This window comes from Notechis scutatus, chromosome 5 (assembly GCF_049901735.1).
Source record: "Notechis scutatus isolate UNSWTSFEM ecotype Mainland chromosome 5, rNotScu1.2, whole genome shotgun sequence".
NCBI lineage: Eukaryota > Metazoa > Chordata > Lepidosauria > Squamata > Elapidae > Notechis > Notechis scutatus.
The window spans coordinates 38507223-38762469 of NC_142013.1; the positions used below are offsets into that span (position 1 = coordinate 38507223).

The window sequence follows — 255247 nt, forward strand, 5'->3', positions numbered from 1 at the left end:
AAACACTAAATAGGGCAACCCGTTTATGTCTATCTGGGAATAAGCCTTATTTAAGCAATTCTGACTGCATTTAATTCTGGAGCATGATTTCATCAATGTTTAGTGGTCTTAAGGCTCAGAAATATGTACCCTACAACAGTGGCCCCCAACCTTTTCTATACCACGGCCTGGTACCGGCATCACAAAATGATCTACGGACCGGTACCGGCATCAGCACACACGACCAAGGCAAGGCAAGCCGAGTGACCGGCCAGCCAGCCGTCCCCCGCTTCTCCCCGCCACCTTCAACTCCTCCTTTGTACCTTTGTCGATGGGCTTTTCGGGCTCTTTCTTAATCTCCTCCTGAGTAACGCGAGACTCCACTGCCATTGGGACGGCTCTTCATTCGAAGCCGCCCCCCCCCTTCGACGAAACTAAGGCGCGAAGATTCCTCAAGCACCCAAACGCCGCTTTCCAACCGACGACCGACAAGCTCACCCGGAAGCACATTCTCAAGCGCCGTCGAAACAAGATGGCGGCGGCCAAGCAAAATAGGTGGCCCGGTACAAAATGATCCACGGACCGGTACCGGTCCGGGGCCCAGTGGTTGGGGACCACTGCCCTACAACATATCTATTTTCCAGATTTCCACGAACGTATTTTCTTGTGTTTGTTGTTTTGATGTGTTTTGTTTGTTTGGGTTTTGTTTTTATTGGTTTTTGCTATCATAGATAAGAGGGCTCTCAGTCTTAGGCAAAGGGAGGGTCACTAAGTTATTTTTTGAACGTTTTAAGAGTACTTCTAAAACAGGTTTTCAGCAGGTTAAATTAGAGGTGTTTGTGGCAGTCACTTCAGTGTTGCCTTCACGCTGCGGTCGAGAACTAAACACACCTATCGATGGTGACTGTTTATTTTCGGAGGAAAGGCAAAACTCGATCAACCTGAACTTCTCGGCCGCAGAGCATAAGGGAGGAGCAGGGGAGGCGACACCGGCGAGCGAAAACTCACAGATCACGCGCGCGGGAACTAAAGCTGCTGCGTTGTGGGGGAGAAAGGGCGGGACTTGGAGAGAGGGGGAGGTGCTGCTCAGGGCCGAGGCCCGCCTCCTGGGCCGGGCCGCGGAGGGAGCCGTGCAAATATTTCTGTCTCCACAGCACAGAGGGGAAGGTTTCGGAGGCAGGCTTCCCTGTACCCGGTCCCGTTGGGACAATAATGAACTAGGAAGCTAGTCAGAACGAGGGCTTCCGTTCCCCGGGACAAGCGTCGGAGATTCGCCACCTGTTTGGGGGCTTTTTTTTCCACCTTAGAAAAAAAAAAGTAGCCTGTTTGCTTCCCTGGTTGTTGAAGATGTCTGGAGGGAGTACTCGGAGGAGAGCCGCTTCCCCCTGGCACAGCAATTTATCTCGCCTTTTTATGAGAAGTTCTTCCAAGGAACAGGAAGAAGAGAACAAAGTAGCCCCTGAGCAGCGCTGCGCACGAAGGTAGGGACGAGACAAAGTTTGAAGGCAGGAGCGGCGGTGACCCTTCCTTCCTTCCTTCCTGGCTGGAGTAGGTTGGCTTCGCGTCTTTTTCTTTCCCCCTTCACCTCCTCGCCATCCTTCTCCCCGCCCCGCGCTTCGATACTTCTTTGGCATCATCTCTTCCTTTTGGCTGAATTCTCCACAAACAAAACCTAGAGCCGTAAACTTGCCAAACGCCTGTTAGCCTGACGCGAACTCGCCCAGAGTCGTTCCGTGGAGGGGTTGAACGTGATGCGAATTTCCTGCAAAATGGGGGTTTGAGGAAACTTTTTCTTAACCCCGGATAAATGTATAAGCCAAGGCGAACGCAGCCTTTGTGATGCAAAGTAGGCGGTGGTCTTCTGTTTAAATAAGTCTTTTAAGCCCCAGAAGCTGAGCATCTTCAGTATAAGTACTGTAATTTCACGCGGGGCATAGCAGATGTAATCTAGGGATTACACTTTTAGGCTTTTTTCCTCCCGTTAGCCAGGAAAAAAAAATGGATCATTTAAATTCAAATACTAGTGTCAAGGTTTTTTTTTTTCATTTTGGGGAATACAGCCTTTGCCCTTGGAGAGCCTTCTGGCAACACCTCTTCTGGGTTACAAAGGTATGGAAACTCCCAGGGATGCCTCTGATAATAAAAGCAACTGGTCTAGGGAGAGTGGCAGTGCATCTATTTCTCACATTTTTTTTATTATATTCTACATTTTATGAGCACCTGTGTGTATATGCACATTTTACATGGATATATGATGGTACTATATAAAATACAAGGTAAAAGTAACAGTTAATAAATACTGTGGTAATCTAAACTAATTCTTTGGTGATTTAATATATCCAGTTTCTGTAAGTTAGGTAAAGTCTTTTCTCCCACTCCGGATCAAAAGAGCATTAAGAACAAATCCAGTGAGGTTGAACTGCTTTCATATATGAAAATTCAAGATCCATTTTGAATTGCTTTCATATATGAAATATGTTACACACTTTTGGTTCAAATTATTTAATTGACAAAACTTAACAAACAAGATTGATAAGTAGCAATACTTATCAACATCATGCATTCTTGTCCATCCCCCCCTTCCTTTCCTTTCAGCACACCCTGAAATGGAAAGGGAAAAGAATGAGAGGAAATCCCATTGTAAGAGTGTTTTTTGGTGATACAATATATATGGCAAAAACAAAAAGTTAAAAATATATAATATTTTATTATATGCCTTTATAATGTTTTATTTTCAAGATTATAATATTAATAAACTCTAGATTGTGAAAATAAACAGTCAAACAATTTTTGAAAGTAAGCTTTCATTTCAAATTTTAGTCCACCACAGTTTTGGTTAAAGCTTTTCCATGTTTTATAATTTGGTAAATAAGAAATAGTGTGTCTTAAAGTTGGTTAAGAAACTGATCAGTTTCTTAGAGAAACCATGATTGCAGTCTAATTTTGTTTAAAGGTATAATTACTTTGTACAGGTATGTTTTTATTTTCAATTTCAATATTACAGGGAATTATAAGTATTTTGGCATTTTGTTTTCATTTTTATTTAAGCAATAATAAGATATAACAGTATTATGGAATTTTTCTGATTATTCAATGATGTAGACCAAAAATTATTTGTTTAGAAAGCATCATTAAAATGCCAAAATACTTATAATTCCCAGTAATGATGGTAGTAAACAAGGAGTAAGCTTGATAGAACTCAAACACATGTTCATGTCTGAACCCATCCTATAGTGATAAGAGTAGCGAAGCATCAACACTTCTTTGTCCTAGTTGTTTCAGCAGAATGTCAGTTAGTGCTGCTATTTATGGTTATCTCATTATGACTATTTTTTCCTTGACTTTTTGCTGATCAAATTGCTTCAATTCACTTTAGCATAGACTCAGTTTGAACATATTTCATTAGGCGATTGAGATAATGTCTTGTGAAGATCTAGTTTGTGGATTCTAAGAAAGTGGACAGATTCTTTCCAATCTGAATTCTACAAAATGCAGACTGAATCATCTGCTACTTGGTTTCTTTGAGTTGCCAAAAGGAATATCACCAGATACCAAAAAGGTTTCTATACAAAAAATACTTTTTCGATTAATTTGTTTTTTGTATTAACTACCTCAAAGGAAATAATATTGCAGCCATGTCTGAAGAAGCCATCTCTTGATCCAACTGTATTGATCACTTTTACCTAGCCTCTTCTTTCCTTCAGGTCTGGATGTGGGACAGAAAGTTTGGGGGTGATGTTTGTTGAGATTTGAAGAAAGAGAATGAAGGCCTTTTGGTCCCATTATACCTCTCAATATGGTATTCTCTTGTACTACCTATAAAGATTGGGTTGAGTGGCATGCCTTTTTCTCTGTTTTGAATAGATAATTCCATTCAGTAGCAATGGAGGATTTGCACTTGAGGTGTTCAGCCATATTTCCTGACCTATCAGATCAGTATTAAACTGCTGGAGGAGATAATTCATCATTTTGGGGTAATGTATCAGCAATGAATGGATATGTGGCTATAGATTTCTACCATGGCTAATTGGATTAGATGGAACAAAATAAGCTAAAACCAAATTCTAACAAGATGGAAGTACCGTTCATTCAAAAAACATCTTGGCTCCTCATTGGGTCCAGTGCCAAGTCTGGATCAGATTGCACTCTACCTGAAGTGACATTGGGGTCACTTCACCTATGTAAGGCTTCTGCTTGATTAGAAGAAGGAAGCTGCCACCAAGCCTTTATCCAATTTTATTGTATGTTCTAGTTGTGGCAGGGGAAAACTTGGAATACAAGACATTGGCAAGAGTCACACATGCCCTCATTTGAGACTGGACTACTGCCACACTATCTAGAACTGCTTTTCAAGACTACTCAGAAACTAAATGGTATAGGATGCAGCAGATGAGAGTTGCTTCAACAATATTACACCTGGATTAGAAGCTCTGCATGACTTACCAATATATTTCCAAGTGAGAGTCAATTTGCTGTGGTGGTAAATGCACTGGATTAGAAACTGGGAGCTTGTGAGTTCTAGTTCCACCTTAGACAAAAAGCCAACTTGGTGACTTTGAGCCACTTATATACTTTCAATCCTAGGAAAGAAGCAATGGCAAACCCCTTATAAAATTTTTTGCCAAGACAACTTAGACTTTTCCAGGCAGTCACCAGTAGTCAACAATAACTTGAAGACTTACATACATACATACGAGATACCTGCCAATTTAAAGTGCTATTTTTGATCTATAAAATCATTCATGCTTTTGTTCTTCAATATCTTCTGAGTTATCTTTTCCAAGCAGAAACTGCCAAGCAGTTGGGTGGGTGGGTGGGTGGATGACCTTGGAAGACGAAGGGAAGAGATGCTGTCTAGCAAAACTGACAAAAGAGGGAGGATCTTCCAGAGGCTTAAAGGTCAACTAAGCCTAGGAAGAATCCGCCCTAATTGATCAAGCAATTAAAGGCAACAGGAAGTTTGTACTTTGCAAGATTCTGTTAATGTAATTTTACAGTACAATAGAGTAGAATTAGCTTATATACTTGGGTTTCCTGTAATTTACCTGGGAGGGCTGATTTGGGGGGGTGGGGGACGGACTTGAGGTGCATCCTGTCAAGAGATACAGAGATAGGTGGCCTCCATACTGGTATTTATTAAGACAGTGAAATGCCTTTAATTAGGTATTTGTTTTTGTTATTGTTTTATTAGAATACTAGCTCGATACACGTGCTTCGCTACGAAACTATGTGGCCGGGCTTAGTTTTTGGGGAGGAGAAAATAAGGGGGGGTGGAATTCTGCCTCTGCCTACTGGCATCCATCAATATTCATTTGTCTAGCATCCTGTCAGTGTGAGAGAGTTGAGGGCTGTTTGGAAACTGAAACAGTATTCGCTGTGTGAGCAAGAAGGAGACAGCAAGGAGCCTGGGCGTGGCTTAGCTCAGCTGTCCTGTACTAAAGCTGCTTGGTGCTGTGAATCTGAAACAAACTCTTTTCCTCTGCTTGTGTTTTGCAGGTGGGGAGGGAAAGTAGAACTCCTTAGCATCAAAGCGTATTAATAATAATATGTGAAATAGTAATGCTCTGATGGTCATTTCAAAAAATCCTTTCTTCGTGAGTACCTAGAAACCAAGAGGAATATAGTTTCAAGTTTGTAGGCTTTATGGTTGTGGAGATTTTGTGATGATGCGTGAGTGGTATTTTGCTTTTATATAACTTTACAATATAATAAGGTAGAATTAGTTCATATACATATATATTTTAATGCTTATGAACCATCCAGAGACTTTTGAATAAATTTTAATTTACTCATTTTAAATAAAATGAGGTGTGATAGTAATAAATAAGTTGTCAAATTAGAAAGGCACCAATTAAATACCCATTTAAAGTAATAGCAGCGGAGCCACTTATAAAGCTAACAATTATGGGTCAACAAATATGAAACAAAACTGAAGCTGAAGGACCGGAAAGACTGGTATATATGCTACAACATATAATGGGAATTTAAAATAATACACAAATTACTGAACCTATTCACACAAGCAAAGTTTTAGCAAAGACTTTACAAAAAAACAACAACACAATATTGCAAAAACATGAACTCAACAGGTAGGGTTGAGAAGGTTTCAGAAAAGGTAGCTTCTGAATAATTAACCTGATAGATAATACAACCAGCTCTGGATATGAAAGATGAAGCACAACTCGGAGGATGAAATTAGCACTCATTAAAATAACTGTTGGGGTCCAATTTACAAAGAAAAATGGACAAAGAACAATGGAAATACAGTATTCTTTACATGATTTTGAATTGTTAGATGGGAAATTCTAGGGCCATTTTAGATTGTGTAAATTGTTAAGAAGCCCCATGCTTTTTAGAGAGACTTTCTCCACTTTCATATGTAGACGCCTATACTGGGCTAAAGGCCTGAACTATAAGCCAAAACAAAAAGCAAGACATTCACAATAGTAGGTAAGTAGCTGTTCTCTTGATTTGTCACATCACTGCCAGTCAATCCTAATTCTTCAAATGCTTTTGAATTTTGTATTTGATTTACAGGTTGTCTTCGCTTAGTGACTGCCTTGGATAGTGAATGTTCACTGTTATGAAAGTAAGAAAAAAGTAATTTTGTGACTATGCCCGCATTTATAACCTTTGTAGCGTCTTTCTGTCTCTGTCACATGTTCACCATAACAGTCAGTAAGCATTGTCTGTGCCTGACAGGATTTTTCTCCCTCCACCCCACAGAGTGGAGAGTTTGCCTGAGCTAACTATCTATTCCTGAACTTCTTTTTAGCATATCCCTAAAAAGTAGTAATTGCAAGTTGTTAAACTCAGCTCTGTGGCCTTAGAACCCTCCAACTAATTCAGTATTATACCTGACACTGAAGGACCCTAATCAGTTTCATGCTAAAGGCTTCCCTCCCTGTTGTTTCCCTCATAGGGAGCTCACTGGAGCCTGTGCTAGCATATTCCCTCTGGTGTGTATTCCTCTTTGCGTACCTGCTTATTCTCTTGTAATCCCTTCCTCTCCAATGAATGTAAATAAAAAGACTAATTCCCTTCTTGCTAATTACCTCAGCACTGGACTTCTTTGATTAGAGAAAAAATATTATCTACATTTATTCCTGACTGGAAGCCTCTTACGGATTTTTTGCATAAAAATGAAAAAAATATATCTTGGGACTTATGTTTTTAATGATTAAACAGAATAGATTATACAAATAAAAGTAATATGATGCAACTGTAGAGTGAGTTCAAAATGTATTTGTAATGGCTGTGGAGAATTTTGGAAACCAATTCTTTATACTTTTTTCCTTTCGTTGTCTTGCACTTTTTGTTTTTCTCTGGGGGGTTTTCTCTTTCTTTCTTTCCTTCTTTCTTTCTTCCTTCTTTCTTTCTTCTTTCTTTCGGTTTCTTTCTTTCTTTCTTTCTTTCTTTCTTTCTTTCTTTCTTTCTTTCTTTCTTTCTTTCTTTCTTTCTTGTAGTTTGTATTAGCTTTTACCTTCTTGTTTAAAAGTTTTATTACAAATTATATTGAGAATTACCTTATACTCTGAGCAATTTTTATTTAAGCTTAAATTAAAGCTGTATTGCTGTCCAATATCAGTCCTGAATGACGGTATCTTTATATAGCCTGCAATTGTTGGAACTTATTTTGAGAACCCTTATCTTCCTGTGTGACTCCAAACTCAGCCAATTTTTATTGCCAAAACTAATATATTTACTTTCTCCTGCCAGTACTGCTTCCTTTTGTTTTCCAAGTATTGGTGCCTAATGCTGCAAAATTTTGTATATATAACATGAGTGGGTAGCTTATTAAAGGAGGATAGATTTTGTTTTGTTTTTTCCCTTAACACTTACAGATGCTTTTTTATATAAAGAACAGAGATGGGAAAATATACGTGGTATGATGTTTAGATGAGCTTTGAAGAGTTAACAGTGTTAAAAAAGTGTCTAACATGTTGCTGTCTAAGGTAATCTGTAATGATTTGGAGTGTTTTTTTAATTTGAACAAGACTTATTAAATTTAGAATATATATATATATATATATATATATATATATATATATATATATATATATATATATATATATATATATATAAATTTTGAATTTGAATTATTTATATTTACATTTATTTAGATGTAGCCAGTATGATGTCTGTCCTTTATGAAAACTGTGTGATAAGTATATTAATAAACACTGTATTTTCCCTATTTTTGCGGACTCTTGTTATGCATTTCCATAACAGGGATATGCATTTTTAAGTAAAGTATCAATGAAGATCAAGTGATTTGTAATCTTCTTTCCCAGCCCAGTTCTTGAGACTGAATTTATTTCACATTTTGGAGTTTATTAGGAAAAAATGTTTAGAGAAAGAATTAGCAAATGGCAGAAGATTAAATACTCTCCCTCGTCTGTTGCTTTTTCTCTGCAGATATCAATCTTTCCCTTAGCAGTAGTATTATATTATGTAGATTTTCATCAAAAGCTTGTTTGAACACATCTTTTCTGTTTCAGTAGATGAACCCAAGTTCCAAACACTATCTTTAGACTTATTCTTCTGAATCTTTCTTCTTGCAAAGGTTACTAACTATAACAAGTGTTGCACATTTTTTCTGGTGCTTCAAACCTATATTCTTACCTTAAGGTTCAGCCTTTCAACCTTCTCTTCTTTTTACTTCTATTTTTTTCCTAAAAATAAGTAGTCTTCTAAAGTACATTTGACAAAGTAGATTACAACTTACATTTTGATAAGAAGGAAAACTGTGCAATAGTCACATCACCACCAAACAGATTTGTAACTGGCTGACCAATCTCACTCAATGTTTTGGAATGGAATTTAATGGAACTACATTGACATGGAGGGAACCAGGGGCAGGATTCTCCCGGTTTGGAGTGGTTCGGGTGAAGGCCTAGCTCTGATGATCAGCTGGCTGCGAACCGGTTCGCTCCGATGATCATAGGGGCCCACCTGACTTCCTCTGTGCTGTACTCACCTATATCTGCCCAGTGATTTGCATGGCAGAGCAATGTATATATAACTTTATATGTTTTTATTATCTCGCGCAAAAGAGTCAGTTGTGTACATGCATTCAAATGGGAAATCAATTTATTTTAGAAATGAAGGACCTTATTTTTACAATTGGTTATAATTGCCATTCTTTAATAAAATAGCTATTATTTAAAATAGTTTTGTTTTTTTCTGGCCAAATTTTGAACTCCAGCTTAAGTTTATATGTTTGCTACTGTTTGTATTCAGTGTGGCATGTGTAGTATGAAATTTAGAGGTCTGTATGGAAAATATGTCTTCCTTCTTAAGAAGCCATTCAACTATTGTTGTACACCACTACTACAATGTGATCTATGTGGAGCTGCCCTTAAAGATTACCCAGAAATTACAATTGGTCTAGAATGCAGTAGCTCTCTCAGTGTTTGGCACCCCTAGGTTTGCCCATATTATACTTTCATTGTATGAGAGGCCTTGAGCTTCTAGTTTTGTTCCATTGTTCCATATAATTTTAGCATGGGCCAGCTTATTTGTGGAATGATCTCTCCCTGACAGTATATTCCCATTCCATCAGATCAAATAAACACACCCCATATTCCTTCCCATAAATGCTGTGGGATCTAGCAACTTTTTTCCACAGTAATCCCTATCCTGTGGAACATCTTCCCCTTGAGATCTAATAGGTTCTCATCTTTTTGAGAAGGCTATAGAGAGCTAGCTTGTCATCCAAGTATTGGAATAGGGTGAGGTTAAAGCCTGTGTTTGACTGCATCAGAGGAAAATGGCTAGGGCACCAGATTTTACGTAGCTTCTTGCTCTGTGTGTGTGGGGTGTTTGGTTTTGTACTGCTGTGAGGAACCTACAATTATGTTTTTAAAAATAGATAGCCATATAAGTATCAAATAAATAAAATAACTGTGGTATTTTTCTTTTAATATGGAAGATCTTGGTTTTAAAACATTGCTTTTGTTTTGGAGGAAATTTGAATGAAATACTCTGGAGCTTAACTGAAATCTAACATAGAATTTGTTTTAGCATAATTTGATATCTTATCTTATATACAGTCTAGTTTCCAAAAACACTGTTTGGTCCAAACCTACTGAAATATAAATTGTGTATTGAGAAATAGAATACAGAGTCCCAGATAGACAAATTTGTATTGATTTTCCCTCATGTTGATGCTGTTAATTCAGCATATTCAACACTTAAGCATGTTTACACTTAAATGTTGTCTGAGTCTTCTACTATATTTAATCTTTTAATTCAACCAACTCTTTACTAATTATTCAAATTATAAATTGTTAACCATTTAAATTGGAAATTAGTTGAGCTAGTATCATTTCAACTGAGCAAAAACAAACTTTTCTCTCTACGACTATAAAATCAAGAGACTTTTAGAGATTACCTTTCTTATACCAAATTTGTAATAAATTTAATAAAATAAAGTGATATTTAAATTTTATATAATTTAAATATGTGATTTATGGTATGCAAAGATTTTCAATTTCTTTCTTCCAATTTAGGATTAAATTATTGGGAAATTCATTTTTACTTATAATTTTATTCTATATCAGCCATCCAGTATCATTGGATATTAGATAGCATACAAATCTAATCAATAAGCAAAAAAATTTGTAAGGCAGTTACAATTACAGCTACCATTATGTGAGGATAAAGGGAAAAATTCTCGATTAAACATATGGTAACCTTAAGCTAAAAATCAAATTAATTGACTAATTTTGAAAATATACTACAGAAGAGTTGTGTTAAAAATAGATAGGAAAAAATATTGAAGTTTAAAAATGAACTTGGAAAGTTTATGACAATAAAGGAAATGCTTTGATCAGGTTTAGTAAAGCTGTCTAAACACAAGAAATGCCAAGATGATAGAAAGCAAACAGGCACAATAAATGCATTTGGTTTCTGCACTTTCTTTCAAAAATGCTGCAAATAAATTTGGGCTTTCAATAGTTTACATTTGTTTCTCTCTTTTTCAGTTTTGAAATTAAGGAAGAAGAATCTACAGATGTGATTTGTCCAAGAAAAGAAAGCAGTCCTCTTCCAGAATTATTAAAGGTCTTTCTATTTATTATTATAAATAGGAACGAGAATTATGTCTTATAGTTCCTAAAAACTATCAATTTATATTTATTTAGGATTTCCTGTATTATTATCTGTTTCATTATATGCAGAAAATGTCCTGAAATATGTGTGTGTGTATGTGTGTATTCATATATGATTGTGAGAATAAAAATTGTAAATAATGACATTAGAGTTGGTATCATTGCAATGATTATTTTATGACAAATTGAAGATCCCTGGCTTTGTTATCTTTTCGTCATGGATAGTTTTTAATTAAATAATTGTTTCAAAAGTTTAATAGCATGAAATGTAAACTTAAAAGCAAGAAAATAGATACAATTCAGCCATAAACATAATTAATATAAATTATGCCAGCAGTTCCAATTCTAGCTTTTCAAAACTAAATATTATAATGAGATAAGAAAAATATACACATGGCTATACAATGTGCTTGTTTCAGTAGAGCATTGTGGTATCTATGAAACATAGGATTTTTCTGTAGTCTGTTTTGCCTATATCTTATATATAATGTAATGCTTGTAATGATAGTTACTTAGAAAGTGAAATGCCTTTTGAATTATTATTTATTTATTTGTAGAATTTAAATGTATCAGAATCACAATATGTTCATGGCGACTTCTAATATACAGCACAATAAAACCACTAGAATAAGAATTCATTAATTTTAAAAATCCAGGTTCAGATAATGCCCAGTGCTCTGTCTTTGTTGCTTTCTGCAAAGCTATCACTATAGGGCTACTCTGGATTTTGAATAATACAAGTGTCATGATGGACTTGTTTAATAATTAAATAATACAAATGTCTTGATGGAAAAACTGGCTTCATCCCTCATCATCCCAAAATCTGGGATTTTGTGGAGAACTGATATATGTCATTTTGAAAATATTTCTTAGTCATACATCATGTACCTGAGTATATGCAAAAGTTTGGGCATTTTCAGCCAAACTATGTAGTGAATGGCATGTGGCACAACCTCTATGTAAGTACCGTGTCTCTCACAAAATAAGGCCGGGCCTTATTTTTTTTTTTGACCAATGAAAAAACAGCTAGGCCGTCTTTTCGGGGGTGACTTAATTTCCTCCCCCACCTAGAGCGGCCCATACGCACATACCTCACCACGAGGCCGCTTCTATTGGCCGACGAAAGCTCCCCGAAGGCAAAGTCCCCAGCTGCTTCAGAGCGTGGCGTGGCTGCCTATATCCACTCGCCTTTAGGCAGTCTCTTTGGGCGATGGAAGCTCCCCAAGTGCAGTCATCAGTCACTTGATCGACTGGTAGAAGCGGCCTCGGGCGAGCGCACACACACACTCCCTCGCCGCGAGGCCGCTTCTATCGACAGATGAAAGCTCCCTTGAAGGCAGAGTCCCCAGCCGCTTCAAGGCGAGGCGTGGCTGCCCATGTCCCCTCGCCTTTAGGCAGTCTCTTTTGGGCGATGGAAGGCTCCCAAGTGCAGTCACCAGCCACTTGATCGCCAGTAGAAGCGGCCTTGGGGTGAGCGCACACAGACTCCCCTCGCCGCAAGGCCGCTTCTATCGGCCGACGAAAGCTCCCCGAAGGCAGAGTCCCCAGCTGCTTCAGGGCGTGGTGTGGCTGCCCATGTCCACTCGCCTTTAGGCAGTCTCTTTTGGGCGATGGAAGCTCCCCAAGTGCAGTCATCAGTCACTTCGATCGACTGGTAGAAGCGGCCTCGGGGCGGCGCACACACACACACTCCCCTCGCCACGAGGCCACTTCTATCGGCAGATGAAAGCTCCCTTGAAGGCAGAGTCCCCAGCCGCTTCAAGGCGAGGCGTGGCTGCCCATGTCCCTCGCCTTTAGGTAGTCTCTTTTGGGCGATGGAAGTTCCCCAAATGCAGTCACCAGCCACTTCAATCGGCCGGTAGAAGCGGCCTCGCGGCGAGGGGAGTGTGTGTGCGCGCTCGCTTGAGGCCGCTTCTCCCGGCTGATCAAAGTGGCTGGTGACTGCACTTGGGGAGCTTCCATCGCCCAAAAGAGACTGCCTAAAGGCAAGTGGACATGGGTAGCCACGCCACGCTCTTGAAGCAGCTGGGGACTCTGCCTTCGGGGAGCTTCTATCGGCTATCGGTGTATTCTAGCCTAGGCTACCTGCAGGGCACTCCTAAAGGCAAGTTTTCTCGCCATCCCCCCTGCCCTTCCCCCCCATTTCTCTTCACCTCATGTAGTTCTAACAAACGATGTGAGAAATGGCGGAGAAATGCATGGTTTAAATAGGCCTAAATTTTGGGGGCTTAATTTCACCTCATGCCTAGAAATCATGCTGGGCCTTCCTATTGGTGGAGGCCGTATTGTTGGAGAAACACGGTAGAAAGTTGAACATATGTGTATGCATATTTCTATGTGCAATTATTTATAGATTCAAATCAAGAAAAACATAAATATATACAATTCAGGACACTCATCTGTTGATTTGGTGTCACTTTTGTTATTATAAAACTATTAATAAGGCTCAAAAAGTTGATTGACTATTTAAACATATAGTTAGCTAGATTAAAAACAATTCTATGGGTGAACAAATACTCCAGTCTTAATTTATCAGGTTGTGACTTTTCTGTCTATTTTCAATGGCCATATCTTCTAAAGTTTGTCTGCACATCTGAAAATAAAGATAATTTGTTTTTTAAAACAAGAGGACACTATTTTTTTAAAAATCCCTAAACACTTGCAACTAACATTTTTAATTGGGAGAATCATAAATTAAGAAATGAAACTGATTCAAGGCAAGAACTGAACACCAAGAAATTATGTTAGCACTTCCTGAAAGTTAGTCAGATCTGCAAATATAAGCCATCATCCTCCAGTTAGAAACAAACAACCTACTCTCTAATAAACATTTTGGTTTCAGGAAAAACTATCATGTAATAATCTTGGTTATTCTGGCCTCATCACAGATGTTATAGCCTAAAGTACAGTTTTTCAAATTGGGTTCCTTAAAACTCTAGGGTTTCATATGGGCCTGAATGGGGCTTCAAGATTACAGGAGGGAGGGGGAGAATCCTTTCCTCAAGAGACGAAGGGGAAAAAACATCTCATGAGAAAAAGTATCCACAAGGCACTGGAGAGGGGGGGATTCTTTCTGTAAGGATTAGATAAATTTTTCTTCCTAAGTACTTGTGTACAATTCTTCCCTTAGACCAGGGGTGTCAAACTTGATTTCATTGAGGGCCATATCAGGGCTGTGTTTGACCTTGGGAGGCCAGGGGGCGTGGCCAGCTCTACATCACTCATCAAGGCTCCATTTTTGGCCATGATGGCCTCCAGCCCTCTGCCAGCGAAAACAGAGTTCAGGGAGGCTGTGCGCAGCCCTCCTGGGCTCTGTTTTCAGCTGTGATAGCCTCCTGCAGCCCCCTGCCAGTGAAAACCGAGCTCAGGGAAGCCGCATATGGTTCGCCCGGGCTCCATTTTCAGCCGAAACAGCCTCCTGCAGCCCTTCACCAATGAAAACGGAGTCCAGTGGGCTCTGTTTTCGCTGACAGGGGCACCACAGGCCAGTCCTTCGCTGTTTCCAGGGTGGGCTGGTGGGCCACATCTAAGCACCCTGTGGGTTGTATCTGGCCCTCGGGCCTTGAGTTTGACATCCCTGCCTTAGACTATAAGAATAAAAAACTCTCCACAGGGAACTAAGGCAAAATTTCCTCCAAGGAGTAATGGGAAAAGAAAGACACTAAATGAGAGATACTGAGGAAAAATTCTTCATAAAAGACTAATAGTCTGAGGAATTAGTGAAATAGACACATCTTATCTAAGCAATCTTTATATATAAAAGCGAAATACCACTCGCGTATCATCACCAAAACCGTAAAGCCTACAAACTTGAAATTTGGCACGTATGTTCCTGTTGGCTTCTAGGTGCTCACAAAGAATTTTTTGAAATGACCATCACAGTATTAGTATTTTGTATATTATTATTAACATACTCTGATGCTAAGGAGTTCTACTCCCCCCCCCCCTTGCAAAACACAAGCAGAGGAGAGGAGTTTGTTTCAGTTTTAGTTTCACAGCAGAAAGCAGAACAGTTGCACTAAGCTATGCCTAGAACAGTTGAACTAAGCCACGCCCAGGCTCCTTGCTGTCTCCTTTTTTACACAGCAAATGCTCTTTCAGTTTCCAAACAGCCCTCAACTCTCTCACACATTGACAGGACACTAGACAGATGAATACCAATGGATGCTGGTAGGCAGAGGCAGAATTTTTTTCTCCTTATTTTCCTCCCCAAAAACTAAGCCCCATCACATAGTTTCGTAACAAAGCATGGGTATCCAGCTGGTAGTCAGATATACTGCTCATAGATAAGAAGAAAGACAAAGAGACACTGACTTTTTAAAAATAGGTTTTCTTGGGGAAGAAGCCTGGCAGACATTAATCATTCCTTGGGAAAAAGATTTACTAACTAAAAATAGCTGATAATTCTGCAACTGTTTGTTTTTATGTAATGCTATTACATGCATTACATATGAAGAACATATATTTCAAAAAAATAAAAGGCAACTCTCATAGTGGAGATTCTTTTTCATGTGAACTTTTCGTAAAAGAGCTAGTTTTTTGCCTTTATAGAATCAGTGTTATGCATACTTAGCAATGTTCAGTGTATTGTAGATTTAGATAATATTATGTATGCTGGAAATAAAGCATTAGCATTAAAATTGTACATTAATGTATTCCAGTTCACTTAATGAGAGCCAGCGTGCTTAAGCAGAAAGAGTTCTGGCCTTAAATTGGGAAGACTCTCATCTGGCCTTATTCTCTTATACGAACAATACAATGAAAAGAACTGAGTATGTACTACCTTATGCTTTTCATAGGAAAGACAGGATACAATGCAATACAATTCCTCCTATAAAGACAGTAAAATATAGTTCCTCTTCAACAATTGATAAAATAATCTGTTTTTTTCCTTGTAGGTATCAGTATGTAAAAATAAGGATTTCTCTACAGAAGGCCTGAATAGATCTACCACTCAAGAGGAATTAAAGAAAGCACAAAGTCTTCCTAGTTTGATTCATGAAAGCAAAACAAACAATAACAATAAACGGTCTAAAGAAGGATTTTTGCAATATCTTGGGAGTTTATTTGGTATTTCTTCTAAATCATCATACAAAGAAAAAGAACCTTCTAATTTTGGAGATGGGCATTGCAAAATGAAACAAGGCTTTTCAGATCAAAGTAACCATCAAGACAAAGGACCCACTGAGCATCTCAAATCAAAAATATTTGCCATTTCGAATTTTGAAACTGAACAGAACATATCAAGCAAAGAAGAAGACAGTAATTTAAGAATTAAATCTAGTCCACAACATTTACAGAAACCTCAGGATCAATCTGCTGAAACAGCCAAGTGAGTTCAAATATAGTATCTAATTATATATTTTAATTTGAGCTCATAGGATCATAAAAAAATTCTTCAGTGTTCATACTGAACAATGCGTAATGTACATAAATTAGTTCTCCTGTATGATCTACTCTTTAAAGATTCATCAGTGGGAGAGTCATGCAAAAGATATAGTCTTATATGTAAGGAGTTTGAATTTACAAAATTAAAAACAAAGAATGAGGAGAGATTATAAACATTTTACATATTCCTTATCAGTTGAATCTAATTAAGGAGGTATCAAAAGATGGAAAGGTGGCCAGTATGAAACCAATTTGTAAAAATTATACACCACTCATTTTAATGACATTTATCAGGCAAATTGTAGAAATAGTAATAAAAGAAAAAATGAAGTGAGCATATAGCAGAACTAGCCTTAGTGCAGGAAATCACATAAATACTGCAGAGGTAAATACTACTATCTGATTTAGTCACTGTGCAAAGCAAAATTGTTGTAATGACGAGGCTCTCTAATCCTCCTTTATCCATAGATTAGTGACTTTGTTTACCTGAGTTGTATTTGCTTGGAAACATTCTTTATCTGAGGTTTGCCATCCGAGATTGGAACATTCCTGCAATTACAACTCTACACAAAATGCTGGACTATGATGGTCCTATTATCCTGGAGCTGGAAATTAAATGTCATCACTTCCAATAGCTACACAAATGTTTGTTTGTTTATGCCTTTAGTGAGTCTTGACTCTCGCAGACTACATGAGAAAATTCATAACAGATTTTAGGGAACAATTTTAGAATAGAAGAGAAGAGAATACTTTTATTGGCCAAGTGTGATTGGACACACAAGGAATTTGTCTTGGTGTAAATACTCTCAGTATACGTAAAGAAAAGATACATTCGTTGAAAAGATACAGTCAAGAATCATAAGGTACAACACTTAATGATAGTCATAGGGTACAATCAACAATCAAATCATACTAGGAAACAGTCAATATAAATCATAAGGATACAAGCGACAAAGTTACAGTCCTACAATCACAAGTGGGAGGGGATGGGTGATAAGGAGTGATGAGAAGATTAACAGTAATAGTAGTAGACTTTTTAATAGTTGAACAGTGTTGAGGGAATTATTTGTTTAGCAGAGTGATGGCTTTCGGGAAAAAAACTGTTCTTGTGTCCAGTTGTTCTGGTGTGCAGTGCTCTATAGCGTCGCTTTGAGGGAAGGAGTTGAAACAGTTTATGTCCGGGATGTGAGGGGTCTGTAAATATTTTCACAGCCCTCTTTTTGACTTGTGCAGTATACAGGTCATCGATTGAAGGCAGGTGGGTAGTAATAGTTTTTTCTGCATTTTGGAAGTGATTGGCCATTGCCTTCTTAGAGCTAAGAGAAAATATCTCAAATGTCCAAGTCCCCAGGCCTTGAAAATTCGGAAGTGAAAAACTCTGGAAACAATTGGTACTTTTTATTCAATCCTGAGGCATAGCACAAATGAGTAACTGACATTTGAAAAGTCAGCGCTGGGAGCCTCCCAACGCTCTATTTATAGGCAAGACCACGCCCTTCCCATCCCCTAGCACCAATGTCAGTATTCGGTGTCGTATCAGCAGTGCCTGCGTTTCTGGCCTCTTGAGTTCCACATGCTGTCTCCTCCAGCAGCAATCAGCTGGGCTTCGGAGAATTATCAGCTGTGCAGATGACTGGAGAATGCCGTCATCGGCCTTTTGCTCATGATCGCTGCAGTCGAGGCTGACACCACCCCAGCCAAATGCTCTGTCACCGGCAAGGTCGTTGCTGCGTCGTTGCTCCCTTCATCACAGCGATTTCCGTTCTTTCCCCTACCTCCCCCCCTTTTGTCAAGCTTTCAGGGCTTGACAAAATAACTGGTCCAGGCAAGCTGCTAAAATTTAGGCAAGACTAAACTAAGGCAAGACAAACTCTGATCTTCTCAATCTTAGTCCAGTATGTTAATCTTTAAAGCAAATTGTTTCTCATAGGTAGGCTTACACAAATGCAGCTACTTCTGTAATGTCACTCACTATTGCAAAACAGAATTTCCCATTTACAGGAAACAAATAAGCACCTTTGTTACAGCAGGAAGATAAAACTAATCACAATGCAAAGTACATAAAAACAGTAATGGCTACTCAGTGGAAAGTAAGTCTATAGAGGTTAGAAGCTATATTTGATCATGTCCAGGGTCACCCTTTTTTGTTTGACATACATGAACTGAGCATAGGCTTTCCACATCCATTTCTTCATGTATGCATTTTGCACAATGAAAATGAAGATATGTAGAAAGATGAAGAGTGGCTTATTTTATGCAGATAGATTCATAGGCTATATTACAGTTGCGAAAATGCAACACAGTGTTTTGAGTGACCAGTTTTGAAAATCTTTCAGATTGTCTCTTTTGTGCTTTCAAATAGTTCTCGCTTAATGACGATAATTGAGATTGGAAAGTCTATCACTCAGCAATGTGATCATAAAGCATGACATCCCATGCCCACTTCATTTAGCAATGGCAAACTTAGCCATTGGTATTATTAAACAAGGATTACTGGTCTTTAAATGAAAACATCATCACAACTTCCTGCCGGATTCCAATAAGCAAACTCAGTGGGGAAGCCAGCAGGAAATTACTAGTCCAGGTAGTCTGTAAGCAAGTGAGTGGGTAAATGGTTTCTATGGCATGGGCGCAACAAAGACGGGGGGTGATTCTAGGGGAGGAAAAAGCACAAAGGCCTCCTGTGGCACAGCATGAGCATGCTAGACTAGGGATGATTATTGCCAGGTGAGGGAGCATGTGCACAAGGGTGATTTGGCTACTTCCAAACAAGAGCTGGGGATGGCCACTAGGATAGGCCTAAGTCAGCAGAGAAAATCACAAATGATGATCATGTGACTATGGGATAACCCAAACATCATAAGTGGGATCTGGTTGCCAAGTACCAGAATTGTGACTGCAGGGATTCTCTGATGGCTGGAACTTTGAGGACCAGTTATAAGTACAAGTCATTCAGTGTCTTAACTTCAAACAGTTGCTGAACAAATGGTCATTAACTGAGAACTACTGGTGTATATGAAAGACATTGTCAAGTGTTGAAATGAATTTTTGTCTTTGCAGTAATGGCACAAATTTTTCAACACTATTCAATAAAGTATATGACTTAGAAATATATTGTTGCATTTTTTTATGGAAACAGTTCTTTATGCATTTTTGTAAGGTTAGTTGACAGGTAGATGTAGGTTGTCATAAAAATATTCTATAAGTTACAACAGAAATAAAGAGCTTAGTTTGAGCTAAATTTTCTCAGTTAACATTTCAATTTTTAAAATATATCTTAAAGTGATTTATAGACTGTGAACTAAATTCTGTAAATATAAAAACAAACATGCCAATACTATATTATATAGCGTTACCTTCTCTTTTTTTCCTCAAAAGTTAGATATTTTATTTCAGTGAAATCTGTTACAAGGATTAAAGTGTTTGTCAAACATCTCGGGAGCTCTGAAATACCAGATGGAACTATTGGAATACATAAGCTGCTTTCCTTCCCTTCCCTTCCCTCATCACCAACAAAAAGAATAAGGATGGTATCAGAATAATCTCTCCTGGCAACATTATTATAGCTTCCATTAGCATTATGTGGGCTGTTAAGTGCAAGAGAATTTGTATTTATTTTAGATTCATTAAGTCTTTATTCACTTTTAGTTCTATGAAATACATTTAAGGCAGAGATTATACCATTTATATATAATCCATAACAGAATATCACTTTTTGTAGGTTTTTAATACCCGAGTCATACATCTTTCCTAATGAGACATAGTCAGCTTATTGTACACCCAACAGTAACCTAATACATGACCTACATATCTGATTTTACAGTCAATAACATTCTTTAATTTTATTTATACAATGTGTATATTTCTCATTTATGCTTACTCATGTCTGTATTACAAATCAAATACTATATGTATATTGCTTTAACAATGCTTTTTAATGGTGGCAGAGTTATATTCATTTTAAATCATAGAACGTTGTGTTACAGAGTAAGCATGCTAAGTTATCTGTGCATGTGTGCACTGAGCTTCATTGAATTGCAAATAACAGCTTATTGGCACATAGTCGATATAGCCTTCATATTTTTTTTAAGAAAATCAGCCAATCAAAAATACATGAGCAGAAAGTAGGCTATCTTGTGTTTGCTAAAATCCTACTGTTCCAAAAGAAAGAAAATTTCATACTGTTTCTAAGTCTAATGATAAACTCTTTTTTTAAACCACTACATCAAGTAATTGATGATACTTAGCTTTGCATGTTCTGTTCCCATATTTTTAAAAATGGTACATGTGAGGATTTTGTACATTGTTTTGTAATGTAAAACAGCCTTTATCAATGTACAGGCAGTCCATTTGTCCAACCATTTCTTTAGTGATTGTTTGTAGTTACTATGACAGTGAAAAAGGTGACTTATGACGGTTTTTCACACGTAAAACTATTGCACTATCTTTGACACATGATGAAAATGTAGAAGCTTGGTAACTGCACTGTGTTTATGACATTTACACTGACCCGGGATCATGTAATCACCATTTGCAACCTTCCCAGTTGGCTTCCAGCAAGCAAAGTTAATGGAAATAGCCAGATTTGCTTAACAACCGCATGATTCACTTCGCAGCAAGCAATGATTTGCTAACAACTGTGGCAAAAAGATTATTTAAAAAAGAGCACAACTTATTTAACAACTGTCTTACTTAGCAGTGGAAATTTTGGGCTCAATTGTGGCTATAAGTTAAGCACTAACTGTAATACCTTCCAGATGTTTTGCTATAACTACCATCATTCCACTAATAGCATTGGCTATTGTGATTTATGTTAGTGTAATGATGTAGTTTCAGTGCTAATGTATTAATTTCCATGAAGATAAACTTTTCCAAAGATTCTTCCTTATCTGCATCTACCTTTTGCACAAGCATGCCATATTTTTCAGCCATTTTCCCATGACATTGCCTTTGCCTCATACCTGGCATTCACGCAAGACAACCAAAAATCATCCTTAGTTGTCCCAGTTTTTTAAAGTGGTATTTTGCCACTCCTTCTGTGGGGTGTAAGGCAAAGATTTCTCTGATATACAAAAAAATATATTGCAAGAGGAATCTTCCTTAGACCAGGGATTTGGCCTTAATAGTCCAAAAATTGTTCTGTTTCAGTAATTCTACAATTATTATGTAGATAACTATTAAATGTATTACATAACTTACACTTTTAATACCATTCCCTCTCTATTACAATATAGGTTAACTACTTGAGTAGTAAGTATATTTATAATTGCATGTGGCTAGAAACATTTGCTAATATGCCATTAATGATGTTTCTATTCCAGAAAAACAGAAAGTGAACCCCCAGCATATGCAATTACTTATGCAACCTACCGAGGTTCTGCAAGAATTAAGCAGTTGCTTAAGAAACAAGCAGACTTGGAACAAGAAACAGTAACCAGAACCAGTATTAGCAATTCTCCTGTAGAAAGCAAAAAAGAGGAAATCACAAATACTTTAAGTTCAGAAGCTACAAAAGAACCAGAATCGTTACTGCAGAATGGAAAATCTGAAACTAAAGATGACAAACAAAATTTACAAGAAAACATGCTTTGGTCTGAAATGAATCAGAAGGAAGATATTCAGAGTGATTGTGAGCACAATGAACTAAAGAACAAAATTATCTTTTTGACCAGAATTGAAACCATTGAAAACTGCGTTGAAGAACTTGAGTCTGTAAAATGTGTACCGGTTTCAGATAAATCAGAAATTAATAGGAAGCTTTTATTAGAGCCACCAGCATTTCTGCCAAATCAAGCCAGTTCTAGCTACCAAAATATAAATTCTGCAAGTATCAATTCAGAAAACAGTAGATTAGGTGAAAAGAGAAAAGCATTAGAAGAAATACATATGCAGCTACAGTCAAACAATGTTAGCACTGTTTGTTTTAAAAAAGAAGCACATTTCTGTGTTTCTTCCAACACAGAAACAAAAGGGACAATACAAAATGAGTTTTCATCTTATCCCGAAAAAGAGTCAACTAATAATGAGCATAAATTGTTAGAAGATAAATATTCTTGGACTGACGATCAGTTTAAATTAGAATCCGTTAATCCATCATACATGAATAGCCATAACTGTAGTGATCAAATAAATAATAATGAAAAATTAAATACAGATATGATGTCTGAAAATCATTCTCAGTCGTTTCTCCATAAACCAGCAGGTACAGAAGAATTGCCATTATTTTTCAAATCAGGAATGTCAGCCCTTTCCACAGAAAATGGGTCTGAGTTGCTCTTATGCAGCAAGAGTGGCCTAGAGAGTAAAGAAACCACTGAGCCATTATTACTTAGAGATCTACAAAATAATTCCAGGATCTCCATAATGGCTAATATTGGAACTAGTAAAGTGAGTGAGGAGAATGTTGGAATACCTGTTGTGGAACTTGATGCAGTTTTGTCTAATGATACAGAGGAAAATAAAGCCAACATTTCTTTATTAGATACTGAATATACACATGTTGACTCCTTCAAAACAAATGCAAGTAATGTCCCTCAAAGTCTTGAAGCTAAGAATGACTGTTATCCTGTCAAGAGAAATGAGAATAAAACTCTGATCCAACCAATAAACAGCTTAAATATTTGTTCATCTCTTGAGAAACAAAATAAGCTCTTTGAACTGGAAAACATGAGACATGTAAAGAACACAGATATGTCATCTCTTAAAACTACAAACTTTGATGCAATTAAAACTCCAATTATTTCTGGGAAAACAAGCAATTCAGTGCTCAGTAGCATAAGAAATAATGTCAAGCCGCCTGAAAATAAAGAATTCTCTTGTCTGTCTGTTATTTCTTCCGAAAATGAGTGTTTGACCCACAGTTCTCTACCTGTGAAACCTGATAAAACTAACTTGGCACCAGATAATTCTTCCTCTCTCTTACCTGTATTGATCAGTAATGCTAACATCTTTGAAGATAACATTCATTTGGATACTTTGGCTAAATCTGCATCTAATTCCAAAGATCAGAATTTTTTGAAGAGTTCATATTTTTTGCCTGATGAACAGGAATATATGTTGCAGTCTGCAAGAGTCACCACTGCAGCAAATTCTGCAGAGACAGACTTTAGTGAAATATGCTACTCTGATTCTGTATCTGAAAACTCAAAAGCTGTCTTAAAGTCTCATTTTTTCTTGGAATCTGGAAATAACTTTAAATCCCATGTTATGCATGATACTATTGACAGAGATAGCTCTGGAAAAAAGATTTTGCCACGTTCAAATGAAACAAAATATTTGACTAGTTCTTATTCAATGGATTCTGAATCCATTCTCATAAAAGAGTCCTTTCCTGAGTTAACATCTGACAATATACATGTACCCAAGTCTGCTATTCCTACAACTTCTTCTAAGGATTCTTCAGACCTTCATTCTCCTGCCTGTGAAGCACTAGAGGCTGTTTTTGACAATATCAATTCTCTTCATATAAATTCTGAAGAAGATACTGTAAAATTGTCATCAAAAGATGAATTAAGTAGTCTATCTTCTGAATCAATATCAGATGTTACTTATTCACCTCCATCAATAGCCTCAGTTACCTATTACATGGATATTATAGATTCTTCAGAGTCAGAGATACCTCTTATTAACCAGCAGTGCAAAGAAATTCATACAACTCCCTCAGGACAGAATTCTAATTGCCTCATGGCTTCGCCTTCAAAAATTGCTACTAGTATGGAAAAACAAGCAATTGCTGCTTTATTTTCTAAATCAAACAACCAGTTTTTTAAGGAACCATTAAAAAATGTTGAAACAGGAAAGCAACTGCAAATTAAATCTCAAAACTTAACACTCTTGTTTAAAAAGGCTGATGAAATAGTAGATGAAGTTCTCCATTTAGCAATAGAAGAAATTAGATCAAAACAAACAGCTTACATCTGTCAAAACAATGACACTAAGTATAATGAAAGTCCCAGCTCTCAAAAAGATCATACAAATACCAAAATGATGTCAGAATCAAAAAAAATGCAGTCAGGGAGTTCTTCATTAAAGCCCTTTAATGTGAATGATATCACAAAGTTCACTGGACTTAAATTTGACAACGAGACTCAGAATGAAAAGGAACCATTGAATATCACTGATAAAACTGATTTACACAATTCAGTAACAGTAAAACCAAAAGAAATAACTGACAATGTTATTAAAACAGTCAAACAAAAACCAGCAGTTGTGCCATATGAGAAACATTTAAGTCAGGACTTTTCTCAAAATACAAATATGTGTTACACTGAAGCATCAGAGATACTTATAACTGATGCAGAATTATCAACTAAGCTTTCTGAAATAATTGAAATACCGTTAAATCTAAGTCCAGTATTCCCAAATGAAGAGCAGAAGATAACTATTGAGGGTGTAGCAAATGTCTCAGTTCCTTTTAACTTCAAAGAAGAGAGTAAAGAGGTTTCTGGAGAAATTATACCAAAGAATGTGTGTTCAGGCCAAACAATTTGTGAAGAATGGTATGATGACATAACTAAAGTAAATTCCAGCCCTGACAAAATAAATAATGCCAAATACAATAAAGATGATGATTGTACAACAAATAGGGCAATTGTTGGTGATATCACTAGTAGCTGGATATGTGAGAATCAATGTAATTTAGTAAAAGGAGAGGCTGTTAAGACCTGTAAGCAATTGTCAGCATGCTCAGTTTTAACAAGGAATGTACTACCCTTTAACTCAAACATTAATACATATGGTAGCTCTTCTGATAAATATAAATATGAACAAACATACTTAGGTTCACCTGAACATAATATAGAGAATGATTTCCCCAAAAATGAGATAAAAAGTGAAGCTATTACTGCTGAAAGAAAGGAACCACATCAAAAATATTATGAAATAAATAGTGAATGGGGCAGTAGCAAAATAGGAAAGGAAGATATAATACAACAAGATTCTAAGTTCAATGTCCTTTTTAATATATCTGAATCATCTCTGTTGAACAACTCATCAAACATTGGTTTTGTCCATGAAGAAGTAGTAAATGAGGAGCCTTGTTTAATAGCAGATAATGTACCTATGGAGTATTCTCTGGATGTTGACAGTGCAAATGAAAATAAATCCCCAAATTGTTTTGCCTTTCCTAAACCAGAACACTGGGAACACAATTCTTCCTTTAATATTTTGTATAAAGACAGTCTTCAAGATGAAAGCTATTCTTTTTCAGGAGAAGAAATAATGAGTACCTTATCCCATCCTGATTTATCCTTGGATAACAAGCATAAAATGTATGAAACATCCAGATTGAAAGACAACCTGTTTGCTTCTTATGATGAAAGCAAGCAGTTGACTGAGATGCTGGGTGATACTTGTTCAGAATCTTTCATGACTGTGGAAGCAAAGCGATACAGGATTTACCCCTTTTCTTTGTCTCCTATATATGAAGATGATGGTTCCCAAGAGGACTTGTCTTCCACTGATATCTCACCAAGAAATTATTATAGTGGATCACCAAGAGAAAACCAATCTTTATCTGTCTTATCACTTTTGCAATCAGTATCTGAAAAGTTGAAATCTAGTAATCAGTATAATGAAAATGAACAAGACAAACTTTATGAAGAAAAAAATCAAGAGGAAGAAAAAGAAATATCTATTTCCAGTATTTGGCAAGGCAATAAAAATACTGAATTCCCAAAAGACTTTTCTAGACAATTTATTTCTAAGGAAGTATTTCATTCAGAAGAAACCTCATCTTTGAGTTCAACATTTGCAGTTCATTTTATTCAAAAATCTGACTCTGGCATGAAGCCTTTTTTAAAGGATACATATTCTGAAAATCTGCCCGGCTTAGGTTATTTAGTTGAAAAAGGAAATACACTTGGAAGCAGGATATTGCCAGCTGATCCTCCATCGAAATCTACAAAGCTGCTGAAATTGGTAACCTGTCAAAAGGTAATTCTTTTCACTAAATTTATACACAGTAGGAACCTAATCTATACGTTTCATTTCTTCTGTACACACATTTTAGGCTAAATGTATCATGGAGATGCATTTCCCATATAAACAAAGTTCTATTGATTCTGCTTAATTTACTGTGAGAATTTGATACATAATATGTTACTCTTTCAATGTACTGTATCCAATATACACTCTATCAGAGGTGGGCAACTATGGCCCCTTTATGACTTGTGGACTTCAACTCCCAAAATTCCTGAGCTAGCATGGCTTGCTCAGGAATTCTGGGAGTTGAAGTCCATAATTCATAAAAGGGCCATAGTTGCCCACCCCTGCTCTATATATTGTACAGTAAAATATACTAGGCAGGTGAAATGAAAGAAAGCACACTTTTTTAGCAGAATTTGAACTGAAAAATACTTTTCTCTTTAATGTAAGAACTAACTCAGAATACTCTGCTGATAGTTTTGAACAAAGTCGCAAAATATATTTTTCTACAAGTTTAACTTGTGTCTTTAAGGTTTTCAGAAATGGTTTGTTAGCATACTTATACACCTTTACTTTAAAATGTTAAGATATGCTTCATAAACATGTTTTTTAAAATATTTTTTCTTGGCTTGTTGAATATTAAAATTATTTCTTTTTTTCTGATTATAGTGTCCTGTTGGTAGAAATATACTGAAGTGTAATCCAAGACCAGGAAAAGTAAGTGTGATTTTATATAAAACAATAAAATTTCAGTATTGTCTGCTTTGTCATAAACTTTTCTCAAAAGTAAGGAATAAATGAGTAACAAGTATTGAAAGGAAGTCTATTTTCCTTGATATACAGGTGAAACTCAAAAAATTGGAATATTGTGCAAAAGTTCATTTATTTCAGCAATGCAACTTAAAAGGTGAAACTAATATATGAGATAAGCTCATTACATGCAAAGCAAGATAGTTCAAAATGTGATTTGTCATAATTCTGATGATTATGGCTTGTAGCTCATAAAAACCCCAAATCCACAATCTCAGAAAATTAGAACATTACATGCAATCAATAAAACAAGGATTGTACATAGAACAATATCAGACCTCTGAAAAGTATAAGCATGCATATGTACTCAGTATTTGGTTTGAGTGCCTTTTGCAGCAATTACTGCCTCAATGTGGCGTGGCATGGAAGCTATCAGCCTGCGGCACTGCTGAGGTGTTATGGAAGACCAGGATGCTTCAATAGCGGCCTTCAGCTCTTTTGCATTGTTCAGTCTCGTGTCTCTCATCTTTCTCTATGGGGTTCAGGTCAGGCGAGTTTGCTGGCCAATCAAGCACAGTAATCCCACAGTCATTAAACCAGGGTTTGGTGCTTTTGGCAGTGTGGGCAGGTACCAAGTCCTGCTGGAAAATGAAGTCAACATCCCCATAAAGCTCGTCTGTGGAAAGAAGCATGAAGTGTTCCAAAATCTCCTGGTAGACGGATGCGTTGACCCTGGACTTAATGAAGCACAGTGGACTAACACCAGCAGATGACATGGCTCCCCAAATCAACACAGACTGTGGAAACTTCACACTGGACTTCAAGCATCTTGAAGTGTGTGCCTCTCCATTCTTCCTCCAGACTCTGGGTCCTTGGTTTCCAAATGAGATGCAAAAGTTTCTCTCATCAGAAAAGAGGACTTTGGACCACTGAGCAACAGACCAGTTCTGTTTTTCTTTAGCCCAGGTAAGACGCTTCTGACGTTTGTTGTTCAGGAGCGGCTTGACAAGAGGAATACGACATTTGAAGACCATGTCCAGGATCCGTCTGTGTGTGGTGGCTCTTGATGCACTGACTCCAGCCTCAGTCCACTCCTTGTGAAAGTCCCCAACACTTTTGAATGGCCTTTTCCTGACAATCCTCTCCAGGCTGTGGTCATCCCTGCTGCTTGTGCACCTTTTTCTTCCACACTTTTCACTTTGATTCAGCACTTTGGGAACATCCAACTTCGTTTGCAATTACCTTTTGAGGCTTTCCCTCCTTATGGAGGGTGTCAATGATGGTTTTCTGCACAACTGTCAGGTCAGCAGTCTTTCCCATGATTGTGCTTCCTACTGAACCAGACTGAGAGACCATTTAAAGTCTCAGGAACCCTTTGCAGGTATTATGGCTTAATTAGCTGATTAGAGTGGGACACTTTGAGCCTAGAATATTGAACCTTTTCACAATATTCTAATTTTCTGAGATTGTGGATTTGGAGTTTTCATGAGCTGTAAGCCATAATCATCTCAATTATGACAAATCACAGCTTGAACTATCTTGCTTTGCATGTAATGAGTCTATCTCATATATTAGGTTCATCTTTTAAGTTGCATTACTGAAATAAATGAATTTTTGCACGATACTCTAATTTTTCAAGTTTCACCTGTAACTAGCATAGTTATCTGCTACAACAATGAAATACAATAAGGAGGTTGATAGGTTTGAGACAGTATTCTTGTAATGTAGTCTGGTAAAATTCATTTTATGGCCTAGATAAGCTAGCCTGGTGGGCTAGACCCATAAAATTCAAATTATCGAAACTAGCTTAATGATTATGTCATGCAAATATGTTATGTTTGCACCAAAAACACAGTATAATCGATACAAGAAGAATAGAAAATGAATGTACCGAATTTGCTTTACATTATTGCATGTCATTTGCAGATGCTTATTTATGATTTTCATGGAAACACAAATAAACTAGAAATTTATCGTGATGTGGTAGATGCTACCCTCTGGATGTTTTCAAAAGAAGCATTAATCGCAGTTATTAGAGGATGGTAAGAAAAACGTATCTTATAGCATAGATCACATTTGACTAATATAATGACAATGTTTGATAAAAGATATATGTGGACATACAAAAAAGACAACACACTTGCAAAGTTTATTCACTGTAATTTTGGCCATATAATACTTATCAGTAAGTAATACTTTGCATTTTCCTTAGTTTGAATATTTTGTCAGAGCTTTAAGAAGACAGAAACACAAGATAAGCAAGTAAACGTAAACTTTCCAGAAATCTACATTTGTTGGTAATTAAAGAATATATCCATACCAAAAAAAAACAGAAAACAAAGTATATTTTATTAAAAATAAGATTAGAGACATAACATCTCAATTAATATACATATATAGATGTGGAAATATTGTAGTTTAATGTGCAGTAAAAATAGTTTAAAGTAATTTCCAGACAGTATATAATAATTGTAATATCAGAAAATAAATATTTATTTATTGTTAGTTTTATATCCCACCTTTCCAGTTTTGCCATAACAAACATATGAGGTGGATAAGGAAGAAAGAATCACTGGTACAAAATCAAATGACGTATAAACAATCTTTGCAATAATTTCCATAATACGTAATTATGTAAGCTTCCAAACAATGTTGCGAAGTAGACAAAGAACAGAAAAATCTTTAAGTGAGAAGCTCTAAATCATTTATTTGTATTGTGTTCCTAAAACTATGTTAGAGTGAAATTATTTTTTGTGATCATTGTTGCCAATCTATCTTATTCTAATGCTAGAAAAACAATTTATATTCCCCTGCCCATTCTGAATGACAGGCTAAAGTATGTGAAAGTGGTCTGTAACCATCCATATGAAACTAAAAGAAAAAAGACTGGCTTTGCAATTTTTTTTTATATTGATTTTTTAAATCTTTAAAAATAAGACATATATGTTTAACAAATGAAAATAATGTAGCTAAGTGGCAGGTGTTTTTCTTGTAGCGGTGTGCAATGTAAATCTGTTGTTGGAAAAGCCATTGCTCATATTATATATCAGTGTGTATGTGTGCTCATTGTACACATGTGAAAGGCTGCAGATAATTATCACTGCAAATATTGATCCTTATTAGTATTGGTACTGTGCTTGCAATGTGAGTGGCATATTTATATTGATATATTCATTAATGTAGCTGGATTTTATATGAGAAACCAACATTTCAAGGTCAGAAATATGTTCTAGAAGAAGGAGAAAGGATGCTGACTGACATCTTGAATCTTCACAGAGAGAAAGCTCAAGGAAGTTTCACAATTGGTTCCATCAAGCATATAACGAAGGTATAACAATTATAATAAATACTTCTATGCTTGTAAAAATCAGATACCACTAGTGGCTACCAAATGGATATCCTTATATATATTTCCCTGTCACTACTTTATCTTTCCTCAATGTTTTATTATTTGTTTCCCTGCCTAGAGTGTTATAGTTGAAATTATCAAAGATTACGCTTTTGATAACTCTTGTAATTATTTCTATGCCTCAGATTTGTCTTTCTTATGTACAGCTTTAATCATCACATTTTATTTTGCTTATTATCAAACCAAATGTTTACCAATCTTTTAAAAATGTGCATGAGTCACAGTGACAATGGCAGAGTGAAGTCAAAGGTTATAAACACCACTGTATCCCCATTTGTTTGCTGTTTGACAAAGAATGCTAAATTAGTATGTACTATGTACATGAGACCTGACTACAGATTGTGTTGCTTATGTGATCAAATGGTATATTTGAAAATACAGCAAAATAGAGCCATAAAAATAGCAAAAATATTGTTGAAAAGAGGGAAGTGAGTAGCCAATATTGAAATTTTAATGTGAGAGCAAATTGAAGTCATTTAAATTCAAGTCTCATTATGCCTTTTTTGCCTGGCTTTATTAACTTTAAAAAATCCAAAAGGTTATTTTTAAAGTTGTTGAATTAAAGGATAACCATAAAGTACTATCTTTGCTTTTTTTTAAGTTCCAAACTTTTGCAAATGATAAATTGGTTCTTAAAATATGAGGTATCCTCTCAAAATTTCTGCTGAAGGGAAACTTCAGATGACCATATCAACATTAAATAAAATAAATTCACAATAATAACTAAAATATAGTGCTATAAGCAACAAATTATTTAGCAATTTGGAGTTATCTTAGCAGTAAACAGAACTACTGTTTCTTATTCTTTTAGAGTAAGAAAACAAAACAAGTGATATAATTAATAACAACAATGAAGTGGGTTCCAGTCTAAGAAAGGTTCTTGTCATTAAAAAGTTCTTAAAATCTGTGAATACAATCCTATTTATGAACACTTGTGTCCTTAGTTGTGTGCTTATCCTATTTCTAAGATACCTTTAACTAACCAAAGATATATTATATTCTAAATTTGTCAACTATTTTAAGAGGATGAATGGAAACATTTCACTTTTGCAAGTTTTTAATGCTAATTTTATCAATATTAATAAAAAGAAAAGTACTTTCAGACTTGCAAGATTCTGTTAATGTAATCTTACAATAAAGGTTTAGCTCATTTAGCCATGCTTCCTACAAAACTGACAGGAGTATAGAGAGAACTAATGTCTACCACATATATATAATATTTCTTATCTGATTTGTTTTATTCTGGTTTAATTTGCTTCACAGGATTGTAGTATTCCTGAAATTGAACTTTGCTCGCACAATAGTACAGGTCATTTTCCAATCTGCATGCAGACTGGCATAGCCAATTTAGATGAATTGGAAGTTGAAAATCCTATCATCTCTGTGAAAGCAGGAGTGTGAGTAAATATTTATTTTACTTACATAAATAAAGGTCAACAATAGCTATTTGTTCATCATACAAAAAAAGTAACCAAAGTAATTGTTATTTTGCTACACCTTCAAAGAAAAATTCTTATAAAATTACATTTATGTTTATCAGAAGGTTATTACCCACAAGATACAGATTCTTTTGATCATAGTTTTCCTAGACTTTTTCTGAAGTTATCAAAATACTATAAAAATAAAAGTTTGATTGAAATAAAGTTTTAATTTTAGGACTTTTCTTATATCTAGTATATGTCTATGATATTTGTATGTGTAACAAGTAATGTTGCAGGGAAAAGATGAAATATTTATGTCGTTATTTTGAATAATATATACTCTAAATAGAGGAAGTTATGCCCTTTGGTAATCCTTCTTTTTAGATTGTTCTAATTAAAAAATCAGAAGCAATCTGGCTATTATTACTTCAAAATATTCAAATAAGAACAGAGAATATTGAAAAGAGAACAGAAAATATTGAACAAAGAACAGGGGAAACTGATGAAAAGGTGGAGAATATTCAACAAATGATGATGAAGTATGATGAGAGATTCCAAAAAATTGAAGAAGAAGATAAACAAAGAGATAAGAAGATTGGAGACATTGATAGCAGATTAATTGTGGTTGAACAAGATAAAAGTGGGATGCTGAGATGGGAGATGGACAGATCGGAATTTTATCTCAGATTCCAAGACATAGAGGATGAAAAGGGACAAAACGTAGCTGAGATAATGATAGAAATTTTGGCTGAAGCTTTGGAAATAACTAAAGAGAAGATGATGGATGGAATAGATGAGGTTTATCGAGTCTTCACAAGATATGCAATGAGAAATAGCTTACCAAGAGAAGTTCACATCAGATTTACAAAGAAAGCCATTAAAACGCAAATATTGCAGGTGGCAAGAGAGAAAACATTGAAATATAAAGACAAGGAGATTGTGGTCCTGAAACAAGTACCCAGAAGAATGAGAGAGATGAGAAGAGAATACCGATTTCTGACCAAAATGCTACTTAAAAAATAGGTGATTATAGATGGCTGATTCCAGAAGATTTAATGTTCACATGGCAAGAACAGAGACATAGAATTGACTCAATTGAGAAAGCTGAATCATTTTACACAGAATTTTTTGGAGGGAAAGAGGAAGAGGCAGAAAAAGAAATCTCACTAGTTGAATTCCAAGTGACTGCCAAATGACGATTGAAAAAGAAGAAGGTGCAGTGGGTGGAAAGGTGGAAGCCAAAGAACAACGTGAACCAAGATCTACGAGAGCTGCTAAACCTAACTACAAAATATAATCATGCAACAGAAAAAACTGATTACAATTAATATAAATGGACTTAACTCAGCTATTAAAAGAAGGAAACCTTCTCATAAATTAGAGAAATTAAAATTTGATATAATCTGTCTACAAGAAGTACATATCCAAAAGCAACATGAACAACTGTTGATACAGCCAAAATTAGGGAAAATATTTACTTCTTTGACACAATGCAAGAAAAGAGGAGTGGTTTTATACATTAAAGATATTATCCCAGCGAAATTGATTTATACTGATGACGATGGAAGAACACTAAAGGTGGAAATAATGGACAATAATATGAAAACACTCCTGATTGCAATCTATGCCCCGAATGACAATCAAGAAGAATTTTATAAAAAATTATACATGAAAATAATTGAACTGGACTATGCTAATATAGTTATGATTGGAGATTTTAATGGAATTGTAAACAATAAACTGGACTATACAGCACAGAAAACAACATAGCAAAACAGAAAGACTCTCCCTAAATCTTTTTTTAAAATGGTAGATGAAATAAATTTAAAAGATACATGGAGAGAAAGAAATGCTAAAACTAAACAATACACCTTCTACTCAAATAGGCATTTATCATGGTCCAGAATAGATATGATATTGATGTCAACAGAATTGTTAGCTAATATTCAAGAAATAAATATTGAAACAAGTACTTGGGCAGATCACAATCCAATGACAATTAAATGGAAAGGACAAAGAAGAAGATCTAGATGGACGTTAAATAATACTATATTAAAGGAAAAAGACTTCACACAGTGGATGGAGAAAGAACTGGCTTTCTTCTTTACAGAAAACAAAAAAGAAGATACATCAATCCAGAATGTATGGGATACAATGAAGGCATATGCCAGAGGCTTGATAATAGACTATACAAGGAAAAGAAATACCATGAAAAGACTTGCCTCTAAGGCATTAGAGGATGAGTATAAAGGACTTGAAAAAGAGCTACAGAAAATGCCACAGAAAAAGGACATTAAGTTAAAAATGGATATAATCAAACATAAAATGGGTCTAATAGAAAAAGAAGAATTAGCACAGAAAATCAGAGGTGCTAAACAGTAACTATTTTGAAGATGCAAATAAACCAGGAAGATGGTTAGCATATAAATTGAGAAAGGAGAAAGAATCAAGGAAAATATTGCAATTAATAGATGATTTAATGTTTATCAGAAGGTTATTACCCACAAGATACAGATTCTTTTGATCATAGTTTTCCTAGAGAAGTTATCAAAATACTATAAAAATAAAGTTTGATTGAAATAAAGTTTTAATTTTAGGACTTTTCTTATATCTAGTATATGTCTATGATATTTGTATGTGTAACAAGTAATGTTGCAGGGAAAAGATGAAATATTTATGTCGTTATTTTGAATAATATATACTCTAAATAGAGGAAGTTATGCCCTTTGGTAATCCTTCTTTTTAGATTGTTCTAATTAAAAAATCAGAAGCAATCTGGCTATTATTACATCAAAATATTCAAATAAGAACAGAGAATATTGAAAAGAGAACAGAAAATATTGAACAAAGAACAGGGGAAACTGATGAAAAGGTGGAGAATATTCAATAAATGATGATGAAGTATGATGAGAGATTCCAAAAAATTGAAGAAGAAGATAAACAAAGAGATAAGAAGATTGGAGACATTGATAGCAGATTAACTGTGGTTGAACAAGATAAAAGTGGGATGCTGAGATGGGAGATGGACAGATCAGAATTTTATCTCAGATTCCAAGACATAGAAGATGAAAAGGGACAAAACGTAGCTGAGATAATGATAGAAATTTTGGCTGAAGCTTTGGAAATAACTAAAGAGAAGATGATGGATGGAATAGATGAGGTTTATCGAGTCTTCACAAGATATGCAATGAGAAATAGCTTACCAAGAGAAGTTCACATCAGATTTACAAAGAAAGCCATTAAAACGCATATATTGCAGGTGGCAAGAGAGAAAACATTGAAATATAAAGACAAGGAGATTGTGGTCCTGAAACAAGTACCCAGAAGAATGAGAGAGATGAGAAGAGAATACCGATTTCTGACCAAAATGCTACTTAAAAAATAGGTGATTATAGATGGCTGATTCCAGAAGATTTAATGTTCACATGGCAAGAACAGAGACATAGAATTGACTCAATTGAGAAAGCTGAATCATTTTACACAGAATTTTTTGGAGGGAAAGAGGAAGAGGCAGAAAAAGAAATCTCACTAGTTGAATTCCAAGTGACTGCCAAATGGCGATTGAAAAAGAAGAAGGTGCAGTGGGTGGAAAGGTGGAAGCCAAAGAACAACGTGAACCAAGATCTACGAGAGCTGCTAAACCTAACTACAAAATATAATCATGCAACAGAAAAAACTGATTACAATTAATATAAATGGACTTAACTCAGCTATTAAAAGAAGGAAACCTTCCCATAAATTAGAGAAATTAAAATTTGATATAATCTGCCTACAAGAAGAACATATCCAAAAGCAACATGAACAACTGTTGATACAGCCAAAATTAGGGAAAATATTTACTTCTTTGACACAATGCAAGAAAAGAGGAGTGGTTTTATACATTAAAGATATTATCCCAGCGAAATTGATTTATACTGATGACGATGGAAGAACACTAAAGGTGGAAATAATGGACAATAATATGAAAACACTCCTGATTGCAATCTATGCCCCGAATGACAATCAAGAAGAATTTTATAAAAAATTATACATGAAAATAATTGAACTGGACTATGCCAATATAGTTATGATGGGAGATTTTAATGGAATTGTAAACAATAAACTGGACTATACAGCACAGAAAACAACATAGCAAAACAGAAAGACTCTCCCTAAATCTTTTTTTAAAATGGTAGATGAAATAAATTTAAAAGATACATGGAGAGAAAGAAATGCTAAAACTAAACAATACACCTTCTACTCAAATAGGCATTTATCATGGTCCAGAATAGATATGATATTGATGTCAACAGAATTGTTAGCTAATATTCAAGAAATAAATATTGAAACAAGTACTTGGGCAGATCACAATCCAATGACAATTAAATGGAAAGGTCAAAGAAGAAGATCTAGATGGACGTTAAATAATACTATATTAAAGGAAAAAGACTTCACACAGTGGATGGAGAAAGAACTGGCTTTCTTCTTTACAGAAAACAAAAAAGAAGATACATCAATCCAGAATGTATGGGATACAATGAAGGCATATGCCAGAGGCTTGATAATAGACTATACAAGGAAAAGAAATACCATGAAAAGACTTGCCTCTAAGGCATTAGAGGATGAGTATAAAGGACTTGAAAAAGAGATACAGAAAATGCCACAGAAAAAGGACATTAAGTTAAAAATGGATATAATCAAACATAAAATGGGTCTAATAGAAAAAGAAGAATTAGCACAGAAAATCAGAGGTGCTAAACAGAACTATTTTGAAGATGCAAATAAACCAGGAAGATGGTTAGCATATAAATTGAGAAAGGAGAAAGAATCAAGGAAAATATTGCAATTAATAGATGACTAAGGCCAAGTTTGCTATGGTAGTAAAGAGAAGAAGAAAATCATATGATACTATTATGGGAAACTATACACACAAGAGAATATTGATGAGGAAAGAGTTAAACAATATTTGCAGAATGCTAATTTACCCCAGATACCTAAAGAGATTGTAACAATGTTAGAAAGCAATATAACGATGATGGAGTTAACTGAAGCACTCAAGAAGCAAAATAATGGAAAGGCACCAGGCCCAGATGGACTTCCGGCAGAATTTTATAAAACACTACAAGAATCGTTGAACCTTCCATTGCTAGAAGTTATGAATGAAGTTATGTTAAAGAAAAAGGTACCCAAATCATGGTCAGAAGCTTATATAACACTTGTCCCAAAAGAGGAAGCTGATCCATTACAAATCAAGAACTATAGACCAATTTCCTTACTAAATGCAGATTATAAAATTTTTGCTTCAATATTGGCAGAAAGACTTAAAAGATACTTAAACAATTTTATCCATCCTGATCAAAATGGATTTCTGCCAAAGAGACAAATTAAAGATAATATGAGAGTAATCTTGGACACTTTGGAATACTACGAGGCATACCCTGAAAAACAAATGGCTTTGATATTTCTAGATGCACAGAAGACATTTGATAATGTGAATTGGTGATTCATGTTATTACAACTGGAACAGATGGGCTTTGCTAAAAAATTTATTCAAGCAATAGAAGTTATATATCATAAGCAAACGGCAAAGGTAATGATAGAGGGAGAACTGACAGACTCTATAGATATAAGAAAAGGAACAAGACAAGGGTGCCCACTATCACCTCTGTTGCTTGTGTTAACCTTGGAAGTGCTAAACAGAAATATTAGAGAAGAAAAGGATATAAAAGGGATAAAAATTAAACAGGAAGAATTTAAGTTGCAAGCATTCGTAGATGATCTGGTTTTCATTTTAGAAGACCCACTAGAAACAGCATCAAAATTGATAGAAAAGATAGAGGCATAAGGAAAAGTGGCTGGTTTGAAAATAAACAAAGATAAGACAAAGTTCTTGACAAAGAATATGCTATTAAGACAAAAGGAAGAACTGGCAGATCTATTGAAAATTCAGGTCACGAATAAGATTAAGTAATTGGGGATATATTTGACAGCAAGATGCAGTACACTAAAAGAGAATAATTATATCAAACTTAAGCAGCAGATAGCGTGAGATTTGGCGAAATGGGAAAATTTACAATTGTCATTAATAGGGAGAATATCAACAATCAAGATGAATATGCTACCCAGAATTTTATATTTGTTCCAAACAATTCCAATTAGGCTTGGAAAAGATTACTTTGAAGATTTAAATAAAATCGCGTTGAAATATATATGGCAAGGAAAGAAAGCGAGAATAAAGCTAAAGCTTTTGCAAGATGCTAGAATAAGAGGAGGATCTGGTTTGCCTAATTGGGAGTTGTATTACCGAGCTACAAATTTGATGTGGGTTAAGGAATGGATAACATTAAGAAACACTAGATTGTTGACATTAGAAGGACATGATCTGTTGTTGGGGTGGCATGCTTTTCTGTGGTATAAAGGAACTAAATCACAGGGGTATTTTAGAAGACATTATATACGGGAGTCTCTATGGTTAAACTGGGAGAAGACTAAAAGACAATGCTATTTGAAAATTCCAGTCTGGCTGTCAACTATTGAAGCATTTTCTTATCCTATAATATATAAAAAGGAACAAACAGTTGGATATGGTGAAATATTGAATGAAAAGGGTGAACTTAAATCTATACAAAAATTAGAGGAACAAGGTATAAAGATGAATTGGTTTTCATATGCGCAAATACATTCAAGGTATGATAAAGACTCTAAAACAGAAGGTTTCTATGATAAACTGACTGATTTAGATAAGATTTTGACAGGTACTGATGAAAAGGTGATTTAAAAATTGTATGGATATTTATTAGAAATTAAACTAGAAGAAGAACAAGTTAAAGAAACAATGATTGCTTGGGGGAAGAATTTCGGATATGGGATTGATCTAGAGAAATGGCAAAAATTGTGGTTTCAAAATTATAAAATGACATTGTCAACAGCATATAAAGAAAATTTGTATAAGATGTTTTACAGGTGGCATTTTCCCCCGACAAGAATAGCAAGAATGTTCAAGAACAAATCAGAAAAATGTTGGAAATGTCATCAGACATTTGGCTCATATTACCATATGTGGTGGACTTGTGCGGATGCTAAAAAATATTAGACTAAAATCCACACGTGGTTGGAAAAAATGACAAAAAAGCATATAGATCTGAAACCAGAGATATTTTTATTGGGAATTTTACCTGAAATATATAGTAAAGAATTGAAATACCTGATTGTAAATGTATAAACAGTGGCTAGGATTGTATTTGCTAAAAATTGGAAAAATGAGAAAATACCATCACAAGAGGAAATCATTAAGAAAATATTGGAATGTGCTGATATGAGTAGATTGACATTTGAAATCAGAGAACAAGATGATAAACAATTTTATAAAATCTGGGATCTATTCTATCAATGGTTAGAAAATAAAACATGGTAATGAAATGTAATGAAATATGGTAATGAAATATGTAGATTCTTAGAAAATAATAAATATATAAAGATGTATTCTTTTCTTATTACATCTACAAAATGATTGTAGGATAGATTTGAGATGATAATATGAACTGTCACAAAACAAGTAAAATATGATTATTTTGTAAAACATGAATGAATAAAAGTATAGTCAAATGATTGATTAACAATGATATTAATGTATTTAATACGATTGAAAATATGAGAATATATACAGTGTAATTGTAATTGAAGACTACGAAATGGAAGCACAATTTGTAAACCAACCGGCACACTGTATGTATATATATGGAAGATGGCTTGATGTTTTTATGTTTTGTTTGTCTATGTTCGTCTTAAAAACCAATAAAATTTTTTTAAAAAAAGACTATATGCTCCTTGAATAATGTGTATTAATCAAAGATATATGAATAAAGTTGTACATTAATTATCATGTTAATAGGCTAATTCTTCATTTTAATAGATGGCTTGCTTATTCAGATACTGATTACAAAGGAGAAAAAACGGTATTAGAAGAAAATCAAAGTCCATGTAAACTTTCAGCCACTGATGTAAAATCTTTTCGACCATTGAAAATGGTAAGGAGTTATTAATGCCTATAATCAGTTTAATTTTCTACAGTCCGTTCTGTCTTTTGGTAATTTTAAATCAAGATCTGAATGTGGCTATGCTTGAAAATTCATATTTATTTTGTCATGTTATTACAAGTTCAGAAATAAGCTATTAATCTTATGATGAAGAATCTATGTCTGTTAAAATCAAACTTCTGGTACTTGACAAAGAGAATTATGTTTGACTTAGAAGAGATTACTTAGAAATACTGAAGAAAAAATAAATAATGGTCATAACCTTTAGTTATAAGATGCTAAGTGCTAGCTGCTAAATCAGGATTGAAAAAGTCATAGTGGTTTAATACTCTTACTATTGTAGATCAATCCATGTCTCTATAGACAATCCTAGGAGGTACTCAAAAGTTATTTTCTATAATAGAAATGTATATCTGCAAAATTATTTTGGATTGGTACTAATATATTTCCTGATAACTTGTATGAATATATTTTGCCACTTTCAGTTTCCTCCCTGTCTAAAAATATCAAGAAAACAGTATTGTGTCATTAAAAACTTTGCATTCATGATTCTTAAAAATACCAATTTCCTGGGAAAAATTACTAATAAAATATAGACCTCCTTGACACCTAACCAGTTTATCTCAGTTTATCTTGATTTGACTAGAAAATCTCAGGTACAACTTGACTAAATTGAAATTGTTATTGCAAATAAAACTGAAGCCACACATGGTTGTTGGTTGCCTACTTCTAGGGCAAAGATGTAGAGGACTACATTCTCAAAGGTTTCTCCTATCCATCCAGATTAACGGGTTCTGTAATTTATTGCTTTGAAAACAAGTAGTTGTATGCTTATATAACAGTCATATCTGGTATAGGAACTGCATGTACCCATCCCAACTGCCTCAACCCTTATAAGTATTTAAATATTTAATATTTAGTAATTCTAAATAATTTCTTGTTTGGTGCTATGAATTAGAAAGCAAAAGAAAAAAATTCCCAGGCATATCTGCCCTCTATTACAAAACACATTAATTTAGTCAGCTGTGATGTTGACGAAGCTTTTTTATTCATGAAATCAATCAAGTTTCTTAAAACACAGTAAAAGCAAAGATAAGAAATGTAAAAAATTACTCATTGATTGATTTATAAGGTATCTCATAGAATCAATATGTATTAATATTATATACTATGTATTAATATGGAAGTATGTATTCATATTTCTTATTTTATTTTGTACTTTAGGGTGGCCTAAAGGTGCAAATGCCTATGAATACTATGGTAAGCAATATCCTTTTAGGAAGAGGAATTTATTCGTGTAAAAAAACCAAATTGGTATTCTTTACCCCTAATTTTTAAAGATTTATTTTGAATATTAAAGATTTATAAGTATGGAATGCTCAGTTGAAGCTGCTGTTCAGACAGACTTTGCAGTTTCTTCAAATTGTATAAATATTTTGCGTTTTATAATTAAACCTTTCTTCAATCTCCCAAATAAACACAGGATTAAAAATGTATTTTAAAGGATCAATTTTCTCATTTTCTGCAGATGATAATATATGAAAGACCACACTTTGGAGGATGGTGTAAAAATCTTTCTGAGAATACAGATTGCATTCCAATACTTTTTGAAAATTCTGATGCTTTCCAGGGAATTGGATCAATACGTGTCATTGGTGGAATGTAAGTATGATTTTGTTACTATTAAGAATATTAAAATATGTAAATATCTTTCCACTAGAAACTTAATCAGTAAAAAAGAACAATATTTCATTTAAAAAAAGATAAAAGCCCACACCCATCAGCTATAAATATCTTAACTTGATAATCAAAACCTTTTATAAATGTACTGGTATTAGTTGGTGGTTATTAATGAAAAAGCTAAGTGCAAGTATCATCATTTAAAATTCTTTAATTCTCAAACAGATCTTATGAGCTTGCAGATTGTACAAGACGACTTTCCTAGAGAATTTTAAAAACTGGATATTTTGTATTAATAGTATGTTTATCTTATCTGGACTGACAGTAGGAAGATAAAATGTAGCATGTGGCCAAAGGTAACTTCATGTAAGATACAACTATAAATCAGTCTATCATTGCTTGGTTTATTGTCTCTTAAGTTATTCCTCTTTTGTGGACTGTAATGGGAGTAATTTACATAAGTCACTCCCAAGTCATAAAGCAGCCTAAGGGGGGAATATGTCTTCACATTTTTCAAAACTGCAAAAAATTGGCTTCAAGGTTTGCTATGTAAATGACACATCTTTATTAAAAGATGCTTTAGAATGGTTTCTGGTTATGCACTCATATACACACATATACAGAGAGAGAGAGAGAGAGAGAGTCAGGTTAATAACCAAATATTATAAATTAGTTCTATTTTGTATGCAGGTTTACTTTATTATTTTCTTGCTCATTTGTTGCTGATGAATGTAACTCTCTCTGTTTGTTTATGAATGCATAGCCAGAACAGTTCTAAAGCATCTTCTTTAAGATATGTCATGTATATAGCAAACCTGGGAACTGTTTTTTGATGTTTTAAAAAAATTAGTAGAAAAAAGCTCAAACAGGTATCAATCAATCATTTTTTCTTTGGTCATAAATCAACAAATAAGACAAGAAAACCACAATTAGGCTAAGAAAGAAAAAAAGTAATTGTTCTAAAATAACCAAGAAGGATTAGAAGATACACTACAGTGTACTGTACAAACTATAGAGTAGTACTTAGCTGTGAACAAAGAAGTAAAATCAGATTGATCTGATAGTAACAAGATAAAACAAGGAAGTTCAGTGAAGAATGCAGATAATTCCTGGCAAGCATCTGTATAGGAGATATTAGTAAAGAATGTATTCCCTGTGCGGGTTCTCTCTAAGAACCGGACTTAGCACAGCCTAGCAAATCTATACACATGCTTTATTGCAAGACACACCTTCTCCAACAATAGGTTATTGCTTTGGATCAACTCCACATTTCTATGACTTTACCACAATCCTTTTATTCTTTTAGTACTCAGTTCAAATTAAAGTTTCAAAATCTTTAAGGTAATATATAATTGTTGCTTTTTCTCAAATGTTCTTGTACTTGTTGGGATAAGGTGGTTGCTCCTTTTCTAGTTGTTGCAGATCTCCAGGAAAAGCTTCAAGGTCTAGGTAGGACTCCCACCAGAATATGCTTATGGTCCTGGCAATTCAATGAAAATGCTCTTATCTACTTGTAATAGCTGCCAGTCTCCAAACCCTTCAACTCCTTATCTGTATGTCATTTGCACCTTTCCTATTATACCTACCCTCTTCTCACTCTGTCTTAGCATTCAAAAGACTAAGTAAATCTGCCTCTGGATGTCAGCATGACCTTGAAAACCCAGGGTGTGGCACATTTACTCAGGTAGTTGGAACACCAGCTTTAATGCCTCTGAGTACTGGAGGAATGGACAATTACCTGAGAGAAGATATTTGCATGACTACAACTACTGTTGAAATGAGCAGAGAACAGTTTCAACACCACTTCCTCACACTCTGTCAGTCCAAATATTCAACTATTCTTCCATCACTTGGATGGGCTCTGTACAAAAGAGATCTTAAATAATTCCCTTCAATAATAACTGTTGAATATAGCCAACGTTAAACCCCTGTAAATTTTGAAATTGTTATGTAGTTAAGGTCTCTGGCTGATTGAAGAAGATGTGCAGAGTGACTCAAGTTTTTCTTAGGTAGAACTGATAAATTTGCTTGAACTCTAAATCAAGGCCATTGGTTGAGGTACTTGAAGAATAGATCTCAAAAACCTGAACTGAACTCTTTCAAGTGAAAGAGTCACTTCCAGTGACTTGAATGGCAAACTGGCATTCCTCTCAAAGAAACAAATACATTGTAGCCAAAAAAAAGCACCCAGGAAGCAGCTGTAATCTCTCTGGAGTTAAAGACAGATTGTCAGATTACACACACTTGTTCCATACAGCTGCATATTTGTGAGCTGATGGCGGGAGCTGTGTTTTTGCAATCAGGAAAATTGTGTAGAGCCACTAATGCCATTTAATATGGATTCTAAGTTTTCCAGATCATCTTGTAACCATTTTGGACTCTTTTTATTCCTTGATTTTAAAGATTAAGAGTCTTCAGACTGGCATATTTTATTGAAATCACTGGGTGAGCATCATTCAATCCTTAAAAAAAAGTTTAAAGATTTTATTTATTGGAATATCCAGCAAGAGGCTAATTATTGACAAATATCCCATCAATAGACACATAGACATTAGCAACATCTATAGACTATGCAAAAGAGACTATCAACCAGCCCCACCAAAAAACCCAAGAGCCTCTCAACCAGCAATTAGCACCCAGATCAGCATAGATTAACTCTAAGATTAACATCAGACCAACAATCAAGTAAACAGTACCCAATCAAGAAACTGCCAAAGAGCCAACAGTAAACAGCCCAACCAAAGGATCTTTAAGACCACCTCCACCAACACTGACAGGGCAAGCCAGCAGGATATAAACTGACAGCAAACTAATCCTTACTAACACTGATGATGTTATCTAGTTTGGGTAATGAAACATCTGCAAGACTTCCTTAGTATGATTTGATTGTTTATTGTACCCTATCACTATTATTAAGTGTTGTACCTTATGATTCTTGACTCTTGATGAATGTACGTTTTCTTTTATGTATACTGAAGAGCATTTGCACCAAGACAAATTCCTTGTGTGTCCAATCACACTTGGCCAATAAAAGAATTCTAATTCTAAGAAAACAAGCATGGCCAGAGAACACCAAGGAACCCTCATGTCAATCCTGAGTTACAAATATTCACCTTTATTAGGATGATTATTGTTTTGGAAAGATTCACACAGATTTGGGGCTCATATGTTGTTCTCTCCCATGAGAAAAAAAACCCTGTTTACACTCTATAACGATGAAAAGTTTTGAAGATTAGACATTAGTGGGCACCAGATGACTGTTTAAAAGAAACATTTGACTCACAGCAACTGAAGGTTTTTGAATTATTTAACTCTTTATTACCATCAACTGGTATTACTAGAGAGTCACGTTCCATTGAATAAAACTACAGGTGGAATTAAAAATCAGTTTATAAGAAGGAGATGGAAGTAATGGATTTACAAATGAAAGATGATGACTCAAAATGTGAAAAACAAATACAGATAATAAACCTTATCAGTGATTTGAATTATTTCCTTATACTAAAATTACAATAGGGGTTTGCTGGAATTGCTACCTTGGATGTATAAGGTGGGCTTGAAAAGGTGGGGAAAAAAACTTTGAGAAAAGAGAGCAGGAGCAAGCAGATGCCAGAAGTTTCTTACAGAATTTTAAAGACATTCTGCAGAAAGAAAAAAAGATACAAAATTAGTCTATGACCAAAATTAAAATAAGAAACTGTTATTTGGTGGAATATTTAATGGCTTCTTGATTACGACTGGATTATAATTGTTATTTCTGGTAATGTTTAATTGTTTTTTAATTGAGACTGAATTTTTATTATTTTAACAAAAGTGAGATTTATTTAAAAGGAAAGGATGGGTTCAAATTGGATATAGAAGATAAAATTTGTAATACTTGTGTTATCATTAAGCCTTACTGGATTTTTCTCCTTAATAGAGAGTGATGACATTTTAGAAATGGGTTTATAGAGACTAGGGCTGTGATGGCGAACCTATGACGTGCGTGCCGGAAGTGGCATGCAGAGCCATCTCTCCAGGCATGCCAGCCGTCACCTGTTGCTCTTCTGAGTTCCGGTGCGTGCTTGCACATGGCCAGCTGGTATTCACGCACATGAACAATACTGAAGGTTTTTGAATTATTTAACTCTTTATTACCATCAACTGGTATTACTAGAGAGTCACGTTCCATTGAATAAAACTACAGGTGGAATTAAAAATCAGTTTATAAGAAGGAGATGGAAGTAATGGATTTACAAATGAAAGATGATGACTCAAAATGTGAAAAACAAATACAAATAATAAACCTTATCAGTGATTTGAATTATTTCCTTATACTAAAATTACAATAGGGGTTTGCTGGAATTGCTACCTTGGATGTATAAGGTGGGCTTGAAAAGGTGGGGAAAAAAACTTTGAGAAAAGAGAGCAGGAGCAAGCAGATGCCAGAAGTTTCTTACAGAATTTTAAAGACATTCTGCAGAAAGAAAAAAAGATACAAAATTAGTCTATGACCAAAATTAAAATAAGAAACTGTTATTTGGTGCAATATTTAATGGCTTCTTGATTACGACTGGATTATAATTGTTATTTCTGGTAATGTTTAATTGTTTTTTAATTGAGACTGAATTTTTATTATTTTAAGAAAAGTGAGATTTATTTAAAAGGAAAGGATGGGTTCAAATTGGATATAGAAGATAAAATTTGTAATACTTGTGTTATCATTAAGCCTTACTGGATTTTTCTCCTTAATAGAGAGTGATGACATTTTAGAAATGGGTTTATAGAGACTAGGGCTGTGATGGCGAACCTATGACGTGCGTGCCGGAAGTGGCATGCAGAGCCATCTCTCCAGGCATGCCAGCCGTCACCTGTTGCTCTTCTGAGTTCCGGTGCGTGCTTGCACATGGCCAGCTGGTATTCACGCACATGGAAACTGCTCTTCCAGTTTCCAGCGCTCCCCCGTGTACATGTCGAGGAGCTGATCTTCCAATTTTGGCATTCATCCGCGTACATGCACGCTCCTATTTTGGCGCTTGGTGCCAACACTGAACTAGGGAATATAAAGAATTAAGATATGTTTGTTTTATTTTAAGATATAGTGATACGTTCTTAATGTTGATTATACTTGCTAGGGATGAAGAGTGGATTTTTTTTTCTTTTTGTATTTGTTTCTTTTTGTTTTTTTTTACTTTTTTATTTTCTTCATGGTAGAAGAAATATTTTATAATTGTACAAATTTTACATGTATAATATAATCCCAAATAAAAGTATTGAAAAAAGAATTTTTTCAAGAATAAAGAATGACCTCTAGGGACCCAATTCTACAACAACAACTGAATGAGAAACTGCTGGTGACCTTCTACTGCTGCATCATAGAGAGTATCTTAACTTATTGCACCTCTGTATGATTTGACAACTGCCCAGTAGCAGATAGGACAGCATTCCAAAGGGTTAACGTCATTGCCCAGAAGATCATTGGCTCTCCCCTCTTTGGAAGAGCTTTATAGCTCCTGCTGCTTTAAGAAAGTTCAAAACATTCTCAAAGATCCATCTCATCCTGGGCACCCTTTTTTTGAACTATTACCCTCTGGCAGAGGGTACAGGATAATAAAAACAAGGACAAATAGGCTGAAAAACAGCTTCTATCTCAGAGCAGTTAACTATTGAATTCTACTGTATAGTACAATATTAATGCAATATCAGGGGTTTTTAATTCAATATTGGAGTGTGAAGGGATGTGTGTTTGTGTTTATTTTCATAGTCATAAATTGTACACTGAGATGGTATTTAATTTCATTGTACAAGATGCAATGACAATAAAGTAAAGTGAAGTAAACTATGTATTAATATCCTTATTAATTTATTTCATACATTCAAGAAAACAAAATTTGAGTTTAAACTGTTCATTGGAGTAAAATTTAATTATTTATAGAAAGGCGTTAATAACTTCTTCTAGAGAAGATGAAATATGTAATATTCACAAGTCATTGAAAAGAATTCAGCACATAGAATGTCTTCTGGAATCAGAATCCAAATGTATGTAAAAACAAATATTGGAAGCTTAATTGTTCTGAGTTCAACCAACAGTGATGGATGCTAAATTAGATATGTAACAAACAATGTTATATGTTAGAGAATTTCCCTTGTATCCCACAAATGGAAGTATATAGGTACTCTATTTCCAGGGAAAATTCAAATCATTCAGCAAATTCTTTCCTTGCTGTTTAACCTGAATGGGAGTTGTTTTTTCTCGAACTATTAGCCAACTGCTCCAGCCCCAGACTTATCTTGCTAAAGGTAGAATTGATTTGTCAACAGGTAAATGTGGGGATGTCTAACATATCTCACACTATTGCAGTGGAAATCTAATTGGATAGATGCTGTGGATTATTCTGAATTGCTTGGATTAAGGATAGGGCAAAGGTTATAGAGAATCATTTGTTTTCCTTCTTGTAATGGAAGCTACTAAAATATGCCATAGAGGAGCAGTGCCAAATGATATGCTTTAATGATTACCAATATATTTGTAATATTCATTCATTCTCTAACTTTGTCAAAATTTGTGTTATCAACATTGTAGATGGGTTGCTTACAACAAGGAACGATATAAAGGCCAGCAATACTTGCTAGAGGAGGGAGAATATGAACACTGGCAATCATGGGGTGGAGTCAGCAGTGTTTTGCTCTCTGTTAGATTTTTGCAAGCTGTAAGTACTTCATTTGTTCTTTAAGGCAATATTCTTTCAACATTTTATTTCTCAATTGGAATTGAACATGTATTAGTAAATTAAGTGTTGTTGTCAATTCAATTCCATGTATGATATGCCATACATTAAATAAATAAATAAATGTCAATTCAGTAAGATTGAGGAAATGAAAAATATTTTAAAATTCATAGTATTGACTTTGCAAAGCACTTCTTTATTTTTGCTCATTAAATTTGATTGTATTCAAGGTAACATCTGATAAATGTTTATGGAAGCTTGAAGACCATAATGGTTAACCTTTTAATGCATCCATTAAAAGAATTCACATAATAAAGGAAGAGAAAATAGTCTGCCAAGAGTTTTTGCATTGTTGTTTTTGTTGTTTGGGTGTAGTGGTTAAGGCACCAGGATAGAAGACATTGTGAGTTCTAGTCCACCTCAGCGTGAAAACAGATCTGGTGACTTTGGGCCAGTCATGCTTTCTCAGTCTGTGACATCAGGCTCAGGTATGAAACCAGTCGGTCAATTCCTGGCACAACCCATGGATCAACACTTGGTTGATCCAAATAAAACTTGTGCAGACATGATATTCTTCCGACTAAAATTGGAATTCCGATTTTTGGGGAATCGCCCCCCTTTCCCCCTTCTTCTCCTCCTTCCCCTCCCCTCTTCGACCTGCCGCCTTTGCTCCGGCAACGGCCTGAGGAGAGGCAGAGGCAGAAGTCTTCTGACGGGCTCCTCCCATGGAGGATTGGGGCGGCGGCGGAGGCGGCTTGAATTACCCGCCCCGCTGTCTTCTCCAGCTGGGAGGAAGCCGTAAGGCCCCCTTTCCAAAGAAAGCGAGTCTAAAGCTGGCAGTTCACGGGAGAAACGCGATTGGCGCCTTTCTTGCCGCTCCGGCGGTTTAGCTAACCCCGCTGGCGGCGGCGGGAATGAATGGAAGCCCGTCCCCTGGGTAAGTGCGGGAGCACCACCGCGTTCCCCTGCAATGACGAGAGGCCGCTCAGCACGCCGGCGGAACATCCCCGCTCTGTTCGGTGGAGGAGATTCCCGAGGAGACCAGAAGCACGAGGTCAAAGGACTTTATTGCGGGGGGACCCGGGAAACACAGGCGTTTGCGCTCTGTCCCTGCACCAAAAATGCCCTTGGGGAAACTACTTGTCCCGCCTAATAAAGTAATAATAATAATAATAATTTTAAAAAGCGTCCTGCGCACCCTTAGGCTCCCCACGATCTGCCTTCTGACCTCGCTACGGAGGCTGCCAAGCCGAAGGAGCGGGTGGGAAGCGGTGAGGTTTATTCTGCCTGGGGTTCGGGGGAGGAGCAGTCCATTCCTGACTGGAAAAAGCTCGCCTGCAAGGTCATTTCTGACCGCAGCATACAAGAAGGAGTAACTCAATGTGGAAGTGGCTTGGGACCAGGTTAGCTATTGCCGGTCACATCTACCTGATCCACCAGAGCTGGGAGGTAAGGAAACATCAGAAGAAGGGCTATCTCCGTGGTGGCTCCCTCTTTCTGGAACATCATACCCCCACCCCCAGATTAGACTGGCTGTCTGGAAGGCCCTGAAAACTTGGTTCTGCCAGCGGGCCTGGGGAACCCAGAGCGGGATGGAGGCCATTAATTGGTTAGTTTGAATGTGTGTTGTCGCTAGCGTTGGTGTTGTGTGTGCGATTTCTTGGTGCGTGGCGCGGGTCTCTTGGCCGGCCTTGAAAGAGCGCACACGGGCGGCAGTGGAGACGCGGGAGCGAATGCGGGAAGGAAGCGAACCTCGTTGCAAAGTTTTGCCTGATACTCTGCTAAAGCTTCAAGGGCGTTGCCAATTTAATTCCCACCGGGCGCTGTGCGGACCGTGGTGGGTGCTTAGGCAACCCCTGCACCCCTGGCTACTTTTCAGATTTTTTTTTTCAGAGGGGAATATCATGCCTGCTTGTGGGAAAGTCTAGATCTGTGATGGCGAATTTATGGCACACATGCCACAGGTTGCATGCAGAGCCATTTATGCGGGCACTCGATCCCCAGCCAAACTTACCTGCACTGTGCATGCGTGTGCCTCCCAGCTGATTTTCAGCCTCCCAGAGGCTTGAGGGAAGCCTCTGCAGCCTTGGGAGGCCAAAAATGGGCCTTCCGGAAATACCAGAAGTGCCCGTTTTCAGCCTCCTGAGGGCCTCTGGAGCCCGGGGAAGGCCATTTTCACCCTCCCAGAGGCTTGAGGGAAGCCTCTGCAGCCTTTGGAGGCCAAAAAACAGTCCCATTTCAGCACTTCTGGTATTTTCTCTGGCAGAGGGCTAGCAAAACAAACTAAAAACAAAACAAAAGGAGAAATGTTTCTCCTTTTGCATTTGGGCATGCAAAAAGGAAGGAGAAAGAGGAAAGACAAAGAAACAGAAGGAAAGATTGGAACAGAGCAAGGAAGGAAAAATAAGGAAAGGGGGAAGGAAGAAGGAACAGGGAAGAAAAAGGAAGGAAAGGGAAGGAAGGAAAGAAGGTTATGAGAGTGAGGGAGAGTCTGAGGGAAGTCCTGCCTGAGCACTTGGCCACCACAGGTGCCCCCAAAATGAGTGACATTGAGCTGGCCACGCCCACCCTGACCACGCCCCAGTGGAGGTCAAACACAACCCTGATGTGGCCCTCAATGAAATCGAGTTTGACATCCGTTTTAGATCATATTTATTGCATATTGAAAATTCAAATGGGTTTACAAACCTTGAAGCACCACTGTATTTAAACGTTTTAAGAAGAGGAAAGTGGAGAGCAATTACAGACTATTTTATTTAAATTCTATGACAAAAGAAAGCAAGTTAAAATGTAATACATGTAAAAAAGGAGCACTATTAAATTTTCACCATTCAGCTATAAATGTAGTCATTTGTTTATTATAACGTTTTCTAGATAGACAAATTTATATTAGCTTTGGATGATTCTAGACGTTGTAATAATGAATTGAATTATATGCATACTGAATTTGATGTATGCCAGTATCTTGGCCAGAACAAATCAAATAATTTGAGGAAAATAGCTCTATATTTATTAGCTGAAGAATTTTGTGAATGCACAATATCACCCATGATCTGCTGGGTTATCCTTTCAGAAATACTTACTTCCTAAACAAATAAAAAGAATGGCTATGGTTGGGGGTGGACAGTGGGAGCAGGAGTGTCTTCCAACGTCCTACCAGCTCCCTACTGTTTTTGCTTGTGGAAAACTGAAGGGAAGTATTGGAAAACAGTCATGTGACTGCAGTTGACCACAGCAACAGCCACAAACTTGTGAAAACAACTGGCCTGAGATCTTGAAATTTTGTTTCCCCAGAAGTGATGGGTGCTGGATTTTGTAGCATTCTTTAAATTAGCAGATGTGAAGTAACTTGATTCAAAATTGTTGCACTATTAAGCACTGTTTGGGCTAGTTGAATGTTACAAACGAAAGGATGGTTTTAGTAGTAACAGATGTTCCTAATTTAATTTTTAAATTCCAGAATTTTATGGAATCTGAAGTAACACTTTTCAAAACTGATGAGGAAAATGGAAAAGTATTGGATATTATAAATCAAGGAATTCCTGATTTGGAATGGGCAGGGTTTGGCCTCGTGACAAGATCAATTAATGTGAAAAGTGGAGTGTAAGTTGAATTTCAAATGTTTGTGCAGCTTGAATTGCCTGATTTTTCCTATTTTATAATTTCAGTCTTAACTCCATAAATAAATTAAATAAAAAGGTATAAGTAATTAAAAGTACAGTTTGCCCTTGGGTTGAGTTTGACTTTTAGCGACCATATAGATATAACTATGCAGTGGTTTGCTACGATCTTCTGCAGGAATATTTTTCAACTCCCCATTCTAACTTTCAGCTTCCTATTCTAATCTAAATTTATTACTTAGGATGGGGGTGAAGGATGCCTCCCATATAGGTACTGCACTGGTCCATCCCTGCTTAACTTAAACAACACTGACTTGGCTTAGCTATGATCACAGAACAATCAAGTAATAAAAACAGATAGCATATATAGATTCACATAGCATATATAGATTCTAATAATAAAGATGAACTTGAGTACTTGAGATGAACTTGAGTTATAAGTTTAGTCTTAAGCATATAAAGAACAGAATATTTTTTCTCTTTTTATCAAGAGTAACAGCTTATATTTAGTAAAACATTTAGCTACACTATAAAGTATTATATTCTTCATAAATGACATTAAAATGTTTGTCAAACAATTAATCCATTATTTTGAAAAGTAACACTTGGAAGCTAAGAATTCAGTATTGTGGTTTGATACGAGTTCTTGGTTCTGTTTTAACTTTTTATGCTTATAACTATTGAATCTGGAAATACTTTATATCTCATAGAAACATTATGTACGGTATATGTTATATTTCAATAATTACTTCTCAAATGTAACTTGGCTTTTGATAATTACCGTATTTACCGGACTATTAGCCACGACTTTTTTCCCACGCTTTGAACCCTGCGGCTTGTACAACAATGCGGCTTATCTATAGATTTTTCTTCGCTAACTGCCATCAGGGGACGCAAAAATGTGACAGATGCAAGAGGTCAATGCAAAGAAGAGGATGCTACCGGTAGTTTTTGGCGCACTCAATACAAGCAGCACGACACACACGAAGGCAAAATATTTTTCACACCCTCATCATGGAAAGTACATGAAGAAAAGCATATGATGCAGCTTTTAAGTTGAAAGCAATTGATCTGTCTATCCAGGAAGGAAATAGAGCTGCTGCACGTAAGCTTGGCGTTAATGAATCAATGGTGAGACGTTGGAGACATCTGTCTGCATGCGAAGAGCATTCTTCTCTTTCTGTGTAAATATCTCATTTCACAACGTATATATCTGCGGCTTATAGTCTGGTGCAGCTAATATATGTAAAAATATTTTTTTCTTTTAAAATTTAGTGGGTGCGGCTTATATTCCGATGCTCTCTATAGTCCGGTAAATACGGTACACAGACATGTTATATACAGTATTGTTTTCTTGGCAACACTAAACTAAGCAATTGATTTGTTTTTGCCATTTCTGGGTTGTATTTTTAAACTTTCCAGCCTAAAACCCTGGGATTCACATTACATTATGCCTATAGAGCCAGAATTGGGATGGATCAGCCATCCCTTTTTCAAGATGAAATAAGGGCATACCAAGAAATGTTTAGAGGCAACCTGGTCAAAATTTTAACAAGGAGTTGCATATAATACCTTTTTAAAAAAAACATAGAAGTTGAACAGATGAAAAATTCAGGGTTCTTTTACAGTGTTTTACGGATTATTAATATATATTTGACTTATCTTAAAATGTCTGTTGTATGTTATATCTAGGTGGGTTGCTTATCAACAGAAGTATTTCTGTGGAGAACAATATATATTGGAGAAAGGAAAATATAAATGTTTTTTGGACTGGGGTGGCACTAGTGAAACAATTATGTCAATTCGCCCCATTAAATTGGTAAGCTATCACAATTTCTGGAAAAAGATGTGCAATAAACTGGAAATTATTTTTAATAATATTTATAAATAAAATAAATATTTTATAATAATCAATGCCTTAAGAGTTAAGACAATCCTATACAAACTCTTCATATCATGCATGAAATTATGGTTTCCTATTCTTTTAAATATATTTACAACGTATTCCTATAAATCTGTTAGGATTTTTATGATTGCTTCTTAGCATCATCAAAATAAAGAAATACACGGAATTAATTAGCTACTATGAAAACATTTCAGAGAAGAAGAAAAAGCAATTTTGTGAAAAATTTAATACAAAAAGCGTTATTTGAAATAGAACGCAACAAATAAAATTATAACCAAGGATATACAGTATATACATGAACCTATATTTTATTAAAAGAAAGCCATTTGAATAGGAAATTGAAATACAGTTGGTTAAGTCAACTTATAAAAGACATATTCAATTTGTCATCCTAGCTACAATAACTATATTTCAAGGAGCTTTCAGGTCATTTTTTAAATCTATGGATCAACTTCAGTTATTCCTCAGCACTTAGAGAACTTTCACAAGCTTAGTTCACCAGGAAAACCTTCAGACTATATCTTCTTGAATTATTTTCTCTATGTGTTTTGGATTTTTCTTTAATAACATACTTTTGTGTATATGATATATATATGTTCTTTTTATAGGAACCATTGGGAGATCATCAACCTATACACTGGGTAAGTTCTTGAAATAAGGTGTTGTTCATTGTGGTCAACCTGTGACTATAAGCCACAGCAGAATAAGAATGTGTTGAAGGTAAGGACGAGAATAGAGTCAAGTAAGGAATTGCTTATATGCTCACAGCAGAGGCTGAAAGACTTCTTTATACTTTGGTATAAGAGCAAGAAAATGAACCTCAAACTGCTTCTATTAATTTAGTTTGCTTCTTTGATTAAATGTTGTATTTTGAATGTTATTTTCAACGTTTTTGGTTTGAACTGCTGAGAAGAATGGAGTAAATTCCATTGCATTCCATTGCAAGCCACAATGTAACAGCAAGAAGCTCAGGATAATGAATAACAGTGCTGGTGGGAACAAACATGCAAGGCATCAGAAAGAGAAACAAGAACCTATTAGGAGCTAAGAAGTCAGTTGCATGTGTCAGCTATCACAAACATACTGTTTTCTTCAAAAGGCAATTGGACTGGTTTTTTTCCTTGAGGAAAAAAACTAAAACTACTAAATTTGTGAGAGGATGAGATAGTTGAAAAATATTTGTTTCTTTGATGTTCTTGCCACTGTGGATGAAAGATGAGAATTTTCATCTGTGAAATACCTAGAAGTGCTGTATTCCCAACTTTATTAGAACTTGACTTGAACATGTCTACTATTTTTTAATTATAGCAGTTACTGTTTCATCAGAATGACAAAAGCAGCATTGTAGCATTCTGCTACAAACCATACCTCAGTTGCCTGTGTGTGCAAACTTTACACCAGATCATTTTGCACCCCCTCCCCTGCCACCCATGCCCTCCTGTGTGGTTACTACTACATTTACTGAATGATTTCGTATTTTCTAACAGTAATGAAAGTCTTGCACATTCTGTCAGTTTTTAGGCTAGATCTATATGTTGCTGACAAATAACTTCCTGGAAAGCAATAATATGTTCTGAGTCATATGTGGAATACCTTAACCTTAGTTAGCAATAATACACTAACAATTTCTGCATCTTACTAATTAATAGTAATAAGCAGGTTATTATGTCAATGTGTGTGTTTGTAACAATCCTTTTGGCAGAATCATATATAAACAATTTATTATTTATTAGCCATATTTCTATCCTGTCACATTCCAGAAACTCAGCAGCTTACATAAATATGTTTTATATTTCAGTTGATTGGGTAGTGCCTGACAAAAGCTCTTCCATTACATAGTTCATTTTCTGATTCTTACACATTAATTTTTTATTACAGTATTTTGCTTCTTTACAGATCAAAGCTTTTGATAATATACACTTCCAGGGATCATGTATTGATTTTACAACAGAAGCTGCTGATTTTACATCATTCATACCACGCTCATTTAAAGTTTTACGGGGATGGTGAGCTGATTTATGCATACTTTTTAAAGCATTTTGGAAAACGATTTCAATCTATTTCTGTGATTTAGTTCTTATACATTTTTAAACTGTTTTGAAGTATTTCTCTCCTAAAAGAGAAAGAAATTGTTAAGTGTCTTATACTTGTTGTTCTTGCATGCAATCAAATTTGTACCATAGTTAAGCAGATTGTGTAGTGGTCTTATATAGGACTACAAACCCTGAGTCTTATACATCATAATGAGGCCTGATGTAGCACATAATGTGGTCAGATAAATTGTTAGGCATAACAGAATTAGTATTGTCACCATTAGTGCCTTCCATCCAAACCTTGGGTTATATGGTTGATTATGTGCTAAAAATATGTCAGGATATTCTTCACTATTGGAATTGAGTCCATCCATCTTGCTGCTTCTTTCTTTCATTTTTCCCAATATTATGGACTTATAAAGAAAGATGGGTTTTTACATAAGATCTCCGAAATTAAGCCTGATCACTTGTGCCTTTTGTTTTCTTGGCTATCCATATAGTGTTCTCAGGAATCTTTTCAACACAAACATACAAAAATATCAGTACTCTTTCTGTCTTGTTTCTTCAAAGTCCAATTTTCACTTTTATAGAATCAGAAGAGGAATCATTACTGAGACAATTCTGATCTCAGTAGGGATACATAGCATTTGAATATCTTTTCTAACGATTTAATTGCTCCCCTACCAAGTGCTAGTCTGTAAAATATTTATTGATTTCTGGTTCCTTTATTGTTGATAACTGGTCTTAAAAAGCAGAAGCTATTTTGATGTTTTTAATATTTTCATTGTCATTTCTAAGACTGTTAGTTGTATCTGTTGCCATTAGCTCCCTTTTCTTTACATTTAATCATTTTTTCATTGTGCTCCTTTATATACTAAACCATACAGATGATTTGCATTTTCAGAGTGGTATCATCAGTAAAGCTGATGTGTCTTCCTCCAATTTAAAAACACACTCATCTTCTTCCACTCCAGCTGCCTTCAGTACAGATTCAGCACATAGGTTGAATAAGTAAGGGGACTGATTGTGTATTGCCTTGCCGATGTGAAATCAGTCTTTCATCATACTCCATCCAGATTGTGGCTTCCTGTCCTGTTAGACGTTACACATGATGAGAGTGAGTGGCCACGTTGAGGGCCATCTAACTTGAGGAGCCCATAATGCAGCACCATATCCTCAACAATTTTATATTTTCTATCCATGAGGGTTTTATGGTAAAATACAAAACTTGTATAATATTGTCTTTTACACGTAATAAGAAAGAGTGCATTTTCCATTATCCCTAAAGTGATCCTCTGTCTCTAGCATCAAGGTTGACTCCGCTTTCTATTCTTCCGAGGTCGGTAAAATGAGGACCAAGGTTGTTGGGGGCAATATGCTGACTCTGTAAAGCACAGAGAAGCAGTATATAAGTCTAAGTGTTATTACTATTGCTATCTTCCTGTATTGCTGCTGCCGAGTATGGGTGACTTAACTAGGCAACTGGGGTAACTTTAATGCCTTAAAGTTGCTAGGAGTATATAGTCTTGGCACATACATCTAGCATTCTTCACTTATACATTCCAGGGATAACTCTCCCCCCCCCAGCTCCCCACCTTCCCAGCAACCAGCCAGTATAAGGTAGCATAGTAGGCCTTTTTATTTTTTATTTTTTTAACGTTTTTATTTCTTTTCATTCTTTACAACCCAATATACTTTTAAAAAGATATTGTGTAAAAAGTTATACAAGGATTTATTACATGGCCATCAGCACCATAATTTCCTGAAAACTGAATAGAACAGGGCCAGATTTGGTACCTGCAAGGAGAAGCTGGCAAACAGTCACGGTAAAAAAGAGGCCAGATAAGATCAAAGATTGCAGAGATAGATTCATAACAAATTCCTTAAACATCCCTATAGAAGGGCAGCTGGGCAGAATTTTGGAACAAGCTCCATTCTAAGCCGCCACCTTCCTGGTTACATGGCCTAAAATAAAGTGTATGCAGCCGGCCTTGTACCCCCAGTCTATACATATAGATAGATGCAAAATATTACCTTGTTAAATAAAATAATATTCAGATGCTTCTTTTTGCCATTTCTGGGAAGGGTTATAAGAATTTCCAAAAGTCATGCTTTGTTTAAAATGCAAGTTACTTGGTTCTAAGGAATTACCAACTATAGTGAGAATGGCACAAGCATGTATATATGTGCATTTAGACATTTCAGGGTAACTCATTATTTTTTCTGAAGTTATCTGTAATCATTGAACTGTGACCATCTGCCTAAAGGACTGAAATAAATGTTCTTTTGTTGTCAGCAAGAAATCTATGGAAACTTAAGAAATTGTGGCTAGCCAAGAGCTTTTCTAGTCTAGAGTACAACAGTTTCTATTACAGTCGGCAAGGCTCGCTGCAACTGCTTATATTTTTCACTTTCAAGAAATTAACTGCTATAGAAGAAAATTAATATGTTTTATAAAGAAGATCCTGCTAGATTAATCAGTTGAATTAATTTGTAAAATAGTTTGGTGAGAGTTACATGTTGGGCTCGAAAAAATTGGAATCTGAAATTTGAATTTTTAGACTGAAGATCATTATTGAATGATTTTAATTTAATAAATAATAGCAAACCCTTTGAAACTATTAGTAGTCTGCTAATTGAATTTGAATAACAGCAGTTAGAGGGAGTCCAGTTCACTGCTTTTTGCTAATTTAAAAGTTCAGATCTAAGGGCAGTCTGCCAATTGTTGTGTTTTCAAAGAGCCTATTTGAGATTCTTCAGATAACAATGCAACCCTTAGCAGTCCTTTTATTATCATTGAAATACATAACATTGAATTACAAGTTCTGGTCAGTACTATGGTAGAGATATGAAGATTAAAATAGTACTTTCACAAATGCTGCACAGAGATTTTTCTCTCTGTTCCATTTCCTGAATAGAATAATAGAAATAGGGAATTCTAGGAACAAGGCCATTTGAGAAGTTCATCAAGGGCATTTGGAAACGAATGCTAGCAATTACATATTTTTTGTTTCTACTCATCAATCCATCAACATTTAGTTGTAATTTGCAATAATAAATCTATATTTCTATGCTATGCTATTTTATTTGGTAGAACCCAATACAACTTCATGTCGATTTTTTTTTTATCTTTCAGTTGGTTGCTTTATTATCAGGGAAAAACTGCTGTTGAACAGTGTGTGCTAGAAGAAGATCTCTACCCTGACCTTGCTTCCTGTGGGTGTTCAGCAACTAAAGTCAAGTCCCTTAAGCCTGTTGACCATGTAAGAACTTACCAGCTAGCCATATTCAGAAAAGCCTTATAACAGTCCAAAATGTAGTACCCTCAAAAGAATATAACCAAGCAATTGTGGTTCTGATTTATATTTTTTTATCTTACATGAGTTGAAGCATACATCTCTAACAGATACTGGTAAGAAGCCAAATTTATCCATATAAATAAACTTTTTATTAAATGAAAGCAATCCAGTAAAGGATTTACACAACTTGACAGAGATCTTACACTGAAATACTATCCATATAGTGTCACATGGTTGTCGTAAAATTATAAAGGAACTACCTGACTTATATTCCTTACATGAAAAGTTATTTACTGTGTAAGAAATGATAACCATTGGAACAATAGGGACAGATAAATTTGGGAGGATTTCCTGTTCTAAAGTGAAGTTAACTAGTAATCAAGAATCATTTAAAATGTTATGAACCATTTAGCTCAATAAATTTAATTCACTTAAATTATGCAGCCATTGAAGTTGCCTCAGCTTCATGCCCATTCAAGAAGAAAGGAATAATATGGATATTAGCCCTTCAAGGTAGATCAGACTAGGAATCCAATGTCATGTAGGTCAGTACTATTTTTATTGTGAAGCTTAAGAGTCTTGCAAATCTAAATCTGCTTTTTAACTTCCTGTCTCTATTTTTGTGAGAATGAGGCATGGTCTTGTCTGAGATATTTACTCGTGTTACTTTCTTACCCCACTTCAGTCATTACTACTTCAAAAATCTAGATTGCACAGAGACAGAAATTTTTGGGGGGGGGGTTTGTCTGATGTTTACGTAGCAGATCTGCAAAATCTGTTACATAAATAGGAAGTAGCAGTCCAGAGAAATAATTCTAGAACGGGGGTGTCAAACTCAAGGCCCACAGGCCAAATTCGGCCCGCAGAGTGCTTAGATCTGGCCTGCAGGGCTGCCCTGGAAACAGTGAAGCACTGGCCTGCGGTGCCTCTGCCAGCGAAAACGGAGCTTGGGAGGGCCACAGGTGGCCATCCCAAGCTCTGTTTTTGCTGGCAGAGGGTTGCAGGGTGCTGCCCCACCCGAAACAGAGCTCAGGAGCCCATTTTTGCTAGCAGAGCGCTCAGGCCACCATAGGCAAGTGATGTTGAGCTGGCCATGCCCACCCCATCCCAAGGTCAAACCAGTGGTGCTATTCCACCGGTTTGGCCTGGTTCTGGTGTGCCAGTAGCACCAAAGATCGGCTGAGACCGAACCGGTTCTCTCTGATGAGCTGCTGTTGGACCCACCCGTTCCTCCGCCCAGGCTCCCATACTGACCTTTATTCCCTGCTTTTGAAGCGCAGCTGCTTTGCGTGGCACAGCAAATTGCTGCGCGGCAGCTGTTGAAGCTACAGGGATTGCAGGGGGTGAGTAGGAAAGTCTCTGCACATGCGCAAAGTGGTAAACATCTTTGAAAACCACCACTGGGTCAAACACAACCCTGATGCAGCCCTCAATAAAAGTGAGTTTGACACCCTTGTTCTAGAAGATAAAAACAAGTTATTTCCTATGACTTTCTGATAGATTGTTTGAAAATCTCTAGCATTTGTTTGTAACAATAGGAACAACTATAGTTGCATCACATTACAAAATTAATGTTATGTTCAACATTCAGTGGTAACTTATACATTACAAAATGGTTAAGACATTATAAACTTAGTCATGGTAATAGACAATATGTAATAACCAAGTAAAACAACAACATTCTTTCAGAATAAGGGATAGCTGAAATGTTGCTGAACAGGACACACATGCTAACTTTTCTGCTGGATTAGCAGATAATTAAATTTGTGCTTAATTGCTTCAACAAAAAACCATGAAAATGGTTTCCTCAGTTTTCATTATTCAACATTAATATTGCAATGTATTTTAAAATATTTTGAAATAAGTTTTTTAAAATAATTTAATAATTTTCACAAATTAAGTTAATTCACCTTATCTCATCACGTGTATACAGCAGGCATCTATTTTAGATAAAAGAGGATAATAATCATCACTTTGAAAAAATAGGTTTTTTACAGGTTGTCCTCATTTGGTGACTGCAATTGGGATTCATCGCTTGGTCCTTAAGCAGAGCAGTTGCTGAACGAAATCACAATTGTGCTTATGATCTTACTTCAGCTTTTCTTTGCTTTACAGAACTGTAAAGGTTGCAAAGTTACTTTTTATCATAACTACCAACAGTTGTTGTACATTAAAGTTGTCAAACAAAACTACCTGAATGAGCACAGTAGTTTCTGTTTGTTTGTTTTTAAGAAAGCTTTTTTTTCTGGGCCTTCTATTTATTTTGCTTTTTTAATTGGCTTAAATTCATATTACAAGGTATCTTCTTCTTGGAAATGTATTAAAACATCTAAAAATTGCAGAGATTGGCAGAGGGTTAAGGGAGATTGTAACAGAAAATAAAGTGCCCTAGGTAAAGGATGCATTTTTCAATATTATACTTCCAAAACAGCTAGTCTATCGGAATGGTGTTCTTCTTGGTTGTTGTTTTCCTCAGTGGGAAGGAGGTAATATTAGATGTTAAACACTCAGGGCAATAATGCAAAACATTTCTTTTACTTTTGTGCATAATTATACCAAGTTTGGATCTATGTAAATATTAAATATTAACCTTATTTGTTTAAGGAGTTCACAAATTAGTTCTTTTGCCTGTGTCTTTATCAAAAATTTAAAAGGTAAACAAAATATATTTCAGTCAACTGTATACTTAATTGCTTAATAATAAAGTTCATTTGTAAACAACAAAATTTATTCAATCAAGTTATTTTAATATGGATGACTATCAGTTGACCTATTACAAGGAATTCTCATTACAATTATTTCTGTAATTACAGCCAACTTTTATTTAGTTTAGCTTACATCTGTATCTATTATTGGTGTGAAGAAGTTTTGGCTCCATATATACTTCCCACAACTCTCTGCCATCATAGCTGATTTTAAAGAGTTGCATTTCAACATTTGAGTTTTATATACTCTCTACCTTTAAATCTATTGGATCTGAGATAATTTTGCTTGTGAGATTGTTTTTAATCCAATTTTCCTGTCTTAAACAATATAACTAATTAGGACTAGTATGCACTGAATGACTTCAGAGGATTAGAGTTACTTGAATGAATTAAAGACATATAAATTGATAGACAAGTAATCATGGAGAAAAATTGAAAATTAAGCTAATATATCCATATTATACATGCTTGCCTAAAATATAGATCACATCACACCTTGGTCCCATTTTTTATTATTTAAAAAATGCTATACAGATAGATGTATGAAAGTCCATTTTATAAGATTTCAAGATCAGCAACTATAATCACTGTTTATCTGTTTATCTTTATCTATCACTTACAATAAATTGCCTGGAACTAGTTGATTAGAGAACTCAACAAATAACATTAAATAGATGGATAGATTAGTACTGAATCTACTTTACCGTGGATTTATGCTAATTTTGGTTTATTCTTTAAAATTTGCAGAATATAATGAAGCCAAAGTTATTTTCTAAATAAGCGTTTCCAAACCAAGTAAAAGCTTCTTCACATATGAGGAGCTAAAGAAAATCTAAATGTAACTAATTAACACGATATTCATCTTTTCCTTTCTTCCAGGTTTTTGCTGAGCCATTGATCAGCCTTTTTGCACTGGAGAATTGTGAAGGCAAAGAGCTGCACTTGCAAGAAGCTACGAGTTCAGTTCTGAATAAAGAATTTCACTTTCTTACTCAGTCGATATGGGTAAAAAGTGGCATGTAAGTATGACAACGATAGGATAAATTAATGTACTGAGAATTTTATTTCTTTACTCAGTATGGAGAAATCACATACTCATATCACGTAGGTGAACATACTTAGTTTTTATTTTAAAACATTTATATAGCTTTCCATCTTATATCGAATTCTAGGTGGCTCTCAGCCAACAATTACAATAAATTAATAAAACAACATAATACATACATCCATTAAAACTATATACATTAAAAGCCTGGCACTAAAGTTAAGCTTCTACATGCAGTCCCATTGAATCCTCTCATCCACCTCACTCTATCCCAGCAGTTAGAGGGAAAAAAGGGTCTTAAGTGCTTTTTTGAAGGCTAGGAGGATAGAGGCCTGCTGGACTTCAAGGCGAAGGGTGTTCTCCAGGGCAGGAGCTGCCATGAAAAAGGCAATTTCCTAAATCCCATAAAATGGCAATGTTTAAGGGAAGGGACTAGAAGCATGCTTACCCTATTTGATATGGTAGGATTGATAGATAGGTAGAGGTGATCCTGTAAATAACTTGGCCCTAGAGCCATATAGTGCTTCAAAGTTAATAATTAACATCTATTTATCCAAGCATGGAACAAATTGTATATCACTTCCTTCAAATACTTTCTTCTTCTTCTTCTTCTTCTTCTTCTTCTTCTTCTTCTTCTTCTTCTTCTTCTTCTTCTTCTTCTTCTTCTTCTTCTTCTTCTTCTTCTTCTTCTTCTTCTTCTTCTTCTTCTTCTTCTTCTTCTTCTTCTTCTTCTTCTTCTCCTCTTCTCCTCCTCCTCCTCCTCCTCCTTTTAAATGTGCTAAACTGTTTTTTTATCATAAGGATAGGGAAAATGATCATTTTTATCTTAAACAAGCCTCCTCCTCCTCCTCTTCTTCTTCTTCTTCTTCCTCTTCCCCCCTTCTCCTCCTCCTAGTGCAGGGTCCACTTTTTTCATATCAATCAAGAAACTAAAACATGAAAGAACTATGATCTTCATAGTCTTCCAGAAACTAACAGGATGGAGCCCTATACACTCAGGGATACCACAGTATGGAAGTATTTACCGAGAAGGATCACTTCTAAGTCCCATTCACTTCACCTTGTTGGATGAGGACCCTTAACATCCTCTTTCAGAAAAAATGCAAAAGACAGGCAGAAACGTAGTAGCAGACATGGCCCAGAAGGTATAAATGGGGTAAAATAGGATTTTATAAGCTAACAAGTCATTTTGTCCTGGATCTAGAAATCTATTAATAACCAACATAATAGCTGTTATAATGCTATTCATGCCAGTTAGGAGCTGTGCTGTTGAATCTTGGACCAATTGCAATTTCCATGTCTTCTTAAAAGACTTGCACGTGTGTGTTTTGGAGGTCACATAGAATCTGCAGGAAAAAATGTTAGGATAATGATGACTTCTAAGATATGGGGTGATTATTTAGACTCCCAAGAATCTTCCTATTCATCTTTACCTGTTGCAAAGAACATTTTTCTCTTTAAAGCCAGTATTTGCTGAATTTAGCAAATCTTTTCCTTAGGAAAAGAGGTCTACCTTTTATTTTTAAAAACCTTATTAGCCTTCTAAATATTAGGATTAGGCATGCAAAGACAGAATTTAAAGTATTACTTTAATAGCTATGCAAAATTCCTAATTAAATAATGCTCTTTTGAGACAGTTTGACAATTCCAGGAAGTAGTTCTCCAAGCTAGAAGCAGTTGATGTGTCATGGACATGGTCCATCCCATCTCCTCGCCCTCTCCCCCTCCCTCCCGGCCAGCCCACGGAGGACAACTACAATGCTGATCCAGCCCTCCAAGAAATCCAGTTTGACACCCCTGATGTAAACCATTTTGAACTCAAAAAATTATTTCATCGTCACAATTTAAGCTGAAGTACATTTTTGTGCTGATCTTTTCATGGTATTTACACAAAATATATGACCCATAATTGCACCAGATTTTCATATTTGATATAAGTTCTATGTTTCTCTGTTGATCTAAGCAACAATAATAATGTTTCAAAATTAAATTATCCTATATTGCAAAATATCAATATCAGAACTGTTTGGTTCATATTAAAATAAAAATTTAGATATTATTTTTGGAATTGAAAGTTTAACACTGTTAAAATTTCTCTGGGTATTTATGTCATTAGGTAAGTTGAACTATGATTACTAATGAATGAAATTCATAAGAATAAACTATTTTCTCAATCAGAAATAATGTGTTATTTAAAGTCTTGATTACAATGATAAAGTTTCCAGTAGAAACAACTTCATATAATATTTACCAAAAAATGAATTGATATACAAGACATATATAAATGTAGATACAACAGTTTCGCAATAATATATTAAGAAATACTAAAAATGAAAAATAATGTTGTTTTGTTTTGCTAGCATCTTCCAAGCAAGGTGGAATTAGCAAAAATGTGTAGTTAAATTACATTTTTAAATAAAGCTTCTGACCTGAAAAGCATGAAGTATGCAATCTTATTTTAGGATATTTAAGAATGTGCAATACAGTAAAACTCAGATTTGCAACTGCTGCAGTATCTATGGTACAATACTTTTTAGCAGCTCAACTGGAAGCAGTAAAATAAATTATGAACTTATAAAACTTACAATTTATCATAATATTCTTATTGTGCCATAAATATTTTACAAATTAAATAATCAGTACAAAACAGTGTTAGTCTGCCTTTATACTATAATATGACCATATACAGTATTTTAACTCACAGAAGAGGTTGTACAACACTATACAGATATGCTGATTCTAAGTGTGTGGTCTCATACTGCTATAAACAAGCACTTTGCTTAAAAATATTTAAAAGTATTACGTGAATTATTGATATGCCTTTTGTAACATGAGGCTTCTTATTTAACTAACCATGACCATTGAATACATTTAAGAAATCTAGAGTCTAGAATTTTCTAAATGATTTTCTTTAGATTTAAATATGAAAGAAAAGTTCCAGTATTAAATGGTATCTTTGGTACTACATTTTCATCTCAATAAGCTTTCCCAAGTAGGGAAGCTTGTAAAAACAGCTGTAGTAAAATAATCAAACAACTGCAGATAGCCCTCAACTTACAACCACAATTGAGCCCAAAATTTATGTTGCTACCAAGACATTTGTTAAGTGAATTTTACCCCATTTTATGATCTTTCTTGCCACAGTTAAGTTTTTGTCCCACTTTTGTATTATTTTAAATACATATTTAGACCTTCCTTGACACAGTTAACACAGTTGTTAAGTGAATCTGGCTTCACTTTGGCTTTGCTTGTCAGAAGGTCACAGAAAGTGACCCCAGAACACAGCAACACTCATAAATATGAACCTGCTGCCAAGTGTTTGAATTTTGATTATGTGACTGAGGATACCGCAAGTCATAAGTGTAAAAAAGTTATAAATCACTTTTTTCAATGCCATTGTAACATTGAATGGTCACTAAATGAATGATTGTAAGTCGAAGACTATCTGTAATAAGAAAAATAAAACTTTACATTCTGTATGAATCATTGCCATAGTAAAATATGAACAAAAGCTAGAATGTTTAAATTGTTTTGGGTTTTCTGTTTCTGGAACTCTGCTTATTGTAATGAACGTATGTTCCATTTTGAAACAGATGGATTGCTTATGAAGGCTGCAATTTCTTGGGAAAACAGTTTCTTCTTGAATCAAGCAAGATTTCAAACTGGACACAGTTTAGTGGATGGAAAACAATTGGCTCTCTTCGTCCCATAAAGCAGGTACTAGAGTAAAAGTAATTTTTTCCCCTAAACCCAAAGTGGAAATTTGAAGTTTTTAGATGAGAACCACTGAAAATTGGTATATGAGTTCTTGCCATTTTAAGGCTAGAAATACACAAATCTATCTACAAAGCTAACAATATCACAATAAGCTACACTTAGAAGCATGAAATAAAATAAAAAATGTTTCAGTATTGTTCTTCCCCAGTATTGTTTAGGAATAATACTGTGATTAAATACAGACTATATTAAAGTAGAGATTGATGTATAACTAGTTTGGTATCTACTTCACAAATATTGTAGTAGGAAACCATAATTCCAGGTTTTAGTCAGCAAAACAGTGTGACTCCAAATTCTTCTTTCCACAGATTTTTCCTACATCCACTTTTTTTCAGACCAAGCAAGTATTGACATGTTGGTTGTGACAGGAATTGACCAACTGGCTTGTCACTCAAATCTGACATTGTGAGCTAAGAGAATGTGACTGACCCAGTCACCCAGCCAGCTTTCTTGCCTTAGACAGGACTAGAACTCAGTATCCTGCTTTCTAACCAGATACTTTAACCACTATGCCAAATTACTTATCTAGTTTAATCCCAAATATCACTCTTTATACTCAGTTTGGTACTTCTTGTTTTAGAAAATTCTGAATAACTATCAGAATGAATTGAAACAATTGCTAACAATTATGGAGCCTACCCATTGCTCAAAATGCCATTGGTACTGGTACTAATCCAAGACCTGAACTTTTCTTGGTAGGGATAATAAGAGGAGATTACAGCAAAAAAGATAATATATTATTTTGCATATAACTACTGCATCCAGAATCGTATACGTACAAATCTGGAAACAGTATAACCTCCGAAGGGATAGTGATAAAAAAGATCTTAGGGCAGAGATGGACAGGTTTACACTAGAATTAAAAGATTGAGGTGAATCTGAATACTATCTGGTCTGGGACGCTTGGTACAGTTGGTTAGATAATAAAAGTAAAGATTAGTAATGTAATTACTATGTATATACAAGTATCTGCGATGCTGTAGTGTTGTAAAGAGTGTATATATGTTTTAAACTGTTGAAAAATGTTCAATAAAAATATTTTTAAAAATACTGGTACTAATCCAATGCTTTACCCATTGCATCCCATCATTTCATATATATGAAATATAAATATGAATCTAAAAATGGTCTTCAACTTGAGACCACAACTGGGAACAGAGAATTTGTCATTAGGCAACATGGTCATTTAAGATACCACACTTATTTTTATGATCCTATTTGCCACAGTCATTAAATGAAAAATCAAATGCTTAGAATTCGCTACCTTCTCTGCCAGATTCTCCATTGACTTTGCTTGTCGGAGGCCGCTGGGAAGGTGTTGTGATCAATGCTGATCACTTGACTGCAGGAAGCTGCAACTATTGTAAATATGAACTGGTTGCTAACCAATCAAATTGCAATCCTATGACTACAGTGGAGGTGTGACAGTTGTAACTTTGAGGACTGGTCATAAATAATTTTTTTCAGCACTGTCATAACTTCAAACTAATTAAACCATTGTAAGTCAAAGACTGTACTATTAGAGAAAATGTTCTATCTATACAAGTTTTATCATATGGATTCATGTTTCTTCATGAATTATGCTTTTTATTTCAGCCAGCGATGTATTTCAGAATAAAGAACAGATCCGTAGGAAAGTACTTGACCGTTGCTGGCAGTTTAATGGATGGAAGAGCTACATCAGTATGTTTGTTCCCACAAAATGGCAAGAATACTCAGATCTGGCATTACAGTCGTGGACTCATTAAGTCCAAGGTAGTTTATTTATCAAATTTATATAGCCATTCATTTCAACTTCTAAACAGCAGACAAATTAAAATAAGAGCAGGGTAATTAATTGATTTTTAGCTCATCCTTATTTACTAGCTTATCTACTGCATGTTTTAAACCTGCACTTGCAGTCTGCTGTAACAACTGTAACTGCAAGTTTTTTAGAATAAAAATGGGCCCTATTTTAAAAGCAAATGAAAGAGATCTTTAGAGTTTATAATAGATTTCAGAGAATAGCAAACTATTTCATTTCTAAGAGTTTCAGAAATATTCTGAAGGTGGTCATCATTGCAATGGATATTTTTCTAGGTTAGAAAGTTCCCTAAATAGTTGGTATATTTTAAAATGAGAATTTGCTTATCTATAATTCCCTACCAGCATGTCAATCTGAAGTGAAGGCAGATTTGAAGCAATTTCAAAATTCTATTACATGTGTTTACTTTTTTTATATATTCCAGGAATGTTTTATTTGTTAGGTTTATATCCACCTAAACCCCACGGGAAAAATATACAACTCACTGTCCTCTAAATGTTTCTTCACAACTATTATGAGACAGGTTTTGCTCTGAGGTATTGACCCAATGGTGGACTTGAATCACATCTCACCACTCTTAGTGCAACACTTTCGTCTTTCTAAAAATCTATAATCAGTTATACTATGTACACAAATTCCACTGGTTTCAATGGTAAATTAGGCAAATTATTAGAAATTCAGAATGTGTTTACACTCTTAAACAAAAAAAAATACACTAGAAATTCTGTTATTTATGTACTAAATCAAATTTCTGCCTATCATTGTTGCTCCACTAATTAATGTTCTTTCAAAAACTGTTAGCAGTTTGTCTAAAATTATCGTTGCCATCATTCATGAAAATTATTGTTCTTGTAAATGGAGCATGAAGGGCGAATTATGTTTTTAAAAGTAAATATTTTAATTTCTGGCTTAATTTATACCTAACTCTTAATACAACTGGTCAAATTTAGACCACTGCCTAAATTTAGCCACTGCCTACCTATCCCCAACAATTCATTTTAGAGCTACCATTTCCTTAAGAGAAGGTTACATTTTATGGTATTATTTATTAGACATATGCCTGACAGAAGTGTATACATAATTAAGCCCTTTAAGGCAATAAGCAAATTCAATTTTTCTCCTACTTGTCTAGGTCAATGATGCTTGTCTTGATGTCATTGGAGGCAGGGGTATACCTGGGGCAAAAGTTGCACTGTGGGCAAAACATGGAAAACCAAGACAGAAATGGACACACAACAAGGATGGAACAATCACATCTTATCTCAGCAATCAGCTTGTTCTTGATATCAAAGGTAAGTAGCATCGATGGGATATAGAAAGTGCATACTCATTAAAATGTCAGGTTTTTGAGGTGTAAAAACCATCAAACCAAGATTACTTCAGAATTCTTTCCACTTTTAATATAACATATAAGCTGCACAATTCAGTTGAAAAACAAACTGAAATATTTTAAGTGAAAAATATAAATAAAAAACCAGAATAATGTGGCTGCATAAGTGTTCACACCCTTTTATAAGTAGGGATGTGGCTGTGTTCAGAATCACATTCAAACTAATATTAAATAGTTGTCAGTATACACCCGCCATCAATTTAAGTCTGATCAAGCCCATATAAAGTTCAGCTGTTCTAGCAGGATTTTTTTGTCATTTAGTCAGTTGCCTCTTACATCAAAATTTATGGTCTGCAAAGAACTTACAAAGCATCAGAAGGATCTCACTGCATATACCAAGGAACACAATGAAGACAGTCATCAGCAAGTGAAGAAAACATGGCATAACATAGACATTACCAAGACCTGGATGTCCTTACAAAATTGATTTAAAAAATCTGGTTGAGAGGCTGCCAAGAGGGTTAGAGCAATATTAAAAGGCTGCAGGAATGTATGGCAAATACTAGTTGTGTACTATATGTGACAACAATCTTCATATGTCTGGGCTGTGGAGTAGGATAGCAAGACAGAAGTCTTTTCTTGCAAGGAAAAACATCCAAGCCTACAGAAGTAATTTTAAAAAATATAGATTGTGCAGAAATGGACAGATTGACATTAAAGGTAAAAGATAAAGAAGATACAGAATATTTTTGAACATGGCATTTGTTTTACAAATGGTTGGATAATAGAGGTAGAAATTAGGAGTGGGAAAAGTATTATTATATAAGCAAAATGATCCAGAGAATGTGCTGTTCACTAAGCACTTATGTATGTAAGGTAAAAATGTATAAACAAACTTTTTTAAAAAAGGAAAAACATCCAAGCCCAGCTGCATTTTGCAAAACTTTTAAGTCTGACAAAAGCATGTAGAAAAATGTGTTATGATCTGAGACCATGGTTGAACTTTTTGACCATAATTCCAAAAAGTTAGTTAGGTATAAAAAGAGCACTGCACACTGCTAAAAGTTCACCATACCCACACTGAAGCATGGTGATGGCAGCATTATGTTTTGGGGCTGCTGTTCGTCAGCTGGAACTGGGGCTTTAGTCAAGATGGAATTATGAAGTTCCAAATATCAATCAATTTGGGCACAAAATTTTCAGGCATCCACTAAAATGCTGAAGATGAAGAGGAATTTCACCTTTCAACACAACGGCTCAAAGTATATCTCCAAATCAATAAAAGAACGGCTTCACCAGAAGAATATCAGTTTTGAAATGACCTGAATCCATTTGAAAATATGGTTGGATAACCTGAAGAGGGCTGTGCACAGGAGGTGCCGATCTGACAATTTTGCAGTGCTTTTGCAAGAAAGATTCCCAAGGCAAGATCTGTAATAGGCTCCTGCCCTAAAAGGCTTAATGTTCACAAAAAAATCAAAAGGTGTTTGAAACAGGTGTGCATCTTTATGCAACCATGTTATTTACTTTTTTGTTATTTTCCCCCTAAAAGATTTCAGATTGTTTTTCAATTGAATTCTATAGCTTATGTTATGTTAAAAGTGGAAAGAATTCTGAAGTGATTTATCTTGGTCTGATTTTTTTAGCATCTTAAAAACTTCTCATTTTAACAGGTGTGTATTGACTTTCTATATTCACTATACACATAATTGAAATTTTGGTGAGATTTACTTTGCAATTTGCCTAGTTTTTAAAACAGTTTTAGGTTAAGACTGAATATTCCAAAATAATTATATACTGCATAATTTGCATCTGCATTGGAATAGATGCTTGAATACTGACCCATTTACATAAGCAAATAAAATATTACTATTATTAGCTATCCAAATACAGTGGAATCTCCAGTCACGACTGTAATCCGTTCCAGGACTTCAGTCGCAACCTGATTTGGTCGTGACCAGAAGCAAGACTGACTGCACATGCGTGTACAAAAAAAACCAGTGCGGAGGGGGAAATCACCGCACCAGGGAAAATTGCTGCAGCTGTGTTTGATCGCCACCCAAGCGGGTGGGATTCAACCGGCATTACTACCAGTTCGGTAATTACGTTTTGTGCCACACAAAGCAGCTGAGGTTGAAAAAGCAGGGGGGCGGGTAGGTGGGCCAAACAGCAGAAGACACAGAACCGGTTCTGTGTTTGCTGCTTTTCAGAACTACCGGTTCTATAGAGCCAGGCAGAACCGGTAGCATACCACCCCTGCACCCAAGGATGTGTTTGCAGCCACATTTAGCAGATTTTTTGGTCGGCACCCGATTTAGTTGTGGTCAGAAGTGTTTGTGACCTGAGGTTCTACTGTACCATTATTTGGAATATATATTTGATTTTACACAATTGCATGCTTTATTTGTAAAGCTTTCCTTTTTGGAAAAACAATTAGAGTATTATTCCTGGATAGTATAGTTTTCAAAAATGACCATTTTCTTTGTTTACGGGGTAATATTATAGACTGAATCGTAAGTGGTTTTTAATTCATTTTGCAGGTAATCCATTTCAATATTCAGCTCTAAATTTACCTCTGAATACAAAGTACTTTAGGATTGAAATTGGCCAATGCTATATCATCTTAATCCATCCAAATATATTGCAATTTTAAGGTTCTTGCATTCATAAAGGAAACTTTATATCAAATACTTGTCAGAGGAAAGCTATTTAATGCAGTTTAGAAAAGTAGGGAAACGTATGATGCAAAAACAAAAACAATGTCATTCAAATCCTGAAATTCTGTTATGGTTAATTGATTCCTCTTGCCTACCCTCCTGTTTCTTAGGTAAGATTTTTTTTTTTTTCATTACAGCTGAAAAGTGATCCTAAAGTGGTAATTTTGTAACATTTTTAAAGGACAAAATAAGTAACTTATTTCTCAAACTTTTCTTATAGGAGGAGATTACTATGACAAAAACCACATTATTGTAAATCAACTTAACATCAATGAACTTACACAGAAATGGGACTTTGAAATATTATGAATGGATGTTCTCAAGATAAACAAATTTGAAAATATGTATTGTCTGAAAACACTTGAACTACTGCAAAGACGTAAGATCTGTCCAAGACTGCCAAAGAAAGAATAAAAAATAGCTTATTTCAGGTTAACCACTTAATTTTTTACTTTCAATAGTATTGTTATTCATAAAATATTGCAGGGTAATTTATGCCAAATATTCTTAACAAGTTTGGATTGTTGATAACCAAACTTAAAATGCAACTTTATACAACGTATGCCTTCACAGAACTGATGCATTGAAATATTAGACATTTATACTGTACTTTGATACCATGACTCTAAATTGATTAAGAGAATGGATGAAATTGTCAATCCAGATTGTATTCTAATGTAATGAATTCTGCATAATTCTAATTAAAAGTTACAAGCATGTTAGAAATAACAAAAGGTCAAAAAAAGTGGTCTGTATTTATTTATTTTTAAATAGCCAGAATTGGCTAGTGATGATGGGATTAACTCTTTGCCTAATGTTTTCCCACATTATGCCAAATTTCTTGGTGGATTCAAAATTCCAGTGCCGTAAGACAAGAAATTATAAAATACCTATTCCTCCTAGGACTGTTTCTTTGGAAAACTGATGAAGGCTCTACTGTTGCTTTCAAACAAACAAGTTGGGAAATAGATGTCTGATCTGATTGTCTCTGGCCTAATGGTTTCTTTTTGATACTGCTATTGCTTAAATTTAGCAATTTGAATTGGTAAATCTTGTCATTAACTTCATGAAAGACTGGAGGAAATTTACCATATTATTTACCTACAAACTAAGGAAACAAATACAACTATTATACAACTTATATCTATGCAGTTTTTTTTAAAAAAAATCTTCCTTTATGTGAGCTTCAAAATATCCATAGTGTCTGGTAAAAGAAACCTAGTCAAAGTGGGATTCAGATTAGGGTTTCTCTTTTTTCATCCTCAAATTTTCCACTATTCATCATTTCATTTTCAATAGTCCTGTTTTACACAATTTGAGTGTGATTTAATTTATTTTCTAGTATCAAAACCAAAAGTATTTCTTGTAGTTTTTAGTCCCAGTTCAAAATAAAATACTGGAATATCCAAATATTCACAGCTCTTCAAGCCCAACCAAAGGCAGTGGTTGCAACTTATATTGATTTTCATAACAGAACATCCCTGGGTCTCTACTTCTTGACCAGATGTTTTGCCACAGGATCTACCAATAAAAGCAGTTGTCAAGTTCCAGACCCTAAGGTAAATCTTGGTGTGTATGGAGCCAAGGAAAGTATGGGGTACAATGCTGCTCAGATGTGTGAGCTACAACCCTGTAGCATTTTATATTGTAAAATAAATCATTTATTTACCTCTTGAATTTATTTTATGTAACCAAGGTATTGATATTTTAATCTAAAACACTTATTTAATAGATGGATTTGTATGTATACTAAAACAAACGATATATTTGATAACACACCTTTTAAATAAATTGTTCTTTCCAGCTCGTTATCCTTACTCCATTTCTGATAAGATAATCTGATTCATCAATGTTGTAGCTACAGCTCCAATCTTATGTCTGCTTTCTTGAAACTCATATTACTACATAAATCTGTAATCCTAAACATAATTCTAACAAAGTAAGACTGGATAAATACATTGCCAATTATTTCTGAGGAAATAGCTGCAAAGATTATACTCTTACCAAATCCCTATGTAGATTATGAAAGCAAACTGTATGTAATTAGCTTTTTTCTGGGTATGCTGAATTTTATTTATTTTTTTATTTTTGTCAATTGCTTACAAAATAACATAGTTATGAATACATGGATACATATAAGAAAAATAAAAGAAACAAAAGGACAGGGACGGTATGCTTAGTTAGAGGGTTGGTGTGCTTATGCATGCCCGCTACAGACCTCTTAGGAAAGGGGTGAGGTCAATAGTAGACAGTCTAAGGTTAAAGTTTTTGGGGTTTGGGGAAGAAACCAGAGTCAGGTAGAGTATTCGAGAAATTGACCATTTGTTGCTGAAGTCGTATTTCCTGCAATCAAGTTTGGTGTGGTTAACCTTGAGTTTGTATCTATTGTTTGCTCTTGTATTGTTATGGTTGAAGCTGAAGTATTCATTGACAGGTAGGACATTGCAATGTATGATTTTATATACTATACTTAGATCAGACCAAAGGAGGCATAGTTCTAGGTTTTCTAGGTCTAGAATTTCGAGTGGTGGCATAAGGTATTCTGCAACGAGTAGAGTGGAGAACTCTTCTTGTGAAATATTATAGGTTTAATTTAATGTCTTACAATGAAGTGGTATCTATTCAAGAGATTACCATAAAAATAGCTTTGAAAGAAGCCTACCATAGTGCATCTTTAAGATACAGTCTTGTCTATTTGGATTCTAGTGAATACAGGGGTAGTTTCAAAATGGCATTTTTTCTGTTGATTCTGGGGAACAGATAAGCAACAAGGAATAAGAATTATCATGCTTTTAAAAGGCATTTGGGAACTGTTACAGATTCATGCTCTATAAGGTTTTATGGAGTTTTATTTGCTGCTACTATACAGAGAATTTTCTCATTCTGTACTATGCTAAAGTGAAATAATCCTTTAAAAATAGCACAAAAGGAAGGTTTTTATAAAAGAGCATTTCCTTTTTTTAAAAAAAGAGATCACAATGCCGTTGATAAACTTTGCCTCCAAATGACTTCATATATGGGATCTATAAGTAATTATCAATGCCATAAATTGTACTATATTTTTCAAACCCAACTATCACTAAAATAACATGCATATTGAAGAAAAAAGGGAGAAAATATTGGTGGCTTGGAACTTAAGACTAAAATATATGTAGATTCAAAATTGCAGAGAGAATATTGTGAAAAGGCTTCTACCCAATGAAAAAGTAATCAAACACACTCCACCCATTTCCACATTGGTACCTGGGTAAAGAAGGAAAAGAAACTAAGAGACATAATTTTCACTCTCCTGCTCATGAGATAGCAACATGCTGCTTCTGATATTCATGGACACAAAACAGGATGTTACACAAATTGTAGAATTTTCTTCATTTGAGGAAATTTATTATACTGCAAGATGTTTATTAGAAATGTATTGGCTTCATTCAAAGAACACACCACTAGGCACAATATCAGATGACACTTTAAGGAAGCAAATTTAAATAGCACAAATAAACAACTTTCTGTATTAACTCATCACCGACCCCACCTATATTTAGCACATTCAGTGTGTTCTTACTTTGCACGTTAAGAAATCAGGCAGTCTCCTCATATTTCAGATTCAAATGCCTAAATTCATAACTATCAGGCATTTGGAAAAGAATCAGATGTTTCACAATCTTACTAAATGCCCAAGACTGTATGACAGCCTTTTATGAATAATTTCTATGTAATATGCTTTACCTGATTATCAAATCTTTGTTCAGTAAGGTGATTTACGTTCATAGTAGATTCCTCTACACAAATCCAAAATATATAAGGTTTCTTAACTGTAATAAGAACCTATCTTTAGATTACTTCAACAAGGCATTCAGTCCACAATGATATCACTAAGTTCTCTTTTTCTGCTTCTGAACCAAGATTAAGGTCATTAACACAAACAGTATCACAGCTCCATATTTGTTTCAGTGCATCCATGTGAGAGAGAGGAAATCGTAATCCATGTGCCTTCTTAAAGAAGAAAAATGCTTGTTAAAAATCAAGTAAAATTAAACAGTTACATATAAATTAATGTACAAAACAATACGTATTCTGGCCTTATAATAACTATACAAAATTGTGAGTATAACTAGTGTTTCAGTTGGCTAAGGCTCATGCTGATTATAATTATTGTAGGAACCCAAGTGTTATGTATCAAGATGTCACACAAGTAGAAGATAATTTTATGATACTTGTATTGTCCATAAGGAGCACATTAAACCACAATTTTCTAAATAACAGTTTGCAGACATTGAGATCACTAACTGCATTAAGCCATAAATCAAGCTACAAAGACTAGATCCATATGGTTTAGAATACAGTATGCAATCATAGGTCTAACATAATACTAGAAAACTATTTCAAATGAGGAGAAAATGTGCAATATACTTGCAAAATGATGATATAATAGCATGTTTATGAAAAATTGCTTTCCTGGAGTTTGGGTGTTTTTTTGGTTTTAACTAATTGAAGAGAAACTAAATTTCTTTCCCAACTGAAATTACTTACACACTAATAATCTTCCCAACTTTATTATTATGGTTTCATTTATTACGTTTGGTCCTTATGCCAAAGAAGGTATGGTGTTTTCCCATTTCAATTAAGAAAAAAAAATAGCATCCAAAGATGACTGACCAAGGCTTCTGAGAATTTCATTGGCAATCAGGAATGTGACAATAAAGTTTTCCAAACTTTACACAAAACAAAACAATTTGTAAACCAACCAGCACACTGTATGTATGTATGTATGTATGTGTGTGTGTGTATATATATATATATATATATATATATATATATATATATATATATATATATATATATATATATATATATATATATATGGAAGATGGCTTGATGTTTTTATGTTTTGTTTGTCTATGTTCGTCTTAAAAACCAATAAAAATTTTTTAAAAAAATAAAGTTTTCCAATCAAATGAAAACCGCTATAGTATGTAAGAATCAGCATATATTGATATATCAATATATGCTGATGTACATTGATGTATCCATGTATAAACAATACCATACCCCTAAATATTTGAGCCAAAATAAGTTATTTTCGTTCTCGTGCTCTAAAAAATAGGGAAGTCATGTTTCATATCCCATCAATTAACAGGACATCTTGTGTGCTTTTTTTGTGTCGTGGCACACACCCTCTGGAACTTCCTGATATTAGATTGGTCCCAAGTTTGCTGGCCTTCCAAAAGTATTTAAAGTTTGGTTGTTTGACTAGGCACAGGAGGCAGGACTTTAATGAGGCCAGGGTGATTTATCACCACTTTGTAGTATCTATCCTTGGCACCCATCTCTTTATAGTTATTTTTATTTTTTCAATTATATATTTTCTTTGTCTTCCAAAGTCACTCTGGCAAAAGGGGTGGCCATATAAATCAAAATATATAAACAAAAGTTTTCTTCCTGAGAACGTGTATTCACATGTAACTTAAAAGTGCATCTATGGATTACATTTATCTACAAAAATTATGAAGAGGAATCCAAGCAATTTCAAAAAAGAAGGAAAACGAACGATATATGTAAAAAGACACATGTACAGTTAGTTCTCGACTTGCAACCTTGCCAGCCATCTACTGACAAGCAGAGTCAATGGGGGAAGCTGCATTCATTTGACAACTGCATTCACTTAACTAATGTAATGATTTACTTAACAACCATGGAAGAAAAGCTCATAAAATTGGGCATGATTCACTTAATAAGCATCTTGTTTAGCAACAAAAATTCTGGTCTCAATTGTGGTTATAAATCGAGGACTACCTGTACTCCTGACAACTGCAGAGAAGAAAATATAGACATAATGCCCAGTGGTGGGATTCAAATAATTTAACAACCGGTTCTCTGCCCTAATGATTTCTTCCAACAACTAGTTCACCAAATTGCTCAGAAAGTTAACCAGGTCTCCCGAACTGGTGTGAACTGGCTGAATCCCACCACTGATAATGCCATTTGAGAAGATATATTTAGGATTTAAAAATAATAAAATATGGACTGTAGCACTATAAGATCTGATAAACAGAAATAAAACCAACCTCTGTTATTTCTTCCTCGTTCATATTCTCATCCCCCATCATATGGATCTGCCTTTTATTCTTTAAGCAGTGATAAACAAAAACCATTTCTCTGACTGAATCATTCTGAAAAACCATAAGAAATATGTTTTTATACATTAGCTTGCTAGTGCACAATGTAAACCCATTTTTATACAACCATTCCTTTTCTTCATGGCTGGGTGAATAACTTTCATTTATTATTTGTAGTGATACTTAAATTATGCTCAGTATTTCTTTTTTACAAATTTAATGAGATTTCTGACCTCAGCTCATATTTCAAGTTTATAGTGCATAGCCTTTTAACCTTCTTAAATACTAACGGTTTCTATTTATGGAACAGAGCAACAGTATTACTATAATACAATTATACATCTCAATTAGATGATCTTGGACACAACTATGCACGCTAAGAATAGCATGCTGACCATAGAGATGGCCTCATGGAAAAACACATTTCTGTGAGCCTTCTTCCTCTGTACTCACCGGAAGATCTTGTTCTAATTCTGTTGTAATTATTGTGTAGTCTTTAAACCTTAACCTGATTGTGCTGTCTACTTTTGGTGGTGCTCCATCTAAAAAAGAAACATCCAAGAGAAACGCTATTAGGAAACATTAACTTCTTGTCACACTCAAAACTAAGAAAAGCAGCTGCAGCTACTCCAAAGACTAATAATGGCTTCTTCAGGTGTCTGCCTGGATGAGTAGTGCACACTCAAAAGGCTGCTAATGAAATCTTCCACAAATCTCCTTAATAAATATAAATAGAAACATGGATTTTTTTTTAATGTAGTAATTGTGTTGTCTCTTCTTTAAGTATGAATTTTTGCAAGCTACTTCCATGTGGTTAGTTTTTAAATATTTTGTAATTATGATTACAATAAAAGTTGTCCCCTTATTTTTTGCAAAATATATCCATAGAGAATTTAAACGTCACCTGGAGTGAGAAAATCCAAACTAGTTCCAATAAATGGAGGTAATCTGCTTGTAATAAAATCTTTTTTCATATAGGATGATCTCAGTTTCCCCCCTTTTTCCAAATGGCCTTCAAGGCGTTTCAGGAAGCCACTTAACTGCCTGGATGAATCAGATAAATCCATTTTCTAAACAAAAAGACAAGAATAACTTGCTAACAATCTGAAATGAGAACTTAATTACTGTGGGCTTGGTGACCCTGTCGTAGATCTTAAAAAAAAGGTGGGGCGGGCCCGGTGGCGGACCCCGCGCGGAGGGAGGCAAAAGGTGCCTTCCCTTCCGCGCGGGACTGGGCCCGCCGGTAGGCCCGCCAGGGGCCTCCGAGAGGGGAGAGGGACCCGCCCCCGGTCCACTCTTTGGGTGGAACAATAAACCTTCGATGTGAGCGCCATTTTTTTTTGAATTTACCGTAGCGCGCTTTCCCCCTCGAGCTGTTTTCCCGTTTTGTAAAATAGGGCCCCTATTGTGGCTGACTTCAGAAACCATTCACATAAAGCAGACTTGTGAATGCTTTATATTAGTAACTGTTGTAGAACAAGAAAGAGTCAGTTACACACATCCAGGATTACAGTATTTTTTAAAAAAATGAAAATGTACATTTCAGATTCAGTTTTAGATTATTTATTTTTAAATTTTACAGTTTTGTAAGAAATATATAATTGTTCTATGATCTTACCCATAGGCTGACAAAGCAGCATGAAAAATATTACATTATAAATATGGAGAACTCATTAACATACTGTTTTCACATAAAGGTATTTAAAATAAAAACATTTGTAAGATCTTTTCCTAAGGGTCACAGTTCCTGCAACAGCATCATGGAACTCTTAGTCGTGATTAAAAGGAATTACTTTACAATTAACACTGGCTATAAAATTTGTTCCTGGAAGCAGACAAATAAATTATTTTTCCTTTAGCCTCGTAGCTTTACCATTAATAATTGCCTTGGAATGTTCTTTCGAAACTCAGCATCTTCTTTTGCTATATCTAAAAGAAGTCCAGGAACCGTGTCCAGTAAGTAATCTCTCCAAGAGCTGGCATGCACAAAACAAATTAAAGTTATTAAGAACAAATAAGATATTAACAATCTATAGAAATGTTTCTTATTGAGGGTAAAATGTACATAAACAGGCAAAAATAGCAAAGCTCAGAACCTCATACCATACATTCAGATTTTCAGAGAAGCCCCACTGGCATCAGTGAGGATTCAGTTTTACCAGGGTGCTTGGACTGTATCAGATAGCATGTTTTGGAGAAGGGATGATACTGAATCTGTGGCTCACAGCGCTGTCCGAGATCCACCTCTACCTTGTACTCAAGGTCTTGAGCACCTTCATGTCTTTTAGAATCCTGGTTTTAGTTTTCCACGAAATGAGTGCTTTGTGCATGTTCAATGCCTCTCCGCAACTATTTTATGACACCTTTCATGGCAGTTTCTCAAATGCAAAGTATTGTAAGTGATTCTAAAATGTTAAAACATCCGCATGATTTCTTAAAAACTTAGTTTGGTCTCCTTCCCTAAGAGGAAGGCTGCAGATCTTTCTATTAATTGCAATTTCAAAGAGACCTTTAACGGGACCTCAAAGAAAAAAAATGGTAAAGTGCTGAAATTCCAGGAAAAATTAATTTTCCAACGTACATAAGAGCCTACAGAATATTTTATGAAAGTTATTATGCAGATCTCACAGTAACTGAACATGAAAAGTAAGGAAAGACCCAAGAAAAAAACAGAGGTGATATATGTCTTAAGAGTTCTTGCCTATATTATATGTTTGATGTCTCCCCATAGATTTTCAGAAATATTCAATCTGAGAGACTATGAAATCCATTTCAAAAGTTACTTCATCAATAATTTGGAGGTATTTTTCAGGCTGTAATCTTACTGAAACATCCAATCAGTTTTCAGCTTCTATTTCTTCACTGACCATGGGACACTAGCTTCTAGCATACATTGATGCTCAGTTGATTCCTTCTTCCTGCCACCCGAATGGTATTTCCTGTGCTGCTGGGTATAGACAAACCTAAACACAATACAGCAATCTCTGCACATAACAGCAAAACATACCAAATTTTGTTTTTAAAACTGTTCTGGTATGACTGAAGTATCAACGTGCCAACAACTGTCTATTTTCAGTAAAATCATCAACCAAATTATACTAGACATATAATACAAGATGCTTACTTGTTCTGATATGTGCTAATGGTAATATGAGTAGAATGAGATATCCCAAGAGGAGTGTCAGCTTGATGAATTGTTCCTCTTGGAAAATACAGCATGTCTCCTGGCTTGAAAGGAAATGCAAGCATGATAGTTATAATAGGAATTATAAGCGCTTTTGCTCAAGTTGCTATATTTGCCTACCTACTGTCAGTAACAAAACAGTGACACAGACTCTCATTTCATGCAGAGCTGCATTGGAATAAAAGCAGATATCAAATTCTACATCAGATATTTTCCTTTTACATGCTTTTTCAATTTATGTTTGAAATTAGGAAATCCTCTGAGCAGATGTGACAGGGAAAGGAAAAAGAACAGTAATGGGATATACTGTTACATGAGCACAAATGTATTCTGAAAACATTAAATTAAGTCTATCCTCTTTTTATGGCTTAAGAATAAAAAGAGGTTTTGCATATGCTACCTTTAACATGAAATCATGAGTTGGCGTTCCAATTCTCTCTTCAGGTTCAGCATTGTATTCTTGAGCTAGATGTACAGTTGGGCGGTAGAGTCGCCAGTGTTTCTCTCCTTCAAGTTGTAAGATAAACACCTGGGAGTGTCATGTCAATATGCATCAGAATACCTTATAGCAAACTGTACTTTTACCTATTCTTTCTAAAGAATACACATTTATGGCAGCCAAATTCCACATACACAGATGATTTTAACAGAGATAGCAAGAATTTTTCATTTAAAACAAAATGTGTTTGTAGACATACGTTCAGCATCTATTATCAGTTTTTATCATGATTATCTAATTTATTACAACACAACTTCCATATTTTTCCGTTCATAGCATATGTGACAACTCTCCTCAAATTTCTGTTCTTGAAAATAGTTGTGAGCAGAAAATTTACAGGTAAATAAGGATTTATTTACCTCAACGTCATCATAGTGTGGAGGTAAGCCTTGGGATCCAGGAGGAGTGATGTAAACATTAGATCCAACCAATGAGCCAAAGTAACATTCCAATTTTTCTTGTATCCTCCAGAGCTCATCCTTATTTTAATACATAACAAATAACTTTAACTATGGAAAAGCAACTATTTTTGTCATACAAATCTGTATTGATATCAGTGTTGCATTCTACTATTCCAAATATGGTAAAGATCTACATAAGAGAAAAATTGTGTATTACTCAGGAAAAGGAAGCCTAAATAAAGCTCACTAATACCTGTATTAACTGAGACAAATCAATGTTCAAACAAGCAAAAATAATAAACTTTATCTTCTTTAGCAAACTTCTATGTAGGTCGTTTTCAGGACCTTGGCAGTACAAGTCTTCTAGCATTTAAATGTACCCTGCCAAGACTTGGTGAATCTAACTCCATTTGGGTAGAAAACAAGCGAGGAACAGCAACTGAGTGTTGTTACAAAAAGGAAAGTCCTAATATAATTATGTTATGTTATGTTAGGAGGAAGCCTAAGATCTGTGTATGACAACATTACTTGTGAAAAAAGATTAAGCAGCAAATTATTCCAACAAAATCAGATAATAGCTATAGAATACCTTTGGAATACTGTGGAAGGAAAAGTGTAATCATCTGGACACAATAGAGAGGATCACTCCACACTGTGTTACATGGTGGATCCCAAGGACTGAAATAATGATATCATAGCTACTTCAGCTCTACTAGAAACGAATTAAGGCTTTATATAGAGGCTATAATTTTGAACTTTTATTTAACCAGTCCTACAGCTCAAATAGGTTCTCATTCATAAAGTGTTGGTTTTACCTCTGCATTAGTATCTGAAAGTTACGAATTTCCTGCAAGACTGATACCCAGTGCACGCATGGTGTTGCAGCCTCCTTCCTCTAACCCCAAGTTGGTGCCAAGCGATGGTCCCCTTTCCTTGGTTTCCCTATATAATGAAGGATGCTAGGGCACCCTTCATGAAGCTTCCCTGCACTCACAAAACCCACAGCCACTTTCCCTCAGACTCCCTGTACTCACACCCACCTGCGGCTTCTTCCAACTTCCCTCAATCTTCCTGGGCTTACACTGGCCCACGGTCTCTTTCCCCTTTCCATGGTTCCTATGTTGTGCCTACCAGGGACTCTCCCATCACCCATGGCATGACCCATGATCCTTACCCAGGACTCCTGCTATTTAACAATCGATGTATCTTGGGGTTATGATGGCGACTAGGACTGCTAGGATTGTTGTCATTAAGTGATAAATTTATGTAATGTTGCACTTTAGAAATAGAAATCCGGGTTCCAGTTGACATCATAACCCAAGGATTACCTGTAATGTGAAATAATACCAGTAATCTCAGCAATACATATAAACAGTAACTATGTAGTCCAGTGTTACCTTGGGATAAGATGGCGGCCTATAAATTTTATAAATAAATATATTCACAACTAAAAAATACGAAACAGAAAAACTAAAAAATACAAAATAGAAAAAATACAAAATACAAGTCAAACTAATACTAAATAGAAAAATTAAGTAATCTGTGGGATTTTTTTCTTTCAGTTTAAAAACATTAACCTAAAGCAAAGAGTGGGCACACATCACATGATGGTTTTCTTCCTAAATTCATTAAATCAAGAAGCACAAAAGCAGACAGAAAATGCAAACAATTGTTCCTTATTTACCTTAAATCTCTGTGGCTGATGAAATTGTATTGTAGCCTTTTTCTGATCAAAATCTTTCTTCAGTTGTGCATAGTTTACTTTTCCATCTTTATTAAAAATAAGTTTTTTGCCATTCGTACATCTACATATATTGATGTCTTTTCCATAATACAAGCCTAGTTTGACTAGGTCTTTCAAGTCAGTTAACTGAAAGAGAGACTGATAATATGATGCCACGGATGAGTCATCTCTCTGAATCAACAGTGGCTTCTGTTCCCAATATTCTCTAAAAAATTCATCTTCTTTGATAGGAGCAATCAAACTCCCAAATAAGCTTTCTAGACTGTCATCTTTCCAAAGCAAAGGATTGACTGCTTCTGTTTTTGCTTGCTTGCTTGGCAAATCTGGTTCCTTCTCTATTCTAGCTCGTCTTCCTCCTTTCTTGGGCATGATGCTATACAAGAAACAAAGAAACAAACACCTGATTTTATACATATTTCAACAAAATACATCCAATAAGTACATTCGAATTCAATTTTTCATGTAGATAGGATGACACAACATGATGTATTGAAACCGGTGGATTTTATTTCTGTGCAGTTGCTTAGGATCAGGAAGCATAGGCGGCACTACTAGATTCAATTTCAAGCAGTTCAACTTTTTATTTTATTTTATACCTTGTTGCTCTTTTAAATTACCGAAGGGGCTTATAATGTTTAAACCCAAATCATAAAGTTTAGAACATGATATCAACATCTGTAAAAACTAGTTAGTCCCTCCAAGAAATCTTAAGTTTTATTCACACAGGATCACACCAATTCACTTACCAGAAATGTTGAAATTCTGAAAAACCCACAACGAATCTAAGCTTATGTCATCAAAGTTATTGACAGAGGTGATGATGGGTCACTGTATGAAACATACTTCTTTGTAATGATTCTCCACAGAGAAAAAAGCTTGCACAACAATGTATATTAATTTTTATTACCATCATTAACATTATTATACTGCTTCTACCATGAAAGGAAGTGTGTAAAAACATTTTTTTAAAATGCAGAAAATCTCACATAATACAATCACAGAGAACAGATGCTTTTGAGCATAAAAGTGTATAAAAGAAGAAACAGAGCAGTAACATAAAGCTTCAAAAATCCACTTGAGTAAAATTGTTTTGAGAGTCTTGAGAAAGTGCTAGGGACACCTCCCAACCCTTTAGCTAGCACAGCAAAGGCCTGCTTTTGTGCCCACAATTCCCTCATCTACCCAATGGATAGAACCTTCAATTGGCTCTCTTAAAATTATCTAATAGGGTCAGCAAAATCATTCTGGGAGAAATGGTCCTTAATGGAGCACAAAGCCATGTTATAAAGGGCTTTGTAAGTAATAACCAGTATTTTTCATTTGGCCTACAAGTCTACCTGTACAGAAACCAAAGAACTGGAATGTGTGTATACTTGCATGTACTAGTCCGTCCTTTTTAGGCTTCCTACAAGGCATCAGAGAAAACAGCAAACCTCTGCTGTTTAATCTCAGAACGATAGAAAAATACATCAACATAATTCTGTATTAACAGTACCTGAATTGGCAACCCTGGGGTATTAACTTTACATGGAACAATTTTTGATTGGAAGCAACCCAGAGTTAGTTGTAAGATGAGAGGCTATATAAATATTTTACGTAAATAAATGAATCGTTTTCCTCATTGCAAGGTCTAGAAAATAACAAAGAAATATAAACACTGTTATTGTTCATTATTTACAAGTTCCCTACATAAGTCAGTTTCAACCATCTTCTTTCAAATCCCTCTAAAAATATGTGACTCCCAACAGTTTCTAAAGCCCCAGTGTACAGGTCCTTATTAGTTGCATAATCATGGCACAGGCTGTATCCTTCCTTCTGGGCTTTTGCTGCCCTCTTTTCCAATCTGTTTATTTCATAGTACCATAGAAGATGCCATATGGAATGCAGAATAAGGACTCCAGATAGCTGGTGACAATCCTGAAGAGATCCAGCAGTAAAAACAGAAAACCAATTATGGTACTTGTATAGATCAGAAAATCAGCATCCCGCAAAAACTCACAGATGCAACAGAAACAGAGCAGAGTTTGGCAATTGGAATCGAATTCCAGTGTTGCTTTATGATGGTTCAAGAAGTGGCTACTGTTTTAATCCAGTAGTAAAGAAAGACAGGCTCACTGCAGCTATATCCAATCCACATAAGACTAGGTGCTGTTTTCTTTAATACTGAAATCGATCTAGTCTTTTTGAAAATGGAGCAAGTTTATGCATCGGAAAAGAAAGTAGTACACACACACACACACACACACCACCACTACCTATGGCTTTCCACTTTTTTCCCCTTGCTTGTTGATCATCTTGCCTGACCTACATGCTATTTTGAAATAGTATCAGAACTTTTTTTTCCCTTATCCCTATAAAGAGGAGTAGCCGTGGGGTGTGTGTGTGTGTACTTTCTTTTCTGATGCAGGAACTTGTAGCATGTTCAATCAAGACAGCATGCTGGTCACAAACTCATGGAGAAGAGACTGGAGTTGAGTGTTAACTAAAACAGCACCTAGGCTTATCCTTCACAGCACTGGACTGCTTTTAATGGAAATCCAAGTTAATCCTTATTAACAGTGTACACCCCAAAAGATGCGGGTAGGTGGATACTATAGGCTCCATTACCCCCAAGATCTGCAAAGGGCCAAGCCCCCAAAACAGACTTCATTTTACACAGGTCCCTTTCGTTCCACTTCCTCCGAATCAAAAGGTATATTTCCTTCCTACAATCTGTCCCGACGTTTACCAGGAAGAACAGATTTTCACGCCAGTTCCCGTCCCCAATTTGGATTGCAAGCTTCGTAGCTTCCCAACTCCCTCTGAATCACGCGCGTTCCGGGAAGAAAAGGTCCCACCATGCCCGTTTCAAGAGCAAAGCTTAAACCGGCAAAGAAGAGCGGAAAAGGCCCTTTGTAGAAAATATCCGATAACATGGTCTGGCAGCATTCGCCGGGGGAAAGGCAGGCAAGAAGGGACCGGACTCCCCCACAAGCGGGAATGGACAAAGAAGCGCCAGACTCTCTTTCGGAAAGCGGGCAAAAATAGCAGCACCCGCTTCTGGTCCCTTCGCCCGCGCTTCGTACCGACCTGATCTGACCTACTTACAATTCAGCTCTGGAGGGGCGCCGGCAAAACCACGTGGGCTGCAGGGCGAGCAAAGGCCCCTGCTCGGAAGGAGGAGAAGGAGAAGGAGAAGGCGTAGACGCGCCAGCCTCCCTTATTGAACCGGACTTGTTGCTTTTGCCCGCCTATCAAATAGACCAGGCGGGGCAATAGCTTTCCTGACAAACGACGCGAGCGCCGCCTTCGCGGTTTTCTGAGGCCTTGAGAGCCGAGTCGCGTTCAGAAGTGCACCGGCTTGAGTGTGTTGTTGTCTTACGCACGCCCTCATTGGCTTAGAAAACCTGCACCGGTGGGATTTCTGCTTTTTAAACCCTTTTAAATATAGACCGGTCCTTCGCTTGTTCCGGCCTTGGTCAGTATTGGATGGAACCACCGGCTTGCCGGTAGTCGAAAAATGTTCGGGGGGAAAAACAATGGCAATTCTTTTTTTCGTGGTTGGCTGGGGGAAAAAAAGATGCTCTCTTCAAAAAGACACAGTAGTCCTCGACTTACAACAGTTCACTTACAGCAGCACTGAAACAAGTGACTTATGACTGTTTTTCACACTTAGGACCATTGCAGCATCCTGTGGTCAAAATTCAGATGCTTTGGTAACTGATTCATATTTATGATGATCGCAGGGCCCCGCAGCCATGTGATCACCTTTTGTGACCTTCTGACAAGCAAAGACAATGGGGAAAGCAGATTCACTTAATGTTGTTACTAAATCAGGGCAGCCATTAAGTCAGTTCAATTTCAATTCAGGTTTATCCATAATTCTAGTCTAATACTAAATGTGCCAATTAAGAAACTCTTCCTCTTCAAACACTACATAATACTCTTGATTAAAATTTAACTGTTTTATTTGGTGTGCTGTATAAATCCAGCTACTGTGGTTAGTTTATGATTCAGGGTTTTGCAGAAGTGCACTTGATTTGGCTAATTCCAGCAAATCATGGTTTAATTAACTGAGATAGCATATTTTATGGATAAAGCCACAATCATTGTGCTGTTGTGGTTTGTTCTGTGGTAGATGCGTAAATATGTAGAGTAGCATTCACTTTTCAACACGAGGGCTAAGGCAATCTGGAAAACATCAAAACCACATTAATACTGTACTACCCACAACTTCCACTGTTTGTCAGCAGTTTCAAAGCAAACAAGTATTCAAACCAACAAGTATGATTTGAGAAAATGATAATGGGGATTAAACCAAATCCTTTCCTTTCTCCTAAGGATAAAAGCTGTCATTTTAAAACAAATGCAAATGTTGAGAATCAAAAGACAAAGTAGCTCATTATATCTTCCTAACGACCTCAGAATTAAATGACTAAAATACTTAGGGATCTGGAAAAAAAAACATTCAGAAGCATTTGGGACAAAGAGAAATCTGTTTCAAGAAAACAGTTAACTTTGAAAGGATAGATTTATTTATTTTTTTGCATAAGATTGAGTATTTCTACTTGTCTTCATGTGTTTAGTCTAATTTGATATCTTTGGTAATTATGTTCTCAGGACAAGGTGAGTACTTGCATGCAAAGTTCCCTTTAAATTAGAAATAGAATAGCATCATTTTATTGTGTACTCAGGACCAGTGGTGGGATTTAGCCAGTTCGCACCAGTTCGGGAGAACCGGTTGTTAACTTCCTGAGCAGTTTGGTGAACTGGTTGTTGGAAGATATCATTAGGGCAGAGAACCGATTGTTAAATTATTTGAATCCTACCACTGCTCAGGACCTTATATTTTCCTTTTTTTTTTTTTTAAAGTGAGATTACGTTTCTAAGATGTGTACAACTCTGTATTTTAATATATTGCCACTGAGTTTTTCTGGTGCCTATTAAAGCAGAAAAAAAAATCCTTTAATAACCTACTTTTTTTAAAAAATGATGTTGTTTATCTCTTGTGAGATTAGTGAGCCTTCCCAAAAGGGAAGGGGGAAAGAATGATATCTGTAGCCTTAAGTTACACAAAATGTAAAAGCCCTATCTCACATATCAGAGTTTGAAGGAGGGTGCCAGATGAAATCCATCCTAGAAAAAACATGGTGGCTAAAGAACTACTAAGTGTAGCCATACCATGATATAGAGACCTGTAGGGCCTTTATGCTAGTGTTAACCTGGTTAAGCTAGCTTTAACTTGAAAAAAAATTGAGAGGATTTTTTTCCCTTTCTGTCATTAGCTATAATAACTCCAGCGTTATGTCATAATGCAGGCTAGCTTTAGTAAGGAAAAGAAAACCAAGATATTTGCCAGTGTTATTTTTCACTCAGAAAAAGATGGTTGCTTATGGTGCTGATTTTGCCACAAGGTCCAGCAACAGAGCAGCCTGTCCTCCTTCCCCACCCAGACCGCCTGAGCTCTGGGGATCTTTGAAAGGTAAGTGAATGATTAGTGACAGGCGATGGGGAGGAGGCCCACGGGGAGGAGGCCCACGTGGCTGTGAAGACTCCAGGGGACAAGAATGGGAGCATGGAGTATTTCAGGAGGTGGGAGGAGGCCTTGGGAGGCCCGAGGCAGGTAGCCTTGTGCCTGCACTAGGTCCCCAGAGTCTCCCTCATCATTGAGGCACCGCCATGCTCCACTTAATGACCCAGGACACACAAGAGGACATTAACTCAAGTTTCCAAGACTGTTTTAAACATAGCCAGGTTAGGGTCTAGATCAGGCCTGTCAAACTGGCAGCCCAGAGGCCAGATGCATCACATGCTGGCCATGCCCATGCCTGGTTTAGCAAAGGGGGGAAAAGTCCCGATACATCATGTGACACCGCTGTGACGCCATGAGTTTGACACCCCTGATCTAGATCATCGACATGCAACCTTTTGGCTAGCCTGAGCTGTCAAAAGTGAATAGAATTGGCTTGGGCCACATATAAAAAATATAGTTTAATGTGTATTGATAATGAACTTCCTTTATTTTTTATATTTTTTATTATCTTGTGGGACTGTGTGATTAGCTGTCCAGGGCCACATGTGACCCACAAACTGGATACACCTGGTCTAGATGTATCTCAAGAAAAATGATTAATATTATTATCTTTATCTGTATTAACATGTATGATGCATTGGTGCCACACTTTATGTATTGATGTGTATGTGTAGATTACAATAAAAAGAATTTGACAAAAAGAAAAAGAAATTATTGTAATGTTAAGAAGGGAGGAGGGATAATGAGTTTGGAATGGTTGTAAAGAAGGGCGAAAATAATTTTTTAGCTGTCTTTCTTATTTCTGTATTTTTTCTTTATTCACTTCTGTATTTGTTTCTTAGCTATGTAAAAACCTATATAAAAAGTTATACAAAAAAAAAGGAATACACTCTGTGCCTTCCCTATCATAGTCTCTGCATACTAGAAAATCCATTCTCTTAATACACATATTTGCATTAAATTATAGTCCTTCATTGTTTAATTATTCAATATTCCAATATTTCTTCTACTGTCAATCACGATATTATTTAAATTTACCTAGTAATTTCATTATTCAATTTCTTTTTTTTATTTTTTTAATAAAAATTATCTTTTGGCAAACAGTGTGGTCCCAAGTTTCACATCTCAACACAAACATGACCATAGTTACCTATTCATCTTACATTCAATTTCATATCACATTATTATTTATTAATATTAAATTCATTAACCTTATTTTATCCAATCTCAGTTCATATCTTATTTCATTTTTCTTAGGATATTTTCATATCTTATTTTACCATGTTATCTAAAATTCTTATCTCGTTTCTATATTCATATTGCCTTTATCTGGCACATTTGCAATTTTGTCAATCCTTATTCTATTAATTTTAAGAATTGTCCCCTTTAGTTGTTTGTTTAAGCTTACCACCTTCATTCTACTTTCATAACAATATTTCCCTATCTACTACATATCAGATATACACATCTTTTAAATCAAATTACACATAGTATTTTTTCAATCACCTTGTAAGTCATCTATACATTGGAAAAATATTAATCTAGTCAGTTAATTATAGAAACTGATATTAATCTTTCCATAATGATTCTCATATTTTTATACATCTCTGATCATCAATTGAAATTCTTATTATAAATTCCCATTTCCATATTTATTTCATTACATTCCATATCTAATATAGTGTTAATTTAAAAAAAGAGAGAGGGAGAAAGAAAAAACAATATCAGTTCCAGTATTAACTATTTTCAATACTTATTCTTATGAATCACAAGCCAGTACCTTGCGGAATCTCCTTCCCTCTCCTTTTTTACCCATTATCTCTCACCCTCCTAAACATTTAATTTCTTTTCATTCTTGTTTGCTTCCTGTTTCTCTTTATTTTCTGGTCCTTTCTCTTAATTCCCTTTTTTCTCAACATTACAATAATTTCTTCAGCCCCTCATTAAATCTTTTTTTTAATCATTTAGTCTGGGAATCACTATTTCACTTTTTTGTATTTTCAGCTAATAGTGCATACAAAGTTTCTTTTATCAAAGAACTTAGTATTTTGTGCCTAACCAAGCAAGTCAGTTTTGTCAGCAAGCAATGCTAGTTCTGGCATCTTCAGAATACATTCCTCCATTTCAATATTTGAAATATCTTTGTGCATATAATAATCTTACTTTAAGTATATATAACACAGTCTTCCATAAGTCTTTTCTAACTTTACTATTCATCAGTGCCAATAAAAAGAGTCCACATTTAGTCTCAATATTCATCTTCAAAATTCTTGGTATCATCAAATATGATACATATTCAATATTTTTTTGCTTTTACATAAACCTACCAGTACCATGTTTTCATTTTTCAGCATTGACTAGAAATACCTTTATATATATTAGACAAGTTTGTTTTTGTTTTACAATAGTTTTTTATTTTAATTACCATCAACATATAATTTTCATAATTTTAACCAAAAAATATTTCTACACTGAAAATTAAACTGAAAAAATAAATATTAATTAAAAGTGCAACCTAGAAATCAGTTTCTCTGAAATTTTATTGCAATGAATGGAGGTACTCCAATGTTTCTGGAGCTATCAAGAATAAATAGGAAATTATGGTTTCAGCAAGTATGTTTTAAAATATGAATTATTAATATGCTATACCATTTTAAATAATAAATGTAGTATTACATGCTCTTTCATGGATTAAACTTTGCTTCATTAGATGCATAAGAACCAACCAGCCTTGAAAGCATGGTATTTAAAAGTGTTCTTGAAACCGCTTCACAATTGTTCAAAAGTATACAAGCAAGAAGCCATACTTAGCATGTGGGATGTATATGTAATCTTTACAAGTATCCTTTACATTTTCTCAGTTTAGAAACAAATGACTGCTACCTCCTTAAAAGTTATGGTTTAATTAAAAACCTTAAGAATTTATACACTTTTAGTATATAAATATAATGCACATTATACATATCTGGGAGCTAAATTAGCTCATGTGTTTATATGTATATATATTAATGCTCTTGAAGTATTAACAAGAAGTGGAAATACTTTGGAACAGAAAACAGAAGAACAAATATTAAACAACCTATGTCTCTGTGTTTGTCATTCCCCCCTTTAAAATCTCCTCCTGTAGTTATTCAAAACAAATACATATAACTCACACCTAGTTTGTGTACAATACCATGTGAATTTATCTGAGAATATAGTATCATCATCATCACATTATCTGATTTGGCTAACAAGACTTCCTTCCTAAACACAGTCAGCTCATAATCTCCACAATAATTTTAAAAAAACTGAAAATCAAGACTTCTGAAATACATAATACAATTTAATCAAAAATTGGATATGAGATCAAACAATTGTTGGGGGAGGGGAGACATTGGTTTTACAAGTGGCAGAGTCATAACTGATCTACTTATGGGATCAGACTATGTATGTGTGTATGTATGTATGTATGTGTGTGTGTGTGTGTGTGTGTGTATATATATGGTATTCAGCTTTGTTCGGGTATTTTCCCATGTCATTGTAGTTGTTAGTTGTGCTTTTAAAGTTGTAGCAACGTGCAGGCAGAATCTTCATCTGGTCTGAAAGTCAGACTACATTTTACTTAAAAACACAATACAAAGACGATGGGAAAATAGATCCCTAAACAAAGCTCAATGGTGCCAGCTAACATGTAAGTACCCGCGAAAACTTAAGAAAACAAAAATATATATATATATATATATATATATATATATATATATATATATATATATATATATATATATGTTTTCTTATATATATATATATACACACACACACACACACACACACACACACACACACACACACACACAGAGAGAGAGAGAGAGAGAGAGAAGACACTGGAGTAGAATTGTCCATTTGTTGCTATATTCTGTTTTTTAGTCTCAATCATCTTTATATTGATCAGTGCTTGGGTATATTTAAACAATGTATATACTAGAATGTAATAGCACCTACCTGTTCTTAGCTGAACTTAAAAGTGTAATCAACAAGAAATCCAGCTCACCTACTAAGGGAGTCCTTAACTTACTATACCAAGTCTTAGTTGTTCACATGAAAATAAAATAAATAAAATAGTTATGACTCTCTTCATTTATATATATAAACCCCAGTAAAAAAAATTAAATACAATATATATTGCAGGAAATACAATCCTGGAGTATGTATCAATGACGTGGTTATTCTGCAAAATAATTCTGCCCACAGTTCCTTTCAAAAATCTTTTTCTTTTTAAGGGACCTTCATCCAGATGGGTGATGCTGCGTGCTCGCTCGCGTGCTGCTCCCTCTTCTAAAAGAACACTCAAGGTGGCAAGATCAATGTCAGTATCATGATAGCACCCATCAAAGGCCATGGCTTGCATTGCATCAATGTTATACAAACCAGCAACCTAGAAGGAAGAACAATTGAATCAATGGATTTGTATCACTGGGGATCTCACGTTGTTGCAGCTGTAGTCTTCCGCAGTCTGTGTCAGGATGAATAGAAAACAGATACAGCAAGCATTAAGGCATACAAAGAACTTCTTTGTTTTATTGTAGAAAAGCCAACGAAGCCAATATGAAAGAATATTAAAAGAATTTCAGTGAATTCCATGCCTCCAATAGAAGCATTGATTATAATGAAGTCAAATTTTATATTCTTTGGGTCTTTTTTGCCACCTTCATGGTATGACTGCTTGAAACTTCTTCCTATTTCTTGGTTATGGACTAATCTGGTTTCAAACTGTTGCATTCTAACAAGCCTAGAAATTGTCCTGAACTATTCTTCGTATCATCCACAGCCAAATATTAAGAAAATGTTTCCTTGATAGTTTTAATCTTCTCATTTTTGAAATTAATACAGAGGTGTTTTCATCAGTGATATTCCTTGTCTACCTAAGAGAATCAAGAGGATTTATTTTCCAATATTTTCATTTATATCAACTACTGCTTCAGCTAAAGTACTCATTTTTATCTCAGCCACCAGAAAACAAATGTCCTTATGCCAACACCAATGGCCTCTGTTCTGATTTGCAACTGAAAGACATATCCTCATTTCCCATCAAGGAAACACTGTATTCCACATACCTTCTTAGTGTTACCAGCACATGGAAAAATTATCTGCCATTGCTTCTACTCTGATTTTCAGTAGTTTTGACAGATAACTAGACACCCCTATTTTGTTGCCTGTTAAAACTTCCTCTCTCTTCTCCAACTTTTCCAGCTGTGGGGTCAACTGCCTGGAGTGGAAGGGCATCCATAAAAGGAGAAGAAGAGGCTGTTTTCATGTCTATGAAATTTGGTTCAAATCAAAGTATTAGTAGTCCAAAAAAGCCCTATTGCTAACAGGTGGGGAAGCATTCAGGTATGACGAAGAGTGGAGTCCTGGTGGATAAAGGGGCAAGGCCCAGTTTGGAAGAACCACACTCTCTTTCTGCTCAAAGAAGAATGGCCTTTGAAGACCTAGGAGGACAGGAGGTATGCCAGCAGCAGCCTAAACTAGCAAATCTGTGTCAGGTAGTTACCACCACCAGAGATCAACTGACAGCAGCACTTTGTCAATGGTCTGTAATGTGTGCGTAGGGTAAAATTGGCACAGCTGGTTGGAAACTTAAGTGGGGAAATGCTATTTTAATTGGAAATATTGAGCACCAGGAGTGGATATATGATTGGTTTGTCCTGTTCATATACAGAATAACTGATGAGTCCCAAACAGTTCTGGAGGAAACAGTCATGTAATGCCTCCAGATGCTCAAAATAAATCAAATAATAAAGCACTCCTAGGCAGAACATTCCAACATGCTCTGATATTTCCATTGTAGCATAGGTGACAGATTGCAAAGAAAAGCAATGTTTGTTTGCAGCCCTTCCATATGCTTTGGTACAAATAAATTCAAACAAGAAAAGGAATATTAAACTTATGAACTGTCGTCCAGTGTCTAATTTAAGGAAGAGCAAATTAGGAGCTCAGTCATTCTCAGACCCTGTCCCCTGCTTCTTCCCAAGTATCCTTTCCTAAATCTGGAACCCTTAATGTCAAATATCTTGTGATGTTGATTCTGGAGGGCCCCCATACATTTCTGCTCCAAAAACGGAACTTTCCAATATCCAATGACAACACCATTGGATCTAGTTTCCATGAGGAGTTTTATTTTAGTATATAGCAATATATAGCTATATATAGTAATATAGCAGTAACTATATAGAATTCTACTTTATAGTGCAATGTTAATGCAATATCAGGGGTTTTCAATTCAATTGTATAGAATGCGAAGGATGTGTGTGTTTTATTTGTATAGTTATAATGTACACTGAAGATGGCATTTAATTTCGTTGTACGAAGTGGAGTGACAATAAACTAAACCAAACTATTTTAAGCTGAAATTAATTTGTCCATGTTTAGAATGAACATTATCAAAAGAAACTGAGAAAGATAATATTGGTACTACATAATATGGTATCATTGTTTAACTTATTTTTGAATATTTTTACATGAGAAAAATATTTGCAAATATATACCTTTCCTCTGTTTTTCAGATGTTTTCGTTCTTCCACTGTTGTGAGATAATTTACAGCTGCATATTCAATAACAGATAGGAAGACGAAAAGGAAGCTGATCCATAAATATACATCCACAGCTTTTATATAAGACACCTGGGGCATTGAGGCACTAACTCCGGTAATTATGGTTGACATCGTCAGCACAGTAGTTATACCTGCCAAAAGAAAGGAAAAGATAGGAGGACAGATAATCCCTGACTTACAACAGTTCATTTAGTGACTGTTCAAAGTTCCAACGGCACTGAAAAAAGTGACTTATGACCATTTTTCACACTTATGACCCTTGCACCATCCCCATGGCCATGTGATATACATTCTGATGCTGGACAACTGATTCACATTTATGATGGTTGCAGTGTCCCAGCATCATGTGGTCACTTTTTGTGACCTTCTGACAAGCAAAATCAATGGGGAAACCAGATTCATTTAACAACTGTGTTAATAATTTACAAATGCAATGATTCACTTAACAAATGGGGCAACAAAAGTTGTAAAATGGGGCAAAACACATTTAACACATTTTTCACTTAGCAACATAAATTATGGGCTCAATTGTGATCATAAGCTGAGCTGTATTATCAGTTTGTTCTTGCATTGTATGAAAATATGCCCAAAATGCTATGTGTATAAATGGCTGTGAATGTCTTCTCTTGTTTCTTTCCATGGCTAGAAAATGTAATATTTGTTATAACAAATAATTACACAGAACACCTCATATAAAGTTGATCCCAGATTTCAGTCAGCACATACATACCAATAGGTTAATAGAACCACTAATTAATTTATGGTCTTGATTGAAAATATTGAAGCTGACCCTGATTTTATTCCACTTTTCCTTTGAAAATGATTGAGAAAATGATTGAGCATGTAGAATCAGAAAATCTTTTAACTCAAGCTTGGGGAAAAACTGCAGTATAAAGAATATGTTTGATTACAATTATCCTGGATTCACTGTTTGGAACAGATTGTGCCTCCTGTATGGTGAGAATTTTATAAATATTCAATATAAAACCCAATATTTATTTAAGATCATTTATTTTCACTTTAACGGTAATAAATGTGGCGACCATGGTAAGTGAGAATAGCAATTGTTCACTTTTAAAACATTATCCAACTGCTTTTTAAACAAATTCCTATATTATTATTACAATCATCATTATTAAAAACTGATAGCTCTTAATACCGTGTTTCTCATATAATAAGGCCGGGTCTTATTTTTTTTTTTGAGCCCCGAAAAAAACAGCTAGGATGTCTTTTCGGGGGTGAATTAATTTCTTTCTACCACCCCCGCACACCCTCGCCTAGGGCGCCCTGCAGGCAGCTACGCCTCGCCACCAGCCATTCCAAGCGCCCAGGCCGAGCTGCAGCTGTCCCTCTCTTGCCAGCGCTGTCTCCAATAACAGCGGCAGCAACGGCAGGAACTGTGGAAGTTACAGAGGCAGCTCCCCCACCCGAGAAGCGGCTGAAATGCTTCCACAGTTCCTGCTGCTGCTGCTGCTGTTGTTGGAGATGGCGCTGGCGAGAGAGGGACAGCTGCATCTCAGCCTGGGCACGCTTGGAATGCAGGAACGGGCTGTGCACCGGGACTTTTGGAAACTTGCAGAGCCTGAGGCTGGAGCACCAAGGGTAGCAGCAGCAGAGATGCTTGCTCGGCTCTTCTCATGCCCACCCAGCCACTCGGGATTAAATCAAAATGCAGCGCGCAGCGCTCCCAGGTACCTCAAAATCTTTTTTTTTCTTGTTGTTACGGGGATGGGGGAAAAGCGGGAGTGACTCAGACGCTGTTGTTGGAGACAGCACTGGCAAGAGAGGCACCAGCACCGGTGGGAACCGTGCAAGCTACGGAGGCCTGAGAAGTGGCTGAAACACTGCCGGTGGACATCCACACCGACGCCGTCTGCCTGCTGACCTGGGTCTGCAGCAAAGACGCTTGGTGTGGGTAGGGAGCCCTCCGCACTCCGCCATTTTTGGCTGTTAGGAGCAGCTGATGGTGAGGCGTAGCTGCCTGTGGGGCGCTCCTAATGGCAAGTTCCCCCCCGCCTTCCCCCCCCAATTGCACATGTTTTAAAATAGGCCTACATTTGGGGGGAGGGGCTTAATTTCATTTTATGCCTAGAAGACATGTTGGGTCCTCCTATTGAGGGGGGTGTATTGTTGGAGAAACACGGTAGTATATTTTTAAAAAGAAGCAAAATTTCACATGGTGAATACTGTTATGTTAATTAGAATGACTAATGGAAAATTAATGTTTACTTTTAAATCTTTCCTGCAGTTCTGATTCTGGAAGCAGATATGTCAAAACCATGATGGAAAGCTAGGATATCACAATCCATTAAACATGTTTTAAGCATCATAGCTGGGAAAGAAAGCAGGTGAGCTATATATTTTCACTTATTCTACAATTAATAATTGAAGAAGAAAGCATCAAAGATTAATTATTTATTTGGTTTCAAAATGTGTCCTTGTATCTTAAATGGGATTTAAAACACTATAAAGAAATATGTAGAGAATGTCATTTGAATCTTTTTTTAAAAACTCCTTTAGCAAAAGTGACCATAGGAGGCATCTGTAGTTTCTTTTGTGTGAATTTACAGCACAGTGCAGTACATCTGCACAGCAATTCTCTCCAGGGTCATACTGGATACTGCCTTTGCCTTACATGTATGAGTTTATAGATACTGCCTTTGCCTTACATGTGTGAGTCTATTCAGGATGGATTTATATGTGTTGCCTCAGTGTGGGCACATAGGTGTATGTGTGGGGTGTGAGAGAATCCATTTGGGTTGTTCTCATGCAAAGCAAAGTGATTATTCCCCCTAGAACAGACCATTTCCAAGAAAATTTGAGCTAATAATTTCCTCTTGTTATATTGAACCTTAGAGCACCTTTACGATCAATGGACAACTTGTGGAAGGAGATGATCCATTCTTTTTCCTAATAATAGAAAGGAAAACTATATAAAACCATATAGATCAGAATGATATTAACCGCTTTCCTATAATCAAACAGTTCCTGTGAGACACTTCATAAATACAATCTAACTATTAACTACCAGACTCTACTACACAACCTTAAATAGTTTATAATGAAATTTTACCTAGTGATACTCTTGCAGGAACAGCTCTTCGGTCTATCCAAAAGGAAACCCAAGATAGCATCACCATCAACATAGAGGGGAAATAGGATTGTAAAACAAAAAAGAAAATGTGTCTCCGTAGAGCAAAGTTTATAAAAAGTCGATTGTACCAACCTGAAGAAAAACATAGACAAGTCTTAATACCCAGCCCATGCAATGTTATGTTATCCTTTGACTTCATAGTGTCTTTCTAAAAGAACGACATTTCTCTTTTATGAAAAACTTGGTAAATATTTACTTAAATGTCCTTCAGGTGAAATTCATCCTTTGGAAAATTGCTTAGAGGGCACTGGACACATTGCATAGAACAAGCAAAGTAGATTTATAAGGTTTAAAATGCAAACAGGGCTACCTACTTCTTCCAAGAAAGGATGTAAGGAAAATTCAGCTCATTCATTTAATAAAAAAACACATTAAGTCTTTTATTATCTTTATAAAATGTATGGAGTTCATGTAAAGTTAGTAAAATGATATATAAATCAAAGATTAAAGAAACTGTATATCCAATGTGTAGAAAAATAGTATATTTTTGAATTGATTTTCTTTGTAATCCTACTGATGTTATTTTTTGCTAAGGTCAAAATAAATACAAAAAGGGCATCTATTTCTCACTCTTAAGAGTACTATACCTGTACTGCTGTAGAATGCTAATCCACTAGAAGCACTAAATTCTTCAATGAAAAACTGAGAAAGGGAAATGTACTCATCTAAGCTTAAAGATTCATTGCCATGTTTCCAGTACAGCATCAAGTCTTCTTCATTGTAAGCATCTGTGGAAATATTTTAAAAAGTTGCTTGTCATTGTTATTATGCACGTATGTACATATCTTCAACTTCTCATTTTCCTGCTTTGAGTGTAACCAGTGACATACCTAGCATTTTGACACCTCAAGTGCATTTTTTTAAAACAGGCCCCTCCTCTGTTGATGAGAATTAGCTTGGTGTGGCAACAGGCAGAAAACAGGAGAGTCAGTCTAATCCTGCCTTAGACTCAAAGCTAACAAGATGACCTTGGATCTCTCACTTTCTCTCAGCCCTGGGAAGGAAGCAATAGCAAGCCATTTCTCAAAAATGCTGCTAATAAAACTGCAGGGGTCATTATCAAAAGTCAAAGCTGACTTAAAGGTACACTTCCTTTTCCTGTGCCAGCATTGTATTAGTTCACTGGCAGCAGGACCCAACTCTATACCAACCTCTCTATCCTCTTCCTTGCCTTTGGCAGCATCTAAGTGGAGATAACCTAAGGTCTGCACTCTAGTCAAACTGCCATCACTACCACATCACTCCAAGTACACTAGTGACTACAGCTTTCATCTTTGTAACCCATAGATGGAAATGTGGAAGTAATTATAATTTAATTAGAAATCTATTTCATATCACTATAGCAGGGAAGATTGATAACGTGATCTTTTTTTGCCCACCTGATCTCTTATTTAGCTCTTGGTAAGCACTTTCCAAGTCCTGCCTTGCTCATTTCCTATCATGATACCAGATTTGAGGATGGTAGTTTGGCAGCCTTTCAAATAAACAAAGGAATGATGATATGGAATCATGTCATATTATCATCTCGTATCATTCCTCTACCAAACCACCATTTTTTGACCTGCCTCACTTTGTCTCATCAAAATTGAACAGAATTAGGTGTGGTACTGGAAGAAGTGCCTCAGCCCTATATCAGTGGGGATGGAAATATTCCTCTTGTGATTATAATGGTTTTATGATAACTATCAAATATATTGTGTAAGATTGCCTAAATCATGCATTCTCTGGTTTCCTAGAAGATCTGCATTTAGTAACACTAAAGGCAATCACCTGGATAGCTGAATTGGACATCCAGTTATGAGGTCCCTGCCATATCCCCACAGAAGTTTTACTTATAATTACATAGACTGTGTATATACTGTGTGTTTCCTTCTCTTTTATCATGTGCTCATCATATGCTAAATAATAGTCTCATCTTACGTAGAACTTGTTTCAACTGTCATATTCAAATTACAACGTGGTAGCCATATTTCAGGGTTTCCGGGGTGTGGTTAAGATTTTGGGCAAATTTGATACATGGCTGGGATTATCTCTGGTTTTTTTTCATTCATTATCATTTAGAACACAGTTGATGCAAAGAGAAATAAGGCAGATGAAAAGTTAGAAATTTCAATATATTTATTGGCACAGGATAGAAACTAGTTACTCTATCTCATCTATGGAGATTCTCAGTCATCCAGGTCATAGTTGTCCCAAAGGTGTTTTTTCAAGAGGCAATTGAATTTTCTTGACTTTTTTTTTTTTTTGAAGACGTTTCTCTTCTCATCTGAAAAGCTTCTTCAGCTCTGACTGGATGGTGGGGAATGGAAGGATTCTTGAATGAGAAGCAAAATGTCTTCCAAGAAAAGAAAGAAAAAAGAAAAAGAAAGTCCAGTTGCCTTTTGAAAATTACCTTTGGGTTCCTCTGACTTCTTTCACAAATGTTTAGAAATGTGGTGGGAGGTCACTTCTCAAAATCATTTGGTAACATTAGTATTCTTCAACAGACAAAAGCTGATTTACACACCTTTAAAATGAATTATACATTTGAAAAACATACTTTTTAGCAAAGCTATACTTACAGCTTTCCAACTCTAGAGAACAATTCTGAGTGTCAAGTGGGAATCTACTGAAGTCCATGAAACACATGGCAGAAACTGTTATCCTGTCAAAAGCAAAAAATAGACAATCTCAATAATCATAAAATGATTCACAAATATATAAAGCGCTTAAATGTTGAATATTTCATTAAGCGCCTATATTTGTTTTTCAAGTTTTCCTAAAAATACTCTTGTGCCCTCACATTTTAATTCAGAGAAGTGGAATATATCAAATGTAGACTGCCCCTTGTTTCAAGATAGCAAAAACAAAGCTACAAAGGACTTTTCAGGGGAAAATATCCAACAATGTGAAAAAGCTCAATTTTCTTTCCCACTTTATCATATCCCGATCACATCAGGATAAATAGGGTGATATTCTCCAGCACCATGAAACTCTCAGCTGCTGCCATTTTGGAGGCAGGGATTAGACAGTAGTGGTTAACATTACTGTTATCTTTCTGTCATTGGGGGAACCTTTGTTACCAAACTCTCCTCTCTGCTACTTCCTATTTTCTTTTTATTTTCCCAAACTAACAAAACATTGGAAAGAAAGTATGGAAAGGAACCAATTGCCTGTCCATCGGCAGCGTAATCCTCTGAACAAATCTGATATAAGAAGGAATAAGTGGCAAAAGAAAAACTGATTTCAGAAATGCACAGAACCTGGTTGTGGGCTGTAGACAAAAAATATTCTCCCAGTAGGTACACTGCTAGAAAACAACATTTGGACAGCAGCTTAAAATATAGATGACTGCTCCATCATAAACTCCTTTTCCTCCTCCCTCCACGTCATCTGATCCAGAGTAGAGCCTATGCAGCTCACCATAGGCTACATAGTGAATACATTTATCTGAACATAAGACTGCCTTTGTTAAGGGGATTGGGAAGAGTCCAGGGGCCATACAGTACTCTGCATGCTTTTCCAACCTTCTTTCTTTCATTCATTTTTTTCCTTTTGGTTTATGACCAGAATTTTTTTCTTTACCTTGAGCTTTTTAACTGAACTTTCTAATGCAACCTTACACTGGGAGAGTTTTTAGATCAATAGCTGGGCTGATCTCCTATGGAACATACAAGGTCATCAACCGACCCAGAGGCCCATCTTTTGTCTGAAACTCATCCCAAGGATTCTTTTCTCAGAGCACAGGAAAATTATAATAACATTATGTTGACAAGTTGTTGTGTAATCAGCAGAAGCAAAGTTTGTATATTCTTAGGGAATTGGCAAAACATACATTATTATATTTTAATTGTTTTACACCAGACCAACGCAATATGTTACTATAATCCCCATTTGGCAGTGTGGATAAATTAAGATGCAGAGAATCTGGCTTATTTAATACATTATTTAATACTTTTGATGGCTAGACAGAGGCAAGTTTAGACAGACATGGAAGAAACATTGCTGTGAAAGTGGTCTGTGGAGCTGAAAGTCACACAACACTGATGTAATTCAGGGATAGTTGCATAGGCTCTATAAGTTATACAAATAAACTAGCTTTCCTTAAACATACATATTCCAAACATGTTGTAGAATTGTACCATTCCTAAGAATTATGGGGAGGAATATTCCCATACATCTAGAAGGTACCAACTGTGGGAGGACTAATGTATCCCACTCCCCATAAGAATTCTCCCATGTTGTATGTGTTCTCCTGATTGAAAGGCAAGAGATCTGTGCTTACCGTAAACTGAAGAGCACATTGCCATCTGGATAGATACGTAACATAATATTCTCCATGGTTGTGTCATGGATAAAAGATCTTTTAGAATGAACAAAAAATGTGTCAGGTACCCAAATCTTTTTTATTAATCTTCCATCAAAGGTCATGCTTCTGTTTCTGGTACTAGGAAATGAGAGTCTTTCATCCTTCCAGTAATGCCTGAGATACAAAGTCATTGTGAAATCCTATAAAGAAAAGAGAGGAAAAATACCAGATATGCATTCATCCATTTACTAATATAATCTGTAAAAGTTATCATGGCTAACATTACTTTTTAGTAGTTAAACTATTAATATAAATTAGTAGTTCGACTATTGGCATTAAAAGCCAAAAACATACTTTGGACTCTGAACAAACATGGTTTCAAAAAAAGGTGGAACTGCTTTAAGGAGCTGCAGAGAGATGCTTCGTTCAATATACCTTGTAACATCTTTCCCTCCCTTTGAATTCAAATGATTGTAAAGCCATTTTAAGTAAGCTCCCTAGGTTATTTATTTATTTATTTTTAATTACGACTGAGGGCAGAAGAAGAACAGGACGACAAAGAATGAGGTGGCTGGATGGAGTCACTGAAGCAGTCGGCGTGAGCTTAAATGGACTCCAGGGAGGATGGTAGAGGACAGGAAGGCCTGGAGGAACATTGTCCATGGGGTCGCATTGGGTCAGACATGACTTTGCAACTAACAACAACAGCAAACTAATTTATTCACAGAATAAATCTCGGTGGCGCAGTGGTTAGGGTGCTGTGCTGCAGGCCACTTCTGCTGGTAATCGGCTGCCTGCAATTTGGCAGTTCAAATTCCACCAGGCTCAAGGTTGACTCAGCCTTCCATCCTCCCAAGGTGGATAAAATGAGGACCCAGATTGTTGGGGGCAATATGCTGACTCTGTAAACTGCTTTGAGAGGGATATAAAGCACTATAAAGTGGTATATAAGTCTAAGTGCTATTGCTATTGCTATGATGGAATATTGTTTCATATAACATAACCAATATTTCCACAGTATAGATTGCATATGTTCAATGGTAAGTTTATTATTCAATATTTCAATAGATTTAAAATTACAATACATTTAGGAAAAATTGGTTTCTCTATGCTGAACACCTATAAATCTTTTCTTTAAAAAATTGGAGGGTTGAGATAATTTTTATAATGGATGCTCAAAATGTTAATATATCAGAGTTAAACTATAATAGCTTCCTTTTGGATTCAAACATTCATCTGAATTTGCCTATTAATATTCACAGATTCTTGTAGACCTTTATGTTCATGGATAGCTAGAGGGATAAGTGTGATGAAACAAACTCTATAACTGTAATTGCACCAGATAATACAAGTACATAAGTGCAAGATTTACATCATGACATCACAATGCAAACATCATAATTTTGACATTATCTTCATATGATGTATTTGCCTATGCTGGCATATTTTGAAAACACATATCAAAAATTTGAGATTAATGGAAGAATACATGTAATCCTCAAATTCTGACCTCAAAGGAGCCCCAAATTTCCAAGGCAGTTAAGTGAGTTATGCCCCATTTTATGACCTTTTTGCCACAGTTGTTAAACAAATCACTGCAGTTGTAAAATGAATCATGCAGTTGCTATGGGAATCTGGCTTCTCCCATTGACTTTGCTTACCAAATCATCTTGGAAGGTTACAGATCTTGGTCACAAGTCTATGGGATAGTGCAACTGACATAAATCCATGCCAGTTGCCAAGTCCCCATATTCTGATCACATTACTGTGGGGATGCTGCAATAATTGTAAGTGTGAAAACGGGTCATAGGTCACTTTTTTTCAGTGCAATTGTAACTTGTACCAGCTATTTCTCCATAATCTTCAAGTTTTTCTAATAATATCGGACCTGTTTGTTCAGGATTTTCTATAAAAAACCCTAAATCATCAGCGTTTGCTTGTAATTTAAAATTTTCTTTTTTAATTTCCAATCCTTTAATCTGTGTTTCTTGTCTGATTATTCTTGTTAAGACCTCCAATGTATATATGAATAATAGTGGAGAAAGGGGGCAACCTTGTCTTGTACTTTTTTGTATATAAAGTGTACTTGACAATTCTCCATTTATTATTATTTTTGCTTCCTGTTGCGTATATATTACCATAATTATCTTTAAAAAAAATTCACCAATATTCATGTATTTTAGCTGCTGTATTAAAAAAGACCAGTTTATGTTGTCAAAGGCTTTCTGGGCATCTAGGAATAAAAAGGCTGCCTGTCGATCATTATATTCTTCATAAAATTCAAGAGCATCTAATACTATTCTCACATTAAATTTTGTTTGTCTGTTTGAGAGAAAGCTGTTTTGGTCGCTATGTATAAATTCATTTAGATATTTTTTTAAATCTTTCAGCTATGATCGTCGTGAATATTTTATAATCTGTATTTAAAAGAGATATCGGCCTATAATTTTGGATTCTTGTCTGGGGCATTACAGGTTTTAAATGTCATAAAAAATCAATATTAGAAAGCTGAAAGGACATTCTCTGCAAGTTACACAATGATGTGAATAAGTCATCTCTCTTTTCATTTGATAGGACTATTTAGAACTTCTGTCTGCCTACTCTTAATTTGTACACTTAATTTCCCTTTTGCATTATTGTCATGAATATAGTGAAAAATTAATTATAGGCTATTATTATATGAATAAATAGGTCTTCATTATGCTTATGACATAAAAATGTTTGCTTTATAAAGTCTTTTTCAGTTTCTCAGATAAAGATACAGTTTGAGAGGAAACAGAATAATTAATTGTATAAAACAGTGATCCCCAACCTTTTCGACGCCGCGGCCCGGTTCCGGCATCAGCTGGGCGCCGCAGCCCAGTACCGGCGTCAACTGGACGCCGCCATCTTTTTTTGACGAAAAAGTGCTTCCGGTGACATCACCGGAAGCACTTTTCGTCAAAAGATGGCGGCGTAGCGCTCGGTGAGCTTTTTCGGTAGAAATGGCTTTCTACCCGGAAAAGCTCACCGAAGCGCGGCCGCCATCTTTTTGATGAAAAAGTGCTTCCGGTGAGCTTTCTACCCGAAAAGCTCACCGGAAGCACTTTTTTACCAAAAAAAGATGGCGGTGCCCAGCAACCAGCGGCCCGGTAAGGCTTGTTCCGCGGCCCGGTACCGGTCCGCGGACCAGCGGTTGGGGACCCCTGGTATAAAACATGGTCACTTATTCAGTGAATTATATACAATTATTTGAAAATTCCTCACTGCCCAATTTTTTCCCCTTATTCTCTATCATCAAATTGCTAATTATATCACCTGCATTTTTTGAATTACATTTTCAGCAACTGAAGAAAAACTTACCATGTCAACTTCTGAAATTTTGTCAATGCTTTCTACTTGCACATCAATGCCAACTGGGATTGGTGATCCTTTAACATACAGAGAACAAACATCAGCAATAAAAGAGTCTGTGAACCTTTTAAGTCTTTTGCTTCATCAGAATTTAACCACAGCATAAATACGGACTTCACTATTGCTTTGAAGTTCTTTTAGAAGCAATTGTGTGAACACTTTTTTTCCAAACAGAAGAGAGCCTTCTGATCACATACAGCAGTTGGCAACAACCTAAGATCCATGGGAACTATCAGAGATACTGGATATAACCTGTATACACATTTGGTCACTTGTTTTTGCTTACTTCTTCAAAAGTTGGTGATCACAGGGCACCCGCTAGTTGGTATTTCCTTAAATACCCTCATGTAAAGCTATGAATTATTGGGAATTTAAAATGTTGGATGCTTCATCTCAAAATATAGTAGGTCTACAAGGGCAAGCAGATATTAGAAAAGCCAGCAGGCCTGGAAATATAATGTGCTACAAGTAGTCCTCAATGTACAACCATTCATTTAGTGACCATTTGAAATTCCAACAGCACTGAAAAAAATGACCTATGTCCATTTTTCGTACTTGTGACCATTGCAGCATTCTCATGGTTATACGATCAAAATTTGGATGCTTGGCAACTGGTTCATATTTACAACAACTGTAGGGTTCTGGGATCACCTTTTCTGACCTTCTGATAAGCAAAGTCAGTGCGAAAATCAGATTCACTTAACAACCATGTTAACAATGGCAGGGATTTGCTTAACAACCATGACAAACAGGTTGCAAAATGGGGCAAATCTCACTTAACAATTGTCTTGCTTACCAAAGGAAATTTTGTGCCCAGTTGTGGTCATAAGTTGAGGACTACCAATATTCCCCCTTCATTTTGCTACCATTAACAGGGGGGGAAATGCTATAGCACTGACTGTGCATTACCGGTCAGCTTTTAGACTGGACAATTAAGAAAAGAGAATGTTATATTGTGGCTTTTCTCATAATGCATTCTTAATGCTTCCGGGATACAAAAATAATTCCATGGAAATTATGTGGTGCTTACACCGGGATGTGCCACAAATTTTGGGATAGGCATTGTAGCACTATATTGTAAGTCTATAGAAGGCCAATGTATTTCATAACTGACCTTAAGAATTCATCACTTGGAGCTCAAATATATACTGTACTTAATGTGTCTTTTTCATTCAGCTTGTGAAAACTGGGAAAATATTAAGAAGTAGTTTAAGGCTTCTCATTCCCTTGCATAAAAAAATTCTTACATCAGATCTCAGGATAAATTCTCTCTTTTCTTGTGACTAGCTCCTGATCTGTGGACCTGCAGTGGGCCTCAGCATGCCAGAAACCGGGCCACGCAAACATGTGAAGCCCTGCATCCGTGGATGCAGGAAGCACATGAAACCACGCTCCCTCTGGTCCATGGAAAAAACTCAGCAGAAGTGGCCCCTGGTACCCAAAAGGTTGGGAGCTGCTGGTCAAGATGAATAAAAGTGTATGCATAAAAGCAATTTTGTTAGAAAAAATGGACTCGCTTTAAAAGTTCCCCATTAAAATACTGTATAAATATTATAAATAATGTTTGAGGCTTCCAAATAAACAGGCAGCTTTCCCCCTGCTTTTTATATTTAAAGCCTCTTAATAAAATTTAGTATGTTGTTATATAACTTTTCATATTAGGTCATATGCAAATTGTAATTTTTCTTTAATCACAACCATTTTTGGGACTGTGGAGTTGGATGACAATTATTGGTTAACACAATATATTTCAGTAACTGGGGCATGCTACTACATAAATATGCATGCATTTAGCATTGATGCAACCTTCATTCTGCTGATTTTAAAGTAAATCATATAATTACTGTGTTACATTTGTACAACTGTAAAACTAGTTTGTCTTATTAGCTCAACTAACATAATATAATGACTGGAGTGTTTAAGTCTAGAATATATATTTCTCCCTTCTTGGTGCAGCACTAATTTCTTCTAGATGATGGGATGGGATGTTGCAAACTTCTGTACATAATGCTCATCCAAAGCATTTGAATGACTTAAAACTAAGCAAACAGGTTGTCACCATCCACTTTCTGGAAAACCCATCACAAATGAAGAAGGTGACCTATCTGAAGTTTGACAAACCCCACATGGTACTTTGGTGGATTTAACTAATGATGGAAGGCAAGAGGACATTGACACTAACCCTGATATACTTGAGCAGAGGGTTGGACTATAAGACCTCCAAGGTCCCTTCCAACTCTCTTAAGTGTTCTTGAAATAGCATTTTTATTCAATTGCAATCATTCTGTATAGAATTAGTGCATAGAATAGAGAGCAGATTCCTGAATAGCCATTTTCCAACTAAGTCACTAGAGATTCATTTAGGTGCATTAAAAGATAACAAGTCATTATTAAAAACATTTCTCTAACATTTTTTTAAAAAATGTTTAGGCTCACTGTAGTTGAGATGTACAACCAGTTATGAATCTACTGAAGAAAATAGACCACCAAGGAAGAGCATAGTATACCTTTAACTGTAAGTTGCCTTAGTTTGTACAACTCAGGCTTGTCTATAATGTTAACATAAGGGTTACCTTAGCTAGAAATGTTAAGAGTATGTTAAAGATTGTCACGTAATGGCTGTAGTGGTGGATGTGGTCAGTCACAAAGCAGCTATTTAGCAGACAGCAAACTGGGAACATTTTTACTCTCTACAAAAAACAATGTTTTAATATTTGATCTATATACCACCCAGAACCTCTCTGTGAGGGAGGTGGCTGTTTCAAAATTTGATAAATAAATAAATAACCCCAAATAAATTGAAAATAATAATTGAAAAAATCAGGAGAAATAATGAATAGAATAGAATAGAATAGAATAGAATAGAATAGAATAGAATAGAATAGAATAGAATAGAATAGAATAGAATAGAATAGAACAGAATAGAACAGAATAGGCTATTTTACCTCCAAAGCCAGGTCTCATGGCAAAATCATGGTTTTCTATATGGAGAAGTTGTTCTGATTTCACAGGTGGTACTTTAGTGCTGTCTAGTTTCCTTGCCTTAAATTGTTGTTTGCTGCATTATAAATAAATAAACATCCGGACATATACTATTCATATTATATATTATATATCCGCCAGCAATTATTAGATCACTCTAGTTTCTTGTATAAAGAAGTCAAAAGATTTTAACCATACAAGCAAAATATGGAGAGATAATCCAACCCTGGTTTTAGTCCAATCCACATATTAATGCATGAACAAGCCAACTCTGAGAAGTCATCAATTTATGAAGGCAGTTGGAACCAAAGTTTTTTTTTTGCCAAAGATCATTAGGTGAGGCAACTTCCTGCCAAATTCCCACAACCGCTGGGGAGGTTGACAAGAACTTGTAAGTCACAGGAACTCACAAGCAGGCCAGTAGGAAGATAAGTGGCTGTTGGGTGGGTGATGTGTGGGGGTATTCGAGAGCATGAGAGATGCATGGCAAGGATTTGAGACAATGTATGAGGGTACCCAAGGCATGTGAGGGTGCAAGAGAAGTATGGCAAGGCTACAGGAGGATGTGCAAATAGCAATAACACTTTGATTTATATACTGTCCTATAGTGCTTTACACACTCTCTGGGTTGTTTAAAATGTCAGCCTATTGCCCCCAACAATCTGGGTCCTCATTTTACCGGCCTTGGAAGGATGAGTTCAATCGTGAGCTCCATCAGGATCGAACTCCAGGCTGTTGGCAGAGTTAGCCTGCAATACTGCATTCTAACCACTGTACCAATAGGGCTCCTAAGGTTCATGAAGGATGGAAGGGAGACATGATGAGACTTGGGGAGAGTATGAAAGAGCACACAAGGAGTTGGCAAGAGCTGAAGGAAGATGCATGGGTAGGAGATGCTTACCTCAGCAACTTGCAACTTCCCTGCCAGCTTTCCCATTGACTTCCTGGAAATCATGATCATGGGGCACTGCAACCAGTTGTGTGAGGGATGAGCACAACTCTGAGGATCAGTTATAAGCACTATTTCTTCAGTGTCATGATAACACTGAATAGTGGCTAACTGAATAGTCAGAAGGTAAGGATTATCTCCCCTTTGTCAAGTACACTCCATTTAATCATTACAACTCTTCAGGCCCCCTTTCACTTTCTGTCCCAGCTACTTTTCTTTTCCTTTCCTTCCTAACACCTGCCTGGAGTACTGCAAGATTTCTTTCCTTTTCCTTTTTCCTTTTTCCTTTCATTTTCAATTTGTAATATAAAAACATTGCTACTTTGTTTTGTTTTTGTTTGAAGGTGAATTATCACTTCTTCCCTGCTACAAAGTTTATTTTGGCTTACAGGGCACTATAGGAACAGTAGGATTACCTGTTTCCTGCTGTTTTGTTAGTGGACTGAAATTTCTGAAGTTAGCTTAAGAAACAGCTGGAAGCAAAATGGGAAACAAGCAGCTTAAGTTTGTGGGGATTGTCAGTGAGGGTTGCCTTGGAAAGCTTGGAATTCTGGAAGTTAAAAGCCACACATTTTAAGATTGTAAAAGTTGAGAAAAACTGTCTTAGAGTGTACTGCAGTTATTTATAATAGTGAAACTGTGTTTTGAAATCAAGTTTCCAAATTATGGTTTCATATATGGACTTGGTGGGAAAATGTTTACTATAGCAAGGCAAAATGTCCAATAATCTTATATTAAAATTTTAAAAAAGATTGTAGAAAATCAGGTTTAAGAAACTCTCTCATCCTTTTTTAAAAAAAAATCCAGTTAACATTCGGATAATCTAAAAACTGAAATGGCTGTTTTCAGTCTACAAAATGGAGAATACACAACAAACAAGAATTAAAACAAGTAGTTAAATAGTTTGTGAATTATGTTGTATCATAGAAAGTAGATTTGTAACAAAACTTTCTGTTCCTTTTAATGAAGTTTAAATCCATATAAAAGTTAATTTCTATTTAGATAAAAGGATACTAAATTTATGTATGTATGTATGTGTGTATGTTTGCTTTAACTGTAATTAATTCTAGCCATAATTGGCTTATTTTTCTTGAGAAAGCTGGTATGTTACTTTCGTAAGCATCAGTTGCATGGAATTAATTTATAACAGCAACTCGCTGGACAATTGTTGGCTTTATTTATTTATTTTATCATAAAAAATAGCATCACCTTTGAACTGGATTTGGTTCCTTGTTAATTCAGAGGATTATTATTATGTAGGTTTTTTTGGCAACAGTGCAACACTGACTTCATATTGCCCTCTTCTAGTGTGTTGATACTTATTTCCTACTGAAGAATACAGCACTAGCAATTTTCTATCTAAATATGTTCCAGGTCAAATCCCATTGCATTTCTAAGTGCAAATAAGGTCAGTCATACTGTCGCCATTCCATAAGACTCTATTTATAGACTAGCTGGATAAATAATAATCTCAACATAAAAATAACAGCGGCAGCATTAGCTCTCTGTCTCTTTAAGTGATCAACCCATTGGTCAGACTTCCATTTTCCATAATTAATGTGGAGTCCTGGGTAGATTCTGGGAATTAAGAGTATCCACAGGGGTGGTAGGCAAAATGAAGATGGCAATCATGATGTTTTTAGTTCTGCCTTTTTATGGCTGTCACACATACACAGAACTTCAGTTGAACTATCATGCTGCGATCTTGCCTTTCTTTTTTCCGCACTCTGCAAATACCCTTGCTTGACATTTTACTCATAATCTCCTGTTCCAGGCTTTGGATTCTTGTTGCATTCTTCTCATTTTAAAGACTTATAAATAAGTCTTGGTCGAGGGTTTGGTGAAATTAAATGAATTAAATGCTAAATTTAAATGAAACCTAATCCCTGATCAGTGGCTAGTTTACTTTTTCCCCCTTACTATGGAACTGCAAATAACTTGTAGTGGCAAAATGCTAACTATGACTTCTGCATTTTTGTCAAAATAAGAATATATATAAAAGGACCTATTTTTACTTAAAATGAGGGAACTGATCCAGATAACTACAGATATACCAAAGCATGTAAGACATGTGTTTTTCTGCTAAAGAGCTAAGGGTGACAACATTTCATCTCTATTCTCCAGTCCCTCACACTGAGTAGATCAGAAGCTATGTACAAAGTAATCTTATACAATGTTAAACTCTAGGTCTCTGCATTCAAACACGACTCTTCCCAATCCCATACAGAACTTTTGAAATGCAAAGCTCTACAGGAATTTGCCTGACTTCTTTTGTTCTCCAATCTGCAGCATTTTGATGGATGATCTATTCTAGAGAATTAGAGACAGGGGCAATCTGTATATAGAAGCCTAAATCTGAAAGTCAACTCTGTTCTTTGGATTGTGACTCAAAGTAGCAATGCTTAAGAATTTAAAACTTAGATTTTGATATTAGAGAATACTCTCTTCTCCCTACCATATTTTGGTAGGGCCAATAATGTACAGCTTCCAATTGTCTGAGTCTTAAAATACAGCATTAAACTTCATGAACTCAAATAGAAATTGAATAGCTAGTTAAAAAGCTTCTCTTTATATATGGTAATTAAATAATTCCACCAAATTAAAGCCAATGTAACGGAATAACAAATACAAGCCTTCAATTTCATGAGTTTAAAAGAACATCAGTTGTGATGCTTGCTGGCTATCTCACTCACCTGTTATGTCTTTTCATGAATGACCTTTGAGGATGTTGGTGGCTATAGCAATGATTATGATGATCGCTGTTATAGGCTAAAACAGAAGTAGGCCAAATAAAGGTGAACAGCAGCAGTTTTAATGCAAGGACCATGTCTTCCAATCCACAAAAATCAATTTGTATCAGTCATCTTTCATTCCAGTAGTCTGCTTATTAAGAAATAGTCTACTCATGTGATGAAAAGGATGCAAATAATATGAGGCATTGCAAATTCAAAGAAAAAACATTCCACTTTTCTTTATCTGAAGTTTCTTCTTATTTCTGCAGTCTTCAGCTTTCACATCCTATGGTTTACCTCTCCTGCTGTTGCAGTTTTACTTTTAGAAATACATTAAATAATATTGTCTATCTTGTTTATTCACTGTTTCATCCATTATTTTTCTGTCTGTGGGAGCATTTCCAACCCAAAGCCTTAATGCTCACTCAGTATACTGTGTGATAAAACATTGACACAGACAAAAGAATGATGTCATATTTAATCTTCTTAATCCTCCACATTACTGTTTTTTTAAAATAAGAAAAAACTTTCCTTTCCCCATGAAAATCTGTGTTTAATAAAGAAAGGTTAGGCAAATGAACTTACTACATATGCAGAAAATAATTCAGAACACTGGGCTTATTTATGTGTACAAATTAGCTGTATGAAAAGTTTGTTTGAAATAGAATTTTTGTAGATTTTAATGAAAACCTAGTATCACAGTATCCTAATGAAAGCAAGTTAAAGCATATTCCCATGGTATTAGTTGATCGAGGCACTTAAGATTCTTACATAAAATACTATCAACTTGAAAAGGTATTGCAGCAAGTTTCAGTGAAAATATTTGTATTTGTATTTCCAAATGAGATTGGCCTTTCCACATTTGTACCGAACTATGGCATAGCATTTTTTTCTGTCTAACCCCAATAAGTTGCTTTCATCTATTCCCCAAAGCATTCTGGTTTGGCAAGCTAATGTGGAATAATAGTGGAATAATAGTTGCAATGCCTGTCTTTTAGAATAGGAGTCCCCAACCCCAGGGTACTGAGCCATGGAAGTGTTGGGTGAATGTGCAAAGCTTCATTTGCCCATGCGCAGGATCTATGTTGTGCATGTAAAACCATCCCTTCACACACACACACACACACACACACACACACACACACACAGAGAGAGTCTCTCTCTCTCTCCCTCCCTCCCTCCCTCTCTCTCTCTCTCTCCTGGTCCATGGAGCCAGAAAGGTTGGGGACCACTGTTCTAGAAGATTAGATTTTTCTGATGATACAAAATCAATACAAAAAAGGCTGTACATTCTTATCAAATGTATGTGTGTCCACAATTGTTTCTCATTTGGGACAAATCTCTCTAGGCACTTGTGATAAAACTTTGTTTACCATCAGATTAGACTAGAAGATAGTCAGATTGTGTCAAAGTAGATCAATATTAACTGAAGCTAAATAGATAACTCTCTCTATCCTGGACTGCAATGATCCAACCAAATTGCAATTATATTGAATTCTGAGTTGTGTTTTAACTTTCTTAGCCCATCAGTATCATAAGTTTAACTGTCATATATATTATATGTGGGAATCCAGTAAAGATAACAAGTATTTATTTCAAACACTGAAAGATAACTTATGTCTGTTCATTTGTACAGAAAGGTGATAGATGCTCTCTAGAGTGATTCTAACCATCAAAATAGCTGTACGCCAAATTAAATTTGAAGAGGTTGTTACTTTGTGTCGTGACTACGCAACACATGCATTTGCATCGAAGCCACAGCTACCTGAAGGATGGCATTCCTCTTCATCAGAATAAACTCTGTATCATAATTATATATGTGCGGTCTATGTAAAATGCTGTGAGGTGAAACTCTATGCATTAACCACGATTCATGTGATTGAGTTCATACAAATAATTATCATTAAAAATGGTAATCATGGGTAATAAGGGTAATCGGGGTAATGAAGGGCAATGAGGGGAAATCATTATAAATATCGAAACTCGGGTTAGATCCAACTTTATTTCGTTTGCTTAGCTATTATCTCAGACTCCTTGCGGAGGAAGGAATAAACAATAAGCTTTTGTGTTACGAAATACTGAAGTGAAGAGTGTCTTATTTTCTCCCTGCATTTGTGCCAAAGAGTAGCTGAGAGGAAAGTTGGATCTCTTACATCCTATAATATTTCATTACCTGTGATATTATGGCTGAAAGTATTGCTGTTGATGGAGGTTTTGAGGATGTTTCGGAGGTGGATGTGGATAATGTTGGAGGGGCTGGCGTGGTGCCTGAGCAGCCCTCAATTCAGTTGGACGATAATGTGGTGTCTTTGGAAAGTGAACAAACAGATAATGCGAGATGTGAAGAGGATCCTAAGCCTGTGGTAAGGCCGAAAATCCAGAAGGAACGGAAAGCAGGATTGGAATTGAGAGATGATATGAGGGGAAAGGTTTCACAAGGGAAACCTCCTACTTTTATGCCACTGACCTCCGGGACATTTGAGAAGTGGAGAGAACGACGGATTGCTGATGAAGATGAATGTAGTACTTCTACGACCAGTTTAAATGCTAGTACGTTGGAACGTCAAGTATGGTGACTTAAGCATTCATGACTCCCCCGACCATTTCGGAAAGTCCAGGGAGGGGATTTAGAATGGAAGACACATCTTTCTTTAGTTCAAGTGCCAGAGATAGCAGGGAGATGAGTAGGAGGAAGTCAGAGGGACCATTTTCTATGGAAGTAGATGAATCATTAGCAGATGTAATAGGAGTATCAGGAACTTGGAGTAAAACCTCTAAACCAGTCCCAGGTTCCAGGGTTGAATTTAGGGATGCACAAATGGGGAATAGACAAACAATTCACTCCTGGGGTCCATCAGGCAGGTCTGGATATTGGCCCCAAAGAATGGTTTGGGGTGGTCCTCCTCCTATAAACACTTCCTTTGATGGGAACCCTGATAGGTTAGCATTATTTTTAAGCCAAATTGTGAACCACTTAGAATTATATTCAAATTGTGATCCTTCTCAATGGTCTATTATAGTTGCGTTAACAGGTGATGCTGCCGATTGGGCTGCAGAGTTACATAGTGTGCATGCAAAGGAATTGATTGATGTTGGTTTGTTTTTGGATGCACTCAAAGTTCAATTTGAAGATAGGTCAAGAATACATAAATATGAAGAAGCATTAATGTCACTGAAGCAGGATGGGAGGCCTGCTGTGGAGTATGTCAGAGAATTTTAGAAATTAGCAATTAGGTTGCACACCTGGCCAGAAAGACTATTGATTAGAAAATTTAGATCTGGTTTGGATAGAGGATTGAGGCAGGCTTGTCTTTATAGGGGGGTTCCCCAGAAACTGGGGGAATGGTATAAAACAGTTGTGGAGTTGGATGTGGGACTGAGGGAGTTCCGTCCTATGTTTGGAGAGCCCAAAAGACAACCAGTAGGAGCAGTAGCACCATGGGGTAAAGTGGGGGAGGAGACTAAAAGGATTGGTAGGGGAATAGGGTCCATGAGGTGTTTCCGATGCCAAGGTCTGGGACATAGGGCAATGGAGTGTCCATCTATCGAACCCAATGATAGAAAACAGGTGGCTCACATTCCTAGCACCACAAGTAGCAATTTACCAGGTGGTATCATGCCCCGTGGTACAAAACAAGGGACAATTACATCTGAAAGATCTCAAGGGGTGTCACAAAAAACAAACACGGAAGTAATAACAAATAGACATGAGAGGAAAACACCTGATGGCAAACAACTACCCAAGGTAGTCTTGGGGTCATACGATAGTGGAGATGACAGTCCGGATGAGGATGATTTGGTGAGTAATCCTGTGTGACCATTTGTTATACCAGTAGTATTAGAAAATCTAACAAGTAAATTGATGGGTCAGTATAAGACATAAGACATAAGAATTTATTTGTCATTACACTCGCAAGCGGGTGCAACAAAATGAGGTGCTCTTCCACAAGTAAAACTGGACAAACACCACTAAAAAAGAAAAAAAAAAATTAAACTAAACACAACCAACCATACAATAATCTCTATACAATTTAAAAATGTAAATACAGTATGGAGCATTAATCGACACTGGATGTACTAGACGTTTAATTAGTAAAAAAGTGGTCAATGAATTACAGTTAGCAGTGGAAGAACTGCCCAAACCTATGCGTTTTGAACAAGTGGATGGTTCATTATTAGGTGGGAGTACTGCTACAATAATGATAATCCCTATCAAACTAGAGATAGGGAGTCATTGGGAGTCTTTACGATTTATTGTAGTACCACAGAAGAGGGAGACACTAATTTTAGGTCTAGTATGGTTAGACAAATGGAAGCCCACGATATGGTGGGAAGACGGTTTTAGGAAGTTACGAATTGCAGTTGGCCCTATGTCCCCTCCATATGTAAATAATAGGGAAGTTGTAACAGCTATAGATGATTCTGAAGAACTACGTTATCCAGAGGAATATAAAGACCTAGCAGATGTGTTTAGCAAAAAGGACTGTGAAATATTACCACCACACAGAACAACTGATTGCGCAATTGATTTAATTCCTGGAGCAGTTTCCAAAACCACTAATGTATGCCATGACTCCAAAAGAGATGGAGGAAATGAGACAATATATAGATAAAAATTTGGCGTGTGGATTTATTCAACCCAGGAAATCACATATAGCTGCCACTGTTTTGTTTCGCGAGAAAAAAGATTGTTGGTTACATCTTTGTGTTGATTTCCGCTGGCTCAATGTTATTTGTATAGACAATGTATATCCTTTACCACTGATCAACAATTTGTTAGCAATGTTAGTGACTGGCAGGTATTTTACGAAATAGTACTTATGAGAAGCCTACTATAGAGTTCGAATACGAGAGGGGGATCAATGGAAAACTACTTTTAATTGCCCCCTTGGAAGTTTTCAGTTTAACGTTATGCCATTTGGGTTGCAAGGGGCACCCGCTGTCTTCATGCAACTTATAAATGAAGTATTATAAGAACATTTATATCATGGCGTTCTAGTATATTTAGATAATATTTTAATTTATACCAAAACAATGGAGGAACATGTGACCTTAGTGAGGAAAGTTCTGAAAAAATTACTTGCTGCCAAATTATATGTGAAACTTTCGAAGTGCGAGTTTCACTGTACGTAGTTGGATTATTTGGGGTACAGAATATCCAATAAAGGAATAGAAATGGATCCCAATAAAGTCAGAGCTGTAGTTGATTGGAAAGAGCCAAAAACACGAAAGCAATTACAAAGTTTTTTAGGATTTGCGAACTTTTACCGGCAGTTTATTCCTAAATTCGCACAATTTGCTTTACCACTAACAGAATTGTTAAAAACTAAACATCAGGCGCCAAAACCCAGACCTACTCAACCCATTGTATGGTCACAGGAGTGTCAGCGAGCGTTTGACAACCTGAAAGCTTTATTTGCTCAAGAGCCCATTTTAAAACATCCTGATACAACTAAAAGTTTTGTAGTACAAGCTGATGCAAGTGATATGGCTCTGGGGGCTGTCCTCTTACAGTATAACATTGATGGACAATTACAGCCATGTGCATATACATCATGGAAATTTACAATCACAGAACACAGGTGGGGTATTTGGGAAAAGGAGGCTTTTGCCGTAAAATGGGCAGTTAGTACATAGAGACACCTATCAGAAGGGTTGAAAGAAAAATTCAAAGTTTGGATGGATCATAAAAATTTACAAGCATTACAGAAACCAAGAAAACTATCCCCTAAACAAGTAAGATGGGCTTTGTATTTTAAACGTTTTGATTTCCAGTTGCGATATGTTCCGGGAGGTAAAAACTTCATGGTGGATGTACTGTCTAGACTACCTCAATACAATGTGTCTAGAGACAAAGTTATTCCGCCCATGATCTCTGTAGAACCATCAACCGAACAAATTCAGATGTTGACCATGAAAGCGATAACCAAAAAGGAATTAGAAGAGGCTACAAAAATGGATGTATGGATAAAAACAAATAATAGTGCCTGTTTACATAAAGATGGATTGTATTAGAGAGGGGATAAAATATATTTTCCATCAAATTGTAGGAAAAAGATATTATCCCAATGTCATGATGTAAGGCAGGCTGGACATTTTGGATTTTTAAAAACACTACATTTGGTAAGGCGGCAGTTTTGGTGGCCAAATATGAGATCAGACATTGAACAGTACCTTAAAGAATGCCACATTTGTGCTACTACGAAACCTCGAGTAGGAAAACCTTTAGGACTATTACAAACTGTATCGGATCCAAACCGACCGTGGCAAGATATAGCCATGGACTTTATTGTGGAGTTGCCCAGCAGTAACGGATATACAGTAATCTGGATTATTATAGACTTGTTTTCAAAACAAGGTCACTTTATACCATGTAAAGGATTACCTTCGGCAACAAAATTAGCCAACCTGTTTATAAGACATGTATATAGATTACATGGCACACTTAGGAGGATAATTTCAGATAGAGGTGTGCAATTCACAGCATGATTTTGGAGACCGTTTGTACGCCTTTTAGGATGCTCTCAAGGTCTTAGCTCTGCATACCATTCCAGCACCAATGGTGCTGCTGAAAGAGATAATGCGATGATTGAAAGATATTTGAGATCATATACATCTTATCAACAGCGAGAATGGGCTGATTTGCTTCCATTTGCTGAAGTAGCATATAATAATGCTACACATGAAAGCACAGGATATAGAACATTACAGGTAGTAAATGGGATAGAATTTGCGCCAATTCCTGATTTACAATGTGATGAACAACAACTCATAAATCTCCAAATGTGGTCAAAAAAAGTTCAGGATAGTTGGGATAAAGTAAAAGAGACTCTCAATAAAACAGCACTAGAATATAAACACCAAGCAGACAAGAAAAGGAAAGAGTATAAAGCATTCAAACCTGGAGATCATGTTTACCTATCAACTAAATATATAAAATTACAGCTAAATAGTCGAAAATTGGGACCAAAATATATTGGATCTTTCCAAATTATGAAAGTGATAAAACCCTGTAACTGTAAAACTTAAATTGCCACCACGGTTACATCGAATACAACCTTTATTTCATGCTAGTTTACTTAAGCCTGCAGAACACATTGATATACCTCAACTTCAGGAATCTGTAGTAGCTAAAGATGTAACCCATGCTGAAATTGATAAAATTCTAGACTCGCAGATATGTAGAAAAGTGTTACAATACTAATAAATAAATACTTAGTGAGATGGAAAGAATATCCTGAAACAGAAGCAACCTGGGTGAAAGTAGCAGATATGTGTGCAAATAGACTGATAAGGCAATTTCATACCAAATATCCCAATAAATCTGGACCACAAGTAGAGACATAATTAGTGATATAATGTATATTGTTTTTAGACTGGTTCCTGGTAGAGAGGGACGATGTCACGACTATGCAACACATGCATCGAAGCTACAGCAACCTGAAGGATGGCATTCCTCTTCATCAGAATAAACTCTGTATCATAATTATATGCATGGTCTATGTAAAATGTTGTGAGGTGAAACTCTATGCATTAACCACAATTCATGTGACTGAGTTCATACAAATAATTATCATTAAAAACGGTAATCATGGGTAGTAAGGGTTATCAGGGGTAATGAAGGGAATTGAGGGGAAATCATTATAAATATCGAGTCCCAGAAAACTTGGGTTAGATCCAACTTTATTTTGTTTGCTTAGCTATTATCTCGGACTCCTTGCGGAGGAAGGAATAAACAAGAAGCTTTTGTGTTACAAAATACTGAAGCGAAGAGTGTCTTATTTTCTCCCTGCATTTGTGCCAAAGAGTAGCTGAGATTTTGGTCCAGATGTTACTGGCAGATCGTTGTAGCATTATAATTTGAAACTGCTCATCAGGTCTCACCAATGCAAATAGAATAGTTATAAAATCTCTAAGAAGAGTGATGTTTTTAGAACTAAGAGCAGAAAGTTATCTAAGGGTGCTAGTTTTATCCATGCTCCCATCTCTTGCTGCCCTATTTGTCACATGCTTTAGCTTTTATCTCATTTAAAAATGTATTTTATTTAAAAGTAATCAATAAAGACCAGAGCAACCGCCTTAAAAAGGTAATTAAGGTGTAGTCCATGCAACCTTTCCCTTTTTACTTTAAATATACATCTTTGTCTTATTTCCTTTTCACCCGTTATGTGTATTCTCTTAAATCTCTCCTCTAAGGAGAAAACCAAATATTTAACTAAAACATATTTTAATGCATTGCATACAAATGAGGTTACCTTGAAAGGACCACCTTTTTTACCTCAGTCAACCTCCATGTCCCCATGTTATTGTACATGTTAAACTGATTTGTGACATTATGCACATCCTGAAAGACAGGGGTCCCCAACCGCCGGTCCGCGGACCGGTACCGGGCGTGGAACAAGCCTTACCGGGCGCTGGTTGCTGGGCGCCGCCATCTTTTGGTAAAAAGCGCTTCCGGTGAGCTTTTCCGGTAGAAAGCTCACCGGAAGCACTTTTTCATCATAAAAAGATGGCGGCGCCAACGCTCGGTGAGCTTTTCTGGGTAGAAAGCCATTTCTACCCGAAAAAGCTCACTGAAGCGCTAGCGCCGCCATCTTTTTGACGAAACAGCGCTTCCGGTGCGCCACCGGAAGCGCCTTTTCATCATAAAAAGATGGCGGCGCCCAGTTGACGCCGATACCGGGCCGTGGCGCCCAGCTGATGCCGGAACCGGGCCGCGGCGCCGAAAGGTTGGGGATCCCTGCTGAAAGAGACTGCAATATCTGCCTGAGTTCTTTTATATCAAAGCTAGGAAGCAGCTTAATCCTATGTAGGCTGTAACTTCTGCAAACTACAGTGGACAAATCTTGTTTGTATATGTCAGCTGTTAAAGATAGTCCAGACTAGGAAAACAATGCCATGTAGATCAGTAGTTTTATTGTAAAGCTATAGAAACAGAAACTCGTACATGTAAATGCACTTCCCTCCTCCCTCCCTTTATATTCCTGTGAGCTAGGGGGACTTGTCTGAGATATTTACTTTCTCCATCCGGGATAGGGCCCCTTTTATTTATTTATTTATCTATTTATTTATTTATTTTATTTTATTTATTTATTTATTTATTTTGTCAAACAATTATGAGATAACAGGTATAAGTATAAACAGGGTTATAAATATATGAAATGGATACGAATAAGAAAAAAAGAAACAATAGGACAGGGACGGTAGGCACGTTTTGGTGCACTTATGCACGCCCCCTACAGACCTCTTAGGAAAGGGGTGAGGTCAATAGTAGACAGTCTAATGTTGAAGATTTTGGGGTTTTGGGAAGAAACCACAGTGTCAGGCAGAGTATTCCAGACATTGTCTACTCTGTTGCTGAAGTCGTGTTTCCTGCAATCAAGTTTGGTGCAGTTTATCTTTAGTTTGTATCTATTTAGTGCTCTTGTATTGTGTTGGTTGAAGCTGAAGTATTCATTGATAGGTAGGACATCGCAATATATAATTTTATATGCAATACTTAGATCTAACCGAAGGCGGCGTAATTCTAGGTTGTCTAGGTCTAAAATTTCAAGTCTGGTGGCATAAGGTATTCTGCTACGAGTAGAGGAGTGGAGGATTCTTCTCGTAAAATATTTCAGGACTTTCTCAATTGTATTAATATCCAATATGCAATGCAGGTTCCAGACTGATGAGCTGTATTCAAGTATTGGTCTAGCGAATGTTTTATATGCTCTACTTAGTAGAGTGATATTACCAGAGAAAAAGCTACGCAGGTTTAGGTTAACAACTCTTAATGCCTTTTTGGCTATGTATTTACAGTGGGCTCTAGCACTTAGATCATTTGAGATGAGTACTCCAAGGTCCTTGAAAAAGTTTTTGTCATCAACAATGTCTTGACTATTCAGCTTTTATTTTATTTTTTTATTTTTTTTGCCAATATGTAAGACAGAGCATTTATTTGTTGAGATTTGAAGTTGCCATTTGTTTGACCATTCTGACACACAGTCGAGGTCTTTTTGAAGGGTAGCAGCATTGTCAGTGGTGTTGAATAGTTTTACATCGTCAGTGAAAAGGACGCAGTTGCTCTTAATATAATCACAGAGGTCATTAATATAGAGTATGAAGAGAGTTGGTCCTAGAACACTGCCTTGGGGGACACCACTGTTGACAGGTACAGAATTTGAGAGGACGCTCCCAATTTTGACCATTTGTTGTCTGTTTGACAGGAATGCTTCTATCCAGTTATGCAGGTGTCCAGAGATACTATAAGACCTTAGTTTTAGGAGTAGTTTATCGTGTACCACTGAATCAAAGGCTTTACAGAAGTCTATGTAATTTGCATCAATTGCTTTGCCCTGATCAAGTTGTGTAGTCCATATGTTTTTGCAGTGTAAGAGTTGCAGGTTACAGGACAGTTTCCTTCTGAAACCAAACTGTTTGATAGAGAGTAGGTTGTTTGTCTCTAAGTGGAGGATAATGGATTGGTTAATAATTGATTCCATGACTTTACAGGTGACACAGCATAAAGAGATTGGTCTGTAATTTTCAACTAGGCTGGGGTCTCCCTTTTTGAAGATGGGAATGACTGTGGCTAGTGACCATAGATTTGGCAAGGAGCTGGTCCTGAAAGATTTTTCAAAGATTATGCTTAAAGGTTCAGCTATGGCAGTGGATAGCTTTTTTAAAAAGTAGGCACAAACTCCATCCGGTCCAATAGATAAAGTTGGTTTTAGATTGCATAGTGCTTTTTCAACATTGTCTTCTGTAAAATCGATATCTATTAAATCATTGTAGTTGTCTGTGGTTCGACTAGGAAATATTGGGCATGATCCATTGCTGTTTACAAATACTGAGCCAAAGAATGTGTTAAAGAGGTTGGCTTTAATGGTGTCATTGTTGCAGTCTTTACCATTTGGTTCTTTTAGGGGTGGGATGGACTGTGAGTCTTTTAGTTTGTTGTTTACAAAATTGTAGAAAGCACGGGTGGAATTGGTGCGTAGAAGGTTTTCCTCTTGTTTAGTGTGATAATTGGTGCATTCAATCTTTATCTGGTGGCATAAATTTTTGTATCGGCTTTTAAAGTTGGCAATGTAACCAGATTTGTTTTTCCACCAAAGTGATTTCTTTTTGGATTGGAGCTTTCTTATTGTTATGGGTAATTTGTTTTTTCTGGTTTTGGGAGTTGTTATTGGTACATATAGTTTGATGACTCTTTTGACTTCAAGTAAAAATATGTTGTAGTGATCTTCAACAGTATTGCATCCAGTGAATAGAATTTGCCAATCACGAGATGAGAGATCATTGTCTATAAGATCCATAGTTGCCTTTTTTGAAGTTATAATTGGGGATCCTGTCGTTATGGTGATTTTTGTGAGGACATATGTTGAGACAAAAGTCAATCATGCTGTGGTCACTGTTGGAAAAGGATTCATTAATTTGTATTCCATAAATTGAATTCAAACTGTTGCAGAAGATGAGATTGAGGCAGTTGTTTAGTCTAGTGTTGTTGGTTACTAGTTGTTACAGTCCTAGTGTGGTAATGGCATTGTACAGGGTTGTATTAATGGGTTCAGATGTACATTCATTTAGTGTCCAATTTATAAGAGGTAAGTTGAAGTCACCAAGAAAAATGGGAGGGTGTGGGCAGGAGGCAGCCCATGTCAGTAGTGAAGTTAGCTTGTTTGCATGAATTATATCATAGTCAGGGGCACGATAGCAAAGTAAGAAGTGGATTGAGATGTTTAAGGACAGTTCACAGATGATGGTCTCGGGAAGAGCAAGCTCTTGTATAATTTGGATCTTTTTTAGATTTAGAGACTTTTTATAGAATATAGCAACTCCACCACCTCTACGGATTTCGCGATCTGACCGAAAAACTTGATATTCTCTTGTAATGGTAATGGAGTCTGGGAAAGATGCATTTAACCATGTCTCACAGACAAATATAATGTCAAATGTGGTTGAGCTTAGAAGGATAAGGAATTCGTGCATCTTATTTGCGAGGCTTCTTGCATTAAGTAGTTTGCATTTAAGATATGAAGTAGTGGGTCTGGTGGAAGTAAGCATCCCTAATATTGGATGTTTGGGTGATGGATATTGTGATGTGGGTTGAGGCTCTTGCTTTTGATACAGTCAGCATGGTAATCAGTGTATAGATTTGTATTACCTAATTCATGTAATCTTTTGAGCTCAGAACGTAGCTCCTGGGATCGTACACGTTGCTGTAAGGTTAGATCAGGGCGAGAATGAAGGTTCTTATGGTTGTTGTTCTTTGCGAGTGAATTTATTGAGAAAATGAACTTGCGTTTGCTTGTTTCGTTTTTGCAAACAACCCTGCAGAGGCATGGGATAATCAAGCCGTCTTTGTTTTTAAACTCAGGACCAACACGGGAAATATCAAGTATTTCTTCAGGGGAGATGGTTGCTTGATTTTCTCTGATGATGTTTCGAACATTAGAGATGTTGACCTCTAGACCAAATAAGATGGCATTTGGTCGCTTCCATTCACGCTCAACAGCTTCTTTGATGAGGATGGGGATAATCAATATTTGTGGGATTTGTTGTTTTTTGTGGATTGGGTTTTGGTTGCGGTTGTTGAGTAGAGATATGGTCTGTAGATGTTTGATGTTCGTTTTTTAGTGCTGTCTCTTTTTTTTCAAGGTTTGCCAATCTAGTTTGTATAGTGTCCAGGGATGCTACAATGGTGTCAAGGGATGTTATATGTGTTTCAATGGTATTGACTCTTTCAAACAGGGTAATGTATTTTTCTAGTTTGGGTCTGCATGGCGGACAGAAATATGGAAAAGCATTGGCAGATGTTTTTAGGAATAGAGCCATTTGCTTAGGTAATCCTAAGCAATTATGGTAAGCATAGTTGTTACAAAGAGAACATTTGATGTAATCTTTATTCTCCTTTAAAGATTCCTTACAAACAAGGCAAGAGCAAGAGTCTTGTGGTTCTTTAGTAGGGGTTGCTTCCTTTTTAGGTTGAGGTTTGACATTGGATTATTTTTCTGGCATGGTGGGTTTGTTGAGATGGTTTGTTGATTAGGTTGTTCAATCAAACAAGGTATTGTGGTAATCAATAAAATAATATTGTGCCAAACAGTCTATTATACTAATCACACTAGTCAATTAATTTAACTAATCAATAATCACCCTAATAATTCATTACACTAATCAGTAAACACACTAGACAATTAATTGTCCTAAACATTAATTTGCACTAAACATACTAATCATACTAATATTCAAAGTAGTTAACCAAACTAATCAATAACCACTAGTCTATGATAATCTGTAATAATATATTACTCACTAATGATAAATAATTGTAAAAATTAATTAATCATTTAGTAAGATCAGTTAATCAATTAAACAGAGTTATATTGGGAAAAATTAGGGCAGGAAGAGAATAATGGGAGGAAGAGGAGAAGATTTAGTTTGGATGGTCCTGGGGGGTATAGGAAGAGGGCATATATTAGGTTGGAAGTATAGATGAAAGTCTTTTGGCAGAAGGTTACTCTTTACTCATTTCTTCAGATCTTCAGTTAGTGATTTTGGGGAACCAGATCTGTCTTCACATGGATCTTCTTGTCTTCAGGAATATATTAGGCTGAAGGTAACTATGAAAGTCTTTTGGCAGGTTAATCTTCACTCGTTACTTCAGATCACCAGCTAGCGATCTTAGGGATTAGGTCTGTCTTCTCACGGATTCTCGTCTTTGGTCAGCGATCTTAGAAATTAGGCTACTGAGTGAATTAGCAGGGCTGCACTCTGAGATCAGGACCTCCGATGTGGGATTTGACGATAGCAGATGATCGATGATGTAGGCGGAAGTTTGGGCAGCAGTTTTACTGGAAAGTTAGCACTCCGGGATCAGGCTTCCAGCCGTTGGAAGTTCGGCAGTTGGAGCTCTGCCGTTGATCAAGGCTCCAACGGGTTTAGGGCTACAGCGCTGCTTTAAAAATTAGGAGCTTCGGCTCCTCAGGATCTCGGGTGCAGGCAATGGTTTTATAGGTTTTTATAGGTGGGAAAGGCTCCAAAGGGCTCTGGGCTATAGCGTTTTGAAGGAAACAGTAGCTCCAGTGCTCTGGGATCCCTGGCACAAGCGGTCCTTCAGGGTGGCCACAAGAATGGCAAGCGCTCCTGAAACCGGTCCTCAGTCATAGGATCGGGTGATTTTTGCCGATAACTGATGCAGGTGGCAACCTAACAGTCTCTTTTGTTTGGAGATGAACAGCAAATCTTCCCACGATCAACTATTTATTTTAATCAGAAAGGGAAACAGTAGGGACCCACTCACGATCAAATGACCATCAGAGCAAGAGCCTCACCTTGCTAGTTATACACCGCCATCTTCGAACCCCTTATCTGACCATTGCCTTGATAGTGGCTCCTCTTCATGTCCTTCAAGGCCATTGTCATTTCCATCTACGGAATATGAATTCGTTTTCACTGGCTATGAGATAACTCTAGCTAAGCACCAGACCTTTGGAACATCACTCGAGGTATTAGATTAGCCCCGATACTGCAGGCTTTTTGCAAGGCCTTCAAGGTGTTTTTTGTTAATGGGCTTGGGAATCAAAAGGTGTAACAGCCTATACAATTGTAATATGGTTGCTGATCCTATGCAATGTTTTTTTTTAATCACAGTTGCTAATAATACATATGTTATGAATAAATTTGATATTTCAGTTATATGCACTGAAATAAACATTCTGCAGAAATTATGTATTTATTTTGAAAAATAACCCCAATTACTTTAGCAGAATTTATTTCCAAAGCCCAATATTCAGATATAAAATGTTGCAGGAGTACCTGTTCTGACCAAGGCTTCCCAAGACCATAATTAAGCACATGCTTATTTAAAACAACTCGTTTTATTTCAACTCTGGGAATTACGTTCATTCCCAGCCGGTAATGAGTCCCAAACAGTCCCTTCAAGATAAGCACCCACCTTTCTTTCCTTTGAATTGCTGCCAACAACTAGAGTGCCAAATGAATTATAAAAAACCAACCGAAGTACAAAGTCCACACAGATCTTCAAGGATTAATCCAAACAGAAAATGACTTTGCTTCCTACAAAGGTTTCTTCACCTTTTGCCTGTTCTTTATACCTTATGGGAGGGGCAATCATCTCCAAGCCTTATTCTCGAGTTGCCCCTTTTGTCTCAGCTGCTCTTGCCTTCTAGCAACTCTGTGAACACCGTGCACTGGGAACAGGCTCCCTTTGTTCCTCGGCCTTGCTGCTGGCAGACTCCGGAGGCTCTGGAGTCAGCACACCACAGTTGGTCTTGGCCCCATCTCTGCATCAGATGCAGGACCCTCGTCCGAGTCCTCTCCCGACTCCTGGAATGGTCCCCGTTGTTCCCCACTGTCCAATTCCATTGCCATGTGCACAGGCTGCCGGTGGACCATAGCAGTACCAAATGATTTCACTACAAAATTTGGTTGGAGGAAACAAGACTAAAATAGACTAAAATTCCCAAGCTTTTCCTTTATATGGATCCATGCACTATTGTGTAAGGCTTTTAATAATTACAATATAGAACATGGCAACAGGTCCTTAAGTGGTTGTTTGTGAATGCTCCGAAATTAAATTCAAAAAACAATAATGAACTGTGAAATGTTACAAGATGTGCTCCCATCTGTAATGTTGCAAAAGTTTGGCAAAAATACAATTGTCTTTTGTGATTTCCAGCAAAAATATCCTGTTATGAAAGGTAATGCTCTCATAAGGTTTAGCTATTTAAAAAAATATTTCCCTTTGTCATTACCAAAGGGATTATTTGCAACGCATTGTGGATCACGATGGTTAGGGAGCACTCATCTAAAGACCACCTGGCATCTTTTTATTATTTTGTTCACAATAATATTAGTGGAGCTTAAGTTTGCTAATACAGACTTTCATTGTAAGCCTATATGATTGTATCTACACAAAGAATGGCCTTGTAATTACTCCTCCAGCAGTACTCTATGCTATACTTTGATAAGACATGTATTACAATTGGAACAGAGAAAAGATTAGCATACCAATGCTTACAGATGGCATGCAAATTTATGAATTGTTCCATATTATTTAGAAGGTTGAGTTTATTTTAACTTTTACTCTGGACATATTATTGTATTTTATAATTGCTGTAAAGTGGAAGAGTGATATGGCAACATATATTATGTGTGTGTGTATGTATACACAAATGCACAAATACATATGTAACAAACTGCTTTTATAAGGAATATTAGTATGATTTTATAAATACCTTAATATAAAATTATTTCATTCCAACACTTGCAGTGAGCACAAGAAATGAAATTCTCTTGTTTTCTTTTTAAAAGATTAATCTTTTAAAGATTAACCACAGAAGATCACTTGGTAACAGAGGGAGGAATGAAATCACTCTAATAAGTAAGAATGTAATGTAGCAGGTTGGTTGGATTGCTATGTACAGTCATAATGAAAAGACAAATACAAATGTAAAACAACCACATCTTTTAATAGAAAGCAATAAACATGCAAATAGCAGGTATAGAAATTTATTTGAACCAATGTTTTTACTATTAGGTAAGTTATTTTAACATTGATCCAAGCTCCCATATTTGCAAGTTAAGGGAAAATATTGCACTTTGCATTGTCTAGCACTCCTCATACATGGCAAAACATTTTAAAAACATTTTGCTTTTTTAACTTGCACACTCGCACAAGTCATGCACACACATTCAAAAATCAGAATGTTAGATTACCCAAAGCAAAACCTTAAAATTGCACTAAAGCTTTGTAAGGAAAAATATAATTCACGAGTTATACAAATTTCATGACATTTTGTTGTTTCCAGAAAATAGCCAATTACTCTTCATCTTCATTTTCATTTTCTTGGCCAGAACCTTCAGACCTGTCACCTTCCAGCCGGTCTATAAGATATAAAAGCAATATTTTATAAGAGAAAAGTATTCATTTTCAAATGGATTAGAACATACAATTGTTCTATAAATATTTCTACAAATATCAGAAAGAAAATGCAAGAATAAAAATATGTAAAGTTTTCCTAATTTAAAGTAGTGCCTTAATAGAATCTACTACCCAAATATAAAATTACTTTAAATGATGGTGTCCTCCTGGGAAAAGGCAACTTGCATGTACAGTAGCCTTTATGCTTACATTTATAAGTATCCAAGAAGAGGAGGATGTAATAAAAGAAAATAAGAAAGCGTGTCTCATAAGAAAGGGTGTCTGAAGGTATCTTACCTGCTCGTATGTGATTCAAAGATGCCAACATCCTTAACATAAAAGAAGCTGGAACAGTAATTGTGTTTCTAGTTTCTTCCAGCATTAATTCATTTCGAGTTATAACCTACAAATGAGTAGAATGGCAATTAAACAAGAATTTAATAGAGAGTTGTTTTCTTGGCCAATTATATATGATAGTGCAACTATTACCGTGTTCCTCACAAAATAAGGCCGGGCCTTATTTTTTTTTTTAGCCCTGAAAAAACGGCTAGGACGTCTTTTCGGGTGTGAATTAATTTCTCTCCCCCACACACACACCAGCACCGTCTCCAACAACAGCGTCTGAGTTGCTCCCGCTTTTCCCCCATCCCCATAACAGGGGAAAAAAGATTTTGAGGTACCTGGGAGCGCCGCGCGCTGCATTTTGGTTTAATCCCGAGCGGCTGGGTGGACGTGAGAAAAGCCGAGCGTTTCTGCTGCTGCTACCCTTGGTGCTCCAGCCTCGGGTTCTGCAAGTTTGCAAAAGTCCCAGTGCGCAGCCTGTTCCTGCATTCCAAGCACCCAGGCAGAGCCGCAGCTGTCCCTCTCTCACCAGCGCCGTCTCCAATAACAGTGGCAGCAGCGGCGGGAACTGTGGAAGCGTTTTAGCCGCTTCTTGGGTGGGGGAGCCGCCTCCGTAACTTCCACGGTTCCCGCCGCTGCTGCCACTGTCATTGGAGACGGCGCTGGCGAGAGAGGGACAGCTGCGGCTCTGCCTGGGTGCTTGGAATGCAGGAACAGGCTGCACACCGGGACTTTTGCAAACTTGCAGAGCCCAAGGCTGGAGCACTAAGGGTAGCAGCAGCAGAGGCGCTCGCTCGGCTCTTCTCACGCCCACCCAGCCGCTCGGGATTAAAGCAAAATGCAGCGCGCGGTGCTCCCAGGTACCTCAAAATCTTTTTTTCCCCCTGTTGTTACAGGGACAGGGGAAAAGCAGGAGCGACTCAGACTGTTGTTGGAGATGGTACTGGCGAGAGAGGTGCCAGCACCGGTGGGAACCATGGAAGCTACAGAGGCCTGAGAAGCAACTGAAACACTGCCAGACATCCACGCCGACGCTGCCCGCCTGCTGACCCGGGTAAGGGAGGGGTAAGGGAGCCCTCCGTGCTCCACCATGGTGTTAGGAGCGGCTGATGGTGAGGTGTAGGTGCCCACGGGGCACTCCTAATGGCAAGTTCCCCCCCTGCCTCCCCCCCCCCAATTTCGCATGTTTTAAACTAGGCCTAAATTTGGGGGGAGGGGCTTAATTTCATTTTATGCCTAGAAAACATGCTGGGTCTTCCTATTGGGGTGGGGACGTATTTTTGGAGAAACACGGTATATTAATACACAACAATGATTTTGTCTCAGTAATGGCTCATATTTAGCAAATAGATCTTCCAATTTGAATTTCTTGATGTACAACCACTGAAATGAATTGTTAATTGCTGAAGTTTTATGTATACTTTAATGAAGTCTCAATTCATGTTGCATAAATTTTATAATTCACCTCCATGTTATTCTAAGAGTAATTTATGATCTTTTAGGGTAATGCAGCTATGAAAATAGTACTTCTTTCTAAATGATAGATATTAGAGATACAACAGGTTAATTTGCTCAAATATGGATAACTTACTTTGAAAAAGAGTTATCACTTTTTATCATAGTTTGATGTTAGAGCAAAAGCACATCTTACCTCATCAGCAAGTTTCCGATTAAAAATCTTGGATTCTTCCAATGGTGACCAGATTTTAATATCATAATCAATACCTGATGAAGCTAAAACTAAACAATCATTAGAAATATATTAGAAACAGTGTAAAGCTTTGTAAATATAAATAGCATCTGAGAGTAGTCTGCTACATCATTATCTACAGATAGTCCTTGACTTACAACCATTCCTTTAGTGACTGTTTGAAGTTACAATGGCACTGAAAAAGTGACTTATGGGTGTTTTTCCCTGTGGTCATGGGATCAAAATTCAGATGCTTGGCAAACGGCGTGTATTTATGATGTGTCACAGAGTCATGTGTGTTTCTGCCAAGTAAAATCAACTTAACAACTGCTGTGATTCATTAAACAGCTGTGGCAGGAAAGGTCATAAAATGAGGCAAAATTCACTTAACTGTCTTGCTTTGCAATGGAAATTTTGAGCTCAACTGTGGTCGTAAGTTGAGGACTACCTGCATTTTAAAGTTGTTGTTTTTTTTAATTAAAAATTCACTAAGATAGATGAGCGATCCCTATCCTGCAATATCCTTCAAGATATGGAAAGGTATATTATTCATAAAACAAAGAACAGGAAGATATCTCACATTAACAAATATGTAAATACCTTGATACAGAAGCATTTTTTTTTTAAATCTCAGAAATAACTAAGTAAATGAAGTCAATAGCAGAGAAAGTTTATCACCAAATGTGCATCCTTTCCAGACAACTGGCTCTCAGGCTTAATTTAATTAGAAATATTGTTTAATTAAAGAACTTTTATGAGTAATGATTTTCTCTTTTAACAATTAAATTGTTTCAATAAAATTATTAATTTCTATACAGCCCAAATCTCCAGTTTAACTGCCTTTAAGCCCCTCAACTATTCTTTTAAAAATATTTCTACATTCTCCTTCCAAATAAAACTTTGGGGATAGCATGTTATCTATAACTGAGCACTGTAATATGGGAAGGGTGATAACTAATCAGTTTATCCATTTAGGATATTTTGAATACTAGAGTTAAAATTTAGCCCTAAATTAGCCTTCATCAGAAGGATTCTATGTAATTGAATAAAGAATAAGACGTATATCCTCTCATAGAGGCACATTCCTTCCGGGAAGCTGTGATGCTATCATAACTTGTAACCATAATCACAATGGTTGTCGCATCTAGAGAAGGATTATAATTCTGCCCCTATATTTAATTTTATTATTTTTAAGTGTTTGATTTATTTTTGTATGCTTTGTTGAAGCTAAGTATACTGCTTTACTATTCTAGGAGGAGTTGTTTATCCAACTTTAGAATTCTTCAAGGAAGAGGCTATGCTTTATAGCACTGCTTTGCTATTTTATAAAGTCTCTGGTTGACTTCAGTTACTCCAATGAACACCGTGTGCTCTCCACTTTTTAAACCATGGAACACATGTTTATATTCATGATGGAAAATAAAATATGAAAATATTTAAATAATCGGTTTTCCACTCCAGCTGAGTATCAGTCTGTTTTTTGAAATTAGGTCCTGATGGAGTATATAGCACGGTAGGATTTGCAATTCCTGGAATAGGGGCAAAGGTGCATTTTTCCCACACCAGTTAAGAGAAATAAAGACAAAAACAGAATGAAATATAATAAGGACTTTTTTTAAAATAGAAAAGCCTGTGATATTTCAGTCACAGGTTTCTACTTGGCAGGGGTGGAAATGACAACATAAAATACAAGTACAGATAGTAATCGACTTACAACCACAACTAAGCCTATAATTTCTGTTGCTAAATGGGACATTTCTTAAGTGAGTTTTGCTCCGTTTTATTATCTTTTTTGCCATAGTTGATAAGTGAATCACAGCAGTTGTTAAGTTAGTAACATATTGTTAAGTGAATCCTGCTTTCCCATTGACTTTGCTGGTCGATGATCACATGACCCTAGGGCACTGCAACCATCACGAGTCAACTGCCAAGTGTCTGAATTGTGAGTGTGAAAAATAGTCACATGTCACTTTTTTCAGTGCAGTTGTCACTTGAAATGATCACTAAACAGACTGTTGTAAGTCCAGGTCTACCTGTAATGTTCATGCTTCAAATGTCAGGATGCAAGAAGATGAACCGGGGTTTGGACTTTCTTGCAATGCACATTTCATCATTTTTGCACCAGCCAAGGGATTCCACACAAGGTATCTATGAAATTGTCTATTACCAATGGAGAGAGTCTTACTTGGATCAAATGGATGTGGCTGCAGACAGTTCACTACATGATTATCTGCTTCCAGAAGCATCAGGTGCTCAGCGGTATGTCGATCCCAGATGAAGATGTGTCCACAATCTGAACCACTCATTACGAAGTTAGAACCCCAGAAATTAGCTTCTTTTATCTACAGGTAAATCAAGGCACTTCATTTTTATGTGTAAGAAGCATCATTGAGAAACATGGACAAGAAAGCATTCAATCTGTTCTCTAAATCAGAGACACGCTGGGCCTGAAAAGAGGCTTGTTAATTCTCATTAGCAGAAGGGAAAGCTTTCACATTTAATGTTTAGATTGCAATTTATTATGCCCAAATCTGGAAAAGTTTATAGGATCAAATAAAATTATTTTTGTTCAAGTAGCTTGGATTATGCTTTGAAAATAAATATAGTATTAAAGAGCAAAAAACAAAAGTCTGCTGTATTTGTTTTTTATATTTTTATATAATTATAGCATCAACTTCCTATCCTATCAAAACCAGATATAACAATCCAGCTGATGCATCTTAGAAATATTTTGAATCAATTTGGAACAGTCTGTACAATATCAGTAAATATAACATTTAGACAGCTTTCAAAAGGCCAATATAAATTTTGTTCATTTCAGAAAAAAATTCCAAAAAGTGATTTGGATTAATTAAAAGGAAGATGAAAAGGGTGGATGACAGAGTGTCATATATGTTTTAAAATGTAGAGATTATTTAAAATTGCAACAGAAATAATAGACTGTCCAACTATAAAGGAAGTATTTCCAGAAAGGTCAATCATTTCAGCAATCACTAAAGGAAAAACCGTTTAACTTGGATAAGAACTAAATTATACAAATAACTGAATCTGCTCATTGTGTGGGTAACCTACACGAAAGCTGAAGGGCACAAATGGTCACATGATCAAACAATAACTATGCTATATAGATCATTTCACCAAACAATAAAATAAATACTATATTGCACCTGACATTTAAATAAGTATTCTGAATTACATAATTTCAGAAAAATGTTTTTCTTTTTTGTAAAGAAGATGAACACCTGCATGCATGGAGAATATTATTCCTTTTGTTAGCAGTAAATTCTGAATGCAGTCCTACTTGTCAATGACTTGACAGAAACATTTTTTTAAAAAAAATTAACATGTCACAATTTACTCTAGTCACTCGTATAGCATCTATAGCTTTCAGCACTTTTAAAAGAAGTATTCTTAATTTTTTTTCCAGTGGTTTTCCATATCTGTCCTCATGGAATGATTGTAATTTTTCTATAAAATTAGCCAGGACAAATATAATCTATTATTTTTATTAAGATTATTTTCTACGCAAATGATGACATCTATATATAAAGCAGCTTATAATATTTGTCATGAACGAATATTAAAAAACAAAGGTGCCCATTACTTGAACTGAATTTCTGGTAACTACACAAACACAGAAATGGGTTGATATTGCCTTTTTCTGGGATTTTGTTTTTCTTCTGAGCATAGTCTAGGGCAGTGATCCCCAACCTTTTTTACGCCGCGGCCCGGTACCGGCATCAGCTGGGCGCCACGGCCCGGTACCGGCATCAGCTGGGCGCCGCCATCTTTTTTTTGATGAAAACGTGCTTCCGGTGAGCTTTCTACCCGGAAAAGCTCACCGGAAGCGCTGGCGCCATCTTTTTGATGAAAAGCGTGCTTCCGGTGAGCTTTCTACCCGGAAAAGCTCACCGGAAGCGCTGGCCGCCATCTTTTTGATGAAAAGCGTGCTTCGGTGAGCTTTCTACCCGGAAAAGCTCACCGGAAGCACTTTTCATCAAAAAGATGGCGGTGCCAGCAAGCCAGCGGCCCGGTAGGACCTGTTCATGCCGGTACGGTCCGCGGCCCGGTGGTTGGGGACCCCTGGTCTAGGGCACCTGGAATATTCAGAGGGTTCTCGGGATCCAACCTTGACCTGCTTCTGAGATTAGTTAAATTTAGCTGATATTGCCAGCTGCTAAGGTATAATTAAATAACTTATCATAAATATATAACATCTACAATATGTTTAGAAAAGTGACAATACTATTATCTGCATATACCAGAATATTACCATGCTTTTTTCCCTTTTTATATGACAAGGTTTATTTAGATATTAGTGCTTTGAGAAAAACCTCTCCAGGAAGATAATAATAGCAATTGTTAAGACATTTATTATTTAATGTTCATTATTTAACAATAAAGTAACAAATAACTTTACTATTAAATAATAATTTCTGAAACAAGATAGTATAGCAATATATTTAGCCGAAATGAGGTACCATTGTCCGTGAGTTCCGATGACCTTTATAAACCATTTTTATTAAGGGGCGTCTAATATTTAGTGTTTCTAATTCTTCCATTTCCTTTCTTTCTTTTCTTCGTCTGAAAAGTTCCTGGATGCGAGCAACAGCAGATCGTCTGTAGATTATGAACAAAAAAGCTAGTATTATCAGAAAGTTACATTCTGTCATTTCATGCACAGAAAGAGTGATATTTTCAGTTACATAGTAACTGCCTTCCCATTGACATAGAAAAAGAACATTCTGCAGCATCTAGAAATAGACAACAGTAAATCATTAAGAAAGGGAATCCTATGGTCAGTTGTAGGTAAATTTTGAAACAGAATAACCATGTTAAATATGAGCATCTGATAGATGAACCCTAGAACACTGTAAATGCTTAAGAAAAGAAATAACTAAAGCATGGCCAACATTGAGGTAATGGAAAAATGTCTATATGTGGGAGTGTTATAAAGAGTAGAACACTAGGCTTTGCCAATAGTCACCATATAGGGGAAGTGAGGCAATGGAAAGGCAGAGAGGTATTGAATATGTATGCCTGAAAAACAACGTTGTCTTGGAATATGGAAATTGAATATTTAGGACAGTTGCTCTTAAATGGGGGTAATTAAGGGGGATAATTTGGGCACATTGTGAAGATAATGAAGCAATTTTAATTGCTTGTTGTGATGAGGATTCAGTTTGGGATTGCTGAGTTGCTTGTGTAAAACAAGAGCACATGAACTTTATTTTTTGGGGGGGAGGTAATGACATTATTTGATATTGATGAGTTGAATAATTTAAGGATTGGAAAGAAAGGAAAAAGAAAAAAAAAAGAATTCTGAACTAGAAAGGGGCCACATCATAGTGGAGGTATGTAATAAACTGAGATAAGACTTCATCTCCTACCTATGAGCATCTTGCTCCTTCTATGTCATCATTGTTAATTCTTAAGTCAACTTTAATCTTAATATTGTTTTAATGTTTCATCTTGTTGCTTTTATTGGTTATAAGCTACCTAAAGTCACCTCTACACAAGAGAAGTAGCATGACAGACAGACAGATAGGGCCGTTATGGGCTAATGTAATGTACATTTTTGCAGTTTCTGGAGAATCCCAAACATTGCACCAGTAAAACTGAGCAACGAAATTGCAAAATAAGCACAATCCCAGTCAGTAATAATTAAGTGCAGATTTGTATATTAAAAATATCTGTCTATTACTTTGTCTCATGTTATTTGTATTCTGTTCAAACTTGACTTGCTTTCTTTAACTTCTTCCTAATTTAATCCAATTTCACTGCAATTTCAAACATACACATGTATTTCATTCTAATCACATAAAGTTGTCAAGTATTCTAAATATTTGCCAGTAAAACATATTTTAATTTAAAGATTCAACATGTGCAAGCAAAATATTTGTTTTTGAGGTCTCTGGTACTCTGAAGATTTCTCTAAAATTTTGTGGAGTTTTGTTTGTTTTTAAACTTTTCTTAAAAGCTACCTTCATCTTTAGACTACAGAAATAAGGAGAAATTTCTGTCAGTGAGAACAATTAAGCAATGGAACAGCTTGCCTTTGGAAGTTGTGGGAACTTCATCACTGGAGGCTTTCAAGAAGAGATTGGACTGCCATTTGTCAGAAATGGTGTAAGGACCTGCTTGGGCGGCGGGGGGGTTGGACTTGATGGCCTGCAGGGTCCCTTCCAACTCTGTTAATCTATTAACATGGTTTTAAACTATAGAGCCTGAATGTTTATATGTGTCAAGGCCCTGCAAAAATATTAACATATGATTTAGGATAAGAATGAAAAAGAAATGGAAGAGTTCCTCCATTTTCTTTTCACCCAAGCAACTTCAAGGAGACAAAATCCAGTCAAGATGACCCAGATTCTGACCTGAGGATATGGATGTTGCATCTAAGCCAGAGCCACCTAGTTCCCCAAAATAATGACACCCATGAATAAAGGACTAGACAGAGATAAAATAGATGAACTCTCCCAAATATATGGATAAATAGTGAAGCAATGCTAAAGCCAACTTTTGTAATCAAGGATACTACATACAGTAGAGTCAGCTATTTCTGGGTAGAAGTTGAGGGAATCTGGAGCCCAGTCTCTTTACCTGAATGCTTCAAACTCTACCATACCTGCTATTAGGAATCTCTGACTTGTTTACCCAGATGATGTTACAGTTTTAAAAACTCTCTGTACTTTTGTCAGATGGTAGGAATTAACTAGGTATGGATATGGGCTTAAACCTTTTGTGGAAGATGCCATATATTTAGTATGCATCAAGTCAAGAAGGTCAAGACAACAGGTAACTATATACAGTACTTCCAAATTCTTCTTTGGCATAATCAGGTATCCTATTATCTGAAGTAAATTGTACAGGTTTTCCAGCTTTTAGCATGTGGCTAGGAACCAAAGACACATATGCTTATATTTTCTATATAACTTTAAATCCTCCAGAAATTTAAAAAGCAGTTTATACATTAAATTATAAAAAGTCTAAATTTAAAATTTTTAAATAATGCATAACTACTAAGCTTTTGAACTTTCAGAAGTTTGAAGATAGAGATATTTTTTAAAAATAAACTTAATAATGTTAAACGCTAAATCCCATGTATACTCATTTGGTTCCCAACTCACATTTTATAGCTATTCTACATGTTGTCTACGATTACTGTTGAAAAACAACATTAAACAGTTGATGATCGATCAAAACAAATCATTTCATACTGATATTAGCAGTGGTTCATGCAAAATATGCTATGTGCTTAAAAGGGGAAATAGGAAGGCTGGATTTGATTTTCACTATGTTTTTATACAATCATCTCCAATAAATGATGTTAATAAAGTTATTAAAACTGTAAACATTTTCTTCTTACTATTCCTGGGCACAGCATGCAGCTAAATCATCGCTCCATAACATCCTTCATATGCAGTTTAGTAGATTTAAACAGGTAATATAACCACTAACATAGTTAGATACTGCACCAATCATTTTTAAAAAAATTGAATTGTTTATAGAATGGGAATTTTGAATTACCTCATTATTCTATCACCTACTGCTGTTCCTCTGTTATATCTAGCAAAAGGAATAACAGCTAAAGTCATTCAAGTAAAAATGTTATATGAATTATTTTTAAAGAAAAAAAACTGCATTCTCAGGCCAACTTAACCATTTGATTTCAAAGTTCATAATACTCTAAGTATTAATAATTGATTTTTTCTTCTCATTGGGCCCAGAAGCAACACATTTTCCTATAAAATCACAATTAATTCTTCAGTACCTATGTTGTTTTCAAATACATCATTTGTGTTCAAAATAAAAAGTGGAAGAAAATATTTTTGTTTTGCATTTAGTAATGACAATTAACAGAGAATCAGTGTAGAAAAGCCTTGTTAACTATTACAGCAATCTAGGGCCTGAGATGACTTCATTCTAAATCTTTTAGCAGTTGCTTAAATCCTATTGCTCTTGAAGAATTCAGTCATTAGGATGGATCTTCTGATCAGAGTATGGATGTGTCTTACTGTATAAATCCAACAGAAAAAAGAACTGGAATTGTAATCATCATAAATGAAAGAGCTAAGTATTGAGGTACCAAACTACAACAAAGCATTAATGAGTAATTCTATCCCTATAATGGATATCAGTCTACAGACAAAAAAGGTGCTCACTTGGGATGAGGAGATTGGGAAGATTCAGCAGGTGAGTGTCCTGATGATAAAAAAGGAAAAAGAAAAACTAGCTTTTCTACTATGTCCCTTTCCCCAGCTATTTCCATTACAGTTTTACTTATCTTGATTCAAAAAGTTGGTAGTGTGGCCACCATTTGATGCTCTGAAAAGGAACATGGGGCCAACTGAGATCTAGAATGAATGAATAGATCTGAATGACTGAAGCAAAAAGCGATGGGAAAACCAAATATTGCTTTTAAAAATCAATACTGGGTTTCTCAATTCTTCTGAAACATGCACATGTACGTGAATAACATACAACTTAAATTCATACCAATTTTTAGGGAGCAATAAATCAAAAGACTCTAAAAGAAAATTTGTGAATGCTTTGGGGCTTCTCAAAACAAAATTTAAAAATAGCATTAAATTAAATGTTGCTGTACTATCACTTTTTACACAGCTCTGTAATAATAAAATGCTTTATTACAAAGAAACATTTTATTACTGTTGTATACCAAGACATAAGTGTGATTGTATTTAGTGCTAGTATGCAGGTGTCCAAACTAAACGATTCACAGCATTTTGCAAACTCTACCACTTTCATGTCTGGTGCAATTACACTGTGCAACTATGAAAGGAGGAACTTGCATCATGAAATTATATCCTGATAGTTAGCAATCAAAATCCATGTTTTAATGACTCTAAAATTTGGCATTAATTTTATTTGAGGCTGCAATTCTAAATATGCTTTAATTGAAATCAAGTATGACCTCAGAGCCATCAGAATGCAAACTTTTCTGTATTTTTGTATGGCTCATAGAGCATATATTAAACAAAAATGCTGAAAAGAGACAGCATGGTTTCCCAATACAGCAAGTTAGGAAACATTGCAATATATTAGAGTAAGCCTTGAGCAGGCTTAAATTAACATGGTTTTAAAAAATGCATTCTTCTCATCAAATCTACACAAAACAAACCTGGCATAACTAGCATCACGTAACCCCACCTAGTGGTCTTTTAGACATCCCAAAAAAGTTTAGTACAGCCTCTGAATTAAAAATGTTAGTCCATTCTGAGCAAATTAAAAAATATTTAAAAATAATTTTTCTATTTAGTAAATTATAGACACTATAAAATGCTGGTCTGTAACCATAGTAAAATGACTGAATTATAGATAAAGTAACTTTTCTTCTAATCATAATGCATAACAGAACCTATTTGCTCCAAAGGCCCTCTTTTTAGAATCATTTTTAAAATAAATCAGAGAGAAAATATAATTCCTGAAAGACATGAAAAAGAACTAGGAACATTTGCTGTTAGAAATTTTAAAAGTCAACTTGAATGTTTGTAGGAAAATGGCAACGTATTTTATATTTCGAGAAAAATATAAAATATGGAACAAAAGCTCTCTTACTATATTTATGTACATCTGCATAATGTGTTTCTGATGCCATTATCTCTATTTTCTACCAGTTTCAAAAGGGATTTACATAATGGGTAAGAATATATGTATGCATGTTCACTAGTCTATTCTCTACTAGCCAAAGAAGGTTTGCACAAAATAAGAAACTTTATCAGATATTCTATTTTGGTCAAGCTTCAAGTCACACCATTTGAGGTGTGACAGCCAATGTGGTGCAGATATTAAGTACGTTGAAGACACTACAGAAACACAGATTCAAATCCTCAGTCAGCCATGTAAGCTCTCTGAAAAATTCTGGACCAAATATTCTCTCTCAGCCAAACCCTAAAAGTCAGCTGGGTGACTTTGTTCCACTCTGTCACAGCTGAACCCATCTCAGAGGCTTGATGTGAGGAAAAGTGGGAGGAAGGGACACTACTTATAGTTTCTTGAGCTGCTGAATGAAAGGCAGGATATAAATCAAAGAAATAAATATGTGTAAACACCACTGCGAAAACCTCACTGGACTCTACATACTTCTAATACAGCTGAGCCCGCTCTCAAGACAATTACCTAGATATCTCCCCAGAAGTTAAATGATCCAGTTAGGAAACTCTGATAGAACTCCACCCTGAGTGCATCTATGCACCAAATTGTACACTGAATAAACAAGTTACTGTAAGTTACTGAATAAATTTAATCTAGAACATACTATATTCAGTAACATCAGTGCAAATACATGCAGAAAACCAGAACTGTAGCTACAGCAAGAGTAAATAGTGAAATGAAGAAATGATCTGTCATGCTTTTAATCAATGCAAATTGTCAGCAAGAGAATGTTGAGATCTGAATAAATATTCTGCAAAGTTTTTGAAGACAGGAAAGAAACACAATACTAACCTGTGACCAACGCCTCCACGATACCGTGCACCAGGTATGAGAACAGGGTCATCGTCACTATCATCAGTTTCATGGAAAACAGAACTTCTTGTTGATGATTCTTCATGAGTGGCAAGTCCTGAGGTATCTGGTTGAGAATGAGGTTCATTATTGGTATTATTTGGGATGGTAGAAGAATCTGTACTTTGTTGACTCAAGCTTTCTGGCTGTTGCATGGTTTTGCCTGATAAATCTTCACCTGGGATCTGGGAGATTAAGTCATTTCCTTGTTCCATAGTACTTTCAGGCTGGTCAGATATTTCATTCTCTGATAGAATAAATAATATTTGGTTAATCACACACTTTTGAATATGCTTAACAGGAAAGAACAACATGAATTACATTAACTATATGAAATTGATGCGATCTATTAAGAGGTATAATAGTTGTAAATGGTGAAAAAGCATTTAATTTTGTTTTAGCTGTTGCTCTATTTGGGTACAACATTTTCCACAACTATTTTACTCAAACCAGTTCTTTGAGAGTAGTTAGATAATGTACTGTTAGCAGAGAGTTACAGTAACAAAACCATAATATACTATCGTAGATAATTGGCAGTTCAGCACAAATTAATTCCAAATATTGCAAAAATTTGCAGGAGCATAAAACAAAGCTAACAGTATTAACTGCTGATACCTGATGATACTAAATAAAATAAAATTCCTAAGTTACCTTCAACATATGTGTGTGTGTGTGTGTGTGTAATTTATACATACATATATACATATATACATATATACATATATACATATATACATATACATATATATACTAGATATATACAATAACAAAGATCCATATACATATACATATATATACACATATATATATATATATATACACACACACACACACACACACACACACACACATACACACATACATACATACATATACCAGGCATGATATTCCCCTCTGAAAAAAAATTGGGGCCGGTCAAAAGAGACCCCCCACCGTGCGCCAAGATATCGCTGCCCAGCTCCCTTTTCCTGCCGCTCAGCAGCCTCCGCTCGCACCGCCCGCCGCCTGCCCGCCCGGGCTCCGCTCGCACTGCCCGCCGCTCGCACCGCCCGCCCACCCGCCCGGGCTCCGCTCGCACCGCCCGCCGCCTGCCCGCCCTCCGCTTGCACCGCCCGCCGCTCGCCCGCCCGGGCTCCGCTCGCACCACCCACCCACCCGGGCTCCGCTCGCAACGCCCGCCGCTTGCACCGCCCGCCCGCCCGGGCTCCGCTCGCACCGCCCGGCCGATTCCCAAAAAAATCGGAATTCCGATTTTAATCGGAAGAATATCATGTCTGATACACACACACACACACACACACATATCATTATTTTACATACCCGAATGTGGTTTATCAGCATTTTCATTTGTTGACATTAGCTCTTCAGTATTTGTACTTTCTTCAGGTGATTCTTCAGGAATTTCTAAACCAGAGAATTTTTTTTAAAAAATGGATGAATTCTGCAGATAGATAGAAACCATTTCTAATATTTGTTACTCTTTACTATAAATGATGTTTATAATGATTTCAAAGTCTACTATATTTTACATCGGAAGAAGCAATATGGTGCTTTCCAGATGTTTTAAATCAGTGGTCGCCAACCAGTGATCCACGGATCACTGGTGGTCTGCAAAAAAAATTTGGTAGTCCGCAGACAAATGGCCCCCAAATTGTCATCTCTCGAGAAGTGCTCACTGAAGCAGCATGGGAAACTTCAGTCGGACTCTCGAGAGATGAGAGTGATTCTGGCTGCTTCTCTCCACTAACAGGCAGCCAAGCTATCTGCAAAATCATCTCTCTCTCTTGAGGAGAGCTCAACAGTTTGGCTGGAGGGGGAGGCTTTCTCGGTCCCCCCATGGGCTCTGCAAGGCAGGTGGCGGGGAAGTGGAGTTTGGGAGGAGCGCATTGGCCACTGCCGGGCTCCAGGGAGTGTTTCTCTCCCGTCAAGGGTATAGCCGTCGGACAGGGAGAAACGGCGCCCGGATCCCCTCCCGGGGCAGTAGAGGCGAGGAGCAGCAGAAGCGGCGGTGCAAAGTTGGAGGATGTTGGAGGAAAGCAACTCTCCTCTTGGAGAGGGAAGGTGTCAGTCTCCCCCACTTTCCTTGCCCGCCTCCAGGTGAGCTGGAAGAGCCCCAGCATTGTCTAGAGCTTTTCCTCAGCTGCAGATCTGAGCTCTCTCAATCCTCCCCCAGGGATCTGAAAGGAGCCCCCACTTTCTCCTCTCCTCCCCCCAATTAATCACTTCCCCGGCCTTTGTCCAACCAGCCCTCCGAGGGCGGTAGTCCTTCTGCAGGCAGCTGCCTACTGAGAAGCCCCTGGAGGGGTGGCCAAGGGGCGCTGCCCAAGGAGAGCAAAGCCCCCTTCCTGCCTCTGCTTCTCCCAGCGGCAGTTGCCCTGAGGCCCCTCAGCTCAGCCCCCTGCCTGATCTTCTGTCTCTTTGGAAAGTGCAGGTAGGGGGAGGGATGGAAGCAGCCCGGCCCTCCTTCCCTCCCCCAACTCTAGGCAAAGGAGGTTTCCTCTGACTTGGGGAAGATATGAAAATGACAGGAGACCAGATTGGGATGGGTGGGTCTGCTTTTCTTCCATTTGAGGGAGAGCTGGTTCCTCCTTGTCCAGACCTTCCTAGCCTCCAGGCACTGTGTGACTTATTTTGAATCCCAGCAGTATTAAATCCTCCCTCTTTTCCCCCAAAGGATAAGAGAGCCCCCCCTTTCCCTTTGCTCTGCCCCACAGTTCCCAACCTTGCCCCCCCCAGGACAGCCCCCACTTGCCCTCCACCCCCCCCCCTCATTCAGCCAGAGCACTGCCTTCCCTCCCTAGATGGGCTGGTTCCATATTCCAGAGCTGTAGTTGTCACAGGAGCAGCTGCTTTGGGATGACCAAAGGGCCAGTCCTGTGGCTACTACACCTCTGGAATATGGGACTAACTTTCCTACCACTGTCAGTCTGCCCGTCTTCATTTTCCTTCACTCAGATTGACCAAGCTTCTTGAGAGAAGGAACACAAAAGAGGTTCCTGGAAGGCTGTGCGCCTGGAGCAGGTGCTTTCTCTTGGGCTTCCCGCCCAGAGGCCAAGAGAAAGTACCTGGTCTGGACACACAGCGCCGCAGGCTCAAGCTAGGTTGATGTCCCCCTGCATAGCTCCAGCAGACAAAACAGGAAAGGGGGGGCAGAGAGAAATACTTAGTTGCCAAGATACACCAGAGTGGGAGGCAAGCAGACCAGAGAGCTTCTTCCCCATCTTCTAGGAGCATGGGACTTCTCATGACTGGGCCCTGAGATCCCTTGCAGTTTGTTCTGCTGCTGGAGGATGGGCTGCATCCTCCAGCAGAAGAACAAATAAGAATTTTTTAAAAATTAATATGAATTTTTAATTAGTTTTTAAAAACTAATATGATTTTTTTTTAAAAAAAAATCATATTAGTGGTCCGTGGGATTTAAAATTATGAATTTGGTGGTCCCTGAGGTCCAAAAGGTTGGAGACCCCTGATTTAAACTGTATGTTTTTGCTTGTCCTCTGCATCCAAAATGAAACAAAAATATTATTTGGCCTCTCTAAACAAATATTTTAGAGTTCCATGAGAGCAGATCAACAATGTTATAATGATACAACATGGTGCTTTTAAAACAGAAATTACAATATATCTTACTTGATTCTTCGCTCTCTGATGTTGGTACTTCTGAACCTGGAGTTCTTAGGGATTCTTCCTGACCTTCTATTTTGCTCTGAGTTCCACTTCCTCTTGAACTTGAAGCTGTACTACTCCTAGCAAAAATGCATGCAACAACATATGCACTATTTTAGATATTTTTCCCGTTCTTCACTTACATCTTTAAGAGTGTGAACTATAGTACCAGAGTCATATGGCTGTGCGATTCCACCCTATTTTGGACTTACCCGAATAGAACAGCAGGAATGACAAGAATGTGAACAAGCATCCACCATCAATTGATATTAAAGATAAAAGGAAATTCTCTCCTAAGAGAGCAATGCTTTAACCAGCACGAAGGACTCCACAGAAATAAAGACAAAAATGTCTAGAAACAAGTGGCATTTGTAACAAGCTGCATCAATGTCAAAATGATACACAGGTATCATGACATTATTATCAAAAATAACATGGTTTGGTTCTTGCATTACAAGTAGATAAGTTGCATCATGACATCATGTCATTATCTTCACCTTCTCTGTGGAAACTCATAATATAAACCATGTCTTCCCTGTATTCCAGGAAAAGGTAAACATATCAGATAGCTGGCTGTTTCTGAGCAAATAAGAACGACAGTTCAGAATTTATAACTAATCAGATTTAAAGTACTTTACATTCTCTTATAGGACTGCCCTTTTAGAAGAGGAGAGCTGAATTTCTTAGCTTAGGCCCTCACAGCATCTGTTGATAACCGACACTTAATTGCATTCTCTGAAGTCCTGCTCCCTGTCCAGGTTATGTTGCAATGTTCCAGTCAACAAGAGAACATTGATATGTGCCTGGAAAAAAAGCCTCAAACAGCTTCTGAGAAAAGATGCTTTGTAATAAGTCCAATGTATCATTCAGTCACTATAGAGCCTCCATGGAACTGTCTGAGATCATGACTATTGCCAGGAACAAACACATTTTTGCCCCAAATCATTTTGTACAGAAAATATATGTCAGAGGTTCATCATAAACCCAAACTATGTATGCACAAATAACCACTTAAGGAATCACTGTTATAGGCAGGCAATCTACTATTTCCTAATTGGGTTTCTCATATTGATAACTTTATAGTTTAGGACATGGTGATATACATAATAGCCTATTCTGAATAGAATCAATCTGTCCAGTAGGATTGGGGAAAGGGTTGGTTTAGAGTTTCATTTTAGCCCTCCTTGAGGATAAACCTCCTCCTCTGAAATAGCTTGTACCCTGGAATAGTTAGCCTCATTCCTACTAGTGTTCCAGAAGATTGTTAAGATCTGTGTATTCTGAATGGACTTTGGCATTGAGAGAATGGATGGAATATTGCCTCAGTAAGTGAATCTATGCTTACTCAAGGGACATATGGAAATCAGATGTCCAATTATTCATTTTATTTATTTGTATGCCGCCTTTTATAATTTTACAAATAATTAAGATAGCGGACATATTGAACACACTTCCTCCTCTTTTCTCCACAACAACCCTTTGAGATGGGTTGGGCTGAGAGAGAATGACTGGCACAAACTCACCCAGTTGGCTTTCATGGCTAAGGGGGAACTTGAACAATGAGTATAATATGTATAAAATATATGTTATAAAAATTAAAGTTTCAGTTGAAAATATAACTCGCGTTTGTAATAAGTACTTACCATTCATCAGTGAAATCTAATTTAATTGTACTTGTAGTTGTTCCTTCTGTGCTGTAATGTAAACTTAAAACAGGTTCACTTGTTCCTGGCCGTGGACTTGCTTTTTCATCATCTAAAAATAAAGTGTTACAAATGCAAAGAGATTGATTGATGGATGGATGGATAGATTTATTGATAAAAAGTTTATGGCTGCCCAAATCCCTCATAGTGACACCAGTTGGCTTTCAAAGATAAAACCCTAGTATAAAAACCAATAAACTCCCACATAATTGTGCTATTTAGCTTGTGCTAGCCTTAGTCTTTTAAAGATATATAATATGTAATATTAATATGCAATATGTAATAACAAATTTGTAATTCTGTCCTGCTTGGCAAAGGCAATAAGCCAAGGAGGCACAAAATTAAAATTTAGAAATGAATAAATAATTTCTACGCTAATAAATGCTGGAGCAATTTTATCTTTTTAAAAACAGTAATGATTATTATATTCATTGTATGAACATTTCCAGATTAAATATATTTAATCGTTTTAATTTGACAATTGAATATATTCTGAGGACTAATAACTTTCAATTTTATTGTAACTTAGTAGAAAACTTCAGTAGTCAGCAGGATAACATGACTAAAACAGTAATACTTTTATGTTTATATGTAGCTTAATTTCTTTTGAGGAGTAATAATAAAAAATGCAATTTCTTATTACAACAGAACTAAAATACAATTATAACTCATGAATTTAGATATTTTAAAGTAAGCTTTATGTTGAATTATATGTATATATGCAACCACCCATAACGGTGCATCAATCTGAATGCCACTAAGCTTATATGAACCAGTAGTCAAGTTGGGGCACATTATCCTGATCTATGTGAATACTAGGAGACAATACCAATTTGAGGGCATATCATTATCATTGAGTCCAGAAACTTGTAATAGATCACTATTTTTATTTCACAAAATTTATCTTATACAATAAAAGTCATGGAAGGAATGGCACAAACTACAAAAATTAGGATCTCACACAAGTTCTGTAATTCAATGTAATTTATATATTCATATGCCTACTTTCCCTACAACAATCCTGTGAGGTGGCTTTTCTGTGACACAATAATTGATCAAAAGCCCTCTACCCTGTTTCTCCAACAATACGGCCTCCCCAATAGGAAGTCCCAGCATGTTTTATAGGCATGAAATGAAATTAAGCCCCTCCCCCAAATTAAGGCCTATATTAAAACATGCGAAATGGGGGAATGGTGGGGGCTTGCCGTTAGGAAGTACTTTTGTTGCACACCTGGATATGGTGCTGCCTGCGTTGACCCCGATACGAAGTGCCCCACCAACGCCGAGGTCAACATCTAAGCCATCGCCACCCGCCCACCCAAAGATGCAAGGGGGGATTAAGTCACCCCCAAAAGACAGCCTAGCCATTTTTTCAGGGCTCAAAAAAAAATAAGACCTGGCCTTATTATATGAGAAACACGGTAGTTGGTTTTCCTGCCTGAAAGAGACTTATAACTTACGGTCTCCTAGTTTGTAGGCCAGCACTTAACCACTATATAATACTAATTTATACAATGTATCAGAACTGTGTATCAGGAATTAAATACCTGGATTTATAACAGTCAAAAGTTCTTTGTAACCATCCAGTGATATATCTAATTGGACAGATGATATAACATTTACCTTTGAGAGCTCTGGAGCTAGATTTTGTTACCTCAATTGCATGTCTACATGATATTTTGACTTAATAGGAAGGAAAGAGAACTTCTAATATTATACATCTTTAAATATATTTCCGTCACCTCATATATAAATCTTAAAGTGTGGCAGAAATAAAAGTATTCAATAACATGTCATAATTTTTAAAGAAATTATTGAAGCCTGAATAGTGCTTAGAAATATTTAGATGCATCCTTCTAAAAGACAGGCTGAAGTACTAAAAACAGGCAGCTTTTTTCTTCCTTTTTAAATTTACTTATGTCATGACTAGAGAAATAAAATTGCCCTGCTGGTAAACAAGACACCTGACTAAGAAAATGAAGATAATATTATACAAAGAATTATGACAGTTAAATCAAAATAATTTTTAAAAAGACAATTAAAGCTGAAATCTTAAACATACTTTAATGTAGGGAAGTACAAAATTCTTCCATTTCTAGACTGACACATTTTGCACAAGCCCAGTTACAAAGAAATAAATGCTATAAAATTTAGTATTCCAACTTGACATATAGTACTTAATATGACTTAAGAGTCATACTTCATACTATATCCATTTACTATATCAAAACATATGGATGTTCAGTGAATTGTAGAGCTGAGTTCACATATTCTCCCAGTAGTGTGTAGTACCTTCAGACTGCCTGTCAAAAAGCCTACACAAGTAGGCTTGGCTCAAGAAATCATTTCAAAGAAGTGAAGTTTGTTAAGGGGGTCAATTCTTATACTCAAGCCCTAAAAGGCAATTCATTTCTACATGTAGATCCGTCACTCTATGTTGTTGTGTCACGCAGTGAAAAAAGGAACAAATCCAAAATATTTTGAGGGGGAGGTCCATTCTGTCAGTAAATTAGAACTTCATTCTTCAAAAAAATCTGATGTAAGATACTAAAAGGTAAAAAGCTTATTATCTTATATTGCCTTAAAGCATGAAAAAGATTTTCTGTTTCTTCTAAAATCAATGGTTATATCAGCAACATGGAATTTCTCAAACTCATTTCAAACAAGGATTATGCTTTTATATATTTATATTTATTTATAAGATTCAGCAGCATCAATTAATAAAAAAATCCAAACCATGAAGAGCAAAACTATCAAACCTGTCTTTGCCATGCATTGGTTTTTAATAGATGAGATAAATTTTAGTAATTTGTGAGTTAAATGAAAATGCCACCTAACAGAAGGATGTTTATAGTTTTGAACAGTTGTTTTTACTTCTTCAAATGGAAGCATCTTATAATTCCATTGTTATTTCTGTGAAATTGAGTTGTGTGTCCCAATAAAAGAAAACAAAGCCAAAAATGTATAAACCTTTCATTGTTGCAAATCACAATGGGGAAAAAACCCTAGGGGAATTTTCCTACTACGAAGCCTTACTATAAACAGCCTCAGATCAGATACCCAAACAACAATCTTAGAAAATCATACATCATTCCTGGTTGATCTCAAAGACTACCTTTGCAGTTTTATCAGAAATGAAGCGAGATAGTTTCTCTTGGACTTCCATTCCACGGAATTGTTAACAAAGTTTAACTAAGCTTAGTTAAACACTGGCACAAGGAATAATGAATTCTTTCAATTCTTCAGGTTGGTATAGAAGGGCCATAATGGTACAACTGATTGTGTTAGAACAGTGTTGTTGTTTTTTAATTTTAAAAACCATATTTTATCCAGACATGACATATCCTTAACTAAAATGTGTTATAGAGATGAAGAACGATACAGCCAAGAATTAGTCAGTTAACTGTGCGATGATAAATACCAACAAATGCAACAGGCAAGCAGCAACTGCATACACTATTTTGTTCCTGGGGGAAAGCGTCTTGAGAAAACAACAGCAGCACAAACTACGTAACTACATTAGCTGCTTAATAAACCTTGACAAATGACAACCTGTAGGCTGAGGGTCCTGTGAGGATCCCTTAGGGGAAGACTGATCAGAGCTGGAGGACTGCTGTGCTGAACCCTCCGCTAGCTCTCGCTGTCTCTGCTGTTCAGCCTTCTTAAGCCTCAGCCGCTGCAGGCCCCTACGGAGTATAGCTAACTCAGGTGCCATTAATTCTGACAGGAAAAAGGGTGTAAAAAAGAAACAGGCATAGAACATAAGATAAAAGGAATATGACTAAAGATCAAGGTAATAGATACTATGTAGAGAATACAAGCATCAAATTTCATTTTTAAAAGCAGACTATTAATACTCAGCACAGGAACAAAATGTGCTTTACTTGGTTTATTATTTTTTTTAAGTATGAGAATTATGCTCATTATATATGTTTCCTAGCTCTACTTGCTCAACTACTAAGGCAGTTAAGTTCTATAAAATAAAATAAAAAGATATAACCATGAAGACGCAAAAAATATATATATGATAATTTCCTGCAAAACTTCCATGCATATTCTAACAATATTCATTGGGAATTAAGAGATCCGTGTAGTATGTGGGCAAAACTGAAGCCTAACTATCAAAGTTGCCATCAAAATTTTAGGTTGTAAATTACAATATAAAATGTAGCTATAAAGCCCTATTTAATGTAAATGCGATAAAGCACATTACTGTAAAAGTTGTCTAATGCTGAAATGAGGTAGGGGGTATTTTTGTTTCTGTTTTGTTTTGTTTTTTGCTTAGAAGTCAGTTTTAAAGTTTAGGATTTGTTTCGAGTTTAGGTCCTTCTGCCAATAAAGAACAAAATTGAAATATGAAGATACATGCATACTCTAATATATAAGCGTGTCATAATTTTTGTTTTTATGATAAAAGTAATTAGATTAGGCAACTGCTATGCTGAATGTAATGAATTACTTCTCTATTCCAGGCAACCACAACATATTAAAAGGTTTCCCAATACTCAGCCGTAATTACCCATGAGGAATAGGGCAATTAGAAGGTTTTAGTGCTCAATTTGCAGAAAGGAAACCATTGCTGTTTGATATATTCCAAGGTTTCATGTTCTAGTACATGAATAAGGGAGAAACCAAAACCCACTAAAACAATATATCTTATGTAAAGAATTAACATTATGTAATTCAGAGCATTGCTTTATTTTCAGACCACTATTATTTTGCTGAATTGATTTCATGACACTTTTTGGAAATAAGGATTAAAAATAAGAGCAGAAAAAAGGAATTAAACATTCAAGATCACTTGTACTACTAAAACAGTGACAATTACTGCAACAAATTAGTCTCCTATAGGCAATACCTTTTCTTAGTAACAATGCAATTTAAATAATATTTAAAGCATTACCACTTGTGAAGGAGTATTAACTACCTTACATCAGATTTATTCAAATACATTAACTGATTTGTTTTCTGGCTACATATCACTTAAAAATAGTTTGGCTATAACAGCCACAACACAGTGAGCTAATTGCTGAAGTGTACATAGAAGATGCCCAGTTATGTGGCGCTATCAAAGCATCTCAAAAAAGTAATCAAGGTTGGATGGAGTCAATATTTGAATAAGAGATAACCAAGAAATTTCGGCCCTATACTAGACTTGGGGAGGTGGAGATGGGAAGCCACTTTCACTGTTGCCAGGATAACAAACTGAGTATCTACTAAAGTTGAGCTGAGATGTCCTCAAAGGAAACTTCTTTTTTTTATATGAAACATATTATTTTTGTGAGATGTCTTCTGACAACATGGCCTGGCAAAGGAACACATGCTAGAATTTTATTGTGACAGGACTGAACAATATAAATAAATGAAATAAATTCTAATAAACTGCATTTTGATTTGTTTATTTATTAAATTTATATAGTTACTCATCTCACAAGAAGTGATTCTGGGTGGCGTACAGCAAAAAGTATAAAAACATGTCAAACACGGTCATATTTTACAAAAGCACACAAGAGATTTGATCGGCAATAGAGTCACCTTAATATATCGCCGGTGCTCTGAGCCCTCTCTGATGACACTGATGACAAAGCTAGGTAAATATAGTTCACCTCATAATGCCAACAGAATCAGTTAAGATGCTAATCCTCTAGGACCAAAACAATCAGGTTAACTTAGACAAAGGTCTATGGAATAGTAATAGCTATTTTCTCAGTTAATTCACTCCTAATAAATCACACATTTACAAAACTAATATTCATCCACAGGAATTCTATAGATGAGGAAGCCCATATTAAGTTCCATTTGTAAACCTATAAAGCAATGTTTGAGAAAAATCTGCAATTGATAAATGTGTTTTACCTCTAAATTCAATTCTTCTATATTCCATTTGAAAGAATATAGTAACAGTTTTATAGTGATATTCAATATTTGAATAAAAGTATCTTATATTTTATTTTCTAAGAATTAATGTTGCATACCATACTGATTTTGAAACTGAATGAACAGCTATTTTAAATTTATATGTGGGGCATTACTTGGGAATTACCAGTTCAAACAAAAGCAATCCAAAATTCCACTGAGTTGATATAAGCTCATAAGTATGTCTTCAAGTGTTTTTTAAGTTATCCTAATAGCACTTGAGAGGAGCATTTTCCAAAATGATAAGAAAACAGATTCTTCAATAACAGCTGGCACTAGGTTTATTATTATAGTTGATTAACCCTGTTATGGTTTCAGTCCCCAGCAAATTTAACTCTAAACCTGATGCTTAATTGCTAAAAATGAAATTTCTTTACTTCTGGAATAATGGTGAGCAAGTGGATTGATTCCTAAGCATAAACCATAAGAGGATGAGGCTCATTTGAAACAGTGGAAATATTAAAGCAGTTTTTATGGGATGTATTAATCTTTACCCAGTCTTTTTATGTAATTCAGCTCAATAATCTTTACTGAAAACTGCTTCATATTTAATGCAGAAATCATATTTGCTATTAATATAGTAGAATTTATTGTGCATGCAACTGATGCTACATGTGAAGCTTAAAATGGATTTTATATATTTTAAATATTTTTAGTTTCATTCCTGGAAGCAAGAAATTGTAGGACTTGATGCATGAAGCAAAGCTAACAGATATCATTATTCCTACCCAGTACATAACATCAAAACATATTTGCAGTCTGTGCTATGCAGAGACGCTCTATGAGGATGTAAAGCAATTTTGAGCTATCTTTCCTGGCCCGTTAGATCTGGAAGAGATGCCATCTGCCAGGGACCACAAAATGGGACTTTGTCTGCCCTAATATTGGCCTTATAGAACATTATCCCATTGGAAAGTACATCAGGTCTATTCCTTTTGGTGTCCCAGAAGTCCCTCAAGATTTGGTTATGCCACCAGGGCTGAGGGTCCCAGAGAACTGGAAACTTATTTAGATGGCTCTATTATTGAGGTGGATGTACTCACATCCTTTTTGCTTGGGGTTTGCATATATTTTAGTTTAATCTGCTTTTAATGTATTGTAACCTACCCAGAATCATTTCCTGTGAGATAAGAGACTATATAAATTGAATTAATAAATACATAAAATAAATAAAATGACTCACAAGAATTTAAGGTAAAATCTTCCTAAGCTATAATTAAAATTTAACAATGAAATGATAATATAAAACAGTACATAATATGTGAAGCTTGCTTTCCATTTACCTACACCTCAATTCTTTCCCATCCTCTGTTGCTTATGGTAATAAAGATGAAAATTTATTTCTGGTGTTTAAGTGTTGTTGTTTACATCCATTTAAATTACAGAAATGCTAAAAAAAACAGCGTGTATTCTAATAAAAACAGAGTGAGAATAATAGAATCTAGGCTCAATTTCCAGTGAACTCACAAAAATTGCTTCTATTGGATTGTAGCAAGAATGCCAATATATTGAATACTCCACTTCTAAAGGGAGCTGAAGGTCACTGTTTTTGATACAGATTTTCAATTATCTTCTATCCTTGCAGGTTTTATAAATCTTCACATAGATTAGCTGTCCATATAACTAAATATAGAAAAGCTAGGCAAAAGCAGCATAACCAATGAAGGGGAAACTACTTTATACTATATTGTAACAGTTAGCTCACTAAGTTGCATGAACAGTGCAGATATAGCACAAGATCGATGGTTCAATTAAAATAAGAAAATATCCATTGTAATGTAAGTCTAATTCTTGCCTATAAATGATTAGTACAATAAAAAACAGAACAATTAAGAGACAATAAGTGATTGGTTCCTTAATAGAAATAACAAATGCTTAAAAACTAAAGATTCACGCAACTAGTTCTACAAACCAAAATAACATTTTTACACTTTTATTTCTTAAACAATAAGCTTCCATTCATGTAGTGAACAACTTTTTTTGGGAAAGTTTTTTTTTGAAAACTGCAACTGTCTTACACTCAATATATACAGTAATTCTTGTGAAAGGTGGTTGAGTATATAAAGTAGTTGTACATATCTTCTTTTTTCTGCTAAGAACCATCTCCACATTAATTATTGCTAATTTAGTTTATAAAACAAAGTTACTTCATATTCACATATTTGCATTATGGATTAAAAAAATATTTGTAACCTAACTAGTCGAACTAATTTTAAAACAAGCTCTATCAATGAAAATCTGGGAATGAACAAACTCAATTCTCCTACAATCTTCCACATACATTATAAAGCTGAAAAATTGTTCTGTTCAGAAGTTGAACTAAACATTTCATGGCCTATCATTTTTGTGAAAAGTATCAATATACTGTGTTGTAACAAATTATAGCCAAACTTCAGAATAGTAAAATTTTTAGTGAAGATTAATGTAGATTTTATAATTGGAGGTCATTCATCCAAATACTTGATCACACTGAATATTGGTATAACAAATATGTATTTTAAACTGCTTATTCAGATTCAATATGCTGTTTTAACAGGAAAACTTTACATACCAGGTTGATGAAGTGTAGGAGGTGCAGGTGTCTCCAAGAATGGTCTTTGTTCATTGTCAGGAGAGGAGAGTAAAGAAGTAGAAGGAGGACTTTCTGTTGATGAAGATGTTGAGGGCGCTTGAGCTGACACTGTAGATGAGGATGACTGCAGTTGTTCAGGACCATCTACTTCCATGGAATTTTCTGTTTCAGCACCTGCCAAGACAGTTCCTGGGGTAGAAACATCTGATCTACTTGTTCCACCTTTGAAGAAAAGCATCAACTTAACTTTTCTTGTTTTTTTTAAAGATTATTGGTTTATATTTATTCAACACAATAACAAATTAATACCTCCAACAGAGTAGATTAAATGTGCTAAATGTGATACTTAGAACCAAAAATTTGGCAGGCCTATTTACACCATCAAGTCCAATCCGTGCTCAATGCAGAATGCCAATTAAATCATTCACATACTGCCAACCCTCTGCTTGAACACTTCTAATGAAGGGGATCCTACAAATTTTTTTGGTCATAATTTCCACTGTCAAACTGATCTTGTTGTTAGGATATTTTTTCTAATAATTTTCTGGTTTTTGTTTGATTGATTTCATGAGTCTACACCTTCCGATAACTGAAATCCATTACTGCATGTTCTGCAGTCTGCAATGAGAAAAAAATGAGGTATTCTTCTACATGATAACTTTTCAGGTATTTGAAGAGTGGTATCATTTCCTTTTTGTTGTTGTATCTTTTCAAAGTTATATATGCTCATTATCTTCAAGCTCACTTTAGTTTCTAGCCGCTCCCTCCCCCCAATCACTCTTGCTGTACTTCTTTGAGCCCTTCCATTTTCTCTGAACCTTTCTTAAAACTATTCTCCAGAACTGAAAAAGTATTTCAGGTGACCACTAATCAGAATTGGAGAGGGTGGATTTGGAAATTATGCTTCTGTTGATGTACTCTAAAATACAATTTGCTCTTTTGCAGTCACTTTGCACTATTGATTCATATTGGGTTTGGCCTCAGCTATTCCAAGATCTTTTTTATAAATACCAAGCCAGGATTTATAAATTTCATCCTATGCTTGGCATTTGATATTTGTTTCTTAGGTAAAGAATTTTGTACTTGTTTCTGTTAAATTTGATGTTGTAACTTTTGGATAATTTCTACCAAGATAACTTTGAATTTTCTTTCTGTCTTCTATAATACAGTTTATCTGTATCGTCTGCAAATATGGTAAACATTTCTCTCTTCCTTTTTATTGAAATATATAGTATTTCACATACAGGATTGAGCCAATTTTGAGTCAACAATTTTCACTGAACTGTCAGATTACTCAACCAACATTTTACTAACTTATTAATCAGCATGCTATGCTGAAGTCAAAAAATTTCATGTCTACAGCACTCCCACAATCAGTTACCCAATGAAAAAAATAAGTATGATTAATCAGAAAAGATTTGTTTTGACAAAATTACTCTTGAGTTGAGAAAGCAACCTTATAATATCAGCATATTTTGGATTAAATAGACTTGTTACTGTCACTTGATTGTGAGGGCAGTTAAAGGCATTTACCTCTAGAGTGTGATCGTCCTCTTCCTCTGTTGCTCTGTGCAACTTCACTTGCTTCTTCAAACCATCTTGACAACATGTCAGACATTCTTTGCATTAATGAAACGTTAGGGCTCTGTTCACCTATGTATAAATAGTGATATTAATGCTTTTACTGTACTTTTTCTTTTACTAACTGCAATCATGTAAATTTACATCTCTGAAAAATGAAAGAATAAAAACAAGTGATATTTAATTTTTATATTTTGTATGGTTTTTGTCTTTTATTACTGTTGTTGTTGTTATTGTTATTTGTATGGCTGCCTATCTCATTAGGTAAATCTAAATAGCTCACAACAGGTAAAAATAATCTAACAAAAGCAAGTTAAAGAACAAATATGGAAATTTCTAAAATCATCAATAATCATTTAAAAACAAAAATAACAAAGATGAGCAGCAGAATCCAACCTTACATCAGTTCAACACAGCCCCTGTAAAAGCTTCCATCATTGCCAGACCCCCAGGTCTTCAAGGCCCTTCTAAAGGCCAGCAGAGTTGGGGTCAATCTAAATTCCAGGCATTATGTTTCACAGGTTGTAGACTATAGCAGAAAAGACTTTCTTCCTGGGTTCTACTAGATTACATTCTTTCATGGATGGAACCTGTAATCTCTCTTGCCAATTCTACTGGAACAGATAGATGCAACTTGGAGAGGTGAACTCTAAATTAACCTGATCCTATGCTGTATAGGGCTTTACAGGACATTATAACCCAGAAACATACTGGCAATTAAAACAGTTTGCAGAATGTAAAGTATTATGCAAAATATTATTTTTACAATAAAATCAGAATATAACTGAAGTACATTCCAGAATCAATCCTATCCATTTTCCTATGCAAATTAAACACTGGAAAAAATAAAAATGGATGAGAGGAGGATGAAAATGAAGAAAGAAAACTGTAGGAATAGTTAAAGGAAGAGAGGCAAGGCTAGCAAGTATATTCAATCTCTCAAGAAACAGAGCACTCTAAAAGTGTACATGTTACTGTGATCACTTCAAGTAAATTTCAATCTTATTTAAACTAACATCTTATTGCACAAAACAAATTCTCTTTGCTTTGTTTCCTGAATCATTCTGTAGAAGAATCTGAAAGGATAGGGAAAATCAAAGGCTCATGGTATATAGTACAGTTGCAAAATTAAGGTTAATCCACAGTAGTGGTAAAATTGAGTGAGCTCTGCAAGTATGAGAAAAACCAACTGAAAAGCATATAATTATATAATTTGTGATATTGGACCACATAGAAGAAAAATGGCACTGATATTCAAAAAGAAATTTGCTAAATATATTTCTGACAATAACCCAATAAATTATAGGACCTATTACAATGAGTATATATAATGAATATCAGTGAATGTATTTGCTACATATGCAGTTAAGAAATGAAGAATTGTATGGCCAATTGAAAAGGATGCTAAAAACAGTATTTAAAAAGATATAATACAGTTCAGTAAGGGGTGACTTTAATACAGAAATCAGAGAAATGGAGGAACAAGAATCACAGGAAAATTTGAACTAAATTAACATAATACCTGCTTTAAGGAATAGAAATGCAGGCTCAGCAAAATCACATCATAAAATGCACAACTCTGGAATCAAATTGATTCGATGATAGGAAACACATGATAAGTGCAATTTAGTCAACCAGGATACTACCAGATGCAGATTGTGGAACAGACCTTGAATTCTTGGTATCAAATTTATGCATTAAACCTACAAAATCAATCTGGAGGACATATAAGAGTATAAGAGCAATGCAAAGAAAAAGTCAGTATACTTAATTTAAGTGAAAGAGAATCTGAGGAGCTAAGATTTAAGAGACATTATGAAAAAAAAAGTAAAAATATGTTCCCAAAATTCCAAAGACAAAAAGATCCAAGTGGTTTTCAGAACAAGCTATTACAACAGCCAGTAAAACATAAAGAATTAAAAACCTTGAGCAATTTACAGCAATTACTGAATCACAATTTTCAAGGGTACATAAGGAAAGATATCAATCAAGAGTGTTGACAAATAGAAGGATATAACATCAAAAGGAAAAGAAGAGATATTGTTAAGAAGATCAGAGAAATAAAGAAAAAATCTACAGGAGAAGTAAGAATATTTAAGAATAACAGAAGAAACTACCGTATATACTCGAGTATAAGTCGACCCGAATATAAGCCGAGGCACCTAATTTTACACAAAAAACCTGGGAAAACTTATTGACTCGAGTATAAGCCGAGGGTGGGAAATGCAGCAGCTACTGGTAAATTTCAAAAATAAAAATAATTAATTTGGGAAACGATCTCACTATCTCACGTCACCTCGGGAAGGGAAAGGCAAGCGCTTTTTGCCTCCTTCCCGGCCGTTGGAGTCGCGCCGCCTGCCTCCTTCCGGCTGGGGCCGTTGGGAGTCGCCGCCGCCTGCCTTTCCCTTCCCGGCTGGGACTGTTGGGAGTCGCGCCGCCTGCCTTTCCCCCTGCCTTTCCCTTCCCGGCTGGGACTGTTGGGAGTCCCCGCCGCCTGCCTTCCCCCTGCCTTTCCCTTCCCGGCTGGGGCTGTTGGGAGTCGCCGCCGCCTGCCTTTCCCTTCCGGCTGGGGCGTTGGGCGCGCGCTGCCCTGGGAGTCGCCGCCGCCTGCCTTTCCCTCCCGGCTGGAGCCGTTGGGAGTCGCCGCCGCCTGCTTTCCCTTCCCGGCTGGGGCCATTGGGAGTCGCCGCCGCCTGCCTTTCCCTTCCCGGCTGGGGCCGTTGGGAGTCCCCGCCGCCTGCCTTTCCCCCTGCCTTTCCCTTCCCGGCTGGGACTGTTGTGAGTTGCCACCGCCTGCCTTTCCCTTCCCGGCTGGGGCCGTTGGGAGTCCCGCCGCCTGCCCTGCCTTTCCCTTCCCGGCTGGGGCTGTTGGGAGTCCCCGCCGCCTGCCTTTCCCTGCCGCCTGCCTTTCCCTTCCCGGCTGGGACTGTTGGGAGTCGCCGCCGCCTGCCTTTCCTTCCCGGCTGGGGCCGTTGGGAGTCCCCGCCGCCTGCCTTTCCCCTGCCTTTCCCTTCCCGGCTGGGACTGTTGGGAGTCCCCGCCGCCTGCCTTTCCCTTCCCGGCTGGGGCCGTTGGGAGTCCCCGCCGCCTGCCTTTCCCCTGCCTTTCTCTTCCCGGCTGGGACTGTTGGGAGTCCCCGCCGCCTGCCTTTCCCTTCCCGGCTGGGGCCGTTGGGAGTCCCCCCCGCTTTCCCCTGCCTTTCCTTCCCGGCTGGGGCCGTTGGGAGTCTGCCTGCCTTCCTTCCGGCTGGGGCCTGAGTCGCCCCGCTGCCCCAGTCCCGCGTTGCCTCGGGAAGGAAAGGCCGGCGCCCAGCGTTGGAAGGCCACCACTGGAGGGGCTGGAGCGGCGCGCAGCTGCTGCGCTAGCATCGGATCGGGCGTGCCGGACGGTTCCGACCGAGCCCCGAGCGTCGTCTTTGGCGCCCGCCCAGCACCGCGGAGCTCCCTGTACCGGGAGAAGGGGAAGACCCCCGGGCGGGGCAGGGAGAGGAGCTTCTCCCGCCCTCCCCTCTTTCCGCGCCCACCGGTGTCCCCGCAGGACGACCCCCGCCCACAGTCGCCGCCGCTTGAAAGAGACGGGCCGGGTGTGGGTAGAAAGGCGCCGGGCGCCCTTGGAGGAGAAGGTCCGCGTTCGCCTGTCTGCCCGCGGATGTCAGCGGAGCAGCCGCTGCTACGGAACAGTTTACTGCCATCGCCCTCAAAAGGGGGCAACTGGACAGGGAATCCGAGGGCAGCGCTCGTAGCGTGCCGGAGGCGACAAGCCCCGCTCGGGTGGACGTGTTTGCCCAGAGACCCTGGACGAAGCAGCAGCAAAGCTCCGCTGACATCCGCGGGCAGACAGGCGAACGCGGGACCTTCTCCTCCAAGGGCGCCCGGCGCCTTTCTACCCACCCCGGCCCGTCTCTTTCAAGCGGCGGCGACTGCGGGCGGGGGTCATCCTGGGGACACCGGTGGGCGTGGAAAGAGGGGCAGGCAGGAGAAGCTCCTCTCCCTGCCACGCCCGGGGGTCTTTCCCTTCTCCCGGTACAGGGAGCTCCGCGGTGCTGGGCGGGCGCCAGACGACGCCGGGATCGGTCAGAACCGTCCGGCGCGCCCGATCCGATGCTAGCACAGCGGCTGCGCGCAGCTTCGCTCCAGCGGCGGCCTTCAAGCCGTGGCCTTTCCCTTCCGGGACTGAGGCGCGGGACTGAGGTCGCGCCGGCGGCAGCGACTCCCGACAGCCCTGGCCGGGCTGGGAAAGGCAAAAAGCTCTGTGCCTTTCCCTTCCCGAGGCGGCGGGACTGAGGTCGCGCCGGCGGCAGCGACTCCCGACAGCCCGGCGGGAAGGGAAAGGCAAAAGCCTTGCCTTTCCCTTCCCGAGGCGGTGGGACTGAGGTCGCGCCGGCGGCAGCGACTCCAGACAGCCCGGCCGGGAGAAAGGCAAAAGCGCTTGCCTTTCCCTTCCCGAGGCGGCGGGACTGAGGTCGCGCGGCGGCAGCGACTCCAGACAGCCCGGACGGGAAAGGAAAGGCAAAAAGCGCTTTGCCTTTCCCTTCCCGAGGCGGCGGGAGGTCGCGCCGGCAGCAGCGACTCCAGACAGCCCCGGCCGGGAAGGGAAGGCAAAAGCGCTGCCTTTCCTTTCCCGAGCGGACTGACTCCAGACAGCCGGCCGGAAGGGAAAGGCAAAAGCGCTTTGCCTTCCCTTCCCGAGGCGGCGGGACTGAGGTCGCCGGCGCAGCGACTCCCAACAGCCCGCCGGGAAGGGAAAGGCAAAAAGCGCTTGCCTTTCCCTTCCCAGGCCGGGACTGAGGTCGCTCCGCGCAGCGACCCAGACAGCGGACGGGAAAGGAAAGGCAAAAGCGCTTTGCCTTTCCCTTCCCGAGGCGGCGGGACTGAGGTCGCGCCGGCGGCAGCGACTCCCAACAGCCCCGGCCGGGAAGGGAAAGGCAAAAAGCGCTTTGCCTTCCCTTCCCGAGGCGGCGGGACTGCGACTCCAGACAGCCCGGCCGGGAAGGGAAAGGCAAAGCGCTTTGCCTTTCCCCTTCCCGAGGCGGCGGGACTGAGGTCGCGCCGGCGGCAGCGACTCCCAACAGCCCGGCCGGGAAGGGAAAAGCAAAAGCGCTTTGCCTTTCCCTTCCCGAGGCGGCGGGACTGGGGCCGCTCCGGCGGCAGCGACTCCACACCATTATTTTTTTCAGAGGGGAATCTGACTCGAGTATAAGTCGAGGGGGATTTTTTCAGCACAAAAAATGGGCTGAAAAACTCGACTTATACTCGAGTATATACGGTAAGTAAGAAAATTGTATTAAAGGAAAATATTCTGAAACTCTAATAGACAAGAATTAGAATATAAGAAACATCTGCAGAATGCTAATACATTCAGGAACTGATAGAAAATAAGTAGAGTATTGTCAAATAGAAAAGCACCAAGCACAGGTGAAATGCTTTTAAAACCACTTAGAACAGGCAGTTAAATAGTTCTATGTCAACAAATATAAAACATTATCTGGTTTTAGAGTATAGAGAAGATTAATTGGTAGTTATAGCTATAGTAAAATTGTGAAATGTAAAAATTACCAAATCACAGTATAAAATTCCACACAAAACTTTAACTTACTTCCTTACAAAAAAGATTACAGCTATATATTGAGAAAAAGGAAAAAAACAACCAGATTTCTAAAATGGCATAGGATAGGCAGCACAATGAAGTCAGCAAGAGGATATAAGGGTTTTTTTAGTCTTTGTTTTAATGATCATGCAGAAGGTGAAATATACTAAAGCTAAAGGATGTACCAGAATATTATTTTCCTGAGGAATTTGTACAATAAACAAAAAGGAAAAAACAGAACAAGAAGCGATGACAACTTTGATTTGAATAGTAACTCATAACAGTAACTGGAATATGTAGATAGTTAACACAGTCTTGTTAATTGAAAGTCAAGTTAGGCTGATTGTGAAAATAAAAACAACATGAGAAATCTGTTCTTAAAAAGATAAAGATTATAGCAATTGACAAGCGTTATGAACTTTATTTGAAGGTGAAAAAGTGAAATTGGAAGCTAGGGTCAATAATACCAAAAAAAAAAAAAAAAAAGGAAAATCTGCTGGAAATGTAAAGAAAAGATTAATCTCAGGGAGAAAGATAAGGATAGTTAAAGTAATGGGATTTTTCATTGCAATTTTCAGTGATAGCACTTGGCTGTGAAAGCTGGACATTGAGAAAGAAAGAGAACAATAATTTTGAATTATGGATCTGGAAACAGTTGCTAAGAGTATAATGAATCACGAGAATCTCCAATCAATGAAGTTCTATATCAAATAAAAACTGACTGCTCCTTTTAGGGAATTAAAGTCAAGTTAAAACTCAAGTGTGAAAGAAAGCAGTGATTGACAATGAGTTAAAGGAAACAGAAGATGCAGAAGACAATGGATAAAGTGGAGAGAAGAAATTAAAGTTACTGCTAGAATGACTTTGAAAGGACTTTACACTTGGGGACTTAAGCATTTGACAATATTGTCACTCTGAGTTGAATTTGAATCAATTGCAAGTATGGTGTATAAACAGAGATTTTGCTACATCTCCTGATTGTACTCTTCCAGCAATGACTACCCCCCCCCCCCACTGCTTTAGTGGGTACCCAATCTATCAGAATAGATTTGGAAAAATTCAGAAAATCAAATTCTTCTCACTAGACTTTCCCAACTTAGTTATAATGGGGAAGATTGGCTTAACATAAAGTAACATTTCTGCATCAGACCTGATGCTTGATAGAAGAGAAGAACAAAAAACAATTTGTCTGCAGCCTGAAAAAACATAGTTTATGAAGTCATGGATAATTGTCTAAACGTGGTCATTATCTACAATTAGAGATAGACATTTCTACCATGTCTAAAATTTTAACATCATTATACATATAACTAAGCAAAGTTTGAATAAAAATTAGTATAAATATAAATATAGAAATTTAGTACCTTCTCTTTCTCTTTCACTTTCTGGCCTTGCTCTTGGTCCAGTATCTGACCAATCTCCTCTTAATCGCAAACGTTTGACAGGAGGCTGCCGTAACTAAAGAAAAAAAGCAGGGAAATTATAGATGCAAATGTTCTATTCTATTTAGTTAAAAATATGAGATAAAGTTAAAATTCTTACACTATTATTATCTTATTTTATCAGCATGGACAAAGCTGCAACCATAATTTGGTTTAGGAAGAAAGGTAGAAAACCAATAGTCATTATATATAAATGGACTACTTTAGATATCTGGAAGAGGTTGAGAATGATGAGTGATATTTTTAATAACCTTTTTCTCTCTATTATCAGTGTCCAGGAATAACAACAAACTGATGCACATTTTTTTAACTTTCAGAATCCCCAATTTTTAACTATTAGTTGGTATTTATGGCATTATATTTAAAATCATCAAAAGAAGACCATGTTGGCTAAATCTATGCCATAGCATAGATGCCTTTTCAATCTTTCCTCAGATAAAAAAAATGCCATAAGGTACAGATACACATAGTGAAAACAGTTGAAAACAGTGAGCGAGCTGTGGAACTATTCAGATTAATATTTAGTAAAAATAGAAATCTGGCTATAGTATTATATGCTCCCTTCCCTCAATCTCTCTCTTACCCAGAGGATACTGCTTACCATTAAAAAAAATTAATTTTCTATTTAAAAGACACAACGTACTCTATAGAAACATTATATGATATGGGCAAAAAATGATATGCCAAAAACCAGAAATGTCTTAAGCGAAGTTGCAATTTGCCTATGATTTAATAATAAACAATTCAGAATTTATTTTGCTTGTGTGATAGCATAGTGCTATTTGCTTCAAAACCAAGATGTACTTTAAACCTTGAATAAACACAGCACTCTTACTATTCATTAAAGCAACCTCCCTTTTTAAAGTTTGTGTGGAAAGTTCAAATACTCCTTCTGAATAATTTTCAAATGTGTACATAGCTCTAATAATCAGCTAAAAAATAGGATTGTCTGTTGTGCTTTAAAATAAGAAAAGCGAACCTGTCATAACTCATCTTCTGTTTGTTACGAATGTTTGTTTATTGTCATATCAACAGACTTTAGTGGGTTTATATAAAGCAAACAATTCAGCCCAAACAATTCAAACCATGTAATACCAATTCAAAATATATTGAATAAAAACAACTGGAACACATATAAAATGTAAAAACTAAAAACACCAAAACAACAACAAAGCGAACCTAAACCTTATTTAGTTTCCAACTGTCTCACAGAATAAACGCAAATTTATTCCGTTTCTGACATTCAAAATGTGGGGATCAGTTGGATATCCAGGGCAAACTGTTCCTTAATAATGGGACAACTACATAGGTCTGTCTACTGAGTTCCAACCTTACCTCTCATGAGAAGGAACCCAAAGCATCCTTTCAAAAACACTGTTTATATGCTCTTACAGATTAAGATCTGAACTTTGAATTTCGTTCAGAATCCTATTTATATCAATGCAGTGCTTGTTAAAGCTGCTCTTACCCATCAGGAAATGGACAGATGCATTCTGTTCCACTATAATTTCTAAGTGTTCTGCACAGGAAGACTCAAATATAGGTAGTCCTCGATTTATGACCATAATTGAGCCCACAATTTCTGTTGTTAAGCAAGATAGTTGTTAGGTGAGTTTTGCCCCATGTTATGACTTTTCTTACTAAAGTTGTGAAGTGATTCACTGCAGTTGTTACGTTAGTAACATCTTGTTAAGTGAATCTGGCTTCCCCATTGACTTTGCTTGTCAGCAGGTTGCAAAAGTTGATCACATGATCCTGGGATACTGCAACCATCATAAATACATGCCAGTTGCGAAGCATCCAAATTTTGATCATGTGGCCCTCAGGATGCTGCAAAAGTTGGAAGTGAAAAACGGTCATGTCACTTTTTTCAGTGCCATTGTAATGGTAATTAAATGAATACAACTGTTTGAGGACTACCAGTACAGTATGTTGCAATTGTCAAATTCATAGATAATGGATATGAATCATTGTAGTCATTTTCTAAATAGCAAGCAATATTGTTATAAATAACACCTGCCCTATGAATATTTATCGAATGTAAACTTCCCTTGCTTAATGTTAGATCTATGTTTCCTATGTTTTGTTCATAAAACCTATGAACAAAAGAAAAAAGGGGGTTGCAGGGTACAATGTCAAATTTGTAACTCAAATGCATTGATGAATATGCTCATAGTGTCATTCTTAAGCACTAAATTATTCAAGCATGTTTTTTTTCTTCTTGTCTCAAATTCAATATATAGTGAAATATCTTCTCCATGTTTTCTACCAGTAGATTTCTAATGTGTGTGGTTATCATGACAGAGAGACCAAATGCATTTTAATACTAAAACTTTTGTTAAGCTTTTTCTTTTTGGAGGGGGGGTATATTGCACAATGTAGAGTTACCCAGGTTAAAAGTTTGTTTACCAGCTTTGGCCCAATATAGTTTGCCCAAATTTCTTTCATATGCCACAGATTCTTTTCCTTTTGTGTAAGGGGTTGGACAACATGTTGACAGCTCTTTTGTCTCCATAGTAATGGTAGTAGTGATTGCAAGTATGGGATTAAGCGGGAGATGAGACGCACAATTAAAATGACCATACAACATGATGGTAAATATGTGAGAGCCAAAAAAAGAAGAAGATGCTGACGGAAAACTCAAACAGTTTTGGCAAGAAATTTGCGATGTTTTTAAACCTTTGGTACAAATTAACTTTCTAGCATAAATTCCATAATAGCTTCCTTTTGTTGTTTTTGCATAAAGAGAATTTATGCAAGAGAAAATAAGAGAAAATAACAAAACACAGCAATAAAAAATCATTTAAATGAAAAAAATATAGGTAGCAAAGTGCTATACTTGATAGTCAGTAAACTTCCTTATATCAAAACTACAGTATCAGACTGTAATCCAGCATAGGTTGAATCATTCAGTGTTGCAATTGTTCATAGCAAATTTAAAATGTATAGTTCAGAAAGGAAACATCAGAATTTCAAAAACAAGAAACAGCACATCTATTTGCATATTTTCTTATATGCTGCCCAAAGTTACATAGTTGGGCAGCCATTTAAATGCTTAAACAAACTTACTTTCTTCTAATATGTTTTCTTCTAATACTGAAATTGTAGCCAATATTTTTGTTTATGGGTTTTCTTTAATATGATTGTGTCAGAATCTCTAACAAAACTACCTATCTGACATTGATCATTGATTAAATATTTCATTTTTTAAAATGCAGCTGATTATCTTGACATCAAATCAGCACTATGAAAAGCTTACCTCTTCTCTTCGCTCTTCTGCAGAAGGAACTTTCAATTCTCTAGCTGTATCATCCTTAGGATCAAATAGGTATATGTAGTCTGAAGAATAGCTCACAAGAATTTCTTGTCCATCTTCACTGTAGCAGAGAGATGTTACCCTACAGGATTTATTATTAAGATGAGGAGGAACAAAACGTGCCACCAATCCTGTAGTACCCCTGCCTGCATAATTACCTATATGGAGGGGGGAAAAACAGCTGAAAATGTTCTCCATTGCTCAAATGCTAAACAGCATATACAAAAATGGCTGAAATTCTTCATCTGTTATGAAGAAACTTTTACTGAAAAAATATGCAGCTTGCAAGAAAAATAAAACCCTTTTTAATTATCTCAAAGGAGCAGTTTCTCACCAGAAACACAACAAAGCAACAGGAGAAATCTGAAGAACCAACTATTATAGGGTTTTGTAATTTGTTGACAAGTTGGGCAAATTTAGATTTGATGGGCCAGGAAAGATATGTCAGGAATCACTCAGTGAACTGTTTCAGGGAATTTAGTTCAAGTCTCATCTTCTAGCCTGTTCATGGTTTTGGAAGATTGTCCGTGACCTCAGCCTCAGGCTCCACTGAGTAAAAGCCAGGTCTGTTTGTAATAAAAATGCATTTGCTCATGATTTGGTCATGGATAAGCAAGCAAAAATGACGTTCAAAATTTTCTTCCTATCAGTGGTAGTATAGAGTAAAATGAACTCAAGATCAGTAAAACAAAATAAGATTGATTACAGTTCAATTGGTTGATCAATCAGATCAATCAATAAATATCTAAATATCCACTCAAACTTAATAATAATCCCCCAGAAGGCCCTTTCAATCATCTTCCCCAAAAACCCTAAAATCTAGCTTTCCTTCTTTTTCATATTAAATTATTTTGTACACTGCAATCTTTGACTTCTTCATGATTGCAATGGCCTCCAAAATATTTCCCTCCATAGCTTCAGGTCATTAATTTGGACATGCCACTGCAAGAAGTCACATTCTGTTGGATGGTATAAAGTATCTGTAACAAATTAATAAATAAAATAGGAGGTTATTTATAAAATATATAAAATAAATTTAATGCATAAAGTCTATTTCTTAGTTTAAATTAGTTTTCTGTGTTTTCCATCTCAAAGTGGAAGGAAACTATATTTAAAAATTAGCAATTGTAGAAAACAAAAACCAAAAACCAAAACAAGGCAAAATCAAGTAAAACCCCATATTTGCTCTAAAACTGCCCTAATTTTTTTTTAAATTAACAGAACCATCACCTTTAGTATTTAAACCATGAAACAACAACTAAAACCAGTTTTTTTAAAAAAATATTTCTACATTTATTTCTCATGAAGCTCAAAAAAATATTGTTGATGGGCATGCAATTTCTTCCTTGAGCTATTCTCTTTTATATCAAACCAAAAAGCTGTATTTTCTTTGGAGTTCAAAAATTAGCTTGGAAATTAGTGGAAAGCCAGCTGAATGAAGGCATAAAATAATACTAGGCTGAATACAGAATACAGAAAAACAGAGTTGGAAGAGAACTTGGAGGTCTTCTAGTCCAACCCCCTGCTCAGGCAGGAAACCCTATACTATTTTAGACAAATAATCCCATCTCTTCTTAAAAACTTCCAGTGTTGGAGCATTCACAACTTCTGGAGGCAAGTGGTTCCACTGATTAATTGTTCTGTCAGGAAATTTCCCCTTAGTTCTTAGTTTTTCTCTGCTTGATTATTTCTATCAAATGCTTCTTGTCCTGCCTTCAGGTGCCTTGGAGAATAGATCGATTCCGTATTCTTTGTGGAAGCCCCTGAGATATTGGAGCACTGCTATCATGTCATCCCTAGTCCTTCTTTTCATTAAACTAGACAAACCCAATTCTAACAACCATTCTTTATATGTTTTAGCCTCTAGTCCCCTAATCATATTTGTTGCTCTTCTCTGTACTTTTTCCAGAGTCTCAACATCTTTTTTATAATATGGTGACTAAAACTGGATGCAGTATTCCAAATGTGGTCTTACCAAGGCGTTATAAAGTAGTATTAACATTTCACGTCATCTTGATTCTATCCTTCTGTAATGCAGCCTAGGACTGCATTAGCTTTTTTTGGCAGATACAGCTCACTGCTGGCTCATATTTAAGTGATTGTTCACTCGGACTCCAAGATCCCAGTTACTACTATTGAGCCATCTATACTATACCTGGTTTTTCTTGTCTAAATGTAGAACTTAACTTTCTTCACTATTGAATTTTATTTTGCTAGATAGGGTGCACAAATCCCATTTAAATAAACAGAATGTCAATACTTTTCAGTCCACATTGCAAGAAAATACTGAGAAGAACTTTAACAGACTTTGGGAGTCATTTAAAAGAGTAGTATTCTGAATATTATGAGTTGTTATGAATAAAAACAAACAGAGCGGATAAAATATTTTGCATTACATAAATTCATTGGAAATTCACATCCAATATACTGTATCTCAGTCATACATACATACATACATACATACATACATACATACATACATATTCGTAGATTTTCACGGGTACAGGTATATAGGTCTTGGCGTGTTCGGGTCTTTTCCCGTGTAAGATTGAGAGTATCTTGCCAACGTTTCGACGAGGTCCCACTCGCCATCTTCAGGCTGGTGCTTTCGGCTTCGTGTTTGTGCGAGCAAAGCATGATCGGAGCTGCTGTCTCTCTATAAATACTGGTGGGGAGGTGTGGTGTGCTGGCTCTGTTGGAAGCAGGCTGGTTGGCTGTGTTGTTATTTCTTGATTGGTTGATGGAGTTGATATTTGCAGATTGGCTGGCTTTTTCGTAAGAACCTGTGTGGCTAAGGTGCTGGCTGTATGTCTATCAGCCTCCTGTGTTGTAACGACCTGAGTAATGGGCTGTTTGATGATCTTCTGAGTTTTATTGTTGTGACATCCTGGGTCTTGTGCTGTAATCTCCTGTGTTGTAACGACCTGGGTAATGGACTGTGTGATGACCTTCTGAGTTCTATTGTTGTGATCTCCTGGGTCTTGTGCTGTAATCTCCTGGGTTGTTGGCTGTGTTGTAACATCCTGAGGTTTTGTGGTGTAACCTCCTGAGTTCCGTGATGTGATATCCTGAGTGGGTGGGTGTGATGTAATGTACCGGGTTTTGGTTTGGGTCCGAGTTTGACGTCTGGCTATGTGTTCATGGCGTGTGTCAGTTTGCTTGGTTTGGGGGTCGGGGTGTGTGGCAGCTGGTGATGCAGCTGTGGTCTGGTTTCTGGATGGTGGCCGCCCTTCGTCTATGGAATGGGCCTGGGTTTGAGTCTGGTGAGGGAGACTGGTGGTGTCATGTGTTGTTTTGGGTCCGGTGTTGGTTTTCGTGGCTGGGACTTGTTTGTTGATAAGGGCTACTTTCCAGATGTCACAACAATAGAACTCAGAAGGTCATCACACAGCCCATTACCCAGGTCGTTACAACACAGGAGGCTGATAGACATACAGCCAGCACCTAGCCACACAGGTTCTTACGAAAAAGCCAGCCAATATGCAAACATCAACTCCATCAACCAATCAAGAAATAACAACACAGCCAACCAGCCTGCTTACAACAGAGCCAGCACACCACACCTCCCCACCAGTATTTATAGAGAGATGGCAGCTCCAATCATGCTTTGCTTGCACAAGCACAAGCACGAAGCCGAAAGCACCAGCCTGAAGATGGCGAGTGGGACCTCATCGAAACGTCGGCAAGATAGTCTCAATCTTATACGGGAAAATACCCGAACAAAGCTGAATACCATACATGTAAGTACCCGCAAAAACTTAAGAAAACACACACACACACACACGTACCCGCAAAAACTTAAGAAAACACACACACACACACACACATATATTATAACATACATACACACACACACACACAAATCATACTTGCATCATCGTACCTGTTGCTCTTGTGCCAAGCATACGTCGATCATATATTCTTACTGAACTATCAGAACAGCCAACTGCAAGGTAATATGGTATTGGTGGGCAGATGGCTACAGATGTGGCAGCTCTCCTACAATTGATTAAAATATCCTAAAACAAAAAAGAGGAAATACTGCATTTATCTGAAAAGCTCACACAAATATTGTATTATCTCATCTATGACTACAATACAAATGAATTTGGGATGATTAATTTAAGACAAACTAAGTCTGCCTCTCATCAAAAAATATTTTAATCATTAAAAAGCAGACAAGAATACAGTTCCCAGACCAAGAACAGATCACAAAAACAGTGTGTGTGTGTGTATGTGTAATTTATTAAACAAATTTATACAGCCACCCATCTCACCAAAAATGACTATGGGTGGCAGGAAAAAAAAACAGATAAAACCCAGAAATGTAAAAACAACAGATATAAAATATAAAAATACATATTGATAAATGTAAAAATACACAAACCGTAGGTCAAGGAACAATAAATTGTCCACCTCAACAATCAAGATATCTAAGAAAGTTTCCATTTCCCTGGGCACCCTAGGGCTGACAACATAACCAGGTTTTGAGAGCCTTTCAAAATATCAAAATATAGCAATTTCCAATCATCATTATCTTTCTATGTTTAGATTTTCTTGAAAAGAAAAAGACTAGAAAATATATGAAAGGAGGCAGGTATTGCATAACTTACTTTAGAAAAGCTGAGTAAATTGGTTTTACATACAAAGAATTGGATATAAATATCAAGACAATTAGGGCACAAGTAAATAAATAGCTAAATATAAAAATGCAAAACTGATAATGTGTAGAAGTAAAGAAGACTGAAATCATACCTGACTCCTTTAATCAGCATATTTATTTTAAAAATAAGTATTATATACTCTATTTTATCAAATTAAGTGTTAGTTATCTATTTCCATTCTAAGTAAATCTTATGTTCTATTTATATTAGTAAAGGGCACTCCTGAAAAAAATTGCAAAAAATCAAATAATTTATTAAATGTGAAACTAAATCCATATACTTCTTTCACCAATAACAGTTTTTCCCTGTTCAGTAAGAGTTTAGGTTCTGTTAGACCAGACATAAATACAGATTATAATTTACATTTTTACATAACTTGGTTATATATCTTGGACTCCTTTCCAGAATTTCTATTGCCAGCACCAAGTAAATCAAGTTCTGAACTTAATGTGATACTTCACATTTTTAACAAATTTCTCTTACATCTTTACAGTCTTCTTTTGTACAACTTGTCCTGATTCTTGTATCAAACCATCTTACAGTACCATCTTCTCCACAAGACAAAAATGTATAGGGATCATTTGGGACTGTCATGATCTACAAAGTAAACATAAGTAGAATTAAAAATGGCAGCAATAGTTGCCTTAAAAAACTGAGGATATGATCCCAAAATTGCAAAAACTGTACCTATATAATCTTCTTATATAATGAAAATAAATCAACATATAATTAATAGTTAATATAAGAGATTGAATTTGGTATTGAATTATATAATCAGAAAATAAGGAGTAGCATTTGAAGCATTTTTGGCAGAGATTGAATTTGATGTATTCATTCAATAATAGACTGAAAATAGATTTTGAAGTATTTATATTCGTTGGTCTGTTATATTTGCAAGTCACTGAAGTTCCAGTTAATGATCACAATTTGCATAAGTATTTAATTAATGCTCAAGTCTTTATAGTAATACAGTATTATATTGTAGTACCTCATATGTAGTTCCATAGTGGCAAGTAAATTGGCACTGTCTATTAGTTTCAGCATCTTGTTCAACATTAGTATAAAAAATGACCCCATCTCCAGAACAGGATATTATTTGCTTATCATTGGTGCATGGTAAAAATTTTGCACTAAAAATATTTGCCCTGTGTCCTGAGCGAATGGTTGTTAATACCTAGGAAACAAGATTAACATTTTATTAGGCTACACAAAGGATGGAGAATGATAATTCATGTCTACCTTTTCTATCATCACCCCATCCATCCACCAAAATCACTTAATTATGATGCCACTTTATTTTTATAATTGATTCCGATATGTTGAGTCTCCAAATCAGCCAATTAATTTCACAGCTATAGAAGAATCTGACCATTGCATTAATACAATACTTACATGATAGCATGACTGGGAGTAGTAGAAAAGAAATAGGAAAAATTCATATGATCTTTCCTGTGTTTTTGTGAGATTGGTGGACTTAATGGGTTTTGCATCAATCATTATAAAATATTTTGAAAACATATAGGATACATGATATTATAATATTATATAACATATATTATAAAAACATGTATTTATATTTGAACCAGAAGAATGAAGAAAAACAATTGGCTATCTTACCTTTCTACTATATGGATTAGTAATTACAAGATTAGTATCATCAGATCCAGATAGAATATATTCTCCTGTATCATTCCAGCATATTGTATTCACCTGTGAATAAATATTTAGTAGCTACATTAATCTTGAGGAGTTTTAAAAATTACATATAAAAATGTTTAAAGTATTTAATTTAGCCACAGCAAAATATTAATGATTAATAAATAAAGTATTGCAAAATCCTTGGTTTGGCCTCACATTATTAACAAGCCTATTTTTCTGAAAACCGAAGCCACCAAAAATAATACCACTCCAAAGATGAATCCTGTCAAGATTAATAATCAATTCCCAATATAAATGAACAAACAAAATCCTAATTTAAATGTGAAAAAAAGATTTAGCTGAACATGCTTTAAGTGTGGAATAAACTAGACCTAGGAAATATGGAAATATTGTTTCCAATAGAAAATATGTAGCCCATGGTTGAATTGTGGAATCCTTGTTGCTTTTTGGGCTTTGCTCTCAGACATATCATTAACTTGGCAACATCATAAGTGCTTGTTATTGTAGGGTTTGCTCCGTTTCCATAAAATAGCTTGCCCTGCCAATGTTGGTGGAGGTGTGGTTTTCTCTTTGATAGTTCCTTGAATAGGATATTGTTTACTGCTTGATTGTTTGACTTATATTAATCCATACTTATCTGGGTGTTGATTGCTAAAGAGAATGTGTTGTGATCTTTTTCTTTTCTTCTTAGCTTTTTACTGTCCCTTTTGGATGGTATGTAAATGTGCTTTATCTCTTTGTGTCTACTGATCGATGATTTGTCTGACTGCAAAGTTTTCAGGAACTCCCTAGTATTTTAGATTTAGCCTGGTCTATATTGTCTAGGAGATTCTCAATCATCCAGCTCATGTGGCAACTGGACTTTCTGTTTTTTTCTTTGAAGACATTTCGCTTCTCATTCAAAAATCTTCTTGGATAAGAAGGGAAAACAAGAAAATCCAGTTGCCTCCTGAAAAAGCAACTATGACCTGGATGACTGAGAATCTCTACAGATGTTTAGCTATACAATTTGGGGTGAACACCCCTTGAATAGTGTGGGAGTAGGAATGGATTTCCAGAGGGGGGAAAGCAGCCATCATCGTCCCATGTCTCTACTTAGTCCTAGTGCTATTTCTGCCACCATTGTAAAATGTTGTCTCAAGCCTTGCACCTCAGCCAGCCACCCCAGCATCAAGTGCAAAGCCACAGCCATCTCTGCCAGCCTCTACTTTGCAGACCCTGCCATGCCCAGCCAACTTTCACCATCTTCCTCCCTCTGCTGGCAAGACATGCCTGGCCTGGGCATGTGTGAAGCAGCAGCTGGCTGCACTAGGTCTTCTTCCCCAACCTGCCTGCATGTTCTCCCAATCTTGCAATGCAGTGCAGCAGAGCCGGTGGGCACAGAACATCAAGGCCAACAGGATAAGTGGACTGCAGGTGGCAAAGATGGCAGGCCAGCAGGGCAAACAGAGTGCAGGATGGTAGAGTCAATGAACACAAGGCAGGAGGAGCAGCAAGTGCAAGGCAGCAGGCCAAAAGGAACATGGGCGGATAGGGCCAGCAGGATGAACAAAGTGCAGGGTGACAGGGGGAGCAGGAGCTATATGGTGCCAGGAGGCCAAGAGGGAAGAGATGGGAAAGAAAATAGAATGTTCATTTCCAAACAAAGCCTTTCTTTCACTATATGAAATTATTTGCAATTATCTTATTAAATTAACCAAGGTTGCATGCTACTGTGCTTGTCCATTTGTGCAATGAACACTTTTAAATAACAGAGTACTTTTTACTCTGAAAATCCTTGCCTACTCTACAAATCTGCCCCTCATATTCTTATCTGGAGGGAGGTTTGCAAGGGTATAGTCAGTTCCAATTTTAAATGAGAATTTTTAAAGTGTTTAAAATTTTAAAAGAAACAAGAAATCACTTACACAGCCATCATGCACATTCAATGTTGCTTCAAGTTTTAATCTTTGGATAAATTCTCTTCTCCCTGGGGAAAAAAATACCAGAAGATTAACTGTCATATCTTAATATTTACAAACAACAGGTGAAAAACGCCATGGCTCTCAATTTTCTGTAGAGGTATTGCATTGCATGTAGACCCAAGATTATTAAACATCAATATTTAGACATTGGGAATTTGATTTCCTAGACAATAGATAAGCATTTATTCAGCCCAATCAGTCAAGCAGGCAAAGAGTTATTCAACAAGCATTTAGTCAGAAATATATACTCTACCATTACATATAGTATGTCAAAGGTAATACTCAACTGTCCCCAAATTTGAGTAAATTTCACCACTTGCCCTCAGAATATGAAGGTTTACTATGATGACTTTTCCTTGAGGAGTAGTACATCCCAACATACTTTATTACCTTCATCTGTGAGAGCAAAAATGAACACTTCTGGAAGAGTGAATTGCTTTTAAGGGGAACGTTAACTGCAATGATAATCAAATACCTAGTGTGGAATTTTTAAAAAACACTAATACTAATGGAAAAATAAATAAATAAATAAATAATAACAATAAATATAAGAAAAATAAAAAATACTATTTTCCAATCCAGTAATATACAGTATATGTATTCAGAATGAATGTAGGCAAATTTAGGCAAGAGGTCAGCTAAGGAAATGATATGAATACAGGTCTAGATATTTAATGGATAAGAGAAGTCAATTCTCACATAAGTTTTCTTCCATGAATGTGTACAAATTAATTATAGATTAGGGCAGTATTCTTTCTAGTTTATAAAGGATATAAAGATATAAACATTGTAAATAGAGGAATTGCCAATACTGTAACAAGCTTACTCTCACTACCCCAAATGCAAGTCAAGTGTCACATTCTACTTTGAGCACATTGTTGTGATCACTGCCCAAAAAATGTCATTGCTAGGACTGATCCAGTGCATTTTAGGTCTGCCAAGTGAAAACTTTTTATTTTTGAACTCTAGAGATTTAATTACATACAAAAAGAAGCCTACCTGCTATTTAGTTTGAAGAACATGAAACTAGTCTATAAGTGCTTGAACAAACTTGGAAGATAATTAGGGAAATACAAATTACTTCATAACTGAAATGGTGCCATTATAGTCAGTATAAAATCATCTATAATGTTTTTACATATTTTTTATAATTGTACATACTATAATGCAAAATCCAGGAATGTAGAATGCAAAACATATCTACGTTCTGGTGTAAATTACATCAATTTATTTTAAAAAATAGATCATATAAGAATTTTCAAGATTCCTTGTTATCTAATTCTTGCGTTAGATCAGAGTAGGCATAATGATTAAATTCTAATATTCTCTCTTTAAGTTTTCATTGTTTACACATCACTATGTAAATATGATTTTATCTATCAAAGATGGCATATTAGTCCCTTCTTTTCCTACTTCCAGAAAATATTTTTATGTATTTATTTATCATATTTATACGGACACCCATCTCACAAGAGCGTACCACAGTGCATTACAAATATAGCTTATATTTCATTAGTATTCTTACCAGTAAAGCTGATTTAAGCACTAATTCTATATATGGATAGCTATGGTTATTTAGATGCTGATTCTAACAAGTTTTAAATGTTATGAGCTGTTCAGCTATAGAGGCTTTACATTTGTTGTCTTATTAGACTGCATCTAGTTACTGGTGCATAAAAAAAAAACTATTATTACTGCTGGACTTAACACTCCACATCACTTTTTCAGTATTTCTTGCAAACATCACTGTTTTAAAAATATTAATTCTATACTATCTATATTTTTCTTCTACAATTGTTGTAATTAAAGAACTTATTTGCCTTCGGCAATTGATTCCATACCTCATTTTGTTTTATTGAACAGTAATTCTGGAATTAAAGCAAGAAGTTTCAGATGAAAGTATATCACAATTTGTGGGCATAAGTAAGTTTCAGTATATCTTACAAAATAATGTGATTCCAGTTGCTGTATTTCTTAATTTCTTCAATACAAGGAATCATTATATATTGTTTTGTTCATTAAAAAGCAGCTCTGCTCAACCAAAAATATTCCCAAGAAAATTCATATTTTAAGAAGAAGCTATATTGGCAACTGACAATTCTGACCTTGTTTTCTTGATTGACAAAATTATTAAACTTCAACTATTAAATTACTATTTTTAAAAGCTTAACATAATTAATCAATTTAAAGTAATTCTTACCATCTATTTTAATTTTAATAGTTGAGATGCACTTTGCTGTCATATGATCACTATGTTATTGTGTAAGGAAAAGCAATTTTGTCTATAGCAATATTGCAATCTTTATTGGACTTTCAAACATACGACGCAGCAAATGAGTACATAGCTAAATATAACCCTTACTGCTTAGTCAATGATAATGTTACACATACTTGAATGTTCAACTGAAGTAAACAGTGTTAGAACAGCAGACAAGATTTAAAATATTAACTTGCAAGTAAATAGTTATTTCCACTATTACAATAATGTAGCGTGCTTGCATAACTTTTACTTTTTTAAAAAAATATACTGATTTCTCATGTTTCAGTTTATTTACAAAACAACTGCATAAACTCAAGAGATTATTTTTATAGGAAGCAAATTACAAAAACTGAGCCCTCATAAAGTGTGACTCTGACAATACAACACTCACTTGGTTGAATTTTTTTTGTATTCTTTTTAAAATCCTTCTATATAGAAAAATAAAATCAAAGATAAAGTGCTTTGTGTCAGTGGGAGGAGGATTTGTATATGTTTATCCTCTCTAGCATTCAGTTACAGGACCCGGTAGTGGTACAGTCATTCAGGGGTTTACTAACAGAATGAGAAGCAGCCTGAATAATTTTCTGGACATGCACAGTCATCTCTTTCTCAAAATAGAACTTTCTTTCACCTTTCTACCCTTTTCAAATTGTTCCTGATTATATACAGAGTTAAAATTAGATACTCATTCAATTACTATCACCCATAAACTCAAAACCATTTCATACATGACCTTTGCACCATTCCAAAATCAATTCTGCTATTCTTGGAGTCCATCTTCAAAGTAACTGCTGAAAGGTTTGATTGTTCAGTTGGTAAACTGAAAAATGCAATCTGTATTTGATACTTTAAAATGGAACTGGGCTGTTTTGACTTTCTTCAGATTCATGCAACTGTCTCAATGTGCAGAAAAACAGAGGCAAAGTTTATGCTGTGCTTCTACAGAAAAGCGTAATTCCTGGGGATATTCCCAGTACTTTAAATTTATTTCATTTCTGATCATAAGATTTGAGTTGGCATTTAAAGCTCTGTCAGTCAATGGATAACTGATCTGAGAAGTTGTAACTAAAAGCTATACCCATATGAAAATTCTATCCAATCTGTTAGACCTTCCCAGGGATATTTTTCCAAGAAAACATGTAAAAAGATGTGTTTCCCACTACTTTCACAAGGTCCTAAATAGCTACAAATTGTAAAGTTGTTGTTGAATTATGTTTTGAGCTCTCCTTTTAGGCAGATGAAGGAGAACACTAGCTCATGGCATTCCCTGCCTGTTCTCTGTGTTCCTGAGTCTGCAACACAGAAAAACAGATTTAAAAGAATCTGCAGAATTTGGCATGGTATTACTTTCAAATGACTATTACTGGATAAAGCTTTTATATATCAGTGGCAGAAAGTTATTTTGAATGATAAATAATTCAGTCATTTATATTAAAGAAAAACAATTACTGAAACCCTAAAAAATATTCCAATATATTTTGTTGTCTATCAACTGCACATGAAGTGCTTGTAGATATGAGAAAGCAAAACTGTATTAGAATCTAATCAAATCCCAAGTGTGCTGAACAAATAGTTGTGTCATCCAGTAAGAAATGCAATGTTCAGCAAAACCTCTCAGAAGACTCATAAACTTTTTCAAGCAGCATTGGAGAGCTACTTTCAAACTAAAGCTGTAACTTTAAAAAGGAATTCTGTGACTATAAACCTGTATCAAATACTGAAATACTGCCATGAAATTAATATTCTGACAATAACGGTTGAGGTTTTAGTTATTTTTAAAATGTATTTTAAATAGTTCCTTATGTTTTTATAAAGTCACTTCCCCAGCAACAACATGTTTACGTATTCTCTTAAATTAGTTAATTCATGGTGATCCAGAATCACTGGCTGAATTAAAAAAAATACTTTCTACATTAAACTTGGACTTGGATAGTATATAGATGGGTTCATATAATCTATTGCACCTGGTCACTCAAGTATATGAAAAATGTGCTACATATAATCTCTCTCTCTCTCTCTCCATAGCTAGCTAGCTAGATGGAGGGAGGGAGAGAGAATATAATATTTGAAGTAGTTGGTGCTTGTCTTGTTCAATAAAGATTAAGATATACATTAACTGGAATAATTTATTATTCCAAATTTTATATCCAATTTTTAATTTGCTTTAATATCTGCTTCATTTTAAATGTTTATATACCACTATTGAACTGTAAGAGTTTACATTTTAAGAGAAACATTGACTATATTTAATACTTCCATTCCTTAACATGTCAAAATTTATGCCTCAATCATTTCAGCTTTAAAACAGTTTAAAACTTGTATATTTTAGTAGCACAATAAACAATACTCTAAAACTACCCTATTTATATCCAGTTTTATCTCAAAAAATGTGATGCATCATAATCTATTAGTTATAAATAAACCAAAATGTTAATGTTATCAAATGTAAATGTTATCAAAAATTATTGCAATACAAAGAAAATATTCTTTGCTTTCCTACGAGAGGGTATTCTAAGATTAGTTTTTTATCTGATGTTTGAGAGCATGCACAAATGTTTCATGCTTTAGATGCTGAACAGGTGTTTCATATGTGGCAGTAGAAAGAAAATGCAATTTTTTTATATTTTACTGTATACATTTTACCTCATATTGTTTGCATCTGTGTATGTTGTTCTTACCATGAACAACTTCAAATGGTTTTATGATCAGAAATGTGGCATATAAATTAAAATAATAAATCAAATTAAGAATGTTTCGTTTGAATGGATGCAACAGTCCTGACAAAAATAAGTCTGCAATCCTTATGTTACCATGTTTACAATGTTTTCTCTATACCTTTTCAATCTATCTTTGGTCATACATGTTTACTGAAACACCTTTTAACCACTTACTGTTATGTCACTTCATAGAAATATTATGAGGATCACTCATACAATAGAAAAAAAACAAGTGTAAAATAGCTAAAACATTAAGCAGCAACAAATAGCAACAAACTTGTTCCAATCATATTCATTTTAGTATTATTATTTATATGCTGCCCGAATCTAAATGGTTCTGAACAACTCTGAATAGGGTCCCAGTATTTTAACTGAAAACAAAAACTACAACTGATCTTTGAAACTAGCTAATATCAGTATCTCAAGAATTTGAAGGTCTTTAAGAGAAAAGCCAATTTGTTCTGAATGTGAACAAGTCAATTTGACATGTTTTAGTTTATCTCTTCATAACAATAAGGGAAGAATTCCAAGAGTTGAAAAACCATCGCCCAGTCTTAGACACTGCATTGACTGAAATATTCATCTGGACCAAACAGAAATGGATGGTGGGCAGTCAGTCAGTGGCCTAGTACTTTATTACATTATATACATACAAGACATTACTCAATTTCTTTCAAGATAAGCATCATTTTACAAAGTGCAGAAAAAGAGTAAGAAATAGCAAGCTATACTAAGTAAAGCTAAGCAATAAAAAAAAAGAAAATAGCTGGCTATAGAGTTAATTGGGGATTCTATGTCTAGCATATCTAAAATATATAGTTGTTCCCATCTTAAACTTACACATTCAGATAAAATATTTAAACAATAAGCATGCCATGATCCTCCAAACTATCACCATATCACTCCCTGTAACTGGGATGCAATTGGAAGACTACTCTTGAAATGAATTTGAGGAAACTTATCAAAATGCATTTATTTTTATGCAAGACAAAATAGTATTTGGAGGAAGAACAAGATTGTGTCTCATTTCTTATCTGCCTGATTTTTTCTAGAATTGGCTTTTCTTCTTTAGACATTTAGCTTTTAATATCCATTTTTGTTGATATTAATGTGCCATAATAATTAAACCCTGTTATATACATAAATGTTCACCTATTTAATCATGTACTGATGGCAATGAGCTTGTAATTCTGCATAATATTAAGTGATCTAATTCACATGGAAGAGAAGGAATCATTATCTGGTTTGTTTGTTTTTTAAAGCAGCTTCCAGAAGAAACAGCCACAATTTGCTCTAGTAGATTTCTAGACCAAGTTTGACAGATATGATTAATACTTTTGGAAAAGAGTATTGGGAGAGCAGCCTGTAGAAATGAAAATAACTCTGAAAATAACATCTTTTCTGCAGCTCTTAAAATTTTTACATTTTAATAAAATTCAGTACTCAGAAAAATTATTCCCACACTCGTTTTTTGAAGAGGGTATTCATTTTTATTAGACTAGTACATACTAAAACTAATTTGGGAGGAATCAAATATACACCTGTATGTAAACAGGTAAATCACGTGTGCAACTCTATTACATTTTGTCTACCAAATATCAGTCTTTTAATAAATTATATTCTAGTATCTAAAGTACAAGACTTTAATATAACTACAGCAAAGCCACAAAGAAGTTTTAAAAACAAAAAGTTATTAGTTGAAAAAAAAATATTATGGCTATCACCCAGATATTGATTAAAAGTATTTTTTTTTCTTACGAAGTTTGAGAAAGTCCCTAACCATACATAGAACACACAGAAAAATTAGTGCTACATTGTTTTTCTGTATTAATAAACATTAAAAGATAACTATTTGATTTTATTTTACTGCCTAGCATATTTAAGGCCCGCTGAAGATTAGCTCAACTTTGGGAGAAAAAAATGCACCCATTCTGCATCGAAATGAAGTTGTTATCGTATCTTTATGATTGATTATTCTGGAACGATTCACACTTCATTTTTTTTTGGGGGGGGGGGGAGAAATCCCAAAGTCCATGAAAGCCAGAACCTCCTCACGTTTGAGTTAAATGTTTCCAAGGCTTATATGTGCATCCTGAGCTCACGCTAATGGAAGGCAGCAAACGACACTAAACCTCGTTGTGATTTCTTCGGTACTACAGTGTATCTTGAACAGGGCAGCGGACGGGAAAGAAGAGCAGAGCCCACAGAGTCCAGTTGCTACTTAATGAAACTGAACTCCGTTCAATTAATTTCGACTTGCTCCACGGCCAAGTGCAACATGTGCCGAAGAATGGGATATTAAAAGGCAACCAGAGGAAAACCGCAAGTTTGACGTTTCGTGTTGGGAAGAGATGGTTTTCTTTCCCAAGACTCGCCGCGGGAACGGGCTAAGGGCAAGGGGGCACGGAGGGCGCAGGAGAGCTAGGTCAGTCGAGGCTTTCTAGCCGTTTTTACCCACCACCCTGGGCGTCCGACCGCTTGTTCCCCGCTTCGGCATTCAAATGTACACGGCGCCGCTCTAAAGCAGAAGGGCTGACGGTCAGAAAAGACGCTGCACTACCAAGGTCCCGACGGCTCGCCGTCAAAAGGATCGATCCCGACCTTCGGCGCGCGAGGGAATCGACTACAAGGGCCGCCGCGTCCCGGCGCCCCCGACCCCGCCCTCCTGCCCCCGCTCTTCCCTCACCTAGATACCGTCTCCGCAGCAGGCCCGGCTCCTCCAGGCCCAAACTCCTTTTCTTCACATCCCACAGGAGGTGGGTGCAGCACCCCCGGGACATGGCCCCGCGTGCTCTGCCAGGCGGATCGGATCTGCCACCGCGGGCACCAGCGACATCAGTCGCTGCCACTTACTGAGGGCCACCCCTCCCCCGCTTCACCATGGAGACCGTGCGCGCGCCTGGTGCGCGCGTAACCACTGCCGCTGCTGCCATTCAAACCCCCCCCCCCCACATCGCCTCTTCGGAGAGCTGCCACAGTAACAATAGCTCCTCCTCTCTCCCCGCCCACAGACAGGGAACGGCTCACTGGAGACATCGCGAGAGTTAAAGCGAGTGGGGTAGGTGGTAGAGGAATAGCTATTTGCGGCTGCGGCGTCTTGCGCTGGCTTTCTGGACGGAAACCAAGCCAACCGCCGGATCCCTTAAAGGTCTCCTCCTTCCGTCACGTCACTGAACGCTCAAAGGTGTAAACAAGTCAGGACGAGTTCAAGGGCGCGGGTTCGGCCCTGACTATCGTGTGTAAACAAGCTCGTCGTTTCCGAATAAGGTCTAAAGAAGCACCTAAGTCGAACATTATTTCCAGAGCCGATGTTCCATAATAGAAAATAATAGTTGCTTCACTCGTCATTGCTTCGCGCTCGTTTTACTAGCGTCATAAAAAGCAGACAAGAATTGACACTCTCCTACTGTCATCGACCCTAGAGAGAAAGCCGGTGGTGGCAATAGCACGGCTGGCCAATAGCACGAAGGACAGCTGTTTAAGTCACGCCCCTTTCTCAATCCAGCAGCAAATCGGAACAAAGCAAACCGGGCTCGTCCTACCACCGGCTTATGTCCGCGGGGCGGGTTCTAAGGCCGTGTGAGGAAGAGGAGGAGGAAAGGAAGGACGCCAGGTCGAGCGTCGGTGTCACTGAATTCGGGGCTCCCGCTATCAACGAACGCACAGGATGGCGGCTGCGGTGGCTGGGTTTCGTGCTTCTTATCACCGTTTCTTAGACAAGATCGAGCTTTTGTTGCCGCCTCGGCTGCGCCCTTTGTATAACCACCCTGCAGGTATTGAGGGAGGGGAGAGAAAGGGGGAAAGACCGGCAATTGCTGTAGGTGATCCGTGTAAGGGTGTGAGAAGGTGAATGTGAAAAAAAAAAAAAAGTTAATGGTCCTGCAGACGTCCACTCGAAGAAGGCCGTCCAAAAGGAGTTTCCCCGGTAAATGCAGTTTTACATGCCACGGTACTGTAGTTGTGAGAAACCTCTATTTCCGTTATATTTGGATATGTTTTGCCCCCTTCCTATTGCAGTATTATCACAAAGTGTCCACGTATGATGTGTTACCGAATGTCGAAAGTCAAATATCTGGCTAGTTTCTGAGAAATTGAAGTTGAAGCACAATTTACCGTGAAGTTTGTTAAGTGACCTTGGAGCAGGTGTTGTGCTTTAACCTAGTGCAATGCTTTTTTCCCCCCTCCAAAATGAAAGGCAGAATATAAATAAATAATACAGAAGACCTAGTGCATGGTCTAGTTAAATGGATGTGACTGTTACATTTCCCCCCCAAGAAATTCTGCAAAGAATTCATTTCTCCTCTTCTCTGGAGGACAGCTAGACTGGCCTGCCCACGTTATTGCCCTTTGAATGTTTTAGGTCACAGGGGTCTTCAAACTTGGCAATTTCAAGACTTGTGGACTTCAACTCCCAGAATTCCTGAGTTAACAATGACTGGAGGAGGAATTCTGGGAGTTGAAGTCCACAAGTCTTAAAGCTGTCAAGTTTGAAGACCAGTTTTAGAATTAGAATTTCATACATCATTGAACACCCCAGCTACATGAGCAACCACCCTATACACTGAATAAGCTCTAGGAGTTGTAAATGTCTATGGGGAGTCTCAGTCATCCACATCATGGTTGTCCCAAAGGTGCTTTTTCCATTGTTACAACTGAAGAAACTTCATGGATGAGAAGCAAAATGTTTTCAAAGAAACAAATCTAGAAAGTCTAATTTCCTTTTGGGAAAAACACCTTTACCATTTGTACTTCAAATTCATTTGATAGGCACTAGGTTGGAGAAAGCTATAAAATATCTGGAAAGAGTGAGGGTAACAATCCAATAGCATATTTCAGTGTCCTTTCTACAATTCAGTGGCAGACGGGAAATATTCTGTAATATTCACCATCCTTTATTAAGCCTCTTACCAAAAAGATGTTGAAGTTCCAATACATTTTAAATTTTACAGGATTATATATAATTTAAATTTGTCACCTACTACTTCTCCTTCCGTTTTAGTAATACAATCATCAAGGAATTGACAAAACTTACAGAAAATGTAACATCTGTTTGTTCTCCTTGACATAGAAGTTTCAGAAATAGGATCTGTTATCTTTATTGCTAGCAATAAAGAGTGAAAGACCGAATTAAGGCAGCTAAATGGAAAGTCAAACTGTCATCCAGGAAAAATACAATTGATAAGCTGCAGCGCTACAAAATAGATAGTGACTTGAATTGCTGAAACTTAGCCTAAAATTAAGATTCCAAGATTAACCTGCAGAATTGCCTCATGGCCAGGCAGAAGGCAAACAGATTTAATTAATAATAAATGTGTAACTATTAGTATGAATTTCAAAATAGATACTTTCTGGTGAAGGAATGTTATTAGCTAAGTTGCAACAGAAACTTGCTAGTCTGGAAAAGATCATTGCCAAGTTCTTGCCTGCCCAGAAGTGCTGACTGGTGTGCTTGCCCCATGGCTGGTGTCAGAGCCTTGTAAGAAAAATTAACAATGACTTGTTCCCTATTATTTTCAAATAAAAGTTGCAAGAGGAAAAGATAGCTTCAACCCCATATTTAATGTAGCAACAAAGTACATCTATTATGCAGCTATTGTTACATTACACCTTGCTGCAGAAAGAACTTTTCTTTCTTGGGGTTCATAAATCCTGTCATACTGCAATAACAATGTATTTTTAATTTAAAAAATGCCTTATTCCGGTTTTGGTTGATATAAGAGTTATGGTGGTATTATGGTGGTATCTGGACTATGAAGACCTTGTAACAGTTATTCATGCTCCTATCACCTTTTATTTGTTTCATTTCAAGTTGTTTTATACGAGGCCGTCTTTGAAGACTATCAAGAAATTTGAATTGGTCTCAAATGCAATTACATGGTTGTTAACAGATATATGCCGGTACAAACATCTATACTCTCGCCTTGTGCTGGCTTCCTGTTGGCTTCTGAGAGCAACTCAGAACTATTGTTTTGTACTTTAAAAGCTATATGGCTTGAAACTGGAGTATTTGTAGGACTGCCTTCTGCAACCAGTTTTATCCAATCCAACTTGTATGTCCTGGAAGAACCTGTTTGTGGTTCCCCAATTCTATGAGGTAAGAATGATGGAGGCCTGCAGGTAGTGGGGTTTTTTTGTGGTGTGTGTTTGTGTGTATATTTATCTGCCCTTTGGAACCATTTCCCTCAGAAATTCAGTCAGATCCTATACTAGTGACTTTCAGTAAATTACAACAAATAGTTATTTCAAAGAGCTTTTGGACATGAGTTGATGCCATCAGTTACTGATTGCTTTATGTGCAGTTAGGGCAGGGGTGGGCAAACTACGGCCCGCGGGACACATCCGGCCCGTTGGTCATTTTAATACAGCCCGCCTCTGGAAAAAAAAAATTCCCCTCTGAAAAAAAAAATTGGGGCCGGCCAAAGAGCCCACACAGGCGCCAAAAAATTGCACACACAACACGGAGCTGGGCAGCCGCTTCCTGGTAGCGGGGCCAAGGCCACTGCCCGGGAACGCCCACTGCTTTCCCAAGCCAGGGCTGGGCGGTGGCGTGTTGCCCTGCGCCGCGTGGCCCCCGCCTGGCAGCGTGCTTCTCAGCTGGTCTCCTCTTCCTCGGCCATACAGAACAAACAGGCAGAGAAGGAGAGACCAGCCGGCTGGTTGGGGAAGCTTTCTGCACCGAAAGAGGCAGCTACTAATCTCCGGCTTTGCTCCGCTTCTCCAATGGTCTGGCACCACCTGTTCTTCTTGTGCTGCGAAAGAGGCGGCTAATGATCTCCGGCTCCGCTCTGCTTCTCCAACATCCGGCGCCACCCTGTTCTGTGTCAGGCCCAGCAAGTCCGAGCAGCCGGCGCACAGAAGAAGGCGGTGCCGGATGTTGAAAAGCAGAGCGGAGCCGGAGATCATTAGCTGCCTCTTTGGCAGCACAAAAGCCTCCCAACTGACCAGCTGCTCTCCTCCTTCTCTGTCTGTTTGTTCTGTATGGCTGAGGAGGAAGAGACCAGCCGGCTGGTTGGGGGAAGCTTTCTGAGCGAAAGAGGCAGCTACTAATCTCCGGCTTTGCTCCGCTTCTCCAATGGTCCGGCACCACCTGTTCTTCTTGTGCTGCGAAAGAGGTGGCTAATGATCTCCGGCCCGCTCTGCTTCTCCAACATCCGGCGCCACCCTGTTCTGTGTCAGGCCCAGCAAGTCCGAGCAGCCGGCGCACAGAACAGGGCAGCGCCGGATGTTGGAAAGCAGAGTGGAGCCGGAGATCATTAGCCGCCTCTTCGCAGCACAAGAAGCCTCCCCAACTGGCCAGGTGCTCTCCTCCTTCTCTGCCTCTCCCCTCTTGCTCCTCACAGTTGCCCTGAGCTGGTGCAGTTCTTTACTTGGGCAGCCAGACGCCCGCAGCAGCAACAGGCAGTTCTGCCTGGGCTCTGCTCAGGTGTCCGGCTGGGGCTGTCAGGAGTTGCTACGCGCCGGCGCAGCTCCGCGCGGCTCCAGTCCCGCTTGCCTTGGGAAGGGAAAGGCAAAACCAGGAGCCGCTGAGCCTGAACCTCCGGTGCCGCTGCTGCCGTTGCAAAGCACCGCACGCGGCTCTTCTTTTTGCCTTTCCTTCCCGAGGCAACGTGGGACTGGAGCCGAGTGGAGCCGTGCCGGCAGTAGCAACTCCTGACTCAGGGGCCTCCGAGGGGAGGGAAGGAGGAGAAGAAGGGGGGAAGGGGCGATTCCCAAAATCTTGTGCTGACCCGGCCTGTCTGTCAAATTTTAAAAGTGAATGCGGCCCCCCGAGCCAAAAAGTTTGCCCACCCCTGAGTTAGGGATTAGTTATTTTTTTATGTCTGTAGTTAGACTGTAGACATTTTATTGCATTGCATAGAGATGCTATAAACTACAAAGCACAAATTCCTCATCCCTTGTTGATAATCATATTAAACTGTATTTGTATTCCTTTGGTTTTTATCCAGTGGAAGAAAGGAAATGTGTTATATGGAACAATTATTTTAACAACAAGCTGTTATTTCTTTTATAAGAAATTAGCTTCAGCATCTCTTCAGTATACTTTTTCAGGTTATTAATGGCTGGGCTGTATAAGAAGAGAAAAATTATTAACAAGATTCTTTCCCAATCACTTGAGTGTGAATTGTATTTGAATATAAGAAGAGGTGTCTTATTTAATCTAGCAGTCTGTCCTACAGTGGTTCAACCAGTATCTGTGGAAAATTCACAGAAAGAACAAGAGTACCTTATTGTTTTTCTTCCTTAGCAACAGGTTTTGAAAGGGAAGCTGATGCCAGTGGTTGAGGTGGTAAATAAAGTGAATGAAAAACAAATTTACCTTATTTCCAAACTTCGAAGCTTTTCATCTCCAACCTATTGGTTATTTTGGTTTTTCCTTCAGTAGCTATTCTCTATCCTAATATATTTGACTTGTGATGAACACAACTATATTCAATGCTCCAACTGTAGTTAGTTACACCGTACATTTATACAAATCAGTATATTACTGGTAGTTGTACTGAATTAAAGCTTTTCTCAATAGTTACACAATGAATCATTGTTTGTGCTGAGCTACAGTACAATATCAGGATGGTGCTTAGGCATTTTCTTCTTAGCTTTAATGTCAGTTTCTGTTCAATTTTAAACATGTATTCATAGTCCATGCCATGTGAACCTGGAACAGTTTGATGGCCTGATTTGATACACTGTGACATTTCCCCTAGATTGGAACATAACCTGCAGTATTGGAAAGAAATCTTACTTCTGGTTTGTGAAATATTCTTTGCAGTTAACACTTTCATTTCTTATTCTAGTAGTTCCTTGCACTCTATAGATAATCCTTTTATTTAAGATGGTTAAATTGGCATTTTTTAATTCAAAAAATATACAATATGAACCTCGGCACTAGATTCGAAAACGTCGTCACTACAATTTACCATACTCAACAGGCAAATATTCTAATAAATGGGGAACAAACTGACCCGATAAAAATAGAAAAAGGGGTTAGACAGGGTTGCCCTCTCTCTCCTCTGCTTTTCATATTCGCCTAGAATCTCTTTTGACGTATATTAGGCAAAATTCGAGAATTAGAGGACTGAGGATTAAATCAGAAGAGTACAAAGTACAAGCCTTCGCTGATGATTTGGTTTTTTTCTGGAGGAGCCTATAGAAAAAGGACATAACTTATTAGAAGAACTAGAACAATTTGGAGAAGTCGCAGGATTTAAAATTAATAGGGATAAAACAAAATTAATGTCTAAAAATTTAACAGGAGACCAGAATAAAGAACTAGAGACAATAATGGGAATACAGGTGACAAAAAAAATTAAATACTTAGGAATTTGGCTTACTCCACAAAGCAAATCATTAAAAGAAAACAACTATGACAAACTTCTCCAACAATCCAAGAAAGATTTAGATTCCTGGAGTACATTACAACTTTCCTTATTGGGCAGGATTGCTCTGATTAAGATGAATATTCTGCCAAAATTTCTATATCTATTCCAGACAATTCCAATCAAATTAAATAAAATTTTTTTATGGAATTAAACAAGATAACATTGAAATTTATTTGGCAGGGGAAAAAGCTAGGATTAATGTAAAAGCCCTACAAGATTTGAAAAGCAGAGGAGGGTTAGGCCTGCCAAACTGGGAAGTATATTACAAGGCAGCCACCCTACTATGGATAAAGGAATGGGTGAATTTAACTAACAAAAGAACACTAATATTAGAAGGCCACGATATGCAGAAAGGATGGCATGCCTTTCTGTGGGAAACTGAGAAACCCAGGCAATCATATTTCCATAGGCATCTTATCAGGGACTCTTTATTAACCAATTGGGAAAAAGTACGTAAAAAACTTTATCTAAAAATACCGATTTGGCTATCTCCAATGGAAGCGATAGTACACCCTAATAATTTGGATATAACTAAAATGATTAAGTACTAAAATTTATTAGACCCACAAGGAAAACTGAAAACTCGACAAGAATTACAAGAGCGAGGATTTAAAATTGATCAGTGGGTGTACCTTCAAATTCATAGTAGATATAAACAAGATATTAAGGAATTTGGAATCTACAATAAATTACAGACTTTAGACAAAATTCTATTAGGACCGAGCAAAAAAAAAATTATCTAAATTTTACAAACATTTATTAGAAACTGAATTAGAACAAGAAATTGTCAAAGGAAATATGATTGCGTGGAGCAGAAACGTGGGACGGAGCATTACTCTAGCAGAATGGGAAAGGATCTGGAACAGGAACATTAAGATCACGAAATCAGCAGCTTATAAAGAAAACGCATATAAAATGTTTTATAGATGGCACCTGCCCCCTTCGAGATTGGCGAAGATGCACCCCAACACGAGCCCCAATTGTTGGAAATGCCAAAGCATAGAAGGTACCTTCTTCCATTTGTGGTGGTCGTGGCAAGGAAACCCAGAAGTACTGGCAAAAATTAGGCGCTGGCTAGAGGAAATAACCAAGGAACAAATAGAGTACAAACCAGAGTCCTTCCTTCTAGGAATTTTCGATAAACAAATACCCAAAAATCGAAGTATATTGTAATTCATATCTTAACCGCAGCCAGACTGGCATTTGCCCAGTGCTGGAAATTATCTTATTTAAGATGGTTAATTACCATGCAATGAAAAGTGAAGTGTTGACAGTAAAAGAAAGCAGCTGATGTTTTCTATTCATTGTAATACTTCTCTTAATAGAAAACTTTAGAACCTCTTTAAAGTAGCAAAAATAACTATGCTGGGAAATAATTTATGGCTTGTAACAAATGTATTTATAAAGAAGGAGTCTTGTAAAACAACTGCTAGTTATAGTTCAAAGTAGCATTCATAATCACTTGGATCAGGACTGACATAAAATAGATATAGATATACTAAGATATTCTGATCTAAACTTAAGTAAATGAAGGATTTACCAAAAAAAACCCACCTGAAATTAAATGATGAAAAAAATAAGGGCACCGAGAAACACAAGTTGTGAGAAGCAATTTGTACTCAAAATACATTTCTATGCTGGACATTTCTCCTGGTTCCATATTCACCTAACTAAACCATCATTTTATATTTTCTTCTCATGTAGTTGTTTAGCACTCTAGTGAAAAGTAGAGTTTAAAATCTGACCAGGTATTGATATATGCAACTGCCTGATCCAACAATATGTATTTAGCCTAAATAACTTCATTCTAGGGGTGGTGTGATGGCTCAGCAGTTAAGATGATGGGCTTGTCAGCTGAAAAGCTGATAGCTTGGGTTTCAGACCCAAGCGCCATGTGATGAGCTTCCATTACTCATCCCAGCTTCTGCCAACTTTGCTGTTTGAAAGCATGCAAATGCAAGTAGATAAATAAGTACCACTTATGCAGGAACATTACTGCATTCTGTATTTTCATGTTGGCCATGAAGATGGAATTATATCCCAGACAATGCAGGCTCTTGGCTGGGAATTGGAGATGAGCACCGCCCCTTGATTGGACAGGGGAAACTTCATTCTACAATAATTGTCACAACCTTTATATCTCATCTTGTATCATTTAAAAGCCTATTATCACAACATTATTATTTATGTAAGGGCATATCCAAGTTTGCCATGAGTTGTACATTGAGAATATTTCTTGAACTCAGTAGAGCTTTGTTATTCTCTTTGTTTCTGCAACTACAAGTTAACATAAAAGATACATACCACTAGATTTCAACAGTTTTCTGAAAGATTTAATTAGAATTGAGTACTTCAAAGTATTAACTTTAATAATAAGGTGGTTATCAAATACTTCCCTAGAATGATGTGAAATATTACATGTCTAAAACTTCTTTAAAATAACAGAAAAGTAAGAGTTTTTTTAAAATACACTACTCAGAGATGCCATGCATGCCCCACAACATTACTGAACTTAGTGCTTTCCAATTAAATTGAGTAACAAGCTCCAAAAATCCTGGTGTAGCATAACTATTGGCCATGCTGAGTTGAAATTGGTCATGCAGAGTTGAAATGCTGGAATTTAAAGCACCAGGATGAGAAAAATTTACCCATGTCAAAAGATAGGTCAGCTGATGCCTGCTGGATAGTTTGGATTTCAGTGTTCATCAACCCCAGCAAGTATTAAAAGATTGAAGTCTAAAACTCTAAAGCATGTGGTTTTGCTCATACTGTCCTTCATTCCTTGAACGTTCATGGACACTATTTCCAAAAACCTACTTACAATTTATTCCTAAATAGGAGCTGGACTTGCATTTTTTTCTGATCACAAAATAACTTGTGAAATGACAGCTATGTGGATAATCTAATAATCTCTTTAATTTCAGAGATATTTCAGATGCCCTGTTCAAAATGGGTTGGTTTGTCATTAGGGCTCACCAGAAGTGGGATTCACTGCATTTATCTAGCTAAAAGAGAGATAAAACTTTGTTTTTGTGCCTGAAACTACATCCTCCAAAGTGGAAATGATTTTGAGATATTCTTAGTGTGACTCAACCCTGAAATAGATCTGTTCTCTTCCCGTTAGGTCACCTCTATAAGGCATTGCATGCCAAAACAACTAGACCCAGGGACAGTTTCTTTCCTTATACCATCACGAGGAATTAGGTGCTGAACACCTAATTCTTACAATACTGTTTAATGTCTATGTACATTTGCCCAGGTTGTATGGCTGTAGCATTATTGTTATCTGTCTTACCTTTTCTACTCCCTTGTCTTTTTGGTATTATCATTATGATTATTATTACTCTGTTGCTTTGCATGTAAACTGAGAGCTTCTGCACTGGAAAATTCCTTGTGTCTAATCACACTTGGCCAATAAGTATTCTTAATAAGTCTAATGTTTCATGAAGAATGCTTACATCTGGAACATCTTGACCTGCTTCTGCTTTGGAGGGATTACTTCTGGAAAACGCTGAACCCTCTGTCTGTAGGGTCCAAAGGGAATAGAACAGTTATGTATAATAGTCCAATACATTTTACACATCCATAATTATTTACTTATAGATAATATATGCTTTTTCTAGTGAGGCTTTGTATGTCCTACTTTCAGCATGAAAAGCAGTCCCTTGTAGCACCTGACATTTCAAAAAAGGAACTCAATTATTACAAAAATTTCATCCATTCCTTGAATTCATTTTAGAAGGTTCTTTAATAGTTTTCAGAGAAATTATTTCTAGTGAGCAATATTGTACTCAGGATTATTTCACTTTACAAACAGCAATTTATAACTCTTACAAGTATATTATGATCCCTACACTGAGTGATTTTACAGTTATACTCTGTGGGATAACAATAGAAAATGAAAATGTAAGATCAACTTGGCCAGATTTATTGTTAGAAAACAGAATAAAATACTGTATAAAGTTCTATGACCTAGGAAAAAAGCAGCTTTATGAATCCATTTAAAATATTTTACTGTACCAAATATTTAGAGGTTGCAATAGTTGAGTGAATCCAATAGCATTTGGGCAAAGGTTAGGAAAATAAGAGGAATTTCGATTGTATAAGTAGATCTACTCTTCCACCCCCAAGTCTGAGAGAGAATTGCTGGCCTAAGGTCATCCAGCTGTCTTTGTACCTAAGGCAGGACTAGAAATCATGGTTTCCTGTTTTCTAGCCTGATGCTTTAACTACTACACTCTCTAAAGTTTACTTATATAATTGTTATTTTTACTGTTTATTTCTGTCCCACTTATTATGATGACTCAAAGCACTTCTGATAGTTTTGTCCCATACTTACATACTAAGTGATAATGTTCGAGGTTAATATCAGGGAAGGAAGTTATTTATTTATTTGCACTCACTTATTTATTGCTTTACTACTGACTACTAGAATCGAGAGTTTGCTGTTAAGAGTTTACCATAAAGAATTTTTTTCTATATAGGTACAAATAATCGTTAACATAAGAGGCTGTGGTCCACCCTCTTCTCAAGAAGCCATCGCTGGATTCCACCCTGTTGGATAAACCCTGATGGATAATTTCTGATCTGTCTCTAATCTTCCCTTTTGGGGGAAGGTTGTTGAGAAGGTGGTTGTGTGGCATCTTCATCCAGAGATTTCTAGATGAAACAGATTACCTAGACTCCTACCAATCAGGATTCAGGCCTAGATATGAGACAGAAATGGCATTGGTCATACTTTTTTAATAATCTCTGGTGGGAGCAAGATGGGGGCAGTGCATCCATCCTTGCTTTATTGACTTCTCAGTAGTTTTCAATACCATCCACCATTATATCCTTCTGGAGCAACTTCAGGGGTTGGGAGTAGGAGACTTCGTGCTATCCTGGTTCACTTCCTTCCTCTGTGGCTGCTCTCAGTTGGTGTTAATAGGAGGCGAGAGATGCAGCCCTCACCCACTGCTTTGCGGTGTCTCGCAGGGCTCAGTACTCTCTCTGCTCCTATTCAACACCTATATGAACCTGTTGGATGAGATTATCTATCACCATCAATATGCTGATGATATTCAGCTGTATATCTCAGCCCCTAGTGAGTTAAGCAATGCCATGATCTCCCTCTCGCAATGCCTGAAGGCTCTTCAGGCTGAATGGAGAGCAACGGGTTGAAACAACCCTGACAAAAGCTGAGTAGCTGTGGGTTTGAATTCTTTGGTCCAATTGGAGAATTGCCACCTTTGGTCTTGGATGGGGTGGCACTGCCTCAAAGAGACCCAGTGCATATTTTGAGAGTTGTCCTGGACTTGTGATTCCTGCTCAAAAAGCAGGTGGCAGACGTGGCCAGGAGGGCCTTTCCGCAACTGCGGATTGTGTACCAATTACGCCCTTTCCTGGACCAACAATACCTACTCATGGTCACTCATGCCCTAGTCACCTCCCATCTTTTCTATTGCAACACGTTCTACATGGGGCTACCCTTAAAAAGAATCCGGAAGCTCCAGTTGGTGTAAAATTCAGTGGCCCACATGGTCTTGGTGTGCACATATGTTACTTCTCCTGTGGGAGCTGTATTGGTTACTAATTTGCTTTCAGGTGCAATTCTAAGTATTGGTTGTTACCTTTAAAGCCCTTCATGGTTTGGGACCAGGTTATCTGAGGGATTGTCTTTTGCTGGTCACATCCACCCAACCCACTAGAGCTGAGAGGCAACGAATGTTGCAGGCCCCATCCCATAAGGAGATACATCTGGCAAGATCCAGAAGAAAGGCCTTCTCCATGGTGGCTCCCTCCCTCTGGAACATCATCCCTCTGGAAATTAGACTGACCCCCACTTTGACACTCTTTTGGAAGACCCTGAAGACATGGTTCTGCCAGCAGGCATGGGAAACCAGAGCGGGATGGAGCTCGTTAAATGGCTGGTATGAGTGTGTGTTCTCTCTGGAGGGGGTTATTATTATTATTTATTTCTTTTATATTGTGTTTTTATTTCTTATGAGCCACCTTGAGTTGCCATGAGCGAGTAGGTGGCAATATAACATTTGAAAATAAATAAATAAATAAATAAACATGAAACATTTTCTACAAATGAAGAAAAGCTGCACTTTCTACATTCATTTGGGAAAAATGTATTTTTGTCATCACAATTCCTTTTTCCTGCAATGTGGATATACTTCATGAATTTCAAGACATGATAAACTACTGCATAAGTTTTACTCAGACAAATTTAATCATAACTTGTTTCTTTCTTGGCTTTCAGATTAAAAAATGTTTTACTGAAACAAATTTAATAGCTTTTTGAGACTAAGTAAAATCTTCTCTTGCAGGTCCTAAAACAGTGTTTTTTTGGGCACCTGTTATGAAATGGGTAAGTTGATTTGGTGATTCATACAAAACATGCATAATTCCTGTGTTTCCTGTGTTAAAAACCCATTATATACTTCTACTGTAGTTTTTAAAAAGTGGTTTACCGGACAATCTCCTGGTATACCAGCACTTGCTTTTGCATAGCCAAAGACTATATTAACTCAATCTTTGAGAAAAAATTATTTCCTCATTCTGTAAAAGGTCATCTGAGAACTTGGTGGAAAAAATTATTGGTCAATATCTCTATCAGACTTTAGATGCAATGTAATTTCCCAAAAGTCTATATTAAAAATACTTTTTAATCATGTAGCCAGACATGATTAAACACATTATGAATCAGTTAGATTCTAACATAATGGTCCTGTTAGGACAATATGGCTGACCCAATGGTCACATCTTTTATACAATTTCCTCAACTTGTTGTAAGCTGCCTTGAGTCACCTCTTGGCAAGATGGGTAGTGTATACATTTCATAATAAATAAAAAAGTAATAAAATAAAATAAAATCTTCATGTGCCAGCTGAACACAATCTGAAATATCTGGGCTGGTTGTCTATAGTTCTCTTGGCCATTGTAAAGGAGGCTTTCTAGTTTCTGTCTCATTGGAATGGGAAAATCTACTTTGTCTTGACTATAGTCAGCAGCAGCATGGGCAGTTTGAGAGCGGCATATCTCATCAATAGTCAGGTCTGCCTATTTTTCATGTCCCTTCTCCCCCATCCCCATGAGACCATGGAAGTAGGCTGAAAAGTGAAATCACAAAAGTGACAGAGCACCTCTGGATTGTATGACTCATATATGTCGAAATATAGCTTAAATTGAGCCCCAAATCAACCTGGTTTTATTTGATTCAAGCATGTTAATGGCAGTCTATTGGACTGATATGGAATCATGTATCACTCAAATCCTAGTTTTTTCTTTGACCCAATTTAAAACTCAAAATGGATTGGAACATATAACTCCAGCTATCTAAATGGCAAGCATGAAATATATGATTTCAAACTAAATGTTATAGACCACTGGTTCTCAAACACTTTAGTCTCAGGACCCCTTTACATTCTTAAAAATGATAGAAGACACCCAAAGACCTTTGGTTTATGTGAGTTATATCTATCAATATTTATTGTATTAGAAATTAAAAGTGAGAAATTTAAAAATATTTATTTGATTTCAAGGACAAAGGAAAGGGTCCCTAGATCATACTTTGAGAACTGCTGGTATAGACTGTGGCACTTTGATATTAATAAAAAATGAAAGTACTATTACTGACACATTAAGCTATTGCTTTCTTATTGCAGGGTTTGGTATGTGCTGGAATGGCTGATATGACTAGGCCTGCTGAAAAACTCAGCACTTCACAGTCTGGCGTTCTAATGGCTACTGGTATGTATGTATTCTCTTTTAGTTATTTCATATAGGGAAAATGTTAAATCATCAGTTCTGTTTTAATACCAAGACAAAACTAAATTAATATTTTATTTTAGGAAAGGTTTTCAAACCATATACTTAAAATATAAATATAAAATTTTAGAAATGTTTATACAGTTATTAACTTCGCCTGACTGTCTAACAGGAACACCTAAAAATAGGTATATTTGAACCAGAAGCACATTTTGCTTAGGTTATATATGTAGTCCTTGTTTAGCAACCACAATTGGGACTGGCAACTTGATTGTTAAAATGATGAAGTCCCTAAGGAAGAAATCACATAATGGCAACTGTGCCTATGATTTTACTTTTATCTTTCCTTTTTCCCAACTTCCCTGCCATTCAGAATCAGTGGTAGGATTCAAATTTTTTTACTACCGGTTCTGTGGGTGTGGCTTGGTGGGCGTAGCAGGGGAAGGATACTGTAAACTCCAGTCAGGTGGTATTTTCCGGTTCTCCAAACTACTCAAAATTTCCACTACTGGTTCTTCAGAACTGGTCAGAACCTGCTGAATACCACCTCTGTTTGAAATGCTTACTCAGTGCTGGAATAATTAACAAGAAGAGAATTAATGTTTATATTTACATTCATTGGGAAAGAATTCATAAAAGAAAGTAAACAGCCACACATGGGGAATACACATTGAAAGGAATGCTCTAGTGCCTGCAACTCTGTAATTAGGTGATTAGATGAGAGCAGAGAGTGGATAGCGGACAGCAGATAGAGATAAGAGCCGGGACGAACTGTGTTTAGATGAGAGTGTGATTCGGACACTTACAGAGAGACTGATTCTGAGAGAGAGCCATTCTGAGTGGCAAAGATTGACTGGTGAAGAGTGTGATTCTGAACTGCAGAGAAAGAGACGGAACTGACAGAGGGTGATTCTAAACTTCCGAAAAAGAGTTGGGACTAGAGAAGAGCAAGAGAGTGTAATTCTGAACGGCCGTGAATTGCAGAGAACTGAGGAGACTCACAGAGAATCGATAGTCTCCATTTAAATCACCCAGCTCCATTTAAATCACCCAGCTGATTAGTCAGCCTGCATTTAAATTCCCACTCAGCTGATTGGACAACCTCCACTTAACCCCCACCCAAATGTCATCCATTCCAAACTCCCAAGTAGATGATTGGTGAGCTCATTCAAATCTTCTTCATTCAAATCTATCAAGCAGCAACTCTTCCTCTTTAAAAACAAAAACAAAACAAAACAAAAACCAAACAACATGGCTTTAAGGAAAAACAAAGGAACTTTCCACTACAAACCTCCAATCCTTCACTACCTCCACTATTTCAGTACCTCAAGGCCAAATATTGATAGATAATGCTTTGTCTACAATAACTGATTTATCATCTAATAGTATAATAATTAATTGTTAAATGACCACTAATTTACTGATTCATTGAATTGATAGAGATTTAATACTGCATCATTGATTATCTAGTCGATTGATTAATTGATTTTTAGTAATAAGTAACCTTACTTTTGATTTGTTCTCTAATGTATCAATTAACATTTATTAATTACCAACATTCATTAAGTAACTGTCTACCTATCACATTAATTAGCTACTGTAATTGTTTAGTGTACTATTGTCATTGACCATGCCAGCCAAAAACTCCAAATCCTCCACTACCAAACAACAACAAAAGAATAATATTTCTACCAGTGACCTCCCAGACTCCTGCACATGCTTCAGATGTCTTGAAACCATCAATAAAAGCGAAAATAACATCAAATGCCACCTATGTGACAATTAAGCCCACCTTGCCTGCTTAAACTTAAACAAAAGCACAGCTGATCTCCTAAAAGCATCAGATACATTCCCTTGTCTATGACGATCATGTTTTCCTAAGCTAAACAAAGTACCCTGCCTGACAGAGTTGATAGCATAGAATCACTCATTCACTCATTAGAAGAACACTTAGCAACACATTTTGAAACAACTATGCAAGCAAGCCTAATCTCTCTTGGAAAAAAGAAATACAGCACAGATAAGTGGATACCTATCAGCTCAAAATGTAATCCCAACTCAACAACCACTACCACAAATACTACCTCAACTACAATCACAACTACAACCAAAAATAACCACCAAACCACAGCCACAAATAATTACTATCACATCAAATAATTCCACAAATGATACTTACTCATCAGAGACATCATGTAACGTGATCAGAAATGTCCAAATGCCATCTTATTTGGTCTTGAAGACACCAACGAATCAGACGACATCACCACAGTTCGCAATATCATAAGCAACTCAAATACAACAAACATCACTCCTGAAGATATCGTTGAAATAACCAGAGATGGCTCTAAGTTCAAATATAATGACGGCTCGGTGGCCTCAAGATTTTGTAGAGTTGTTTGCAAAAATGAGTCCAACAAACGCATATTCATTCATACAATAAACACCATTGCAAAAACCAATCCCAACCATAAAAAACTTCACTCAAGACCAGACTTATCCATATTGCAAAGAATCCGCTCCTGTGAACTCCGCACAGAACTCAAAAGACATCTAGACAATGGAGAGAAGGACCTGTACATTGACTACCGTGCTGATTGTATCAAAAGTAAATCACACAGCCCACAACTCCGCATCCAACACTACCTCATCCAACCCACCATCATTCAAAACTAGGAACGCACGCCCCAACTACCTCAATTCCAACTAATGGGTACATATAGTTTGGCCTTAAATGCAAACTACTCAATGCAAGCCTGAATTTCTCCTCTTACTAAATACGGCTAATTCGACGTCATATTTGTCTGTGAAACATGGCTCAATGCATCTCTTCCTGACTCCATTACCACAGTAAGAGACTTATGTTTACCGATCAGATCGTGAAATCTGTAGAGGTGGTGGTGTTGCTATCTTCCATAAAAAGTCCCTACATCTAAAAAACATCCAAGTTACCCAGGAGCTTGCTCTTCCTGAGACCATTGTCTGTGAACTGTCATTAAATATCACATTTCGATTCTTATTATGTTACAGAGCCCTGATTATGACATCGAACATGTAAACAAGTTAAATTCACTACTAACATGGGCAACATCATGCCCACATGCTTTTATCTTTCTTTGTGACTTCAATCTACCTCATAATAACTGGACCCTAAACGAATGTAAAACTGAACCCATACATGCAACCTTCTACAATGCTGTAACAAATCTGGGACTGGAACAACTAGTAACCAACAATACTAGACTTAACCACTGTCTCGATCTCATCTTCTGCAATAGTTTGAATTCAGTTTACGGAATACAAATTAAAGAACCCTTTTCCAGTGACCACAACATGATTGACTTTTGTCTCAATATACATCCACACAAAAATCATCATAACAACGGGATCCCCAATTATAACTCCAAAAAAGGCAACTATGATTTTATAGACAACGATCTCTCATCTCTTGATTGGCAAATTCTATTCACTGGATGCAATACTGTTGAAGACCACTACAACATATTTTTACTTGAAGTCAAAAGAGTCATCAAACTATATGTACCCATAACAACTCCAAAAACCAGAAAAAACAAATTACCCCTAACAATCAGGAAGCTTCAATCCAAAAAGAAATCACTTTGGCGGAAAAACAAATCTGGTCACGTTGCCAACTTCAAAAGCTGATACAAAAATTTATGCCACCAGATAAAGACTGAATGCACCAATTACACATTAAACAAGAGGAAAACCTTCTACATACCAATTCCACCCGCGCTTTCTACAATTTTGTAAACAACAAACTAAAAGACTCAAGGTCCATCCCACCCCTGAAAGGATCTAATGGTAAAGACTGCAACAATGACACCATTAAAGCCAACCACTTTAACACATTCTTTGGCTCAGTATTTGTAAACAGCAATGGATCATGCCCAGTATTTCCTAGTCGAATCACAGACAACTACAATGATCTAATACATACCGATTTTAAAGAAGACAATGTTGAAAAAGCACTACGCAATCTAAAACCATCTCTATCTATTGGACTGGACAGAATATGTGCCTACTTCTTAAAAAAGCTATCCACTGCCATAGCCGAACCTCTCAGCATAACCTCTCAGCATAATCTTTGAAAAATCTTTCAGGACCAGCTCCTTGCGAAACCTATGGTCACTAGCAATGGTCATCCCCATCTTCAAAAAGGGAGAGCCCAGCCTAGTTGAAAATTACAGACCAATCTCTTTATGCTGCGTCACGTGTAAAGTCATGGAATCAATTATTAACCAATCCATTATCCTCCACTTAGAGACAAACAACCTACTCTCTAATAAACAATTTGGTTTCAGGAAAAATCTATCCTGTAATCTGAAACTCTTACACTGCAAAAACATATGGACTACACAACTTGATCAGGGCAAAGCAATAGATGCAATCTACATAGACTTCTGTAAAACCTTTGATTCAGTGGTACACGACAAACTACTCCTAAAACTAAAATATAATGGTATCTCTGGACACCTTCATAACTGGATAGAAGCATTCCTGTCAAACAGACAACAAATGGTCAGAATTGGGAGCATCCTATCAAATTCTGTACCTGTCAACAGTGGTGTCCCCCAAGGCAGTGTTCTAGGACCAACTCTCTTCATACTCTATATAAATGACCTCTGTGATTATATTAAGAGCAACTGTGTTCTCTTCGCTGATGTAAAGCTATTCAACACCACCGACAATACTGCTACCCTTCAAAAAGACCTTGACTATGTATCAGAATGGTCAAACAAATGGCAACTTCAAATCTGAACAAATAAATACTCTGTCTTACATATTAGCAAAAAAAATCAGAAAATAAAATACAGGCTGAATAGTCAAGACCTTGTTGATGATCCAAACTCTCTCAAGGACCTTGGAGTACTCATCTCTAATGATCTAAGTGCTAGAGCCCACTGTAACTACATAGCCAAAAAGGCATTAAGAGTTGTTAACCTAATCCTACGTAGCTTTTTCTCTCTAATATCACACTATTAACTAGAGCATACAAAATATTTGCTAGACCAATACTTGAATACAGGTCATCAGTCTGGAACCCGCATTATGTATCTGATATTAATACAGTTGAGAAAGTCCAGAAATATTTCACAAGAAGAGTTCTCTACTCCTCTAATTGTTGCAGAATACCTTATGCCACCAGACTTGAAATTCTAGACCTAGAAAACCTAGAACTACGCAGCCTTCGGTCCAATCTAAATATAGTATATAAAATTATACATTGCAATGTCCTACCTGTCAATGAATACTTCAGTTTCAACCATAACAATACAAGAGCACACAATAGATACAAACTCAAGGTAAACCGTACCAAACTTGACTGCAGGAAATATGACTTCAGCAACAGAGTGGTCAATGTCTAGAATATTCTACCTGACTTTATGGTTTCATCCCCAAACCCCCAAAAACTTTAACCTTAGACTGTCTACTATTGACCTCACCCCTTTCCTAAGAGGTCTGTAGGGGGTGTACATAAGCGCACCAATGTGCCTACTGTCCCTGTCCTATTGTTTCTTTTTATTTTTCTTATATGTATCCATTTCATGTATTCATAACTATATGATACTTATACCTGTTATCTTATAATCGCTTGACAAAATAAATTAAATAAATAAATAAAAGTTATGAGTGCGCCTGCAAACAGCCACTTTATTGTGTGTGTGTGTGTGTATGTGTGTGTGCGGGGGGCTTATTTCTTGTAATCTTTTCCAATTTTCTGCCCTATGAGGAGGGAAAGAGGAAAAAAGTGGGTCAGGCACAAGACAATAGATACTGGCTGTAATGGTAGTCTGAGAAAAACTCTATAAAGGTCGTAAATGCGCACCTTGGTCCAAAAATTATTTTATGACCCTTGTAAATTTGAACAATCTATAAATGAGATACTACCTGTATATAAATTATTGACTTTCAGCAGAGATGTAAGGAATATTGCTAAATTCTATTCTGAAAATTAAACTGACTGCAATCTGTACTTTGCTGTAAAAGTGTATTGGTTTACATACATGATTTTTCATCTTCTGCTTAGTTTTAAAGTTTCAGATTATCTTCCTCAAAGAGCAGAGTTATTTTGTTAAATAAGTGTTTACAAGTTGCAAGTTTCAAACATTAGTTTCTGTTTCATTTCATAATAGTAAAAATGTGAGCCAAAACTGTATGCAGTAATGAATTGCGAGTTCATTGCTGGATAACAGAACTGTTCAATAACATTTTTAATCTGTCATTCAAACATACACTTTTCTTGTACTAGCCTTGCATATCTACAGATCTTCTGGGTTTTAGATTAAGATAGTAGTTCTAGAAGCTTTCATTCAGCTTTAAGGGAAATAGTAGCAATCCTATAATTACTAAATAAACTTGGTGAGAGAGTAGACTGAAAGGGAGAAACTATGAGATTTTCCTAATACGTTTTCATAATTTTTGAGAATGCTGTCATTATTTTAAATTGGTAATAGATCTGTATTGTGTTTTCTAATTCAACAGGCCTTATCTGGTCAAGGTATTCTCTAGTAATTATTCCTAAAAACTGGGGTCTGTTTACTGTTAATTTCTTTCTTGGCTTTGCTGGTGGCTCTCAGCTGTACCGCATATGGAGGTAGGTGGTAATTAGGAATAATGTTTGCCAATGTTGCATTCTATTGTTGAATTCTGAAAGTTGTACTTCCAACATATTTAAAAATAGAAAAGATATTATGATAGGGCCAGAAAAAAAAGGTAGCTCTTCTGACCATTTTTTCTCATGTTGATGTCTGATCCTATTCCCAACTATTGTTATAGGGAGTTGGGATTGGTCGAGTGTTAGAAATAGTAAAAGATAATTCCTGATTTTTTTAAACAAGAAAAATTGTCTAACGAGAGACAGAAGCATTAGATGCGTTATTAGCTAGCCTTTGGTTCTTATTAGTTCAGCTCATCTGTTCTGTTCCCTACAATAGTAGTAGGTCAGTCTTTGAAAACTTGCTATAACAGTTTTCATTTAATAGAAGCCATTTTTCTTAGGCTGCCATTAGATAATATTTCAGTTATCTAGATTTATTCAAACCCATTGTTTCCCTTGTATATAATGCAAATTGATAACCTGGTAGTAGCTATCTTGCTTATCTTCACTTTGAACATTGGAAAAATGCTGCTCTAGTTCTTCTATTTATTACTCTCTTTTTATGCAATCCATTCAATATGTGTTACTCATCTTCTGTTTAGTAACAATATTATCAGAGCAGGTAGCAACAGTTAGGAAATTTTGACAGATCTTTAAAAAGCTAAATAGGACTAGACTTCTGCAGTCCAGATCTGATATCCTTCTTTAAACAGAATATATAATAAAACCCATCTTTTGAATTAAATTGCAAGCAAATTAAAATCAATGCAGTTTAGTTATATTTCTTATCTTATTTTCTATATTGTTTTTCCTATCAGTTCTTTAAAAACATGTTTGATATACAATAAGAGCTATAACTAAACTAACTACAGTTTAATTATATGTATTATTGTATATCAAACATGTTTTTAAGAAATGACAGGAAAAACAATATAGCAAACAAAAATATAATTTCTAATATAATGCAATGTTTTTTATTTCTTCAAAATATATTGGCAATAGTGAATAATTTTTATTCTCTTTTTCTGACAGGTATAACCAAGAGTTAAAAGCCAAAGAACTGGAAAAGCAGCAGTAGAAATTCTAGTTAATTTCTTCTAATTTCAATGTAAACTACTTCCTATGGGACCTAGTTTTAATCCTGTTCAGTTGCCCAGTATGAATTTTTACTAAAAGTGGTAGAGCATGTTTTTCTATAAAGTTAGAAAGCAGCCTCTTTGCATTTAAATAAACTCTTTAATAAGCTCCTAGTCTCTTCTTAAGCCCAAATGCAACTGGTGAAAGTATTTTTAAGGACAGAAGCAAGCAAGATGACTTTTTCAGCTGCTCAGAAACCTGAATTTGAAGGGGGAAAGGTGATTTAGGGGACTCGAGTTCTCACACCATATCTTTCACCAGCAACTTAAAAATAATCTTTTCCAGGCTCATGGAACTGCTACTTCACAACCAGAAAAAGATAGGTTTCAGGAGGTACATAGGTGCCAAATATATATTCTTCTTCAAAGCAACGTTAGTCTTAATAGCAGTAGATCTAATGGTCCAAACTGCACAAATTACTGTAAATCTGGCCTGAACGCAGGACTAAATTCATATATTTTGCTATATTTTAGAAATACACACTTTTTCAAAGTATGAAAATTTGTCAGACTCATAGGATCATTTAAAAAATATTTTTGGGATACATCTGCAAATTCCTGTTGAAGACTGGGATTTATATTATATTTTGTTTTTACATAACTGGAGAAATATTCCTTTTTCAGCATGCTGCTGAACTTCATAGACCCAGAGACAGACTTAGGAAATAATATTGGTAGACATAACAATTATAAGTGAATACACACATAGAAAATGAAGCATTTCATATTTGCTGAGTTATTTTCAAGTGGCTTATTTTATACCTATATGCAAGGCATATATTTGATTACTGTAATGTATCCTACATTGGTCTGTCCTTGAAGACCATCCAGAAGCTACAACTGAATTAAAACATGATGACACACTTCTGACTGTCCCACACGTGCTTGTGTTCTATCACTGTTGTATGAGCTGCATTGGTTTCCAATTGTTTTCCAAGTACAATTGAAGGTATCATTTTTAAAGCCCCACATGGCACAGGGCCAGATAGTTTGCCCAAGTGCCTTTCCCTTACCATATTGATCCATCCCATTAAGTGAAATAGGGTGAGAGGCACTTTAGGTGCCTTCCCTCAAACATTGCCACGTAGTCAGGTCCTGAGAGCATGCTTTCCATATAGCTGCCCCGCCCCTTGAAACAGCCTCTCACTTGAGATGAGGGAGTGTACCCTTTTAACCCTTCTTAAGGCCTTGAAGTCCTGATTCTTCCCTTAAGCATTAGGGTGGGATAGGATTATGTCACGAGACTAGAAGCATGGGTTACTATAGTGCTTTGGTGGGATTTTATTTTTATTGGTTTTGCTACCACCTAGGTAGCCAGTTAAGTTCTGTGAATTAAAAAAAATGACATCCAAGCCCCCAAGATCCCTCACTCAACATTATTAGCCCACATTCCTCTCTCAGGACCCTCCGTCTTCAGTTATGTTGCTCTTTCTTACTTTCTTTACCCATTCGCTCCCTGGCCCATGTTTTGCATAATTCTAGGCCTGTGCTATTCCTTCCTGTGTATTAAGTTGAACATCTTTGTTCTCGTCGTCTTGCTGCTGATTCTCATCATGGTTAAACACATTTATTTCTGGGATAACTCATTATGATTTCCAAGCTTTCCTGCTTACCTGGTAATATCAGTGGAGTCTTTTTCCTTCTCCTTCCTTGGATAGATACCGTGTTTCTCATATAATAAGTCCGGGTCTTATTTTTTTTTTGAGCCCTGAAAAAATGGCTAGGCCGTCTTTTCGGGGGTGACTTAATTCCCCCCCTCGCATCTTTGGGTGGGCGGGTGGCGACGGCTTGGATGTTGACCTCGGCGTTGGTGGGGCACTTCGTATTGGGGTCAACGCAGGCAGCACCAAATCTAGGTGTGCAACAAAAATACTTCCTAATGGCAAGCCCCCCCACCATTCCCCCCCATTTTGCATGTTTTAATATAGGCCTTAATTTGGGGGGAGGGGCTTAATTTCATTTCATGCCTATAAAACATGCTGGGACTTCCTCTTGGGGGAGGCCGTATTGTTGGAGAAACAGGGTAGCAGCGCTTCAAAATAAAGCAATTGTATATTACAATACTGCTTTTGCCTGATTGTATGGATGTATGGGTATTTAATTCTGTAGAGACTTCATAGATACAGGGGAGGTTTCTATAAATAGATTGTTACTCATTTTTTAAGAATTACTATCCGAGTTCCCTTTTATTCAGAGGAGAAATGAATAACACCAGAGCCAGCAGTATGAGTTCAACAATGTAAAGATAGGAATTATGCATCTTTAGATGCTGTAGATCTACAATTCCCAGTATCATTCAATATTAAATATACAGGCTGGGGTTATTTTATGTTGCAAAATTTGGAAAACCACAAGCTACATATAAATATATTTTTCAAACTGCTTTTTTGACAACTTATGCAAACTGAGCAACGCCTTGTTTTAAAGTTAAAAAAATATCCTTAAAAAAATAAAATATGTTACTTTCTTGTAGGGAATATACGCTGCTCAAAAAAATAAAGGGAACACAAAAATAAGACATCCTAGATCTGAATGAATGAAATATTCTTATTAAATACTTTGTTCATTACATAGTTGAATGTGCTGGCAACAAAATCACGCAAAAAGTATCAATGGAAATCAAATTTAGCAACCCATGGAGGTCTGGATTTGGAGTTACACTCAAAATTAAAGTGGAAAAAAACACTACAGGCTGATCCAACTTTGATATAATGTCCTTAAAACAAGTCAAAATGAGGCTCAGTAGTGTGTGTGGCCTCTATGTGCCTGTATGACCTCCCTACAACGCCTGGGCATGCTGATGAGGTGGTGGATGGTCTCCTGCGGGATCTCCTCCCACACCTGGACTAAAGCATCCCCCAACTTCTGGACAGTCTGTGGTGCAATGTGGCGTTGGTGGATGGAGCAAGACATGATGTCCCAGATGTGCTCAATTGGATTCAGGTCTGGGGAAACAGGTGGGCCAGTCCATAGCATCAATGCCTTTGTCTTGCAGGAACTGCTGACACATTCCAGCCACATGAGATCTAGCATTGTCTTGCATTAGTAAGAACCCAGGGCCAACTACACCAGCATATGGTCTCACAAGAGGTCTGAGGATCTCATCTCGGTACCTAATGGCAGCCAGGCTACCTCTGGTGAGCACATGGAGGGCTGTGCAGCCCCCTAAAGAAATGCCACCCCACACCATTACTGACCCACTGCCAAACCAGTCATGCTGGAGGATGTTGCAGGCAGCAGAATGTTATCCACGGCGTCTCCAGACCCTGTCACGTCTGTCACATGTGTGAACCTGCTTTCATCTGTGAAGAGCACAGGGCTCCAGTGGCAAATTTGCCAATCTTGGTGTTCTCTGGCAAATGCCAAACGTCCTGCACGGTGTTGGGCTGTAAACACAACCCCCACCTGTGGATTTCGGGCCCTCATATCACCCTCATGGAGTCTGTTTCTGACCGTTTGAGCAGCCACATGCACATTTGTGGCCCGCTGGAGGTTATTTTGCAGGGCTCTGGCAGTGCTCCTCCTGTCCCTCCTTGCACAAAGGCAGAGGTAGCGGTCCTGATGCTGGGTTGTTGCCCTCCTATGGCCTCCTCCTCATCTCCTACACTGGCCTGTCTCCTGGTAGCGCCTCCATGCTCTGGACACTACACTGACAGACACAGCAAACCTTCTTGCCACAGCTCGCATTGATGTGCCATCCTGGATGAGCTGCACTACCTGAGCCACTTGTGTGGGTTGTAGACTCCATCTCATGCTACCACTAGAGTGGCAGCACCGCCAGCATTCAAAAGTGACCAAACCAGCAGCCAGAAAGCATAGGAACTGAGAAGTGGTTTGTGGTCACCACCTGCAGAACCACTCCTTAATGGGGATGTTTTGCTAACTGCCTCTGCTTTCCACCTGTTGTCTATTCCATTTGCACAACAGCATGTGAAATTGTCAATCAGTGTTGCTACCTATCTGGACAGTTTGATTTCACAGAAGTGTGATTGACTTGGAGTTACATTGTGTTGTTTAAGTGTTCCCTTTATTTTTTTGAGCAGTGTATATTGTAACAGTCTCTGCAACATGCTTTTCTCTTCTGGGAAAACATGAAAATAGTTGGAAGAAACTCCTTTCTACCTTTCCACTCCACACTCCATTTGAGCGTACTAATTGTGTTGCTCCAGTTTGCTCAGTGCTATAGGGCATGTAAATCCACTGAATTAAGCCAAAACAAATAAAATAAAACCAAGTCTGGCTTTGCATGATGTGAATCCAGCCACTTGAAGCCTATCTATTTAAAGTACAAATTATTCCATTATCTATCATTGTAGATTGACAAATTGAGACATACAACAGACCACTAATGAAAAAGGTTTATTAAAATATTCACAAGAGCACAATATAAAGCTGCTTATGAGAATATGGAAAAGAAAGAAGACTTGTATAATAAAAAATTCCAGTTTTTTAAAAGTGCAGAAACAAGGTAAAAAAGGGCTCAGTGTTGCATGGCATGGATTTACCTAGTGACAGGAAATCTTAGAACATCTAAGGTTTGGGAAGTTAACTTTCACAACTAGAAGTCATTTGTCTTTCATAGAAAAGTACAGCACCACAAAAACACTGCTCATATATAAGTTGAGAGATTTTTGTACCTTAAGTTTGGAATCTGAATTCAATACATGAAAAGTGCAACTCATAGCACCAAAAATAGAAACCATTATGAAGTGTTTCAGACAGTTACATGATTTTGTAATCTATTAAGACTTGCGCTTCAAGATGACTGAATTAGTTCTGCTTCTACCAAAACATACTAAGTAGAGAAAGGAAAAATTGTGTAGTGTAAATTGAGCTAGTTACAAGACAGATCATAATTACTTCAAAAAATAATGCACTGGAGAACATCAGGACAAGTCTAAATGCCTGATGAAAGAAACTGTGGCCCAAAGTTTACATTACATAAATCCAGACAAATTAGGAACCATTCCGGGCAATCAAAACAAGAAACCATTAAATAAAGGAGTTGGCTAGGAGAATTGTGGTAACATGTTTTAGAGTAGAAATTCCCAACCTTGACTTCTTGGCCACACCCCCGGGAGGTGCAAAATAGAATTTCAGGGGGTGCAGCCAAAAGTGGCTTATGTCCCTTAATGATGAGTTGGAAGTCACCACTCAGGCAGCCATTAGCAGGCCTTGAGCAATGCTAGTAGGTGGCTGTGTTGCGTAGATAGTTGCCTTATTTAATCAATTACATATACATAACTGATTGCCAGAGTACTGCTTTTAAAATCATAATGCAACATCTGACATAATTGTATATTATTTCCCTCAATGATTTCATGAGTTCCTTACATATTTAATCTCTCGGGGTCTCTCAGCTTGCCCATCACCTCTTGTTACTTACACCTCACTTAAATTCACTTGGCCAATTCCATGCTTATCCCTGCTTTATCCAGCCAATCAAATGCCTGCCTCAAAGCCACTGACTTCCCCCCTCCATATATAATTGAAAGAACTGAGGAACGAAGGATTGAAGGAAAGGCAGGAGGTACCTTTTATCTCAAGCACACTCCAGTCTCTTGCTGCCCAAGTCAAAAGAGATGTAAACTCCTTTGTGTGTGTTCATTTCACAATATTCTGGTAGCCCAATCTATTCATTCACTCATACTAGCGAGGTGTAAGTTTATTGGTAGTGAATGGGCGTTGTTTACCTGAGCACCACTTTTCCTTGTGGGCAAGACAGGTCAGTATGGGTAGTACTCTTCCTTATCTGCTTACGACCGAGTCTGTGCAAAAGGCTTATTAGCCTAGCTCTGCCCGCTCTGGGTGACTCCTCCCCAGTTTCTGCAAAGTCAGTGCGACAGACCGGGTTGCCTCTAATGAAGGAAAAAGAAAACAAGAGATTTAACAGGACTCACCCCCCCCCCCCAGTCCCAGGAAGGAACCAATCCCAGGATGGGGTTTACCTGTCTTGCCTACAAGGAAAAGTGGTGTTCAGGTAAACAATGCCCATTTTCCCTTGTAAGGCAGCGACAGGTCAGGATGGGACATACCAAAGCAAGGTTGTCCTCAGGAGGGTTAAGACTGGTCCTGGCTGGCACAGTCTGAAATGACTCTTTGGAGGTCCTGTCTACCAAACGCCGCATCTGCTGATGCAAAGGAATCCAGGCAATAGTGACGGATGAAAGGTGAAGTCCAGGTAGCAGCCCTGCAGATCTCTTCCACTGACGACTATGTAGCCCATGCCGCTGTCGTAGCCGCACTATGGGTGGAATAGGCAGTAATGCCCCTGGGAACTGGCAGGGCCCTGCTGGAATAGGCTTGAGCTATACATGCTTTGATCCATCTACTCACTGTGGATGGAGAAACCTTAACCCCCAATGAGGAAGGTTGGAAAGAACAAAACAGAGACTCTGTCCTGCGGAAGTCAGTAGTACGTTTAATGTAAATTTTTAAGGCTCTGCGCACATCTAGAGTGTGCCAAAACTTTTCCAACTCATGGACCAGTTGAGGACAGAAATCCGGAAGCACCAGTTCCTGAGACCTGTGGAAAGATGTGTTGACCTTCAGAATGAAGGCTGGGTCCAATCTTAAAACCACCCGATGAGGATGGAGAATGCAGAGGTCGGGGCGAACCGAGAGAGCAACCAACTCTGAGATTCTCCTCACTGAAGTGATTGCCACTAGGAAAACAACCTTTTGAGTAAGGAGATGAAGACTAGATTGTCGAAGCAACTCAAACAGAGGTTTTGTGAGGGACTGCAGAACCTTGGTCAAGTCCCAAGTGGGGTACCTATGTACCACAGGAGGGCAAAGTTTGGTAGCTCCTCTGAGAAACCTACGAACTGTAGGATGCTGAGCCAAAGATTCCAGCTTCCCACAAGACAAGACTGACGAGATGGCTGGCACCTGCCTACTGAGAGTGTTGGGGGAAAGACCCTTGTCCAGGCCAGCCTGTAAGAATTCCAAGACTGCTGCCACCAAAGCTTGCAGAGGTGAGATGTTGGACTTGACACCCCAAGCTAAGAAGGATTGCCAAGTAGCTTCATAAATGTGAACTGTAAATGGGCGCCTGGAGGCCTGGATAGTTTGGATAACCTTGTTGGAGAGTTGGGTGCTTTTTAAGATGCCCCACTCAATCTCCACATTGCCAGTTGTAGCCACTGGGGCTCTGGGTGAGACAGGGACCCCTGGAGAAGAGAGATATCCTCCTCAGGAATCCGCCAAGGGGGGGTCACTGAAAGGCCCATCAAATCAGCAAACCAATGCCTGCGAGGTCAAAAGGGAGCCACCAATATGATCTCGGCCCACTCCAACAAGAGCTTACAAATCACCGTTGGGATCAATGGAAAGGGACCTGGTACCTCCTTGTATATTGATGTACGCCTTCGTGACCACATTGTCAGTCATGACCAGGATGTTGGACCCTGACACCTGGCAGAGAAACTTCCTCAGGGCCAAACGAACAGCTCTGAGCTCAGCCAATTGATGCTGTGAGCCTGTTCCTGTTTAGACCATAACCCCTGGGCCCAGAGGGAACCTAGATGGGCATCCCAACAAGATAGGGAAGCATCTGTAGTAAGGACAAGACAGGATTCCAGCTTGAAAGACTGACCCTTGGACATGGCCCTGGACAGCCACCAATGGAAGGAAAGTAACACATGCTTAGACAACTTAACTTTCCTGGGGGAATGGCTGGATCCTGCTTTCTGGAAAGGAAGCAAAAACCACTGAAGGGATCTGGCATGAAACCTGGCCCAGGGGACAATTCCAATACAGGAAATAATTTTGCCCAAAAGCTGAGAAAGAAGGTCCAATGGGATTGAACTCTTGGTCTGAATGCTCCTAATCATCCCCTGAAGGCCAATCAGACGCTCATGAAAGAGAAACTCTTGACACACCCCAGTGTCAATAATGGCTCCCAAATGTAGGGGACACTTAGTAGGAGAAAAATGGCTCTTTTTCTCATTGATGGAAAAACCCAGGTTCTGCAGAACTGAAATAATAACCTGCAGATCCTGCTGAGCCCTCTGAAAAGAAGACGTGATTAGTATGTCATCTAGATATCATTGTAAACGCACCGGGAGGGTATGGAGATGCACTGCCAAGGGAGCTAAAATTTTGGTAAAGACCCTGGGGGTGGAAGACAAAGGGAAGAGTCCTGTATTGGAAATGTCGTCCCTGATAACAGAACCTAAGAAATCTCCTGTGGGAGGAACAAATAGAAACATGTAAATAGGCTTCTGTCAAGTCTATTGATGCGAGGAAGTCCACCTGCTGAACACTTTCCCAGATGCATTTTGAAATGCCTGTAAACAACATATTTATTGAGTCGTTTCAGATCAAGAATTGTCCTCAACCACCACCACCCCCGAGGCCTTATGAATAACAAATATTCTGGAGTAGAATCCCATCCCCTGTTGGTCGAGGGGAACCTCCTGAATGGCCTTGAGGTCCAGCAAATGTTGGATGACTGACTCCATCAGACTCCACCTCCCAGCATCTCTAGATACTGGGCAGGAGATAAAGAACCTTGGAGGAGTGGAGTAGAATTCCAGTGAAAGACCCAATCTAATGGTGGATAGAACCCAGGTGTCAGAAGTAATACTCTCCCATTGGTCAGCAAACCACACTAAATGACCACCAATGGGAACGGAGTGAGCACTAGCGTTGGCGACGGTACGGGCAACTTCCTCCTCCTCGAAAGGGCTGTTTAGAAGAAAACTGCTGCCTGCCCTTGCCTGAGCGATTAGGAGGAGGTTCTTGACATTGATAAGCAGTTTTTGATGGCCATTGGAAACTGGAAGATGACTCTCCTCTGAACTGAAGGCGTTTGAAATAAGGAGTGGCCTGATGTTCCACCCTTTTCAGGACTGAAGGAAGAATCTTTTGTCCTTAGTTTCAACCAAAAGGGGCTCAAGGACCTCACCAAAGAGCTTCTCACCTTGCACTGGAGCAGACAGCAACTTCCATTTACATCTGCCATCAGCTTGCCAGTTGCATAGCCAGCACATGCGCCTGGCTGCCACCGAGGAAGCAATGACCTTCATGGCAAATCTGGCGCTATGCAGGGTGGCATCTTCTGTAAATTCAGTGGCTGCCATGATCTTGTTGATGTCCTGGTGAGTACGGACATCTGATGAGGGAATCCTATGCCCCAGCTGCTTCAGCCAGTTGAGCAAGGTTCTTGTAAAGAAAGAAGCTGCTGTAGAAGCATTGACAGCCCGGCAGCGGCCAAATGGGATCGCTATAGCGACTGTTCCACTCACTTTTCTTCTGCCTTGAGGACTTCCTCTGGGTCTGAAGAAACAAATGAGGAGGAGGCCAAAACAGCGACCAGAGCATCAACTGTGGGGACCTGAAGGGTCTTGGTAAGTTCCGGCCCCACGTTGAAGAATCTGCGATCAGAGGCCAGAGGATTGGGCCCTGTGGCAGGAGCTTCAAGCTGCTTCTTGATTACCTTCAGGAACAGCTTTGGTGATGGAACTACTTCCTTCCTGACTTCAGGGTCATCGAACAGAACATCTGACTCCTCAGGAGGAAGAGTGATCATGGCCTCATCCATCTGCGTTTTTCAAATTGGCAGTGTTTCTAGCCTTGAACAACAAGGGACTAAACAAAGCATATTTAAAACAACCAGTAAACACCGGAACTTCCTGTGAAGGGTCTTCATCCGCTGACATATCACATTCCGGCCGATCAAGTTCCCCCACCAATGAAGGAACCACTGAGGGAGCAGGAGTGAAGCCTTCAGCCAACCAGAAACTGGCTCCTGGAGAAAGGAGCCTTGTTCTGACAAGAGAGCCTCACGAACCTGGGATCTTCTCTTTGACAAGTCAGAGGCAGCCGAAGAATGTCGAGTCACTCTCTGCAAACCTGAGATGCCCTTCCTGATTGCCTTGTCTATCAGGAGTTGTAGATTCATTGGGACATCCAAATCAGAAGGGTCAGTAGGTCTGGTTGCAGATGCAACAGAAGGGAAAGGGGGTTCCACCCTGTCTACTGCGCCCATGTTCCTGCCAAGGTGCCGCATCTCCCTGAAGATCCTCAGCTTGACTGTCGCCTTCAGAAGGAATTGGAGATGCACCTCTCCTGGACACATCAGGGGACCAAATTTGAAAACCAGGTCTGGAAGAAGGTCCAGGCTCCTTCAAATCCACTTCACTGAATGCAGCCGGAGGGGCATGCAGACGTTACGTGAGAAGAGGCCTGATGCACCTTGGCTATTTGTTTCTTGATGGCTTGATGGCACCTGGAAGTATCCTTCTCCTCCGCCCTTGAGGCCTTCTTTACAGGCTACTTCTCTTTGGTAGAAGCAGCAGGAGCCACCTTTTGAGGCTTGGCCGCTTTAGAAGCTCTGGTTTCTCTTGGGACTTCAGCCATCGTGGAGCAGCAAGGCCAAATCTGGATGGGAAGTCCTGTGCCAGGAAGAGAGCACATGAAGGGATTTATGAAATTATCTTCAGGGGAAATCTTCTCTATGCCCACACCAACCACCACTTTCTTCTGCCCAAAAGCACTTCAGTAGAAAGATATTTCTTCCTACTGGGACTCCAACCCTCCTGGGTCTATTAGGACAATATTGATAGACCAGGCCCTGCTGGGAGCCCAAGGGGAAACCAATCCCCCACTGGGAAAATTGAAAGTTATAGCGACTACCCTTCGATGTTGTCCACAGCTTCAGAGGCAACTGGTGCTGACCAAAGGCACAGAAGTGGTGGGAAGAAGTATCTTCGAAATGGCCATCTAAGTCTTCAAAATGGCCGACAATAGATATCTAAAATGGCCACTGGCGATGAGGAGTCTTCAAAATGGCCTCCTTCTTCTTCCCCAGGGGGAGCTAATAAGTCTCCCTGGCTTTCATTGCTCTGCCCAGGCAGAGAACAAGACACAGCCAAGACTTTCAGAGAAGGCAGCTGCTGATCACTGCAGCTGCAACTTCACTGCTGGGTTGAACAAGCCCCGCGGCTCTGTCTCTAGTGTGGCTAATGCCCATGCTCTTCCAAAATGGCCATCCAGCCACGAAAACTGCCTCCTCTCACTGCGGAGCCCGAAAAATAGCCCTGCAGCTTCTTCGCTATGGCAGAAGCCACCGCCCAAGCCCCTTTGGCTGTCCTGCCGATCTGATCTTTCTCTTCGCCCCGAAGGGCAAGAAAACGGCCACTGTGGCCCGTCGGCTGCTCCAGATCCCCAGAGCAGTCCTCAGATGTTTGGCACCCCCGATCGTCAGCAGTGGTAGCAGGGCGCCAAATTAAAAAAGAAATTTGCAAGAGGCGGCTTTTTAAAGTAAAAAAGAAAAGAACGAACAATGTTTTAGAAAGTCTGCCTTTGGAAGAAAACTTTCCAAAGGCAGGAGAGGCAACCCACACATCCTTGTCTGCTAAGGACTGAGCATAAGCTGGGGAGGAGTCACCCAGAGTGGGTGGAGCTAGGCTAATAAGCCTTTTGCACAGACTCAGTCCTAAGCAAATAAGGAAGAGTACTACCCATCCTGGCCTGTCACTGCCTGACAAGGGAAAAATAGACCAACTATACAGTGTCGTTCACTTCCACAAATCACTCCCCTATACATTGTGGCATTTGTTGAGTGCAATATGACAGTGTTCATCAAAATTTCATCACTCAAGCAGCACATTTACACAAGCCCACATGTGTAAATAATAATTATTAGATGAAGTATAGTTGTGATATAGGCTGACTTGATGCATCACGTCTATCACACATTGATATATGCACAGTAGGAATTTGTCTCATTTGTCTCATGAGCATCACGGTATGAGAGTTACCTAATACGTTGTGCCAAATCCCTGTAGAGTTTTCACCTAATGATTTATCTTGATGTAACTCATATCATAATATTCAAAAGATATCATAATATAATATTCAAAAGTGTATTTCTTGTGATATTTTGCTATAGGCATGTCGGACTGAATAAAGCGGTCATCCCTGATTTAATTATAGTTTTTCTCATATTCGCTCAAATATTTCTCTTCTGTTTTACAAACTAATACTCGTCAAAAAGAAGGAAATGGAATATGGAATGATGACTATTTGTGCTTTCATTTCACTTGCATAACAGGAAAGTTACTATGGCTTGGAAAAAGAGCCAGTGCATTTTTTATTTTTATTTTTTTGCAGTATTATGTTTTCCAATTCAAATCTGAAGCCATCCAAGCTTCAAAAGAATTTCAAGAATAAGCATGAGGCAGCTGACATTGAAGGACATGATTGTTGGGTCCTAAAAAATCAAAAGAGCTTGTTTTGCTTCACAAGGAACTCTTCCTAAATTAGATTGCTTTTTTGTTGAAAAGAAAAACCTCGTTTCAAACTAAGTGGCATATAAAGTGGCCAAATCCAAGAAGCCTCATGCTATTGCAGAAGATCTGACCAATCCATGTGCAGTAGAAATAGCAACAATTATCTGGGCAAAGAAGCAAGAAAAATATTGAACAGTTGCCCCTACCGAATAATGTCCTTTACAACCAAATCATTGATATGAGTGAAGATATTTTGGGCCAAATCATCTCAGATGTCAGACCTAGTCCTTTTAAAATCTCCATTTAGTTGGATGAATCAACTGATGTCTCCAGCTGTAATCAACTCACGTTAGGAATGTAAATGATGGTGCTGTGAAGAGTGATTTCGTGCTTTGTAAAGATCTGAAAACACAATTGCAAAGGATGTGATGCAGTTGGTCAAAAATATCTTTGCTAAATATGATCTAGATATTGAAGTAATTGGTACTGTGTCCATTGACCTGTAATGCTTAAATGTCTTTTCTGCATTGGTGAAAAAGGAGATTCTATACTTGCAAGTTGCCCATTGTTTTCTTCATCGGTATGCTTTGGCATCAAAACATTGCCTCAAAATTTAAAGAAAGTACTTGATACTGGGCATACTTTAAACCATATATTCAAATCATTTTGTGGAGATCTGGGAAGTGAGAATTCAATTTTACTTTTCCACACAAAATTCTTTTGTCACGAGGACAAACTTTAATGTGCTTCTTTGAAATGATGGAAGAAATCAGGTTTTTTTGGAGGACTGAAGTTATATTTCACCTTAAAGGATGGAAGGAGACAATCTCTAAAATTTTCCTTCACTTTAGATGGTTGATGATGCTGGATCCATAATTCCAACTGTGTGATGAGATTGTGGCTTATTTAGAAATACTGTCAGAATTGTTTAATAGGTATTTTGCTACTGGAGATCTAAAGATTTCAGAATAATGGATTATGAATCCATAGTCCTACAATTTGTAGCAAATGCCAGATGATGAAGAACTGAAGGAAAATCATATTGATTTGTGGACAAATCAAGCTCGTGGAATGTAATTTGAACAAGACTTTGGAAGAATTTTTGTGTGCAGTGCTGGATATGTTCCCAAGCCTTGGGGGGGGGAAGCATTCCATGTCATTATATTTACAACAACATACCTGCGTGAGTCTAAATTCAATTCTTTGTCAATCAAGACAAAATCTATGAATTGCTTGAATCCATAGGCACATCTGCAGATCACAGACCCATAAATGTTACACTTTTTGATAAAATCAAAAATATTTAATTGACAGGCAAGAAACAACAGTAACTTGATAAATCTGAGGTGCTGCATTGTTCCAAGATGCAGATGAAGTTGAGAAAGAAATATGTCAAAGAAGCAGCTCAACTTAAAAAACACAATGACTGATGGAAAATGTCTTTGGAATTCTAAAAGTATGATGTCAACATGGTTTATGTAATGAAGATCAAGGAATATTTTAACACCATTCACAGTAAAGTTCAATGAGTTCAAACAAAAGAAGCAAATCTTCCCATTAGAATATTCTTGAAAAGATAACTTCCATATTAACATCTAAACCTCCTCATTCCCCCCGTAAAATAGAAATTTCAGCATCAGCCAACCATTTCTTGTCCACTCCCCGAGACTCCATTACTGGGATGGATATGAGCAGATATTGTAGACATGTAAAGTACTTTAGAAAAAAAGCCGTAATAGCACATGTATACCTGAAAAACTGAGGTAGAGGGAGGGAGGGAGAGCAGATTTAGAGTTGATAGGAATAACATCATAAAGATGAAAGACAGTGGAACAGACTTCTTCCACAGTAGAGATGCATACAGTTATTTTAAGTTTTGAGATTTAAGAACTAATGGCAGTAAAACTGTCCTTATTCATACCTTCCATGAAATGCCATAAAAGATTAAATTGTAGCCATTTGTTTTTGCAACTGCAACATCAACTAGCCTTTTGAAACTCTTACATGTAGATTATTGTGATTATAGAAAGGAACATCAAAATTAGCACCTTATTTTGCTCAAAGAGGTAACTGAGTTTCATCTTTGTTGCTGAAACGAGAAAAGAGCCATACAAAATCTCAAGATGTTTGTTAATGTTGCACCATAAAAATTACTTGATTAAAACTTTTATATGTCTCAAAGATTGTTTATGGGAGATTGCCTGTAAATTCCTTGAAGACAAAAATTTCCCCTCCATTAGATTGAAAACTAAAGCAGGTAAAGATTACCTCTCCTGGAAAAGGAGGACATTAGAGTGGAAGAAGACATAAGTTGTATGAAAAATTAGATCTGTAAAAAATGCAAAAATATTAAGAGAAATCATGCAGAAGTAGTTCTTGTGTCCATTTCAAAAGTAACATAAAAAGTACCAATTTCATTAGAATATCCAAGTATTTCCAGTTTTTCCATAGAGCAAATGACAAATTGCATAAAGGTGTAACATGAATGTTTGTTTTTTCCCCTTTTCCTAAATATATAATGAACCATTGGCCATTTATAAGCAGAATTATCATCATATTTTAACATGCAACATTGTTCTCATTTCTGTATGATTAAATAGACTATTTACACACAGTTCATATATAATCTCTTTCTCTCTGTATGCACATGCATTGGTCTTAGCCTAGGCATCAAAGGCCACATATGAGTTCTCTGGGTCAATTTTCTTCAAGTGATTCCAGTTTGAACTTTTGTTAAGCTTTGGATAGGTTGTAATCTCCTCAGTTCTTCCGAATATCAGCATAGACCACAGACTCGGATTTGTTGATTTTGTCACTGTAGCGCCCTCCAGAGTGATCTAACTGTGCATAAATTACTGGTCCCTAAAATCAGAAAAAATAAACATGGTATAAACATTTCATTATTCTATCATAGTTAATGAAAACTCAGAATCACATGCAGATGAAAACAAGGGATTTTATTTCCTCTTTTTGAAATCCAGTCTTAGAAATCATACCAATTATGTGGGTTATTCCTGTAACCATCAATCTGTTGACATAAATATAAAATTCATAACAAATGGCTTATAATTCTCTGTCTTTTATGCTTTGGGGAGATAAGATCATTTGTAGTTTATGTGGCAACATAATCAAATACAGTGCAAAGAATGAACTCATGTACACCAAGTAATCGGAGCCCTGCTAAGTAAGCTCATTCACAAGATTCCACTTTTCCACACACTTACCATCACAGATTACATTTATTTTTGAAGGTGGCATTAATTCAAGAAAAGGAAGTATATGGGATACCAACAAGAAAGGAACAAGTAGCTGAAGAATAATTCCTAGGTATTTACATTTTACAACTCTGTAAATCTTTCTTGACAATATTTGGAGTACAAAATTATATTGATTACAGTAACTCTGTCCCATATCTTTCAGAATAAGTCTCCTCAAATCTTTAAGTGATAAAATATAGCTTCATCACAAGTATTAGAGTTATTGAATAGGACTTAACATTCCAGTTCTTTAGGACATAAGTCAAAGAGTTTTGTTTAATGGATTGGCAGTGCACATAAGGAAGCATTTTAAGGAGAAAAATAATTGGGAAGAATGAATATGGTATATGTTAACAGCAAACAAGTAGGGGGAAAGACAAGATTTTATTTTTCCCAAAATGCAACTGCAATCTTAAAAAGGAATTGTTTCTTTTATGTGCAAGTTTTCTTATGCTTTTTAGTAGCTAATACAAATAAGGTAGGGCAGTTTTGGTCAACCTTTTCAGCACTGAGTGCCAAAACGGAAGTGCTCGCGCAAGTGCTCGCACACGCGCGTGCTGGAAAAAGAAAGAGCAGATGATCTTTCGGTTTCTGGTGCGTCTGGTCTTCCGGTTTCTGGCGCAAAGACCAGCTGGCCGGGGCACATGCGCCAGGTCCGCCTGGCCTTTCAGGGGATCTTGTGCCTCCCTCTCCATCCCCCTGGTCCCTATTAGGATGGCGGGACATCCCCAATGGCGACCCGGTTCCACAGGCCCAGACAGGGAGAGAAAGTTGGGCAGGAATGCTACTTTCCTCCACTGGAAAGCCAGATCCCCTTCCTGGCCTCGGAGGGAAGGGGCACCGACGTTCCCGGGAGAGTGTCCCTTCCCTCCGAGTTTCAGGAGGGAGAGCTTTTCCCTAATTCTAGCCGGGGTGAAGTGCCCCCCTCCAGGCCATCACCGAGAACACCTTTTAACCCTGGCACTGGACAGATGTTCCTCTCATGTGGACTCAGCTCCTGTTCAGTCCTGCAGCCCCAGAAGAGCAGCAGTAGCAGCCACAACAGGGCGAGAGATAGGAGCGAGAACCACCACCGCCCTTTCACCTGCCAGGGGTGAAAGGGCAATGGCGGTTCTCGCTCATGACTCTCGCCCTGTTGTGGCTGCCGCAGCTGCTCTTCTGGAGTGGCAGGGCTGCATGTGTGAACCACCACCCCCTTAGCCCCGGCGGCAGCAGTAACAGTGGGCGTGGCAGTGTTTGCTGGCTGGGCAGTCAACTGCCCCAAGCCTGAGCTGGCCGGCATGTTGGAACCTGGAAGAGCAAGTGGAGCAGAGCTGCTGGCCACGACAGGTGAGCCAGGGCTTCCCTTCCTCCTTACCTGAACGGCTTTCTTGTGCGGCCCCAGCCCTCCAGCCCACAGCACCGACACACGTCTGCTCTGCTGGGAAGATGATCTTCTGGTTTCTTGCAGACATGTGCACCAGCCAGTGAGTCTTCACGCACACATGCACTCCAGAAACCGAAAGGCTAGGTAGCCATCAGACATGCATGCTCTGGGAAACGGAAGATCATCTTCCCACCACGCATATGCACACTGGGCAGCTGCTCTTCTGATTTTTGGTGTACATGTGAAAGTCCAGCTGGCTGGCACGCAGGAACCCGGAAGAGCAACGGGCGATGGCTGGCGTGCCCAGAAGGATCGCTCTGCGTGCCCCTTCTGGCACGCATGCCATAGGTTTGCCATCACATCGGTAGGGGATTCATGTAACTATTTTCTAGCAAGGAGAATTGATCAGGGGAACATCGTGGTCTTTTGCAAAAATTTCCAACTGTAATCAGTTATACAAATAGTAATTTGTTGCAAAAATTGTAATCTGCAATCATTTTGTGTCAATTATTTGAATTTCATTTGAATACATTATTTGAATTTATGTCAATCCTTGGAAGGGCAATCACATTTCAATAACTTTATAATACTTATAATCTACGTAACCAATAAATATTGCCAGGTAAATCTCAAAAGAAAAGCATAAGCATGGAGAAGTATGCCAGGATAGTTGTATTTCAAGAAAAAAGGAAGCATATACAGTACATGTTGCCTGAAAAGTTTCAAGTAGAAAGCTATATTGGTCAGATATATTTGCTTCAACAGAAATTATGGGGAAAAGATTTTAGCATTCAGAAGCACTGTCTGGAGTGCTATGTAACTGAGATATTGACTTCTAATTTATCCATTATATATATAGGAACCCAGATAACCAATCAGGTCAGTATTAGACCTAGAAAGCAGGGGTTAATTATCACATTCAGAATGATCAAGCATTCTACAGATGAACAAAGAAAAAGGAGAATGAGTTCTATATACTAGCTGAACATGCACAATTGTGAGAAATTATGGTTCAGATGAATTTATTGATAAGGACAAGAGGGTAAACCTGATGAGTTTAGCTGAAGATGGAATGAATCCATGAAGGCTGTTTTCAAACATGCTGTCTGAAATCCAACCTGGGCAACAAGTTTCTGCTTTCAGAACAAGCAAATGTTAATCAACTTTAAGACTAAATATTTAGGAAGTAAATAGGATACCAGGAGACTGGATAGGTAATGCACAAGCTGTTACTTTGAAAGTACAGTATTAAGCTGGTGAAGTTTTTTAAAGAAATCTCCCCCTGTTTTCTTCAGTATATACATTTATTTTAAACTCCTCCTTATTCTAACAGCAGCAATACAAATTCCTGCAGAAAATTACATTCTGGTGCCCATGAAAATGATTGCCTGAAAATAAAGTATTATAAAATAACTGTATCCCAATTCCAAATTTGATGTGTTTTAATTCATTTCCAGAACTTCTGGTAGCATTTTAAGTATAGAAAAAAGATAGAAACCAAGGGATAAATGCTTTATGTTCCAATATACATTTAAGGGCTCCAAAAGGAAGCACTACTGATTCTAAATTTCTGAAACAAATCAACGGTACCCTGATACACTAACTGGGCACTAGAGTTTGTGCTGATATTAAGAAAAATATTTCTATTTCTTTTGGTTTAATTCATTACAGCTTCTTTTATGTCTCAATTAAAGGAACTTAAAAATAGTTTGTAGAATAGGGATTCTATATGGGCTGCAGAAATCCAGTAAACATTAAGTTGGCAACAATTTAATAAATCATTAACTGTAGGTTGCCATACAGCATGGGTGTCAAACTCGCTGCGTAATGTTGCTGTCACGTGACATATCGTTACTTTTTTCCCTTCGTGGAGCTGGGATTGGTGTGGTCTGCATGTGACACATCTGGTCCGCAGGCCACCAGTTTGACACCCCCGCCATACAGTGTCTGTTTGAGTAGATATGACAACTCTACTATAACAAGCCTGGCTGAATGCATTGTTGTATTTATACAATGTTCTCGGACATGAGATGTGTTCAAATGCAAGCCGCCACTAGGAAATAGACAAAAAGCAACAAACAGTTTATGAACTATGTTGAAACAATATCTAATAGGGGTCAAACTTCTGTATTTTTAATTGAATTCCAAAACACAAATGTAATCACTTTATCATAATCTTTCTCTAAATTGACAAATGCACAATATAGTGTATTGTAGTAGTGACATAACTACTAATTACTTATTTCGTGTATTAGTGGTACACTACTACATAAGTGCAACCTACTTTTATTTCTACTAATTCACAACTGTGGTACTGTAGATAAAATATAAAGATTTGCCCTGTCCAGTTGTGTCTTACTCTAGGGGGTGGTGCTTTTCTCTGTTTCTTAGCTGAGAGTCAGCGTTGTCCAAAGATATTTCAGTGGTCATGTGGCCAGCATGACTATATGCCAAAGACATACAGAACACTGTTACTTTCCCACCAAAGTGGTACCTATTTATCTACTCACATTTGCATGCTTTCAAACTGCTAAGTTGGCAGAAGCTGGGGCAAATAATGGAGTTCACCTCATCACACAGTGCTTGGGTCTCAAATTGCTGACCTTCTGGTAGACAAGCCTAGTGTCTTAACTGCTAGGCCACTGTGCCTCCTTTACTATTACAACTACATTATAAAATTAGAAGAATATCCTCCAAAACCAAATCAACTTTGTTAGGTATAACATTGATACCAAATATGGTTTGGGTGAATAAATATATAAAACTTAGATATCATGGTTTAAGTGCTTATCACTTTAAGCACAATGCAGCAGGCAATTAGCCGATTAAGGGTGCGGTTAGAAGTTACAATATAAGGAAGCATTAGAAGCTGGAAAGCTTACTGTAACTGTGTGCTGCTGCGATTAACTGTGTCTTACTGTGACTAACTGTGATTACTGACTGTGAGTTACTGTGACTGCACTGTTATTGTTTGCTACTGTTTGCTGATTTACTGCGTAATTCTACTGAATATCCAGCGTTTGTTTCTCTGGAGAGTGAAACCGGAGGAGGAGAAGATATCTTTATCGGCTGATAAAGATATTGCAAGGACTCTTAACTTGGACTATACTAGTGAGTCTTACTGGATGGAAATACTGTGAATGACTTAATGGACTGAATGACAATGCTTAAACTCTAACTGGATTAAAAACTATTTAAACTACAAACAGTGTTTGTGTTCAGTGTGTGTATACTCTGGGGCCCTTCCTGGTTTGACTACTGCTGCAATACTCTTCTAGGGGTTAATCTCCAAACCCTAACATTGGTTATGGGCCCAGCAGCATAGTCTAACTAACCAGGATATAGCAGAGAGAGTTGGTGTGAGTTGCACATTACTGTAAAAACAAACTGTTTTAATTAGTTTAAAATAGTCAAAATATCTGAAGAGTAATGGCACAAGTAAATTTGTCACAACTGTCCATGATATCCAGGCTGGATGGAACAAACTATGTTTCATGGTCAATGAAATGTAGTTTACTTTACGCAGAGAAGGTTTGTGGGACATTATAGCAAACCCACCAGATGTGAGTAGCTGGGATCCTGCTAATGATGATGATAAAGAAAAGTTACAAGACTTTAAACTGAAGAATGAGCAGGCTTTATGCATCATAGGACTGACTCTCTGTGATCAGCAGCTTGTCCATATTCGTGGAGAAGAAAATGCTGCAAACTGCTGGGAGAACCTCAGGAAGATTTATGTTCGGGACAGTGTAGGAGCACATATAAATCTTACACGGAAGCTTTTTCGAACGCATCTTCAGAGGAATGGAGATATGTTAGTTCATTTAAACTGTATGAAGAGCATTTTTCAAGAATTGCAAGAAAAAGAGCTTATATTTAATGAACTGCAACAAGTATACATAATATTATCTTCATTAGATCAAAGCTATGATGACTATGTGACTTCGTTAGAGGTATTGCCAAAAGAAAGCCTCTCATTAACCGAGATTACAGGCAGGCTACTAGAAGAAGCCAGAAGAAGGCGTGGCGTGACGAGCTGAGAGAAGATAAGAAAGAAGAGAAATTATCTTCAAAGCTTGAAAGAAACCAGCAAAGCAAAGTAAAGCACCTGGAAGAAGAGAATTTATCTTCGACGGCATACACAATTAAAAAGTGTTTTAATTGTGGAGGCAGAGGACATTTGGCAAGATTCTGCAAAAGAGAAAAAGCCAGAATGTAAAAAAGCCAAAGAAAGCATTTGAACTAGCCACGTTTAGCAACTCTGATGTGAAGAATAATTTATGGGTGGTTGACAGTGGCGCATCCCACTGCATCACAAGAGATAAGACAAAATTTATAAAAATGTCTAAAAGCTCTCAACATATATCTCTTGCTAACGGCTGGAACCTGAAAGCGAAAGGTCAAGGTTTTGCACGTTGTCCGTACATAAACCAGGATATAAAAATGTTGTATGTACCGCAACTAAAGTTTAATTTGTTTTCAGTAAGGGTATTAGATAAATTAGGTTATGTAATTACTTTTAAGGATAATAATTGCATAATTGAAAAAAGATAACAAAAGGGTAACTGCAGCTTTAAATGGAACATTATATGTCTTAGATAATAGTAAGAAAGGGGAGGCACAAACTGTATTTAATAATATAAAGCCTCATGAAGAATGTATCCATTTATTGCATAGGCGTTTGGGGCATGTAAATTTTAAAATGCTAAAAGCGTACAGTTGAGTTATCTGAAGGAATAAGGTTAAAACCTTGTGATAAATATTTGCGTTGTAATGTTTGCTGTGAAGATAAGAGCAAGGTATTGCCTGCAAATAGGCTAAATGGTTTCAAAACAAAAGAACCTTTAGAAGTAGTATTTGCAGACATAATAGGTCCAAAGAAACCCAGTATGGGGGTGCTAGATATATACTGAGCATTATGGACCATTATTCTAGATATGGGTTTTGCTATTTAATGAAAAGCAAAACTGAAACATATCAACATTTTTCAATTGGATTAGGTTTGCTGAAAGAAAGTCTAAGCGACAACTGATAACCCTGGTGACAGATAATGGTGCGGAATTTATTAATAACAAATTCCAGAACAGACTTAAGGTAGCTGGAATAGAGCATAAGAAGTCTGCTCCATACAGGCCAGAACATAACGCTTTTATTGAAAGAAGAGGCCAAACACTACAGGCAATGGTTAGAACAATGTTAAATGATTCTGGGTTACCTGATTCTTTGTGGGGGAGGCTACAATGTGTGCTAATAACATACTGAACAACGTTGTTAATACAACAACAGGTGAAATACCATTTACCAGATGGCATGGCAGGAAACCTGATCTAAGTTACCTGCACACATTTGGTGCACCAGCATGGGTGCATATTCCTGCACAACTCAGAAAAAAGGGCAACATAGAGCTAAAAGATTTTTCTTCGTTGGTTATCAGGCAAACCATAGGGCATATAGATTTTGGGAGAAGGCACATCTAAAGTGTTATGTAGTGCTAGTGCCCAATTTCTAGAACATGAAGGATGGGAGAAATTAGAACAGGATGCCAATAAAGATGTAATTATTGAATCCTATAGAAATCCCATTAGTTATCCCTGTAACTTTAAAAATAAAGTAAAGAGACAAATACAGGATGAGATAGTGCCCATAAAGGAAGAAACAGATTCAATAGCTGAACAGGATGAGGAAGATGAACAGGTAGTAGTTCAACAAAGTCCTCCTGTAAGCCCTGTAATTCCCAGAAGAACTACACGTATATCTAGACCGCCTGATAGGTACCAGGCTAACACAGTGTGTCAGATTAATGAAGTTCCTAATTCTGTTGAAGAAATTAAAAAGTATCCTAATAAGGAAAAAGAAAGATGGTATGCAGCAATGAATAAGGAACTGAATTCATTAAGAGATATGAAGGTGTATGAAAATGCCAAATTACCTGTAGGCAAGAAGTCCATTGGCTGCAAATGGATATTTAAGGTAAAAATAGATAAAGATGGTAATTTAATCCATAAGGCAAGGTTAGTAGCCCAAGGTTTTAGGCAGAATGCTAATGACTATGATGAGGTGTTTGCACCTAGTCTTAAGGCAGCAACCTTGAGGGCAGCTTTAGTGTGGGCAGCTAGTAAAAACTATATAGTTAACCATTTAGATGTGGAAACTGCTTACTTGCACGCCCCATTAAAACATACTATTTATATGAAAAAACCTGTTGGTATTAAAAGTGAAAATAAGGATAATAATGATTGTTGGTTGTTAAAGAAAAGCCTCTATGGTCTAAAACAATCAGGCTATGAATGGAACCAGTATATTGTAAAGGAACTAGACAATATAGGATTTAAAGCTGGTTTAGCCGATCCATGTCTGTTTAAGAGGGAGACAAATGGGAAAGTATCATTATTATTACTATTCACAGATGACATTGCATTGATAACTGAAACTAATGATGAAGCAAATAAAATAATAACATCATTAGGAAAGAGAATAAAGATCAAGCAATTAGGGGAGATAAAGAAGTATCTCGGTTTGAATATAAAGAAAACACGGAAAGGTTTTAAGATATCTCAGGAAGATAAGATAAGCAAATTGTTAAAAGATTACAAGATGGAGCTTTGTAAGCCGGCTAAGACTCCAATGAGTCAGGAGTTTAGCAACACTGATGAACAAAGCCCTGAGTTTGATAAGGTGATTTATCAATCTTTAATTGGTAGTTTGAGTTATATTAGTAATTGGTCTAGACCAGATATATCGTACTGCGTGAATCAGTTGGCTAGATTCAATTATGCACCATGTGAAAGACACTGGATTGCAGCTAAGAGGATATTAAGATATCTTAAAAAGACAATGAATTATTCATTGTATTTAGAACCAAAGGGTGATTTAATTTTGAGTGCTTATGCAGATGCTAGCTTTGCATCAGAAAGAGACACTAGAAAGTCGACTTCAGGAACAGCCATAATGCTGGGTAAGACATTAATAGGCTGGAAGTCAATAAGACAACAGCATATAAGTTTGTCTACTATGGAGGCAGAATTCTCCTGTTTATCATTGTTATGTAAAGAATTAATAATGTATAAACAAATGTTAATTGATATAGGTATAACTGTAGATTATCCTATAATTATACATGAAGATAATCAGGCAGCAATTCAAATGGCCACAAATATTGGAGTAAAAACAAGGAGCAAGCATACAGATCTAAGATACCTAAACGTGAGACAATCTGTAAGAAGTAAGATGATTCAGCTAGAGTACTGTATGTCGGAGGACAATTTAGCTGATAATTTTACTAAAGCCCAAGGTGCCAATAAGCACCAGGAGAGTTGTGAAAAATATGGGATAAGATTGTAAAGGTATTATATATTTATTTCACCCAAAAGGGAGTATGTTAGGTATAACATTGATACCAAATATGGTTTGGGTGAATAAATATATAAAACTTAGATATCATGGTTTAAGTGCTTATCACTTTAAGCACAATGCAGCAGGCAATTAGCCGATTAAGGGTGCGGTTAGAAGTTACAATATAAGGAAGCATTAGAAGCTGGAAAGCTTACTGTAACTGTGTGCTGCTGCGATTAACTGTGTCTTACTGTGACTAACTGTGATTACTGACTGTGAGTTACTGTGACTGAACTGTTATTGTTTGCTACTGTTTGCTGATTTACTGCGTAATTCTACTGAATATCCAGCGTTTGTTTCTCTGGAGAGTGAAACCGGAGGAGGAGAAGATATCTTTATCGGCTGATAAAGATATTGCAAGGACTCTTAACTTGGACTATACTAGTGAGTCTTACTGGATGGAAATACTGTGAATGACTTAATGGACTGAATGACAATGCTTAAACTCTAACTGGATTAAAAACTATTTAAACTACAAACAGTGTTTGTGTTCAGTGTGTGTATACTCTGGGGCCCTTCCTGGTTTGACTACTGCTGCAATACTCTTCTAGGGGTTAATCTCCAAACCCTAACAAACTTCATCAGTTATTACCTATTTGCCAGGTAGCAAAGCAAACAACATTTCATCAATATCATTATTCCTTTTAAGGAGTTCATAATCCAGGTCTATATTTAAGTCCTCACTCATCTGGTATTCATAACTGACAAGAAACTCCTTGTTGGTAAATGGTTGACACTATTCCTTTGGAACTCAGCATACAAACACTACCATTTGTTTCCTTCCCCCTACCATACTCTATCAATTAATAAACAAAATCCTGCCAGTAATTTCTGAACTTACGGTCAAGACTACTAATAGTCATCTGCAACCACTGAAATATCACGTGGAACTGTGTAAGTTAGTTAGAACATAGCTAAATTATAACATCAAACTATCAATAAGTAATAATTCCATCTATATAAGTTTCTCATTTTTCCAAAAAACCTTCATAAATGTTTTGTGCTCTCTTTGGTGAAATATTATTCCTTAGTTAAGAATCTCAAATCACACCATAAAGCCTATGACTTTCTTCTAAGATAGATAACTTCGAACAGATTTGGAAAAAGTAAAATCTTTTCTGATCAATACAATTTCTATTATTTCTTTCTACCCAACAAAAATCATTCACTGTAGGAAAAAAAGAGACCTGTTATTTATTTCCCCATTTCAAGTCAGCCTTACTACCTTACTGATTCCAAAGTCCCTAGGTCTGTTTCTATGTTATACACTTAAGCAGTATTTAGTGTTGGCCCAACACTAATGGCAAAGAATAAGAATAATAATGCCTACAATACTATATAAATCTAAATACTTAATACTTTAAATCAGGGGTCCCCAACCACCGGTCCACGGACCGGTACCGGTCCGCGGAACAAGTCTTACCGGGCCGCTGGTTGCTGGTCGCCGCCATCTTTTTTTGATAAAAAAGTGCTTCCGGTGAGCTTTTCCGGGTAGAAAGCTCACCGGAAGCACTTTTTCATCAAAAAAAGATGGCAGCGCCAGCGCTTCCGGTGAGCTTTTCCAGGTAGAAAGCCATTTCTACCCGGAAAAGGTCACGAGCGCTTCACCGCCATCTTTTTGATGAAAAAGTGCTTCCGGTGAGGTCACCGGAAGCACTTTTTCATCAAAAAGATGGCGGCGCCCAGTTGATGCCGGTACCGGGCCGCGGCGCCCAGCTGATGCCGGTACCGGGCCGCGGCATAAAAAAGGTTGGGGATCACTGCTTTAAATACTTAATATTCTCAAAGGCATATAATTACAGCTGAAAGAAATTGAGACACTACTGTGGAACAGCTATTTACTCAATCCTCCAGATTTTTATAAATCAAACCTCTAGGACTGGAGACCTACATGAAGGTAGACTACCTTTAGTAATTTATCTCACTACAGAAACTCATCATTTATTAAGATTAATAGCCCTCCAGTAGTTTAGCATTGCCAAAGACAGCAAGTATATTACAAAAATAGCCAAAAGATAGCTTCATTTTTCACCGTAGATTCCATTACAGCAGGAATTTTTCCAGATATTTTTCCGTGTATGTGTTTCAATGATGAATTGTCCCTTCCTCCCCTTAACAAAAATAACCACCTTTGCAGTCACTAGGTAATCTCCGAGTCAGACTTTGATACCATTTACCTGATGAGATCGGATGGGCCCGCTGTTTACCAAAACCTCTGTGTCGGAGGGGGACTTCCGTGGAGCCTGCTTAACTGGAGACATCAAGCTCTCAGAAGTACTGCAGCTGATGAGGTGGCAAGCAGATTTTGCAGAATAACATTCAAGAAGTAAATCCAAGACAAAACAAAACAAAAACAAAGGCAAGTGATGGCAAGATGAGGTGGCAATAGGCCAAATAGAGTGACTTCAGTGAATGACAAGACAACACATACATCCTTGTTTTATATTTGCTCAGGTCAGTCATGACTATATTTTCTCCCTTCACATACAAAGAAGAAAGTCCTTCTGCTCCAGGTTAGAGAAACTCATAGCCACAGAAAGAATTAACTCCCCCTGCCCCATCTTCATGTAATATAATTTAATTTAGAGTTTATTAGATTTAAAAGCCACCCAACTCCATTATGGATGATTCTGTGTGGTATAAATATATCACATTTAAACCAAACAATCCACACAATTAAAAATACAAAGGGATCTACTGGAGAAAACCACAATCACCTCACAAATTAAACCAACTAAGAAGGGTCCTACCGCTCACTCTAGCCCTGGTCCTGGGAAAAGAGCTAGATTGTAAGATCTTATCTAAATAATATCAGGGTAGAGAAAGAAGGGATTTCATCTCTGGAGGGAAGATGCTACCTCTGAATAGACAATTTCCAGCATCTCCTGAATTGACGAAGCTTAAAAAATGGAATCCAGACCTGCCAACTCTACCGGATAATGTAGGGTTGACAGTATTACATTATCTGGAAGTGACTTTTCTGTATACAATTTGCTGCTAGGAGAACTATCTAGCTTGATTCTAAAAATAGGAATATAAATTCCATTAATCCTTTTCCAAAACATCAGTTTTTCATAAGATCTCCAAATGTTTTGGTCAATAGCTGTTGATGGCAGCTATACCCAAAGTATCTGTAGTTATCATATTGGGGAAATCTAGTCTAGATTGGTTTTCTTCCTGCATAGCAAACACAGTGATGTTTAAAAATTTGTGAACCTTTTTGAATTTTCAATATTCCTGCATCAATGTAACCTAAAACATTGTTTTCCCCATGTATGTCCTAAAACTAGTTAAAGAAAACCCAATTAAGCAAATAGATCAAAAACGTCTTATTTGTTCTTTTTTCATTGAGGAAAATAATTCCAAGCTACTTATTTTATGGAAAAGGTATATGAATCTTTCAGTAACCAGTGTGGTCCCCTTGGAAGGGAATAACTGAAAAAAATTTCTTGTAATTTTTAAGCAGTCTTGCACATCAGCTTGGAGGAATTTTAGTCCATTCCTCCATATATAGATATTCTTATATAAGCAACTTTTCCACTGTTTCATTTCCAATTATGTAACTTCTTATTCTTGCATTAGCTTCCCACTTTAGGTTCTTCCACAAAATTTCTGTAAAATTAAGGTCAAAACTTTGACCTGGTCATTCTAAACATTAACTTTGTTCTGTTTAAACATTCTTTGGTGGTATCACTGTGGATTTGGGTTATTGTCTGGCTGCCTGATCCACTTTCTCTGGAACTACAGATACCCTGACCTTTTCCTATAGAATTTGCTGGTACAATTCAAAATTCGTAATTCCATCAAGGGTGACAAGCTGTCCTAGTTTAGAAGCAGCAAAACAGGCTCAAACCATGATACTGCTGCTACCATGTTTCCCAAATGGGATAAAGTTGTTTTGCTAGATTGCAGCGATTGCCTTCATTCAAGCCAAAACATTCTATTTTGGTTTCATCCATCCATAGAATGTTCTTGCAGTAGCCTTAATTCACGTGGTCTTTTGAAAACTGTAGATTTAACAGCAAGTTCTTTTGGGGAACTACTGACTTTCTTATTTATTTATAAAATTTATTTCCTGCCCATCTTGTATCTAATGACTCTGAATTTCTTCTTGCAATCTTGCTATTCTTCAATAATCTGCTGATGGTGGTCTCATGAACACTGACATTTGCTAATTTAAGAAAGGCCTTAAATTCCTTATATATTATCCTGGACTTCTTTAAGCCCCCTCAAGAGCATTATGCACCTTGCTCTTGGTGTAATCTTGATTTGTTGTAATCTTGATTCCTGGGGAGGTTAACAATGGTGTTCAACTGTTTCTGTTTGCACACAATTTGCCTGACAGTGGACTGATGGAATCAAAACTCTTCGAAAACAGATTTGTAACCTTTTCCAGTTTGGTGAGCATCAACAACTATTTTGTTGGAAGTCTTCAGAAACCTGCTTGATCAAGCAAAGGCACACTTCTATATGCATGTGTTGGGAAGATCAGATTTTAATTGTGATTATCCAGAATTCTATTCTTTAAATAAGGAGAGGCCCCTACACATGTAAATCTGATTATCATCCCATTCATCAAAATATCTAACTCTAATTTTCCCTTCAAATGAACAAATAATCCTAGAAGTTCAGCAACTTTTGCCACACACAAATATGTAGCTTTGGGTCATTTTCCTCAATGAATAAATGAACAAGTATGTTTTTGACTCATTTGTTTAACTGAATTCTCTTTATTTAATTTTAGGTTGTGTGGAAAACAAATCATGTTTTAGGTCATATTGAGGCCAAATATAGAAAATTTTAAAAGGTTCAAAATTTTTAAGCATCAAAATTAAAACCATATGGAAGTGTGATAATGAAAAGATAACAATGCTATTAAACAGAAAGCAGCCCTCCACTAATCAATTTTGTGAGTGAACTTAAATACTGAACATTCAAAAGGCAGATGTGAGATTTGAAGCAATACACCGGAACACAATATTGAGAAAACATAAGAGCTAGTAAACTAAACCCCAGAACATAACAATCAAAGGACAAATAAGCATCTGGAATCTATCCTAAGAGAATGTGCAACTCTGCACTGAACCAGTTAATAATACTGAATTCACAGTTTGTGCATAAAATATTTTCAGGTGCATTTTTTTTACTGACAGCAATCTTATTTTTTTTCTCATAGTACAAAAAGTCCAAATATTCAATTAATGCATGCATCTGAATTAGCTGCTTCTGAAGGTACATAGCCTTGTTGCCAAAACTGAAGAAATGAGACAACAAAATGCAAACAATAGATGAGATATGCTGCCCCTTCACCAACAGTCCACAAAATAGAAATTCAGCATAAGTGTTGGAAGTATGTTAGCAGGATAGTAAGCAAGGGAGGCAGAAATGTATATACATATGGACATAAAGTACCAAAGAACTACTGGCATGATTAGTTACCATGATATATAGTGGACTGGAAGAGATGACCCAGCCCTGTTACATTCCCAGTCTTGCATCTATATCAGGATCTCTGTAAGGAAAGGAAGATAAAAAGCAGGATCCAATCCCAGCATACCAAAACAGTAATAGGGAGAAAAAAATCAAAGAAAAAATAGACGTTGTGATACTGCCATGCAAGAGTTACCACCACCACCTGTCTCGATCAGTTACAGCTCTAGTGTTAGTTTATTTAGAAATTAAATATCATATATTATATATACACACAAATGTGTGTGCGTGCACACACACACACACATTCTTATTTGTAATTACTTGAATAGACATCCCATCAGAAACACAGTATAGTCAATGAAATCAATGTTAATGTGTGTTGCTTGGAGACAACAACAAAAGAACAATAATTTTACACAAAGATAGTCCCAAACCTTCAGAAACAATACACTTGATGAAAAAAATATTATTCATATTAAGACATGGCATCCTGGGTGCAGATCAGTATTCAAGTGTTATGGAAACAGTACATGCACAAGGGAAATTAAGCTTTCCACACCAAGCCAGAGCTTATACAGCCAATTCACTGCACTCATTCAACCTTACCACTAATATCTACTGCAGCACTTTCTAAATTCTGCAGCTGAAAAGAAGGTTACAAAAAAGATGCCAATTACACATACCCAGTACAAATTGACTTTTTAGCACTGTATGAATAATATTTACTGGCTCTACAAAAGCAAGAAGTCAGGCCATGAAATGATTGATCCTGAAAGAATTGTTATGTGCAATTTTCTGTGCACAGAGCTGCATTTCTGTTGGAACTAAGTGGTCAAGCAAAGTAAATACCACCACCGGTTCAAAGGAGCCCATCAATCAATTGTTCATGGCAAATAATCCACCTTGAGGATATTGTCTAATAGACGTTCCTTAAAGCCAAATTACAGGAGGCATCATGAGTGCAACAGGAACTAAAAGAAGTCATGCATATGATAAAGCCAGTGAAAATAGCAAAAGGGCAGCGTTCCCAAAGCCAAGATTGGAAAGCTATGGAAAGCGGACTGTTGTAAAAGGAACTGGCAGCCATACCCCCAATCTTAGAGACAAAAAGTTGTGCCATCCAGAATGTAACCCGATAGTTACACAGCCTCCTTTATCCTGAGAGCTGCAAGGGGGCAGTTTTAGGCTATTTTCCAAGAAGGAACTTAATTGACTTATAAAGAGGAGCAACATACAAATATATGTACACCATGAAGTTGACAATTTATAAGCTCAGAAGAATGTGTTTTCTAGCTGTCCCAGTAATTTAATCCAAAATTATAAATGCACAAATTCATGTTTCAAACTGTTCATATTCCCTCCCCTCTCCCCTCTAAAGAATATCTAAAGAAACAAGTATAGTACCTTACCCAGAATAATGCTTTTTGGAATTCTTCTTTCTGATCATAACACACACAATAAGCATGATGACGAAAACTAAAACTAGAATGCCAACACCGGTTACCCCTAACACAAGGGTAAGAGGAAATACAGACAAGTTACCTGAGGAGAAAAAAAACCTTTCATTTCAGTTATCATTATACCTTGTTAAAAAACTGATCACACATTATTCCACTCAAAATTTTAATTCAGTTGTGGGTGCATTTATATTATCAGTATGCTTTTTAATACTTTTTACTTATTAAACATGAAGTGAAAACCATTGATATGTTATATAGGATGTCTCCTGCTTTTATGTTTAAAAACAAGAAACAAAACTAACACCCAACTCAGATTCAGTTTGTAATCATCTAATACTTTTCACAAGCATTATTACCATATGTCCCCAATTGTATTCTTGTGCATTTGATTTTTTTTTAAAAAAAACCTTTGTATTTGTCTCTTTTCATATTTGATTCTCTTAGCATGTTTATCTTACCCATCATGATAATTTTGAATTTTATTTTTGTCTTCTAAAATATCCTACTTTATTTTCTATCAAATAAGCAATTTAATAAGAATTCACTCCATCTCTTCTTCCAAACCATTAACAAAAAGCTTGAATTGTAGAGGGCCCAAGACTATGTAGTAATTTACTCCAACTAGTATTTATTCCACTCTGAGGAGGAACCATTGTTAGTGTTCTGCAAGTATGATTTTCAACTACATATATGCTTAACTGTAATGACATACATTAGCTTGCTCATCAGAATGCCATAAAGTACTTTATAAAAGGTTTTACTAAAATAAAATGTATGTTTTATGGTAGCATTTCTGTAATTTACTGAAAAAGTTATGAATCAAACAAATCTTATTTTAGATTAAGGAACTTTCTTGACAAATTCATGTTACCACACATGTGGCTTTCTGGCAATTAATCTAATATCAATCTAATACAACCTAGAAAACAAATCTCTTTAGGTGTGATGATTCCCCCAGAGGCTTCCCAGACACCTCTCCAGATGCTAGTTCAGAAGAGGATGAGCATCAGGAGGGGAGGCAGACAAGGGCTACAAGCCAGGAGCGGAGAGGCCAAGCACAGGGGAGCAACCAGACAAGCAGCTGTCTTAGCTAGAGACAGGAGAGGCACAACTGCAGCTGGGAAGCCCAGAGGCTTTGAGTGGAGAGGGCACACAGCTGCAGCTGGTCAGTAGAGATGAAGAAGACCTGCTTCCTCCTCCAGATCTAAGAGCATGTAAGGCTGAGAGGAGGCAGGCACAAAGAAGATCAGTCAGGCTACTTGTGAGGAGGCAGCCTTGTCCCTCTTTATGGTCTGCAGCAGGAAGTAGTTATTTAGTTTAGCAAGGAGAGTGAAACAATGCTGGGAACATATTTTTGTTGTGTGTTCTTGCTTTGAACTTTGGATTGTGCAACTATGGAATTTCCTTTGCCTTTTGGCCTTGCCTTTGCCATATGGATTTACCTGTGCCTTTGTGTACTTGCCTTTGCCTTGTGTACTTGCTTTGCCCTGTGTGCCTTGTGACTTGCCTTTGCCTTGGGGACTTGCTTTTGCCTAATGGATTGGACTTGCCTTTGCCTTGTGGTCAAATGCTGGCTTCTTTTGAGTAGCCTGCTGAACTCATTGGAGGTGAGCTGCTGCTGGAACATGGAATTGCTGGGGAATACTAATTCAGGCATGGAAGCCTTAATAAAGACTCCTAACACTGTGGTGTGCGCATGTCAACAGGACAGCACATTAGAAATGTACTCTAGGTCCTTCCCATTTTTAAAAAATGTAAGAATGACTTTTCTGTGTTCTCTAGATTATTTCTCTCCCCACCCTTCCCATTTTAAGATAATTTGTTTTCCCAGAAGCTAGCACCTTGCCCATTGTCCATAATTTATTTAGGATACTGTAAGGCCATCAGAAGATATTCCTTCAATGCCCCAAGTGCAATTCATCTGGTCTTGGGAAGTTATAGATATTTCTTATCATTCATAAGCTCAGTTCTATCTTTTTCATTCTCTGAGTTTATTAAAATCCACTTTTAAAAGTCCAAGATGTATTTGAATAGGCTCATCATTGTATTACTATGTGTCTTACTTATCAATTTGTATCAAGTTAAGGATTTTTTGTCTTCTTTCACTATCTGAAATAAATCTAAATGTTATCACAGCATCCCACTGTTGTTTCTCAGAATTGCTAAAAGTGCCATGTTTCGGAGCGGTTCGGCCACCCGATTCTGGACCTCTTCGCCTCTCCGTTGAACTCCCAACTCCCAAGATTTTTTGTGAGGCTTCCAGCACCAGGGGCAGAAATAAACCAGGAGACAATTTTAGATATACCAGGAAATAATTTTAGGTATACCAGAGGACAGCATGAAGCAATAAGAACTTCATACTCCTCAGAGCTGAAAATGTATCTCTTTTATGAATATGTTTTTTTCTACATAAGACTAACTATATTTTAGGACTCTCCACATAAAGAATCTCTCATTCCATTCAGTGACTCTTCTTTCAGATAAAGCAATATTTATATCAGTACTTCCCATGGCTTTTCCTTCATTACCCAAACCGCTTATCAGAAAGTCTTGTCAAACTTTGAGGACCGGACATAAATCCCTGCAATCAGTGGTTACTGAATGAATAACCATAACTCAGGGACTAGTTATATTATGAAAACAGTATCACTTAATGATATTTACATCATTTCAACAAACTACCATTGGTAATTTTATTGTATTAATAAGAATACTTTGGGAGAACTTCATATATATTTTAGGCAATATTTAACTCAATTTAAATGTCCTTGTGTTGTGCAATACGTTTATATGCCATTACCCAAAGAATTTTTTTTTTACTGATTTTGGGTACCTTACCTAGGTTTGGGAAGCACTGATTAAAACCTCTGAAGTTTGTTGATTTTTCTTGGTAAATTTATATATAACTTTATTTACACCCAAAAGATCCAAATAGCAAAGTACAAACATAATCTAAAATTTGGTATTATATAAAACAGTTTAACAAATAAAATAATTTATAAGTGTTACATCAAACACACTCAATCTTATTGATTTGTTACTAAAGACCTTGTATTTATGGCCATAGTTAAAAAGTTGGGTGTTGCTGCTCTAATTTTAGGATTTTTCTAGGTGAAATGTTAACATGTTCGGACACACCTTTTACTGGTCTTGATTTTAAAATACACCAGATAAATATACTGCTCAAAACTCTTTCAAGCATCACAATACAATACTCAATACTATTACAGGACAAAATCTTGGAGAAATTGGAATCTTTGATGGCAACACATTTAATCTAGCTTTTGAAAAGACCATTTTGTACTTTTCTAAATGTAAATTAAGCTATGTTGGGAGCTGCAAGTTTATTTGTAATTTATTCCAAAAATCACAGATGAATACAGAATTTTAGCCTTTGTCATTGACTCATTTTAAGTTATTCCATGACCTTTAATACAATAAAATGCTGGTGAAATTTCTACTCCACTGTTCAGAATAAAATAATGGAATAAAATGCAGAATAGCCAAACAAGTACTTGCTTCAGCGCATTGTTACATACAGTAATTTTAGACAAAGAATGCAACTTATGCAGAACCTTTCCATCACTCATTAATTAATTTTTCATTCCATCCACTTATTACTATACCTTTCTCCATAACCCTGACTTTGATTTTTCCTGGTGTAACAACTATATCTGGAGGGTTTTTAACATCACAGATATAGGTTCCATTGTCCTGAAATTGCATGTTTGCTATAGTGATTGATGCATCTTTCCTGTTAAGGTCTCCAGCCCAGTTGCTTCTGTCATCAAATTGTGTACTCTTTCCAAGATATGCTTTTCCATTGTAATAATAGAAGAACTATAATCAAAAATACAAAAATGATGCTGTATTAAAATTTTGCTTTCCACCTATTGTCTTAACAAATCTGCTAAATTTCTTCAAAACTTGACTCATACAATACATGAATTTCAAACCAGTGCAAGATAAGTGACAAAGATAATACCTGAGAGCCTGTAAAGCTGGTTTTAAACCAGCTGAAGGGTCAGAGAAACATTTAACACATAATATCACAAGAGGTTTTAAAGTTTTAGACTAATTTCAGGAGCTCAGGTATCTTGCTTTGCCTGACCTTCCACAATTCCCTCAGTTTTTCTTTTCTCAAAATAATGAACTGATAACTATTACTAATACTATTACATGATTTCGTTCTGGTATCAGTTTATTATTTTTCCAATCATATTAAGGTAAAAAGATATCTAACCAAGCATGTGAAGTGAGTTAAAGCATGTCCTCATCCAAGCAAGGTTTTCGGTGGCAACCAATTTGGTGCAAAATACAATTAATATCTTAACCAACATTTCAAGGGAACAATCAGGATTTTAGTAGTATAGAAAGTAAGCAAGAATAGGCAGGGCTTTTTACTTCTTACGATTTTCTTTTGCAAACAATTTCTTACCGAGACAGGAGATGAGGATCCCTCGCCTTGGAAACTCCAGGAGACAGAAGCTGAACTGCTGATTACTTCTGTGGAAGTAAAAGTGCATGGAAGCTTTGCCTCAGTCCCATTCTCCACAAGAAAGTCTGACGGCGTGTATACCTCCACAGCTGAAACCTGGACTATCAAGAACATCATTACAAGAATCAGAATACCAGATCCTTCATAAATATTAAAACTATAACAAAGATAGGTATGAAGAGTTTAATCATCAAAAAGAAGATTCAAGAATCTATTAAATCAAAGAGATAGAGTAAAAAAATCAGTTTCAGTTCACTCATCTTATTAAGCCATCATGTGGCTGGTTGGTTTTTGATTTTGTATAAAGTATGGATGCAACATTACAATTTACTGTCATGTGCACACCAGACTTTCTGTGGATTCTCAGGAGATAAATTCAATATAACACATTATTTCAGAATTTTTCATCTTTATTATGCAGACATCTAATTTCATTTTCCAGCAAGCTTAATTTACAGACAGAAGACAATATTTCATTACTCCCCTCTTCTGCTACCCATTTGATATAAGAGCAACCACTTGTGATTCTCAATTGCAGAATGAGAAAATGTTTTTCTCTCTATTATTATATAGCTAAGTGTTTTCTACATAAGTGTGCATGCATTTAGTGAAGTTGATTTTCTATATAGATGCACTATTCTATTCCCTGCCTACTTCTTAATTTAGAATTAATAAAGGGCTTACAGATATTGGTGGTTTATTTTCCCACTGTGCAATAGGTTAACAATTGGTTTTCCTCTGGCTGGTAAAACATTGAACTTCTATCATTTTTACCACTTTTCATTGTTGTAATTTTGAAGGTATAAACAACTGCACATAAATAGAAAATATGCACTCAGAGAAGGATGCTGTAATTTAATTTTGCACCATGTAGTACAGGGGTGGGCAAACTATGGCCCGAGGGCCACATCCGGCCCGTTGGTCTTTTTAATCCGGCCCGCCGAAGATTGGTACAGAATTAAGGTTTGATGTGAATGATTGAATGATTGCATTCATTTGATTTTGACTTGTAATGACAGGCATTTCGACACCAGGTAGCGGCCCATCTGTCAAATTTTAAAAGTCAATGAGGCCCCCGAGCCAAAAAGTTTGCCCACCCCTGATGTAGTAGTTCTGTTGATTTAGGGAAATATGTAATTTGAATGGGGGTACTTAATCTTTTGCATGAACTGTAAACATGTCTTTCAATCTATAAGTGATATGATAATTAAAATATCATGGGATATTCAGTTACAGGTAGTCCTCGGTTAACTATTTGTCCATTGACAGTTTGAAGATGCAATGACACTGAATGAATGGTACTTTCATCCAGGCCTCAAAGTTCCGGCTGTAGTAACATCCCTACTTAATGACAGGACTGCCAGGATTGCATTTATGACTAAATCACTTAGCAACACAAATGCCAATCTCAATTATCATTGTTAAGCAAGAATTACCTGTAAATAATAACAAGCACTGGAAGGAATCTTAAAATATATTTTGGCCTAGCCATCTGCTTATTGTAAGACTCTATTATTATTCCATCCTCAACAGATGGCCATCCAGCTTCTGTTTAAACACCTGCAGCAGAGAAGCCTCCACAATCTTCCAAATAATTCCATACCACTGTTAAAGAGCCATTATTATTATGATTTCTTTTGATATTCAACCAAATATATTTCCTTGTTATTTAACCCCACTATTTCTGTTCCGGTTTTCTTCATGACAGCTTGACATGTATCTTAGGACAGGCATCATGCCACGCAGACTTCTGTAAGTTAATCATAGCTAATACCCTCTACCCATCCCTTATAGCTTTTCCTTCCAAACATCTTATCATGTTAATTGCTTTCTTCTGGTTGAGCTCTATTTTGTTGATGTCCTTTCTAAAATCTGGAGCCTATTACTGGATACAATGTTAGAAACTGTTAATCCTCTTTCTCCAGAAACATGTTGCAACATCCAAAAATGTTTTCTAATGACAAATCTATAGAATCAAAACACCGCGCGCGCGCACACACAAAAAAAAACCTAGAGAAAGCAATTGTTTCAGTACCCAGTCAACTTCCTCTGAAAAACAATGTAACACAATGTTTCAATGCAGCATTGGGGTTTCTGGAACTAGAGAAAAAACACATATGAATGTTTACTCTCAAAAGCTCCACCCAGACATTATGAAGTTTAAGAAAACAGAATCATAATTACAGGATCTCGATATCCTAAAACGTGTGCTTTATTTTCACATGCTCTCATTTTAGTTTGAAAAAAATATCATTAAATTTGCCTAACTAGGAAACACCAATAATTAAACCAACACAAAAAGCATTTTATCATTCCAGATTAGTACACAAATTAGGGTTTAACCTTTTTGTGAACATCTCTATAAAAGTATGTATGTTGATATTTGTGTCCCAATTTTTAAGAATTGGAAGTTTAAATTCCAGAAACTGTTAACTTGCAACATCTTAAAACTAGTATATTCAGGATGAGTTGGAACAACTCGGTTGGCCAAAATAGATAAGAAAATTATAGCACAACGCATTGAGCACCAAATTGGGAGAGCTGGCTGACATTATTATTTTCAGATGATGAAATCATAGTTTGTGATTTCTCTGAAGCAGCACCATGATATCCTTCTTTTACCACTGTTGATGTTTTCTGACTTTCACAGAATAATTCATGACGTTCTAATAAATATTACAGCATTGTGCATTAGTTCAAGGCTGTTTCAGATTTTGATCAAAAGCGCAGGCAACTAAAACTTAAAATAATATTCCTGATGAAAATAATTATCAAAACCTGCTTATAAGAGGTTGGGACACAGAATCACCACTACTGATTATTCTAGGCCACCTGCCAATATTTACATATTTTAATAATGCCAGAACATAGTAAAGAGCAACACTTGATCCCATCATTTTTTGGACTTCACATTGCCAAAGCTTTTTAAAAGAGTCACAGCATAAAATAAAGTGCATACCTCACTAATCAAATTGAAATAATAAAAGTGTTTCCTAAATTATATACCAAGATTTTGAAAACAGGGTTTAGAAGACAATAATTATTCAACAACTCTGTTACATCAGAGTTGGAGTTTAGTCTAGAAAAAAAGTAAATATTAGCGGCAATGTATTTTGATTATCACACTACATTTAATTAATCCAGAGATTAATACTAGTCAAGTAAATAGTTTGAACTGAAACTTCCTCGCCATTAGCCATTTTTAAGATGCATGAAGTTGCTTAGTTTCTGGTTTCTATAAAGGATGTTTCTTTTCTGGATTCTAGTAAGAATGAACCCAACAGCATAATAACTGGTATGGAAAGAACCACATAGATTAAGCATGGACAAACTATGGCCACCTCAAATGTTATCAAATTGCAACTTGCATCATTCCTCAACAGTTGACAGGCTTGCAAGGGCTAATCTAAATTTGAGTTCAACAGCATTTGGATCATCTAGGAGTGTCAAACTCACGTCGTCACGGCAGTGCCACGTGGTGTATCAGGACCTTTTCCCCTTCACTAAACTGGGTGTGGGCGTGGGCAGTGCATGACGCATCCAACCGACAGGCCAGGAGTTTGACAGCTCTGATCTAGATGGTCACATGCTACTTGACACCACAATGAACTATTGCAATGAGAATTGAACGATGTTGAAAATAGGTTAACTTATTATATTTTATTTGCTAAAGAATACTCCATACTCCTTTGATCTACTATTGAAAAATTGTGACGTGTGCTTAGATTTTAAAACAGTCTGGTTGAATCTTGAAAATGATAGTTGTGAAAGTCATAGAATAATTTTTAACAGCTTGGCATAAGCAGATAGCCATATAACTTGCAACATTTTGACCTGCATGAGTATAAGCTAAGAGTCACCAAAGGGAACACATAGTAAGTCTGAGCAGGAACATTTCCCCCCCACCCCCCAAATAGTTGAATATCTCACTTATCTGGGAACAGAATAACTAACGTTGTGTTTTATCAGTCTAATTATCTCTGTATCCAATCAAATCCCATTCTTTTAATGATTGTTTTCATCTGTCCTATTTTGATCAAAGGTATTTTATAAGCATCCAGTACATCACCAACTCAGACTTGAGAAGTAGGACTTGTTGACTTTGTAATGCAATGCTACCAATTTAGCCAGACACTACCTGGATAAATAATTCTGCAGTAAGTTGCTACTATGGTTTTCTACAAATGGTATGGTTAACAACTTCTAGAGTCCTTCCTTGCTAGCCAAAGTGACAGTGGTTTATATCTAGGTTGTCTATCCCTGAAGCAAGCTGTTTGTAGGCAACCATCTGGAGAATTATTTCATTTGCCTATTAATATCTGCCCAGTTCAACTTGCAGAACCAATCTGAAAGGAACAACTATTTTTGCCCCTAGTCAAATTATCCTATTTATACTAGAAGACATAGACAGAACAAACATGAACACAGTTCTTAATGGTTGTTTCATAAGATAATTTTTTCTTGTCTCAACATGTATAACAGCAGCAGCTAGGTTTATATTTTTGAGAAATTGCTATTATCTAACCAGTTTAATGTAAGACAAAAAAAAGTATAGATTTAAAAATGCAGCCAATTTTAAAAGAATGTTCTTATTCCTCTAGAACTGTGTGTAAACAATCATCCTAAGGGTTTTTTCCCATTACATTGAAGTTTTTAAAAGAGTGCTTTGTGAAGGCACTCTCAAATTTGAATGAACGACTAATGCTTTTATTTTAAGTTATCTTTTAAAAATATTGGCTTCATGGAAGAAAATAAGATGTTTATTCAATAATTGCAACATGAGAGGAAATAATTTGATGAAATTCAGAAAGAAAGAAAAAACCTTTCCATCTTGGAATAAATTGTATCCAAAGCATAACCTCCAATGCTACAGTGAAATATTGTTTGCCTTTGGCTTACTCTGATATGTAGATGGTTCCAAATACATATCACAGTTTTGGATATATTGCTAAACAAAAATTAAAAAGGCATGTTTTAGCTCAGGGTTACAACGGAACCAGATCTAATTCAGTTTCTATTCAAGGGATAAGGTCTCTTAAGTAGATTTTTGAATTGAACCCTAAGACCACCAGTGCAAAATTCAAATCAGGGTTAAATATTGAATTAAGTTTTAAAATACTGTAGGTTTTCTGTGCCAGTAAAAAGAAATAGAAAAATATATAAACAAAAAGTTAAGGAGAAAAGGGAAGGAGAAAATAAATATAGTACTTCATATTCTAAAACAAGAGTGCCCAATCCCCAGATCCCTGCCATGGCATGCCAAAAACTGCACAAACAAGAGAAGCCCCATCCATGGGATGCAGGATGTCTGTGGAAAAATCTCTGTCCACAAAGCCAGTCCCTGATTCTAAAAAGATTGGGGGCCTAAAACTGTTCTAAAACTAAACTCTCCTTCTGGGAGACACAAGTCTATTTGGGCATAAAACATGCCATACACAAAAGGGGGGGGGGATCATCTATCTTCACGTTTACCTCTGGGGCAAAGGTTAAAATAAACCATGACCAAGCTTGCATTCGTTTTAACTACTGCTAATCTTATTGGAGTTGCCATTAGTTTTTTTTTCTTTTCTTTGATGATCTAATTGTGGGAAAATCTCACTTCTGATAAATATACAGCACAAATTAACAAGTCTTACAACACCTTTTGTAACTACTGTAGTACAAAGCATGGAACTTGAAAATGAAACAATATTTTCAACTGATATATTTCCAATGACTTTTTAAAAATGCAAGTATAGTATCATCAGAATAAAATATTAATAAGTTTCAAACAAACACTATATTAAGTGCAACACTGGTTGAATCTTAGTATTAGCTTGACTTATATTCATATTACACATGAAAAATAACTGTAACATTCATATTGAATGATAAACGCTACACAATTTTACTATTGTTCTAATTGCGGTGTAACATATACATCAAATATGAAATGTTGACTTCATGTAAATTTTTCATGGTAATAAAACTCAGAAGTAGGGAATATTGCCATCTTCGTACTGTTAATATTGCTTCAGGCTACAGAAATATTAGATTGGTAAAGGATGAGGATATGTATCAATTAATTTGTAGAAATATAGAACTTTGCCACAATTAAGGGATAGATTGGATCTATAAAATCATTTTAATGTTGTTAGTTGTCCTTTTGTATGTATTAGTTTTGCATATATTACCTACATCAATTATGAAAGAGCATCAGGATAGAATATTCACAATTGCACTGTTGCCTGAGCACAGATTAGCAAACTAGTAACCTCAAGGATATCATATCATTTGGATAAACCCATTTTCAGCTAAGCAAAATCTTCTTTCTGGTAACATATGAATCATGTTTATCATTTGTTTTCAATGAAAAACAGCTGCAAATATTATAGGAACCAATTCCTAAAACTGATGTTCAGTTCTAACATAATGTGCATGAGCTGAGTGATTCTGCGCACAACTTGGGCTTTATCACCAAAGCTTTCGTTAATACCTGTGCGATATAGGAGGAATTCCAAATAGTACAAGGAATAAAACTGCGAGGCTGTCTTCTTGCTCCCAAGAAGACAAACTCCAAAGCTCCTTGGTAAATAAGCGGCTATATCGATTTGTTTTGTAAATAAAATAAGGAACTTGAAATTCTAAATCAGTTTAAAGCGCACAATTATACTTATGCCCATTTGAGGTGATTTATTTTAATTGCGTACTCGTTCGGTCAAATAACCGTCCTGGACAGCCAACAACCATATCTTTACTACAAGCGTTAAAATCAGTACGTAAGTCCTGCCGCTTAAGTGTACTGTATTAATTCAGACTCTTTTCCACCTTTCCGTACCCGACTTTCCTCAATCAGAACATCCCCGTTATTTGTACAATTGAGCTATATGTCCCGGAGAAGAATAGAGGGTAGGGCATTCCAAACGGGGCAACGGGGTGTGTGGTTTCTGTGTGCGAGAGCGAACGCCTGTGTGTCTGTAGTAGGGTCAATTCTAGATTGTTTTGCAAAGCGATTAAAATGTCCAGGCACCATCATCCTGACACGTACGTTTATCTCTCTCCTCCGCCCCCCAACCACCAGAAACACAGACACCCTCTTCATTTACAAGCAGACGAGGCACCCTGTCAATATATTACTGGAGGGTTGCTTAGAGCTCCTATCCTGCCCTCCCGTCCATCCTACAAAAGCAGCACCTCCTTCGCCTTTTGCGCACCGGTCAGCCTGGCGCTCTTCTCCCCCCCGCCCGCCCCCCATGCACCCCAGCGCAAACTAGCGCCGGCGGATAACTGGCCTTCCTCCTCCACCTCCGGCCCACGCCAGGTCTGGCTAAGAGGGCGACGGGTCTCCGAGGAGGAAGTAGCTTCTCCTTTCTCCTGCGCTCCCTCCGTTTCTCCCCTGCGTTCCCCCCGCCCCCAGCGTTCCATAGCGCCCAATACGACACGCCTCGGACTCACGCAGGGACGAAAGCGCCGCAAGCAGGAGCAGCGCGAGGAAGCAGGCTGTGGACGCGGCACCGTGCCGCGAACAGCCGCTCCCCGAAAACGCCGCTAAAGCCGCCGCTGCCATTTTCCTGCTTCCATCTCCTTTTCTTCCCATTGTTCCACCCCCGCCCATGGATGGAGAGGGGTGGGAAAGCTGAGGGGGACTGCCGCGCGCCTATTGAGCGGTGGCCCTGTCAATCACGCACACCTCCTGAATCCCACGTCTCCTTTTCGCAAGGCTCTGCCTTTCGTTTCTCCTGGTGAAAAGCGGTTGGAAATGCTACCTGCCACTCTCGCTTGAGGGAGTTGTTAAGAAAGCACGGTCTCACCCTCGTTGGGGGGCTGACACGTGATAAGGAGCGACTGAGGCGTTTTTTGTAGCATTCTCTAATATTGCAGCAGGATTCGCTTTCTGCCCGGTCTTTTTCCCCCCCTCTGGCAGTAGCTTTTTTTTTTCGGCGGCTATTTCCTTCTTTAGCATCCCAGTTATAAACCATGTATCTATCCAGAGGTTGAAAATGTTTATTCTGTTCAAGTCTACCTAACACTTCGTTTTGAGATAATTCCTCATAGAAATGATCCGGGGCCATTTTTTCACATTAATTTCAACGCATTCTTAACAAGTTTTCCTTGTTGTTTGATGTCAGATACAGCCAAGTGTATAATTTACTGTTTTATTAAAAGGAAGGAAAGTGTTGGTTTTTTAAAAAAAGTATGATTAAATATTTCCATTATGATAAGTATTAGAAATTAAGTATTATAGTTTTGGGTACGCTGTTGATTTAATTCAAGTTCTCAAGCAAAGATGCTACTTTAAGAAGCATATTTCTACTTATTCTTTTTAATATAGACATTTGAGTACAGTCATATAGTTGTAATCAATCATATAGTTCTCCAATCAACACTCTTTTGAGTATGGGAATCAAAATTAAGCTGTTGTGCAAAAGATGACTGCCTAGTCTCCACTATAACCCACCTGGGAAAGGGAAGGTACCACTCCATTGTGTAATGGGAGGCACTGCCAATCCTTGTGCATGATTCTGAAGTCAATCATGCATTTACTCATCATACATCCTATTTATGGTTAACTAGTTTGCAAATCGTGGACTATTTTGTCATACTTTATCTAGTGATACCCACATTGCTACACTTTTTTAAAGAAGTTTTCAAATCAAGGAAATATGATCAGGATAGTTTTGCAAGACTTGTTCTTGATAAATCCATGACATGTTAATAAATACATTATTTTCACAGTGCTTAGAAACTGGTGTCTCCATGATCTAATTCTAGAAACTTTTCAGGTGTTGATTTCAGGCTTACTGAACTAAAGATCTTTGGATTCATTCTCATTCATTCTCTCTCTCTCTCTCTCTCTCTCTCTCTCTCACACACACACACACACACACACACACACTTTGAAATTGGGAACATTTAACCTTCAGTCATCTGGGATATATTTTCTCAGAATTTCTCATGGATAATACATTAAAATTCACCAGGTTTTCTGCAAGGTTCTTCAGTTCCTAAGGGTGAGCTGAAGAATTATATGCATTCAAGACAAATATTCCTCTAAAAATCTTTATTTTGCCTCTTCATCCTCTCCCTGAATTACCATCGTTGTTAAAAAAAATACTGAACTTTTTTTTATTATCTGTGAACATTCATCAACTTCACAAGTAAGCCAGTGTTCCACTTCTTTTCTTTTTTTTTGTACAATATCTAAAGTTTTAGCTGAGCTTTCATTTCCTGATTCTCCGTCAACTTCTTGGCTAAGAAATTGCTTTTCTTTCATCATCTTTCCTTCTTCCCCCTCCAAAATGTATCCCTTTTTTTGTGTTGCTAGGTGGCTTTTGCCCTCCATTTGTTAAAATTATGTTTCTTGTAGTTTCAATGCAATATATGAAGATTGAAAAACAATAATTATGTCTACAGTATTATTTTTAAGTATATTCTGTCACAACATAGGGAACTTGTGGTGTCTAAAGGCCATGCTAAGTGTTGGTTGTGGGTACAGCAATAGGCAGAACTATGATGCAAAATGAATGCACACAGTTGAGCTTGAGACTTTCAAAAACTTTCCTTTTTTCTTTCTTTCCAATCAAGTAGAACAGGTAGAAACCAGTAACTGTGATAAAGGTAACCACATTAGGTTGCCACATCAAAGGAATCCCTAGTGGAACCTTAAATACCCAAACCAGAACACTGTAAATATTACCCATTGAAAGATTAAGCATGTCAATTAAAATAAGTAATTATGTTCCTTCAGGTATACTGCAACTATAGTTCCAAGTATTCCAAGCCAACCACACAGAGGAATCCAAGATAGGAAAGCCTTGTATAAATTAAAAATTTGAAGTGATTTTAATTTTGAACAATTTTATAATATGGTATGGTAAAATAACACTTTTTATATTGATTATAGCCAATTGTGCTAACTGAAACCAGGTTATACAGCAATAAACAGTTATTCAGCTAGAACCATTGGATGGTCGTACATTGGATATGTACAATAGTATAGTCCTTATTTCTCATTAACTTTTCTCCTCATTTAATATAAATATTTAATATTTATATAAATTCCTATAACTTGTGCCAATTTTTCTCTCAGTGTTCCCTTAAAGTATTCTGGTTCAATCTAATTTATGATGTAGTTATTACAGAAGGAAAGACAATTTGAAAATATTACTATTTCATAGATGAAATTTATACTAATTATCTGCTCAGTATTTAAGCTTTTTATGTATGTCTGACTTTGGAGGATAGCAAATAATTAGACTTGACTCACAAGAGGGGAAAAAATGGCAAGGGGGAAGTATGACTTCTCCCACACTGATTATACTACACATCAAAAGCATATATAATATAAAGACACATATAAACATGTGATTAACTAAATTACAAAGTGGTTATCAAAGACACCATGCACTAACAATATGGCTTGAATTATTGTCCTGAACCCCATGCCAAAAAGACAGCCAGGTTTTTAAGGCTTTTTAAAAGGTGAGCAGAGCTGGAGCCAACCTAACTTCAGGAGATAGGATCTTCTTGAGGGCAGGTGTAACTACAGAACATGCATGCCCTGACCATGTACAATCAGCAGGATTGTACTGCCTAATGAGAAGGTAAAAACATTGGGTGTAATGCAATCTTTCAGATAGTCCCCATGCTATGTAGGATTTTATAAGTAATAATCAACATCTGAATTGCATCAAATTGGGAGCAGGGCAGTTCATGGAATAAAAGTGTAACATGGGCATAATGAGCCATACTCACAATGCCCTGTGCTGGCACACTTAGGAACAATTGAGGCTTTTAGATGTTCTTTGGGAAGCCCGTGTATAGCACATTGCATAGTCCACCCATCAGGTGACCAAAGAATGAATGCCCAATATTTTCTGATCCAAGAAAGGACAAAATTGATGTGCAATATAAAGGTGTTGCACCCAAAACTAAAGATGGAAATCATTAAGGGAAAGATACTCTTGTTAAAAGCACTGTGAGCCAGGGGTAGGGTTCTACCAATTTGGACCAGTTCTATAGAACAGGTTATAATGATTCTGCGCAGTTCGGAGAACTGAGAAATCGTGCCCCTGGCTGACCCTACCCATCTCCACCCTCCTCTCCTCTCCCCTCCCCACCCAGTCAGTCCTTATTGCGCATGCACAACATTGCGTGCATGCCTGACATCGCTGACTGTGTTCTTCCTAACCCAGTCACTCAAGGTATTTTTTTTTCCTGCCCGATGATCAGCTGTTCCTATGATGAGCTGTGCCGAGATTCCTCTCGCTTACTTACTGCTTCACCCAGGAGGCTTCCCTGAGGCCCAGGAAGGCAAAAACTGGAGGGGGGCATAGCTCCCCCTGCCCCTTTTTTTGCCTTTGTGGGCCTTAGGGAAGCTTCCTGGGAGCAAAAACACCCCCAGGAGGCTTCCCTGAGTTCCAGGAGGCCCCAAAATGGGGCATGGGGGTTTGCTGCATGCCCCCCCCCATGCTCAGTTTTTTTTTCTTCCTGAGTCCCAGAGAAGCCTTCTGGGAGCAAAAACACCCCCCAGGAGGCTCCCGTGAGGCCCAGAAGGCCCAAAAATGGGAAGGGTTTTTTTTTTTTTTGCTGCCAAAAAAGCCACCCAGTCACATGGCCATGCCCACATAGCCACACCCACAAACCAGTTGTTACAAAATTTTAATCCCACCGCCTGTTGTGAGCAATCCAATTTTGACTTTGGTTCACAAGAGATGTTTGCTGTTAAATACAATGGTTATTAAAGTTAGTTATTGGTGAGTGAAAGATAAAACAGCTAAAAAGTTAAAAGAAAATAAAAGTTGCAGGCACAGATGATATGACAAAATGGACAGTCCTGGAGAAGAGATATCATTCAAGTTCAAGAAAGTAATAACCAGCACATTGAATTGCACCCAGAGGCAAATTGGAAGGTTCCAGAAATGTGCTGAAATGGCAGTCAGTCTACAGAATATAATATATAATTATAATAGTATAATGAACAGTCTAAACAACTAGACCTCAAAGAAGATTTTTTTCTTCAACTATCTAG

At 37.0% G+C, this 255247-nt stretch overlaps 6 protein-coding genes and 1 non-coding gene across 30 annotated transcripts; 3 read left to right on the plus strand and 4 right to left on the minus strand.

Annotated features, from left to right (window-relative positions):
• Positions 1-1087: 1087 nt before the first annotated feature.
• CRYBG3 (crystallin beta-gamma domain containing 3) lies at positions 1088-74428 on the plus strand. Of its 3 annotated transcripts, XR_015749802.1 has the most exons (23): positions 1088-1460; positions 10968-11046; positions 15992-16425; positions 21803-26414; positions 27075-27122; positions 29082-29197; positions 30339-30483; positions 31828-31961; positions 39877-39991; positions 41225-41260; positions 41529-41662; positions 48243-48369; positions 51848-51990; positions 53700-53826; positions 54522-54554; positions 55810-55919; positions 59083-59209; positions 62830-62969; positions 63891-64140; positions 66589-66712; positions 68369-68527; positions 69709-69868; positions 72844-74428. XR_015749802.1 is itself a non-coding variant. In XM_026664025.2 (22 exons), exons 1-22 carry the CDS (start codon positions 1327-1329, stop codon positions 72930-72932), a joined length of 7326 nt encoding a protein of 2441 aa, XP_026519810.2. In that variant the 5' UTR covers positions 1088-1326; the 3' UTR covers positions 72933-74428. The 3 variants fall into 3 exon arrangements, 1 of the variants encoding a protein (XP_026519810.2); XR_015749803.1 differs by lacking the exon at positions 63891-64140 and having other exon boundaries at positions 59083-59358; XM_026664025.2 differs by lacking the exon at positions 63891-64140.
• Positions 74429-75980: 1552 nt separating this feature from the next.
• RIOX2 (ribosomal oxygenase 2) lies at positions 75981-87797 on the minus strand. Of its 8 annotated transcripts, none has more exons than XM_087966608.1 (11): positions 87652-87797; positions 86060-86194; positions 84505-84937; positions 82779-82898; positions 82321-82449; positions 81861-81964; positions 80610-80712; positions 79641-79806; positions 79190-79278; positions 78686-78790; positions 75981-76613 (listed from the first exon to the last, which is right to left on the minus strand). In XM_087966608.1, exons 3-11 carry the CDS (start codon positions 84931-84933, stop codon positions 76452-76454), a joined length of 1407 nt encoding a protein of 468 aa, XP_087822734.1. In that variant the 5' UTR covers positions 84934-84937; positions 86060-86194; positions 87652-87797; the 3' UTR covers positions 75981-76451. The 8 variants fall into 8 exon arrangements, with proteins under 8 accessions (XP_087822734.1, XP_087822737.1, XP_087822735.1 ...); XM_087966611.1 differs by having other exon boundaries at positions 75981-76610; positions 87652-87769; XM_087966609.1 differs by lacking the exon at positions 87652-87797 and adding an exon at positions 87293-87635.
• A 6148-nt stretch (positions 87798-93945) lies between these two features.
• On the minus strand, positions 93946-114605 carry GABRR3 (gamma-aminobutyric acid type A receptor subunit rho3). 3 transcript variants are annotated; one of them, XM_087966606.1, is made up of 10 exons: positions 114529-114582; positions 114126-114201; positions 110447-110559; positions 107451-107518; positions 104085-104308; positions 102382-102464; positions 100408-100548; positions 99740-99892; positions 96601-96797; positions 93946-94490 (listed from the first exon to the last, which is right to left on the minus strand). In XM_087966606.1, the coding sequence occupies exons 2-10, from the start codon at positions 114140-114142 to the stop codon at positions 94194-94196; spliced, it is 1293 nt and encodes a 430-aa protein (XP_087822732.1). In that variant the 5' UTR covers positions 114143-114201; positions 114529-114582; the 3' UTR covers positions 93946-94193. The 3 variants fall into 3 exon arrangements, with proteins under 3 accessions (XP_087822732.1, XP_087822733.1, XP_026519677.1); XM_087966607.1 differs by having other exon boundaries at positions 99740-99772; positions 114126-114605; XM_026663892.2 differs by having other exon boundaries at positions 114126-114605.
• Positions 114606-130126: 15521 nt separating this feature from the next.
• On the plus strand, positions 130127-130228 carry LOC148130445 (U6 spliceosomal RNA). Its single transcript, XR_015750016.1, has one exon. It is a non-coding gene; the product is annotated as a U6 spliceosomal RNA (small nuclear RNA).
• Positions 130229-130623: 395 nt separating this feature from the next.
• Positions 130624-185576, minus strand: DCAF6 (DDB1 and CUL4 associated factor 6). Of its 13 annotated transcripts, XM_026664040.2 has the most exons (22): positions 185386-185576; positions 177666-177727; positions 175717-175809; positions 175088-175273; positions 174583-174696; positions 173319-173454; positions 169379-169593; positions 166042-166135; positions 159044-159163; positions 157490-157732; positions 152575-152742; positions 148963-149074; positions 147284-147399; positions 144974-145057; positions 143832-143900; positions 143594-143720; positions 140657-140695; positions 137608-137746; positions 135312-135468; positions 133088-133176; positions 131392-131497; positions 130624-131057 (listed from the first exon to the last, which is right to left on the minus strand). In XM_026664040.2, the coding sequence occupies exons 1-22, from the start codon at positions 185477-185479 to the stop codon at positions 130993-130995; spliced, it is 2628 nt and encodes an 875-aa protein (XP_026519825.1). In that variant the 5' UTR covers positions 185480-185576; the 3' UTR covers positions 130624-130992. The 13 variants fall into 13 exon arrangements, with proteins under 13 accessions (XP_026519825.1, XP_087822713.1, XP_026519826.1 ...); XM_087966587.1 differs by lacking the exon at positions 152575-152742; XM_026664041.2 differs by lacking the exon at positions 140657-140695.
• Positions 185577-185641: 65 nt separating this feature from the next.
• On the plus strand, positions 185642-208458 carry MPC2 (mitochondrial pyruvate carrier 2). Its single transcript, XM_026664043.2, has 5 exons — positions 185642-186472; positions 198394-198434; positions 199732-199816; positions 206342-206453; positions 207489-208458. The coding sequence occupies exons 1-5, from the start codon at positions 186367-186369 to the stop codon at positions 207532-207534; spliced, it is 390 nt and encodes a 129-aa protein (XP_026519828.1). The 5' UTR covers positions 185642-186366; the 3' UTR covers positions 207535-208458.
• Positions 208459-221276: 12818 nt separating this feature from the next.
• On the minus strand, positions 221277-250846 carry MPZL1 (myelin protein zero like 1). The gene is made up of 6 exons (XM_026663917.2): positions 250672-250846; positions 243178-243338; positions 242366-242579; positions 238689-238821; positions 234024-234129; positions 221277-222693 (listed from the first exon to the last, which is right to left on the minus strand). Exons 1-6 carry the CDS (start codon positions 250829-250831, stop codon positions 222592-222594), a joined length of 876 nt encoding a protein of 291 aa, XP_026519702.2. The 5' UTR covers positions 250832-250846; the 3' UTR covers positions 221277-222591.
• Between the last annotated feature and the right edge of the window lie 4401 nt (positions 250847-255247).

Excerpts from the sequence above, each read along its gene's own strand:
- CRYBG3 (XM_026664025.2), top strand. The coding sequence starts at position 1,327 with ATGTCTGGAGGGAGTACTCGGAGGAGAGCCGCTTCCCCCTGGCACAGC. Across the intron at positions 1,461-10,967 it reads GAGCAGCGCTGCGCACGAAG|TTTTGAAATTAAGGAAGAAG; the intron begins GTAGGGACGAGA and ends TCTCTTTTTCAG. Across the intron at positions 41,663-48,242 it reads ATACGTGTCATTGGTGGAAT|ATGGGTTGCTTACAACAAGG; the intron begins GTAAGTATGATT and ends TCAACATTGTAG.
- RIOX2 (XM_087966608.1), bottom strand. The coding sequence starts at position 84,933 with ATGCCCAAGAAAGGAGGAAGACGAGCTAGAATAGAGAAGGAACCAGAT. Across the intron at positions 79,807-80,609 it reads TTCCAAGGCAATTATTAATG|AAAATGGATTTATCTGATTC; the intron begins GTAAAGCTACGA and ends CTTTTTGTTTAG. Across the intron at positions 79,279-79,640 it reads TTTGGATTTTCTCACTCCAG|ATGGAGCACCACCAAAAGTA; the intron begins GTGACGTTTAAA and ends TTTCTTTTTTAG.
- GABRR3 (XM_026663892.2), bottom strand. The coding sequence starts at position 114,259 with ATGGTCCTTGCATTAAAACTGCTGCTGTTCACCTTTATTTGGCCTACT. Across the intron at positions 110,560-114,125 it reads TTCATGAAAAGACATAACAG|CAAACAACAATTTAAGGCAA; the intron begins GTGAGTGAGATA and ends TTTATAATGCAG. Across the intron at positions 102,465-104,084 it reads AATGTGCTCTTCAGTTTACG|GATAACAGTTTCTGCCATGT; the intron begins GTAAGCACAGAT and ends TGCTTTTGACAG.
- DCAF6 (XM_026664036.2), bottom strand. The coding sequence starts at position 185,479 with ATGTCCCGGGGGTGCTGCACCCACCTCCTGTGGGATGTGAAGAAAAGG. Across the intron at positions 175,810-177,665 it reads TGAATGTGCATGATGGCTGT|GTGAATACAATATGCTGGAA; the intron begins GTAAGTGATTTC and ends ATTTATTCACAG. Across the intron at positions 175,274-175,716 it reads CTAATCCATATAGTAGAAAG|GTATTAACAACCATTCGCTC; the intron begins GTAAGATAGCCA and ends CTTGTTTCCTAG.
- MPC2 (XM_026664043.2), top strand. The coding sequence starts at position 186,367 with ATGGCGGCTGCGGTGGCTGGGTTTCGTGCTTCTTATCACCGTTTCTTA. Across the intron at positions 186,473-198,393 it reads TTTGTATAACCACCCTGCAG|GTCCTAAAACAGTGTTTTTT; the intron begins GTATTGAGGGAG and ends CTTCTCTTGCAG. Across the intron at positions 198,435-199,731 it reads GGGCACCTGTTATGAAATGG|GGTTTGGTATGTGCTGGAAT; the intron begins GTAAGTTGATTT and ends TTCTTATTGCAG.
- MPZL1 (XM_026663917.2), bottom strand. The coding sequence starts at position 250,831 with ATGGGCGGGGGTGGAACAATGGGAAGAAAAGGAGATGGAAGCAGGAAA. Across the intron at positions 242,580-243,177 it reads GATCCTCATCTCCTGTCTCG|TTCTTCTATTATTACAATGG; the intron begins GTAAGAAATTGT and ends TTTTGATTATAG. Across the intron at positions 234,130-238,688 it reads TCCAAAAAGCATTATTCTGG|CTGCAGTACTTCTGAGAGCT; the intron begins GTAAGGTACTAT and ends CCACCTCATCAG.